General features: G+C 38.6%; 2 protein-coding genes across 6 annotated transcripts; one reads left to right on the top strand and one right to left on the bottom strand.

Annotated features, from left to right (window-relative positions):
• The first annotated feature begins 5,038 nt into the window (after window positions 1-5,038).
• On the top strand, window positions 5,039-48,241 carry EDEM3 (ER degradation enhancing alpha-mannosidase like protein 3). 2 transcript variants are annotated; one of them, XM_039357608.1, is made up of 21 exons: window positions 5,039-5,375; window positions 8,344-8,389; window positions 11,710-11,810; window positions 12,692-12,731; window positions 13,428-13,540; window positions 13,977-14,130; window positions 14,715-14,849; window positions 19,953-20,058; window positions 20,325-20,422; window positions 25,227-25,352; window positions 26,219-26,302; window positions 27,292-27,375; window positions 28,216-28,340; window positions 28,924-29,089; window positions 29,376-29,530; window positions 30,765-30,918; window positions 31,186-31,380; window positions 33,844-34,009; window positions 38,581-38,766; window positions 43,559-43,606; window positions 44,469-48,241. In XM_039357608.1, the coding sequence occupies exons 1-21, from the start codon at window positions 5,212-5,214 to the stop codon at window positions 44,843-44,845; spliced, it is 2,823 nt and encodes a 940-aa protein (XP_039213542.1). In that variant the 5' UTR covers window positions 5,039-5,211; the 3' UTR covers window positions 44,846-48,241. The 2 variants fall into 2 exon arrangements, with proteins under 2 accessions (XP_039213542.1, XP_039213543.1); XM_039357609.1 differs by lacking the exon at window positions 43,559-43,606 and having other exon boundaries at window positions 5,041-5,375.
• An 11,213-nt stretch (window positions 48,242-59,454) lies between these two features.
• CUNH1orf21 (chromosome unknown C1orf21 homolog) lies at window positions 59,455-215,776 on the bottom strand. Of its 4 annotated transcripts, XM_039357619.1 has the most exons (6): window positions 215,070-215,673; window positions 153,446-153,667; window positions 124,191-124,285; window positions 84,554-84,630; window positions 72,768-72,828; window positions 59,455-60,487 (listed from the first exon to the last, which is right to left on the bottom strand). In XM_039357619.1, the coding sequence occupies exons 2-6, from the start codon at window positions 153,537-153,539 to the stop codon at window positions 60,449-60,451; spliced, it is 366 nt and encodes a 121-aa protein (XP_039213553.1). In that variant the 5' UTR covers window positions 153,540-153,667; window positions 215,070-215,673; the 3' UTR covers window positions 59,455-60,448. The 4 variants fall into 4 exon arrangements, 3 of the variants coding, with proteins under 3 accessions (XP_039213553.1, XP_039213552.1, XP_039213551.1); XM_039357618.1 differs by lacking the exons at window positions 59,455-60,487; window positions 72,768-72,828; window positions 215,070-215,673 and adding exons at window positions 76,702-80,118; window positions 215,713-215,776; XM_039357617.1 differs by lacking the exons at window positions 59,455-60,487; window positions 72,768-72,828 and adding an exon at window positions 76,702-80,118 and having other exon boundaries at window positions 215,070-215,696.
• Between the last annotated feature and the right edge of the window lie 72,582 nt (window positions 215,777-288,358).

Below are 288,358 nucleotides of genomic sequence, written 5' to 3'. Positions count from 1 at the left end.
ACAAGACAAGATAGAAAGACCTGCACATAGATTAGAGAACAAACGAAAGTATACGATATCATCAAGAGTGAAAGAACTGAAATGGGCTGCTCACATATAAGAACTGATGGCAGGTGGAGAGAGAGAGAAAGAGAGCGAGAGGGGGGGGAATTATCATTTGTCACCAATAAACCAACTGTTTTATATCCATAATTTCCAACATCCTGCTATTACTGTAGATTATTTTTGTGGAGGAGGGGACATTGGAAAAACTGTAGAGCACTACTGTAGAACAGTACTGTACTTGATAATTCATGCTACAGAAACTACAATTCCCAACATTCCTTTAAAGCACTGCATTGTGGGCTTTGACAGGCAAGTGTCAATTTCTGCATTTTGTGTGTGTGTGTGTGTGTGTGTGTTTGTGTATATACACACACACATTGATAGATGATAAATAGATGATGGATGGATGGATAGATATAGACAGACAGACACTTTTTCTGAATGGTGATAAGAAACTGCCAAAAAAAAAATAAGAGAACAATAGCAATCCACTGGAGAAGGAAATGGCAAACCACTCCAGTATCTTTGCCATGAAAACCCCATGGACAGTACTAAAAGGAAAAAAGATATGACGCTGGAAGATGAGCCCCTCAGGTCGGAAGGTGTCCAATATGCTACTGGGGAAGAGCAGAGGGCTAGTACTAGTAGCGCCAGAAAGAATGAAGCGACTGGGCCAAAGCCGAAAGGACGCTCAGCTGTGGATATATCTGGTGGTGAAAGGAAAGTCCGATGCTGTAAAGATTTTTTCTCCATAGGAACCTGGAATGTAAGATCCATGAATCAAGGCAAGCTAGACGTAGTCAAAAAAGAGATGACAAGACTGAACATCGACATCTTAGGAATCAGCGAACTAAAATGGATAGGAATGGGTGAATTTAACTCAGATGACCATCAGGTATACTACTGTGGGCAAGAATCCCTCAGAAGAAATGGAGTAGCCTTCATAGTCAATAAAAGAATAGGAAAAGCAATACTGGGATACAATCCCCAAAATGACAGAATGATCTCAATTCGAATCCAAGGCAAACCATTCAATATCACAGTAGTCCAAATCTATGCCCCAACCACTGGTGCTGAAGAGGATGAAATTGACCGGTTCTATGAAGCCCTACAGCACCTTATAGAATTAACACCAAAAAATGATGTCCTTATCATCATGGGGGATTGGAATGCTAAGGTAGGAAGCCAAAAGATAACCGGAATAACAGGCAAGTTTGGCCTTGGAGTACAAAATGAAGCAGGGCACAGGCTAATAGAATTTTGTCAAGAGAATACGATGGTCATAACAAACACTCTTTTCCAACAACCCAAGAGACGGCTCTACACATGGACATCACCAGACAGTCAACATAGAAATCAGATTGACTATGTGCTCTGCAGCCAAAGATGGAGAAGCTCTATACAGTCAGTAAAAACAAGACCAGGAGCTGACTGTGACTCAGATCATGAGCTTCTCGTTGCAAAATTTAGGCTTAAATTGAAAAAAGTAGGGAAAAGCACTAGGCCACTCAGGTATGAACTAAATCATATTCCTGATGAATATACAGTAGAGGTGACAAATAGATTTAAGGAATTAGATCTGATAGACAGAGTGCCTGAAGAACTATGGATGGAAGTTCGCAACATTGTACAAGAGGTAGCAACTAAAACCATCCCAAAGAAAAAGAAATGCAAGAAAGCAAAATGGCTGTCTGAGGAAGCTTTGCAAATAGCTGAAGAAAGAAGGGAAGCGAAAGGCAAAGGAGAAAGAGAAAGATACACCCAATTGAATGCAGAATTCCAGAGAATAGCTAGAAGAGATAAGAATGCCTTCTTAAATGAACAGTGCAAAGAAATAGAAGAAAACAACAGAATAGGGAGGACCAGAGATCTCTTCAAGAAAATTGGAGATATGAAGGGAACGTTTCATGCAAAGATGGGCATGATAAAGGACCAAAATGGCAGAGACCTAACAGAGGCAGAAGAGATTAAGAAGAGATGGCAAAACTACACAGAAGAACTATACAAGAATGAGCTTAACATCCCAGATAACCACAATGAGATGGTCACTGACCTCGAACCAGACATCCTAGAATGTGAAGTGAAATGGGCCTTAGAAAATCTGAGCAACAACAAAGCTAGTGGAGGTGACAGTATTCCAGCTGAGCTATTCAAAATCTTAAAAGACGATGCAGTAAAAGTGCTACACTCAATTTGCCAGCAAATTTGGAAAACTCAACAGTGGCCACAGGATTGGAAAAGGTCAGTTTACATTCCAATTCCAAAGAAAGGCAATGCCAAAGAATGTTCAAACTATCGCACCATTGCACTCATTTCACATGCTAGTAAAGTTATGCTTAAAATCCTACAAGCTAGACTCCAGCAGTATGTGGATCGAGAACTACCAGAAGTACAGGCAGGATTTCGAAGAGGCAGAGGAACTAGAGATCAAATTGCCAACATACGCTGGATCATGGAGAAAGCTAGGGAGTTCCAGAAAAACATCTACTTCTGCTTCATTGACTATGCAAAAGCCTTTGATTGTGTGGATCACAACAAATTGTGGCAAGTTCTTAAAGAGATGGGAGTACCAGACCATCTCATTTGTCTCTTGAGAAACCTATATGCGGGTCAAGAAGCAACAGTGAGAACCGAACACGGAACCACTGATTGGTTCAAAATTGGAAAAGGAGTCCGGCAAGGCTGTATACTGTGCCCTGCCTATTTAACTTATATGCAGAGCACATCATGAGAAAGGCAGGGCTAGATGAATCAAAAGTTGGAATTAAGATTGCCGGGAGAAATATCAACAACCTAAGATATGCAGATGATACCACTCTAATGGCAGAAAGTGAAGAGGAACTAAAGAGCCTCTTGATGCGGGTGAAGAAGGAGAGTGCAAAAGTTGGCTTGAAACTCAACATTAAGAAAACCAAAATCATGGCATCCGGCCCTCTCAATTCCTGGCAAATAGATGGGGAAGAAATGGAGGTAGTGACAGATTTTATTTTTCTGGGCTCAAAGATCACCTCAGATGGGGACTGCAGCCAAGAAATTAAAAGACGCTTGCTCCTGGGGAGGAAAGCTATGGCAAATCTAGACAGCATTCTAAAAAGCAGAGACATCACCCTGCCAACAAAAGTGCGTATAGTCCAGGCCATGGTTTTCCCAGTTGCAATGTATGGCTGTGAAAGTTGGACCATAAGAAAGGCTGAGCGCAAAAGAATTGAGGCCTTTGAACTATGGTGCTGGAGAAGACTCCTGCGAGTCCCTTGGACTGCAAGGCGTTCAAACCGGTCAGTCCTAGAAGAGATCAACCCCGACTGCTCTTTAGAAGGCCAGATCCTGAAGTTGAAACTCAATACTTTGGCCACCTAATGAGAAGGAAGGACTCACTGGAGAAGGGCCTAATGCTGGGAAAGATTGAGGGCAATAGAAGAAGGGGACGACAGAGAATGAGATGGCTGGATGGAGTCACTGAAGCAGTAGGTGTGAATTTAAATGGACTCCAGAAGATGGTAGAGGACAGGAAGACCTGGAGGAACATTGTCCATGGGGTCGCGACGGGTCGGACACGACTTCGCAATTAACAACAACAACAGCAATGTTGTGACTAAGTGTAAAGTATCTTGTTCTCATCCATCCAAACCCAGGAATTCACATAGTCATTTGAACCGATGGGGTTGATAGAAATGTCTATCAATTCCTATCAACTCTCTCTTCTATCCACTCTAACTGTAAGCCTGGAGCTTCCAATATGAGCCAATTTGGTCTAGTGGTTAAGGCACTAGAAAGAAGGAACGGGTTCATGCCTTAGCCATGAAAGACAGCTGGGTGACTTGCGCCAATCACTCTCAGCCCAACCCACCTCTCAGGGTTTTGTTCTGGGGAAAATAAGAGGAAGTTGTGTTGGATATGTTTGCTGCTTTGGGTTATTTGTAAAAATAAAGGTGGGATACAAATAAATAAATATGTGAATTGAGGGACTGCAGCTAAAACCAAAGCTCCAACTCCTTTTAAAAAATTACAAGCAACGTTAAAAGATTTATGTGAGAATAGGAAACAACCATTTTTCCATTGATTTCTGGTGGAAGTCATGCCCGTGGGTCGCTGCAAATGTAACGAAGGTCCTTAGGATATGTTCAATATCACTATCTTGGCATTAGCTTAAGAAATGCTTCTTTATCCGATTGACAATTCAGCTGCAGATATAAGAGGACCAGGAGAAGAAAAAAAAACCCGATGGCCCAGACAAAGAAAATGCAGAAAGCGGACAATTCCGTTTGACGCAGGAGTTTTTTTAAGTTGTTTTTTTTTTTAAAAAAAAAAAATTGGAGGTGTGTTATTATGCCTGGGCAACAACTTCAGTGCTATATGATCCTGAAACACGCCGTTCGCAAGATCACTGCCCTGATGTTGTGACGTAGGCGAGTGATAGAGCGTCCGCTCGGGGAGCTTCTGAAGCCTCAAACGTTCCACTCCGAGCTGCGCAAATTCTCCACAATCACATTCGCTTTTCCGAGGCCGAGTAGCGTCCGTCGAGCCGTTGTTGTTACTCCGAGCATCAACGTGAAATCACCGCGAATTCCGACCTCCTTAAGTTTCACTCTTTCCCTGCCTGATCAGGACATAATGAACCCGCCTGATACAACAAACATTTCCGACGTTTCGGGTTAGGAAGATTCCCCATCACATTCAATATATGGAGAGGTGTATGTGTGTCGTTCTAAATTCAGTCCTTGGCATCATTTTTGCCAAACAAGGATCGGCCCGAGATGAAGCCGGAAATTACGTATTTCGACGGAGAGAGCGGTCGCTAGAGCAAATGCTTATCTTTTGAGAGTGCGACAGCCACGTCCAGGTTAGGAGGTAGCCGCCCGTTTGTTCCACGTATCACTGTTTCCGGGAGGGAAGGGGGTGTGTGTTTACCCACGGTCAGGTGACGCCAACCTTGGCTCTCATTGGGCCGCGGGTAGCGGCATGTCACGTGACCGGAAGGGAACCCGGAAGCAACCTAGCGGCAAGATTCCGGTTTCCTTGGCTACGCCAGAGAAAGGGAGGGTGTGTGTGTGTGTGTGTGTGTGAGAGAGAGAGAAGGCGAGCGAAGGGCTGGTCCCTCGTCTTGTGTGGCGGCCGCGCTGTTTGAAGGGATGGGACAGAGTCGGGCCTAGCGGGGCAGCTGCCGCTATGAGCGGAGCAGCAGCTGGGGGTGAGGGAAGGAGCGGCAACTGCCTGGCAGGCCGTTGGTCTGGCTGGAAACTGCTGGCTTTGGGCCTCCTCTCCGCTTCTTCGGTGTTGGCAGCAGCGCCGGCTGTGCAGGCTATAAACCGGGAGGAGAAACGTCATCTTGGGTAAGAGCTCTTTTTCCCGTCGCCCGCTTTTATTTATTTTTTTTTTTCTGTGCCGCTGCTGAGCCTACCTTGGTTGGGTTCACCCAGCCCACGCTTGGCGAGGATACCGTTGGTCCAGTTGCGAACCGTGGTTTTGTGAAGCGGAGGGTGTGCATATTGTGTCATGGACCGAGGAAGGAGTTGATGTTGGACCAGAAGACCTCCAAGGTCTATCTTGATTGAAGCCCCGCTCCTTTGCAAGTTGCATCTGGCTGCCTGAGGAGACTGAGCAGTTTCTCTGAAGTCTTCTTTAACCTGACACAACCGAGGGCCGATTTCAAGCTTGTCCCCGAGGCAGACCGATAAGGGTACCCCAGCTCATGGTTTACTCAGTTTTTAAATGTAAAGCTGGACAATAAATACGGTACTGTGTAGGTTTTCAAAATCTAAGTCGTATTTCGTTAGATTTCCCCCCCCCTTCGAAAAATTTCCTCCACCCGCTATCATTTCTTGTGAAACTTCCCTGTCTAGAAATGATGTTTGCATTAGCAAGGCAGGGATGTAAGAACTTAGGTTAGGCAAATTGAGAAATGTTAGTCAAAGTGAGTAATAACAGTTCAGAATAAATGCTGTCATTGAGAGAGAATAGAAAGATGGGGTGTGTGTGTGTTAAGTTGAAGGATGCAGTTCCTCAAGTTTAAAAAATGCTACCAGGATCATAAATGCATGGAAGTTATTCTAGAAAATGATGTTCATATAATTTAAAGCTCACTTATATTATAAGTTTACTGAACTTCTCTTATCTCTGAGTAGTTGCTTTTCATAGGTGGGTTGGAACACTTTTCTTTTTTCATTTTAGTATTTCACATTTTGCTGATCAGTTTTTCAGTGATGCATGTTCCATGTGTGTTTATCATATGGCAGTATGATAGTGGTTCTAATATTTCAGTAAGGCATAAGTGTATTTAATGCAGAATTTTAAATATATGTGATGTAGCAGATATTGGCGAAGGGGAGTGAATCCATAGTTGAAAGTAATTTTGAAACTTCTCAGAGAAATGCATTTATATCTTCGCTGTTGACTTCTTTTGAGGACAGTTGAAGGCCCTGTAAACTGTAATGCTATGTGGACAATATAATTACTTGTAAAGATTGGATATTTCACTGTTAAAGGATCATCTTGTTAGCTGTGCAAGCAGAGTTTTGTTTTGAAAGACTAGATACTTTAAAATTATAGCAAATTATGAGCTTAAAAGGCAAATCAGATGCTGGTGTTTCATAGAATAAAACAAAAAATATGTACATGTTCCACATGAATGTACATCTGAGGAACCTAACTATAGCAAGTATCTTCAGTGTCCATGTGTACTAATAATCAAGGATGCATCCACACATTACATTTATAATATTTCCACATTTCACTTTTTAAAAAACTGTTGTAATATTAATTTAATCTATGGCAGAAAACAAATTCATTTTTTGAGAGCAGCATTAGGAGAACATTGGATTTCTGGAGTCCTCTGGCCTTTATGGAAAATGGAACTTGGATTTATTCTGGGGCTCTAAATTAAGAATTTCCTAATTCATGGCTTGATTGCTTGACTATTAACTGCAGTATTCTAATAAAGTCAATCTTCGATATGAAAATGCATCTGTATTCATTATCAGGTTTTAAATGATATGAAAATGATTTCATAAGATTTAAATAAACTTATTTAATGCAACTTCCTCTTAATCATATACAATTCTGTACATATTTACTTAAAAGCAGATGTTTCATTTTTTATTAGATACCTATGTAAATATGTATAAAATTGTAGTCTGAAGTTTTCTTGAATAATCATGCATTATGCATAGAATATAAATTGATTGATTATTGCTATACCTTATATACCCATATAGGTTCAGTGAGTCTTATGACAGCCTCAGTGACTACTGTATTCAATTGGCACATTTTTCAAACTTAAAGCAGAGTTAGAAATACACATTTGAATCTGAACTCATGATGTTTTGAAAATGGCCATGTAATTTTCTTGATTGCCCAGGATATTTTTGAGTTCTCAATCTAGCGTACTGTCCTGAAGTCTTCTTGCCGTATCTGACTATTTTTTGCTTTTTTGAGAGCAGCTAAAGTGAGCTAAGTACTGTCACCTAACTGAGCATTAAAAAAAAAAAATCAGTATTGAATCTTATCTGCTTGGAAAGCTCAACAGATACTGTACATCAGACATGTCAAACACAAGGCCCGGGGGCCAGATGCGGCCCGCGAAGTGGTTTCATGTGGCCCATGAAGCCATCTTGGAAACAGTGAGGGAACGGCCCCCGCTGCCTTGGCCCTGGCCCAGGCCAGCCAGGAGCCAATTTACAATTTTGTAGTGGCCATTTTGGCACTTGCCCCGGTCTCACCCCCTTCTGCCAGAGACCCTCAGATCTGTCCCACTCCTGCCTAGGCCCCCCACAGACACCCTTGACGTGAATGATGTAGAACTGGTCATGCCCACCCAGTAGGCCACACCCACTTTATCCACGCCCACCCAGTAGGCTGCACCCACTCTGGCCACATCCACCTGCCCCCCCAAGGGCAACCGCAATGTTGATGCGGCCCTCAGTGAAATTGAGTTTGACACCCTGCTGAACATGGATCTTTTTCTGGAACATCTACATTCATATAATCATTTTGAATTCCTATTAAGTAAAAAAAAGTCATTTGTTTTAAAAATAATTTCATAAAGAATTATTGCTCTCTTGTAATAACAAATGGCTACATAGTTTAGGATTGTTAAAATAAATGTTTATAAAATTGAAATAGCATATAAATTTTGGCTTTATATAAGTGCTCAGTTGTACTGTTTGTTGCATCTTATTATAATAATATTATAATCTTATTATAATCAAAATGTTTGGAAAGTCTCTGCAGATTAAAAAAATGTTGCTAGTAAATCCTTCACTTGAGCAGAATTGAATTATTTTCATTTTATTTCTTTTTTAGAAATCAAGTACTGGAAATGTTTGATCATGCCTATAGTAATTATATGGTAAGTTCAATGTTTACATTATTTTAATGTTAAATAACAATCTGTTTTAAAGCTGTTTTTATATAAACTATATATGATGAACTCTTGCTAGTATTTTTAATCATGATTTAATGTAAGGTTGGCCAGCCCATCACCTGCAGATAGTAGCAAGTAAGCAGTGCTCTACTTTCATACTGATACTATGTTTTTTGACTCTGTTTTTTGTTTCTTTCCTTAGTGTATTAATCCTAAGAGAAAGCTTATATATCCTAATATTTTTTCCCCTGTAAACAATGGGAAGAGATCATACTTCCATTCCTTGATAGTTTGACTAACAAAATTTAGTGACAAGTCTTCAAAAAGGAATTTGGGATCCACAGATGATTGGCAAGCTATTGGCTGCTCATTCTTGTACTAAAATACAATCAAGGTTCATAATTATTGTTTTGTGTAATATGCTGAATCATGCTAACATCGACTGAAAAACAGGTTTGAAGTGGATTGTGTTAATGTATGGTTTGGCCTGATGTATTATTTACAATGAATTATACTGCAGTTCTTACTTGTTTTATTGTTAGGCTGTTTACGTGTTGAGATCTAATCTGGCTTTTTTGTCCTAAGTATGAATCCTTTTTCTCAATTCTTGAATTTGTTGAAATTGAAAAGCATAGTCTATAATATGGGAAGGAGTTGCAGATTATAAGCGTGACAAAAACACTCTAGGAACTGGGATTCCAATCCAGTGAAAAAATACTACTTAGATCAGCTAGAGCTGTTCAGACTTACTTGCACATTTTTTTAACTCTTTTAAAAAATAAATGATAGATTCTTTGTCATGCTAGAAATTCAATAATTGTTTCCTTAAAACAATTCAGATAAAGATACATGTTATTTTATAGAGGTGCGAATTGAATTAAGATGAACCATATTCATACTTACCAACCTAATAAAAATGCTTAAGCTATAATACAATTTAAGCGTAGCTTTTGTGTCTAAGATCCAAGTTGGAAACCAAGAAGTGTTTTATTAAAATCCCATTAATCACAGATCTACAAGTAACTTGGCAAATCCTTCAGCCAATCATATGTAGCTAAGATGAATGAATAATTGCATAAGAGTTTTAATGAATATAGATAACATGAATTTCTTGCAGAGAATAACATTGAAACTATGAATATGATACTAATTTTGGCTGCTAAAATATTCAACTCACTATTTTCTTGGTTTTCAATCTGTTTTATGAATTTCATAGGACAGAATCAGCACATTTATGCCCTACTGTATTTATAAGTATGGTACATGTAACTTCAAATAAAATGTACATAAAATTGTATATATTTTTTGTGTTGGAGAAAATATAAACCTAGGGCATGCTGTCATTCATTTATACTGTATTGTGAAAAGGCTTTTTTATCATTTTGAAGTGATAAAAGATTTCTATACTTGTAGCATGAATTATTTGTATTAAGGAAATATATGACTTGGCACATCCTGGACGCTTTTATGTCAAAAGGATATTTATTTATCATGGGTCCTAGAGCCTTAAGCAAATAGAATTTACGAGTGTATTGAATTTGGCAAACAAGATCAAGATTTAAACTTTCTTTTTGATGATGACGGTGGTTCTATAAATCAACCCTTTCCTCATTTTTCAATCTTGTAAGGTTTCTTTTAGGTGTTTTTTTTTGACAATGTAGCAAAATTTTATGTTAGAAATATAGATTTTATTACTATTTGAAGTTACTTGAAAATGTGGTTTTCTATTTTTAAAAAGGGAACGTTCATTAAGTCTTGCTTTATATATCATACATTTCTTCAGTGAAAAGTTCCAGTTTTTTCACTGAGTTTCATAAAGAATTAGATAGTGCTCATAGTTACAAATTCTACTCCTTCAGTTTTAATGTTGTTGACTTAGTGGTAAGGAGGGAAGGGTGTTTAGAACGGATTTAAAGATACAATCCAGCTGATGACTTGCCATAAATCCTCTTGCCTATATCCATAAAAGCCTAATGTGATACTTCTGTTCTAGATAATTAGTTGACAAATCTGCAATCCTACATATTTTGTAAAAGATTTTTAAGTGATATCTAGTGCAATTTTTTATCTTGGGGCTTCTGACATTTCAAAGAAATGTAGAATTCCTGTTATTGACATTTAAGTCCTCTCCATCAGTGTTGCAAATAATAAATGAGTAAAGGTCAAAGAAATATAAGGATTATCTTTAGAGCTAGTAAAAGAGCAGAACCATCATCTTTATAAATGTGAGAATGTGATCATTCAATGTGCCACAAAATTAAATGTGTTTCTTAAAAAGGTTATTGCTAAATTTACCATTTAACAAAGTAAATGGTGACATTAAAAGCTATCTTGTAGAATGATTTTTCAGTATTTTGGAACATGATTTTATTTGTATATGGATGTACATACAGCAAAAATGATACAACATGGTTTGTATACATATACAAACACACAAAGATGAAAATCTATCTGCTAGCACTTTTTCTGAAGGCAAAATTTGAATTTTGGTTTGCAAATGAATTTCTGCCATCCTATTATGGTGTATATTTCTATTAAGAACTAGTGGTGTATAAAATACAGTTCAGAAAACATGGAGTAATTATGGCTTTGGTCTTGCAATCTGTTTCTTTACTATGGTACTAATTGAATGCATGAATATGTTTCTGTGGGAAAAATATTACAGGTAGTACTTGATTTATGGCCAGTTATTTAACGACTGTTAGAAGTTACAACAGATTTTAATAAACCAACTTACAATTTGCCCTCAAAGCTATGACTGCCACCTCCCCTCCCCTCTGCAGTGATGTTATCGTATTTTGGGCACTTGGCAACTGGCTCGCATTTATGACCAGTTGCAGTATTGCATGGTCACATAATTATGTTTGCCATTTTTTTTGCCATTTTCCAGGAGAAACCACCTGTTGGATATGGGTGGATTTACTTAACAACTATGGTGACTCCCTTTATTACTGCTCTAAAAATGGTCATTAAACAAACTCAAATCCAGTCACATGGTGACTTAGCGTATGATCAAAGTGACTTATGACTGCAATTCTGGACTCCATTGTAGTCATAAGTTGAGGACTACCTGTATTGCAGTTCATGAAAAATATTGATCTAGTCCTATGTAAGAGACTTATGTACCATTTGGAACTTTCTGCATTGTTTAATTTTGTAAAAGCATACTCTCATGAATATATTTTATTACCTGCATTTGTAAGAGTAAACGGTGAAACTTGATCTAACTGCTATTATACCATGCATTTCAGCTTCACTAGATTATTATTCTGTTTTGTTTTTCATTTCCTTTTTTTTCCCAACAGGAACATGCTTACCCAGCTGATGAGCTCATGCCTTTAACTTGCCGTGGAAGAATTCGGGGTCAAGAACCAAGTCGTGGAGATGTGGATGATGCTTTGGGAAAGTTAGTATTTTGAAGTAATTATTTGAAGATTCAGTATTTAGTTTTAACTGAAAATCTGTGGATCCATTATTACAAATTCAATAAAACTGAATCTAAATTCTGAATAAATATCCATAAAAAGAACAGTAATATTTACCAAAATGGAGAAAAACAAAAATAATATGTGACTAGTAATTCAGTAATAGATGATGATTATATTTCTTCAAATTATTTTTAGTTTGTGCATTATCTGGAGAATCTTGTGACATGAAACAGTTAAACTAATTAAATAAATATTAATTTAAAATATCGTATTTTCCGGCGTATAAGACGACTCGGCGTATAAGACGACGCCCAACTTCGGCGCCGATTTCCGCGCTTTAGAAAGTCGTCTTATATGCCGGAAAATATGGTATTACCACAGTTGGGACAGGAACTTCTATCGCAAAGTGATATGATTGTTAAATGATTCTTACCCAATTTTATGATCTTTTTTTGCTGTGATTGTTAAGTGAATTTCACTTCTCCCATTGACATTGCTTGTTAGGGAAGGTAGCAAATGATGATCACATGACTCTGGGAATGCTACAACCATTGGAAATAGGTGTTGATTGCCATGGCAGACGGCATAGAACTTTCTTGAGCTGACAAACTGCTGAAGTCATTCAATGTTTTTATGAATTGCCAATGCATATTTTAATATATAGTCTGTTTTCAGAAGTCTTCAAAGGTTCTTGAAAGCATTGTATGTCTTAAGCAGTTCACCAACTTGAGGAAGGAGAACACCGTCCACTATTTTTAGTAATAGGCAGCCTGTTACAAGTTCTTACATGAACATTTAATAATAAATTATCTATTGCATCTTAAATCCTATTTTTAATCTCTTCTCCTTTCTCACCCAGGTTTTCACTGACACTAATAGATACTTTGGACACTCTTGTGGTAGGTTTGATTTCCTCTATCGTGTATTAAATCTAAATTCTCATTTTACAATATTGAGTAGAACTTAATAATTGTCCTTAACAAAATACTTGATTTACTTAAATTATGACCTACTTTTAGAAGATGGATTAGTAATATAAAGTAGCATACACAGTGCTCTCTCCTCCCAATTTCCTCACAGCAACAACCCAGTGGAGTACATAGGTTGGGCTGAGAGATTGTGATTAATCCCTATTTATCCCATGAGCTTTTGAAAGTGAACAAACACCTGGTTCTCCTGCTTCTAGATTAGCACCTTTACCACTATACCATACTGATCCTTCCTCATTACATACTCATTTTAGTGTGGTACGTTTATTTGTTTTAATTTTAATTAACTTTTTTTGCTATTAGTTTGCTTTTGGGAAACCCAGAAGTGGATTGACAGATTGCTTGCATGTAATGAGATTCCAGATTTCTTCAGTATGCATTGCTCAATTATACCTCCTTCACCTTTTTTGAGACAGGATAAATTAAACAAACCTGACAACCATTCTTCAGAGTTTGCCTCTGTAATAGGATTTTTAGCTTGTTGCTGACCAAAAATGACAGAATCTGATATTCTTTATTTTTTATTTAAAATGAAACTTCAAGTTTCTCCTTAACAAAGCCTAGCTTCTTAAGAGATAGTCAGCTTGTTTACTCTTTGTTTTGCAGGTGTTAAATAAAACTAAAGAGTTTGAAGATGCTGTTAAAAAAGTAATTAGAGATGTTAATTTAGACAACGACATTGTGGTATCAGTGTTTGAAACAAACATCAGAGTGCTTGGGTAAGTTTTATTCTGGGGAAAAAAGCATCAGATTTGTAAATCTCCCAATGATAATCTACATATGTTTTGTGATCTGAAGTTAAATACACTTACGCTTTTAAGCATAACAGCATTCATAGTTCATAGTTTGTAAAGCTGTTCTTGTTTGAAAACTGCATTTTCTGTATTATTGTCAAAAGGGTTTACCCATCTTCATTTATATACACTTTTTAGAAATAAATAGTATTTAAACGTTCTATAAACTATTTTCAGTTTTTCAGCACTTGTGGTATGCTTAAGGCTAGTATCACTGTAATTACTAAACATTATTAGAGATTGGAAGCAATTTGGAGAATTACATTCTCTTCTCCTCTGCTTCCCCACTCTTTGGTTCTCTTCTGGTTCAACATTCACTAAGCTAATAAACTTCCTGGCTTCTTCCTTTCATTTTATCTAGAGGTCTTTTAGGTGGGCACTCAGTAGCAATCATGCTGAAAGAGAAGGGTGAAGTCATGCAGTGGTACAATGGAGAACTTCTGCACATGGCAAAACAGTTAGGCTACAAACTTTTGCCAGCTTTTAACACCACAAGTGGTCTCCCATATCCAAGAGTAAGTAAACTGTGAGCTAAGACTAATGTATGTCACATGTTATTTGTTCTTCTAGTATGATAAAATTACATGTTGAGTCAGAGAGAGTTATTAGTGATATTGGTGAAAACATCTGATTTTCATAACTCTTAGAGTCTTACCTTTTCAGCTAATAGCATGGTTTATGAAGATATTTATGTATTTATCAATGGGCTTTACTACATTTTCAAATGCCATGACCTTAAAAAAGCCACATGTTTTGATTTATGAAATTGAGGACTCTTCTCTCCATAGTAGATGATATGCTCAGAGACAGCTTCATTTAAAGTTAAAGCACTACTAACTTTAGCATTGGAATTTAAACCCATATACTAAGTCAGTTTGCATAGGTTTGCCATACACAGAGGCTGTTGAACACTATTTTTTATGGTGCTGCACATTCTTTGCTGTAACTTACTTAATTCTTCCAGTTTTTCGCAATATAGTACAAACTTAATTTCTACTTATTGTTTCTTGTTTGAAAAAACAAATCTATTTTATTTTCCTAAGTTTTTAAGAAATGACATTATCACAATAACAGAGATCGGCATTTGTTTTTCTTCTAGATTAATTTAAAATTTGGTCTAAGAAGTCCAGAAGCCCGGACAGGAACAGAGACTGAAACTTGTACAGCTTGTGCGGGAACATTGATCTTAGAGTTTGCTGCTCTAAGTCGTTTCACAGGGGCATCAATATTTGAGGTTTGCTTAATGATAAGTGATTTTTGTTTAACTGCCAACTTTTGATGTTTTTATTGTAAATTACCTGATAGTATTAATTTCAGCTGTGTTCTGTTGTTGAACTGGTCACTGAATCTCTCATATCAGAAATTGCTTTTCTGTTTATATTTTGAGGTACTGCTTAAAATATCTATCAGCGTTCTGTCCCAGGACCTGAAGGCTATGCTGTGTTTGGGACAGCGAGACTCTTTGTGTCATAATGCTGCAGTGTTTTATCTTTACATTTTTAAATTGATTTTGATTGTTGTGAGCAACCCAGAGATGTTGGAGTTGGTCAGTATAATTGTTTAATAAATAAAAATCATTATAAAATATGTCAACATAGAATACCCCCTGTGTAATAATATAATATTGTATTAAATTTTGTATTACTACAAATATTCAAAAGAGTAATTTACAACAACATAAGCAGACATTTGATATTCCCTCAATAAATTAAGTAGTTCATTAGGAATTTTATTTGTGTCTGGTGCCTTACCATTGGACACTTGTAACTATGGGCCATGTCTGTTCTATAACTCTTTAGTATTTCTTGTGTATAAGGAAAGCATACTGATTTTGTCTTTATATGATTATTATTTTTGAATTGTTCAGTGTGTCCTTCAACACAAATCTTTTTGGGATAAGTACTTTAATTAAACTTGCCTCTTTGACATTAATACTTTATAGTCTGTTGTACACTCTACACAGAAAGATTTTGACTGACCAGATTGCATCTCAAGTTCAATTTTGTATAACAGTCAATTTGATTTTGAAGCTGCTTACGTAGTGACATCTAGAATGAAGTCTGCATTTATATTAGGGATTGTCAATAAACAAAGAGTTATTTCCTTCAATTAATTTCTGTATCATTAATGTATCAGTCCAATTCTCCCTTTAATTACAGATATTCCTATTTCTACAATAACTATATTCTGCTCATCCATTGGAAGTACCTCATCTTTTTTTGAAGTTATATTGCAATGTGCCATAGAGAATATTGCATCAAAATCAATGTATACATAAACCTACCATTTCGATTTTAATGAGCAACATTATTCAAACTAGTTTTTAGAAACTTTACAGATAGAAGTGGAGTCAGCAGTTAATCCTTTATTACAAAGTTAAACAAGTTCTGTCCATTTGAAACTTGGCCATGCTGCTTGAGATTGTTGGAAATTGAATTTTAATATATGGTATTCTAAATTACCAAACATCTGTTACTTGATGCAAAAAAGAATGTGGAGTTTTTAAATTAGTGGACTACTTTTGTTTATTAAAAATCATATTTTCATTTTTATGGCATTCATAAGTATTCTTCTAGAATACTTGGTATATAATATTGTTCCCTGATTTTTTTTATTGTGTCTAATGAAAAAAGAAAATTATAACAAATGTTTGATTTGAGGGATTTATTTTGACAGACTTTGGATTTGTATTTAATGTACAGTGTTTATTGGATCCGAATTCTTTTGTTTGAATTTCAGGCAATATGAGGCTTTGCTCAAATGCTGGTTCAAGTCTGAATCAGTCTGAACAGTATTTGTTCCATGCCCTTAAAATAAGCATTTGCTATTATATTAGTGAGGAGGTTTTTTGATATATCAATATGTTTGAGGGTCTGAAAAATGCCATTTCGTATTTATTTATTATTTTTTTAAAACAAATTTTATTGGTTTTTTAATTTCTTAAAACAAAATATTCAGGACACACCGTGGTGCTGGGATAATCAAACATCCTAGAACAAAACATATATACATAGTACAATCAATACATCAAATATTCCCTCTCTTTTTCCCTCAAATAGCATAGTGTATTTAAAATATCCAATTCTAGCTTAAATTTATTCAACCTGAACCTGTTTTTAAGCTTTATAAATTTCCAATATCGTAATCAAATTAACTTTAAATAAAGATATTTTCAATTCAGATATCCCTTCCAAATATGTTCTACTTTATTAATGTTATCAAAATTTTATTTATTTCTTCTTCCACTGATCTCCCCTGTTTAAAGTAAAATATTAATCTATCCTATACCTATCTAATCCATCAATTAATCAATCTCTCTAAGCTAACAAGATAATATCAGACCTTAAATCATTTCAGTCCATTAAACAAAATTCAAATCTCATCCAGTTAATTATCATAATTGATAACATCCATATCATCAAAGAATCACATCATCTTATTAAATTTCAATTAATTAATTCAATTCAAATCTAAAACATTTCAATTTTCTTCATTCCATTACATAACAATTTTCATACAAATGAACCTAACATTCTAAAAAAAACATTCTTAATATTCTAGATTACTTTTAATCCATTATATAAAAATATCTCATTTTTAAACAAAAATATTGATCTATCCTAGAGATATCTAAATGTATATATCTATCTATTCTATACATGTCTAATCCACCAGTTAATCAAACTTTTTAATCTGACAGAATAGTATCAGACCTTAAATCATTTCAATCCATTGAGCAAGATTCAAATTTCATCCAGGTAGTTGTCATAGCTAAACATCCATGTTATAAAACAAACAAGTCATCTTATTTAATTAACATTCAATTAATTATTATTTTAATCCAAATCTAAAACATCTCTTTATTTCAAACATAATCTTAATCCTTACATCAGTCCATAGTTCTAGGTTGCCTTTAATCCAATATATGAAATTTTAAATTTCATTTTTCAATCTTATTCTAGGTTTCCTCTTATGCCAGGCAGATTTCCATAGCAAAGCTTCCCTTCCAGGTGATGAATCTCTTTTTGTTGCTTGTAGTGTCATTTGATTCGATGGAAACCATCTTGGTCTCTGCATTGGCCCTCTGTTTCCCTTGTCCATAAAGCCTTGTTGCTTGGGAAGTTCAAAACTCAGTCTTTGCTTTTCCAGGTCTTGCTAATAGAGCAAGGTAAAATTCTCTTTATTCTCAGTTAAGTCCTCTTCTTGTATAATCTGTTTTGTAGAGTAGTCAAGTGTAATCTGAGAGTAAGTTTTAAGGTTTAAAGTAGGAGTTCTGGCTCTTAATTCTGTCGTAAACTCTTTTATTGTAGTACATATTTCTTCTTTAGCCTCATAGATCTTTTCCAGTATAAGTCTACAGTTTAAATGTGATTGAGGCTTCTCCATTTTAGCAATAGTTGAAGAAAAATCCTTTTTTCTTTTTCTTTTCTTTTCTTTTTTAGTGAAGGCTACAATTGAACATTATCCACTCCCACAGATCACACAGCTGGCTCAAATTATCTTTTCTCTTGATAAATAGTTTGAAGGCCAAAACCATCTCATCTCCAAATAGTCAACAATTCCAATATTAACTTTTGACCAGTAGATGTCCTCAAGTAAGCTAAAAAGACTTCTTCAAACGCCATTTTTTCTTTTTTTCTATTTTTTAAAGGAAGAATGGAAAAAGAAATACTCTACCAATAAAATACCGCTCCAAAAAAAAAACAAAAAAACAATTTTTTCTGTACCTCAACGTGAATAGAGATATATAGTCTTTAAAGAAGTTTTAATCTGTCCTTTTATAAAACGCCTTTGTTCCCACACATACAAAAGCAGCTTTTTTCAGACGGGGAAGTAATTCCAACGAAGCTTTTACAGGCAAAAACAACATAGGTTGAAGAGAGGAACAAAAGGGGTCTCACCCGGATCATCTGCAGTGGGTCTGTTACGCTTAGATGTCAGTGTGACTTTTGGCTGGTGCAGCAGGGTGGTCGGCCATCTTGCAGGCCAATCTTTACTCCGTCGGCCCTAAGGAGATAGCTGGAGATACGGGGGAAGCTGCCGCCCTCCCCTATCTACCAGCCATCCTCCTCCTTGGTGGTTGCCCCTCCAGGGCGACTTTTGACCCCCTAGGGGGTCTACTGGCGAAGGAAACTCCGGACAGCGTGGAGACGAGTCTCCAGACACGACCGGCATCACCGCGTTCTGGAACCGGAAGCTATTTCGTATTTAATAGGCATTTAGCTTTAATAGACACCTCTATCCTTAAGTTGAGATGTCTTACAAAATGATATTAATTCTTCTTCTATCCCCAAAATGGGGAAAACAGACTTTGGAAATATATCTCATCTACAAAACAGCTGTCTAAATTAGACAGTGTTTTTTTTTAAGTCCTAATTCAGAAATTCACATGTTTGCCATCTGTTGGTATGAGTCCAGCATAGAGTTATCCTTCCAGTGTTGTATGATAATTCTTATGGAATATTTCTCATGTATAGTTAGATTTTAAATGGCTGGGGCTTACAGCCAAATAGGTAATTTGCATTCTTAGCATCTGTGATCAATCTAAAGTTATATTAATGATCTCTGTGCATCCAGACTGCAGCAATAGTATGACAAATCGAAACATTATGTCAGAATCCAATTATATTTCATCTTTAGTTATCAAATATAGAAAACCCCAATTCTGCCTTCTCTGGATTCTGCCATAAGAGGGAGAGAAGGGGGAGAACAAAGGGGCTTTATGGCCCTCATTTCCTTCAGTATACTTCTAAGGAACTGAATGTGTATTGCAACTTCAAAGAGTTTGAATGTGGTTAGCACCAAAAGGCCTCAACATAACAAAGGAGGCTATTTACCTTTCATGTAGTTTATCTGAAGTCTCCATCCAGACGGAAGAGAGGAAAAAAGGGGTGGGATTGTGATGCCTGAAACTGTCACTGGAAGAGGGGGGTGATTGGGTGGGACTACTGGGGAATCCCTTAAAACCTCGAATGGGAGAGCTTGAACCCCAAGTCCTGTCTAGAACGCCTGCAACCATTTTCTCTTAATAAAGGATCCCTGTTGGAAGAATTATTCCAAGAGTTCTGTCTTCTTAAGATGCAAAGTGGGGTGGGTCCTTACACATTATATAAGTTATTTCCAATTTTTATGATGTATCTTTGGCAGCCTCGCAGTGCATCCAATTTTTTTAAAGCCTTTTCTCTGAGATGTCCATTATATACAAAATAGAATTTATAGTTGTGTAAATTTAAAAGTAGAACCACTGAATAAATTTATTGCTTGCATCAATTTTCTGACTGCTTCATTGCATGTAAAGCAGTATTTAATTAGAAAATGTCAATTTTATTTTCTATAGGAATATGCCCGGAAGGCACTTGATTTCCTTTGGGAGAAAAGGCAACGTAGCAGCAATTTAGTGGGAGTTACTATTAACATTCATACAGGGGACTGGGTCCGTAAAGGTATGAAGTTATGTTCCTTCTTAAGTACAGATAAGAATGAGATTAGAGGTTGGACGTGTTTTATGTAGAGGACTTAAACTATATATCAGAAAATTGTGTCTTATTTTAGACTAAAAAAATATTGCATTATGCTTATTGTCATCCCATAGCCCTTTTTATTTGTTTCTTGGTTGCACTTAAATGTTTTTATAGTAATAAGAATTTACTTTATGGAACTGAAAACTAGTTACGAAATTAATTGTGTCAACATTTTTATCTTATTCTAGATAGCGGAGTTGGAGCAGGAATAGATTCATATTATGAGTATTTATTAAAGGCCTATGTCTTGCTTGGAGATGACAGTTTTTTAGAAAGATTTAACACCGTAAGTACAGATGGTATTTCTCTCTTCTTGAACTACAGAGCTTTGTACTATGCTCCTGATGTATTATGTTAGATATTGTGGATCTGTTCTTCTATAATTAGTGTGTTATTACAATGTCAGAAATAATTGTACGATGTTTCTCACACTCCAGCACAAGTTGTCAATTTTATTTGGCATAAAATTCATCTATTTCAAAATATTGGTATATCTGTAATAAATATAGTCAAATTAATAATAGAACTCATGTTAATGTTGCCTATTAATGAGGGCATCATCCACATTTAGGATTCTAAAGTGTTGGAAGTAAAACATATAAGGAACGGTTGCTGGAATTGGGTATCTCTAGTTTAACGAAAAGAAGGATGAGGAGGGACATGATAGCAGTGTCCCAATATCTCAGGGACTGCCACAAAGAAGAGGGAGTCAAGCTATTCTCCAAAGCTCCTGAAGGCAGGACAAGAAGCAATGGATGGAAACTAATCAAGGAGAGAAGCAACCTAGAACTAAGGAGAAACTTCCTGATAGTTAGAACAATTAATCAGTAGAACAACCTGCCTCCAGAAGTGGTGAATGCTCCAACACTGGAAGTTTTTAAGAAGGGACTGGACAGCCATTTGTATGAAATGGTATAGGGTTTCCTGCCTGAGCAGGGGGTTGGACTAGATGCCTCCAAGATCCCTTCCAACTTTTTTTTATTATTACTATTATTATTACGGATCATCGCACAGTCAGCCAGATGTTCAGACTGGATTTGGCATTTTGTCTACCTATCGAGTCCTTACCCAGGACCTGGGATAGGCAGATGTGGATGTTTGATGGTATTACAGATATCGTCGCAGGATGGAAGCAGTTCCTAGTAAGGCTGCCTTTTGCAATTGACTAATAGCGAATTTGTCAATGCCAATGGTGTTCAAATGGTGCTCCAGCTGTTTTGGGATTGCACCCAAGGAGCCTATTACTATTGGTACTACCCTTGCTTTATTATTATTATTATTATTATTATTATTATGGATCATCGCATAGTCAGCCAGATGTTCAGACTGGATTTGGCATTTTGTCTACCTATCGAGTCCTTACCCAGAACCTGGGATAGGCAGATGTGGATGTTTGATGATATTACAGGTATCGTCACAGGATGGAAGCAGTTCCTAGCAAGGCCGCAACTGACTAATAGCGAATTTGTCAATGCCAGTGGTGTTCAAATGATGCTCCAGTTGTTTTGGGATTGCACCCAAGGAGCCTATCACTATTGCTACTACCCTTGCTTGCTTTTGCCACAGTCTTTCTATTTCTATTTGTAGGTCTTTGTATTTTGTTATCTTCTCCAGTTCTTTCTCTTCTATTCTGCTGTATCCAGGCACTGCCACGTCCACTATCCAGACTTTTTTGTCTTTCTTATCGACAATTGTTAAGTCTGGGGTGTTATGTTGCAGGTGCTTGTCTGTTTGAATTCTGAAGTCCCAGAGCAGTTCAATTTTATCATTTTCTATGACTTTCTCTATTTTATGATTTACAGGCAAATGATATTTTTTGCAGATCTTCCAATGCACTATTGTTGCTACTTTGTCATGCCGCTGCTTGTAGTCAGTCTGTGCAATCTTCTTGCAGCAGCTTACCAGGTGGTCCACTGTTTCTTCAGCTTCTTTGCATAGGCGGCACTTACTGTCTGTTGCTGTCTTCTCAATTTTGACTTTATATGTATTTGTCCTTAAGGCTTGGTCTTATGCAGCCAGAATTAGTCCCTCGGTCTCTTTCTTCAATTTTCCTGCTCTTAGCCATTGCCAGGTCTTGTTATTATCTGCTTTCCCAACTATTTTTTTAATGTATTGGCCATGTAGTGCTTTGTTTTCCCATGCCTTTATTCTGTTCTTCATTTGGTCTTTCTTGTAGGCCAGTTTGGTCTCTCCAGTAGTCAGTAAGCCTTCCTGATATACTAATTTAAGTGCATCTTCATCATTGTTCTTCAGATATTCTTCCAAAACCATTTTTTCTTCTTCAACCATCTGATGTACTTGTAGCATTCCACGCCCACCTATTTGCCTTGGTAGATAAAGTCTATCAATATCACTGCGTGGATGAAGGGCATGATTCATTGTCATTATTTTTCTGGTCTGCCTATCCATTGTTTTTAGTTCTGCTTGAGTCCAGTCCACTATTCCAGCTGTGTACCTAATGACTGGGATGGCCCAGGTGTTGATTGCCTTTATGGTATTTCCTCCATTGAGTTTGGACTTTAAGATCTTCGTCACTCTCTTGATGTATTCACCTCTAATCTTTTTCTTGACTTCAGTGTGCTTGATGTTGTCAGCTTGAAGGATACCCAAGTATTTGTAGTAATCTTCCTCATCCAGACTCTTAATGTTATTTTCGTGGGGCATCTTGATTCCTTCAGTTTTCACTATTTGTCCTTGTTTGATAGCAAGTGTGGCACATTTGTCCAAGCCAAACTCCATTACAATATCTTGGCTATATATACGGACAGTGTTGAGCAGCGATTCTATTTCAGATGATATTTTTCCATACAGCTTCAGATCATCCATGTAAAGGAGGTGGGATAGTCTGGCAGATGTTTTTGATGTTTGATAGCCATGTCCTGAGTGATTCAGTATTGTTGACAGAGGAAACAGTGCAATAACAAATAGTAATGGTGATAATGAATCTCCTTGAAATATTCCTCTCTTGATATTAACCTCTCCCAGCCTCTCACCATTGATCTGCAACTGTGTCTTCCATTGTGCCATCGATCTTTGCACAAATTTTCTGATGTTTCTACTGACTCCTGTTATTTCTAGGCACTTTATTATCCATCATGTGGCAGAGAGTCAAATGCCTTTTTGTAGTCAATCCATGCCACATTCAGGTTGGTCTTCCTTTCTTGCAGTTTTCCAAGATCATTTTGTCTATTAGGAGTTGATCTTTTGTTCCTCTGCTATTGGGGCGGTTTCCTTTCTGCTCAGGTGGAAAGAGATTGTTTTCAACTAGATGCTGTTGTACTGCATCAGCTACCACACCAGTTAGTAATTTGAAAGTTGTTGGTAAGCAGGTAATTGGCCTGTAGTTACCTGGTGTTGCCCCTTTTGCTGGATTTTTCATTATTAGGTAGGTTTTCCCAGTTGTTAGCCACTTTTCAATGTCTCCTCCTTGTAGTATATTGTTGAACTGCTTGGCAATGAGTGGGTGTATAACAGTTAGATGTTTCAACCAAAACCCATGCAGTTCATCTTCACCTGGTGCTGACCAATTTTTGATTTTCTTTGCTCTTTTTTCTACCATTTTTGTTGTTATTACTAGTTCTTTCATTTCAACTTCTGTTTTATTTGCATCCACCTCTTTTAACCAAGCCGCATCCTTGTTGTATTTCTTTGGGTTATCCCATATCTGCTTCCAGAACTGCACTGTTTCTTCCTTGTCAGGTACTGACTGATTCCTTGCAGTTTCTCCATTGATGGATTGGTAGAAACGTTTCTGATTGGATTGAAATTGGAGGTTCTGCCTATAGTTTGCAATTCGAGCTTCATATCTACTGATTTTCCTGGCTATAGCTGTTATTTGTTGCTTTATTATTTCCAGTGCTTCCTTGATCTTCCTTGTTTCTAAGTGGTATTTCTTGATTAGGTATTCTTTGGTCTTCTTGTTCTTCAGCTTCTTTTCTTTCATCTGTTCTAGCTTGCTTGCATGTGATCTTAACTTGCTGATCTTATTTTCTAGTCTAACCTTCCATTTTTCTGGTGCACTGTTTGTTTGTTTTTCTTCTTTGTTGATTTTGCATCCCAGGTATTCAGTTATAACTGCAGCTGTGCTGTACATTAGTTGGTTTGTTTCTTGCAGTGAATTGGTGCTTATACTTGCTATTGCAGTATTTGCATCTTTTAATGATTATTATTATTATTATTATTTATGGATCAAAATATTTGTTAATGTTTATATGTTGTTGGATTTAGAGGTCTGTCTATCATGCTGACAAAAAAGAAATATTTGGCAGCTAAAATGTTCGCTACAACTCATCTTGAATGTAGCATATTCTGTCCTGAAGCAAGTTTATGCCAGTGCTATGTATCCAAGACTAGTGCTTTATTTTGATTAAAATACAGTTGAGGAAAATACAGATAGTCCTCGACTTACAAGCACAGTTGCGACCAGAATTTCCATTGCTAAGTAAGGCAGTTGTTAAGTGAATCATGCCTCATTTTACAACATTTTTTGCTACAGTTGTTAAGCAAATCACGCAATTATTAATTTTGCTTCCCTGACTGACTTTCTTTTTGGAAGCTGTTGCAAATGGTGATCACGTGACCCTGGGACTCTGCAACTGTCATCAGTAGATGCCAGTTGCCATGCAACAAATCTTGATTACGTGACCATGGGGATATGGTGACACTTCTAAGTGTAAGGACTCATAAGTCATTTTTTTCATTGCCATTATAAATTCATATGGTTACTAAATGGATGTAAGTCGAGGACTACCTGTAATAGGGGAAAGAAAAACTGGTCTTGGGGACAGAAGGTAATGCTTCAGTTGCACATTCTCCTTATCCATGGAACTTGGATTAGTTGAATATTTCATTTTAATTAAGACAATAACAAAGTATGTAAATCTTATTTCTGGGTATATTAATTATGTCTTTAGGTGGTTAAAGAGTGGCTGATTTCTTTTTTTAAATAAAAACCATAGATGGCTGATATTTGGCTTGCAGCCTTTAAACCTAAGCATTATTGTCAGTGTGCTCATCTGCTTTAAATCAACTTTTGCAAACAGGTTCAGTATTCAAAGTGAATAAACACATCAAATTTTGATATTTTCTAGCATTATGATGCCATAATGAGATACATCAGCCAGCCACCTCTCTTGCTTGATGTGCATATACACAAGCCAATGCTCAATGCTCGCACGTGGATGGATTCGCTACTAGCATTTTTTCCTGGATTGCAGGTAAGTTTTGCATGTGCAAAAACATTTTCATCCAATGATATACTGAGTTTCTTAGCCACTCAATTCCAAAGCATCTCTAGATGGCTTCACAAGGTAGAAGAGCAACAATGTATAAGAAACAACCAATGTTCAGGAGACAACATAATCTCTAATCACATCCCCCTCAATTATATTAGTCCTCAAATAATAGGATGAATTTTCACAGCGTTCTTTATCTAGCCACAGGGACATCTTTCTCCCTAAATTCTAAATTTGTTAGTCATTAAGAATGTGTGTAAAATTATTAGATGCTCCACATTTATCTTGTACTTGTTAACACTGTATTTCTTAAGCAATTTCAACTGATGCACCAGCATTTTTTAAAATAGTTTGTGTTTATTATAAACGATAATTTTATAGACAGGCTACTTTATATTTTTAAAAGAGATTGCCACAAAGGATGTGCAAATTTGAAATGCCCCATTTTGACTTTTTCAAATCTGAAATGCTGTCAAAATGTTCAAAACAACCTATATCAAATACAAAAAATTGTGGCAAACCCAAAACAATATTTCAAACTTGTTACAGACTAATTTGAATTTAAAATGGATCAAATTTGATACTTTTTGTATTTTACTAACTGCTACATTTTCCAAGCAAAATGTTTGTTTTTAATTATAGGACATAAATAGTGATGTCACTATTTCACTTTTACTGAATAATTTACCTTTTTAAAATAAATGTAAAATTAATTCTGTTTCCATTAGATTATTGTTAACTTGCAGTCTCACTCGTTGTTTTGCTGTATTCCCTGTGCTGTGAATTGGAAAAGAATGTATTATTTTATTTAAAAATAATGTGCTGTACCTTTTTTGCTTGGATTCTAGGTATTGAAAGGTGATATTCGACCTGCTATAGAAACTCATGAAATGCTTTATCAGGTGATAAAAAAGCATAATTTCCTTCCTGAGGTAAGGCAATGACCATGTCTTATGAATTCACTTAGGGAGTATAAATATGAAGTATAAATTTCACATATTAGGAGAAAATACTAAAATAGTGAGTCCATGAGTATCAAGAATGTTTAACAGTGTTCACTTAGTACTTTTAGTCAATTTTTATTCTTTGAAATTTTGCATTAATAATCTTGTCAGTTTTCAAAGGTCCAATCATACATTGTCTCTCCTAAATAAGCTTTGAATTTTGACTAAATAAATGAATCCTTAAAAGAACATGCATGGATATATGTGAAAATAAATTATATTTACACAATATAATATTTAATAGGATATTTGGTTATTTTGCTTTGTTTATTTCTAAAAGATTTATTCATTTCATTTAACCACTGATTGTCTTATTTTGAAGTTGAAAATAGAATATTTGGACAGCCTCCCATAAATATTTTTTTTAAAAAACCTTCAAATAACAAATGATCATGAATGATAAGAGTAAGCTTATTCAATGACCAAAATCAGTCTTATTCTTACATCTTGTGGATTTGCTGTGTATTTATAGCATTTAAATTAGAAGAGATTTTTGAATGAAAATGAATCAAATGTGTTACTCTGTCCATAAATGAATTGTCCATCTTAATTGCTGTAGATGTTGAAAATGTCTTTTGAGTCTCTTTTGCTATGTTGTACCATATCATTCTGGCACATTCTGTTTCATTCATTTGAGAGTTTATAATCCAGTAGAAGCAGACTTAAGACAGAGGTCATCATTGTAGCACCTGCAGCACTACCTGGTAACATCTGTTGATCAATTTTTAAAAAGAAATTTAGCGATCAAAGTTTTAAAAGACAGCCCAAGTTTCAGAAGATTTCTGTTTCTTTGCAAGGCAATATAGGAAATTTGGGGTATTTGAATGTTTTAATTTAATTTTTTCCAGTATGCTAGAAGTTATTCCTCCAAAGAAGAATAATTCAGTATTTTTATCTTTCCTCTTTATCTCATTCAGGCATTCACAACAGACTTCCGAGTTCATTGGGCTCAGCATCCTTTACGGCCAGAATTTGCAGAAAGCACATATTTCTTGTATAAAGTAAGTTCTTCAGATTCAAGATACGTTACATTCTAGAAAATAACAGGAAAGCCATTAAAAATGAAACCCAGATATATGCAGTATCTTCTCTTTGCAGAACTCATTTTGCCTCATGTTATCGAGCAAAGCTGCTTGGTTGTTCAAGTCTGACTGATGAAAATATTTTTGTGAAATTTGTTATGCTGAGAGATGGCGGTAACTTTAATTTAGATGGTTCAGAAAAAAAGCTTATTTGGAGATTATGGGTTGTGCTAGATAAGTGCAATTGCTACACTAGAAAACAGAACCTTTCTTAATTTTATTGGATACTAAGACAACAGGAGGAATAGTTATATTTATTTCAGTATAACTTAAGCACTAGGGTGATTGTTTTGATGGAAGTTCTGGATTTCTGGAATCCTTAAGTTTAGCTTACATAGATAGCAGATTATGATTTTGAGTCTCAGAGAGTTAAAACATTTGTAATTTGTGACCAGCACAATATTTAAATAAAATTTAAATTGATTTGACTGAATGCAGAAAATAATTCTGGAGTATATTTTCAATTTTTGTTAGAAGACTAAAACTATTTTTTAAAACCTTATAGGAATTAAGATAATTAGCATGCAGTTCTATTGAGATATTGTCATATTTCACAACAAAAATATTTTTATTTGGAATTTACTTTAAAGGTACAGAAGCAGCCTCTAAGTATGGTCTTTAACAGGCTAAAATTCCTAATGAGTTTTAGAACTTTATGACTTCATATTAAGACCTTAAAATGCCTCAGAGATCGAATATCAGACAGTTAAGGTTTTAATCAAGATAATATGTTAATCCAAATTATTTCCCTGAAAATAGGCTACTGGAGATCCCTATTATCTAGAAGTAGGAAAAACTCTAATTGAAAACTTAAATAAATATGCCCGGGTACCTTGTGGATTTGCTGCTATGAAGGATGTTCGCACTGGAAGCCATGAGGACAGGTAACTAAATTTTTCAAAAATCTTGAGACAAAAGTCTGTAAAATTTGCTTAAAAATTTTGAAGTTCGTTTGCTGGTAAAGAACATTGGGGAAAATAGAAATGGACGCTAATTGGATTTTTTTCTTTTTAATGTTACTATTTTATTATTTAACCTTATGTCCAATAACATTCAATTATTATCTTAGGAAAATATTTGTGTAGAGGTACCTCCAAGATAGCTAATGAAAAATTTAAAATAAAAACAATTAAGACTTTATAATAGAAACTGGAAAAATAAGTCCGTAGTTAGAGTCCATAGCACCGAGAGAGGAAAGACATGTGCAATTCTGTAAACACTTTTACAGGCTGGAAATTTTTTTGCACTATATACTTTGTTTAAATATATACATTACTTGATTATATACCATATATTTATGCAATTTTGAAATTGTAGATAAATTAGCCTAGATGAGAAAGCTGTCATTAGTAATTGTTCTTCAGCGACTTTATTTAAAGAAAGATTTGTTAGAACTGTAGGAAAATGAGAACCTCAAAAAGAAGTAATATATATGCAAATACGTTTCCTCCTTTTTCTTTTTTGTAGGATGGATTCTTTCTTCCTAGCTGAAATGTTTAAATATTTATACCTGCTGTTTGCTGATAAAGAAGACCTGACTTTTGATATTGAAGACTACGTTTTTACCACAGAGGCTCATTTGCTACCTCTTTGGCTGTCTACTACAAACCAAACAGCCCTGGTAAAAAATATTGTGAGTTTTGCGTTGAAAATCTTTCAGTCTAATTAAATTAATCATTTTCTCTTAAGTATTCTTTCTATTCTTACAGTGTGCAGAGAATATGCAGAATATGATTAGGAATATGATTATGAAATTTGGAAATAAAATCTTGATCAATTGGAAGAAGAGTCTGCTTCTGTCTACATATCATTCTTATGTATTTGGATGGTTTATTTTCTAAAATAATGTGATGGTTTATAGGCATTAAAATGTAGCTCTAAACTTAGCAGTATGTGTGCATGTCTTTTTTTCCCTACAGACTGCAGAATACATGGAGTTGGATGATAGTAATTTTGATTGGACTTGTCCTAACACCCAAATCCTGTTTCCCAATGATCCAATGTATGCTCAGAGTATACGGGAACCCCTGAAAAATGTGGTGGACAAGAGCTGCCCTAGGAGTATTTCAAGACTGTAAGAGTTGTTCCTATTTTCCATTTTCTGGAGTTTTAAAGAAATGTAGAAAAATTATTATGTTAATACACGTGTTTGTTTTGCTAAATTAAGTCCTGCTATTAATATTTTATTACTCATTTTTGCTGGGCTACCAAATTGTATAAATGTAATTATATAAATATAATTACCACATGGAAGTTGATTCCCTAAGATCTAATTTTCACACGCATAATTTTTATTGAAGTATTTTGCCAAATCCCTATAATTTCTTTAATACATAACCCCTTGAAGTATATGCACAAATTAACTACTCAACGGAGTGAGAAGTAGAAAGAAACCAGCAAATTAAAAGAGCTAAAAAAGAAACAGTTTTGGAACAATTTATAATTGTTGTGCCCATTGGTTTTCCCTCCGTGCCCACTGGTGCTGCTGTTAGGGAAGGAGACATAAGAAAATGACGTTGTACGTCTTTTGTATAGTTGGGCTTCTGACAGTTTGCTAGCCATCTGCCATGTGATTAGGAAATGTGCTCAGGTCTTCCTTGGCATGTCTTTTCCATTGTATTTGCAGGTGGCAATAGGAATTTAGAGAATCAAGTCCATGCATATGGACATTTGCAGGCATGTCATGCCCCCTGCAGGGTTGAAAAAGCTGTACTTTCATTCCTTTGAAGAAGGAGCCAGCACCATAACAAGGAATGGTGGGACAAGTGCAAACTTTGTTTATATAATACAGGGGTGTCAAAACTGCCGGCCCACGGGCCGGATGCATCATGCCAAAACCCCGTCCACCCCATTGCTGGCAATGGAAAAAAAATTGCAATACGTCGCGACATGTCACGTGATGTTGCGAGTCTGACACCCCTGATAAAATAGCACCAAAATAAGTAGAAAATGAGATTTTAAAGCTGTCTGGAAGATGCTAAAAGTTTGTGAAGTACTTTTTAAACCTGTCAGCTTCTGTGAAGGGGTGGTGTTTTTTGTTTTGGGGGGGATTTGGGGTGCTTTTAAATTAAGATTGACATAGTCTTGTAAACATTTTTGGTAGTCATTTTCTTGCCTTCTTTCTAGGGTTGAGACATGATTAACTCAAGATCACCTGCTCAGGAAACTTTTAACTAGTTTACTACTCAGATACTCATTAATGGAAATCCACGATACTCTCAAGGCATGCTCATCTGCTTTATATTGGGACACAATCCATTCATATCTTAAAAATGTTGACAGTGCTTGCTTTGCTTGCTTTTTTTCAGGGAAGACGGTTTAGGCAGCGGACCAAAGCCTCCACTGAGAGCCAGGGATTTCATGGCCAGTAATCCTGAACATTTAGAGATACTGAAAAAGATGGGAGTCAGCTTGATTCATCTCAAAGATGGACGAGTACAATTGGTGCAGCATGCTATCCAAGTAAGGCTTCACTTTGCCTTAACCCACAGAATGATCTTCTTTTCATTTATGTAATCATGTCTTATAAAGCCCTTTTTGAAATGCTTGCTCTAATTTCTGTGAAATATTTGGACAATACATACTATTGTCATGCTATTTACAATAGAGATAATAGGGATATTATAATCCACTTAGCCATGCTTGCAAACATATTTTAGTTATTTTGGATTTAGTAGAAGGCTCTAGGAAATGTTAACTAAAATATTAACTTTTTTTTATTTTTATCAGGCAGCAAGTTCACTGGATGCTGAAGATGGTTTACGGTTCATGCAAGAAATGATTGAGTTATCCAGTCAACAACAAAAAGAGCAGCAGCTACCTCCACGTGCAGTTCAAATTATTTCTCATCCATTTTTTGGCCGGGTAGTTTTGACAGCAGGACCTGCACAGTTTGGAATGGATCTGTCTAAGCACCAATCTGGGGTATGTGTTGTCTTTGAAAATATCTTATATTTTGTGGTGTGTGTAAGTGCAAAAAGTGGAGTTATTGACATGTACTCGGAATATTTTAAGAGTTTGCTACAAAGTGTTTCATTTAGAAAAGAGACTAACTTGTATAAAAGGGGTCCATATAATATATCCATTTTTTTCAATAACTAGCAAGTAATCAATGCAAAAAGGACATTTTATTTATTTATTTATTTGGAAATCACCTGACTTCAAAAAGACTCTGAGAAGCTTACAGTTCACACAGAAAACCCCCAAACAATAAAAAGTGCCTCCAGAAAAGTTGAATGACCAAATATGTCGTAAACCAATTAAAAAATTAACAAAGGCTTGGCATCTATTCAAACCTCATGGGATTTTTGACAACTTAGAAACAGCTTTAAGGTGGGAGTCATATGGGAGATGCAACTACCCTGAGAGAGGAGGCACACTTCCCAGGTCTCAATAGATCACATTCTTTAATTGATGATCACTAATCTTACTGGGCAGGCAAAAACTATTGAAGATAGACAGTCTCTTGGATAACTGGGCCCCCATTAGTATTGTAGGTGATAATCAGGACGCTGAATTGTAACCGGAAGCAAAGTGCAAGTAGTACAGCTCATGAAGCAGAGGTGACACCTGTTTGTAACATGATATGCCCACCATCCAAATTAGTGAGATAATTGAGGCCCCCCCATAAGATTCTTCTTTCCACATTATACAAATATTAAACAAAATTATTTGAATTAGTATAAGCAAAATATGGCGCATCTATAAGGAATCCCAAAATTTGGAAAATAGTATCATAAAAAAGGTTTGTCCAAGCTAATTGAAATACTTGTCTCTGTTAAGGAATACCACGTGCAAGAACATTTTCTCTCTTTTTTTTGGCATTGTTCTCCCTCTTCTCCGCTGGCAAATTCTTAGAGATACCATTTGGAATCTCATTTGCTGTTGTTAGCAGTGTGCAAACTATTTCAAGCTTGCAATGGGATATTGAAATCCCTTTGTTTTCAGTTTGGGACACCTGTGAAGACAGAACAACACATTTTGAACTTGAAACAATTTCCACAGTTCTGTTGTTAATCAAACACATTTGATTGATATGCAATATAATAAATGCTCCATATATGTAGGAGTATTTGTCTTTTTGATTTAATTTGATTAGAGGGAAACTTTGAATCTTATCTTGATTTTATAGTATAGAATCAGAGGAATGGGTTACAGTCCCAGTTGAATAACTGCTTGGCAACAATCTTGTCTATGTTTGGCTTTGCAATTCCAGAGATGAGATTGTACTAAGAATATCTTCATTGTAGCACTGAAGCACATAGAAAATTCAATCCAGTTTACATTATAAATGCTAAAAAAAAATGTTTTCAACTTCAACAAGTGGTTCAGTGACTAACTGCAGCAAGATATATAACTTGAATGCACATACTTAATTTAAAATCTAGCATGCAACTTTTTTTGTTGGAATAGTTGGACTATGGACTTGTCTTATATGCTTTCCTATTAAGTCTTGTGAAAACTAAAATTAGAGGTTAATTTTGGGGTCATCTGATTCAAACCTTTGCATTCTAAATCACCAGATGCTGCAAAGGGGTTAGGACCAAATTTTATCCATATGCTCCTTGCCTTTTGGCTTTGTATTTTTTTAATATAAAGATGTAAATTGCATTTATGTTGTACTTTCTCAGTTATGTGTTGTTAACTAATGTGTAGCATGGGATGGAAGCTATTTCAATGCAAGAGTGTTTTTTTCCAAAATAATATCATGTTCAGCTGTATTTAGCAGAGGTGAACATCTTGCTGTTAAGCTACAAATTCCAATATCTTGCACCACTGCCCATATTGGCTGAAAGTCCAACATATGGGGGCTACAGTCTGTTCATATTTTATACTAAACGTAGTGGATATATTCAGCAAATAGTTATAACTGTGCCTTCCATATCTTCTAATCTTACTTATGCTGAATATGATTATCTCAGTTCCATAATGAGCTCGACCAGTGTTAATATATCACAAGAATATTTTTGTTGGTTATTTGAAATTCATGTAAGAACTCACTAATTTGGACCAGCACTACAAGATTAACACTAATAGGTACTAAATTTAAAATATTTAAAATATTTTATACCCCTTTTTGTTATATGATAATAAAGCAGTTTCAAAATGTTCCTAAGGTTGATATAATTATTCTTATTTAATATAAGAATCTTATTGTTATTTAGCATAACAAATATAAACGAAGAAAAACATTTGCATTAAATGTCTGAGTTAAAATTACTAGCTATGTTCCAGTGCAATTTAAGTTAATTGATTTCAGTGGATTTATACATATTGAATTTTGTGTTAGACTTGATAGATACATTTGCTAGGAAGCTGTTCTTATGTTTTGCTGGTAGAATGCAAATGTTCTACAGACTTGAATAAAGCTTTTAATCTCTTCCACAGACAAGAGGATTTGTTGCAGTCAGTAAACCATATAATGGATGCGCTGAGATTACCAATCCGGAAGAACTGCAGGAAAAAATTGCTCTGATGCAAAGAGGGCAGTGCATGTTTGCTGAAAAGGCACGGAACGTCCAAAAAGCTGGAGCCATAGGTGGCATTGTTATTGGTAAATTATTCAAAGTTATGCAAAGATACTGTAATTCGATGTATATTTTCTGAATTCTTACAGGCAGGTATGAAACTTGCACTCTAGGATACTATCTGAATGGGTTATACAGGTAATCCCTGTGTTACGAGCATTCCCTTAGTGAATGTTCAAAGTTACGTGATAAGCTAGTGTTATAAGCTAGGGTTATGCCCCCTAGTGTTTATGAAAAAGTCCCAAAATTACAAATGTTGCCACACCACGGCAGTTGTTCACCCTTACAAATGACTGCAGGGGCACTGCAACATTCACCCTGGCTAATCAACAAAGATGATTAGGGGACTGGAGGCTAAAACATATAAGGAACGGTTGCTGGAATTGGATATGTCTAGTTTAACAAAGAGAAGGACGAGGGGGGACATGATAGCTGTGTTCCAATATCTCAGGCGCTGCCACAAAGAAGAGGGAGTCAAGCTATTTTCCAAAGTGACTGAAGGCAGGACAAGAAGCAACGGATGGAAACTAATCAAGGAGAGAAGCAACCTAGAACTAAGGAGAAACTTCCTGACAGAACAATTAATCAGTGGAACAGCCTGCCTCCAGAAGCGGTGAATGCTCCAACACTGGAAGTTTTTAAGAAGAAACTGGACAGCCATTTGTCCAAAATGATATAGGGTTTCCTGCCTGAGCAGGGGGTTGGACTAGATGACCTCCAAGGTCCCTTTCAACTTTATCATTATTATTATTATTACCTCCCTCCCCCTGCCCTGGGTCTCCCTAGGCCAGTGGTTCTCAACCTTTTTAATGCCGCGACCCCCAACCGGTCGTAAGTCGAGGACTACTCAACCGGTCGTAAGTCGAGGACTACTCAACTGGTGCAGCACCATTTGCAGAATGGGACTTTTGGCAGGCTCAGCAGGGCAGAGACAGCCTGGACAATTCCTATTGGCTTTTGAAAGCCAATAGAATTAGACTCTATTCAAGAGAGTCTGCTCTATTGGCTTTCAAAAGCCAATAGAATAAAAGGGAGTAGCACAGCTAAGGAAAAGGGGAAAAAAATGGCGGACTGTGTTGTTTGGCGACCCCCGTGAAATGGTCGTTCGACCCCAAATGGGGTCCCGACCCACAGGTTGAGAACCACTGCCCTAGGCACTAGGCCTTGAATACTCACCTTGCGAAAATCGAGATCCTTTGCTTTCTTGGCTGCTCCATGTCTTCAGTGCATTCACAGAGAATGGAGGCCTAACGTAATGCAAGATCATACAAGATCAGTGGTGCAAGGTCTTGCATGATCTCACGGTACTTTAGGCCTCTGTTCTCTGCAACAGAGAATGGAACTGAAGCTGGGGGTGGCTTCCGCATGCCTCTGGAATCCCGATCTGCGTGTTGGAGGCCTTTTCTGGACTACTGCCGCTCAGAAAGGAGGCTGGGGGATGCTTCCGCCGACCTCCGGATTCTCAATCTGGGCATCAGGCCAGCGGCATTGGACCGCTGCCACCTGGAAAAGAGGCGGGGGGATGCTTCCGCAGACTTCTGGAGGTCTGTTCTGGGCCCAGAACAGAGGCCGTGAGTGGTGGCCACATGCTTCCAGAGATCTGTTCTGGGCCTTGCAGGCCTCCTCCTGCTTTTGCTGGGAGCAGAGAAAGAAGCAGTGAGGCTGGATAGTAGACAGTTCTTCACAAGGTAAGATAATCCTCACAGGAGTGGGCGGGGGAGCAATTATGAGGATCCCAGGGGAGGGAGCATGAGATATCTCAGTGGGGGGGGCTTGGGTGGTCTGAAGCAGATGGTCTAATCCATCATTAGGCCTCTCGTGGCCTTTTCCCACCCTGAGATATCTCATGTTCACTTAATGAGCCACTCATTCGCCCAAGCATTAAATTAGCGAATGCGTGGGCGAAAGTTGGGAGTGAATCACATTCAAGGTATGAGATTCACTCCTATGAATCCTTGAGTTACGAATGGAAGGAGCAGGCTTGAGGACTACCTGTATAGTAACCCAATGTATTTAACATTGAAACAGATAGGACTCCTTGAACAACTTAGCTAGTAGTTCAGTGCCTTAAGATTGTGTTGGTATCTGAACTGTATGCCAAGACCACCAGGTGGATTTGGCAAAGAAAGCCAAATGGCAAGTTGGCATAGAGGCAAAAAAGTAGACATAAGAAGGGCAGTCCAAACAGTTGCCTAGGTTCATTCTGGTGACTTCTGCTAGCTTAGTGAATGTTGGCATTTCTTTTTTTAGAATGGGATATTTCATATTGTACTGCTTTGTACTCCATTTCTAAGCATGTATTATGATTTGGGTGGTGGGATGGAAGCTGTAGAGAAACTGAGGTTAAACTCTCACATTATTTTAGGCCTTGTTGCTTAGAGATGCATGCAGATATACGTATATGTGTGTTTAAAGTATATCAGTAGAAGTTCTTTATTCCTGTCACTGTAACTTTTACTTGTGCTTCTGGGATTTGGATTCTCTTCATGACATCTTGCAATATTAGGCAGTGGTATTACCTATTGTACAAAATCAGCACCTATCCATAACATTTTTAAAGATATATCTAAAATTCCTTTAAAAACTTTATGAGTATTTATACTTCCTATTTCTGTTAAAATAATTTTCTAAAGATTATTGCTGCCATGAAAAAAATAGATCACTTAAGTCTTTACTGCACATATAGTGCATCCAGAAGATATTCAGACCCTCTTCACTTTTGTCAATTTTGTTATGCAGCAGCCTGATTCTACAATTGTTGAAATTCATTTTTTTCTCATTAATCTACACTCAATACCCCATAATGACAATGTGAAAATAGAATTTTACAAATGTCTGTAAATTTAGTAAAAAGAAAAAAAATGAAATATCACATTGGCACAAGTATTCAGATCCTTAACTCAGTACTTTGTTGAAGCACCTTTGGCAGCAATTACAGCCTCAAGTCTTTTTGGGTATGACGCGACAAGCTTTGCACATCTGGATTGGGGGATTTCCTGCCATTCTTCCTTACAAATCTTCTCAAGCTCAGTCAGGTTGGATGGCAACCATTAGTTGGCAGCCATTTTTAGGTCTCTCCAGAAGATCTTCAATAGAACTCTGGCTGGGCTACTCTAGGACATTCACAGAGTTGTCCCTAAGCAACTTCTGTGTTGTCTTAGCCATGTGCTTAGATCGTTGGCATGTTGGATAGTGAACTTTCAACTCAGTCTGAGGTCCTGAACGCTGTGCAAAATGTTTTCATTGAGGATATTGCTGTATTTTGCTCCATTCAGTTTTCCTTAAACCCTGACCAATCTTCCAGTTCCTGCTGCTGAAAAACACCCACATAGCATGATGTTGCCATCACAATGCTTCACTCTTGGAATGATATTGGACAGGTGATGAGCAGTGCCTGGTTTCCTCCAGACATAACATTTAGGATTGAGGCCAAACAGTTCAATCTTGGTTTCATCAGAACAGAGAATCTTGTTCCTGACAGTCTGAGAGGCCTTCAGATGCTTTTTTGCAAACTCCAAGTGGGCTTTCATGTGTTTGCACTGAGGAGAGGCTTCTGTCTAGTGATTCTGCCATAAAGCCCAGATCGGTAGAGGGCTGCAGTGATGGTTGTCCTGGAACTCTGTGCCATCTCCACACCGGATCTCTGGATCTCAGTCAGAGTAACCATCAGGTTCTTGGTTACCTCTCTTATTAAGGCCCTTCTACCCTGATTGCTCAGTTTGACTGGGCAACCAGCTCTTGAAAGAGTCCTGGTTGTACCAAACTTCTTCCATTTGAGAATTATGGAGGCCACTGTGCTCTTAGGAACCTTCCATGCAGCAGAAATTTTATTGTAGCCTTCCCCAGATCTGTGCCTTGCAATAATTCTGTCTCTGAGCTCTGCAGGCCGTTCTTTTGACCTCATGGCTTTTACTCTGCTACAAGTATCCATTGTCATCTGTGAGGCCTTCTATAGAGAGGTGTGTACCTTTCTAAATCATGTCCGATCAATTTAATTTACCACAGGTGGACTCCAATCAATGTAGAAACATGTCCGCAATTATTAAGCGATTTCTAGGTGTTAAATCCAGGAAAAGATAACATCAATCCGGCTCCATTGTACATGATCATTCAATAGCTCCTCACACCTTATTTTGATGACTGATAAATAAACCAGATTCCAGAGGCTGCATCTTTTCATACACACCCCTTCCTAGCTGGCCAGTAAGGAGGAGAAATTCAGAGGGGCATAGGATAAAAGGCTAATGGTTACATTGTGATGATTAGCAGACCTGAGGTGAATAAACAAAAGGTTACTTTGTAGTGAATAGAGGAAGTGAAAGTAATAAAACCCTCATGCATACTCCCCCTCCCCCTTACGAATATGGCAGGATTCAGGAGAGGGTAAGAATTGGTTTTTTAGATCAGAGGAGATAGATAGAAAGGAAATATAGTTGGATCCTGACACTGCCGCATAACAAAATTTACAAAAGTGAAAGGGGTCTGAATACCTTCTGAACGCACGGCATAAAATACTCCATAAAAATGTGAATGTGGTAGAAATGATGGAAATTTCCACTGGAAATTTTAATGGAAAACACTTATGTTTGCTACCTAGATGATAATGAAGGAAGTAGCAGTGATACCGCTCCCCTTTTTCAAATGGCGGGTGATGGCAAGAATACAGACGATATCACTATCCCCATGCTGTTTCTTTTCAACAAGGAAGGAAATATTATTCTTGATGCCATTCAGTCATATGAAGGTGTAGAAGTGCTGCTTTCAGATAAAGCAAAAGACAGAGGTAAGGACAAAATTGCTGCTTTCTAATAAAGTAAAGGAGGTAAGAGTGTGTCTTTGTTAAGATTAAAAGCAGTCCCAATAAGTCACACAGTAGTACTTATTTAATGATCAGTGACTGTTCATATTTAAGTGACACTGAATGAGTGGTAGTTACAACTGGGCCTTGGAAGTCCCACTGTTGTTGTGTCCTCATTTTCAATATTCCCTCCTGGCTTCTCACAAGCAAAGTCACTGGGAAAACTGGCAGAAAGGCAGAGTTGCAGTCACGGGAAGTCCTTGCTTAAGAACCTGTGTGGTCCTCACTTAATGTCAGCAATCAGGACTGCTGTAATTGCCATTGCTAAACAGCATGGTCACGTGACACAATTTATCTCTGCATCACTTAATGATGTCAATTCCAGTCCCCACCGTTAATTGAGGACTACCTGTAGTTTTAAATTTTAGTTGCGAAGAATATAGAAAGAAAGAATGAGAAGGAAACTGCAACTTCATGAAGACCATTTTTAGTTTTGAACCTGAATGTTTTGTTATTTTTTTAAAGAATATTGCAATGTTGAACTTTTGGGATAGTGTAGAAGTACAGAAACAGCATAATTTGGTTGTTTTTGTTTGTTTTTCTTTTAAGTCTGGAGAACATTTGGGCTAAATTATTTTTAATAATTAAATAAACAAATACATGTTTAACCCAACAATTTTCATTGGAAGACTTTAGTCTTACTATGTCTGCTAAACACTTCCAGGTTCTAGAAAAATGCTGGAGAAAATTCTGAAATACATATTATAAAGAATGGGGTTTTGGAGATTATAGCAAACTATAGGTCAAATTCCAAATTTCACTATAAGTTTTGTTTGTATAAACTACCAGGAGTTGTCTCTATTAGGCATTCATACTTTTTTCTGGAAACGACTGCTATTTCAAATTATAATTTCTGTCAGACCAAGTATCTAGAAAGGTTAAATAATGACAGTTGGTCCAAAGTTTATTAAACTGAGATGTTTCATTACTGATCCAAGTAACGTCTTCAATCAAAATGTTTTTTGACTGAAGAAGTTATGTGGATGAGTAACGAAATATCTCAGTTTAATAAACTTTGGTTCAGTTGCCATGAGTTAGCCTTTTTAGATACTTTTGGCCTGGATGATTGAGTCTTCATTTTCATACTGTCAGATCAAGGCATTTAAAAGAGTATTGGTGTATTTCTTTGCCCATATTATCCTATCGATATCTTGAAATCGCAGATATTTTTAATTAATGATTTCATCATCTAACATTAAAAACAATGTAAATATGTGTATGCATAGCTTCTGTACATACACCAAGGTCCTCTGATGCTACTTCTTATGTGTGGAAACTTTTGTTTTCCTTTCTGTTGAAGTGAGATAACAGTTCAAAATATACTTTTGTTTGCCCAAATTTAAAGAAAAGCTTAGTATAGAAAAAGAGCTAGGACGTATCTCCTTGACTGAAGAGAAATTATTTTAAGATAGAAACTATATTGCAAGCTAACATACTATTGCTTGCACCCCACCAGCTTGGGATGATACCTTTTTGTACAGTACTTGAAATTTTTTATTTTCTTGTTACTGAATTTGGGCATCTCTAAAAGGAAGAGCACTATAGTGATGTCAGTGAAAGTAGCATTAACAGAAAAGATGAAAACCAGTTAATTCATAATCTGTTAATAATGGAGACTTAAGGGCCAAGAGAATTGTTTCATATATTATAAATAAAGTGTTTATCTTTAAACTTTATATATATTTATATTTTTATACATACATACATACATACATATATATATATATGTGTATGTATAAAAATATAAATATATATAAAGTTTAAAGATGAAACACTTTATTTATAAAATATAAAATTAATTAATGAATTAATATTCTTATATTATAACAATACACTTTAATATAATTATTGAAATATATTTAAATAAGATATATATATATATATATATATATATATATATATATATATATATATATATATATTATTTTATTTTATTTACAAATTTTATTTATAATACAATTAAAAACAAACAAACATTGGATTTGACGTGACATTCCGGTATATACATTCTTATCAGATTATTCCACTTTTTACAATCAATTATTCATCTCTACATCTAAGTTTTATATACAATACTTGTTCTAAAATAACATATATTTCTATCTTAACATTCATCTTTAATCCCTCCTGTCCTCTTCAAATTCCTCCAGCGGTAAAATTTATCCCAGGTTTCATAATAAACTGATCCACATTTATCTTTTAATATCATTGTGAGCCTGTCCATTTCCGCACATGCTAATATTTTATGTATTAACTCTTCCTCTGTGGGAATTTCCTTGCTTTTCCATTTTTGCGCTAACGCAAGCCTAGCTGCAGTCAGAATGTGTAGCAGCAGGTAGATTGTTCCCTTGTCATATTTAAGAAAATAAATATTTTATTGAAATATATTTCAATAATTAAAGTATATTTTCATAATGTAAGAATATTAATTATATTAAAACCTGGTACCCTTCCATAGGAACTAGAAAAAAATAACTAATACTTTGTATTTAATTACAGTCCAAGAGAAGTCATAAAAGCAAAGTATACAAATATAGTGAATGTAGGAAAAAGTGCATAGGAAAAACAATGTGAAAAAAGTGCCAGGCAGGTTCTGAAAACCACAAACTCTCAGTAGAAATTTTGCAGCCTTTAAGGTTCTGAGAATGATCAGTTCTAACCACATAGAAGAGTGGTTATCACAAGAGTAATGAAAATTTCTGACAATTGGGGCTATGAGTTTTGATTGTGTGGTTATATAACAGGCATTTAATCAAAAGTAACAATAAAACATTACTTTAAAAAAAGAAGAGAAGCTTCATTCTATCTCCTATTTAAGCTAAGGCAGTAGGAAGTATTAGATTTAATTGTTAAGGAAAAAATAAACTGTGACAAGCTAAATTCAGTTAGTTTGAATTCTCTCTCTCTGTGTAAATGTTAAGTATGATCCTAACTTTCTCCTGCTATATTCTATGGGAAATAAGTTTGCTATCAGATTAAAGCCTTGCTTGTCACCTCCATTTCAGGATTAGAGTATAAGAAATGGGTGACACTGTTTTGGGCTGGTTTTTCTTGCTCCAAGGCCAATTCCAGTGGGTGTTGGTGGAGGGGAGTGGTTGAGCCCTAGTTTGCTACTTGAGGTGTGCCTCAGAACTCTATACTCACCACCCACCTTTTTTACGTCTCCATGAGGCCACTGGGGAAAGTCATCTGTGATTTGGTGTGAGGTGTCATCAATATGCAGATGATATCCAGTGATATATCCTTGTCCCTGGCTGTCCAAGTGAAGCTGTTGAGGTTCTTTCTCATGTATGGAGTTTGTGAGGAAGAAGAAGGTGCCCTCAATTCTGCCAAAATTGAGGAGTTATGATTTGGGGACCCACTTATTTAGATGTTGGAGGGTTTCCAGCATTTTGAATAGGATGGCACCCTATTCAGACTTATTGCACAATCTGGGGGTTCTCCTGAACTCATAGCTCCTACTCAAAAAACAGGTGGCAGCTCTGGCGAATGAGGCTTTTATACAACGGCAGTTTATGTGCTAGTTGCACCTATTCCTGGACTGAGACGCCCTGCTCGTAATCAATCACTCCTTAGTCACCTTCCAAATGGATTACTGCAATGTGGAGACCATCCAGAATCTTCAGTTAGTCCAGAATGCAGCGCTGTCGGTAGTTATGAGCACATCTCGTATATGTGCTGTATAACACTGCTACTGTGTGAACTGGATTGATTTTCAGTAGGCTTCTGGATGCAATTCAAAGTGATGGTTGTCAGCTTAAAAACCCAGTTTGGCATAGAATTGGCTTACGTGAGGGACTACCACAGTGATGGCAAACCTTTTAGAGACCGAGTGCCCAAACTGCAATCCAAAACCCACTTATGTATCGATGGGTGTGGCCCATTGGGTGGATGTGGCTGCGGTGGTAATGGCAGACTGGGTGGGACTAAAAAGTTCAATCAATTCCAACTTTGCGAAATCTTTTTTTTTCCCGCCAGAAGTTGAAATTGATTGATTGATTGAACCTTTTTTTTTTTGCACACGGCGGCAGAGGCCTAAAGCAAAAAGCTTTTATAAAACCCAGCTGAAGGCCTAGGACTGGGGCGACAGCATGCATGCCCACAGAGAGGGCTCTGAGTGCCGCCTCTGGCACACGTGCCATAGGTTCGCCATCACTGGACTATCGTCTCCAAAGAACGTCTGCCCATCCCACATGCTCCCAACAGGGAGGATATGCTCCAAGTCCTTCCTTTTAAATCTTGTGGTTGCTCCTATTTGGAACATTGTCATTCTCCACCCCACCCATATAACAACAGGCCTAACTTTTCTCGTTTTTAGGAAAGCCATTAAGAGCTGGCTCCCTCACCTCTTCCTGCCATTAGAGGCCATTTGAGTGGAGTTCTGTTTTGGTTATTTTGTTATGGTGCAATGCCATTTCTATATTTTGTGTTTTATATTTATATACTGTAAATGTTTTCATGTTATATGGCGGTAGAGGGTGTTGTTTGTTTTCATGCTGTATGCTGCCCAGAGTCACACTGATTGAATTGGGTGGCTTTATAAATCTAGTTAACAAATAAATACACACATATAAATCCTGTTGAGATCTTATTTAGAGAGCTTTTTTTCTAAAGCAGCAGCTAAGTAAATAAACAAACATACTTGAAAATTGGTGGGTTTGTGGATTTATGCACATGTACTTTTTCCCTTCTCCTTGTGCTACCTTTGGAATGTCAGCAACTATATTTAAAGATAAAACGATTCCAAACTACATTATTGATAGCAGTAAGTATTAAAAATATCTGTACATATTTTACCAAGAGAGAGAAAGATAAAAAGATACTTTGAGATGTTTCCTAATACTACAACTAAGTGAATGGTAAATTAGTCAGCAAGATCTAAGCCTTAATTTATGGATAGTTTGTGCTTAAAAGTTATTGGGATGCTGCTGACATGTTGATCCAACAAGAAATGTACAAAATCTAGTTGTAGAAATATGCCTGTGTTGGGTGCTCTCATTAAGAAAACTATGATGAATGAGAGAGTAGTCAAGGTATTTTCTTCAGTATCATCACTGCTTGGTCAAAAATTGCCACAGCTCAAAAAAATGATGAATATTTTAGATGCACATAAATTATGGGAGGCAACAACTAGTTTCTTAATTCCAGCTTCAGGAAATTTAGTGCAGTGATCAAAGATTTCTTTTCAAATAATGCTGGAGATTAAGATTCTAAGTACATCCTAATATTAGAATGCTTTGAAAATTTAGACTCAAAATAGGTAAACACAGTATTGGACAAATTCTGCAATGCTGTTTATTTTAATGCTTATATGTTCAGAAACAATTGCTCGGGGTAAGGGGAAACATTTGGTTCCATGGAAACCTAGGTTAATCAATTTCCTGAGGAGAAAATTATCCTTGTTTTAGCAATCAAGTAAGTAATTTATACTTATTTCTTTATAATATTCTCTGACATATATAAACTTGAAGAATCTCAAAGGGTGTGTATTTGGGAGTTTAGCTTTGACACTATTAATCATAGTTAAGAAAAAGTAAATTGATATTGCTTATGGTCATATGGTACTTCTAGCTGGAAGTAAACTAGAAATATTTTTTAAAAAATGTTTTTTTCCCCTTGCCTCTAAGATTTGGAAATGGAAACGGTGGATCAGATGTCATCTGATAATGATTCTCATAACCAGAAAATGGAAGAGATTTCAACAGATTTGAACTTGGTCTCTCAAGTATCTGAAGGAGAAGTTGATATGAGCTCATTTGCAGGGTCAGACAGCAATAGTTTTCTTCAAACAAACCAAGATTCTTGTACCCCTGAATTCCAGGAAACTAGTAGTAGCAGTCAAGCATCAGAACAGGATAGTCATCCTGAGGAACAATCAAAGATTGAGACAGATTCCAGTCCCAACAATAACTGGAGTAATAAAGATCAATCTATGGAATCAATATTAGCTGATTGGAATGAAGACATAGAAGCATTTGAAATGATGGAAAAAGATGAACTATAACTTCAAATAACTTTGCTTGTGAACTTTATTGAGGAGATAATGGCTCTGATATCTGAAATTCAAAAAGAATTGTTCAGTATTGTGACAAGCAGCCAGGTTTTTTTTTTTTGGCAAAACCCAGCATGTGTTATAATTTGAACTGTTGTTTTTTTTTGTTTGTTTATCTTGTTTTAAAAATGGGAATGTGCAATCGACCCATTTGCAGAGTTCCTTTGCATGGTGCTGTAATACAGAAGGGTTCATTCAGGGGAAATGATATGAATCCTTCCTGTGTTCCAGATTGTTGTGGGTTAGCTTAGCATAGTCTTTGGGAGGCAAAGAAATGACTGCAGTGGGATTAATGCACCAGTGAGCCTGAGTGGGCAGTTGTAGCATTACATCTTGGCCCATAAAGGCCACGAATGGCAGGTGTGGCTATGCTGTTTTGAGAGTCAATATTGTATCTCAAAGTCTTTTTGGAGACCTGGTGGAAAATAGTTTGTTGTGCCTTTATGATGAAGGCGAAGCAATGGGCAGCTGTGATTGTTTTGTGCCACTTAATGTAGTAAGTGTGCTGTACCTCCTTATCACTTCTTCCATTTTATCACTTTGAAGAATGACCAATTCACTTGGATATTATTCTTTGCTCTTAATTCAAGACAAGTTAGTTTGTAAACCAAAGCAATGTGTTGTATTAACAAAAAAAGAAGAAAAACTGGATAATTCTTAAACTTGTTTATGGATAATGGGATAAAAACCTCTCTACACTCCCATCACTTTGGTTTTGAATGTTGTGCATTAAAAGGCAAGTTCAAGATGAGCCAAACTTGGTATCCTTCCCAATCTCTGGAAAAGGTACGAGATTATCTTGCATTAGGATTTAATGTATTTTGTTCTGCATTTTTTATAATTAAGTGGGCCTTACATCAAAATCATCCTATTCTGTGTGTATCTTAAAATTTGTATGTTTTCTTTCTGTAAAAAGCGGTCAGTATCTTAACAAAAAATAATGCATCCTTAGCATAATATGAAGTCAAGCAAAAACTAGTATCATGTATGGTTGAGAGGTATGCAAAACATGTTGAATTTGAAACCTTTCAACTTCAACCTGGGTGAATCTGTGCTTATTGTAAGAATGCCTTCCTGACCTAGGTTCATAGCAGGTATTTTGTGCTTTGCATTCAGAGTCCTTCTGGAAAAGTCCTGTTCAAACTTGGAACAGAGCAGTTTGAATTCAGAACGTTTTGCACATCACTAGTATAGATTATTTTTCCAATTGTAGCAGAAATATTTCACAGCAATCATGTTTCACAAATGTCTTAAGTTTAAATTTAGCTTCCTTTTTTAAAAACAAAACCCAGTGTAGCAAACAAAGCAAATAAGACGGCCTAACATTATAATTTCATTTTTTATTTTTTTTTACTTTTAGGAAGAAAAAAGTCAAATAATTTGACACAGCCATATGCACTGCATCCTGTACTTGGCTTTTTCATGTACAGTTGATTTCTTGCAAAAATTGACAAAGATCACATGATCAAATGCAATAGGTAGTAAGGGAAGGCTTGTCATATGCAAGTCCGCTACACTGCATATCTCTGCATTCTCCTTATTACTAAAACCTGACTATCCAATATTGCACCAGATAGCAGATTTCTGGAGGGAATTGGTGGCTTCCCTCTAATGCAGCATTTTGTTTCCCCATAGAACTGAGTGATAAGAATGGGTTTCTGTATCAGGGAAAGGTCAACCGCCATGGCGTGAGAGTTAAACCAGCTCTGCTTTATATTCCAATTGAGCCGGAACTGAAGATGGAATGAATGATCCTTTTGCTCTCATAGGTGGAAGTTACTTTTTGGTCAAAAAAGATTGATACACAGTAAATGATTAAAACCACTTTTGTTGCAGTTATGTATATACAGTAGGTAGGTAGGGCAAACTGCTGAAAGGTCCTTCTACAAAAAAATTAACAGTGTGTAAAGCAGCCTTTTGAATGTACAGATTAATTTGATACCTAGGTAAGACTTTTGCAGGAATTGGATGCAAATGGTCGTGAGTTTTAGTGAATTAACAAAACAAGTGTCCTTTAACTTTTAAAAAGATGTTTTATTTGCATACAATGAACCCCAAATTGTGTTTAGATGTGAAACTTGATTTTTGTGCAGTAGGATATTCCTTCAGAGAACTTCAGCACTGGATTCTTTAAAGTGTCATTTGATAGTTTAGGGCCCTGTGGTAGAGGAGAACGAGTTTGGAGCTTACAAAATACATTAAAAACACCTGGACTACATTGCATATCCAGAATAGGAACACCTTTAGTAAAGGCTTTTAAAATATTTCTTCTGATTTAGAATAATTTGCCAAGCTGCTTTTTTCTTTAGTCCTGTAGCAGGACTTGCTTGTTTTATTTCTGATAAGATCATATACTAGTAGCGTAAATTCACAAAGCATTTTGGACAGATTCATATCTGTGTACACAACCACTAAATTTTCACCACCTCTTACATTAACTATTAATACAGCTCTTTATTAAGAATTTGCACACCTGCTGTTCCCTATACCCAGTTCATATCATGAATGTCAGGTTGTGCCTGCCATTAAATGTCTGCAAATGCTTTGAGTTTTCCTCCTTGATTCAGGGATTATTGAAATACTTGCTTGCCATTAGAAAGGAGCATCTGAAAGGTGGGTAGTCTACCTCAGATATAGCTTGTCCTTTTTATATATCTAGTTCTTCATTATAGCCATAAGCCTGCTCAACAGTAAAAAGGTTTACATATTAATTACATTAATGGCTTTTTGGAGAGAAGTTACCTAATTAAGATCTTCACATCAGCCTTTTTAGACTACCATTCTGACATCTTTTATGAGAGGCACGAAAGCCACTTGCATGCATCTAACCTAAAGGGGAAGTCGTGCAGAAGTTGGTACACTATTATTTCATCTCTAATTGGGCTCTTCCTTTACCTGCTTGTTTTGTCTCCATCTTTCTTTCCATGTGGTTACTTAGCGCAGGTACAAAGAGGTCCGAGGGATGATATAACCCAACAGTCAGTACAATAAAGAGAGAACATTCTATGAATGCATACCATACATCCACATTTTTGTAAGACTTTTTACCAGCCCAATTTACAGCCATATATTTTCTTATGATGTAATTTATGAAAAAGTCTAAAGGGGTGCTTGTTAACACTACTGTTGGATTTTTTGGTCTGGCGATTTTAAGCGTATACAATATCCCTAAGGGCAAACGTGTACTGTGATGTAAAAGTCTGAGCTCAAAGTGTACATAATCTCTGTATATAAAATTGTCTACTTGATTATAATTGCTGATTGTAAAGATTTAATAAAACATGTAAATATTCTGGTCAAAGCGCTGCAATAAATTGTTCATTGAGACTTAACGATTTAAGTCGACACTCAAAATAATCTGTGCTCTCCTTAAGTACATGCATATTCCATTAAGTGCATATACATTAATCCAAATTACACATGTACACACTTCTTTTAAAAGACATGTCTCTGAGAGGAGTGAAAAGCAATATGCTAAGACCATATTGGCAATACTTTGGAAAAGTCCCTAGCAATCGTGGAATGCACTAAGGTCTGTAGAGGCCTGCTGCTGAAAGAATTAAGTCATACATCCTCCAGTGCAGCTATATCCCCAGTTAGGCATAACTATCTGGCCTCCCTGTATTGAGGCAACATAAGGATCAGGTGTTCAAATTGAATCTAGGATGGAATAAACACAAGACTAGGGTTTTATTTTTGCATGTGCTCAAGGCGCCCTTCAAAGTTAATTTTCTCAGAGGACCCATCAAAACCTTGTGGCACAATCCAGCATTTCTTTGCTATCATTTGCTGTTTTGAATCCTCATCATTTTACTTGAACTAGTAAAGACTTCATTTTTTAAAGTAAATGTTTTAGGTTCTAATTTCTGTCTGGGAGACGTATAATCTAGTAACATGTTTCAGGAATCTTGGGCTGTCCAGACTGATTACCAAACACAGGACCTAATTGTGTTCTTTATATCAACAGAAAGAGAAAGCCATCTTCCTTTAGCCAAACTGATACCAATGAATTAGTCCTGCAGCAGCTCGAGCTGCCTTAATTGGGTGAGGGAGGCCCTCATAGTGAAGAAACCACATAGGGTGGCAATGAAATGCATAATCCAATCCGTCTACTTATACAACACACTTTTGGTATTTCCCCGCTAAAAGTACTATTAATTGCTATCTTTGTCATTAGAATTAGCAAAAACCAATGAAGTCTGGCAACAGGAAAACACAGCAAACTCAACTTACCCTCATTCAAAAAATAACAATCTGTTTTTTGTAATTTTATTGTCTAGTTTTAGTGTCGTTAAGTATAGTCTGCTACCTTGGTAACTCTATATTTGGGTGGTTGGACCTGAATACCTTTTGATACCTCCTCTATATCCACAATGATCTTAAGGAATTTGCAAAATTGAGATAGAATGTAGTTATACTAAAGACTACTTTTTCAAAGAAAACTAGAGCTTCTACAAAAAGGAAAAAGATTCTTGTGAACAGGATTCTTAAGTCTCCATCATCCATGGTCTAGACTGTAAATGAGTCTGTATTATAAAAACAGTTATAATAAAACTGTCTGGCTTTAACTAGACAGTAAATCCTGGGGGCAAAAATTTATACAGCCTTTTTTGAGCCCATTCAATGCATTTCTTGGCTTTTGGAGTTTGTTATAGTAAGTTAAAAATCAGGATACATTTTAACAAATTAATTAGCACCTATGAGTTAGGTAAGCAATGCATTTTAAAACCAATGACTTTTCTGGTTGATGAAGTTTCCACAATGTAGCAATAGATGGCACTAAAGATTAAGACCAAAACCAGGAATTTGATTCATATTTAGCCTTGGATAAGACCCAAATTCTCTAGTCTAGAATTTCATTTCCACCCAATTATTTATGGAAGTTCATGAAAAGGTAGTAAACGGAAAATATAATAATAATAATAATAATAATAATAATAATAATAATAATAATAATAATAATAATAATAATAATAATAATAATAAAATAGTCATAGGCTCCTTGGGTGCAATCCCAAAACAACTGGAGCACCACTTGAACACTATTGGCATTGACAAATTTGCTATTAGTCAATTGCAAAAGGCGGCCTTACTAGGAACTGCTTTCATCCTGCGACGATACCTGTAATACCATCAAACATCCACATCTGCCTATCCCAGGTCCTGGGTAAGGACTCGATAGGTAGACAAAATGCCAAATCCAATCTGAACATCTGGCTGACTGTGCGATGATCCATCATCATCATCATCATCATCATCATCATAAAGTTGGAAGGTACCTTGGAGGTCATCGAGTCCAACCCTCTGCTCAGGCAGGATCCCTACATCATTACAGACAAATGGCCGTCCAGTCTTAAAAACTTCCAGTGTTGGAGCATTCACCGCTTCTGGAGGCAGGTTGTTCCATTGGTTAATTGTTCTGTCAGGAAGTTTCTCCTTAGTTCTAAATTGCTTCTCTCCTTGATCAGTGTCCATCCGTTGCTTCTCGTCCTGCCTTCAGACGCCTTGGAGAATAGCTTGACTCCCTCTTCTTTGTGGCTGCCCCTGAGATATTGGAACACTGCTATCATGTCCCCCCTCATCCTTCTCTTCTAAACTTGGATTGTCTACATGAAGGAAAGAAGAGGGCTTCTTTGGGCTCCTGTCTATGGGCTTCATAGATGCATCAGGTAGGTCACTGTGTGACAACCTCTGACCAGATGTGCCTAGACTTGACACAGCATGGTGGTTCCCATGTTCTACCAACTGAAAGCAACTCCTTTTTGCCTGAAGTGTTCACTTCTAGAATGCAACAAAGGTTTCAGTGATTTCCTGGAGCCCAAATACAAAATACAAATATTTTTGAAATACCCCACTGTGCATTCTTCTACATGGGCTGCGGAACAGAATATGGGTTTCATTAATCTACTGCTAAAATATCTCCTCTTGAAACTCATCAAATGTAAATATGCTTTATGTTATCCTTTTGAAGCTTCAATATTTCTGAATAATTGTAATCTAAAATATGATCTGTTCCCACACAAGTCCCAAATCCAGGTAAAGAAAACCAAATTCAACAATCAAGTCAAAAAATTGTACTTGTTCATTTATTCTTTGAGGAAAATGAACAAAAACTAAAATACTTTTTAATTTCATAAAAGGAAAAAACTTCTCCAGGATTCAAACAAGTTTTACTTTGATGATTAATGCAACCAATTATGTAATAGCCACCTCCTGATCTTATAGGAAATCAGTTGCAATTCTTAAACTACCCAAATATCCAACATAATTTAGTTTTGAATCGGAGGATAACTGATCAAAGAATACTTCAAAATCTTAAATCTATTGAGGAGAGGAATGAGCTAGGTCTAGGTTGATCAGGAACAAACAGCAAGATCGTCTCCTGCTGTCCCTGGCCAAAAAAAATCTAGAGAAAATTGAGACAAAAAAGAGGAACCAAACAGGAAGTGTTATTTATAACAATGCTGAACACATCAACACATTATTAGAGAGAAGATATGGGTGGGGAAGAAGCAGCTTGATAGCATCTGTCAATAACCTGAAAATGCTGCTAAAAGTATTGGACCAATGATTTTCCTTGAAAAATAAAAATCTATCGAGGAGATCTAGCTGATCAATGGACATCTGAATCCTTGACTATAAATAGATCATAACTGACTCAAGTTACTTTGGCAGAACTGAGACAGAAACCCAGAGGAATATGTCACAGAATAAAATAAGAATGAATGAATGAATGAATGAATGAATGATGAAATTGGAAAAATTTCAATTTGAACCAGCACTATCCAAATGCTACTATTTGCATATATTCTTTTATTTAGTCCAGATGAACACCACAAAACTATGTATTTTTGAGTTGAAAAAAAGCAATCACACTAAGGTATTTGGGATGAAAAGTTTTGTTTTCTTGGTGTTCAATTTACGTTGTGCTGTACTGGAACTAATGCAGCAGTTGAAAGGGTTTTTTCAATTGCTAATGAATTTTGGAAAAGTGAGAAATCGAGATTGAATGTTGATACTCTAGCTGCAGCACTTGCCATAAAATTCAGTATGAAGGATATTTCTTGTTCAGATATTTCCAATATATTGTTAGAAGATGATACATTGACAAAAAATATTCATTCAATTTAAAAGTACTCATTTAAATAATAATTATTAGGCATGTAAGCATAATTACAATATAAAATGTTATTGTTACAAATGTTTTTTATTATGCATTTATCATATTATAGTGTATTCTGTATTATTGTTGCAACAAATAAAATGTTTCTTTTATTTATGATTTTTTTCTTCAATTTATTTATCTTCTCCTTCCTCAAGCTCTCAAAAACTGTAAGATTTCTACTCCCTGCTGCTAATGGATTGTGATAGATTTTATAGACAGGTTTTGATAGATTAAGAAGAAATTTTCTTCACACTGAGAGCAATTAATCAATGGAATAGCTGACCTCCTGGAGCTGTGGGTGCTCCATTGCTGGAGGCTTTCAAAAATCAGACTGGACAATCATTGGACCAGGATTGTACAAGGTATCCTGCTTTGAGCAGAGGGTTAGATTATAATTCTATGTTTTACATTCCTCTATGGGAGTAAAGAAGCTGCCCTTATCTATGACAAATCCTTTGGGGGGGGGTGTTGGTTTTTTTGGTGTACATTACTGAGAATGTAAGCTCATGCCAAAAAAAATAAATAAAATCTGGCATCGTGCCTGCAGTCCTTTGGGGTTCAGAGAACTTATTCATCTGACACAAAGTCCCCCAGGTTGCTAAATCTGTCCACATTTTTTAAAACTAAGTTTATAATTTCTAACGGGCTATTTTATTTTTTAAAATGGCATAACTTTGAAATAAAGTCAACATAAGAGAGGAGAACATAAACCTATGTTTTAATCCTAGAAAAACTACGATAAACTGAATGAACAAACAAGTTATGAATCCAGGAAAGCATTCCAGATACATTATCTTTTTTTTTTTTAATGACCATGTGTAATCCCTTGCTTTGGGATGGAGTCGGGGCAACTGAGTGGAGCATTTACTGGCCAAATAAAGCCCTTCCTCATGCCACACAGCAGATATTTTCTCTTTGCTCCCTGATAGTGTCACTGCCTGGGATTGAACTCTCAACCTTCCAAGTAGGAGGTGAGCGTCTTCACCACTAGCTACCACACTGCTCGTTCTGGAAATATTTTGGATATATTGATTTTATTTCATAACTAATTATTTTTAAAGGTGGACCACAGAGATATCTAGCTCACCAGATGTTGCTGAAGTGCTATTCCCAGAATTCCTCCATTCAGTGTTTGGGGTAACATCTATACAACCTGGACTTCTGCAGCTTGATTTACTCTCTTTAAAATCTCCCAATGAGAGATAGAAAAGAATGAGAACTGGAAAAACCTTGAACTGAATATCAATTTATACAGCACAAGTATCATTTCCAGATCTTTATTGCTAATTTATAAATCCCACAGAGTATATACATCACTAGTACACCAGTTTATTATTATGTGTTATTATTTCACACTATAGATTCAAGTCTCCAAAGTTGAAAAAACTTATAGAAGAATTGTTACAGAAGGTGGAGGCTATCCTTGAGAGGATAGTTGACTTCCTTTTCACAGAAAGAAAGCTGGAGCAATGTACCTTGTCTATCATTAACATATTATTATTATTATGGATCATCGCACAGTCAGCCAGATGTTCAGACTGGATTTGGCATTTTGTCTACCTATCGAGTCCTTACCCAGGACCTGGGATAGGCAGATATGGATGTTTGATGGTATTACAGCTATCGTCGCAGGATGGAAGCAGTTCCTAGTAAGGCCGCCTTTTGCAATTGACTAATAGCAAATTTGTCAATGCCAATGGTGTTCAAGTGGTGCTCCAGTTGTTTTGGGATTGCACCCAAGGAGCCTATCACTATTGGTACTACCCTTGCTTGCTTTTGCCACAGTCTTTCTATTTCTATTTGTAGGTCTTTGTATTTTGTTATCTTCTCTAGTTTTTTCTCTTCTCTTCTGCTTATTATTATTATTTGAAATAATCCTCCAAGAAAGAGGAATCTGCAGCCTGCAATCCAAGATAAACAGGACAAGCAGGGAATTATGGAACAATAACAACAAAAAATAAATTAAGAATGGGAGCCAAGGTGCCCAAACTAAGAATGAAGGAAAATTAAAATAATTTTAACATTTACAAGGTTGAAATACTATGGCCTACCAGGTGATCAAAACTCTTCTAAAAATATAGCACAATAACAACTACAAAGGGGTCTTAAAAAACTGGAAGATTGGGAGCCCTGCCAGATGAGGCCAAGGACCTATTTATTCCAGCACCTTGTATCCCATGATAGCTAAACCATTTGCACTTAGAAAACTCATGGACCAAAATATCCTTATTTAAAGTAGAAACCACCTGTGATTTAGGGAACAATATATTACCAACTGGTATTTGTTCATTCCTCCGTTGATTTGACTAGTCTTCTTTGAAAACTTTCTAATCTGATGATAATTACAGCAATGGCAGCAAACTGCAGTTTAGCTAAACATTTTGTTTTAAAAAATTCTTCATTGGCCCTTATTTTCCTGTATTAGAATAGAATAGAATAGAATAGAATAGAATAGAATAGAATAGAATAGAAGCTGGAAGGGACCTTGGAGGTCTTCTAGTCCAGCCCCCTGCTGAAGCAGGAGAACCTATAGTCCTATACCATCTCAGACAAGTGACTGTCTAGCCCAGGGGTAGGCAACCTCGGCTCTTTTATGACTCGTGGACTTCAACTCCCAGAATTCCTTAGTCAGCATAGCTGATTCAAGAATTCTGGGAGTTGAAGTCCATGAGTCATAAAAGAGCCAAGGTTGCCTACCCCTGGTCTAGCCTCTTCTTAAAAATCTCCAGTGATGGAGCAACCACGGTTTCTGGAGGCAAACTGTTCTACTGCTTAATTGTCCTCACTGTCAAGAACTTTCTCCTTAATTTCACGTTGCTTCTCTCTTTGATCAGTTTCCAACCATTGTTTCTTGTCCTGCCTTTTGGTGCTTTGGAGAATAGTTTGACCCCTTCTTCTTGGCGGCAGCCCCTCAAGTACTGGAATATTGCTATCATGTCTCCCACATTTCTTCTTTTCTTTAGATTAGCCAGACCCAAGTCCTGCAGCTGTTCTTCATATGTTTTAGTCTCCAGGCCTTGGATCATCTTAGTTGCTCTTCTCTGATTTTTTTTTCCAAACTCTCAGCATCTTTTTTGTGATATGGTGACCAAAATTGGCTGTAGTTTCATTAGGTGGTCTACACTTCTAATGTGAGAAAAATTGTTCTATCCTCATTCTGTTTACTATACCTGATTTTATATACTTCTATCATGTGTGAGTTTATATATACTGATCTTCCCACTACTGCAGTTGTTCCCTGTAGGGAAGCTGCAGTGGTTTTCACTGCCCTCTTTCTGTACCTTTTTAAGACTTGCAATATAATTTTTGAAACAGCCTAGCATTCTAAGTGCAGTTCTGTCATAGATTTATAGGATGGCATTTCTATATTGACAGTTTTATTTTTGCCATTTTTTTAAAAAAAGTAAACAAATGCATGCTGCTTCATTCAGTTATTCTTTATATCTCCCTTTTCCTGATCAATTACTGAAACTCAGACGACATTCATATTTATATAAACTTTGGGTTTTTAGAGCCAACATGCGAAGATGTGACAGCTTGATGCTTATTTGCAACTGATAATTTCAGTGGTCATCTGTGCTTTTTATTTATTATTGCAAGCAGCCCAGCATCATTGAGAGATGAGCAGCATATACACTTAATATATTATGATTGGTCACACTGTCAGTCAGATATTTAGAATGGGATTGGCACTTTTGTCCACCTATCTTCCCTTGGACTTGGAATAGGCAGATGCTTAATAACAATAAAGGCATTATTATTATGGCTGGTCACACAGTCTGCAAGATTCATGGTCATTATGTGCTCAACAATGTGAAATTACAACTGCCAATTCTTTAGTTGTTATTGGCCTTCACATGCATCAAGTTCTTCCCAAGAATCTTGGATGTCATAATGCATTGGCGTAGTAAATGTGCAGATCAAAGCATTGTGGCCTTTGTAATTGAAAGATGGCAATATACAAATGTTCTAAGTAGCATCCAAGATTTTTTGGTATGGCACTCAGTTACTGATAACCATTGTAGGACCATCACAACTGGTTTATGCCATACCCTTTTAACTTGTTTTCAGATCTTTGTGATTTCCAATTTTTTCTCATCTATTCTGCAATCAGTTTGTGTGATCTTCTTGCACGCTGAGTATATGATCCATTATTTCTTCTGCCTCTTTGTACAGTCAACACTTTGAATCAGTTGAAGATTTTTCAGTTCTGGGCTGGACTGCATGAGTCTGAACAGCCTGTCCTTGAACAATCCAAACCATGTCTTCCGTTTCTTTTGAAACAGAAGTGCATAGAGGTTCATCCAGATTTCAGAGAGACAGGGCAAGGTTGTCGGCAGGTCCAAAACTCAGACATTCAAGAATAGAATCTACACATACAAATGCCACACTTGAGCTGAAGTCAGATATTGTTTCCAGCAAAGAGAGCCAACTCAGAAATATTTCTTAAATAAGGCTGCAGCCAGCTGTCAATAATCAGAAGGTTTACTTTTTGACTTGGTGAGGAGCTTATTAGACCATAACTGTTCTGTTCTCTTCTCTACTTGTCTGGTGCAGGGACTGGAAGGCCTTATATCACTTTCACCTGACTTTTCCAGCTGTTCAGCCTCCTATGATTCCTGGCTTTGTCCTTCTGGAGGCTGACATTCCAAACTCAACTGGAGCAGCTTCTTTAGGATCAGATTAGGATGTAGAATCTGAGTCCTGAGCCATGATATGTTACTTCATTGTGAAACCAGGAGTCTTAGTCACATAGGTTACTTGTTGTGGATGAAGCCATTAATTCTCAGAAACAAAGGAGAATATCTGATGGTTAGATTTAATGAAACAGAAAATGTATGTACTTCATAATTAGAAACATAGTCCTTTAAATCCAGGACCTTTGCCAGAAGTGACAGTCCCCAAGGTAGTTGACAACTGAATTTTTATATCAATGCAGCTTGCTGGCAGGTATAAATCAGAGTTGCTTAACCAAGAGTAGGAACTATGTAGTGAAGATATTATAAAAATCATAGGACATGAACCATTGCCAAAATTTGCAACAGGAATTAGGTCTTTGCAGAGTTTGAAAATGATTCAGAAGTGTTTTACAAAAAACTTGCACAATCACAGCCTTTCTTTGCTATTCATTAAAGCAGTAATTCCTCACCAACCTGAAGCTATAGCTGCTTTGGAATTGCTTTAACAATCTAGTTTTACTAAGTCAATTCATTAAAACAGCTGTGTCTATTTCTGGAAACCTGGCTGTTTTAATAAATAGCATGAATACTAAGCTAGCATAAGTTACAGAATAATTTTTCCAAGTATTTTAATTTTTAAGTATAAAATTAAAATATGTATAGCCTGGATTGGACTCATAATGATATTGAGTTTATAGTAGCCAATTATACCTGTATCATCTTCAATTTGGCAGGGAACAAGAATGAAAGTATTGAGGAGAGATCCATTCCTCTGTGCACTACTAATCAGTGATTGGAAGGCTAGAATCATGTGAAGTTAAGACTGTCGCATAACATTGTATTGAGAGAAATGCAAGTAAAAATATTACAATAAGTTGCAATGAGTTATGAGCTAGACATGGAGTCACCTGTCTAGTTCTATCAACCCTGGTCATGCATACTATCTGGTCAGCCTCTATGGAGCCATTGATTATGAAGCTGAATGTTTAGATAGCTTCTTCCCATAATTATTTATTATGTTTTTATGCTGCCTATCTCCCCTGTAAGGTGACAAAGTTCCAAACTGTTTTGTTTTGGGAACGCTTCTGATTTGTGTTCTTTAGACACTGGTGCTGGAGTGAAAATGCATAACAGATGTCAATGGCTTTGTAGATAAGGTGTAACTCAGGGGTGTCAAACTGATGATCCACGGGCTGGATGCGTCACATGTAGGCCACATCCATCCTGGCTCCAGAAAGGCAACATTGTCACAATATGTCATGATACATCACATGCTGTGATCAAGTTTGACACCCGTGGTGTAACTGATACGGCACCTACCTCAATCTGTGAAGTCTGGGCATCAAGTGTTTTGTAAAGCACAATGAGATCTACATTGATATCAGATGGAATGAGAGTCTTTTGAAGCCAAGCACAATCAATTCCAATGAAACTACCACACAAAGTTTTGACAACTGGCCCGAGCCCATTCAATGCCCTTTGCCTAAGCAAAATACACATTTGGGATGTCTTGTGGAAGGGATTTGTGATCCCACCACTGAATCAATTTAAGAAAAAATTCTATAATTCAGTAACTATGGGCTCTGAAATTGATCAGGACTTATAACAAAAACCTTAAGAGAAGCCTGTCAAGTGGAGAAAAGGTTATGGAAAAACATGCTGTACATCAGTTAGAAGAGAAATTGAGAAACTGATTGAATCGAAACTATGTAAGTAGGTGTGGGAAAGGCTTCTAGTAGTACAATCAGTTAAGGAAAGTTCCACACGGGTGGCCTATGAAAATCCAAACCATCCTTTCCAAACAGCGTATTCATACACATTACAAAGAAAAGCCAATTACACCAAGAGAACTGAAAATTATAAAGGGAAATGGGGAAGCAAGACACTTAGGAAAAGAATTCTTTGCAGAACTTAAGAGTAAATATGGAAGAGATTTTTTAAAAAAGCTAGTGATAGTGGACAAAGAGAAGGAATGAACCAATTCCACCATAAGTATCTGTTTTTTTCAGCAGAGATAAATGATTTGAAACAGTGTTGTTGCCTTCTCACCAAATACTTGAAGAATCATTCAACAGATTAATACCTGAGAGGTTATTATACTTCAAAATCTTTGGGAGGCAATGTTTCATTGTTGTGGTTACAACAATGTTGTGGAAGTTGGATGACTCAAAATCTACATACCTTTGAATAATCAGCTGTTATGTCGAAGAATAAGATCTTGACATCCTTCACTTGCTGCAACTGAGTTAATGGCAGATAGAGGACCACTTATTTTTTTAAGAGAAAATATGATGAAAGCCCCTTTAGTAAAAGCCCTTCAATTAGTTCAGGGGTTCTCAACCTTGGCAACTTTAAGACTTGTGGACTTCAACTTCCAGAATTCCTCAGCCAGCTTTGCTGGGAGTTGAAGTCCATAAGGTTGAGAACCCCTGAATTAGTTGGATATATGCATTCCCATGGGATAAAATGTTAATTATATTACAAATCCCATTGACAATTCTACCATGTGCTAACTTTATTGATGGATTGCCATCATGAAGTCCTAATTAGGCAAATGAGAGGGTTTTTTTTTTTAAAAAAAAACAATAACCCTCCATTGCTGCAGCTGCATTTTCCTTTATGATTATGTTCCACAAAGTCACAGGACAGAATCTGTTACCAAGCTCATAAAATAGTTTTAAGTTATAATGTATTTAAAAAAATAAATGCAAAAGTTCTTTTTTTAACCTTAGGATCATTTTTACTCATGACAATATTTGTTAAAAATATTACATCTGCCTTTGAGAAGAGAGAGTATCAACTCTTATATTATGGAAAAATAAACTCTACAGACATCTCAAATTGGCACACAGCATTTGAAAATAATATCCTTTCAAATCAACTTTCTAAAGGTCTCCTTTACCAGCTCCCTTTTCCCAATTATTCTTAACACACTGGTATGTATGAATGGGTATAAGACAAGAATACCTAAAAACAGTAAAATGTTTATTTCTTTTAAAAAAGAGTGAGGAGAGAGAGATAGAAGGAGGGATTCAAACTGATTGTGATCATAATTTCCATCTGTGGTCAGCAAAGCCAATATTGCAAGTATATTCCTTGATTAAAATAGTTAATAAAAGAAACTGGTGGCTTTAAAAAAAAATACAGATTTCTGTTCCTGCATCACCACATTCAGTATCTGTATGATAACATGCTTTTTATTTGTTAACTTCTTCCTAGCAGAAAACAAAGTCCATCGTGGCAAAGCATCCCATTTTCCAAAGCTCTAAACTGTCAGCATAACAAGAACTCCATGCCCCATTTGAGAATGGGCTGATGAGTAGGGTGAACTGGAAGATTCAGCTGCTTGGTTATGGAAGATTTTGTACAATGCCACCTCAGCCAATAGAAAACAGGCCAACAGCCCAAGTGAAAGCTACAGTGTCTTTTAGATGTTCAAGTCAAACGTCTGTGGGCATGAAGAAATGAAAACTTGCAACAGGTTTCAATTAGCAGCAGCAAAGGCAGTTCCATAGAAGCCGTTCTTCTTTCTTTGAACCAAGCTCACTGTATGGTCATTAGGAAAACACTGTAACTGAATGGAGCATACAATGTGGAAATAACTGTTCGTTATGTAGTGCTGTTCACTTGAGAAGACTCCCCCAAAAGATCTGGATTGAACCGTAATCTATTTACACAGGAGTATTCCTGTTTCGATTGGCAGAACTGGCATTATGTGATATCCTCTTCTTCTGAACAGTAATCACGACCCTTTAGAAGAAAATAAAGAGATTTTATTTAAAAACATAACATTTTTATTAAAAAAAAAATTACACTAAAACCACACAAGAAGACACCATATCAAAGACGTAGGATAATATAAAATCACATTAGCCAGTTCACATTCTTTTCGTTCTTCAAAAACTTTGTGAACTGGGTATCTAAACCCCTCTACAGTCTTTCAGTAACTGGCAATCATCTTCTGTTGTTCAAGAAAACTGAATGGTCAGTTTTCAATTACCTTTTTGATGCTGACTCCCTAATGAGGCAAGAATTTAAAAATGCTGTAACTTCTAGCTGCAGCAATTAAGAAATACAACAGCCTGCTTCACTATACTTTATTTCTTTGTATTTCTAGTAACCATCAAGGGGCTTAAAGGCTATATCAGTGTATTTCAATAATAAATAGTGCATCATATTGCTGATGAGCGCCGATTCCCAAATACATGAAAAGCCTAATATCACAGAACAGTTTAGAAGTTGCTGCGAGGCCATTATTTTATACATCCTTTATCTAGATCTCAGCTCTTTTGCAAATTAAAAATGAAGCTTCGGAAAAATACAGCGTTCTGGAATAAGTGTTTTCTACTCTATGTGTGCAGTGGATGAGTGGGTGTGAGCAGTGTGTACATGCAGACATAATATTCTAATATCTTATTATATGTATGCACATATCTGTATATAGTTGTACATGTTAACAACATACAGTGTTGTAAACAAATAAGACTGATAAATAAAAACCACTCCACAGACTGGTTTGATTTTTGGATTTTTGCTCCTTATGTTTGTGTTTTTAGCTATCACATTTAGGTCTCATAATGCCACCTATAAAAGTGGATATTTGCTATATGCTGAACCAAGACACCATATGTTACATACATATATGCCTTTTGATAAGTAAGATTGCTGCACATCAGAATGAAATCTGTATGTCTGCATATACTTCTTTGGAAAACTCTTATTTCCTACTTAATCTAATCTTAACTTCATGAACTTGACGGTCTAAAAATTATTGCAAATCTGCATGAGTTCCTGTAACTTAAGGGCTAGGAAGGTATAATTACAGTACTTACATAATTGGTATCTCACAAACCCAGCCCACATTGATTATATGGTGATAATATAAGAGTTTGAGTAATCTTCCAAAGCAATTCCATATGCAGTATTATAAAAATAATATAATTAACCATGGCATGACAATCTCATGTTAAAGAGGGATCACAGCCAGATCATAATTTAAACCGGTACAAGATAAACAGGTGACTCTCCATATTTGCAAGATTTATGTTGGTAGATTTGTCTTTTCATGGTGGCAGTTGTGAAATTTATCATATTAAAAATCTGGTTGCTACTTGCTTCATTCACTCTGAGCGATGGTGAAGCAAATACATCTTTAGTCTCACAGAGAGGGCCATCTGCGTAGGATGGCTTATGATCTTGGTGTGAGATGCATATCTGCATCAAGTTACTCTAGCTTGACTTTAGGCATATGCGTGTTTGTGCATGCATAGACAACATCTGGGGGTAACTGGGCAAGAGTATATATTTACACTGAATTTCATATTTTCAAAGTGTTGATACGTAATGCCCATGAATATGGAAAACTGCAATCTGTTGTGGAAATAATTTAAACCTCCACAGAGAAATTAAGATATAAGAACACTCCATAAATTGAGAGCTGCTCTATCCAGAAAACTCTTAACATTAAGTTCTAAGTCAGACACAACATCCATTATCAATATAGTTTGCTTTGTCCAGATTAAACTGCAGTTTATATGTTTGAGTCAACCATTTCTGATTTCATCAGACTCACTTTAAAAGCAGAAAATGAGGACAATGTTATCTATTTATTGATGACTCATTCCAAATTTTCATGACTTTGCTTGGTTGCCTGTCTGCATTAAAAGGAATGGCAGTGGGGACAAAACAGCTCTATTGCACAGCATGGTATAAGGCTTAATGGATGCTGGAAACATTCATTGGATTCCTTTTCTATCAAAGCCCAATTAATCCGGAAAGATCTTAAGGACAGTGGTCATGGCTCAAAAGACGTTCTTCTTGCTTATTCTCAGCATAGACCATCCTTTAAGGCACCAAAGCCATTTTGGTGTCAAACCCAGACTGAAATTACTGATGCATATATGATTAAGAAACACCATATACTTATTTCCTTTAAGGATTTGAGAAATAACTATTTTCAAACCTTGTGTTTCCCAAAGGCTATACATTCCATTACATTCCATTATTCTTAATCAAGAGAGCAACCATGGGCTCTCATCTAGAGCAGAGGTCTCCAACCCCCGGTCTGTGGACCATTACTGGGCTACGGCATGGCCGCAACTGGTCCTCACAAAACAAGCAAAGCCCCATCCGTGGGATGGAGGCAGCACAAAAAACCACACACCCTCTGGGCCACGGAAAAACTCTCCACGGAACCGGTTCCTGGTGCCCAACAGGTTGGGGATCTTTGATCTAGAGAGCATCATTTGGAATAGAAATCTGCAGGAAAAACTAGCAATATCCAGATCTCAAAGGCTTTAGGGCCAGGAGGTCAATAGGACCCAGACTGTGTGCTTGCTTTGTGTTATTGTTATTATGATTGGAGTTGATTATTTGTGTGTGTGTTTGTGTGTGTGTGTGTGTGTGTGTGTATGCACAGTTAGCTGCCCAGAACAATTTGATTAAGTCAGATAGCAATGTGTATTTGCTAAATCCATCCATCCATCCATCCATCCAACCAACCAACCAACCAACCAACCAACCAACCAACCAACCAACCTGCAGCTCAAGTGGGAGGGAGGATGAGAAGCTTGCCTTCTTCAGTCCATAATTAAAGGGTTTTTGCACCTTAATTATAATTATTAACTTCAATTCAATTTATTATTACAGCCGAAGGCCAAAATTATTAACTTGAAATTCAGCTCAACCTCTTGCTTTACTTTTAATCAACTTGTCAGCTTTATGATGACTCTATGTAGGCAACAACAGACTTGAAAAAGGGAAAGGAATGAAAGAGAACATGCAAACATTGGTTAAAAAAATCAGGGATATAACCCACGTCTTCCTGAAGAATGACATGCAGTTCTTCAGCATAGCTCCTTTCTCAGGGTAATTGCCATGAAAAAAAGAGAACATGGCTGAACTTATTAATTCAATTTAAAAATCTGTATTTGAATAGAGGTCACTGCCATGTAGCTTTAATACTAGTGTGGTTAAAAGTATACATTCTCTGTATTGCAATTTGGATTCAGTCTTCACTTTTAATTCAAAGTATAAGCAAGAGGAAGAACAATTATTTTAACCAAATTACCAGACAGGGAGAAGAGAAAAAAAAATATCTGAAGAGCAAATTACCATTCTGTATGGATAATTCTGAAGTAACTAAAATCTTCCTTTGGAAAGGGCTGAAATCAGGAGATGGGTATGGGTATGGGGGCAGGAGGGAGGAAAGAGAAGAGCTTTTGTGAGAAAATCTCCCTGTCTAGGCAGGGGTAGGCAACCTTGGCTCTTTTATGACTCGTGGACTTCAACTCCCAGAATTGAAGTTCATGAGTCATAAAAGAGCCAAGGTTGTCTACCCCTGGTCTAGGCAAAGAGGTCTATATTCTTAAAAAGCACGACTAGGGAAACAAACCTAATACTGTTGTATGCCACATGAATAATCATCCCTGTAAAACTCAGTACTTGTTTTAGTTTTGAAATTCAGTTAAGTTCATTGCTGTGTGTTTTAATCAACTTGATAATTTTATTTTAACAGGGTAGCATTATATTCCTTAGCGTTGTAACCGTAAGTAAAATTGCAAGAGGAAAAGTTGTAATCAACACAAGAGAATGAAATGATGGTGATGTAAGACAGGGCTTTTCAACCTTTTCACCCATTGTACCACTTTTAGGATATGGCAACATCCAAGTACCACCAGTCGCCTAGCAAGGTGTCAAAAATTTGATGACAAAAAAAAAAAAAAAGGAAAAGTGATAAAGTAAAGGTAGTCCTCAATTTACAACAGTTTGCTTAGTGACAGTTCGAAGTTACAATGGCACTGAAAAAGTGCCCCTGCCAAGCTACAGCCGAGCAAGACACCTGCGTGCCTGCCTGGCGGCGCTCTTCCTCCTGTCCGAGGTTTCCATTGTTGTGAGCATTTATGTTGAGGATTGGCAGCGGGAGTGGGGTGGGGGGTGTTTGGTTTTTATTCCTCCGTCTGCTGGGTGGTTGCAGCAGGTTTTGGTCACTTCACATGACCCTGGGATACTATGACTATCATAAATATGAGTCAGTTGCCAAGCATCTGAATATAAATCACAAGACCCTGGAGATGCTGCAACATTCCAGCTGATTGGCGCTTCTTCTGGGCTCAGAAGCGCCAGGATCAGCGCCGAGCTCCAGCTGGAGCCTGGCGCTTATCCTGGTGCTTCCACTGAGCCTGACAGCCCCAAAGAAGCGCGATCAGCCGGAAAGCGGCACTGATCCTGGTGCTTCCGCTGAGCCCTGACAGCCCTGCAGCTCCAGCCATCTCTTGCTCAGGCTCATTCCCCTCCCCCGCTACCACTTTTCTAGGATGGTCACGTACCACCTGCCAGGTGCCAATGTTCCAAAGGTGGTAACCATACCACTGGTTGAAAAGCCCTGATGTAAGAAGTGGGGATTATTGTTATTTAAAAAACAAGAAAACAATGTGCTATGTGGCCAGAGGCAATTCATTTCAGGCTTCTTTGTTTTTTTGGAATAGAGACTATTTAAGAATTGGGCCTCTTTGTCATTGAAGAGAATCACATTAGAATAGGAACATTGTAGAATAAATTATAGATGAGTCATGAAATATTTCTAAATTCTGGCCAGGCCTATGGAAAGTGATGTGCGCATTAGATTGAAATGCAAATTAGATTAAGCTTTGTATCAGCATGCAAATCATGATATATTTTCTAAATGGTATAACTGACATGATGGAACTCAGACAAACTTTAAGATTACTGCTCTGTTTATTTTTATATATTTAAGCTCTTATGAGAACAGTAAATAAAGACCATCTTGCATTTAATGTTTCAGCATTAGTTCAACTTTTAAATATCTGATTCTCCTGTTAACTATCTTGCATCTTCATCATTTCTATCACAAACACAAATTTATATCCAATGTTGTGTTGTACAGTTAAGGCTACTAGGTTATCATCATGTAAATTTGAATTCAAATCCCATTCATCCATCAACTCACTAGGTAGCTCTCAGCTTAGCCTATCTATGAAAATAAAATGAAAGAGTACACTATGTGTGTGCATTCTGAACTCTAAAAAAAAAAAGGGTATAAAATAGAAATAAATTAAGTCAGTTCAAATTTGTCTAAACCAGAGGTCCCCAACTTTTGGGGCACCAGGGACTGGTTACATGGTGAAAGGTTTTTCCGCAGACTGGAGGAGGCATGGCTTTGTGTGCTGCCTGCATCCTGTGGATGGGACTTTCCTTGTTTGTGCAGACTGGTTGCTGGCATGCCGTGGCCCGGTACTGGTCCACGGACCGGAGGTTGGGGACCCCTGGTCTAAACCATTGGTTCTCCAAGTGTGATTTTCAGGTTATCAAGACCTTTTCAAGGAGTCTGCAAAGTCAAAGATTTTAACATTTCCCAGTTTTAATTACTAATTCAGTAAATATCAATAGATATAATCCACATAAACCAAAGCTATTTGAAGTCCTGGATCATTTTTTTAAAAATAGTTCTGAGACCAAAATGTTTAAGAACTGTTATTCTAAATCATTAGAATTTAAAGGTCCTAATGCTTCCTTCTCTGTACTTGAGGCACTAAACATACAGTTTAAAATTATTTTTAAAAAACAGAAAATCCAGGCAATTTTAGACACAGATATTCCGAGTACTATTATTTTTAACTAATTCTAAATTAGTTAAATTCTATGCTTCTTAAAATACAAATAAACGAAGATTATGTGCATGTAAACAAAAGCATGATTACAGCAAACATAGCCCCACAGCACAATACAGACAAGGATGAATGTGAGTTTAATGCAGCATGTTCCTGTTTTTGCTTCCTCTCCTCTTTCTCATTTTTAACAATTAATGATAGTCATGCTCATATTCTGGCAACATTCTGCCTGTTCTGCACCATATCCTTTTATTAGCTGCTTTATTGTTTTAAAATGATGCATTTATAGACAAACTGACACCACAGGAATACTGTAAGATAAATTGTTCTCTTCCACAGCTCTATTATAGTTCCACAGTATGAGGTTCAGAAACCAGAAAAGCACAATGCCTTCTACTGCTCTAGCCTTTAACAATGTGACTCCCTTTCCTAATTGCCATTCAAAAGAAGCAATGGAAGAGGCTGGGTGGCCTGATGTGGTATGGTGAAAGTAATTATGTCAAACATTTTTGCTTTAATGATAGTAAAGGGAACTGTAAAGACACTGCAGCTTTTTTGATGAATGGTTCTCCAAGGGATTAAAGTGGTTGCCTACCACAGAAACTCTAAATTTCAGTTGGTCTTCTGTTTTCATGATGCCCTTTAGAAGAATGTCGATGAATGCACATGCAAGCACATATTCAGAGCATAATTCTTCGTTTTTTTGAAAAGAAATGAACAGAGCCATGAAGAATCCACACACGACTGAAAATGGTTTTGCAGCCTACCAGTACTAAGCTCTGGAATCACAAAGAAAGCCATGGGGGAAGGGGGAAAAAAATCAAGTTTCCATCTCCACAAAATACTGTTTTAGCAATAGCATTAGGACTTAGGCTTATATACCACCCTATTCTGCTGTACATCAATTACTGGGTGGTTTATAATGTCAGCATATTGTCCCCAACAATCTGGATCCTCATTTTATCAACCTTGGAAGGATGGAAGATTCAGTCAATCTTGAGCAAGTCAGTATCCAACTGTGGGCTGTGGGCAGAGTTAGTCTGCAATACTGCATACTAATCACTGTGCCACCATGGCTCTTGTTTTAAATCTCCTAAGCGTCATTTTTTTTATAAGTGATCAATAGAATCCAAGGAGGGTTGTACCACTATCACATATAGTTACACAAATATGTTGAGTCAAGATTAACACCTGGAAGTTTTGAAGCCAACTCTGCCCACAATGCTTCTTCCCAGGATACCCCTCTGTCACTCTTATTATACATTACACCAGGATTTTCTTTGAAACAGAGCCAGAAATAGTGGCTGCTAATGCTGTCTTCTACAACATAAATGTGTGAAGCTTTGGCAAAGACTTTCTTCATCATGTGCTTCAACAGATCATCGTTACCCTGACGTGTTAGCTCTCGGGAAGCCTGGGAATTGTAGTTCTAATGCAGCTAGGTGATACCTAGGAGAGCTGGATTCAAGGCACATCTCTGGCAAACCCTCTTCCACTATTCATATTGAGGGAAACTACTGAGGTTTTAATCTGACATTCAGCTCTGGGGTATGCAAGGATCAATTTAACCCTTCTGCTAAAGCTAAATGGTGACTGTCCCTAGAGAAAATTGAATTTCAAACATTCTCACTATTCAATTTACATCCATTTACATCTGAAACATTTCAGTGGAATATGAAGATGGAAAATCCATGTACATTCTCCATGATTATTAATGTAAACTGGAAGTAAGGTTCACAATAGTGAGGTTTGCTCCTTATTCGGTTCTTCTTAGAAGCACTCAATTTGTATTATCTGGCTTTGCCACACAGTGGAGTAGCCAGTCTTCTGTACCAAACAGCAAGCTACATGTTGCATTTTTTGGATCTAATTTATTCATTTTAGAAAACTGTTGCCTATGGTGACTCTCTAAGATCCTCAATATTTTTGTCTCTTTGTTTGCAACCATCTCATACCCATTGTTTCTTAAGATAATATTCACAAATTGATTTCTACAGTCAAGCTAATCCCTTGCCTGTCTGCCTCATTTTCCTTAATTTTCTCCCAGGACTTATTCTTTAGCCTTGGTTGATGTTAGGATAAATTTTCAATTTTCCACAACATATTGGGGCATGCTCGGTGATGAGTCCTATTTAAATAAATCTTTAAGCTTGGGGAAATGTTCCCTAATACCTTTACCAATTTCCTTGATTACTGTGGCTTCCCTTATTTCCTTCCCAACTATTTAGCCCATTGCTTAGTTTTATATAACTAGTGGGGTCATATGAAAGTCCAGGATGACAATATCCTGCCACAATACTGTATCCAAATTCCTTTGCTGCAGAATAGAGTAAAGTAACAAAATCTGAAGAATTATCTACATCTGATAGTAGCTAACTACAATAAAAAAGTTAATGAATTGAGCAGTCAGAGACAGACTATGTGATCCTGCAGCTTGTAAAGCACCTGCTACCAGTGCCCTTGAACACTGATTTGCTTCAACATATCCTGGTTAGATAGTTCTCTCATGCAAGCACTGACTCTCATAAGTCTGTTTCTCTCCAAACACATATTCCTTGTTTTTAAGCTCAATAGGTCACATTACTCATAAGGATGTTAATAAGTAGGCAAGTAGGCATGTGAACTAGGCATTTAATTTGGAATTCAAACGGGCTATTCTGTTTTACGTGCAGGACTAGAGAAGTTTTGTTACACTTCAATGGAAGTTAGCTCAGTGCCATTTGGGCTCAGCATACGAAACACACTGTTTCAGCAGCACTTGTATTCTTATAGCATGTGAGACAAAAGCTGAACTGTTACAACATTTCAGTTGCATCACAAGTTAATGTTGATTTATAATAGAAGAAACCCACAGCATCGACTGTGGCTTATTTGAGAATTAAGCGGTCCAAATTTTTGAACGTGCTTTGACTTCATCAGGAGCAGGATCTAAAAAATCCCTTCAACATTTCACTGAAGAAACATTTCATAGGAGCTACAGAAGCCTTCTGAAAAAACAAACAAACCAACTATGTTGGCTAAATAGGCTGTTTAAATAGCGTTCACTGACACTAGCATGACCTTTCTCATCGCAAAACCTCATGATGTGATTCTGCAAAAGCACTATAGCAATATAACCAATATTAAGCTAACATTTTAACATTCCTGTCTTACAGTTCCAATTTTAATTGTACATTTCCAAGCTAAGATCATGAAAGAAGCCCAGTTTTGTGACCCTCTCCTACACGCATTATTGCTACTTCAAATTCTTAAGGAACTCCAAGTATTCTTTTCTTTTGACAGTTTTAGGAAAGAATTATGGATAAAAACAACCACTACCTTTGAACTAAATTTGAGGGGGTCTGGAGCTTTTCTAAGAAAACAAACAAAAGAATAGAATCAGTTGCAAGTTATCCTCTACTAATCTCTTTGGGTCATCACAACTTGAAATGTAGGAGACAGGTATCCTGGCTTGTAGCAGATTAAATGGAAAAATCATGCCTTGATAAGTGAGTTCTTAACCCTTGGGAGGAAATAATCTTAAATGCACTAGAAATTGTCAACATGATTATATTTGGCCAAGAAGTGAAAACAAAAGATTGGGCTCCTTTTATGATTCCTCTGCTAATAAACCTTTTCTCTGAAACAATTCTAGGAAATGGATAGCACTCTCATTTACTTTGAGAATGTAAAGGATGATTTATATATGGTGTCAAGAAAAAGTCACTCCCTGCCCCCAACAGGTACATATATACTGATATGGAGACTCACAGCAAAGTCTAAAAATTCCAGTGGTGCAAGCATTTTATTGCTCAAGCAGGGGCAACTGTCATTTATATAGGGAATTTTTATTAGTGGTTATTAATTTAATATCAATCAGCCACCCAGAATTTCTTGGTTGAGTTGGGTGGCTATAGAAATTGAATAAATAAAATTTGTGTGCATGCACAAAGAAAATTATAGTTTGATCCTGGTACATTACAGTAACAGGGAATGAAAGAGAAAATATTTATCATGGACCTTTTCTCCTAATGGAGAGGAAGCAGCTTTTCTTATTCTCATTCCTTCTTTAACATACTGGAAAAGAGAAGAAGTGGATTGCCTTCATTTTTTTCTCATTTGCATTATAGTTTTTCAGAGTATAAGGACAGCAGCTATGATTATTTAAATATCATAATGCCAATCTGACAGTATTAGGTCATTTAAGACTACTGAAATCATGTTCCCATGTAGCCAATGCTTTTCAAAATATGTTGCATCAAATATTAACTTGAACATGCTTGCTTAGTCCATTTGTATGGCATCCTCTCCAGTAAAGGAGCACATGATACAAGTGCAGATTTCCCATAAATAGAAGTCTAGACTCTAGAACAAAAGGCTGGCATCTTTTTTTTTTTTAAGTAAAGTGTGCATTTCCAGGGTCCTTCACTTCTGGGCCAGATGAAAACCTTTCGTTTTCCCACATCAACTTTCCTGAATCTTTTTCAAGCCCTCATATTCCTCTTTCCCCAGGGCAGGCTGTGTAGAACTAATGCAGTTCGTTCAGTGGTAGCCAAATTCTTTCCATCGCCTATGATTTTTGTGTTGTCTAGACAAGTTAAGCAATTGCTGCTTGGGGAATCACTATCATTACAAAAGCCTTTCATGTATTACAGTTCAACTTTTATTGTTGCAATATACATAAAACAAAAGCAGTGTGTCCAGATATTTCATGTAACCAATGTGTTTATTAACAGTACAGGCATCTGCAATGAAGTTGTTTGGGTTAATAGAAGCATCTACTGAAATCTGTGGCGAGTTATTCAGTGTTGGCATAAACCTGTAGCAACTGCTTTTAACTGCATAATTTTATTCCTTTATTAGAAGATGCTATTGAATTTTGCTACTATTTATTCTAAAGCAGGGAGAGGAAAAAATCCTGAAATTTGTCTTAGTTTACTTCAGCCTGGATGAACCTCAATTGAAAAAACAAACTATATGCTAAAATATGCTTAATCTAAAAAGAGACTCCTGTTCCAAACACCTGCAGTTTTGTTGGAGGAAGGATCATGCAGAAACCTACATTTCAGCAATTCAAATAGCTGAACTATGGTTTATTCATATGGATGAATATACCCACTACATCAGGGGTCTTCAAATTTGGCCACTTTAAGACTTGTGGACTTCAAATCCCAGAATTCCTCAGCCAGCAATGCTGGCTGAGGAATTCTGGGAGTAGAAGTCCACAAGTCTTAAAGCAGCCATGTTTGGAGACCTCTGCACTACATTACTGGAGAAATATATATCATCTATAAAGAGTGCTTCCTGAAGTTTATTGAATGACCAAATTTTCCACCTCCCCCTAATGCATTTAACCAAACATTTCAGCTTCGAGGGTAAAAGTTAATTTGTACTTGCTGATGTCAGGGAATAATTTTCAGTTCTTCTAATGAAGAACAGCAGTTTTGTTACCTAAGGTAATAACACTTCTATCAAGGATGAACGTAAAATGTTCTCTTGATTTTTTTTTAAATCTTCATTTCAGTTAAAGACCAAAAATATCATCAAAAGAAAAAGAAGGGAAAAAATTACACTTGTTGAGCCATTTGTCAGGTATAAGGTGAACTATCAGAGCTACCAAAAGAGCCTCTACATATCATTATGTCAAGGCAGGATAAATAATAATTCTTATATTCCCATAAAAAGCTCTTGGATCAGACTAGTTTACTGTTCTAGAGATTTCATGTTTTTTCAAACATGAGTATAGAATCTGCTTTTTTAAAAAAGTATGTAACACCTGATCAAGAGGGTGGGCTTGTGGCACTTGAGAAGCCCTTGTAGAAGGGCAGGCAGAGCTGGGGAGGGGGGGGGAGGCTGAGTTAAACAAGTCATCAGCTTAGAGTCATTATGTTCCCACAAATGATCTAAGTCCAACCCCTCTTGATTTCTGTGGACTCTTATCTAGCAACAATTTACAGTTCACCTTGGCTGAAAAGGTTGCAAAGAGATTTCTTTCCCCTTAGTCCTGGGGAACTCATTTAAATCCTCCTGCAACCCAGTATGAAAACCCCATTCGAGACACCTAAGAAATGTATCCGTACCTACTTACAGTACAGACTGTCTTTGTATTGTCTTGGCATTGAGAGCTGCTTCTAGTGAAAATGGGCACTGTCCTCAAAGGAAGTTTTTTTAGGATTAAGGTTTTACATTCTATTAAAATCAATCAGTAAGTGAAAATATAATGTTAGGAATCTATCACAAAATGGAAACTTGTTAAGTCAGTGATAAGACCCAAATGGATTCTCACTTTTTTACAGATTCCATAGCTACAGTTGTACATTTTAGATATTTCTGTGTCACTTCGCATTTCAAGATGATACACAAGCAACTGTATTACAGTTCAAGTACAATAATGTATTAACTATTTTCTTCGTTCCTCTTACCTTTTCAATTTTCTCATCCAGCATTCTGAAGAATTCTTGTTGGCTTTCCGAAATGTGCATGCTGAAAACAGAAAGAATCATTTCAAAGGGATTTTCAAGTGATATAGTTTAGTGCAGGGGTCTTCAAACTTGGCCCTTTTATGACTTGTGGACTTCAACTCCCAGAATTCTTCAGCCAGGCATAAGTCATAAGTCATAAAAGTCCACAAGTCATAAAAGGGCCAAGTTTGAAGACCCCTCGTTTAGTGGGACAGTGTGCCTTCTTATCTCAATCTCTAATCTGCCACTTTCAGAAGAAGAGAAGTCATCAACTCTAACTGAACATTATTTTTGTATCAAAGCTAGTAAAAGAGGGAAATTTATTTCAGTGGGGATGCCTTTGCATATTTCAGCACATGCAAAAAGGTCTAATTTGCAGATTTGGAAATAGATTATGCATCTCACATAAATGACAACAGAGGGAATGACCCCCAATGGAAAGGTTCCCGACATTTGAATTATAGAAGATTAGAGGAAGTTTAGAACCTTGATTTGCTTTTTAGAAAACAATCAGGAGAGTCATAATTTCAATGAATCAAGAGCTGGAAACTATGAATTTAATTAAGGATAGCCTCTCCCAATTCAGAATAATTTAATTATTAAAAAAGTCTGTGTTGTAAACAAAGATTTCACAAAGTAAGACACAGAACAAACTACAGAGAATGCTGGTTTTACCCTCAAAAGTCTTTTTATGGAGTTAGATATAGCACAATAACTCTTTACATTAAATTCATCAGAAGCCTCTAATTTATACTCTAACATACACTGACATTTCCAGAACAAGATTTTTTTTTACCACCACCCACAGTTCTTTCCATGCACAAAGTCAAATAATCTACCTCTATTAGCAACCCAGTGTTAAGAACGCAAATTGGGGAGACTTCGTTTCTCAGAAGTAGGAAGGGCTGGAAATATAGTATTGATAGTTTGTAAAGAACTGTACTATTGTGTTGTCAATGCATCTGAAAGCTTCAGGACACAAAACATCATAAAAATATACAAAATAAGGCCAGATAATTTCACTGTACAAAGCCAGGATCCACAGGAGACTCAGAGGCTATGTGTCAGAATCCAATTATATTTCATCTTTAATTATCAAATATAGAAACTCCCAATTCTGCCTTCTCTGGATTCTGCCATAAGAGGGAGAGAAGGGGGAGAACAAAGGGGCTTTATGGCCCTCACTTCCTTCAGTATACTTCTAAGGAGCTGAATGCTGAATGTGTGTTTATTGTAACCTCAAAGCGTTAGCACCAAAGAACCTTACCATAACAAAGAAGGTTATTTGCCTTTCATGTAGTTTATCTGAAGTCTCCATCCAGACGGAAGAAAGAAAAAAGGGGTGGAATTGTGATACCTGAAACTATCACTGGAAGGGGGGTTGATTGGGTGGGACTACTGGGGAACCCCTTAAAACCTTGAATGGGAGAGCTTGGACCCCAAGTCCTGTCTAGCATGCCTGCAACCATTTTCTCTTAATAAAGGATTCCTGTTGGAAGAATTATTCCAAGAGTTCTGTCTTCTTAAGATGCAAAGTGGGGTGGGTCCTTACATTAGACAGGACTTGCAAAATTAATCCACCTGGAAGGGAGACCCTTGCCGGGGGATTTTGCAAAAAATTTACCATGTCAGACAATGGAGAAAGAGAGGGGGAAAACTCCCTGGAAAGAGAGCCGCTGACCCAGTTGGAACCTTGCCAGATGTTGGGATCTGAGAGGTCAGATTCCTCAGGAGAAGAAGTGGTGGAGACACAGGACCACAAGCCTCGCTGGTCAATGGGCGTTGGAAAGAAAAGTGAGTGGAGAAAGGAATCAAGAAAGGTGACCCTGAGACGGGGGACCAAGCAACCAGAATGGAAGCAGGAGATGGAGAAATCCCTGCACGCAAGTGAAGAGGGAGGAAGCTGGGCACTGTACTCAGACTGGATCCTAGAGAAAGCTATTGAAGACACTACCACCGTTGTTGGTGGTAGTGTCTTCCGTCCAGATTGCCATCTGTGGTCCGGTAGGGGGTGGGGGCTACTGGATCAGTAGATGTCCCTGGGGTTGCAGGTTCCACGTCCCCCTCGGTGTCTCTCCCTTTGCGGCTCCAGGCAACAAAATCCCCTTCCAGGTGTGGACTGATCACAAAAATTTGGAAGCCCTGAAAACGTCCAGGAAACTCAATCCCAAACAAGCCCGCTGGTCCCAAAAATCAAAATCAGCAGGGCATTTTGGATTTGTAAAAACTTTACATTTAATTAAACGATAATTTTGGTGGCCATCCATGAAAAAGGACATAGAAAGTTATGTAGCCAGTTGTCCAAAATGTGCCACGGCAAAGAGGTTGCAAGGGAAATTGCCAGGACTATTGCAAACAGTGGCAAGTCCCTCAGCCCCCTGGAGAGAAATAGCCATGGATTTTATAGTGGAATTGCCAGAAAGCAATGGGAATACTGTGGTCTGGACGGTCACGGACTTGTTTTCCAAACAGGTGCACTTTATCCCTTGCCAAAAGATTCCCACTGCAAAAGCCTTAGCAAAACTTTTCATCCAACACATTTACAGATTGCATGGGGCACCCCAACGCATCATCTCTGACAGGGGGGTGCAATTTACGTCTGCATTTTGGAAGGAATTTTTGTCCCTCTTAGGAACCACTCAGGGACTGACATCTAGCCACCACCCACAAGGAAATGGGGGGGCTGAAAAAATGTACGTAAGCAATATTTAAGATGTTTTCTTAGTTTCCAGCAAACCGAGTGGGCAGACTTACTCCCTTTTCCAGAAGTTGCCTACAATAATGCAGTCCACTCCAGCACAGGTTACACTCCTTTTCAAGTAGCCACCGGTCAAAGTTTCAACCCCATGCCAGAGTTAACCCCAAACGAACCAACGATCCCTTCACTGAAAGAATGGATGAAAAAATTACAAAACACCTGGCCAATAGTTAGAAAAGCACTAGATGAAGCTAGGCAGGCATACAAAGCACAAGCCGATAAAAAAAGGGTTGAGCCTACACCATTCATTATAGGAGAAATGGTGTACTTATCTACAAAATACCTAAAGTCCCTACAGCCCTGTAAAAAACTTGGACCAAAATATATAGGACCTTTTCCAATTAAAAGAATCATAAATCCAGTAACAGTAGAATTAGAATTACCCAAAAATCTCAGGCAAATACACCCAATTTTTCATTGCAGCTTGCTGAAAAGAGAGCATCAGTCACCTCTACGGCCAAAAATCCCCCCCCACCACCTCCACTCATGGTGGAGGGTGAACAACACTTCGAAATAAAGGAAATCCTTGATTCTAGGAGATATCATGGAGCAACTCAGTACCTAGTTGCCTGGAAACACCTCCCTCCCTCACAAAACGAGTGGGTCCATAAACGTCATGTCAGAGCCCCAAAGCTATTGAAGAAGTTTCACACAGAGTATCCTAACAAGCCTGACTAAAATTTTATACTTGTTTTGTTTTCTTTCAGGTGGATCTCTCTTATTTTTAAGAGGGGCCGGATGTCAGAATCCAATTATATTTCATCTTTAATTATCAAATATAGAAACTCCCAATTCTGCCTTCTCTGGATTCTGCCATAAGAGGGAGAGAAGGGGGAGAACAAAGGGGCTTTATGGCCCTCACTTCCTTCAGTATACTTCTAAGGAGCTGAATGCTGAATGTGTGTTTATTGTAACCTCAAAGCGTTAGCACCAAAGAACCTTACCATAACAAAGAAGGGTATTTGCCTTTCATGTAGTTTATCTGAAGTCTCCATCCAGACGGAAGAAAGAAAAAAGGGGGTGGAATTGTGATACCTGAAACTATCACTGGAAGGGGGGTTGATTGGGTGGGACTACTGGGGAACCCCTTAAAACCTTGAATGGGAGGGCTTGGACCCCAAGTCCTGTCTAGCACACCTGCAACCACTTCTTCTTAATAAAGGATTTCTGTTGGAAGAATTATTCCAAGAGTTCTGTCTTCTTAAGATGCAAAGTGGAGTGGGTCCTTACACTGCATGAATACATTTGAACACTGCATGAATACATTCACTGCTGAATTACAGAAACTTTTGGATGTGTTTTTTTTTAAAAAAACAGAGTCTGGCATTTTTGGTTCTGGGAAAATGAACTCTAGATCAAAATATTCAAATATAGATTTCAGAGAATCACTCAAGTGACCTACTTGAAGTCTGCTTCTAATTTGTTTGTTTTTCTTGCTTGTATTATTTCTTATTACTCAGCGGCTTCCATTTTTACAATTCTATTGGTAGATATCAACTGAGATTGCTAATGGAAATACTAGCAATACAGAATAAAATTATGGTAGATTTGGTCTTGGCAATTCTTGATCTCCAGAACCTAATTCCCATATATATTACTTGAGTGATTAACAAATAACCCTGATGTAGCCTATTTCCTAAAGGCATCTTCTACTGATGTATAAGCATCCAGAGTGAGATTGTGTACTGTGAAACAGAAAATGGGGAAACCAAGCTTTTTAAAACCAGGCAACAACATGTCAAATACACTGGAAATCAAACCTTTTTTTAAAAAAAGGGAAATAAATATTAAAAAAAGTAAGAGAAACAACTTTTGCCAACTATGTAGAATAGGATACATGCTTTTAAAAACATAGGGAGAAAAACCCTAAGTGTGATGCCAAGGCGAAACTAGCTTGCCTATTTTACTTATGCTTTTTTATTGAAAATTCTCAAAAGCAATAACTGCACATTTCAGAATTTTATCCAATGGCATGGTAGAACACATTTTAAAAGCAAAAGATAAGACGTCATTTTCAAGATTTTCTAGGAAGAAAGATGGTTGATTATAGAAGTTAAACCAACTTGCGCTTCCTTCTCAAAATTTAATGCACATCGGTCATGATCTCTGTGGACAATTGTTAGTGAAACTGAGTCCACAAGCCAGTAACACCATGAGCGGAATACAGAAATGGTCACGGGGATCAAGAAAGTGAAGAAATATGAAACACTGAAGAAGAGGCATCTGCGACAATGATCAAAAAGAGAAGAAGGTGCTAAATGCTCCTTTAAACATTCATAAGGATTAGGCGACGCTCTATTGCTCACCAAAAATCTCAGCTAAAAAACTTTCCGAATATTTTGACTAATATAGAGAGATCGCCATGAAGAATTGCAAATGAGGCTGACATCCAGCAACCTTTCTCTGTCATCTCTACAGTATCTCTGCCATTTGCTTTACAGTTTTCTCCAAGAAGAATCAATGCAGAAAAACTCAGAAGTATTTTGAATTAGTTCTGATCTTTTTCAAGAAGCAGACGTGTTTTAGGAACGTAATAACTTAGCTAACTAATCCCTTGTATGTCTGATGAAGCCATGTACAAAGTAATGGAGAAATGATTACACTGTGCCATTTTTAAAAGGTGATGTGACAATTTCACAGCAGCTGATGCCCTGTTTGACATACCAAGCATGAGAGATGCAGCCAGAATGCTGATGAGACAGCTTGCTCATCCTCTATTGTCATTCGAGGCAACATCAACCTAGCATTTGAAATTCAGAACTGCTGCTGAATTCTCTAGATGTCAATCTCAATGAAGATTTTTATACAAAGCAAAGGCTTTGATTTAGGAAGATTAATTATGTAATCACTAACAAGGGCTATGTGTCTGAAAAAATTAAGCAATAAATTTATGATGCTAAATATTTACTCAGTGCTGCTACTATTTCCACCATTATTCTATTTTGCAACAATCTGAAGGGAAAGAAAGAAATAAGTATTAAAACTGTGTATACCTAAAACAACAAAGGCTATACAGAAATGAAATCTCACCCCTTACAGACTTAAGTTCTATTTGTGGGTGGAGGTTTTCTTTTAGATAAGGCTGAGCAGGTCAGGGAAGAGTTGTCACTTCCAGGCATATAGATTGCTAGGATGGAGTGATAGATACACCAATGCCAAATCTGTAACAGTACCAAAGTGGGGCAGTTTTCAAACCTCCTTGTTCATGAACTAGACCACTGTAAAACTGCCCAAAATAAGCTGGACAAGCTATGGAAACAGCCTTGGTAGGTACCTTCCAAATTAATGAATGTTTCATGAGACTTCATACCAGACCAAGCACCTTGAATGAAAAGGTATGAGAACTGAATTTCCTATCTAGTCACCAAAGAACTAGCAGTAAGGACGTGCACAAGCATTGAAGATATTCCATCCAATAGGTTTGACTGAAATCAGTTCCCAATGGATGAATTCTTTAATACAGGGTGGAACCGTATTAGAGGAGGTCACAAGGGAAAGTGCATCAGAAGCACCATCCTGTTGGGAGCACTTCCAAAGAGAGATAAAGCAAACAACTATAGTTGCAGCCAATGCATGGATTATGTAGACTCTGAGTTTTACTACGAAGAAAAGTTTGCATACAACATCCCAAAGCACATAGTGCCATTGCAAGAGTAACACTTCACTGAACAAAACAACTTAATGAGCTATGTAGTAGGATCGCTCAGAACCCAAATACATGGAGTCAGTTGTCTGAGTAAAGGAACAAAATGGTACTTTGAAGCCAGAAGAATACAACAAGAAGTATTATCAATTTAAGGAAAATTTAAATTAAATTAAATTAACATTAAAATTAAAGAAAATTTAAGGGAAAAAAAACTCCTTTTGGGATTGTAAAGAGGCCATACAGCAACATGCAGCATTGACAAATGCTTCCATCTACTATAAAATGAAAGGAGAGATCATGGGAGACTATGGATACATGAGAATATGTGCATCTCCTTCCCTTCTGCAAGAGAGGAAGAAATACGCATTACGTTAAAGAAAAAACATGAAATAGCAAAAGTCTAAACCTGTCACCCTCTTTAGGTACACTAGAGTACTTAAGAGGCAAGAGAACAGTCTACTGAAGATGCTGCTATTTGGTTGAACCAAGATCAGTAATGTGATGGGGAAGAAGTAGACTTGATGCTGCCTGCATCTGTGGTGTATTTTAACAAGCTTAGGAACTGCATTCAGTAAATCTTGTTACTGAATGATCTATTTTTATTGAAGGGAAGACCCACAATTTAAAACAGCCTCCAGTGTCAGTTCAATGGAGATGAGCCAGGTATGGCAATACTGGATGATGACATAAACTGCCAAGTGTTTAATTCCTGTTTTGCAAAATGTGCTGCTTCTGAAAAAAAGCGGAAGTATTTACCTCTTGTCCTCTGGCAAGTGAGAGAGGAATGTGTTATCTTTGGCAGCAAGACATGACATGTTGCCATGCAAGCTTGACAGCTTGCTAGTATGGAAGGAGTGTCTTCACAGAGTATACCTTGTCCCCATGACAATCCAATTTTTCTGCCTGATCTATGGGTAGAGAATATTGTTGGTCATGACTGTGATGCCTCCATTATTCTAGAATTAGGCAGAGGATGTTAGAATAAGAAATAGAATCCTTCTTGCTTTATCTTATAAATATTCTCAATGTCGTAGGGAGTTGAAGGCTCACTCAGGAGAACTTGCTGTCTTAAACATTTCAATAAGAACTTGTGTTATCAGTAGTATTTTGAATGAACTGATATATTCAGTCCTCTACTGCCTGAATTCGAACTCGGACTCCACAGCAGGACTCTCTGCCCTCCAATAAATTTGTTCATTGTAGGAATGGATGTCTTCCAAAGGAGAGATTTGGTACATGGATTGGTACCTAGATAGTGATGTCAAACATACTGAGGAAGCATCAGGGGTATAACAAGAGTAATTGTTACAAGCTCCAACAAAATGACGGAGCAGCTCCTGTACCTCAATAAAAGTAGGAAAATCCCGAATGTAAACTGAATGGGGATGATGGTTATAACAGGCTGGAACCTCAATGTGATATCTGCCTTGAATAAACTTCTTAGAGAACAAATTAACCCAGAGGAGAGGAAAACAAGGCTTGCAAACATTTTCTGCAATGCTTCCCAGACATGATTAGGCAGCAGAATTCAAAAACACTTTTTCAAAGTGATGGGACTAAACAAGAATTCTACATGTACAAACACTTTTTGAAAAGATAAGGAAGCTTTTTTGGTCTAGCGGCTTCAAATAACTTCCTGCTCCATAAAAACAATCACATTGGGACTTCAGGATTGGGAGCTATATAGATATCCATTTTGCCTTAATTTCCCCTAAAAACTGGGAATATTGATCTTTTTTTCTTTTGATTTGATTTTTGATCAAGGTGGAATTTTTTAAAGGGTTTGGTGACATTCTCAACTAACCCCATATTCTTTAAAATGCAGAACAAAAAGTCTATTAATTTTATCCCTATCCAATTTGGTTGGTTTCATGGTCTGCAGTAAAAACGCATGAGTTTTAAAAACATACATTTTATCACCCACCTGTTAAACTGAGCAACTAATTGATTCAAATTAGCTTTCTCCCAGTCAGGTCCACTGACATCTATGTGCAAGACTGCACAAGACGCCCATGCGCCAAGTAAATTATATAGAGATTATTGATTGTGCAATAACTTTTTCCTGTATGCACAGAGCTCTGAATCATTGGGAGTAGAGTGGCCTAGCAATTTTAGCAACAAACTAATATATAAATTGTGATCTAAATTGAAGCATGTTAGCGATTATGCATGGAAGCACAATATAAGCATCATGTCTCAGTGCAAACCTTTGGCATGCCCTAAAGTAGAATAGATATATCTAGTGATGCATATAGCGCTGTCTGTATTTATATATACCTCTATCTAGCTTTGCTATGTTATTCTGTTCTTTTCTTTCAAGAACAAAGTCTGAAAAGGAGAAACAGTAAATGCTGATTTTTCAGTCGCTCTATTCTTCTTTAGGACTGGAGATAATCCAAAATCATCTTTCCAAAATTTAAAATCAGTGAATTTTAACAGTATGCTTTGCACACAGAAAATCTGAGTATCCTAAAGGCAAAACAAAAGCAAAAGTAACATCAACTTTTGTTTCGGTACTAAGTGTTGCTTCCTCTAAAACAGGGGTGTCAAACTGCTGGCCTGCGGGCCAGATGCGTCATCCCAAAAACCGCGCCCACCCCATTGCCGGCAATGGAGAAAAAGCTCCGATACGTCACACGACATCACGTGACGTCGCGAGTTTGACATGGCTGCTCTAAAACCTTTCACTTCTAATACAAAGCAGACTTTAGATATGATGGTGACCATTGGCACTTTTACAAGTAATAACAATAGGAGATATAAATACCTGATTGAGGCAGAGGATTTTTGAAACATTAATTAAAGATAGTCTAAGGACTGCTGACTTGAGCCATGTTCATGGACAAGCTTTTCTCCTGAAATACAGCCTTCTTCAAATCAGTATTTTTCAAAGATTTTTTAAATTTGGATTCCTATAATTCTCAGGCTTTGGTCATGTGGACTAGAAATTATGGAAGTTCAATACATCCATAGGGACAATAGTCAAGATTGTAATTCTGATGATAGCCTAGGGCAGTGATGGCAAACCTTTTAGAGACTGAGTGCCCCAAAACTACCCCACCACCCAGCCCATCCCCCCGCTCTGCCACCTGCCCCTGCTCTACCCCCGCTCCATCCCCCGCTTTACCCCGCCCGCTCACAGGGCCACCACTGCCTCCATGGCCCGCCGCAGATTGCCCAGGTGGCTCTGCAGCACCATGTCGGCCATGCCCTCCACCCTTGCCCAGCAGCATCATCTGCACACATTGGGGCGTGAAGGTGGAATCTTATCCCTGCTGCCTGGCTGCCATGCCCTTGGCTGAGCTTTTCAGCACAGGCTGCACCCAGGGGCAACTCTCCGGGGGTGGGCTGCTGGCGAAGAAGGGGGCTGGGGGAGGCAGAGCTGTGGCAACGGCTCTGAGTGCTGCCTCTGGCATGCATGCCATAGGTTCGCCACCTCTGGCCTAGGGAACATCATTATCTAAGGCCTAGTTTTTTATAAGTATATCTGAGTATAGCGATAGGATTTGCTGAAACTGTGAACAGAGATAAAATACCTTTAGAAATAATCCTAAATACACTGGAATGTCTTTTGAACTTTCTAGAAGTTATGACCGTGATATATATTTAATACTGTGAATTTGAAAAACCACCCTTTCAAACAGATTTAAAATCTGAACACTATGGTTTAATTTAGTCACAGCATACTATTATAGAATACTATTTAGAACACAACCATACAACTTGTTAAGGTAAGTCTGAATTTAGAGCTGATTTCATCTTTTTTTCCCACCTCCTTGGCACTTCACTCTCTAGTTATACTATCTTCTAAAGTTGAATCAATCAATTTAAGCATCACTTATTAAATACAGCTCACCTTCTCTCTGTCCAGTTTCATTATCCACCTTTCCCTTATCTTTCTGGTATAGCAGCACATTCCTCTTTCCTCCATGTTATTATTTTTCTTCATCTTTTTTTTTGTCTTTTTGATGGAGTAGGTGTGTACCTGTGTTTTTCTATGTGTAAGAGTGAGTTGTGTGTGAGAGGGAATGGTAAAGATAGTTGGGATAAATTTTATAAATAGGGTATCTTATTTTGCACCCATTTAAAACTTAAGTAGATATGATTTCAATTCACGTACATTTATTTTTTGCAATGTCCTATCTCATTTGGAAGTATGGCTTCTGCAGAGTTATATATTTACATACTTATGCATACAGATTTACAAGTATGTCAGCTTCACATATTTGTTTTTGGGGAGGGAAATCTTCAGGATTAGTTTTAACTGGAAACTGGGAATCCTAGATTCATATGGTAAGGAAACTGAATATTACATAACAAGTTTGGTTGTGTATGTGTGTATTCACCTTTAGTCCTTTTTTTTTTGTAAGGACGATCTTCTTAAAGAATAACAAAGTTGGAAGGGGCCTTGGAGATTTTCTAATGCAACCCCTTGCTCACTCAGGAGACCCTATACCATTATAGTCACATGGTTGTCCAGTCCCTTCTTAAAAGCTTCCAGTGTTAGAGTACCCACAATTTCTGAAGGCAAATTGTTCCACTGGTTGATTGTTCTTACTGTCAGGAAATTTCTCCTTAGTTCTAGGCTGCTTCTCTCTTTGTTCAGTTTTTATCCATTGCTTCTTGTCTTGCCTTCTGGTGCTTTGGGGAATAATAGGTTGACCCCTTCTTCTTTATGGCAGGACTTCAAACATTGGAAAGCTAATATCATGTCCCCTCCTAGTTCTTCATTTTACTAGACTAGACATGCCCAATTCCTGCAACTGTTCTTCACATATTTTAACCTTCAGTCCCCCAATCATCTTTGTTCTCTCCTCTGCACTCTTTCCAGAGTCTCAACATCTTTTTGAAATTGTGGTGACCAAGATTGGATACAGTATTCCAAGAGTGGTCTTATCAAGGCATTATAAAGCAGTAGTATCATTTCTTGTGATCTTGATTCTATTACCTTCAGAATAATAGAATCTTGATTCTATTAGATTCAGCATAATCTTCTCTTTGGATAAGTACAGTGTTTCCAATCCACAGAGAACAAAACCCACAATTTATATCTATTTTATACCATAGTTTCAGTTTGCCAATTTTATGGATTTCAAATACTTTTGCTTTATTTTTGTATTTAACTTTTTATAAAGGTGGCCACTATAAATTATAGCTTGAAAAAAAAAATCATTTCAAGCATCAAAAAGCTACCCTTAAAATAATATAAAATAAATTGATTAGCTGGCACAACATTCCACTATTAAAGAATAATCAAGAATCAAGCATATGAAAAATATCTCTTAGTTTGAGAAAAGGAGTAAGGAATGGAAATTAAATGTAACAAAATAGAATAGGACTTACTTTGCTCTAGGTTGATGTACTAATCCTGGAAGCTCTTTATTAGCCTTAAGTTTTACATGTGAACTGGCACTTTTTTCCTGGAAAAAAAAAGATACATATTCACAAGTTGATGAGGGTTGTTTTTACTATAGGGAATATTTGCCATCAGACTCGATTGAATCATTAAGAATACATTTAAAAATTAAACATGAAATTAAACATGAGTTTAAACATGAAAAGGCAGTCAAGTTTAAATGATAATCTGTGACAAACCAGTCACAGAACAACCTCCTATTTGAACACCCAAGTCAAAGTATTGTGTTAAGCTTATTTTCCTTTTCATAGAATCTGAACAATTTGAACAATAACACATCTATTACATAGTATGTATAGTGGTGCTTAAAAGTTTGAATTTTCAATATTTCTGCATAAATACAACTTAAAATGACTGTCCTCCTGTCCTCCACCCAGATCCTAAAACTAGATAAAAAGAATCCAATTCAACGAATAACTCAAAAACATTGTATTTGTTCATTTATTTATTGAGGAAAATTATCCAAAATGACCAGGAAGCTTGAATAATGTAGTACTTCCTCATGAAGACAAAAGCACAATATTTAATAAAACAGACCTAGGGTATCTGGGAGCCATAAACTTTTATTTCCATCATCTATTTTTTTAAACATCAAGACACTTTCTGCTGCTGCATCCAATCAATGAATCTCATACAACCATACAATTTTTTCAGTCCTAAAGCATCTTGACTACCTGGAGGTAGAAGCTGAATAGGGAAGCCATTAATAAAGAATTTTGCAGCTGGTGAGATAATTCTATTTGTAAGCTCTCTGTTAATGCCTGATATTTCTTAGGGCTGTAAAATCATATACTGCAAATAAGAGACTGAGGGACAGATACGAGTAGATTTCCATTCAAAGCTATCAGTCTTGCCAGACCTTTTCACTCATTTTTCAGAAGCACAATGTAAAGCCTCAGAATAAAGCATGCCAAGAGCAACCCATCTCTTACGTTCTTTTGATCCCAGGGCACTTGGGATTGTCATTTCTGGGCAGGCTTTTTATTTTGATGCTTATAAACATGAGAGATAGACAGTAGTCTCAAGTCAACAGAGGTGGGGAGTGAGTGCTAATGAAATTGAACGGAGCACTAGGACAAGAGTCTGCAAAACTAGGGTTTTAAAATCAGCATCTGGTGCCACAAATCAATGTTTGTTTGCTCTTCATTATCTCATGTGATCCATACCATTTCGTACCACCATCCTCATGTGGAGTTACAGTTGACAGAAAATATAAACAAAATGAAAAAATACATGTCAATTTGACTGTGACTGTATTGGCATGGTTCCATAACTGGGACAGCACTATTAGACTGATTTTTTTTTCATTTTATTTTTCTTAATTTTTTATTAGTTTTTTTCTTTTTAATCTTCATATTTAATAAAATTACTATTTTTTTTAAAAAAACAAACCCTGAAATCCCAGGAGTTACAAAACCAACAGATCTAATAATGTTTATTATACCCTTACAAAAGAGATAGAAGAGAATGTCAGTGCTAAGTCTGTAGCAATGTTTCTGGATCAGATCAGGCCAGAGAGGTTCATATCTGGCACTGTAATAAACAGGAGCCCTGCTGGCCTTACGTGACCTGATCAGCTTAATTTTTTTTGACATCTCTAAGCCACCGTTTGAAATATTAGATATGCTAGGCATGCATACATTAAGTACTGAGGGCTTTTCCTTTCTGAAAAGACTTGATGAGCTAACAGAGATTGACACTACAGTGTTCTTCTCTCAAGCTATAATGACATATCCTTTCCTGATTTGACTTTTGGGATTTTCACTGGGATTTTCCCAACTATCTATTGTTCTATACTACCAAAGGAACAACCTAACCTTTGCTCAATATTTTCTGGAAATAAAATCATGGAAGTTGAGTTTTCAAGCAAGTTCATTTTCCTTTCTTCTTAATAAGAGTCTTTTCTTGATACTTTGCTAAGGTACACAGACTGCCTGGAACTTGCCCAGAGGTCAAGTAATCTGAAATATATCCTATAATTAATTTTGAAATTCCCTGAAATGGCTTGAAACAAGTGACTCTTTGAACAGCTCCAAAATCTGCCTTTGGGCTTTGCTTACAACCAGCATAGCTAACCTTTGCTTTTCTTTAACAATCAAAGCATTGGGCAATCTGCCTACCCTCTCATCTTCACCAGGCAGCATGGAAAGGCATTTTGTCCCTCGGTTAAGATGACATTGGCTTTCATGCCTTGTAAGTAGGCTAAATATGCTGCTGTAGACTGTGTTACATTTCTTCTACACAGCATAATCTCTGAGTTACTCTAAAATAGTCATTTTCTTTTTAATTACAATACCATAAAGTGGGATTCATTAAGCAGTTGCCCCATTCTTTTGTGCCTGTGAGCAGATGTTGTGGACCCTCCCCCATAATGACTGCTGGATGGTTTTCTCATTCACTAAGGGCAGCCATGAGGGATACAACTATTTATAAAGCAGTGATGTTACAGAGTGCTTTCTATCATCTCCTCTAGTTCCCCAGCCTCTCCTTATTTTTGATCTTTTTCTGTACAGGTAGGCATATTTCCAAACAAAGAAATATGCTGTAGCTATCAATTATTTTTATTTTCTGAGAAACAATTATGAGTCCCATGTAGTCCCAAAGGCATGCTTTGATATAAAGATAATGCAGAAGGCTGGTGCTTTCCTTCAACATTTTTTTTTAAATGAAACAATAAAAAGGTAAGAGAAAAGCAGGTGTCATGGTTCTGACAGATGAAATTCTTCAAAGAACTTTGAGGCATTGTTTACCGTAAAAAATCTTTATTTGAGTAGCATAGCATTGGCACTAACACAGTCGAAGCCAAAAACTGGATTCCCCTCCCCTGAGCATAGTATCAAAGCACAATGCCCTCCTCCAATTAACAGTCATAAATCACATTCTCCAATTAGTTTGAAATGCAGGCTCTCCCTCCAGTTCTCCAGCCTGCCAATTCTTGTAATCTCTTATTTCATTAACCTTGGTTCACACACTAAGTCCAGTATTATTATGTCTATCTAAACTGTCATGCACATTCCTCCCCCCCCCCAGCATCATCTAACTCTAAAAGTAAAACATAAGAAGAAAATGGTTGCATCTCTAACTGTTGTCAAAGCAAAAACATCCAATGTTAGCAGCATTGACAGCAGGACTGTGAGAAAAGTGGCTTCCTTGGGTATCATTTTGGAGAGCCTAGTTCAGTGATGGCGAACCTTTTAGAGAAAAGTGCCCAAACCGCAACCCCAAACCCATTTATTTATCGCAAAGTGCCAGGGCTGCATCAGCATTGTGGTGCCCTGGGGGGGGGGGCAGAGAGGCACCTCTGAGTGCTGCCTCTGACACGCAAAAACTGGGGGCGCAAAAATGGGCCATCGTGCTGCAAGGTGCAAAAACGGCTGCCGCCGCACTGTGGGATGCAGATACAAGGCGCTGCATCATGCAAGAACGGGGCAGGGCTAGTGAGTATCACGCAGGCACTAGCCCCGCCCCATTTGCAGTACAAAATGGTTTCCCCTCCCTTTTCTTCTAGTCCAGCAATGGTTGGTGACCTCTGCTCTACCACCTCTACTCGAGTTTGCTAGTTGGCTGCTTCGCCTCCTTTGTGCTGGGTGGGGCTCCTGCTCTGGGCAGCAGTGGCGGCCTGATGCACCTGTTGCTGGCGGTGATGCGCGTGCCAACAGAGAGGGCTGTGAGTGCCACCTCTGGCACACGTGCCATAGGTTCGCCACCACTGACCTAGTTCATAAATTTCTTTATGCCATAGTTAGTAGATGAAGGAATAAGCATACAGGAGAATTGATAAATTTACTCTGGAGAAGTGCCCTTTCTGTTTTGACCCAAACTGCCCCATTCAAAGATCCCAGATATTGCACAAAATTCCTATTCATTAAGCCCACTTTATATAATTAATGAAACAAGAGATAATTCAGTTTGGAGAAACTGAGACATCAGAGCTGATGCTCACATAAATCTAATAGACGCCAGAATGTTTGCAATGTTGTAGAATTTTGAATCTTGTAGGGAATGTTACTGCTGATGAGTAACATAGGTTAATTTTTTTTTTTAGAATACAGAATACCAGAGTTGGGGTCATCTATTCCAATACCCTGCTTTAGCAGGAAACCCTACACTATTGGGGATAAATGACTGTCCAAGCTGTTCTTAAAAACTTCCAGTGATGGAGACCCATAATTTCATGGAGGCAAGCCATTCCATTGATTAACTGTTCTATCCTTAATTCTCCTTAATTTCTCCTTAATTCTAGGCTGGATCTCTCTTTGATAATCTTCCATCTGTTACTTCTTGTTCTTCCCTTTGGTCCTTTGGAGAATAGGTTGACCCCCCTCTTCTCTGTGACAGACCCTCAAATATTGGAAGACTCATGTCACCCCTAGTCCTCTTTTTTACACTAGACATACCCCGTTCCCGCAATTCTGTTAACATGATTTTTAGAAAGAATCAACCCTGTTTAGCTTCAGGCCTAGCTTTATAATGACTTCCAACAATAAAATGTCTAAAATTTAGGTAAGTGTATGTGTTTTGCAAATATCTCTAGCGATTTTCCAGCTTGGTACAGACTACTATTGTATATATTATGTGCTGACATCAGTCCTAAATAACTATCTGTACTAGGTGCAATAAATTGTGCAGTATATTAGTATTGGACACAAGGGGCCGAAGATAAAATCTTATTCCAGATAAAGATTATTAGACGGTATTAAGCAAGTTGCAATCTCTCATCCTAATGTACCTCAAAGACTATGAATTGATACCAATTTGTCTTTTTAAGTAGATTGGGGAGAAAAGGTTGGCAGAAGAAAATTGGTACAGCTAGTGATCAAGTTTATTCAGGGAGAAGCAGGCATGATACCATATTGTTCTGCACTGTTTTTAAAAAGCAACAACTGTCCACAAGAAAGACATATCACAATGGATTAATTTACTGATGAATAAGAGTCGCAAATTTGCCTGTATTTCTATGTCACACAAGTGTGTGTGTGCACGTGTTTGTGTATGTGTAATGATTATGTGGTATTAGGTCACATAATTTTAGCAACCATACAGATAAACTCTTTCAAAGATGATTTTCATGACTCTCAGTGGGGCATTCATTACCGTTGTTACTGAATCCATCCATCTTGGTATTGGTTGTTTGCTTCCTTTCTTTCTTTTCATCTTTTACAGTGTTATGGGCTTCTTTTGCCTCCATAGAATTTTATACAGAATCCCACTTCCCAAATGATTCTGGCCTCTGTATGTGTGTTGCATTCAGTGCTTTTTTTGTAAAAAAAAAAAAAAAAAAAAAAAGGTGCCGGAACTCACACACGTCATACAACCCGCTTTGCCTACCCTACAAGGTTCCATCCAAAAAAGGTGCCGGAACTCCGTTCTGGGCGTTCTATGACAAAACAAAGCCCTGGTTGCATGTATTTTACACACACACACACACACACACACACACACACACACACACACCTCAATACCATTTCCGAATCTTCATTGCTAGTCCACCAAGTGTTACTCCAGGGTATATTTCTTGACTGCTAGTTCCTTTATTAAATAACGTAAGTTATCTACCATGTCAATATCCTTCTTGTAAATTTCAAGGTTTGTTGCTATGTCTGTGGAATACATGAAGGCACACGAATATATGTACATAAATACACATGAAAATTTAAATTCTAATAAATGAATCATAGAATTGCTCACACTGCTGACTCATACGTAAACAGACATCTCTCATAGGCACTACTGTTGAGTCAGGTACTGCTCATCCTGTACCTGTGCAGCTACATCCTGTAGTTGGTCATCTGGTAGTGGTATTGTCTATCTCACATTGATCTACCTTACCAAGAAGTAGGCTGTAATCTACGTTATCGAATGCCTTACTGAAAGCTAAGTATATAGATCTATATTCACAGTATAGAGTGCATAGTTATCTGTATTCACCTGGTCCACTTAGGTCTACTTTGGTCCATTTAGTTACTTTATCAAAGAAGGCAATAAGATTGGTTTGACATGACCTCTTCTTAACAAACCCATGCTGGCTTCTAGTAATCACTTTGTTCATTTCTAGGTGCTGTCAAGTCTGCTCCTTCATTATCTTTTTCACATACGGTATTCACCAGGTATTGATGTCAGCCTGACTGATCTGTAGTTTTCTGGATCAACTTGCCCTCTTTTAAAGATTGGAACCATATTCCACATGCGGAGCTCTCAAACTTTTCTGGATGATCTATTCTCCCATAGACTGCAATTATTCAGGTTATGCCATAAAATATAACAGCAAAGGTCCAAAGGACTATTTAAAACCAGTGGAAATATCCTGCAGGCTTCTTGATTATCACCCTCTGAAGAACCATTCAATGTCTCCCTAGATATTCTAGCAACTGCATTTGAGATGACAGCTTTAAATGGAATTCCATCTGGTTTTCTTTAAAAATGTGATACAAATGAAAAAAGTTGAATTTTTAAAAAGCACACATGAAACTTGATTATGACAGGTTTTTCTAGCCTTAACAATGAAATGGTAGCTTAATTCTCAGAAAGTATAGATTAAAACTAGTAAAACACTTGGCTTCTAAAATTTTGAAAAGTGACACTGTAGACAGAATGAGAACAAAAATATTCTTTAAAAAAAGCAACACACCTCTTAATACTGAGAATGTTCTCCCTCTCCCCCCCCCCCCAAAATGATATCTTCTGCTACTGCTCTGTACTTTTATTTTGTTACTGCACCTTTTTTTCTGACTTGGGTTCCCATCAAAGACCCCAACAAAATCAGTCATCACAAAATGAACTAGTAGACATCAGAGTTTGATATGGTCATCTAGTTTGCTATAAGAATTATTAAAAACCCACTTTCCTAGCAGCAATTGAAGCAAAACCAATATTTCTTACCTGTCATATTGATAAAATGATTTCAAGGGCATATTTCCTGGGCAATAATTCAGAAGTTGTTTGCTATTAGTTTTTTTTTTCTTCCTTTCTGAGTTGTTTTTCTGATCTGCAATCCAATATTAGCCCTCCCTAAGTTTTCAAGATCTCCCAACATCAGCTAGAAGATGATGCCATCTGTTCTAGGATAGCCTCAAACAGCAACCACCTAGTGGGAACACTGTTGTAAGATACCATACAGTCAACCAGATTTAGCTACATTCCAACCTCCGTGAAACTAAATGAAATCTGTTTGGACTGAGAGGAATGCTTCCTGCAGAAGGGAGCATTTGTAAAACTGGCACTGAAAAATGGCTAAACTGACTTTTGCTGCTGCCGAAAATATTGACAAAAAGAGGAGTCAGCATTTAGTCCCACTAGATGAAATAAAAGTTCCATAATAAACCACGGTACTGAATTTCATACACTTACAGCTTGATCTGATCTCACTGACAACTTCACCTAATAATGCAGGATTCTTCAGAGCAAATATTTCTGATTTCTGCTTTAGATATCTTTCAGCGCAGTTTCAAAAAACAAATGACATACTGGTCAAGGGAAGATCTAATGCCGCTTGCTAATAATTAAACAGTTTTTCCTATTAGCATTTTTAAATATTTTACCACGCAAAGAAACACACATGCCAAACAACGGAGTCCGCCATTTTTTCCCCTTTTCCTTAGCTGTGCTACTCCCTTTTATTCTATTGGCTTTTGAAAGCCAATAGAATAGACTCTCTTGAATAGAGTCTAATTCTATTGGCTTTCAAAAGCCAATAGGAATTGTCCAGGCTGTCTCTGCCCTGCTGAGCCCGCCAAAAGTCCCATTCTGCAAACGGTGCTGCACCAGTTGAGTAGTCCTCGACTTACGACCAGTTGGGGATCGCAGCATTAAAAAGGTTGAGAACCACTGCTCTAGATCTACCTTGGAATTTTCATTATTTATTTTTTTCTCCGCTCTAATGATACACAATGGACCCATTAATTCTTAATAACATTATCTGACCATACCTACTTTCCTAGTTTTCTACAACATTAAGAGTTTCCTTAATATTAGAGAAAGCTGTTCCTTAAATTGTCAGATTTGAAATGATACTATGGGAGCTTCTTCAACTACATGGCATATCTTCCCAGCCTTTGTTATGCTAGCTGGGGAGTTACAGAAGTTGAAAAACAATCCATAAGGAAGGGACCAAAGTGGAACAAATTTTTATATTATGAAACCCACCTGACATTATACATGAGAAGTTCACGTGCAAAGCATTCCTAGGTTTTCTTTATTGTATCCAAAACTAACCCAAGGAAAATCTAAAGAAAATGCTGCTCACTTCCTACAGATCTCTTCCTTATAACCCAACAATTGTAAAATACTAGATACATTTTAGATAGCAGTTTGGATCACAATGCCAATACATCACTCTTAGTTGTATTCTTACTAGTCTTTTCAAAAGAGTGATGAACTGTCAAATGTCTCTTATAAATATTTCAAAAGTTATATAATTATTGTTAATAACTTAGACACAAGCTGTGGAAGGATTCTTCAAACAGGCATTATATTAGAGCCAAGGTTGCCTATCTCTGCACTAGAGGATGTTTAGCCACAAATAGAACAAAGGTTTGTTTAGCAAAATAAGGATAGTTCTCTTCACATTTTATTTACAAAGGTCAGCTACTGCTTAGTTGCGAAGGTATGCAATGCGAAGTCAGGTCTCTCAAGGCTCAAGAAACTATTGTTCCCTCTAAAGCAGACATGTCAAACACAAGGCCCGGGGGCTGGATGCGGCCCGCAAAGTGGTTTCATGCGGCCCGCGAAGCCATCCTGGAAACAGTGAGGGAACGGCCCCCACTGCCTTCGCCCTGGCCCAGGCCGGCTGGCCGGGAGCCAATGTACAATTTTGTGGTGGCCATCTATGCTGAAACACATTCAGTCTCCCTCTGACTTTGCCCTGGTACCCATCATGAACAACCTGGTTAAGGAGAGCAAGCACAGCAGCAGCAGCCTTGAGGAGGAGGTAAGTGCAGCTGGGCGCCCCCTTGGGGAAGTGGGGCTGGGCTTGGTGCCACGGGTGCTTGAGGGCCATACTGGGCATTTGATCTGTGCTGCCCAGGGCTCTGGGCAGCCCGCACCACCATTCAGCCCCCCTATGGCCTGAGAGAAACAGTGAGACTCCTCCAGTGGACTATGCCTTGGCATTTGCCCTGGTCCCTTCTGCCAGAGACCCTCAGATCTGTCCCACTCCTGCCCAGGCCCCCACAGGGACCATTGAAGCGAACAATGTAGAGCTGGCCATGCCCACCCAGTAGGCCACACCCACTCCCTGCACGCCCACCCAGTAGGCTGCACCCACCCTGGTCACACCCACCTGCCCCCCCAAGGGCAACCGCAATGCTGATGTGACCCTCAATGAAATTGAGTTTGACACCCCTGTTCTAAAGACTTGGAGACTAAGTTGGTATCTCCTGCCCATAAAGCTCATACTACTTTGTGGAACACTTTCATTCACACAGAACAGAAAAAACTACTCTCAGACAAACGGCAATTTTATAGTCTTTTTCTTTGCAATTTTGTCCTTATATAAAAGCCAGTGATAACAGGATGATCTAAATATAAATCTGTGCTCTTGTTAGATTCTTTTCCTACTTCCTTCTCTTAAGTGTTTACATGAACAATTATTTTGTTCTAGTAATTAAGGTGTCAGCCTGCCAGAACGATATTCATGTTACACAGGGCCATATCCTTCATTTCCTACAATCACAGGCAGCTCAAAACAATTGGAGAGTATTGATTGCGCTGTAAACTTACAACAAAGTGGTGTTTAGAGACTTATGAGAATACATTTAGGTTATCACATGGTGCCATGGCTTAGTACCAGAATTGCACATAATTTCCTAAATTGGCAGGCCCAGCACAGAGATGCCCAGGCTCATAAGCAGAGCCAAGATTAATGTCCTTTTGTCAACAAAGTCACTGAAAAAGTGCAGCATTCTAGAAAAAGATCATTACTTGTTTTCTATGCAATCATTCTAGGTAATTATTATGGCATAGTATGATTGGCGTCATGTCGACGCCTGTATACACCGCCATGACATGAGTTGATAGACCTTGGCATAATTCCATTATTGATGTGCACTTTGCCCTGGGCTCTTAGAAAATACGCTTCACAATTTGCTGTTACAGTAAGTTTTTATTTAAAGAAGAAAGGATACCTCATAACCGATTCACTTCAGGCAAAGATGAAGCCTCTTCATTTTTCAGTACTAGGTTTTGTACAGCTATTGCCAGGAGCATCTCAGTGCAGCAACACAAAAAACACTTTAAAATATCCTTTATGGTTGCACCTTATACTTTGGAGAACAAATAATTATCCAGCTCCCTTCCCCTTGCACCAGACTAAGGGTCCCATTACAAGCCAAACAAAGAACTGCTTATAGATTTCAAAAACAGGAAACAGATTGGTAATCTTTGTGAGACTGGAGTCTTGTGCCTCTTTTATGTACTTAAAATATCAGAATGCCTGAAAGCATGAAAAGGGAAACTACTGCAAAAATAGAAAGGTGTCTGAATTAAAAATCAGAAAAACTCTAGAATATCATTTTTCCTCTCTGCTTTTAAAAAGGGCTACTAGCTATTATTTGCAGTCTGCAAAGCTTTATTTAAAACTTGTATCTTCTATATAGATTTTTGAAGACACTTAAGATTTATTAGAAATTTTTGATAAATAATAGATGATGGAAGTCCACATTATTTGTATTCTTGGATCAGGAGAGTCTAATCATTGGTTTCCTTGGACCATTTTTTTTCTTCAGCTAGAAAAAAACATCCAAAAACAAAAACAAAAAAACAACGATGCTCCACAGGGCATTCCCTTCAACAAGACATGAAAACTGCTTGTGTTCCAAAACATTTATGCAGTACATTTCATTAGCACATTTTCTTTTAATAGTTTCAGAGGAATTTACAAACAGTAACCAATTGAGTTTTTAAATTGGAAGAAGATTTAAGTTCTAATTATTCATTAATGAGAGTAAATATTAATTTGTGATATTTCTAGAGTACAAGAAAGAAATAAAATACTAAGCAATATCCAACTTAGATTTTCTTTGGTATGGATTTATTGCAACAAGATCTCTTGGTTATTTTATAAATTCTTTTATTTTTGAAGTTTATCATTTGTGATGCTGCATAATGTACATCTGGGAGCATAACCAACTTATGATGCTTGAACACCATAGCTAGGTTTGTAGCTCAAACTAATTCATGCTGAAGCTATAATTGTCTGATTCATGCTTAACATTAAGTCATAAATTGGGTTTTCTCACATTTGCGCAAAATCAAAACCAAATAAATCATATTGATATCTGGACTGGCTGTGGTTCCTTGCATATCTTGTTTTCACACTCCCCAAAAATGCAAAACAAGTGTTTCCTTTTTTATATCCTGACTACAAGATTAACAGACAATCAGTATTTTTTTCTATGGCTCTGCCCCAAACTTAAAAGGCAGTTGGAATTTGTTAACTTCTTGAGGAAGAGACAGGCGTGATAGAAAGACAAATAGACTTATTCTATATAACACAACAGGAAAAATGAAGAGAACTCCAATAAATGTTTTATGGTGTATCTGCATTTGGCAGTGAATTTCCAACTTTGGATATATCTGTCTGTATATATCATTATAAGACATAACAAGCCTTTTCTTTCCTTTCAAAATTGCAGTTCATATTTAATACATTTTTTATTTACAAATCATAGTAAGCTGCCATCTCAAGAAATCACATGCAAATTGTTGAGACACAGCTTTGAAATTTTTTCATTAGCAGGACAGTCTTTATATCTATCAAGATTTCATGGTTGAGCGTAAGTAGATATGAGTCCAAAGCAGTGGCACATCAAGGACCATGCACTACCTGGAAAGTTTCTTCTGGAAAGCTCACAAAAATTAGCCACCCAATGTCTACAGCCCACAAATTTTGTGGAAAAGTTTTGACAAGCCATTTGCCAGCTCTGGTTTGAACACTGTCTTAATTCAAATTCCCTGATTCAAAGTGACTGAGGAAACTAATAGAATGCAACTTTAAACTAATGGCATATTTACGAGCTTCTAAATTATGCCTTAGAAGCTTCTGCAATTAAACAACTATAAAAAGACATATTAGAAGATGTAAGACTCATAAAAATATGAAAAATAGTTTGAATATCCTAAAATAGATTTAAACATTGGGAAAATGATTTACAAATAGTTTAAATAAATAGAATTCAGACCAGGTGGTAGCAGAAGGCAGTAAAAAGGATTTTACAAATTCATGGTATAATGAATCTTGCTTGGATATAAGAATTTAATTTATAATTTATATAAATATCTAACATCTAAATCTAAATATAGCAATTAAAATTGAGTAATTATTTTATTATTTAAATTATATTATTATACTGGATTGTATATTGCCTAGGAATGTCAAGACACTCACATGATTTGTCTAGTACTGTAGATGATGTATATATTTACATTTGCAAAGGCTGCATTCACTGTTCCAGAGGGCAGTCATGCCTTCCCAACACACTTTGTGTTTTATTTCCTAGCGCAGGGCTTTTCAACCTTTTCACCCATTGTACCATTTTTAGGATATGCAACATCCAATTACTACCAGTCACCTAGCAAGGTGTCAAAAACTTGATGACCCCCCCCCCAAAATGAAAAAAGTGATAAAGTACAGGTAGCCCTCGACTTACAACAGTTCACTTAGTGACTCTTAGAAGTTACACTGGCACTGAAAAAATTCCCCCCAAGCCACAACTGAGCAAAACACCTGCCTGCCCACCCAGCGGTGCTCTTCCTCCTGTCCGAGGTTTTCATTGTTGTGAGCATTTCTGTTGAGGATTGGAAGCGGGGGTGAGTTGGGGGTGTTTGATTTTTATTCCCCCCATCTGCTGGGTGGTTGCATCAAGCTTTGGTCACTTCACATGACTCTGGGATACTGTGACCATCATAAATATGAAGCAGTTGCCAAGCATCTGAATATAAATCACAAGACTCTGGAGATGCTGCAACATTCCAGCTGATCGGCGTTTCTTCTGGGCTCAGCAGAAGCACCAGGATCAGTGCCACTTTCCAGCTGATCGGCGCTTCTTCAGGGCTCAGCAGAAGCACCAGGATCAGCACCAAGCTCCAGCTGGCGCTTCCACTGAGCCCTGAGAGCCCTGAAGAAGCGCTGATCAGCTGGAAAGCGGCATTGATCCTGTCACTTCTGCTGAGCCCTGACAGCCCTGCAGCTCCAGCCATCTCTTGCTCAGGCTTGTGCGATGCTGCTACCGGTTCAGCTCATTCCTCTCCCCCACTACTTTTCTAGGATGGTCGTGTACCACCTGCCAGGTGCCAATATACCACCGGTGATACCCGTACCACTGGTTGAAAAGCCCTGTCTTAGCGTATTGGTTGCATTTCTCTTTCTGTATGCAACAATAATGATCATGTTTAACTTTTCTGCTAGAACTGATCTCTTTTTCAAACTAGCAAAACATGATTAGCTTTTGAATAAATCTTAAAATAAAAAATAGTATTGTATTATATAAGCATTAGCAGTTGCTTTAAATATGATATTATAATGAAAACCCATTATGTGAGCACTTTTGCATTTAAGCATATTTCAACTGCCCAACTGATGGTCTACAATCATGACTGAATGTAACTACAACTCAAAGGGAAAAAAGCAAATATTGGGCCTGATGAAAGTTAAAAATAAAAAAGGAATCTGAGGATTCATTTTATTTGATATCTTAATACATCCTCCCTCCACTTTAAAAATAATCAAGGAAAACATTTTAAAGACTCAGGTATGGAGCAATATAGACTGTAAAAATAGTGGGAGGAAACACAAGGAAATGTCAATATTTTAAATAAGGGTACTGATAAATTCAGTCCAGTGTAGAAAAAGGTATTTCTTTTCTTTTCCAGATAAGCTTGCCTACTTATTTTACATCCCACTTTTCTTTTTCTCTTTGTCTACAGTCTGCCTTGGAGCAGTATGAGACAATACTGCTAGAGAAAAACAGATCTAAAAACCATGGAGGCTCATTGCTGAAAGTCTGAATTCTTAATAGAAAGCTGTCATTATTAAAGAGGCAGAATTTACAATACTAAAAAATAAATGTACAAACGAACACCACCAACAAAGATTCTGTGACGAACAAATTAAAATCACAATTCCATCTCATTCTAACTCAGTTGAAGTAGTTATACCTTTTGTTTGGTTTGTAAGACATCCCCTTCCCATATTATGCCAAGCAGCCCAAGAGGAATATTGCCTCTGTTTTGAAATGACAACTGCTAATTTAAATGAAGCAATTACCTTTTGCCCTGAGGATGCTTTGGAAGATTGTTAGATATTATATATTTTTAAAAAGTTACAAAAATATATCTAGCCTCCTGTTCTGTCTGTTGAATTTCCTAGTTTCTGAGGTCCCAATCCCTGTGAGTAATTCCATATGACTTCCAACCTGGAGGGTACCCTGAGAAAAGGCAATTACATATAAATGAAGGACATGGATTTAGAAATATGTTTGAATAACCATACCAAATGTAGATCAAAATACAGCTGCTATGATGAGTTTTGCTTGAAATAAAACATAAACAACCATAAAAGGGAGAAACTGAAGAAGCTGACCATGATTTATGCATAAACATAAATTCAGTTAGCCTCCTAAAAGATTTGGGCTGTTAAATGCTAAAGATCTAAAAATCATTGACCCTGACACAATGTTGTGAGAAAGCTCCAAATAGGACATGCTGTTCTACAACTGAGAATTATCTCAAAAATGTCCTCACGGTTCTAAAATATTATATTCATCAGGATTTTTTTTTTCAACACGTAGAATGTAATTTCTCAACAGTCATTTCCTCTTCACTCATTTTTTCCAACTAGTACCAAAATGGAGAAATATTTATCAAATACCACAGTGGCTATTTACCTCATTTTTTCCTACTTTGGTGTCAACTAGTTCTGTTAGACTAACACTCCAAGAATTTCAAGGCAACATCCAGCATCATCTTGGTTGTAGTCTCATAACTTCTAGTGATTTCAGCTTTAGAAAGACTGATCTAGAGTAGTCTACAATAGTCTTTAAATTCATATTAGGTTTCAGCTATCTAAATTCTATTCTGTTTCATTCATCAACCAAAGGTGATATCACTGAGGTTATAGAAATGACACAGTTTACAGAGATGGATGGTTTCTCCTCTCAAGTGCAAATACTCCTATTATTAGCTAATGGGTTTAGGAAATGAAAGACCTATGTATTACAGGAACCTTGACACTAATGTTCAGGAGAACGTGTGGGACAAGTTTTGCTCTCTTTATAGTTATAACCAGGTTGTACTTTCTTACTTCCATTTAATTCAGTCACTGGAAACTAGACTTGCAGCACCCTTAACATTGCAATACTGTTCAATTCTTGGTCATGCTATTGCTTGATAAAACTAATAAATTTAGAAAATGATTGTCTAAAATCATGTTCACATTAACACTTGTTGACTTATGTTTAGACTTCTGTATATTTAGATAGAAAGTGACTGTGTGCAATGTAAAAAAAGTGTTACAAGCATACCATTAGGTGAACAGTGAAAATATGTGAGCATCTAAGACAGACATGTCAAACTCATGATGTCATGTGACGTCGCGTGACGTATTGGAATTTTTTCCCCATTGCCGGGAATGGGGTGGACGTGGTTTTGTCAGCCCGCGGGTCGGCAGTTTGACACCCCTGATCTAAGATGAAAAAAAAAAAAAAAGAACTTGGCTATCATATCTCAACTGTAGTGGAAGTGATATTCAATTGTCCAGTGGCATATTATAGGATATAAGATATGAAAATATGAAGATCTTTAATTTTTCACAATCTTTAGAGACCATTCAAAATATTAGAATGTACATACACACACACACACACACACCCTACAACCCATGGCCTATTGAGTTATCATTTCATAGATATTTCCTTGCCTAAACAGGCAAACAGAATGGCCAAGGGCAAAAAAATAATGAGAGCAGAAGCAATTTTCAACTTCCTGCTGGCTTCCCCATTGACTTTCTTTGTAGGAAGTCAGCAAAGAACACTGGAAATGACAATCATGTGACCGTAACTAACAGCAGCAGTGTTGCAGTGGATCAGCAGTGAAGTGGCTGCAACTTTGCTAAATTTCAACCCCACAGAACTTATGGGTCCTAGATTTTTGACACATACTTAAATTTAAGTTGGCCTGTTTGAAGTAACTTAAATATGTGTAATATTTTACCTATTTAAGGTTACAAACAAACAAACATGAGAGATTTAGTAGTATATTGGCAATACATAGATTCTGAAATATTTCCTAATATTTTTCTTTAAAAATACATGTAATAGTTAAGGTTTTAAAGAAAATGGTCGCAAAGAATATCCACACCAAACCAAGAAATATGCTTTTCTGTAATTTATTAGTTTATTTGTAATAAGGACATAGTTTCAAAAAAGATAATAACAATAAGTGGACCAGGAAAGTTATAAAATTGGTGCTTGGTATAACATTAAAGAGAAATTATACCAAAGTGCATTTAGTTGTTTTTATGATATGAAAAAGTAGTATATATTTTTGATGCCAAAGATGTTTGCTATTATTTAAAAATACTAAAAAAAAGAAAAAAGCATGCTAAAATAGTATACGTAAGTATTTTATTTCTGATGTGCTCCTCCTTTGTGTTCCAACCATTAACATACATAAAAAATATGTTAAAGTGTAAAAAAAAAATTTCAGCATACATAGGACCTTGGTTTCTATATTTCTACGAAAATGATAAAATTATAAAAAGAAAGGATTAGAAGAAACAGAAACTGTTGAGGTGATAAAATAATAAAATGCACATATGACAAAACTCTTAGTTCCTTCCCCCCCCACACTACAATTTAGTGATATGGATATCTTCCAATACATAATTTCCTTCCTTCTAGTAGAGTGTAGATGAATTGTTCTGTTTTTACAGCTAATCTTTTTGTTACTCTGCTTTTTTTTATAAATAGGCAAAAATGAAGAGACCCTACATTGTAGATTTCACCAACTTGTAGGCCCATTTATAATGAAAATAATTATTAAAAATAAATTCAGATAAGGCTTTATTATTGTCTTAATAAGTTATACGTTTCCATTTCATACCTTAAGCATGCTTTTATAAGAACATAAGCTGTACAACTGAAATGATTGTGTATTTGTACCCACGTATATTTGTATGTTTTGCATACATTTCTATTTTCCTCAAAATCTCTATTTTGAATTTATTTACTAGAAAATGGGGAAATGTTTTTGCTCTTATTTTTGCAACTTTTTTTAGAAGTCTCACATCCCTGATTTGAAACCTGGGTAGACTTGTGAAAGAAGGAAATTGTGAGAGATGGAAAAGGATTTGAACCCAAGAGAAACCCTAGCTTGAAACAGTTCCCTGGGGTAGGGGAAAAAGACTCTAATATATATCTCTGATTCAGAATTCCATTCTATATATATATGTGCAATAAAAACAGCTAAAAAAAAAACAGTTCTGGTTTGCTACTATCAATATTGAAACAAGAAAAGTCCCTAGACCAATGTTTCTTAATCTTGGGAACTTTTAAGAGGTATAAACTTCCAGAATTCACCATCCAACATGTATCCCCCAGTATCAGCAAAGCTGAACCTACCCTAAGGCTTATAATTAAATATCTGAAAATACCAGTAGTTTCTGACTGGTATGTATCCAGGTGAGTAGTTTTTCCATTCAAGGCACTCCCTTAAATATTGTGTTCTGTGTCCAATATAAAAGAACCAAACTATGACAGGCATGGTTAAGGTCAGCAGAGGGCTTCTGTGTGATCCTCTAGTACAGGGGTAGGCAACCTTGGCTTCAAAAGAGCCAAGGTTGCCTACCCCTGCTCTAGTTCCTGCCTGTTCATGTTCCTGTCTTCCAGGAATAAAATTTTTTCTCCCATGGAAAATAGGTGTCTGTACTTGCCACATACCATGCAGCATTGCTAACCATCAAGGCTATGTGAAAAAAGGAAGATCACAGAAGTTATCATTAAAGACAATTCAAGCTCTTTACTCAGAAAAGTTGAGCAAAATAGTTGTGACCGCTGCACTGAGAATCATGAAAAATTACAAGTTCCACACAGGGTGGAATGAGAAGACGATGCTTCTGGGCAATTTCAATCCCAGCTCAGTCAGGGACTCATCACCTCCCCACCTTCTGCAAAGGGCAGAAATACATTGTCTTGATGCTACCTTGGGTTGACAATATGCAGTGGTCTTCCAATGATGCTTTCTACAATTATGCACCAAGGAAGTCCATTCATTTTGCATAAGTTAAGAAAATAGTTATGTAACATTCTTTGTGAGATCTAGAATACTCTAGTTACACTCAGAGGTTTCTGTCATTGACATACACACACATATACACAAAGAGAGAGAGAGAAATTGAATGCAATTTTGGTGGTGTTTTTTGACATCTAACATTCTTGGCTTATCCACAAGTATATACAGTAAATAAGCATATCAAGGTCAAGCTTTTACACATTTTAGTTTTCTTGGCATTAGTATCTAATGGGTTTGCCTATGCCTTATTCTGGGATAATTTTTTAAACTTTCCAGTTTAGCCTACAGTTCTGGGATTTCCTTGTAGTTTCTTATACAAGTACTAACGTTACTTAGCTTTTTCAAGATCAGCCAAAGTTGACTAAGCACTGCTGCTAGCTTGGTAAAATATTATGCATTCCAATTAGACATACCACACAATTCACAAAAAGTTTTAAATTTAGGTTGGGATGGAAGTAATATCCATTACAAATCTTCCATAATTTCCCATTTCTGTTCTTGGAAACCATAGCCTATTACCCCATTTGCAACACATTCCAATTACAATAATTATTTTACATGGTGGTTTTTTGCATTTCTAAGTTACCAGATCTCTGGAAAATTGTTGGATGTTCATTAAAAATTACAATAACTAATTTTTTTATTATACTTAAATCCTGCAGAAGAATGAAGGATTCATTTTCAGCAATCATGAAAAACCACTCTTATTAAATGATCTCTGTTGTTGTTGTTGTTAATTGCGAAGTCGTGTCCGACCCATCGCGACCCCATGGACAACATTCCTCCAGGTCTTCCTGTCCTCTACCATCTTCTGGAGTCCCACTTTTAGGATATGGCAACATCCAAGTACCACCAGTCACCTAGCAAGATGTCAAAAACTTGATGACCCCCCCCAAAAATGAAAAAAGTGATAAAGTACAGGTAGTCCTCGACTTACAACAGTTCGCTTAGTGACTCTTAGAAGTTACAATGGCACTGAAAAAAGTACCCCCCAAGCCACAGCCGAGCAAGACACCTGCCTGCCCACCCGGCAGCGCTCTTCCTCCTGTCCGAGGTTTTCATTGTTGTGAGCATTTCTGTTGAGGATTGGCAACAGGGGTGGGGTGGGGGTGTTTTTATTCCCCCCATCTGCTCGGTGCTTGCAGCAGGTTTTGGTCACTTCACATGCCCCTGGGACACTGTGACCATCATAAATATGAATCAGTTGCCAAGCATCTGAATATAAATCACAAGACCCTTGAGATGCTGCAACATTCCAGCTGATCGGCGTTTTTTCTGGGCTCAGCAGAAGCACCAGGATCAGTGCCGCTTTCCAGCTGATCGGTGCTTCTTCAGGCCTCAGCAGAAGCACCAGGATCAGCGCCAAGCTCCAGCTGGAGCCTGGTGCTGATCCTGGCGCTTCCACTGAGCCCTGACAACCCTGAAGAAGCGCCGATCAGCTGAAAGCGGCACTGATCCTGGCGCTTCCCTGAGCCCTGACAGCTCTGCAGCTCCAGCCATTTCTTGCTCAGGCTTATGTGATGCTGCCACTGGTTCAGCTTATTCCTCTCCCCCACTACTTTTCTAGGATGGTCGCGTATCACCTGCCAGGTGCCAATGTACCACAGGTGGTACCCGTACCACTGGTTGAAAAGCCCTGTTCTAGATCATCATTCCCTAGTTACATAAAAAAAGATTAGCTGTTGATGATTAATATGTCCCACTTCATCTTATACAACTCCAAATGACATAGAGTATTCTCACCTGTCTTCCCCACAAAAGAAATTCTGTGAAATAGACGGGATTAAGAGAGGCCCCAAAGTTAGTGCCCAGCTTTCATAATTAAGAATTCATGGCTTCTCATTTGCTAGTACAGACTGTCATACAGACTGTCTGTCAGAATCCAATCATATTTCATCTTTAATTATCAAATATAGAAACTCCCAATTCTGCCTTCTTTGGATTCTGCCATAAGAGGGAGAGAAGGGGGAGAACAAAGGGGCTTTATGGCCCTCACTTCCTTCAGTAGACTTCAAAGAGCTGAATGCTGAATGTGTGTTTATTGTAACCTATTGTAACCTCAAAGCGTTAACACCAGAGAACATTAGCATTAACAAAGAAGAGTATTTGCCTTTCATGTAGTTATCTGAAGTCTCCATCCAGACGGAAGAAAGAAGAAACGGGGTGGAATTGTGATACTTGAAACTATCACTGGGAAGGGGGGTTGATTGGGTGGGACTACTGGGGAACCCCTTAAAACCTTGAATGGGAGAGCTTGGACCCCAAGTCCTGTCTAGCATGCCTGCAACCATTTTCTCTTAATAAAGGATTCCTGTTGGAAGAACTATTCCAAGAGTTCTGTCTTCTTAAGATGCAAAGTGGGGTGGGTCCTTACATTAGACAGGACTTGCAAAATTAATCCACCTGGAAGGTAGACCCTTGCCGGGGGATTTTGCAAAAATTTACCATGTCAGACAACGAAGCAAGAGAGGGAGAAAACTCCCTGGAAAGAGAGCCGCTGACCCAGTTGGAACCTTGCCAGATGTTGGGATCCGAGAGGCCAGATTTCTCAGAAGAAGAAGTGGTGGAGACACAGGACCACAAGCCTCGCTGGTCGATGGGCGTTGGAAAGAAAAGCGAGTGGGGAAAGGAATCAAGAAAAGTGACCCTGAGACGGGGGACCAAGCAACCAGAATGGAAGCAGGAGATGGAGAAATCCCTGCACGCAAGTGAAGAGGGAGGAAGCTGTATGCCGTACTCAGACTGGATCCTAGAGAGAGCTATTGACCTGATGAAGAGAACTCTCAGCTCCCTAGGAGAGGAGATTCCTGAGCCCTACGCCCGCCCCAGTTCCTGGAGCCACAAAGGGAGAGACACCGAGGGGGACGTGGAACCTGCAACCCCAAGGACATTTACTGATCCAGGAGCTCCCACCCCCTACCGGACCCAAGATGGAAATCTGGACGGAAGACACTACCACCCACAATGGAGGCACCGATCCATTCCAAGACGTCCACCGTTGGAGGTGAAATTCAAAGGGGAGCCAACACGCTTGGGGTTTTTCCTAACCCAAGTCCTCAGCTACATGGAGGAATATGGGCAGGACATCCCCAGCGACAAAGCCCGCATCCGGATCGTGCAATCTGCCCTGGATGGACCAGCTGCAGATTGGGTGGTGAACCTGCATGACTCCAATGCCCCAGAACTCAGTAACTTCAACCGTTTCATGTCCTCTTTGAGAAGACGATTTGAAGACCCCCTGGCTGATCGCAAAGCCCGTGAAAGAATAACAACGATGAGGCAGGGCAAACGCCCAGTGGCTGAGTATACACAAGAATTCCGAGCCATTGCCAGCAAACTGAATTGGCCAGAAGACATCCTCCTTGGCCGTTTCAAAGACGGACTAAACTATGATCTATATGATGCTTGCCTGCCCCGAGGAGACCCACATCGACTTGAGGAATGGTACGTCTTGGCAGAGGAAGCAGAGATCGACATATTGAAGAGGCATCGCCGAGGAAAACAATGGAGCCGCCCCCCGCCTGAGCTGACACACCAACCGGTGAAATCATCGGATACAGCCAAGAAGCAGATGGGGTGTTTCAAGTGCGGAAGAGAAGGGCATCGAGCTGTAGAATGCCGCTCAAAGGCCCCCCAGCACAACCCAGACAGATCCCCAATCAACAAACCCAGAGGGTATTCAGCTAAGCCAAAAGAAACAGCCATGAAAATGATGGAAATTGCAGAAACCCCCACCTCTGCTCACCAAGGGGAAAGAACTCCAGCCTACACCACAGGGACGGTGGATGCCTCAGATGACAGCTCGGAAGGCGAACCCCTGGTAAGTGGACGCATCACACCCATCTTCAAAACAGTGACTATATTAATCCCCCCCATGCCCGAAGCTGTGAAGGTGAAAGCCTTAATAGACTCTGGCTGCACCTGCTGCCTCATTAGCCCAACACTAGTGGGGAATCTGGGCATCCCATCCAGGAGACTGGAACAACCAATCTCATTTGGCCAGCTAGATGGATCCATAGCAGGGGGGGGGTGCCAGCTACCCTAGCCACTCTGCCAATACACCTCTCCCTGGGCAACCATGAAGAGGACTTAACGTTTGTGGTGACCCCAGGTATGGAATGCCCAATGATTCTAGGGATGGAATGGTTGAAAAAATGGAATCCCTGGGTAAATTGGAGGACGACAGAAATTAAATTCCCGAAGGGGGACCCTATGGACTTAAAACCCCAAGAGAGGCTACCAGAATCAAGAATAGAAAAAGCATCCATAGGAGAGGAAAAAGAATTAACAGAAATACCAGAGGAATATAGGGACCTTGCTGAAGTCTTCAGTGAGGAGAGGGCGAATGAGCTTCCCCCCCACCGACCCACAGACTGTACCATTGAATTCAAGCCTGGGGCAAAACTCCCGAAACCCAGATTATACTCCATGAGCCCAAAGGAGAAGGAGGAAATGGAAAGATTTATAAAAAAAAACCTGGAGAGAGGTTTCATTGAACCAGCTAAGCCTAAAGTGGCTGCCCCGGTCCTTTTTAGAGAGAAGAAGGATGGCTCTTTACGTTTATGCGTGGATTATAGGGCCCTGAACACAATCAGTGAAAGCAACCTATACCCGCTGCCCCTCATGAAAGACATGCTGTCACACCTATCGAAAGGGAAAATTTTTTCTAAACTAGACTTAAGGGAAGCTTACTATCGCGTGAGAATCAAGGAAGGGGACGAATGGAAGACTGCATTTAACTGCCCCATGGGGTGCTATCAATTCAAAGTCTTGCCATTTGGATTACAAGGGGGCCCTGCAGTCTTTATGCAATTAATCAATGACGTTCTAAGGGAGCACCTGTTTAAGGGGGTCCTTGTTTACTTGGACGACATTCTTATCTTTACCGAAACAAAAGAAGAACACGTCAAACTTGTCAGAGCGGTTTTAAAGAAGCTGCGAGCCGCCCACCTATATGCCAAACTCTCAAAATGCGAATTCCACCAGGAAAGGATAGACTACCTAGGCTATCGCATATCCCCACAGGGCATTGAAATGGACCCAGAGAAGGTCAGAGCAGTATTAGAATGGGCACCACCCCGCACAAGAAAGCAACTACAAAGTTTCCTGGGCTTTGCAAATTTTTACCGCCAATTCATCCCCTCATTTGCACAGATAGCCTTGCCCCTCACCAACTTACTAAAAACGAAGGGAACATCCTCAGTAAAACCTAGCCAGCCACTAACATGGACAATGGAGTGCCAAGCAGCGTTTGAGAGACTAAAGAGACTTTTTTCTGCCGAACCAGTACTAAGGCACCCAGACATGGACAAGCCCTTCATAATACAGGCAGATGCAAGTGATGTGGCAGTGGGGGCTGTGCTATTACAAGAAAATGATGATGCAGTATTGCAACCCTGTGCATATACATCCAAGAAACTCACGGAAACAGAACAGCGCTGGCCCGTATGGGAGAAGGAGGCTTATGGGATACGTTGGGCATTACTCACATGGCGACAGTTCCTGGAAGGCAACAAAATCCCCTTCCAGGTGTGGACTGATCACAAAAATTTGGAAGCCCTGAAAACTTCCAGGAAACTCAATCCCAAACAAGCCCGCTGGTCCCAGCATTTTCACCAATTCCAATTTAAGCTCAAACATTTACCAGGAAGAAAGAACTTCCTGGCAGATGCACTATCTCGCATGCCCCAATATAACAGCGCACGAACCACAGACTCTAGACCAATAATGGCAGAGTCACAACTGGCAGCACCAGTAACCACAAGAACCCAAGCCAAATTAAAACCACAACTGGACAGCCAAACTGGAATTGAATTCAGAAAAAGTTTGGAAACAGATGATTGGTTCCAGAAAAACAAAAATGTGTGCACAATGAGAGACGGGTTGCCTTGGATAGGGGAAAAGTTATATATACCAACAACTCAAAGAGTAATTTTCATGCACCTTTGCCATGACACAAAATCAGCAGGGCATTTTGGATTTGTAAAAACTTTACATTTAATTAAACGGCAATTTTGGTGGCCATCCATGAAAAAGGACATTGAAAGTTATATAGCCAGTTGTCCAAAATGTGCCACGGCAAAGAGGTTGCAAGGGAAAGTGCCAGGACTATTGCAAACAGTGGCAAGTCCCTCAGCCCCCTGGAGAGAAATAGCCATGGATTTTATAGTGGAATTGCCAGAAAGCAATGGGAATACTGTGGTCTGGACGGTCACGGACTTGTTTTCCAAACAGGTGCACTTTATCCCTTGCCAAAAGATTCCCACTGCAAAAGCCTTAGCAAAACTTTTCATCCAACACATTTACAGATTGCATGGGGCACCCCAACGCATCATCTCTGACAGGGGGGTGCAATTTACGTCTGCATTTTGGAAGGAATTTTTATCCCTCTTAGGAACCACTCAGGGACTGACATCTAGCCACCACCCTCAAGGAAATGGGGGGGCTGAAAAAATGAACTCAGTACTTAAGCAATATTTAAGATGTTTTCTTAGTTTCCAGCAGACCGAGTGGGCGGACTTACTCCCTTTTGCAGAAGTTGCCTACAATAATGCAGTCCACTCCAGCACAGGTTACACTCCTTTTCAAATAGCCACCGGTCAAAGTTTCAACCCCATGCCAGAATTAACCCCAAACGAACCAACGATCCCCTCGCTGAAAGAATGGATGGAAAAATTACAAAACACCTGGCCAATAGTCAGAAAAGCACTAGATGAAGCTAGGCAGGCTTACAAAACACAAGCCGATAAAAAAAGGGTTGAGCCTACACCATTCATTATAGGAGAAATGGTGTACTTATCTACAAAATACCTAAAGTCCCTACAGCCCTGTAAAAAACTTGGACCAAAATACATAGGACCTTTTCCAATTAAAAGAATCATAAATCCAGTAACAGTAGAATTAGAATTACCCAAAAATCTCAGGCAAATACACCCAATTTTTCATTGCAGCTTGCTGAAAAGAGAGCATCAGTCACCTCTACGGCCAAAAATCCCCCCACCACCACCTCCAATCATGGTGGAGGGTGAACAACACTTCGAAATAAAGGAAATCCTTGACTCTAGGAGATATCATGGAGCAACTCAGTACCTAGTTGCCTGGAAACACCTCCCTCCCTCACAAAATGAGTGGGTCCATAAACGTCATGTCAGAGCCCCGAAGCTATTGAAGAAGTTTCACACAGAGTATCCTAACAAGCCTGACTAAATTTTATACTTGTGTTTTCTTTCAGGTGGATCTCTCTTATTTTTAAGAGGGGCCGGATGTCAGAATCCAATCATATTTCATCTTTAATTATCAAATATAGAAACTCCCAATTCTGCCTTCTTTGGATTCTGCCATAAGAGGGAGAGAAGGGGGAGAACAAAGGGGCTTTATGGCCCTCACTTCCTTCAGTAGACTTCAAAGAGCTGAATGCTGAATGTGTGTTTATTGTAACCTATTGTAACCTCAAAGCGTTAACACCAGAGAACATTAGCATTAACAAAGAAGAGTATTTGCCTTTCATGTAGTTATCTGAAGTCTCCATCCAGACGGAAGAAAGAAGAAACGGGGTGGAATTGTGATACTTGAAACTATCACTGGGAAGGGGGGTTGATTGGGTGGGACTACTGGGGAACCCCTTAAAACCTTGAATGGGAGAGCTTGGACCCCAAGTCCTGTCTAGCATGCCTGCAACCATTTTCTCTTAATAAAGGATTCCTGTTGGAAGAACTATTCCAAGAGTTCTGTCTTCTTAAGATGCAAAGTGGGGTGGGTCCTTACACTGTCCATAATTACAAAGCAACAAGTTGACATAACCTGGATTTCTGAGGATACAAATTCTCCACTTAATTCAAAACAAGGTTCATTTTAAAATCATTCTTCTTCAGGCTTGGTATGCCTTTGTTTTTCTTAAAATAAATGTAGATGTAGGATAAAAAGGCCAGGTATCAATGATCAGCAATTGCACTCTCCTGTCTTTTTTATTCAGCATAGGCCTGTGTATGATCATGGTTAGCCAACCTGCTAATAATGTAGGTTTTTTTCCCCCAGAACAGCTAATCTTCAAACCTTTTCCAGGAGTATTACATTGTGTCTTTCTTGTTTATGGTGATTAGCTCAGCTGGGTGAACTTACTAAAACAAGTCCTCTACCCTTGAGGAAAATAAAAGCTACTGATTCTATATCTTTTGCTGCTACAATACTATGCGGGGGTGGGGGGTGGGGGGTGGGGGGAGAAGCACTGACTCTGTAGAACCCTCATTGAATTTTCATAGATGGGACTTAGGTTTCACCTTATTTTACAGTATGGTTGCTATATACTTAAGAGTAATCCTGTGTTTTCAGCACTGTTTCCTGAGCCACTGCTTTCTGAGCAGTTATGCAGAGTATACAGTATGATGGGCAACCATGTAATCTTCAGCCTGAAAAAACAATGGTGACATGTTATGTTACAGGGGCTCACTTAATTCATAGCTGGTTGTGGATTGCTTTGACTCCACAATAACCCAGCAAGAAATGGGCACTTGTTTCTTGATATCAATCCCAGTGGGTAACGGTGATCTAATGAGCATCTAAGGAGAACAGACCATGAGCTGCTTGCTGCAGGAAAATGAGAAGAATTGCTTGCTTTCCCTTTTCTGTGGGGATCTGTTCAAGATTTCTCAGGAATGAAGCATGAGTGAGAGAATAATATGCACACTGTTTATACTTCTGAAGAAAGCCCTTGATCCCTTAATCTGGTACTTAACGCTAGAAAGATGCTAAAGATGCTTTTTGCAGCAACAATTACAGCTGAAAACAACAATCTAATAAACACAAAGTAAAAATATATAGAATGCGCCTCTTTCACTGAACTGAGCAATACATGTTCTGACTTTTAAAACCAACACATTCTTTATATGGATCTGATAAACATAAGACCAGACAAGGCTATGTGACAGGATCTTGCCATATGAATTTTAAATGACATGAAAATGTTGAATTCCAAAGTATGACATTCAACTGCCCCACATTTATTTTAAATAAATGTTACACAATACATATTGCTTCATAATGAACATTCAAGCTAACAGAAGTAAGGTAATCTTTGAGGTGGCTGTTGCCAAGAGGAAAAGAAAAAAGAATAGCAGCAAAGTAATTTGTTAGGTAGAATGTGATGACTTCAAGGGGAGAGGAAAGCAATCTTATATCTCTTCCTCCCTATTATATCTCTTCATTTCCCATTCTCAGTTTTCATACCTTATCTCTAATTTCAGCAGAATAGAGTAGACAGTGAGTCAGAGTGGCAATACAAATAATGTTCTTGTAAATACCTTTTTACAAATACCCCTTTACAATCCTTCCATTCTCCACTATTCAGTCAGAACTGAAGAAGCTTCTAGGATGAGAAGAGAAATGTCTTCAAGGAAAAACAAAGAAAGTCCAATTCCCTTTTGAAAAGGCCCTTTTGGGACAACCATGATCCAGAAAACAGAGGATCTCCATAGACACCCTTTTACAAAGGAAACTGTATATCCAATAGATATCAGCAGGTGGCACCACCTAGCCAGCTTTGGCTGTTTGTGGCAGCTAGGCAGGGGCAGTTTTTGGAAGACAGTTCTAGACCCATATACAGTACTAGACTGGAAATTATTTTTAAAAAAATCCTTGAAAAAGGCAATGTCAAGCCACTTCTGTAATACTGCCTAGGAAATGGCTAGTTGATTTCAGTTGGACTGACTGCCGTTTTTTCCTCTTATGAAAAGTGATAATTGGGAATACTTTGCTCCCCCAAAGTATTAAAAGTCTTTTGATACTAATATGTTTCATTTTGCACTGAGGTTTAGAGAATGATCTTGCACCATTTTTATACATCTGAAATCTAGGTTATGACCAGCTGTTACTTATGCAACCTACAAGTGTTTCTTTTACGATATTTATTACTATGGTTTTTATATTCGTATTCACTGTTTTTATAATTTTTTTGCCTATTACTGTAAATTACAGGACTACCTCTAATACATTAAATTATAATACAATTTTAATAATTAAATTGTATATAAAATGTCTTGAAGAAATTCAGACCGATATGATACAAAAGTTATGTCAGAATCCAATTATACTTCATCTCCAGTTATCAATTATAGAAAACCCCATTTCTGCCCTCTCTGGATTCTGCCATAAAGAAAGAGAGGGGGGTGAACAAAGGGGCTTTATGGCCCTCACTTCCTTTGGTACAACTTCAAAGGGTTTGAATGTGGTTAGCACCAAAAAGCCTTATCATAGCAAAGGAGGCCTTTCATGTAGTTTATCTGAAGTCTCCATCCAGACGGAAGAAAGGAAAAAAGGGGTGGGATTGTGATGCCTGAAACTGTCACTGGAAGAAGGGGGTGATTGGGTGGGACTACTGGGGAACCCCTTAAAACCTCGAATGGGAGAGCTTGAACCCCAAGTCCTGTCTAGAACGCCTGCAACCATTTTCTCTTAATAAAGGATCCCTGTTGGACGAATTATTCCAAGAGTTCTGTCCTCTTAAGATGCAAAGTGGGGTGGGTCCTTACAAGTTACAATAACATTAAGAAAAGTAAAACCAAAACCCCAATTGTAGTGTGTGGGGGGGTCCTGTGCAGAGCAATACTGTAAGGCTTATTCAAGGAAAAGTACAGGTAAACAAATAAATCTTCAGAGCTTCCTGGAAAGCTGGCAGTAACGATGCCTGAGAGACACCAGATGGCAAGGCATTACAGATAAAATTATAAGGATACAAAGACGCATGTGGTGCTGTCTTAAGAGCAGGAGATGGGAGGACTGGAAATGGGAAGGCTTCATTCAGGGTGCATTTAACATATCCCAACACACCAGCATTATTAAAGCCCATGAAGCAATCTTGAGCACCAATTTGGAGTACTTCCAAATCTACAGATGTCTAGGCATACAGAAGGTGCAGGATTGCAGCCACCCACACAATGCACAGTGTCAACATTTGCATATGAGTCATGCACTCATAACTAGACATACATAAGCTCAAATGAATAGTAATTATCTTACACAGACTGAGAACAAGGATGCAGTTTGGACCACTGTGCATTCAATCCATGCATAGATTTTATGCAATGTTTACATTTAACACATGAGTATTTGCCAACGTCTGTGGCAACACAGCATAAGAAAGGCAGACATAGTCTGGTTCATACACTACTAGCCTCACATGAGATGTATTAAGCAATTGGTGGACTGCACTATTTATAGCATGGGAAGGAAAAAGACAAATGTACTACTGTGTATTTCATCACTCTGAATGAGAAGGATTAGTGTTACGCCTCCATTATTAAACATGACTTGCTGCTATCATTAAAGACAATTTATCTATGCATCACTATATACCAGCTTGCCAAAAAACACATCTCAATAAGGTTTACCTAGTCAAGATCAAACACTATGCTTCAAATAAAATATCTGAACAAATGCTCTATTTACCCATCAGGAAACAAAGGGGAGATCAAATAATACAGATGGGTTCTCCCTCCTTTTAAGAAGAAAATCGGATTAGAACTAAAGAAAAAAAAATCAGTCTTAAAACCTCCCAGTGAATGTTGAGTTTATGGAAGTCCTGATTTATTGCATATTTAGTATCTGTGATTTATGCAAAAGTCTCTCAAAATTTATCTTTATCTGGCAGATGTTGAGTGGTGCTCTTTAACCTTATAGTGTGCTTCAAGTAGCTGAGGATCAACAGCTTTCTAAACATTATAAATAGGATTCATTCAGGATTCATCTCTGGAAGTACAGAAATCTGGACAGAAAGAGTCATTTGCAAAGATAAATTTCCTCATAAAATTAATCTGGTTGGGCAATGTCAGAGGTAGGCAACCTTGGCTCTTTTATGACTTGTGGACTTCAACTCCCAGAATTCCTGAGCCAGCTGTGCTGTGCTGGCTCAGGAATTCTGGGAGTTGAAGTCCACGAGTCATAAAAGAGCCAAGGTTGCCTACCCCTGGGAAATGTTCTTTGCAAGTGTGTAGTTTGGGGCTTTTTCCTAGGTAAATTTAATAAAACTTGACTTGTCCAAAAAACTTTTTCTGCAGGTTTTGTTTTGCTTTGGATGGCTGCATCCATTTAATTAGGAAACTTCAGAGGGTGGCGATTTCATTAGCACTATTATTGTAAATGAACTGTGTGGGGTTTTTTTTTGTGATATATTTTGGAATTGGTTTGTTGGAGCCCTTTGGTACATTTTGTAAGCAACTTTGGGTATCCTGTAATCGAACAGAATGAGACACACAGTAAAATACACAATTATTTTCTAGCATCTGCTTGCCATAAGCAAGGCTCTTTTTAACATATAGTTTATTAACTTCATTTTGGATTCATCTATTCGCTGCTGGCCAGTTCCCAGAATAACTTCATTAAATCCTACAGAAAAGAGTTAAAATGTTTCATATCAATGTTTTGCTAATTATTTTTAAATACTTCCTTAAAGCAGGAAATATACGGCAAACAGATGTAGGCATGAAATTAGTAAGATAAAGAGTACATTTCCAGGCACTGACAATATTGTTAATAGATAAGCCCTCTTTTAATAGCCAGGCATTCATAACAGAATTCATGCCTACACAAAGATTTCTGACTTTAATAAATATGTCTTAATTTTTTTTTCAAAAATAGGCTACCTCTTGGCACCTAAAACCGCAACCCTATGAAATGTTTCTACTTTCCTTCCTATAATGAATAGCTACAGAAATAGAAGTTTGAACATTATGTCATGGATTAGATGTCACATAAGCTTAATGACATTGTAGAAGGATAGAAAAAGAAACTTGATACAAGGTTGCTGCTTTTCAGAGTAACAAAATTTTAAATTAATAAAAGTTGTGCAAGACTTGGCTACATGTATGATGAAAAGATAGAGGCAGACTTAAGCCAAACTCAGCTCTTGATTGACTAGATAGGCTCCATCATGCAATTTACTTGGCAGCAATATTTAAGTGGTACTTTTTTCGGCGTTCAAGTCTAACCTAACTAGTCCTGACTTTGCTTAATTTTTAAGTCCAGACAAGATTGTCTAGCAGGTGACACTTCCTGAACAAATCCATGACTGCACATCTCTAAAGGCAGGATCTTTATTTTAGCCATATTATCTAAAAAAAAAATACCTAATTTTTTTTTACCTAAAAATCAATTCCAAGATAAATTTCTTCTTATTTTCCATTCTTCAGGAGAACACAGCTAGTTTTAGAATAATACTTGCAATAAGGTTACTGTGCTGATTACCAGTTGAATTCTGGGCCCAGTTCAAAGTGCTGGTCATTGCCTAGAAAACCCTTTATGGTGTGGCACCAAGATATATCAGGATATATATCATCTTATTAAGTAGGATTCTGCTTACTCAAGCTGGTCATCAAGAGCAGGCATATTGGGAGTCCTGCTCCCTATTGAAAAATCCATGCAACTGGAATAAGATGGTTTTTCAGGAATAACAATAACATAGTCTGGAAATGGTGCTCCCAGAAGTACAGCCAGCATCACTTCATCTTTCATTTAGGAACTTCCTTTGGCCTACAGTATAACTGTTTGGCAATTACTGTTTATTAGATTAAAGATTAGATTAAGGAGGTGCAGTGGTTTAGCAGTTAAGGCACTGGGCTTGTTGATCTGAAGGTTTTATTTATTTATTTATTTACGAGACTTATATACCGCTTAAAGTGCAAGCACTCTCTAAGCGGTGTACACCAGTAAGCAATGTATATATATATTTTACATTGCCCCCAACAATCTGGGTCCTCATTTTACCTACCTCGGAAGGATGGAAGGCTGAATCAACCTTGAGCCGGTGAGATTTGAACCGCTGACCTGCTGAACACAGTCAGCTAAAGTGGCCTGCAGTACTGCACTCTAACTGCTGCGCCACCTCGGCTCATATAGGTTGACAGTTCAAGACTCAAGTATTATGTCGCAGGGTGAGCTCTCATTCTTGCCCCAGCTCTTGTCAACCTAGCAGTTTGAAAGCATGCAAATGCAAGTAGATAAATAAGTACCACTTTGGTGGTAAGATACAATGTTCCATGCACCTCATCATATAGTCATGTCAGCTAAAGCGTCTTTGGACAATGCTGGTCCCTTCGCTAGGAAACAGTGATGACCACCGCCCCCTAGAATCAGATACAACTGGACAGGGGAAACATTTACCTTCACCTTAGGTCAGTGGTGGCGAACCTACGGCACAGGTGCCAGAGGCGGCACTCAGAGCTCTCTCTGTGGGCACACGCACCGTCGCCCCAGTCCTAGGCCTTCAGCTGGGTTTTATAAAACCTTTTCGCTTTAGGCCTCCACCGCCATGTACAAAAAAAAAAAAGGTTCAATCAATCAGTCAATTTCAACTTCTCGCAGGAAAAAAAAAGGTCTTGCAAAGTTGGAATTGATTGATTGAACTTTTTAGTCCCGTTCAGTCTGCTGTTACCACTGCAGCCACGCCCACCCAATGGGCCACACCCACCCAACGGGCCACACCCACCTGGCACCCGACGATGCATAAATGGGTTTTGGATTGTAGTTTGGGCACTCGGTCTCTAAAAGGTTCGCCATCACTGCCTTAGGTTAAAGATTGTTTTATAGTGTAGTCTTTGTGTTATTTATTTTTCTATTTTTGTTTGTTATGCAATACTAGAGATTGGGACAGTATATACAAAAATATGTAGCAAAACAAATAATCAAATAAATAATTATTAAGGTTGACTAAAATTCCTCTTTTACAGGATTTGAAATCAACTTTCAGCCAAATTTTCATATTCTAATTAAACAGAAGCTATACTGTAATTGTTTTTAACTGGTTAATACTGGGGAAGGACTATATAGCTAACCATGGTTAAGAAAAGAAGGGAAAAGAAAGAAAAATTTAAGAAAAAGAATATATAAGGGGGTTTACAATCTGTATCCCTTTTATAATGATTTCATAGCTGGATGTTATTTCAGTTTTAAAATAGGGAAAAATGAAAATAATTTTTCATCTTCATAATGCAGCCCTCTTTCCAGACCTAGGAAATTGGACCAAATGTGAATCAACGTGAGAATTCAGAGAATGGTTACAGAAAGTAGGAGTTTGTGAAGAATAACAAGTGATATAATATTATTTGATGGACAACTGATAGAGGATGCCTGCTTCACACAAATGGTAAAAATTAAATATTGGTTGGCAGCTCTCAAAGGCTGGGTACATACATTACGCCTTAATTAAACAAGGATACTATGAACAGTCTGACATATGAATCTAGTGAAATCCATATCTCCTCTAATAACAAATGATTAAAAATTAAATATTTCATCAGCTAGCAATATTGTTCATATTTGTTCAGTAAAAAGAAATGACTGTTCACTGACTTCACTTTAAACCAGCTGAACATATTAAAATATTTACCTTAAAATAAACCTGTTTGCATAATGAAGCTAAACAAATTTCCCTTATTGGGTTTTTTCCTCTCTTACTTTTCAGCACAAATGATTCTCTGTTAAATATGACCATCTACAGTTTTGTAGCACAGGGATTTTTCCACTGTGAGGTCTGTTTGGGAAAGTAATGATGATATATGGAGGTATAAAATATGTTTATAATACTTGCAAATATAGCTTGCTTGTATCAATAAGAAATTCAGTGACTGTAACTTTAAAATATTGTTTTGATAAAACCACCATTTGCCATTATTGATTATTATTAAAGGCCTTTACTTCACATTTCACTTTAAAACCCTACAGTTAAACAAAGTTGATGAAAATAAAAAATAATTACAATTTAGAGAAGAAAGGAACTAATTCAACCCAACATCATAACAAACATATATTATCAAAAGGCTATACATTACTCTATAAAACATTGCCCAAGAACAAAGAGTAGAGAAAAAGATTTTCACAACTTCTATTAACATTTATTAATTCAATAGTTTTTATCTATGATATGTGAAGGTTTACTTATTACTATTAGTATTTTTTCATTCCTAATTATTACCTAACAGCCTTTTAATCCTGAAACAATTTTTTGGGGTCTTCTCACTACATTTCCAGGAGTGGAAGAAACAAAATGCTTTGTTAAACAGTAAACATTAAATACTCAAGCGATAACACATTAAGTTATCCTGAGATAACTTTCTCTAACCTCATCTGTATTGTATGTCTACACAGCAAACGGGAACAGATACAAACATATATAAAATGAACATTATAATGTAAGAGCTTAAATGTGTTACAGGATTATAAATAATGCTTATAAATAACAGAGATCAATAAATCATGCCTAGACATAAACTGCAAATATCCATTCACCAAAAATCTTTTTTACAGCAGCAAGAAAATATATAAAATTTCCTCAGAAAATGTGCAGGATTCTATTTTGTTTTTTTGTAAATTTGAGACTAGCATAATTATTTTTCTCAATGAGCAATAGCTTCTGCCTTCTATAAATTCAGTTTTTACTCAGTCCTTTTTTGGTAGTGGAGTTAAGAATACTTACTTTAACTAAGGCAGTGGTTCTCAACCTTTTTAATGCCGTGACCCCCAACCGGTCATAAGCTGAGGACTAAACCGGTCGTAAGTCGAGGACTAAACCAGTCGTAAGTTGAAGACTACCCAAGCGGTTGTAAGTCGAGGACTTTCCCTGCCCGTGAGCGCCATGCATGCGTCGTGCCGCCCCCTGCGCTGGCCGAGGTGTAGCTGGCAAGCGGCAGAGATGGAGCAGGCCGACCACCGGCTGGGCCACCAGCTGGCCCAGCCCAAGGGAGGTAAGGCATCCACCGGAAAAGGGGAAAAAAATGGCGGACAGCCTTGCTTGGCGATCCCCGTGAAATGGTCGATCGACCCCAAATGGGGTCGCGACCCATAGGTTGAGAATCGCTGAACTAAGGTGAGACAAACTCGCAGTTTACTGGATATTGTTCTTAGGTTATTTGTGACTTTCCAGACTGATTGGAGTTCTTTTGTAAGGACAACTGCACTTGGGGAGATTTATTACTGTTCAAAATCTTTTCTATTGAAAGAGACTGTGGCTGTGGTTGTAACTGTGAGTGGTGGAGCTTAGAGACTTAGCAACTAGACTAACAGGCATTAATATAATTTTTTATAGAGACCTTTAAAAATTAATTTGAGTGAACATGACTTCTGCTGTTTTGAGCACTTCACTGTGATGAAGGGAGTCACAGTTTGTGAGCAGTATATAAGACAGAGTTAGTGTTTAGCTAACTACTTACTCTATTGACCCCAGTTACTTCTTTCATTAATCTGAACTGACTGAATTGGGAGGTGTGGTTACTTTTTTACCCTGTCAAACTACAAATTATTTATGAAATAAATGATTATCCCACTAGATAAGTAATTATTTTTAACTGAGTTTTTGGAATATTCGATTCCTGGCAACCATAAGGTGGCTTACCACATATGTTCTGGGTTTTAGTTTCTGATTATTTTAGATTTAGGGATTTTTATGCTGTTCTGAATCAGTTGATCAATTTTCAAACAAAGTCTAATCACAGAGTATTATTAAAAACATTTTTTAATCTGTAAAAAATACAAAGAGCATATAACTAATAATTTGTGCCCCAATGAGACTAATCATGAATGACAGGAATACACTATCAATCTCATTTTACCTTATTCAAAGGTAATATTTTACACAGAAATATCATTAGTAGTCTAATTATGCCAGTGTTATTTTGAAAGTTAAATTGAACTTTTTTATGAACTTAATGCACTATTGCTCAGATAAAGCAGTGAGTTATTTCAAAAGTAAAGATAAACGTAGCTCTTTAACAGGAGCATCACCTTATTTACACAAATCTCATACCTAAATATTTATAAACAGATTTTTTTTTATTCTTCAGCAAGAATTTTCAAGCTTTTCTTTAAAGTTATTTTATCTATAACTGGAATATTTTTGCTATCTTTTTCATATATAATCAAAAAAGCTTGCAAATATTAATACAATCTTCCCTATTTTGCTATCCATGAATTGTTTCACACTTTAAAACTCAGAACTCCCAAATCCCATGGTTTGGTTAGATGGAAATTCTGAAAGCTGAAATTCAAAATTTCTGGAAGACACCTGGATGAGGAAAACTGCTGATACCAGAAGTCAATATCCTTGCTAACCAATCAAAAAATATTTTCCAGATAATCTTGCATCTTTTTTTTCAGAGGAAGGGGGGGAAGTCTATCTGCATTAGATTAAGATTGATCCAACAAAACGGGAGATGGGTCTGGTCTCCTTTAATGAAAAGGGTGAAACCTTTCCATTGTCTTAAGCCCCAAATGCTTCTAAAAGCATAATCTTCACTAAGGAACCCTCATTATGAAATTTCCTACCCTTGGCAATGCATTTGCAATCACCATTAGTTCAGTTTAGCTGACTGCTTAAGATACATCTCTTGCCGTAGGCTTTTGAATCCTCTTAATGTGCTTGTTCCTGCTGTTTTGAATGTAAGCATTGCTTTTAATGTTCGGTAATCAGCTCTGTTGCTTTATTTTGTCAGTTATGATCCTCTGATTAAAAAAATGTAATCTATAAATAAAGAATATGTACTAATAATATGAACAGTTACAGCTTCCAAGTGCCCTCAAGGCTTCATATCAAAAATAATTCTTAGGTTTCTCCAGATAGAACAGTAGAAATTTCTCTCTACCTTTGCTCCAAACAAAATAAGAAGCACTTTAAAACAGTGAACACAATTATTTAATATAACAGAGAAGCAGAAATTAAAAATTTAAACACCGTATTGAAATAATTTCATTTTCAAAACTAGTGCTTTTCACCTCACTCCATTCCACTCGAAAGGGCCACTGAAACAACAACTTTGCTACTGGCTTTAAAATGAGTATAAATGATATTTGCAATAGATTCAGATCTTTCTAAATTTTTGTTTAATTATCTTCTCTTGACACAATTTGATAATAAACTTATGCATTAATGTTACTTCCTTTCTCAGCAAAGACCCAGTTTTCAAACAATATGGTTGGAATTCTTATACAGGTAGTCCTTAACTTACAACAGTTCATTTAGTAACCGTCCAAAGTTACAACAGCACTGAAAAAATTGAGTTAAGACCATTTTTCACACTTAAAACTGTTACAGCATCCCTATGGTCATGTGATCAAAATTAAGATGTTTAACAACTACTTGTTTTTTTGACAGTTGCAGTGTCCTGGCGTCTTCTGATCACCTTTTGGGACCTTCTGATACGTAAAGTCAACAGGGAAGCCAGAGTTACCAACTTAACAACTGCAGTGATTCATTCAACAACCATGGTAAGAAAGGTTGTAAAATGGGACAAAACTTCCTTAACAACTTCTTACTTAGCAACATACATTTTTGGCTCAATTGTGGTCATAAGATTTCCGTAGAGAAATACTTGGGTAAGACTAATCTGAACCATCTTTAAAATAAGTTCTAAAAATCACGAAAGCAAAATATTTCTTAGCATGGTAATTACTGAGAAATCTGGGAACTGAAGCCCATAAATCTGGAGGATATTCAGACTACGAATGTCTGGTTTATACATAGCACAACACAATGCTATCAGATACTAATTTGACAGAGAGAGTATAGTCCAATTTAAATATAACTACACTTGTAAATTCAATAAGCAATAATCTTGTTTTTACATTTAAAACTGAACTGGGCATTATACGATAAGATTCCAGAAAATTTTGATATTGTAAACACAATGAATTCAATTTATTCTATCTTTATTTGCTCCCCCCTGCTGGTGAAGTTCAAGTAAATGTGGAAAATTTTATCCAGCATGTTGCCGAATAAATGCTTTTTAGTTGCTTCTGATTAAAAAGAAAAAAAAGATTCTCATTAATAAACATTTTGTTCAACAGATTATTAAGTAGTACCTTACAAAACAAAACAACCTGCTTTCTTTAGTCAGGAAAATAAATAAGCTGAGTTGTAATATATGCATTATAGTCACCATTCATATTGAAATGTAAATAGCAATATCTACTAATATTTTAAATCTTTCAGGAAATTGTTATATTTGCTTCAGCTTCAAAGGCACTGATTGATTTTATCATCAGAGTTAAAAAATGAAAGGAAAAATATTTTTAATAATGCCCAACTCTTCTTATACATGTTAATACAAACAACCATAATATTTGCCAAAGAAAAAAGTATTTTATATCTTTTACCTGGAAATGACAAATGAATTGGGATTTGCAGATGACAAACTAGAATGCTCATTTTTCAGATTTTTTTGATAGCAAACAGCCCTTGCTCCCAATCCCTTTCCTTTAAAAATAGTCAGCAATTCTTCTAGGAAAGCAGATGATGGGTAAAGCTGAAAGCACAACTCAAAACATATCTTAAGCTGCTCTAGAACTTGTAGGGTTTCTCTGACAAGGAAAAGTTGACAGAAACAGATTCTCCCAAAAGCAGAGTATATGAAGATTACATACTTAACAGATCAAAAGAAAGATGGTAAGGATTTTATATTGTTTAGTCTGGTAGATAGGATTTAAGAATTTTTCAAATACTGGGAGTTCAGAAGTCCAATCTAAAAATGTAAATTCTCCCAGGGTATTCCCCTTCATTTGATCATAAAAGATTTGTAATCTTGTTCTTTTTCTCTTCCCCCAAGTCATTTGCTAACCAATCAATTTCAATTATTGATTTCTATGATTTCAAAGAGCACGAACTATATGCTTTCAAGCAAATTTCTGATGCTTATAAAGACTAGCGTTTTAACCTTTACTACGAAGTTTAAGTCCTACTTACAGAACTGCAGGACACACAGAGCCCTGGCAATATGCAACCGAGGATAAAACAAGAATATTACAAAAGTATAAACCTGTAAACAAGAATACACATTAAAAGATATTACTAAAAATATGCTTGTAAATTCTGTTATGAGCATATTATGTATATTTACAGGTCTAACTCTGTGCTCTTTAAAATTCAGGGTGGGATCACAGAGAGTAAATAATGATAGACTTCATCTCAAGAACAGGTAGCTTCCTTCTTCAACAGGCAGTAAATTCTGTGTTGGTAACAGCTCCTTTGCATGCAAATACATTTATCATGAGCCAAGCAGTATTGCCTCTTGCAAAGGATGGAATACAAATGCCTGCTTTATTGGAGCACAATTCACAGTATTAAGAATGGGATAATTCATAAAGACAAGCAGAGAAGGTAGCATTTCACACTTTGCCTCTAAGCTATAAATAGTCATGGTATTTTCAAGAAAGTTCTTCTTCAGAGCTTTAAGTGTTCTACATACTTCACCTTTCACTGCAGACATGGAATAGCATCCAACTTGTTAAATAATAATATTCAACACATACCAAGTTTTCTTGGTTTCTGGCAGCTACTTTCTGATCATCTTCTCCCCCATTTTTCATGTATTTGACTTCTTCCACAGGTTTGATCCTATACTCATCTGGAAATTAAGAGACGAAAAAAGTCACAGTAAGAAGTAGTAATAGAAAGTATAGGACTTACAGCAAATGAAAATGTATACATGACTTTCAGAGAACAAGCTATGTTAGTTTTCATGATGTCATTTAGCAGCTTAACTTTCAGTACAGTACTATCCTTACACATTTTTTTAAAAAATTGAAGTATATCAATATGTTAAGAGAATTTTGATCAATGACCCCCAGTTCAAAATATAACTGAATGGTCAAATGTATGCTTTTAATATCAATTTGAGCATACGTGCCTAGCATATGCAATTGAAAAGCACATCAGAGGGACAGGGGTACAGGGAGAGGTAATGAGTTAAAGAAAAAGAAACAGAACAGGGGTTCATGAATAGGAAACTTTACTTTTAAATAGTCTGAAGCACAGAGTAAAAAGCAAGCAGCAAATTTGCAAGTTTGTTAATAATAATACATAATCAAAAAAGATAAAAACAAGAAGAAAATGCAAACACCTAAAAAAAGGCCCTCACCAACCAAAGGGGCTGGGAGAGAAATAGTAAATGCAATTTATTTTAAGCAAAGATAGTAATATCAGTAGTCAGAGATAGCAATGACAGGCCACTGATCATTTTTCCCACAGAACTAAATCCTAGTGTTATTAATGAAGCTGCCCAGGAGGAGATGCATAACTCATAAAAGGAAATACATATCCTTTTCACACATTTACAAAACTTTCATGATGCCCTCTATGGTACTACTGAGGGAACAATGAAAGAAGCTGAAGATGGCTGCGACTGTCCAGGGTTCCTTCTGCCATGTAAATCATTTAGGATAGGTAATCCACCACACATAACCAGTCGCTTAGTGTTTGCTTGAAGTTATGATGGATCCCCCAGAAGGTACTTATGACCCAGATTCAAAGTTCTAGCAACTGCCTCCCAAGATCATGTGACTGCATTTTGGGCACTCAGGAACAGCCCCCAATTACAACCTTTTGCAATGTCCCCCAGTCACATGACCATCGTTTATGATATCTTTTTGATGGAAGCTGGTGTTTATTTCCAATTTCTGGTAAACAAAAATGCCCCTGAGAATGGGTTCGCTTTACGCCTGCAACTTTCAGTTTATGACTGCTGTAAAAATCGTAAAAATGCGTCAGTCACATGATGATCTTCTTAATGATCAGCACAACTTACAATCGTAATCCCAGGCTCAACTATAGTCATAAGTCAAGGACTGCATCTTCATCTATATTTTATTACATATTCAATTTCTTCCCTGTTCACAGTCCCTTATTTGGCTTTTTAATTTTTTTCTGTTACCCCTACTTTTATCGATATCTTCCTCTCTTTTTATTTTTTTGCCATTTTTTTTCTCTATCAAAAATCCTTATCACTGCCAAAGGAAACTTGCTGGGTAACAGCAATAATTAGAATAATTCTCAGGTGTTCATATCCTGTCATTGGGGTTCCACAAACATCGGGTTGGGGACTGTGGAAGTATTATCTTTATTTTATTTACTTGATTCTTATCCTTAATTCAATATCCTTTTCTCCAGGAATTAGAGATGGCTTACTTGGGGAATCTTCCTTCCTTCAATTTCCATAGCAACAACCTGTGAGATAGTTCTGGCTGAAAGTCACTGGCCCCCCCACCAAAAAAGCCACCAAATGAGTTTCAACAGAGGATATAACAGCTGAACTTGGATCTCCCCTATTGTTGTACAACATCTTAACCATTATGCCACACAAGCTGATAGTACTGGATTAGAAAGACTCAACAAAGCTTGTGTTCCATACAGACTTTCCCAACCTGGGCCTTTCAGAAGTTTTAGAGATAACACGTTAAAGTATGACTATATGTACATATAATACTATTGTTGCCATTGTGGGAGCAAGTACAAATTTCAAGTATATCAGATCCACCCTAAGACAAAATATAGCCTTAGTCCATCTATTACATTCACATTACATAATCAAGAAATACCAAACTAAAATATACAAGAGTCAAATTGCTCAATCTCTTAGTAGGCTGCCTTTTATGGGTTCTTAAATAGTTACTAAAGGCTGCTAATTTTTATTTCCTCATAATAGACTGTTGGACATCTACAGAACAGTCTTCTTCAATCTAGTGCCCTCCAAATTTGGTCATATATCTAATCTTAGAATCCATGGTCAGCATATCAAAAAACATTAATGTTGTCTTCCTTCGTCGCAGAATATTTTTTTTTAAATGGCATCTTATAAGTTCAAGAGATTTCTGTTACTTTAGAAAGATTTGTTTCTGCCCCACTAAGAAAAGCACAATTAAAATGTATGTTGTCAAAATGAAGAATCACCACCAGAGGTAATTTGAAAAGTTTTAGTTCCTTGCTGAGAAAACAGAAGTGTCTCCTAGGTAACTTGACTGTCAATGTTAAAGAAAAATCTCTGATTAATTATGACCTACAGCAGTATAATATGAATCACAGCAAGTACAAATATCTGTCTTGGAATTGACCCAATGCACTTTGAATTCAAGAACTGGATTTCCATGAGGCTGATAAGTAATTCAAATGTCAACATTCACAACTGGTAACTGTTGCAATAATTCAATTTCACAAATATTTCCTCCTGATGTTTGTACTAATCAAAATGCAATTCCTATAGGAATGTACAAGAATAGACTACATTATTTCTCCCCAGCATTTGGAAGCAATTTTGACAACACAAAGTAGGAACTGTTACCAGAATGAGAGCTGGGATACTAGGCAAACTATGTTAAGTAAAGCTTTCATACAACCAGTCACTGAAACTATCTAATATTCTACAAAGAACAACTTTACAGAGGGAGTGTCCTATATATTACATGAACCTTAGAATAGGTTTTATGGAAGGAAGGAAGGCGTCATTTTCCCCAGTATCACAGGAATCTAGATACGCATGCATATTTACCCAGAGGTTGGAATGCTCCATGTTTTAATCACAATCCTGTAAATATTTTGTTGTACATTTTACTGATTTTTGTTTTACGATATTTTAAAAACGTTTTGAAAGTTGGTTATCTCTAGGGATTTAGGAACAGACTTTATCTTTATAATAGTTCTACAAATCCAAAGTTGCCATAATTTTATCTAGTGGTTTTAAATAATTTCTAACTTTTTGAAAATATTTGGCAAACTGGCCAGTAAGAGTAGAGAAAACAACCTAATGGCATTTTTAATTGGTGTTTTATACTTTAAAACAGCATTTTTTCAAACTTAGCAACTTTAATATACTGGCAGAGCGATTCTGGGAGTTGAAATACATGCATCTTAAAATTGCTAAGGTTGAGAAACACTGTTTAAAGTCATAACATCCACTGTGGCCTTTTACTGATTATTACTATGATTTAGCTTTAAAAAAAAATTCCATTTTTGTCATTGATCCAACTTTGATCAATAACTTGATTTTCTGTTTTTTTCATCTCTCTCTCTCCAATTATACAAAAATAAATTCTCATATATTCCCTTATTTTATTACTCAGGACTTTAAAACTAAGAAGGAATGGTGCTGTTTTATAGTTAGGGACCATATATGAAAACATTCCTTAGCTACAATACAATGAATGACTGAATAATACCACAAATATGATCCTCAATATGATTATCCAATCATAAAGAAAAAGAGGAGACTAGTGAATTTTATGATCAAGTTCAATTTGAACTTGACAGAAGATGCCAGAAAAATGTGGTCCTTGTGATAGGTGACTAGAATGCCGAAGTTGGAAACATTAAAGAAGAAAACATAGTTGGACTGTATAATTTTGGAAATAAAAATGAAGTAGGACAACGACTTATCAATTTCCTTCACTCCAATGATTTATTACGAATACCATCTTTAAACAAACAAAACAATGCCTGTACCCATGTATATCACCAGATGGAGTACCCAGAACTCAGACTGATTATACTATTGATGAAAGGAAGTAAGAAGATCAGTTATAGCATCAACTGAGCCCACCCGATATGATCTTGACCCACCATTTTCAATGAGAACACTGGGAATCATCCTGAACTCTTGAACCTTATTGACAAAGAACCCAGAGGAACTCTGGAATGAACTTAAAGAAGTTGTTAAAGATCAATGTGAAAAGAGTCTGCCAAAGAAAAAGAAACAAAAGAAAGCAAGCCGGATGTTAAGACAAACCATGAACATTTCTAAGAACAGAAGCCAGAGCCAAAAATTCAGGAGAGAACTTACTACAAAGTATTTCAGAGAGCTGATAGAAGAAGCAGTATTACAATGCCATCGGTAAAGACATGGAAATAGACATGGAAAAACAGGAAGGGTCTTCCAAAGGATCTCTGAATGCAGAAGTAGATTACAACCTGGAACTGATTTGCTAAGGGATGCCAAAGGACGGATAGTAACTGATTTAAGGAAGGTCAAAGAAAGATGGCAGAGTATACTAAACTACTTATGTAGCAGGTATAATAATGTTCATAAGATCTTAAAAAATACTCCCTACTTTAAAAAAACCTCTTGCATTGGATGATGAAGTAAGATCAGCACACTGGTCATTACCAAATTGGTAGGCTATAGGAACTGATGGCATACCCACATAAATATGGCAAGCAACAGAAGTAATGGCAGTAAAAGTTCTAACCAAGCTATGCTAGCAAATCTAAAGAATGACACAATAAATTGAAAGAAGTCACTTTAATTCCAACAGGGGAAAGACAGGGGGAGAGACTTAACAGGGTGTGTAAGCTATTGCACAATATCCTGTCAGGCTCCAAAAACCAAGAAAGATGCACTGAGGTTCTTCTAAGCAGTTTCTTTTATTGTTCCTCACCCATAGAAAGAAATCTTGCCAAACTAAAGAAAACTACTTACACCAGAAAATATATATTCTGAGAATTCCTAGGGAGAAGCTGTTCTGGTTCTGGTTCTCTTCCTCCTACTCAAACAATCTAAACTTCACTATATTGGCGCCTCAAGAATGCACTCTCTGCCTCCTGGGAATCTGGATTACACTCCTTAATTTTATTTGCAGGGCTAGCAAAATCGTGTTTAGGATCATCCAATGCAGATTAGAATTCTATATATAGAAAAAGATGTTCAACTAGATTTTAGAAAAAGCCAAGCGTTATTGCTGATGCATGTTGGATAATTGAGAACGCCAAAGTGTATGAAAAGTAAATCAGGATACGCTTCACTGATTACAGAAAGTGTGGGGTATAAATAATATTTTATCCTTACATACATGATTCTAAAGTGTATGATAGACAGAGCCATAACACTGAAATTGCCTAACGATTCTGAAAGGAAAGGAGACTGATAACAACAATCAACTTGTCGTTTTTTTCTGTGACTTGAAGGGAGTCAATACATTAGTATAATAAAGGACATTATTTACTGTATGTTAGAAGATGTAATATCAATAGAATGGGGACAGCTTGAAGCCTGATTATAAGAACAGAATCTAGAAGCCAGCCCACAATAAGGCCAACTTATGATGTTATCAGAATCTGCATTATTTCTATAAAGCTATAATTTACTCGACTTTTGTATGTCCTGTGTATAATTCAGAAGGGATACAATTAGTAACCATGTGGGCTTCAGGGCTTTTCTGTGTTCTTTTGTCGAGGAACCCTGTGATCACTGTAGTTGTGCACTCCAATAAAAGATATTTTTTGCATCTATTTCCAAATGATTTGGTTCTTTATTTTTCCCAAAACAACAGACTGTGATTGTTTTATGTCAAGCTACGGCATGTGTTAGAAAAATGGGAATCCTGATGTAGGAGATGACTAGGCAGAGCCTGAAAATGAGATATCATCAGATTAGAATCCTTACACAGCCACAACAGACCTAAATCCAGCCTCCTGTGAATTCCATTGACTCTTATTTAGCCCCAATTTGACTTGACTGTTAGTAGATTAGATTCTTGTATATAGATAGCATGTAACAAAACTTTTAATGCTTTGAACTCAACTCCTGTTCCTGGTTACTAGCACCTGACACCCAGAACATCTCATTTTGCTTACGCAACATTTATACAGGTCAGGAAATCATAGTACCCCATATTACACATCTATTGCACAAACTGCACTGGCTCTCAGTTTCCTGCCAGGTACAGACAGTCCTAAACTTACAACCTTTCATTGAGTGATCATTCAAAGTTATAACAGCACTGAAAAAAGTGACTGATGGTAGTTTTTCCCACTTACGACCATTGCAGCAAACACATGATCAAAATTCAGACACTTGGCAACTGGCTCATATTTATGACCATTGCAGACAAGCAAAGTCAATGGGGAAGCCAGATTCACTTAACAACCCTGTTATTAACTTAACAACTGTGGCAAGATGGTCGTAAAATGGGGCAAAACTCATTTAACAACTGTCTTGCTTAGCAACAGAATTTTGGGGCTCAATCAGACTACATGTACAATTCAAGGTGCTACTCATCACTTTTAAAGCCTTACATATCATAGGACCAGGTTATTTGCAGGATCACCACTCTTTGATGTTATCTACCCATCCCAGCAAAGTGGACAAGGTAGGCACACTCCACATTGCCATTTTGTGTGCATGCCTTGTCTACTGCATCCCCAACTGCATAGAACAGCCTCCCCTGAGATGTGATAGATCCCCACCCTCTTAACCTTCCAGAGAGGATTGAAGATCTGGCTCCTCCCCCAGTGTTGGGATATGGTGAGATTAAAGTGGGATGAGAATGTTGGAACTGCATCAGGAAAGTATGGTTGTGGCACCTGTTTTTTGGTATTTGGTTTTACCATTTCTTTTGTTTCTATTGCTGATTATATTGTTTTATTTGTTGGTTTTGTAAACCACCCAGAATTTGACTTTAAGATGGTCAGCTACAGAAATGTTTTAAATCAATAAAAAAAGCTGAAAAAGCATGTTATGGTAGCAAGAAAATCAATACAAAAAGCTATTTTTTGATCTACTTGAATCCAATTGATTGGAAAAGGAGATGATTACTTAAAATGTTTTAATAGAAATATAAAAACAGGACACTAAGACTATCTTTGGATCTTCTGTGGAATATATTTTGACAACAGATGAAACCTATTTATCTAATGAATCTGTCACTATTCAGTAAATAGTGAAGACAGAACAGAGTAAAGAACAGACTTACTATACAGAATTGTAGGAAAAAGCTAGACTTATTACAATTGCATGCGTGGCCCAGCATTTTCCAGAAGTGTGAGAACCACAACCTTCTGAATTCCCAACCAGCTGCTCTATGAATTACAGGACCAACATATTTAAAGAGCTGCAATCTGAGGAAGACTGGCATACATAAGCATTTCTCTAAATCTGTAAAGTAAAATAAACAAATATGCAGAATTTCCCTGATAAAATGCTTACCAGGTCTGTCACAGTTAATTCTTAGGTAGGAGATCATCTGGGAATTTAAAGGACTTTTACTTAAACTGAGTGCTCAGAAAAGCAATCTGGAAAAGAGTTATGGCAAACCACTTCCACAATACTGCCAAAGCCATCTTTGCTTTTTTAACGAAACATTTTTTTTTTAAAAAAAATTGAAACACAACATGACACAAAGATAAATGTAAATAAATAAAAATGAGTGTTTAGAGAAACAGCCACATTTACCTGTAAGTATAATTATTTATGCACAAATAACTAACGAATTCCATGTGGAGACAAATGAAATCCACCATACAATGCTACCATGGCAACATAATGAAGTAGCATGACATCCATTAATATCAGTCTCAGTGATAAATGTCTACATCACCAAGTACTACTGAATCAATTACGAAGTACAGAAAAAACTGATAAATTAAGCAAGATGAGACACAGCTCCAACACAAAGAGGAATTCTAAGAGATGTATCCAACAAAAAATAATGAAAATCACACCTCCCAAATCAGATCAAATACATAGTTCTAGCAAATTCAAACTCTATCAACCAGATATTCCTAGTCCAGATGTATCCAGGACTTTAAGAGATGCTTCACAATATGGAGATCCTGTGAACTATACAACAGAAAAATCTTTTAAAATCAGTTTAAAACAGGGATCCCCAACCCCTGGCCACAGACCAGTACCTGTCCATGGCCTATTAGGCCACACAGCTGGAGGTAAGCAGTGGGGAAGCAAAGCTTCATCTTTATTTGCAGTATCACCACCTCAAATCATCAGGCATTAGATTCTCATAGAAGCACAAATCCTAATATAAACTGTGTATGTGAGGGATCTAGGTTGTGCGGTCTCCCACCCTACCCCACAGTTCATGGAAAAATTGTCTTCCATGAAACCAGTCCTGGTGCCACAAAGGTTGGGAACTGCTAGCTTAAAACATAAGTATTATGTTTCCTCTCATTCAGAGATATACTTATCGATCTACATATAGAGTACATTAGGGAAATGTGTCTTTAAAACATATGTATGAATGGAATTTTACTACACAGCAAAACTAAATATGCACAGATTTATCTGAAGCCAACTATCTGGACAAATACTAAATACAGCGGTGGCTTTTGAAATGAAAGCAAATGTATCTGATCTCTTTATGGTCTGGCCAGAAAAATAGCATACAAGAAAATCTGAGACTTATGAAAATTAATCCAATGATACAGGACAGGAATACCTGACCTTAAATAAACTATTTTGTATCTCCTAATGCTTTCAAGACAGGAAAAGGAGGATTCTTTGCTATCAAATGAATTTAATTTGAAAGCTGATTTGTTAGGTATATACCTTATTATTTAATATTGTGAAATACAGTATTTGAGAGACATGATCCATTAGTTTTATTAATAATATTTTGCTGATCCACTGATAGTAAATACATTGAGGTTCTGTGATTCACTGGGATCTTTAATGTCAATTTCTTTCCTTGGTTTTAAAGCATCAAGAATTCCCCTTCAACATAAAGCAAGCAAGCAAACAAACAACTTATGTTGTGACAATGGGAATAACATATGGGGTTATTTTGCTTGATGGTACATATCTAAAATTGAAATACATGCTTCGTGTAGCCACTTGCACTGTTTTTATTAATGCCAAATAAATGGAACTTTAGTGTTACTTCATTTATTCTTATTTACAGAAAGCAGCACATATTGTTGTACATATTGACATTTTAGTCATGTACAAAATAATGAAAGATGTGACACAAGATTAGCTTTTGCTGTCTATATTTAGCCAAGCATTTTGCAAACTTTACCAAAAGCAAAGAAGCTGCGCTACACAATTATAGCAGCCTTTGGCAAACAATGCCCCTAAATATTGAGCATCCTATATTTAGGTGTTTACCATTTCACGCTTCCTCTTTTTTATGCCAGTACAAATCTAAGCCTAATGTAAATCAAGCCATAAGATAAACAATACTGTTATTATTTATGCAGCTAAACAGAAACATCAGTGTTCCCTGATAGAGAATAATGAAAGAATGTGTTGGCTTCTGGAGTAAGCGGCACTGAAGCTACACATCTGAAAAAGGACAGAGCTTAAAAGTGTAGTGGATAAAACTTGAAAAAAGCATATTTAAAATGGACATTTTAAGTCCTCCTAAGATCAACCCCCTGAGGTGAGATTGGCCCCAACTTTCCAGAAGTCACTTAAAACCAGGTTGTGTCAATAGACAAAAGTAACGGGAATCTGATGAGGTGGATCCACTGTTCAAAATTTGACATTCCTGCTTATTTTTTTTATAATAATCTTAATTTTTATACTACCTGAATATTTTTTAAAGTATTGTTTGTTTACCTGTTGCCCAGAGTCAAATGATATGAGATGGGCAGCCATGTGAATACAAGAGACAAACAAACAAGAGGTCTTATAACCCATGGCTAAATCAGACAATAAGAAAAAGTACTGTGAATTAAAATTCAGCAATCGCTAGAGGACCATCCATCCCAAGCCTGAAATAATCTGTGTTTTTCAAAGAAAATTTCAATTATTTATCTAGGTGAGATTATAACTGACTGTTCTAAAAGCAATGACTCACACATAAGCACAATAATACACATGGTATGATCTGTTGCATGGGCACACTTCTTTCCTACATCTTTTCCTTTTTTCAAAAAAAGAGAAGATTATTTAAACTGAATATAAAAGCTGGATGAAGAATAAAGGACTAACAATGGGCCTATATTAGCTTGTCCACTTTTTAAAAAAGTTCTGAAGTCAGGAGTGCATTTTTGGAAACTTACTCTATGCTATAGTAATTGCTTGCCCTAAAACTTTATTTATGGTTCCTGCAATTGGTCCAAACTAAAGAACTGCAGTGGTCCTTCAATAACACAACTAAACCTTTATTTTAAGAAATTTACATGTATTTTTTTCATTTTCTTTTCATAACATGGAAATAGCAGAAATGTGGCAAATATTGAGATTATGTACAGTGGGGCAAAAAAGTATTTAGTCAGCCACCAATTGTGCAAGTTCTCCCACTTAAAAAGATGAGAGAGGTCTGTAATTGTCATCATAGGTAGACCTTAACTATGAGAGACAAAATGAGAAAACAAATCCAGACAATCACATTGTTTGATTTGGAAAGAATTTATTTGCAAATTATGGTGGAAAATAAGTATATGGTCAATATCAAAAGTTCATCTCAATACTTTGTTATATATCCTTTGTTGGCAATGACAGAGGTCAAACGTTTTCTGTAAGTCTTCACAAGGTTAGCACACACTGTTGCTGGTATGTTGGCCCATTCCTCCATGCAGATCTCCTCTAGACCAGTGATGTTTTGGGGCTGTCGCTGGGCAACACGGACTTTCAACTCCCTCCAAAGGTTTTCTATGGGGTTGAGATCTGGAGACTGGCTAGACCACTCCAGGACCTTGAAATGCTTCTTACGAAGCCACTCCTTTGTTGCCCGGGTGGTGTGTTTGGGATCATTGTTATGCTGAAAGACCCAGCCACGTTTCATCTTCAATGCCCTTGGTGATAGAAGGAGGTTTGCACTGAAAATCTCATGATACATGTCCCCATTCATTCTTTCCTGTACACGGATCAGTCGTCCTAATCCCTTTGCAGAGAAACAGCCCCAAAGCATGATGTTGCCATCCCCATGCTTCACAGTAGGTATAGGTGTTCTTTGGATGCAACTCAGCATTCTCTCTCCTCCAAACACGATGAGTTGTGTTTCTACCAAACAGTTCTACTTTGGTTTCATCTGACCATAAGACGTTCTCCCAATCCTCTTCTGGATCATCCAAATGCTCTCTAGCAAACTTCAGACGGGCCCAGACATGTACTGGCTTAAGCAGGTGGACACGTCTGGCACTGCAGGATCTGAGTCCCTGGCGGCGTAGTGTGTTACTGATGGTTGCCTTTGTTACGTTGGTCCCAGCTCTCTGCAGGTCATTCACTAGGTTCCCCCGTGTGGTTCTGGGATTTTTGCTCACCGTTCTTGTGATCATATTGACCCCACGGGGTGAGATCTTGCGTGGAGCCCCAGATCGAGGGAGATTATCAGTGGTCTTGAATGTCTTCCATTTTCTAATTATTGCTCCCATGATTTCTTCACACCAAGCTGCTTGCCTATTGCAGATTCAGTCTTCCCAGCCTGGTGCAGGTCTACAGTTTTGTTTCTGGTGTCCTTCGACAGCTCTTTGGTCTTCACCATAGTGGAGTTTGGAGTGTGACTGTTTGAGGTTGTGGACAGGTGTCTTTTATACTGATAACAAGTTCAAACAGGTGCCATTAATACAGGTAATGAATGGAGGACAGAGGAGCCTTTTAAAGAAGAAGTTACAGGTCTGTGAGAGCCAGAAATCTTGCTTGTTTGTAGGTGACCACATACTTATTTTCCACCATAATTTGCAAATAAATTCTTTCCAAATCAAACAATGTGATTGTCTGGATTTGTTTTCTCATTTTGTCTCTCATAGTTGAGGTCTACTTATGATGACAATTACAGGCCTCTCTCATCTTTTTAAGTGGGAGAACTTGCACAATTGGTGGCTTACTAAATATTTTTTTGCCCCACTGTATGTCTACTCAAGTAGTCCTTCAGTTAGTTTGTTTTGCATTTATTAAAGAACCAATTCTATGGCTTCTCAGGAATCTCTAGTACTTGATTAATAACATCAGCAATATGATTATACAATGTGACACACATTCTATAGGCCATATATTTACTACAAGTAAAAGTACTTTTAAATGTTAGCAAAGGGGAAACAGACCAATAACTAGGAAATAGTCATTGGACCTATAGAACTAACTATAAGATAAGATAACCTTTATTGTCATTTTTACTGGGCACACTGGCTCACATTAAAAATGAAATTCTGTTGCCTGCTTCAAAAGTGTACACATACCTAAGACATATATAGACATGCTATAATATACATACATATGTATATACCTACACCCTTACATATAAATTTAATTATATATATATATAATTTACTATAATTTAATTAACTAAAGTTCTAAGTATCCACTCTCAATTATGCCTAGACATAAACCTGCTTAAATTCAGAAGCACAACTTCCTGACATAAGTGAACTATTCCACACTGAAACTGGAGAATTCTGAAAATCGCATTGAAAGTTGTAGGTGTTAAGCATACATTTGCATAAGAATTATTGGCAATTATCCTGTTATTATTTTGAAATCTGATTTTATTCAGTTGACCATGTAGCACTGACCCAGACATTATAATATGGTATGAATAATAATTACTGCACCTCAATGGATAATGAAGAATTCCAAACAAACTGGGTGTTTTAATATTGATACCTTTATAGAAACTAGTAGCATTCCTTCTGAATCTTATTTCCACAAATGTTTTACCTATGGTACTTTTCAAAGGACCCTTAGTATAAAATAATAACCACCAATCCATGCAACCATTACCTGTTACTTTCCAAGTAACTACAACAAAGTTAAATGAAGTATCTTTTGACACAACAATTTCTGCTGATATAGACAAGCTAGGATTCAAAATATTCAAATTCAGACCTATATGAGATGCAATAATTTACTTTATAACAAGGAAGAAAATGCTTGTCAAGGTCTTACTTAAGAGCCTGAAAGCTACAAAGGTTTGAATGGGGAAGAAGAGGCTGAAGTTCAACATTAGCAAGACTGACTGGCAAGGAATGGTTGGACCTCCCAGTTCTGGACGTCCAAGTCCACTTTTGATCCTGACTATGGTTGTTTTTGATGATTTAGGACTGCTATGTAATCCAGGGCTCTTTTGAACTCTTAGTTGCTGCTCAAGGAGTAAGTAGCAATTGTGACACAGAAATCTTTGCACAAGTTCAATTCAAGCATCAGTTGTCCTTATCCTTGGTCTAAGAAGTTCCCCCTTACAGTCTCTCATGTCCTGGTCATCTTACACTCTATATGAGGCTACCTCTGAAGACTATTTAGAAGCTCTAGTCTAGCTGGTTCAGAATGCAGCAGCATTAGCAGTGCTCACTGTTCAAGCAACTCTTGGGGTTTATAAATTGCAGTGGTTGCCAGTAAGTTTCCAGATGTAACTTAAGCCATTGGTTATTATCTGTAATGTCATACACAGTTATCTAAGGCAGGAGTGTCAAATTGCCGGCCCATGGGCTGGATGCATCATGCCGAAACTGTGTCCACCCCAGCTCCGGCAATGGGGAAAAAGTCACAATACGTCACGACATGTCACATGATGTTGCAAATTTGACATCCCTGATCTAAGGAAATCACTTGTCTCCCATACAGTTTACCTGTCTTGTGCAAACAGACAAGAGACAAGACAAGCTTGTTTGGGGTTCCATTGATCAAGCATCTAATCAGATTAGGAAAAGTGTCTTCTGTGTCACTTCATTAGCCTTCTGGATAGCATTCCCATACAGATTCATGTTGGCCTCTATCTTACCCACCTTCAAGGGAGCCCTAAAACCTTGGCCCTTTCTCCATGTCTTGGATTAAGCTGGGTGTGATATGGCTTTTTTTGTTTTTTTTACTTTGTTTCCTTAGGATGACTTTCTTCTTTTCTTAACTAATGTTTCATTTCTTCTTTTAATATCATGAAATACTCAAAGCATTGTTTTGGAATTGGATAGTTTAGAAATTTGAAAAATAAAAGTGACACAGTCAGAAAAGTCATTATCTTCAGTTAGATCAGGCATGTCAAACTGCCAGTCCCTGGGCCGGATGAGTCACGCCAAAACCACGCCCACCCCATTGCCGGCAATGGGAAAAAAGTGATATGTCACGCGACATCACGTGATATCGCAAGTTTGACATGCCTGCATTAGATACTTTTTTCAAATGGAAGTTGTGCAAAACCACTGGGATATATAGAACAAACATTTTAATGGTTAAAGGGCTTGTTATAAATTAATGTAATCTCCATTTTTGCAAAAATGATACAGACATCTGGCATTTTTTAAGATCTAGCCAACCAAGATGAAAACAAAACTAAAAAACAGGTAGGCTTTCTATTTTAAATTAATAATTTCCTGAGATCAACCAGATGGTTCAGATTGCTATAAATGCCTGAAAATCCTAAATCATTATGGTTTGAGTAATGTTATGTCTGAACTAGAATTCCTCTCTTCATGCTGTGATTTAAACAATCATAAAGACCCCTATCCTTAGAATAATTTCTTTTGGGGAGCTTTACACACCTACTACTCTATTTTTTTATTGTGGCTATATAATTTTCCAAGGTTAAATTGCAACAAACCTAAGAGAAGAATGACAGTTATAGTTATTTAGTAGTCTGGTGTTCTAGGCCAGAACAGCTGGGATCTTACATAATTGTCCTAATATCATCTTTTCTGCCTCTCATTTTGAGAGGCCTGCCTGGACCCCAGAAAAGTGAATTATTAAAAAAAAAAATCAGTGTAGGAATGGTGTAAGAGTGGCTTCTTTAGTTGAAGGAGATGAGGTGTTGACTTACCTGAACGCCTTTTCTCAGCACGGAGATGGATAATCCACTCAGTGGGTTGAGACTATATTCCTGCCCAATCAGATCAGTCAGCCAAAGTTGCCACGCCTGTCCTGGACCACGACTTCCCAGTCTTGACACGAGCACAGCCATTGACTGACAGTAAGACGTTTTGGCTCAACTAAATATACCCTATTATCCTAATCTATAAGGGTCGGTGTGGATTATCCATCTCCGTGATAGAGAAAAGGCGTTCAGGTAAGTCAACGCCCCTTCTCCAGCACTGGAGATGGATAATCCACTCAGTGGGACATACCAAAGCCTATTGTCCCTTGGGTTGGGGAATAGACTGGTCCCGTGTGTAACTTTGGTCTAGAACCTGCTGGAGAACCCTCCTACCGAAGGAGGCCTCTGCAGAGGAGTACTTGTCGATTTTGTAATAGCGAAATGAATGGAAAGGGCGAGGCCCAAGTGGCTGCCCTGCATACCTCTTCAATAGAAGCCTGCATGGCCCATGCTGCTGAGGTGGCAGCGCTCCTTGTGGAGTGGGCCGTGATATGCTTGGGGACTTGCAAGGTTCCTCTCTAGGCCATCTAGTAAAAATTCTAGGATCTTGGGGACTGTGATCCCTTCGAGTAACAATTCCTGTTTAGAGCACCATGATTGGAAGCTTCTCCACGTGGCCTCGTAGATACGGTTCGTGGAGGGGCGCCTGGATGCCTGTATGACCCTAATTACACCCTGTGAGCAAGCCCCCTTGGCTAAAATTGACCGTTCAAGAGCCAGACGGCTAGTTATAGCCATTGTGGCTCTGGGTGGGAGATCTCCCCCTGCTTGAGGGAGATCTTCTCCAGAGGAATCCGCCATGGATTCGTGCGGGAGAGACTCCTCAGGTCTACGAACCAAGGTCTCCTTGGCCAATAAGGGGCCACAAGGATTACCTCGGCTCTTTCCCGCAGAATCTTGCGTACTACCGCCGGAAGGAGAGGTAAGGGTGGGAACGCGTACAGGAGTCCCTTTGGCCATGGGCTCCGTAACGCATCCGTCTGCTCTGCTCCCCTGGATGGGAATCGGGAGAAGAAGCGAGTTAGGTGGGCATTGGAAGGAGAGGCAAATAGGTCCACCTGGGGAAGCCCAAAGTGGTGACAGATCTCCCTGAAGATCCTCGGGTGTAGTTGCCACTCCGAGTGATCTATTGTTGATCTGCTCAACAGATCTGCTTGGATGTTTGCCTCCCCCGATATGTGGTCGGCCTTTATGGAGGCCAGATTTTGTTCCGCCCAAGCCCCCAGTAGGAGGGCCTCGGCCGAGAGTGAGCGAGAGTGTGTGCCCCCCTGACGGTTTATGTGGGCCTTGGCTATCATGTTGTCCGTCAGGACCAGTACGTGTCTGCTTTTTATGCTGCTCCAGAAATGCCTTAACGCTAGGTGAATAGCCTGCAGCTCGAGCCAGTTTATGTTGTGTCGGAGGTCCACCACTGACCAGCGGCCCTGTGTCCACTTGGTCCCCAAGTGGGCTCCCCAGCCGAATAAGCTCGCATCTGTTGTGACTACTACTCTGTCTGGTTCCCTGAAGGGGGACCCTCTGAGGAGGGCTGGAGATAGCCACCACCTGAGGGAGTGTCGTACTCCCAGAGGTATGCCTACCCTTTTCCGGGATACACTGAGTTGCTGTCTCTGAAATGGGAGCATGAACCACTGCAGTTCTCTTGAGTGCAGCCTTGCCCAAGGAACTATTGCTATGGTCGATATCATCTTCCCTAACAGCTGGGAGAGGCAGACCAGCGTCACTGACTGACTGCAGCTTACCTGTTTTACGGTTTTCCTTATGCTGCTGAGGCGTTCCTGTGATAGGTACATCTTGCACTCCTTTGTGTCTATGACCGCTCCCAGATGGAGTATTCTCATAGTTGGGGTTAGGTGGCTCTTTGGAAAGTTCACCGAGAAGCCGTGGTCCTGCAGCAGTTTTATCACTAACTTTAGGTCCGCCTGAGATTGTTGGGCGGACGATGACTGGATTAGAATATCGTCCAGGTAGCACTGGACTCTGACCGGGACGTTTCTTAGGTGTACTGCCAGAACCGCCAGAATCTTGGTGAACACCCTGGGCGCTGATGACAGGCCGAATGGAAGTGCCCTGTATTGAAAATGGTGCCCCCTGTAGGCGAACCGTAGAAAGCGGCAGTGAGCCAGAGAGATAGGGATGTGCAAGTATGCCTCCGTGAGGTCGATCGATGCCAGAAAATCCCCTTTCCTTACGCTTCCAAGGATGGAGCGTAGTGTCTGCATTTTGAATTTGCGGTATTTTATGTAGAAATTTAGCCTTTTTAGATCCAGAATGGCTCTCCAACCCCCCGAGGGTTTTGGGACCATGAAAAGGATAGAATAAAACCCCTGGTCTCTCTGGTTCATAGGCACTGGCTCTATGGCCCGTATGTTTAGGAGGTGCTGAACGGCCTCGTTCATGAGCCTTCTCTTTGTTGGGTTCGTGGGACAGGGGCATGGGCAGAAGCGGTTCGGGGGCTTTGAGAGAAATTCTAGGGATAGACTGTGACGTATGGTGTTCCTGACCCATACGTCCGTGGTGGTCTCTTCCCACTGGGGAGCAAACCCTGCTAGTCTGCCCCCTATGGGAAGGTCTGGGTGGGAGTCATCTGGTACGGCAGAAGGGGCGGTTGTTCCCCCGAAAGGGCCATCTTCCCTGCGTTTGCCTATGTCTTGTGTTCTGTCTGTCCCCCTGTCTTTTCCTATCCTGTCTAGCTTGGAAGGGTTGGGAATTTTGAAAATAGTTGACCCTGGTTTCCGTACGAAAGGATTGTTTCCTTCCCCAGGAGCCGGGTCTCTTGTCCTGTCTTTTAAGCATGTGTTTAAGGACCTTGTGCTTGTCCTTGTTCTCTGTCAGGTATGGCGTTAGTGCCTCACCAAACAGCTTTGCCCCTTGGTATGGAGCCGAAGCCAATTTCCACTTGGATTTGGTATCCGCCTGCCAGTTCTTTAGCCAGGGGAGGCGCCTGCTCATGTTGTTTGCTGCCATTGCCTTGGCTGAAAACCTGGTCGCTAAAAGTGTCGCATCCGACGCATATTCTGTGGCCGCTGCCATTTTGTTGAATTCCTGGTGAGTGCGTACGTCCTCCATGGGAACCCGGCCCTGTAATTCACGGAGCCAACAGAGTGTGGCTCTGGTGAAAAAGGACATGGAGGTAGTCGCCCTGGTAGCCCAAGCTATTGCCTGGTGCGTTCTCCTGTAGTTGGACTCACTCTTTCGGTCCTCGGCTTTAAGAGCCTCAGCAAAATCTCCTGATATGGCCGTGTCCGATATCAGGGGTCCTATGGGCTTGCCCACCACCGGCACCTCCAATGTTTCCTCTAGCTCCCTTGCTATATTAAATAGCTTCCTCTCCACATTGCTAGGAAGCGGTAGGGAGGTTGGTGCTGCCCACTGTTTCCTTATTGTGTTTAGGAACATGGTTGGGCATGGTATGCGGTGTTGAGTGGTTACCTTTTCGGCGAACATTGGCTCAGCCTCCGTGTCAACTGTGACAGGTTCCGCTGGTGTCCCATGCCCCAGATGGGCTGTGGCCTCAGCCTTGCACAGAATGGTAACAAAAAGAGAAGGGTTAAACAGGCCGCTGAAGGACGGCCCTTGAGGTGAGGTGTCCTCTTCCTCAAACATTTGAATCCCTTGTGATGTACCTGGCTGGTCCAGGTAAGCTTCCTCTGAGACCGACGAGTCTGAGAAGGAGGAGAGGTCCTGATGGTCCTCCGTTTCCTCCCGATGCCTCGTTCTAAGTCCTAGAGGCTTGGCTTTGGAAGTTTGAGCCCTGGCCTCAAATGCTCGGTCTACTGCCTGTGCTACTAGGGTAGCTAGCAGATCCCCCGTCAGTGCAGGAGGAGTAACCATTGCCTGCGACCCTGCAGGTGCTGTGGTTAGCGTGGTCCTCGAGGTTTCCTGTAACCTCCATGGGGAGGGGGATCGGGAAAGCGATGAGAATTCGCCTATCCCGCCCTCTGTTTGGGACTGTGATGAGTTCCCTATTGACCAAACGCCCCTTGGGGATGAAGGGAGACCCAGCGGTAGTTCGGGGCCTATCCCCCCATTCTGCCTATTTTCAATTCTGGCCCTTTTCTGGGCTCTGTTGAACTCTTTTTCTAGGGGTTGGTGTCTTCTGATTGCCTGCTTGTCAGCCTTCTTTGATGACTTCCTTGCAGCCTTTCTAGGGGCTGCAGAGGATTCCGAATCCTCTGAAGCAGGTGCTCCAGAGGATGAAGGCAGGGCTCCAGTGGAGGGAATGATTGCTTCCTCCATTCTCCACTAACGCCGGGCCGCGATAGGGGGGACCCAGGTAGTAGGAGAGCTCCAACTTTGAGTAAGGACAGGCGCACTACAGGGGGCGTCTGGAACTCAGGAGCAGACTCTGCAAAATTGTCAGAGTTAATCACTGTGCACGGATAAGAACAGGCACACTAATGGGAATGCCTGGAATTCGGCTTGACTATGGTGGGTAAGGACAGGCACACGACTGGGGATGCCTGGAACCCACCACTAAATCCAGAAGCATATGGGCCACTAATGGGGGATCCGAAGTCCGGAAGGAGCCAAAGGCAACTGAATTCAGTTAGTTATGAAAGGTTCTTATTTACTTTGGATTGAAGGCACCAAGTCCTGGAACAAGCAGCTATGTGTCTGATTTAAATGTCTCTAAATGAATAATAGGTGCTCTAGTACCTTAGTACTGCTTGCCTGTTAATTTACTCCAGCGGCTGGACCTAGGCTTCTCAGGGAGCATTGGATCCCCTGTTTGCACAAAAATATGGCCGCCGTTGCCAGGAGACTACTGCGCATGTGTTAAAAAGGCCAGGAGGCTACTGCGCATGTGCTAAAGAGGTAGGAGACTACTGCGCCTGTGCTAAAAGGCTGCCAGGCATGCGCAGAAAGTCTCCCCTCTTGCCTCTGCGACGTGCGGTTTTAACAAAGAGCCGCGCGTGCTCCAGCTGCCCAGGCAATGGCACTTCGTTGAAATGACCCTGAGCAGCCTGGTGAGTGAAAGAAACTGCTCCTTCGCTCGCCAGCTGTTTCCCGTAATCAATCTCCCTCCCGGCATGCGTCCCCTTTGTCCTCCGCTCCCCTCGCTAATCCTTGCCTTTCTGTCTTTCTGTCTTTCTTTCTTTCTTTCTTTCTTTCTTTCTTTCTTTCTTTCTTTTTATAACACGCGGAGTTGCACGTTTGTTTAAGGCGGCTGCCGGCTGCTCCGGCTGTGGGAGGGTGGGAGGGGTGAGGGAGGGGAGTTAGGGAATTCCCCCTTTTAAGTGAGAGTGGTTTCCCCTCTAGGGAATCTGACTTCCTGAGTCTTACAATTTAGTAAAGGGAATTTTAGAGTAATCAATTAAATTGAATTAAATTATCTCCAATTAATTTTTAAACTAAGCAATTTCAGCTACTAGAAGATAATCCCCCAATGGAAAGGAACTATACCTGCCTAGGAGCCAAAGTTGTACGTCTGTTCTCTGGGCCAGATCAGTCAAGACTGGGAAGTCGTGGTCCAGGACAGGCGTGGCAACTTTGGCTGACTGATCTGATTGGGCAGGAATACAGTCTCAATCCACTGAGTGGGTTATCCATCTCCAGTGCTGGAGAACACATTATTTTCCAGTCCTCTAATGATAAAGTTTCTCTGTGCTATATACAATTATGTTTTCCTTTGTATAATTTCTTGTCCCCGAATTACATCAAATAAATGTCTTAGAACAGAGGTCCCCAACCTTTTGGGCACCAGGAACCGGTTCCATGGAGAGAGGTTTTTCTGCAGACCGGAGGGTTTATGGTTTTGTATGCTGCCTGCATCCTGCAGATGGGGCTTTGCTTGTTTGTGCGGACTGGTTGCTAGCATGCCGCGGCCCGGTACTGATCCACAGACCAGAGATTGGGGACCCCTGTCTTAGAACATCTTTAGAAAAAAGAATTCCACTGATTTTTAAAAGGAAAAGGAATGAGACATTTAATTTTATTTGCTCTCTTTCCACTGACAACATTCTTTCATGTTCATGTCTTGCACGCTTTTGGTTTAACAGGACAATATGGTTTTAACTGAAATGATTCTATGTACAACTGATTGCTAAACAAAGAGAATGTGAACATTTTCAGAGACAGAAACCTCTTACTTAATTTCAAACATACAAAAGTCTGTTGTTGCATTATGTTGTACCCAAAGATTTTTCCCATGGTAGGCAAACTCCCTTTGTTAGAAGATAGCTGATGTTAATAAAGCAATAATTATTTTTTGTCCAGGCTAATACAAAATTCTATTTGAATTAAAGTCAGAATGTGTCTTTAATAGAATGTAAAATGCAATAAATTTCAAACAATATTCTCAATTTTTCAGGATGAACATATTTTCTTTCAAGAAATATGCCTATGCTTGCCTATGCTTGATTCCTATCTGATTATTCAAGAAACCTTGGAAATTTTATGAATCAGAGGGCAGACACCAACCAAAAAGCTTGTGAAAAAGAGCTAGAAAGGCATTAAATATAAATATTGCTAATTTAAACAGTTAAATATTAATATCAAACAATTAAATAGATGATTGGATTAAAAAGAAGGCAGACATGCATTCCAAGGAACTAAAAACTTTCTGTGGGCTTGCCCAAAGTGCTTCTGGCCAGAGATGTCAATCAGAATGAGTGGAGGAACAAACTGGGAATTTCAGAGAGAAAGTTCAATAGTTTGGAACTGGAATGATAAAGATGACTATGCCCTTTTAGAACCAGGTTATATAACATTTCTTAATCACAGATTGTTATATGAAAAGTAGAATCAATTATTTATTCAACTGAAATATATAACTAGCACTCTTCAGACTCAAGGGCTATAACTGCTACTTTAGCGGAAAATGCAGCCTATGCATTAACACTATTTTTATGGAGATATATTCACTTTTTCAAATGAATTTTTATGTACATTTTAATGCCTGAGATTAAATGGCTTTAAATAAATGAAATAGTTAGTATTTTAAAATTCTACTAGAGAGAAACTGAACCTTAGCCATTTCCTTGCATAAAAATAAAACCACCCCACCCCAATTACCACCAGAAGTAATCACAGTATGTTTTCTAATTTATTTATTTTTTCATAGAAAACTTTATAGAGTTATTTAGAATACTTTGTAGATTTTAAAACTCTTAAGTTATATTTTGTGGAAACTTGCAAACTGATTTCAAGCATTTCTTATGCTTAAAAATAAAACTTTAAGCAGGCTCCACCTTCCAAAATATTGAGTTTTAAGAACAGAAAGCTACCTAAATCTACATATAACTAATACTTCCATTATATTTTTAACAGCAAGTACTCTGTTCTTTGGTCCTCGGAAGGCACTCTAAATGTGATATGATATTTCAGATCTCTTTCTTTTCAAGTTCATTCCATGATGCTATGGAAAATTCTGCGTCCCATACTTTTCCAGCATGATAGCTCCAACAGAGATCATCAAAAGGAAATGGTCTGGAAGCATTTATGTATTTATGGAGAATTATGTATTAGCCTTACAGACTGAAAGAGATAATTTTCTCCCATTTGCATTAATAGATAAAAATTACTTAAATGCCACCAAAAACAATACATTTTAAAAGAAAGAGAATAAGGCAGTGGTGGCAAACCTATGGCACGCATGCCAGAGGCGGCACTCAGAGCCCTCTCTGTGGGCACGCATGCTGTCGCCCCATCCCCCCGTGGCCCTCTCATCACCAGCAGCCCCCAGGAGGAAGTCGCCCAGGGCGTAGTCTGCGTGGAGCAGTGCTGCCAAGGACATGGCAGCTGGGCAGCGAGGACAAGACTCCACCCTAGCGTCCCATTGCATGCAGAGGGCATGGACAGAGGCCCTGGCCGCCATGATGCTGCTGGGCCACCTGGGCGATCAGCTGTGGCGGGCCATGGAGGCGGTGGGTGGCCCTGTGGGCAGGAGAGGTGGGGATGGGGCAGGGGTGAGGCACTAAAAGGTTCGCCATCAGTGGAATAAGGCATCACTCCACCCTTCTATGTCCCGAAGATGCTTTTTCAAAAGGCAATTGGGCATTTTTTGTTTTTCCTTGAAGACATTTCGCTTCTCATCCAAGAAGCTTCTTCAGTTCTGACAGAACCAATGTTTTGCTTCTCATTCAAGAAGCTTCTTCAGTTCTGACAGAACCGATGTTTTGCTTCTCATTCAAGAAGCTTCTTCAGTTCTGATAGAACCGATGTTTTGCTTCTCATTCAAGAAGCTTCTTCAGTTCTGACAGAATTGAAGAAGCTTCTAGGATGAGAAGCGAAATGTCTTCAAGGAAAAACAAAGTTGTGTCGTCTTTTGAAAAAGCGCTTTGGGACAACCATGACCTGAATGACTGAGAATCTTCATAGAAATCCACCAGCATTTCTGCCAGCATTAACCCAGCATGGGTTTGAATAAGAGACCCTCAAACTTTGGATCTTGCAACTTTACTACTAGAATTTCTCTGCCAGTGAATCTGAACCAGTCAATAAGTGTACACACTGAAACATTAAGAATTCAGTTATATATACACACTCGGTAAGATGCTCCTGGTTTATGGAGAGAATAAGACTAAGTGATTCTTATCTGGCAATATACTAATGCCCTGGAGGAGAAAGCCACTTATTGCATTATTGTTCAATGTGAATGAAAGCTAGCAACAAACAAAAGTTGAGTATATTTTCCTCTCAAATCTTCATGGCCCCTATCACAACAGGGGAAAATAATCTCATTATCAAAGTTCAGGGAAAATTAAAAGAGTGCTGTCCTAAATCAATAGATGACAGATTCAGCAGAACTTATTTGACATACTTCTATTTTTTTTCCACCTTTGTCCAAATACAGAATACTGAATAGATGAGTAGAAATTATCAACATTTTGTAATATTTGATGATCTCATAAGATTTTTGGTCATTAAAATCCTGTAAGTGTGAACTTTCTAAGACCTGGTTTACAAGATGATATCTATACAGGAAGTCCTTAATTTATGACCAGTAATTTAATAATTGTTCCAAGTTACAACAGCAGCAGAAAGGGTGCTGTATGCACCATAAAGCACTTCTGGCCAACACAAAATATCTGCTGCCATATCCCCCCTGGGGTCACATGACCATATTTCAGGCGCTTGGCAACCAGCTCACATTTATGACTGGCTGCAACATCCTGCAGCAAAATGATCCCAGTTTGCAATGTTGTTTTTTTTTTAATCATTTTCTGTCATTGTTTGCTGGTTTCTGGCAAAAAAATTCCATTTAAGAGAATGAGTTTGCATTTATGACATGATTCACTTAGCAATCTCCATAAAATGATAATAAAATTGGGCCTGGTAATACAGATGCTTCAGTTTAGGATCATCATGACTTATAACCAAAATTCCAGTCTCACTACAGTCGTACGTTGAGACTATCTGTACAGGAAAACATTGGTAATTGATAAACTAAGTCAATTTTAAATAGAGATGGGAAGAACATGCACAAAACAAAAACAAACTGTGCTTTTCCCATTTTCTTATCCTGCTGCAAAACAAAAATTTCTTCTTTCTCACAGGAACACTGGCATTTTTATCAGACAAGGAGAATTAGACCAGGGCTTTTCAACCTTTTCACCCATTTTACCACTTTTAGGATATAGCAACATCCGAGTACCACCAGTCGCCTAGCAAGGTGTCAAAAACTTGATGACCAAAAAAAAAAAAGGAAAAAAAAGAAAAGGAAAAAAGTGATGAAGTACAGGTAGTCCTCGACTTACAACAGTTCGCTTAGTGACTGTTCGAAGTTACAATGGCACTGAAAAAGTGCCCCCTAAGCCACAGCTGATCAAGACACTTGCCTGCCCACCAGGCCGCACTCTTCCTCCTGTCCGAGGTTTTTATTGTTGTGAGCATTTCTGTTGAGGATTGGCAGCAGGGGTGGGGTGGGGGGTGTTTGGTTTTTATTCCCCCGTCTGCTGGGTGGTTGCAGCAGGTTTTGGTCACTTCACATGACCCTGGGACATTGTGACTGTCATAAATATGAATCAGTTGCCAAGCATCTGAATGTAAATCACAAGACCCTGGAGATGCTGCAACATTCCAGCTGATCGGCGCTTCTTCTGGGCTTAGCAGAAGTGCCAGGATGAGCACCAAGCTCCAGCCGGAACCTGGCGCTGATCCTGGTGCTTCCACTGAGCCCTGACAGCCCCAAAAAACTGCAGATCAGCTGGAAAGCAACACTGATCCTGGTGATTCCACTGAGCCCTAACAGCCCTGTAGCTCCAGCCCTCTCTTGCTCAGGCTTGTGAGGTGCTGCTACCGGTTCAGCTCATTCTCCTCCCTCACTACCACTTTTCTAGGATTGTCGCGTACCACCTGCCAGGTGCCAATGTACCACAGGTGGTACCCGTACCACTGGTTGAAAAGCCCTGAGTTAGAATACTTATTGTACACAGTGTTGCTTCTTTGTTTACTTTTGATTCAGTGATTAACAAATTTGTTCCTATTGTTTATGAGGTCTCAAAACAACAGGAGTGTAATAGTACTTTATTAGAGTGACTAACAAGTATTTATATAGTATTTGTAAGAAGATAAAAATGTTCTAGATCAACAGAAATAAATACAGTGGTTTAATCTTCTAAATGCTATAGACAAAAATAGAATACCAAAAATCTAAATATTTAAAACTAAATTTAAAAACTATTTTATGATTAAAGTATTAAAATACTAACACATCAGGGACTGTGCATCTTTTTGTGACCAGCAGAAAAAGTAAAACAGCAGAAAAAGTGTTTATGTATATATATATGAGGTTTAAAATAGGAGACCAATTTTCTGCATAAAGGAATGATAGCTGAAAGAATTTTTGCATCTATCCTAGAGATAGTAAGATCCCAGTCCCCCCCCCCCAAATGAGATTATTTTCAAACAGGCTGAATTTATGTTAGAAAGTCAGATTTAAGGTTAAGACTCAGTTTGTTGTAGAAAGGACATTGGAAGAATATGTAGACTAGTATCTTAGGTTTCTCCAGGATGCATTTTGCTTTCCTCCAATACCACAGAGAGCAAGACATTAAAGCAGGTTAAGAAAAAACTTCTACAATACACTGGGCAGAGAATATTGAAAAAGTAATTTTTCCTGGTTATATTCTCCATTATTGAGTACCTAATATTTCTGCACCATCTGGAGAGCTATGTCGTATACTTGCAGCTAAATTGCAGCTCTAACTCTTAATAACTTTACGGCCAGCAGGAATGTGATGGACATCAGCACAAGTGTCCCTTTATTTATTTCTAAATAAAGGATTTTTTAAAAAAGTATTACATACGTATGTTCCTGGATCCCCATTGCTTCATATTTCCCAGGCTTTTTATACTACTATTAGTGACCAGTTTCAATGAACGGCAATGTTTAATATCCCTCATATGCTATGTACTTGAAGTTATTCTTAGTAATAGTTACTTTTAGTAACACTTATAGTAATGTATCAGTTCATATAGTAATGTATCAATCATCATCTTCCCTTCAATAGATGACAGGTATTATCACACATTATCTGGAATACTCTAAACAAGTATATATACTGAGACTTTGAAAATATGTACATTTATTAATATAGAATTAATCATTAATCCTTATTTGGAATGTTTATCCCTTTTTCATTTAACTTTGAGAAATATTATCAATTTCAACAATTCATTGAAAATATATCTTATTATTTTACCTTATTCTCTGTGTCATATAATATATGTGGGTATATACATAATTCTGTATTTATTTATTTATTTTTGTCATATTTATGTAGTGTATATCGGAAGTGGGGACCCTATGAGAGTTGAATGCAATGAAATTTCATTTTAATGTATGCTGATTAGTGTACATTCAAAGTGACAATAAAGTTATTATTCTATTCTATTCTATTCTATTCTATTTATTTGCAATTCAACAAGATCCTAAGGAACAACTGATCGGGAAAGGGCGTTGTCTTAGCTGAATGCCTTTTCTCAGCACGGAGACGTAGAATCCACCAATGGGTTAACTCTGCCTTCCTGCCCATTAAACCGGGTCAGCCAACTTGTCACGCCTGCCCTGGGGTAGCCACTCCCCATTCTTGATGAAGGCGAAGCAGCTGATTACAATTCGATGTGATGGCTCCCGGTTCCCTAATATGATCTTAATGGCTTTTAAGGGTGGGAGTGGATTCTACGTCTCCGTGCTGAGAAAAGGTGTTCAGGTAAGACAATGCCCCTTCTCCAGAACTGAAGACATAGAATCCACCAATGGGACATATCAAAGCCTCACTGTCCCAATGGGTGGGAAACATAAGAGGTCGAAGTTGTGTTTGTAGAGATTACCTGTTGCAGGACCCTCCTTCTGAAGGAGGCAAAATGATCTATCTTATAATGTCGGATGAACGGGGAAGGCGAAGACCATGTTGCTGCCCTGCAAACCTCCTCAATAGAGGCCCACACCACGGAGGTCATAACGCTGCGAGTGGAATGCGCTGTGATTTGTCCTGGTATTAGTAGAGAAAGCGATTGATACACTTCCGCAATGCAAAGTCTGATCCATCTGCCTATGGTTGAGGCGGACACCTTCTGTCCACTAGAGATGTGGTGAAACAAAACGAAGACAGCTTCTGATTTGCGTAAATCCGTTCGCCTGATGTAATGTTGTAGTACCCTCCGGACATCCAGTGTGTGCCACTGTCGTTCCAGGGCATGAGACGGGTTGGCACAGAAATCCAGTAGTATGATTTCTTGGGCCCTATGGAACAGGGTGTTAACCTTGGGGATAAAGGTTGGGTCCAATTGGAGGACCACCCAGTCCCGATGGAAGGTGCAGAAGTCCTCCCTGACCAACAGAGCCGTGAGTTCGGAAATGCGTCTGGCCGAGGTTATGGCGACCAGAAAGGTTACTTTGAGGGATAGGGCCCTCAGAGTGTAAGACTTCATGGGTTCGAATGGTGCCTTGGTGGTAGTTCCCATGAGGGGTACCTGTGAACTACGGGCGGTTTTGCACCCTTAAGGAAGGCGCGAATCCTGGGGTGCTGTGCCAAGGAAACTGTATTGGCGCAGGTGAGTAGAATGGATAATGCCGTGACCTGTCTACGAATGGTGTTCGGTGCTAGGCCCTGTCGAGCAAGTATTCTAGTATGTTTGGAATAGTTAGGCGCGAGACCTCAAGTGTTCGTTTCTCGCACCAGCTGCAGAAATTTCTCCATGTGGAGTCATAGATGCGATTAGTTGCCGGTCGGTGGGATGCTTGGATCATGGAGATTACTCTTGCTGGGTACGACTCCCTGCTCAAGATCTGACGTTCAAGTGCCAGGCAGTTAACTGAAGCCACTGGGGTTCTGGATGTTGTAAATCCCCCTAGCTGAGTGACACTTGGTCCAGGGGTATCCTCCATTGGGGGGGGAACCTGGAGAGATTTACCAGGTCCGCGAACCACGGTCTTTGTGGCCAGTGTGGGGCCACGAGTATGATCTCCGCCCGCTCTTGCAACATCTTGCAGATGGTTGCCAGGATCAGCGGGAGAGGAGGAAATGCGTAAAGTAGGCCCCTTGGCCATGGGCAACATAGGGCGTCCATTTCCTCCGCCCCCGACGATGGGAACCTTGAGAAAAACCTTGGGAGTTGGGCATCTGTCCGGGATGCAAACAAGTCTACGACTGGTCGCCCGAACCTCTGTGTTATTTCTGCAAATAGGTCCGGATGCAGACTCCATTTGGCGTGATCCACAGTTGACCTACTTAGGAAGTCCGTTTGTCTGTTTGCCTCCCCCGAGATATGCTCGGCCCTGATGGAGGTGAGGTTTTCCTTCGCCCAGTCTCCCAGTGTTCTACACTGTGCACAAACAACACACACACACACACATGAACACACACAAACACACAATTTTGGGCCAAAATAACGTACATTTTAAAAGGAAAAAAAGTACTGTCTGGAGAAATATATGAAAACTTATGCATATTCTTATTTTTATATTATTATTCTACTCCTGTAGAATATAAAGAGCCTTGTGGGAACAAAAGCTGCAGTAAAAGCCCCAACCCAAATAACTAGAAATATCTCAAAAGAGAAAAGAATTGCAGTAACAGGTAGCCGCAGAGACTATTCATATAGTTTGAACACATTTTATAAACATTGTAACGTGAAGCCGGAGCTAGAAAGAAGCACAGATTTTCAGGAGATTACTTCTTTCATAAGTACTACCAGTTGCATTCCAAAATTAAATCCTCTGAAATTAAATGTTGAGAAACAATGAACAAATAGATTTTAGGCAGGAAAGTAAGAAGGATGAAGAAAAATATAGATCCACAATAAATAAAACTCACCACCAAATACATCTCCATTCTGGTAGTTTTTCCCCTTCTGAGCTTCCTCTTCATTTTGTACAGCAGAAACATGCTTGGCTGATGCACAGCCCATAGCTTCATTTAGTCAACTCCAGCTTGATTAAGCCGCAAACCATTTCTACAGGTATGCACACATGGTCTTTGCGTTTTTTGGAAAAATAATCCACCTTCCAGCTTTGTAGTCAAGGCACTTGTAAAAATCTGTGATACAAAAGAAGAGGAATAAGGAAAAAAAATCAATAGGTGTATGAGCTACATGGCTATTAACTACTGTGTTCCACACTACAATATTTAAAAAGAAGGACCTTAATGGTCCTTTTCCTTATTACGTACATTCTTATCTATAGAAAAAATAATTTATATGAATTAACCTCTATAAAATTATATAAAAATACTTTTGCTTTAATGGCTAAAACTTCCTTTTTGTCACAACACACAAAATAAAGAAATCATTTCGCTTAAACAATTCCTTCTTTCCTGTATAAGCCGTGTGTTTCAAGGAGATAAATCTGCAGAATTTTCATGCAAATGATGATTTAGTGACAAAGTATTTCCATTCTAACACACAGTTATCATGTATGTCAACTTTTGGAAATGGATCAATTATTGGTAAAGATTGTTGAGCAAATAGTTGTTCAGAAGTTATGCATAATTGAATAAGATCAATTCCATACACCCCAATAAATTAGACTTTAGCATCAAATTTCTACTCTATCACCATCTTGCTAAATAAATCCACATAATGGACTAAACTTCAGCTAATCATAATCAGTATATGGATATTATTTTAAGTTGCATGGGCTTTCTAAAGAATCCCTTAGACTCAAATTTGTGAGATATGCTCCTTCCAGAAAATACCTATGCATAATGTAAAATAGCACACAGACCTGTGAGTCCTATTATTAATCCATAAGCTAGATTTTTCAGGTCTCCTATTCTTCACTTGAGGGATTTAGCTATTCAACAAATCCTATTTTTTATAATACTTGCACTTATATAATAAATTCTTCAGTCTGCTCTTCCTATATCTGTTTTTATAGAGCCTATAAAAGTCTGAAGGGAAAAGCTAGGTTTATTTCTATAAAATTGCTTGCCATTATAATCAATATTGGTTATGTTGGAATACAACAAACAATGTTATATATCATTACAGAACAAGCTTCCCTTCTCTAGAACAGCCACAAAAAATTCAAGTGTTCACTTTTACTTAAACATCCTTGAAACATGGTACTCTTGTAAAAACAAGAAGCCTTATAAAGCAAGATCTGACACTGGTTCATTATAGAAACATTTAAAATTAACCAAGCTGTCTGGATTTGATGAAAAACTATAGTTTCTAATCTTACAGTTATGCTTGGGTGAGATGGGTGACGCCAATCCCATAACTTGCTGTGACTAAATATTACATTAAGTTATAATGTATAACACATAGATGAAACCATGGTGTACTAATTATATTTATTGGCTTATTATGTAAGTAAAATGGGACTAATATCAAATATAAAGAAGACCAAACTAATAACAGCAGGCACAGCAACCAGCCTTAGAACTGACAATGAAAATACCGAAGTGGTGGATAGCTTTTGCCATTTAGGATCGATTATAGATACAGAAAACATGCTGTTGACTAATACTTAGTGGAACTGATAGACTTGGAAAAAATATTCAAATGCCAAGATGCATCTATACCTCCAAGGACAGAATTATGCAGACAGTTCCCTGCTATATTCAGTGGAAGAGAAAGTTGGATGGAGCTAATCCAATTTCAGGATTGGATAGCATAGTCCATAAGGCAGGCACTTCAGCAGCAAAGGTATGTCTCTTGGGACTCAACAGATGCAGGTCCCTAGTTGATGGTACCTTTCAGCATCTCTTATCTACCAGATCTAACAGAGCAGAGCAGGCTGGGGAGAGATGGTCCTCAGACATCCCAGTCCCATGACATTTTGGTTGCCATTAACTGTGATTTCAGTGAGTTTTTTGCATCTTTTTTGGCCTTCATTTAGCAAAGTAGGGCCACCAGTACTTCTTTCACTCTGCCACTCTTATATTCACTGAAGAAGAGAGATATGGGGATAATATGCATCTTTGTCTCAGTTTACTTTCCATACTGAATCACTGCGAATTCATTTTTACTGTCATTTATAGTTTATTGCAGATCTATAATCATGTATTCCATTAATCTTGGAGTACTGACCCAAGCTACAAAGTTAAAGGTCTAGCTGTAATCAAGGAAGCAAAGATCAACCTCTTTAAATTTTTTTGCTTTCCTCATATTCATCCTCTGTTGGTTATTTGACCTCAGATGCCTTGTCAAAAATCTTCTTTCATAGCAGGATTTGTCTCTGCAAGCATGATCTTAAGCAAAATTCTGTTTATGTGAAGAAACATTGTGTAATTTATAACTTCTCTCGATTACTTCTTCTTCAGTACAGATACTGTATATACACCAATTTATCTCAATTCCCCTTGTTCCATATTTGTTGGCATGCTGCTGTTTATTTATGTATTTATAAAATGTATATAGCCGCCTACTCCCTCACAGCATTTCAATAAAAACATAGTATAAACAAAAATAAAAATAAAAAACAATAGCCCAGCCACCCACTAATAAACTATTAGTATTTTAACTGCCTCTTCTATTCCAAGTTTTACATAGTTCAGGGAGCTTTGTGGCTGGTAATGACATATCTGACTGCTGGTCTACTGCCTCTATTTCGCATTTTCCCCAAGAACTAATTCTAAAATGCATTTTTGCTCTGCAAATGCTCCACTTTATAATTCTATTTGTAAAAGTTGTCAGCATGATTTTTTAATCTTCCTTTAAGCACATCAAATCTCTTCTGTAATATTTTTAGGTATTCATCTTAGGCCTAAATTTTGTTGCAATTCTTTTGATTTTTGAATGCATGAATATTTTTAGTAATGTTCATTTTCTTGTTCATTTCCTTTATCTCTTGGTATTTTTGACTGCTACATCTTTTCTTGTCCTTTCACACTTCATACTGAAAGTCTGTTCAGTCACTGTATGGTTTTGTTGCCATAGGTTTTTATTCTCTCTCTTCTCCTGGCTCTGATGATACCTTCTTCTGAAAACACTTGGATTGTTTCTTGTTTGAAACTCCGAAAATACATTTTCCACTTCAACTTTCATGATCTCTCTTATCTCTTCTTATAATTCCTAGTTTGCTATTGCATGAGTTATTATACTGAATCTGTTCCTTACACTGATCTTATATTCTGACTGACCTTCAAGTGAAATCTTGCTGGCACACGTAGTCACTTAATGTTCTAAATTTAATCTGTATATCTGACACCAATAATTTATGGTTTGTTTCACAATCTGTACCTAGCCTGTCCTGTCTGACTAGATTACATTTCACTAGCTTCTGTTTCTCATTATTTAGTCTATTTAATTTCAGTATTGTCCATATGGTGATGTCTATATCTAGAGTCTGTTTATATTGCTTGAACAAATGCTGGCAGTACACAAGGAATCTCTCTGCAAAAGTCTATTAGTCTATCTGTCACATTATTACATTTACCCAATCTGAATCTTTCTGATTCTACATACTGTGCCTCCAGATCTACAATTTTTGCATTTCAGTCACTCATTAAGAGCACTAGATTTTTCCTTGACATCTCACCTAGTGATTTGCCACAAAATTCTTTAATCTGCAGGATTTCAAGGTGGAGAGTCCCACATTCAGATCAGAAACACCATATATTGTGTTGAGTGGTTTAATCCATCATCTCTTCAAGCTGCTTCAAGTCAGTTTGGAGAGAGTTAAAAAAAATCTTTCGGTTGCATCCATTCAAAACCAAGTGCACAAGAAAAAAAAGATTGAAGCACTCAAATCCATATAACAGTGTTTATTTTTAAGGTTGGATAAACAGCAGAATTAGCTCAGAATTACACAATTAATATAATGTGTGACTTGATGCTGGTTTACACAAAGTGGTACTCAGTGTATATACAGCAGGCCATTATCAAATCTATTGCAAGGTCTCTATGGCATGTGTGCAAGATTTCTCTGGAAAACATCCATATGGAAATTACATCCTCTAATTAATACGTACTGCAGAACATCTGGTGGCAGGGGAAGCACAATAGTGCTTGGAAGACCTGGGAGAAAGAAAGCCTTGATGGTGGATGTTGTGTAGTAACAGAAACATACTATGCAAGGCAGGCATTCTGGAGAGTAGTGGCACATTTTTTTAATAGTGCAGAAACAGAAGCAACGTATTTGCTAAGTAGGTCACTGTTGCAGTAATCAACTCTCCTTTCTAAATCATTGCTTACTTCTCAGCTGTTCTGATGTGTCATCTGATAGCCAATTTACCCATTTTAGCATATAAATAGAGTGAAGTCTTTTTAAATTAATTTTTATTGCTTTTTAAATAATGACAGAGAAATGAAAAAAACACAAAGATAAAAATGCATGCATTGTCAAATAAAAACAATCACACATAGAAAGTATTAATAATGCAAATATTTAAATAATTATGGATTTTAAGACAAGGTGTTACAGACTATCATAAAATACAACAAGATGTGCTACAATGTTGATTTGCACAGTAGTATACATTAATTAGCACTTTTATTAATTTTCCTATTTATTACAATTTTTATTAATTTTCTAAATGAATAAAAATCTAAGAGAAATTAGAAGTTATAGAAAATACAATTCTATTTTTCATTAAATTTCTCACTTCCTTGAACCTTAACAAACATATCATGTTTTAACTCCTGGACGATGGCTGGGAAGAGATCACTGCTATTAATTTCATTGATTAAGAATATTAAGAATGTCCTTGTTCAATTAGGACAAGATCTATGTTGAATAAGGATTTTGTTCCTTATAATGGCCACTCAAATGCCTCTTGCAAATAGGAGATGTCCCTCTCCCAAGTTATTGTACTGTAGTTGGAGACATGCCCAACAAAACCTAATAGCTCTTCACAGACTTAACCCTAATGAGCTCATTTAGTCCTCCTTTATACCATTCAAGTTAATAGCCACCAGCATGCCTTGTAATGAATTCTACAGTAAATGTTTTATGTGAAAAACTTATTTTCTTTTATTTGTTCTAGATCTTCTTCTGAGCAACTATATTTATAATCCTAGTATGGTGCTTTGAGAAAATGGGGGGGGGAGGAGACTCCGTCTTGTCCATTTCTCTTGATGCAAAGCACAATTTTAAACACCTTAACCATGTGGTTATCACATTGTCTTTTTGTTGTTGTTGCAAACTCTTAACACCAACAGAAATACAATTCCAATCTCAGAATGTCTAAGGAGTACTTCCTTTCTATTTGGACCATACAGTATCTTTTGAGAAGGACTAATATTCATTTCTGATTAAATGAATCTTTCCCCTCCCCCTGCTCCACTATTTATATAAATAGCAGCAATCACTAAATTCTAAGCTCTGCTAAGAGATACTATGCAGAAGTCCCCTCTTGGGATCTGTGCTCATTCTACCATCTATGATGGCAGCACTAGCAGCCTACCTTCATCAAAGTGCTTTGTTGGAGATATGCCAGGAAGCTACATGGATACAATCTTCTACTTTTATCCCACACTATAAGCTGGTATTTCTCAACCTTGGCAACTTAAAGATGTGTGGACTTCATCTCGGAGAATTCCCCAGCCAACATGGGGATGCTGGCTGGGTAATTCTGAGAGTCCACACATCTTCAAGTCACCAAGGTTGAGAAACATGGCTAAAATCTAATCTTCCACTCGAAAAGATATATTCTTTGGAAGAGCAGTCTTTGTTTCAATCACCAAAGGATGACCAAACCGGCTCCCAAACACTTACTACTCACTTATGAGTGAATAATAAAGACAAAGAAGAATTATAATTGAGGTTGCCCAAAGTTGCTTTGCAAAATGGTGGCCACAGATCTGATCAAATAAATAAAAATTCTGAAAATACCAGAGCATATATCTGAATAGTTTTTAACCTGGGAATTTCAAGAATTATTTCTTGAAGCAAAAAAATGTTAAAAGGATTGAATTACAGGATGAATCCTGTTTAGTATTCTATGCCTTGATTGCAAATAAGAGATAATGGACGTAACAGAGACCTAATAGAACAGAGAGAATCAGTGAGATGTGGTCATTCCTGTTTTATTGAAAGGACAAGAATTGGCACAATGGGGAAGTGATTGCTCCTTGAGGATATAAACTCTAACATACAAAAAACCACTAGAAAACCAGGTTCCTCTATAGACCTATCATGGATAACATTTAGCCACAAAAATTAAATTAGATTAAGAGATATATTATTTGATGAGATATATTCTCATCAAAAAAGACTGATCTTGAGAAAGTGAAAAAAAAATGATGGAAATCTACAAAGACCTTGTGATAATGAAGCATTTCAATTATCACTATCAATTATCACTAGATAAGCTAAAATAATCAGATTTCTCCCCCCTGCTTTAATATCATAATGACTGAAAAATCTTTTCCTCATACATCAATACCAAAGTAAGCTGACTGTGTGACCTTGGGTCAGTCACTCTCTCTCAGCCCAATTCACCTCAGAGGATTGTTGTTTGTGGGAAAAATAGGGGGAAGAAGAGGTATTAGATATATTTGCTACCTTGGGTTATTTATAAAAAATGATAAAATGGGAATATAAATAAACAGACAAACAGAGGCTGAACTACAATATATTTACATAAGGTAGGAAAGGGTCAAGTAAATCAGAAAGAGATCAACACTGCTCTTTAGCAGTGTCGAGGAAATTGTAACACTTAAGGAGGCTTCCTTCAGAAAATAAAAGGGTGTTCCAATGAGGAATAGAAAAAACTAGCAGAAACTGGCAGAAAATGTGCATAGTAAACGTAATACAAAAAAGTATTTGAAGAGAGTTTGAAGAAAAACAATAAGAGCTTGTTTAAAAATATTTGAAGCAAACCAAAGCAAAAGCAAAGAAATGGTTGGGCTAACAGATGACAAGAAATGAAAGAGTTGCTGAAGAAGGATATAAAAACTGCATGAATTATTTCCATTTCTCAAGATATAAGACAACTATCTTATCTGAGCCTGCATTAGTTTTCTTAGGGAGGTAAATTTACCAAGTTAAGGTAATAGAAATTTAGAGCATCTTGAAATATTACACAATCACAAAACAAATCATTGAGTCCTGATAGCATCCACCTGAGATTTCTTAAGGATCTTGAATGTGAAATTACTAATTTTCTAGCAAACGTATCCATCAAAGTAGATTCAGGACCAGAATTGTGCAAAATAACTAATGCAACACTACTTTTAGAAAATAAAACAGGCAATGTAGGAAAGTATAGGTCTTAACACGTATCCAGGAAAAAGTGGTAGAAACTAGAATCAAAGAAGAATTAACTAACACAGAAAATTCTGCAAAGGTAAGTCCGGCTTCACTAAACTTCTACTGTTTTTGAGGGAGTGAATGAACCATACAGTGGGAGTTTTAAAATGCCTTTGACAAAGTTCCTCATCAAAGTAAAGTCAGGAGTCACAGAATAAGAGAGACTATCCTTTTAAGGATTGCTAATGGATTAAAAAACAGAAAGCAAACGGGCATTTTTCTCCAAGGAAGACAGTAAAAAGTACACATTGTCAAGGATATGGATTGCTACTTTTTAACTTGTTCATAAAGTATCTTGATTTAAGAAGTAAATAGTGACCTGGCTAAGATTCCAGATGAGATGGCTAAGTCTGCAGAACTGTCTGTAGCTATCCAGGAAAAACATCTTGGGAGACATGAGACAGCTGTGTGAAAGGCAAAATCCATGCTAAGGATCAACAGGAAAGTTTTATCAGTGTTTTAGGAAAAAAGTAAGTACAGTATTGCTCATAAGAGAAGGCAGAGAAGACTGCAAAGGGAACTCCAAGCCATGTTGCAGATACAACAGAAGCTGGCAATACGATGGATACTATTCCGCAAGGGTTTACATTTTCCTTCTGAGCAAAGTCTTCAAGGGATGTCCACTTGGCTCCATAAGACATCCCAGTGCAGTGTTTCTTAACCTTACCAACTTTAAGACATGTGGACCTAAACTCGCAGAATTCTCCATGATTTCATCTGGTTGTGTAAGACACTCTAGTGCAGGGGTAGGCAACCTTGATTCTTTTATGACTCATGGACTTCAACTCCCAGAATTCCTGAGCCAGCTATTCTGGGAGTTAAAGTCCACGAGTCATAAAAGAGCAAAGGTTGCCTACCCCTGCACTAGTGGATGGTTTCTGGGAAACTAAGTCAACTGTCTCTGCTTAGAGGCAGCATAGCTGGCTCAGGAATTCTGGGAGTTGAAATCCACGAGTCTTAAAAGAGCAAAGGTTGCCTACCCCTGCTCTAGTGGATGCTTTCTGGGAAGCTAAGTCAACTGTCTCTGCTTAGAGGCAGCAGCACCCAAATTTTCAGGCAATACAGGAATCTAGGTCTGAGTGGAACCACCTCTCCATGACCGATGAAAGGCAAGTCTGGAGTGTTTGGAAGTCCAAGATATTCTCTGAGAGGAAGACATATTAGAGGAATAATTCAAAGCTAAGACTCCAATTGTGTAATGAGGATGTAGTGGAGACAATTTCTACTAATCTTCAAAAGAACTCTAGAAACTGGCAGAAAAGAAAATATTTTAAAGAAGCAGTGTCAGCAACAATGGGAGCCTTTGGGTGCAGGATGAAGTTCATGCACTTTAAAAGTTCTCAGAAGCAGAGGTTGGGAATGGAGGTAGAAAGGGGCAACTGGTTGTTGTAGAGAAAAAAAGAAGTTCCTGTAATCCCCATCTGCACACTGTTGTGCACAGCTTTTGATCTTCATCCAGAGTGTCACTGATACTTGTATTCTAGCTGTGGCCTCCAATGTCAGTCTAGGAAAGCAGAGCCAAGAGAGGCAATGAAGGGCGATACAGGACACCACACTTGAGTAGGTATGATGAGTCTGAGGAGTCTCTGTGAGAAGGGGCGTTGACTTACCTGAACGCCTTTTCTCAGCACGGAGATGGATAATCCACGCAGTGGGTTGAGACTGTATTCCTGGCCAATCAGATCAGTCAGCCAAAGTTGCCACGCCCCGTCTTGGACCATGATCCTTTAGTCTTGACTCGAGCGCAGCCATTGACTGACAGTAAGACGTTTTGGCTCCACTAAATATACCCTATTATTCTAGTCTATAAGGGTGGGTGTGGATTATCCATCTCCGTGCTGAGAAAAGGCGTTCAGGTAAGTCAACGCCCCTTCTCCAGCACTGGAGATGGATAATCCACGCAGTGGGACATACCAAAGCCTATTGTCCCTTGGGTTGGGGAATAGACTGGTCCCGTGTGCAACTTTGGTCTAGCACCTGCTGGAGAACCCTCCTACCGAAGGAGGCCTCTGCAGAGGAGTACCTGTCGATTTTGTAATGACGAATGAATGGAGAGGGCGAGGCCCAAGTGGCTGCCCTGCATACCTCTTCAATAGAAGCCTGCATGGCCCATGCTGCTGAGGTGGCAGCACTCCTTGTGGAATGGGCTGTGATATGCTTGGGGACTTGCAAGGACTCCGCCTGGTATGCCCCCGTGATGCATGCCCTAATCCACCTACCGATGGTAGAGGACGAGACCTTCCGGCCCCTAGTAGCAGGGTGGAAGGATATGAAAAGCGCTTCCGAGCGTCGGAATTCCGCTGTGCGTGAAATGTAATGTCTTAGTGCCCTGCGTACGTCCAAGGTGTGCCATTGTTGTTCCAGGGGATGAGCTGGGTTTGGACAGAAGTCTGGTAGGACTATTTCCTGTGATCTGTGAAAAAGGGAGTTGACCTTTGGAATGAATGAAGGGTCTATTCTTAGGACTACCTTGTCCCTGTGAAAATGGCACAGGTCCTTCCTCATTGAGAGAGAAGCTAACTCGGATATCCGCCGAGCTGACGTGATGGCTACCAAGAATGCTACCTTATGGGTCAGATAGCGAATGTCACATGTTTTGAGTGGTTCGAAGGGCGCTCTGGTAAGAGCTTGTAGTACTCGTGGTAGTTCCCACGATGGATACCTGTGCACGGTTGGCGGTCTGATGTTTGCAGCCCCCTTGAGGAAGGATCGTATTAAGGGATGCTTGCCCAAGGATTCACCGGGGCTGGCAGAAAGTATAGTTGAGAGGGCGGCGATTTGCCTGCGCAGTGTGTTTGGCGAGAGGTCCCTCTCTAGGCCATCTAGTAAAAATTCTAGGATCTTGGGAATTGTGATCCCTTCGAGTAACAATTCCTGTTTAGAGCACCATGATTGGAAGCTTCTCCACGTGGCCTCGTAGATACGGTTCGTGGAGGGGCGCCTTGATGCCTGTATGACCCTAATTACACCCTGTGAGCAAGCCCCCTTGGCTAAAATTGACCGTTCAAGAGCCAGACGGCTAGTTGTAGCCATTGTGGCTCTGGGTGGGAGATCTCCCCCTGCTTGAGGGAGATCCTCTCCGGAGGAATCCGCCATGGATTCGTGCGGGAGAGACTCCTCAAGTCTGCGAACCAAGGTCTCCTTGGCCAATAAGGGGCCACAAGGATTACCTCGGCCCTTTCCCGCAGAATCTTGCGTACTACCGCCGGAAGGAGAGGTAAGGGTGGAAACGCGTACAGGAGCCCCCTTGGCCATGGGCTCCGTAACGCGTCCGTCTGCTCTGCTCCCTTGGATGGGAATCGGGAGAAGAAGCGAGTTAGGTGGGCATTGGAAGGAGAGGCAAAAAGGTCCACCTGGGGAAGCCCGAAGCGGTGACAGACCTCCCTGAAGATCCTCGGGTGTAGTTGCCACTCCGAGTGATCTATTGTTGATCTGCTCAACAGATCTGCTTGGATGTTTGCCTCCCCCGATATGTGGTCGGCCTTTATGGAGGCCAGATTTTGTTCCGCCCAGGCCCCCAGTAGGAGGGCCTCGGCCGAGAGCGAGCGAGAGTGTGTGCCCCCCTGACGGTTTATGTGGGCCTTGGCTGTCACGTTGTCCGTCAGGACCAGTACGTGCCTGCCTTTTATGCTGCTGTGAAAATGCCTTAACGCTAGGTGAATAGCCCGCAGCTCGAGCCAGTTTATGTTGTGTCGGAGATCCACCGCTGACCAGCGGCCCTGTGTCCACTTGGTCCCCAAGTGGCCTCCCCAGCCGAATAAGCTCGCATCTGTTGTGACTACTACTCTGTCTGGTTCCCTGAAGGGGGACCCCCTGAGGAGAGCTGGAGATAGCCACCACCTGAGGGAGTGTCGTACTCTCGGAGGTATGCCTACCCTCTTCCGGGATGCACTGATTTGTTGTCTCTGAAACGGGAGCATGAACCATTGCAGTTCTCTTGAGTGCAGCCTTGCCCAAGGAACTATTGCTATGGTCGATATCATCTTCCCTAGCAGCTGGGAAAGACAGACCAGCGTCACTGACTGACCGCGGCTTACCTGTTTTACGGCTTTCTTTATGCTGCTGAGGCGTTCCTGTGATAGGTACACCTTGCATTCCTTTGTGTCTATGACCGCTCCCAGGTGGAGTATTCTCGTAGTTGGGGTTAGATGGCTCTTTGGAAAGTTCACCGAGAAGCCGTGGTCCTGCAGCATTTTTATCACTAACTTTAGGTCCGCCCGAGACTGCTGGGCGGACGATGACTGGATTAGAATATCGTCCAGGTAGCACTGGACTCTGACTGGTACGTTTCTTAGTTGTGCTGCCAGAACCGCCAGAATCTTGGTGAACACCCTGGGCGCTGATGACAGGCCGAATGGAAGTGCCCTGTATTGAAAATGGTGCCCCCTGTAGGCAAACCGTAGAAAGCGGCGGTGAGCCAGAGAGATAGGGATGTGCAAGTATGCCTCCGTGAGGTCGATCGATGCCAGAAAATCCCCTTTCCTTACGCTTCCAAGGATGGAGCGTAGTGTCTGCATTTTGAATTTGCGGTATTTTATGTAGAAATTTAGCCTTTTCAAATCCAAAACGGCTCTCCAACCCCCCGAGGGTTTTGGGACCACGAAGAGGATAGAATAAAACCCCTGGTCTCTCTGGTTCATAGGCACCGGCTCTACGGCCCGTATGTTTAGAAGGTGCTGAACGGCCTCGTTCATGAGCCTTCTCTTTGTTGGGTTTGTGGGACAGGGGCACGGGCGGAAGCGGTTCGGGGGCTTTGAGAGAAATTCTAGAGATAGACCATGACGTATGGTGTTCCTGACCCATACGTCCGTGGTGGTCTCTTCCCACTGGGGAGCAAACCCTGCTAGTCTGCCCCCTATGGGAAGGTCTGGGCGGGAGTCATCTGGTACGGCGGAAGGGGCGGTTGTTCCCCCGAAAGGGCCGTCTTCCCTGTGTTTGCCTATGTCTTGTGTTCTGTCTGTCCCCCTGTCTTTCCCTATCCTGTCTAGCTTGGAAGGGTTGGGAATTTTGAAAGTAGTTGACCCTGGCTTCCGTACGAAAGGATTGTTTCCTTCCCCAGGAGCCGGGTCTCTTGTCCTGCCTTTTAAGCATGTGTTTAAGGACCTTGCGCTTGTCCTTGTTCTCTGTCAGGTATGGCGTTAGTGCCTCACCAAACAGCTTTGCCCCTTGGTACGGAGCCGAAGCCAATTTCCACTTGGATTTGGTATCCGCCTGCCAGTTCTTTAGCCAGAGGATGCGCCTGCTCGTGTTGTTTGCCGCCATTGCCTTGGCTGAAAACTTGGTCGCTAAAAGTGTTGCGTCCAACGCATATTCCGTGGCCGCTACCATTTTGCTGAGTTCCTGATGAGTGCGTATATCTTCCATGGGAACCCGGCCCTGTAGCTCACGGAGCCAACAAAGTGTGGCTCTGGTGAAAAAGGACGCGGAGGTAGACGCCCTGGTAGCCCAAGCTATTGCCTGGTGCGTTCTCCTGTAGTTGGACTCACTCTTTCGGTCCTCGGCTTTAAGAGCCTCAGCAAAATCTCCTGATATGGCCGTGTCCGATATCAGGGGACCTATGGGTTCGTCCACCACTGGCACCTCCAATGTTCCCTCTAGCTCCCTTGCTACGTTAAATAGCTTCCTCTCCGCATTGCTAGGAAGCGGTAGGGAGGTTGGCGCTGCCCACTGTTTCCTTATTGTGTTTAGGAACATGGTCGGGCATGGTATGCGGTGTTGAGTGGTTACCTTTTCGGCGAACGTCGGCTCAGCCTCCGTGTCAACTGTGACAGGCTCCGCTGGTGTCCCATGCCCCAGATGGGCTGTGGCCTCAGCCTTGCGCAGAATAGTAACAAAAAGAGAAGGGTTAAACAGGCCGCTGAAGGACGGCCCTTGAGGTGAGGTGTCCTCCTCCTCCTCAGACATTTGAATCCCTTGTGACGTACCTGGCTGGTCCAGGTAAGCTTCCTCTGAGACCGACGAGTCTGAGACGGAGGAGAGGTCCTGATGGTCCTCCGTTTCCTCCCGATGCCTCGTTCTAAGTCCTAGAGACTTGGCTTTTGAAGTTTGAGCCCTGGCCTCAAATGCACGGTCCACTGCCTGTGCTATTAGGGTAGCTAGCAGATCCCCCGTCAATGCAGGAGGAGTGACCATTGCCTGCGACCCTGCAGGTGCTGTGGTTAGCATGGTCCTCGGGGTTTCCTGTAACCTCCGTGGGGAGGGGGATCGGGAGAGCGATGAGAATTCGCCTATCCCACCCTCTGTTTGGGACTGTGATGAGCTCCCTAATGACCAAATGGCCCGTGGGGATGAAGGGAGACCCAGCGGTAGATCAGGACCTATTCCCCCATTCTGCCTATTTTCAATTCTGGCCCTTTTCTGGGCTCTGTCGAACTCTTTTTCTAGGGCTTGGTGTCTTCTGATTGCCTGTTTGTCAGCCTTCTTTGATGACTTCCTTGCAGCCTTTCTAGGGGCTGCAGAGGATTCCGAATCCTCTGAAGCAGGTGCTCCAGAGGATGAAGGCGGGGCTCCAGTGGAGGGAATGATTGCTTCCTCCATTCTCCACTAACGCTGGGCCGCGATAGGGGGGACCCAGGTAGTAGGAGAGCTCCAACTTTGAGTAAGGACAGGCGCACTACTGGGGGCGTCTGGAACTCAGGAGCAGACTCTGCCAAATTGTCAGAGTTAGTCACTGTGCACGGATAAGAACAGGCACGCTAATGGGAATGCCTGGAACCCGGCTTGACTATGGTGGGTAAGGACAGGCACGCGACTGGGGATGCCTGGAACCCACCACTAAATCCAGAGGCGTACGGGCCATTAATGGGGGACCCGAAGTCTGGAAGGAGCCAAAGGCAACTAAACACAGTTAGTTATGAAAAGTTCTTATTTACTTTAGGTAGAAGACACCAAGTCCTGGAACCAGTAGCTATGTGTCTGATTTGAATGTCTCTGAATGAATAATAGATGCTTTAGTACCCCAGTACTGCTTGCCTATTAATTCACTCCAGCGGCTGAACCTAGCTTTCTTAAGGAACTTTAACTCCCCTGTTTGGACAAAAAATATGGCCGCCGCTGCCAGGAAACTACTGCGCATGTGTTAACAAGGCTGCCTATGCCACGTGCGGTTGTAACAAAGAGCTGCGCGTGCTTCCAGCTGTGCAGACAATGGCGCCTCGTTTAAAAAATCCTGAGCAGCCTGGAGTGAAAAGACTGCTCCTTCGCACGCCAGCTGTTTCCCTTAATCAATCTCCCTCCCAGCATGCGTCCCCTTTGTCCTACGCTTCCCTCACTAACTGCTTGCCTTTCTGTCTTTTTTTTTTTTTTGTTTTAAACGCGAGGGGTTGCCCGAGCCTCCCCGTTTGTTTAAGGCGGCTGCCGGCTGCTGGAAGGTGGCTGGGGTTGGTTAGGGAGGGGAGTTAGGGATTTCCCCCTTTTAAGTGGGGGTGGTTTCCCCTGTAGGAATCTGACTTCCTGAGTTTTACAATTTAGCAAGGAAATTTTTTGAGTGGTCAATTAAATTGAATTAAATTATCTCTAATTAACTTTTAAACTAAGCAATTTCAGCTACTAGAAAAAATCCCCCCTAATGGAAAGGAACTATACCTGCCCAGGAGCCAAAAGTTGTAGATGTCTCTGCATGGCTAGATCAGTCAAGACTGGGATCATGGTCCAAGACGGGGCGTGGCAACTTTGGCTGACTGATCTGATTGGCCAGGAATACAGTCTCAACCCACTGCGTGGATTATCCATCTCCAGTGCTGGAGAAGCTATGTATAAATCATGCTTAGTGAATAGTGCTGCTCCTACCTGAAAGACATGATTATATGCCTGTATCCTTGAGTAAATTAGATAAAATTGGGGTCATATTCTCTCATAAAAATGATGGCATTTTGCCACAGATGCTTGACAATCCTAGGACATTTAGCTTGCCACGGTTACAAACAGTCCTAACTACCAGTTATTCATTTAATGAGTGAAAAAAAGAAGAGTTAGGAATTAAAGAAATAACATGAAACAACATTTTTTAAATTGTAAGATGATCGAGTGCTAATGGATACGTGTGTTGATGTCACAATTGAAAAGAAGGATCTCAGGGGAGCTACGCTATGATCTTTCCTTATGTATTCTTATTTGCTGTTCAGTACACTCTTATCTTTGTAAAAAAATCTGCTTTAATCCATGTAGAGGTAGTCCTCATTTAGCAACAGGTACAAAGGGCAACTCGATATTATACTATAATATATATAAACAATTGTGCTTATTATATCTTTCTTCAGATTTTTTTTGTTTTTCAGACCTGCAAAGGTAATAAATGCTAGGGTTGTTCGTAAAGTTACTTTTTCATCACCATCATAACTGTGAACAGTTGTTGTACAAGGCAGTTTCTAAATGAGGACTACCTGTAGAAAAAGCAAGTAGAAAACCTGTAGAAAACCAATGATGAAACACTTACAGTAAAGGTAGCAGAGAGCAGGGAATATCACCATATATCCAAGCTAGCAGTAAAATGGGAACTCTAGAAGAGATTGTGAAGTTAATTTACTATATCAAATCTAGATAATCCAATGGAACTTTAAGAAGGCCGCACAGTACACCTTCTCAGGACTATTTGTAGTTTTTACACTTCAAATAAAGTACATGGATATTGAAACACTATTTCATACTCAAATATCTCCAAAGTAGTTTAATTTCAAAATGTCTACTTAAACTAGGGGTGTCAAACTGCCAGCCCGCGGACTGGATGTGTCATGCTGAAACCACGCCTACTCCATTGCCGGCAATAGAAAAAAAGTCACGATATGTCACGTGACATTGCAAGTTTGACAACCCTGGTTTAAACCAAATTCCCTTTAACAGGTATAAATTGACAGACATAAATGTCCATTATTAAAATGACTGACTTGATTTAAAACAACCAATCCTTCCAAATCCTAATTAGGCTGATCCTGATTAACTTGATGAGATCAGTCAAGATCAGCAAAATGCTACCATTTAGCTGAGTGGGTGCTGCTATCTGGCTGTGAATTCCATGAGTAAGTCAACATTATTTGTCTTATTCTGAATTAAAATGTCAATGAACAGCGCCAGTGATCAGGCAGCCAGTGCTGTGTTACCTCTGCTCCATTTTTGCTCATTGCCTGGTTCTAACTTTCTCCCATTCAATGTGCCCCATAGAATTCTCAATAGGGAAAAAAGTAAAAGAAATGCTGAATAAAACCTATATGGCCCCAGGTTATCCTATCTTGCTGATGCACAGTCACTTATCAACGTGATAACTTGGGGGAGGAGGGTTGCCATTTAAATAGTTTTACCTTAACAGGAGGTGTTTCTGGTGCTCAGAATAAAGAGTAGTCACACCAACAAATACCAAAGATGGCTCAAAACTACATATACAATTATAAATTGTATTGGTATATGCATAAACATCACTTTTTTATTTTAAATTCTCATACAAGAAACAAATTAAAGATGACAATAATAGTCATTCCAATGACCTATGAGAGGATGTAGGTAGTATATTTTATAACAGGGTTTTCAAACTTCTTGAGTTCAAAATTGTTTTCACTGATACTTTTCATGAGGAACTCTAGATATCTGTCTTGTATCTCTTACACATTGCCTATATTTGCAAAGTGTAATTGCAAAGTAACAGAGATTGTGTCTCCTTTCCTTCCCATTTATCTTACTTGACCTGAAAATACGATCCATGGCTTCCAGAAACACTGAAATCATAACTCTCTTCTGCACTAAAATAATCAAATTTTCTTAATCTTTTTTCAATATGCACAAACAATAAATAACAATACAGCAGAGACTATAATATTTAAATAATGAGCTTAAGATAGAGACCCTTATTGTACAACAAATATTTTGATGTAATCTGCAGCAGTTTTGTAATGATGTATTCAATTTTCAATCAAAAAAGCTAAATAATCTTATGCATATTGACATTTTAAATTATAGTTAATACTGATATAATACTTCTCTTTTTAATCTTCAGAGATCTAAGTTATTTTTTTACATATATATATATATATATATATATATATATATATATATATATATATAATTAGTTTTTACAGGATTAGGAATAAGAGGGGTCAGGATTAGGGTTGGGATTTAGGTTAGGGTTAGGGTTGGGGTTGGTTGTTTTTTTTTAAATAACATTCTCAATATTTAGCAAACAGGATAATGTCTGGGTTCATGTATTTAAAAAAAACGATGAGTAGTAGTTAATTATCATAAACAGTATGTTAATTAATCGCTCGATGGTCTTCTTGCTAATATATATTCAAAGTTACATATCACATTCCTTTCTCTCTAACTCCTTTTTCTAGCCATTGATAAAAAGTATCCCATGTTCTCAAATACACTGAGTCTCCTTTCTCTTTTATCTTTAAAGTCAATCTATCCATTTCTGCACACTAGAATTTTCTTAAATAATTCTTCTTCAGTTGGTAAATTTTCATTTTTCCAATGTTGGACAAATACAATTCTTGCTGCAGTTAGTACATGTAGAATTAAATATATACAGTCTTTCTCATAATTTGCTCCTATTATTCCTAACAAAAATAATTCTGCCTTAAAGTCTATTTGTTTTTAGTCATTTTCTCCAACCATAAATGTATTTTAACCAAAATCTTTTTGCTTTAGGGCATGTCCATCAGATATGGTAATAAGTACCTGGTCTTTGTTTGCATTTCCAACATTTGTTTGAAGTATTTTTAATACTTGCTAATCTCACTGGTGTCATATGCCATCTGTATAACATTTTATATAAATTTTCTTTATATGGCACTGCTTTCATTAATTTAGCATTTCTTTCCCATAACTTTTGCCAGTTTTCTAATTCATATTATATCCAAAGTTCTTTGCCCATATTATCATTGTTTCTTTTACTTGTTCTCACTCCATCTTTAAGCTTAACAGATATTTATAGAGTTTCTTAATCAACTTTTCATCTGTTTTTAACAGTAACTGGTTAAATTCTGTTCTTTATAAAATCCCACTGTTTTAACATCTTTTTCATATCTCGTTTGAATTTGCAAATATGGCCACCATGATAGATCAATACCTTGTTCCTGTAAATCTTGTCTGTCTTTCAATTTTCCTTCATTATCCAAGATATCTTTATAGGTCACAACTTTGTCGTAATTAATTAAATTTAGGTAAGCAAAAGCTTCCATTGTTGAAAGCCATTCAGGTACCTTGATATACATTTTCGCTTTTATTTTTTCCCATTCTAAAAGAAGTGCATTTCTTATAAAGTGGTTTTGAAAGTATCTATATATTTTATTCTTCCCACGCCACAGAAAGGCATGCCACCCAATTTGTAGGTCATGCCCCTCTAGGTATAATAATCTTTTGTCTCTAAGCATTATCCATTCTTTAAGCCATGTTAAAATAGTTGCTTGGTAGTATAACATCCAGTCCGGCAGTCTAAATCTTCCACTTTCTTTCGCTTCTTGTAGCATTTTCAGTCTAATTCTAGCTTTTTTTCCTTGCCAGATAAATTTCAGTATTTTTGTATTCAGTTCATCAAAAAAAGTTTTTCCCAGTCTTACAGGAATCGTTTGAAATAGAAAGAGTATTTTTGGTAAGATATTCATTTTCACTGTTGCTATTCTCCCCAGCACTGAAAGTTGTAAGTTTTTCCACTTTTCCAGATCCAATTTTATTTGTTTTATAAATCTTACATAATTATATTATTTTATTGATACACATCTTGCTGTTAGATAAATGCCCAAGTATTTAACTTTTTTAACTCTATGAAGATTTTTTTGGGCTAGTTGTTTTTTTTTTGTTTTGTTTTTCTATTAGATTTTTTGTTAGCACTTTAGTCTTTTCTTTGTTTATTTTGAACCCTGCCACTTCTCCAAATTTTTCTATTTTCTCCATAGGTTTAGTGCTTGTTTCAAGCAGATCTTCCAATATAAAAACCAAGTCATCTGCAAATGCTTGTAGTTTATATTTTTCATCTTTTATCTGCAGTCCTTTAATTTCTATATCTTATTTGATGCTTTTATTCAATACATCCAGTGTTAGTATAAATAATAATGGAGATAGTGGGCATCCCTGTCTTGTGCCTTTTTTAATGTTAAAGTTTTCTGTAAAATCTCCATTTACAATAATTTTAGCTGTTTGTTTACAATAAATTGTTTTAATTACATTTATAAAATTTTCTCCAAAATCCATTTCCACTAGTTGCTGAAACATAAATTTCCAGTTTACATTGTCAAATGCTTTCTGTGCATCAAGAAATATTAAAGCCATCAGTTTCCCTGGATGAATTTCATAGTACTCTTAACACGTCAAGAATCATTCTTAAATTATTTTTTAATCTGTCTTTTAGGTAGAAAACCATTTTGGTCTATATGTATAAATTCGGTCAAAAATTTCTTTAGTCTTTTTGCTATTATTGAGGCAAAAATTTTATAATCTACATTTAATAATGATATTGGTCTATAGTTTTTTATTTGCGTTAGATCAGAATCTTCTTTGGGTATTAAGGTAATATTGGCTTCAGTCCATGTATTTGGTATTTTGGCCTCCAAAAGTATTTCATTACACAGTTCTTTCAATATAGGACTTAGTATATCTTGTAATGATTTATAAAGCTCTGCAGGTAATCCATCTGGACCCAGAGTCTTATCACTTTTTTGCCTTTTTATAGTCTCTATAATCTCCATCATTGATATTTTTCCATTTAATATATTTTGAATATTCTCTGAAATTTTTGTATTTTCCTCTGCATTGTAAAATATTTCCTCTGCATTGTAAAATATCTCGTAATAGCCTTTGATAATTTTTTTAATTGTATCATTTTGAAACTGTAATTCACCTTTTGAATCTTGCAGTTTATTTATCAGTTTTTTCTCTTTTTCTTTTTTTCAATCTATGAGGTAACCACCTCCCCGGTTTATTGGCATTTTTAAAAAGTTCTGTTCTAAGTTATTTAAACAGTGTTAATAATCACTAATCACTTTAGTCAACACCACAGATACCACTGTACCAAAATAATTTTATGTATAACTGTGTTTACAACAACAACAACAACAATCCCCAATAGATTTCAAAGGCAGGCTTCAAAAGTTTAAAATCCACCACTTTATGCGACACATTTTTTAAAACACTGTTGACACTACTCTCAAAAAACTGCTTTTAAAACTTCCTATGGTAAAGAACTAATTGATGGATCAACAGATCTTGCTTGCTTCAACTCTTGCTTGCTTCAACTCTGGACTTCACTGAATTAACACCTACTTTCCAGCTTCTATTACACATTTGCAGAACCTGAACTGGTCTTGCTAGCTAAAACCTGGAGCTCTTACTTAGAATCTGCCACTGAAGCAATTCCTTCAAATCTAGTGTAGTGGTTCAAGGAATCATTTGGCTTGAATGGAACAACATATCCTTTTCAACCATTTCCATCCTACCACATTTCTTCAAGTCATGGGAAAGGTCAGAGAGAGGTTCAATGAACAACTTCACATAGAAACATGTCCCAGTGCTATGACATTTACAATATTCATGTTATCTTTTAACTTCAAGGGCTCAGTAAAATAATGGCACGACTATAGTAATACTCCCTAATTTATCCTTCCCCAATCTGATTTCCTCCAAATATATCAGATAGCAATCCGGATCATGACTCTACCAACATAATCCTATGTGTTGTTGATTGGGGCTTGATAGAAGATGATATCTGGCAGAAAAGTAAAATAAATATGAGTAAATAATAACAGTATGCCCTGGGGGACAACTGTGTATTATTTATTTGCTGGCAGGTAAATATAATCTGGGCAAACAAATAAGTTGTTACCTGCATTCTAGTGCAATTGAATTCACCAAACTAACGTTTATTGAAATCAAAGCTTAATAATTTGTTATCTGCACTCCCAGTGCAATTGAATTCACTAAACTAATGTTTATTGAAATCAGGGCTTAATAATTTGTTACCTGCACTCCTAGTACAATTGAATTCACTAAACTAATGTTTATTGAAAACAGGGCTTGTTTTCATAAGACATTATTTGATATTTGGTCAATAGGTGCTAGAACAAAGCAAAGTCACTAAATATTATATCAATTATTCAGGCCTAAACCTGCAAGCAGGGTTTATTAATATTTTATGCAAGACCACTGTAATTTCTAAACCCTGCCACTGGTTTTAGAGTTAAGAGTATATGGGTGCACATATCCCATTGTCCAATAATGGGTTGCTATTCTCTTCTCTTTCCCTATCAATTGATATTCATGAAATGCTAATATGTAGATAAACTTGCCTATCTAACCCTGCCCCTGCCTCATCTTATGATCTCACTATATAGGGAAGGAAAGATAGGTGCATCTTTCTATAAGCTCCACTACATGTATCCACAATATCTTCCCCATCAAAGTTCATGGATATTTTTAGACATTCAACTCCTTGATTTTTCTTAAAGAATCAATGCCAGTGCATTCATTTCACAAGGAAGATTCTGCAATAGTGAAATACCACATGCTATGTAAACAGTTTTTAAATAAAACTTCAGTTTGTTTTTATAAAGCATTCCTCAATAATTCATGATAAAACAAGTTCCAGCTTGTAGGAAGCAACAGTTCATCAAGAAATACCTGAAAATAGCCTAACTAGCGAAAAAAATGATAAACAAACACTTCAAATTACAATTGTCTCTACTTTAAGAGGGCTTTTCAGCTTCTCCACCCTGTCTGGAGCTCTTCTTCTACTGACACAGCTGCTCATTTTCTCTCCTTCATTTTAACCTTGTAAAAGTTTTTAAAAATGTGAAAAAAGGAACTTTCTATTAATTGTATTTATCAAATGATGGACTAATTTCATTCAGGAAGTACAATCACGAGGAATGAAAATGTGTCAGACTGATGAACCTTCTTTCTCCCCAAAAGATTCACCTTTGACATTTTATGTATGGAAGGGGGGAGAAGTGGTCAAACTACATATAGATCCATTTTAAGCAACCTGATCGGTACTTAAGTTACTATTACCATTAGCATTGATTTTACACACAAAATCCATATTCCACTAGCCAGTTTATATACTTTGAGTAAATCATACAATAATTTTTGCTTTTTCTCCTCTTGCTATACAAAAACACTTTAATCTAATTTAAAATTTCACCAAGGAAACTCATATTGCCATACAGAGGAGAAAATAACTAAATCAGGAACTCTCTGTTACGCAGACTCTTGGTAGCCATTTCCATTAAACTCCAGCAATATAGCTTCTGTAAATAATCTGAAGAATCAACCAGTTCTGTATTCATCCACAGGCTTACAATCTATATATGTTCTTCAGGTAGTGAACTTGACAGAAGAGAAAAGATAATATTCTTTTTCTTCTTCTCCTAAGAAAACCAGGTATGCAAACAAGTGACAATCATCTGCACTGAATAAGAGCAGCTTCTGGTTTGACTCATTTTCTCTCTTTTGCTAGCAATGTGCATTGAATTTACTTCAGCCCTTCACATCTCTCTCTGCTGTTGAGAGGGAAACAGGAAGAAAATCTGCATACCTTTCAATTGCCCCTCCCCAAATATATATTAGCATAGGGACAAAATGATCCAGCTGGCCAAGAATAATAATAGAAGCAAGGAGACTCCACTTTTCAATCCACAATAAGTGACCAGTAATAATCTGAGCTGAAACCAGAGACAGATGTAAGATAATTTGTTTCAATCTTATTTAGTGTTTAGATCAGGGGTAGGCAACCTTGGCTTTTTTATGACTCGTGGACTTCAACTCCCAGAATTTCTGAGCCAACATGGCTGGCTCAGGAATTCTGGAAGTTGAAATCCACAAGTCATAAAAGAGCTAATGTTGCCTTCCCCTGGTTTAGATAATACAATGTTAACATCTTGCAGTTACCACTGTAAACTAATAATCACACAATACACATCTTTAGATTCGAACTCTGGATATTTTTGCCTTTTTTTAACCTGTGCATAGAGCAAAAATCTTTATCAATACAATTATATGAATAAGGTGCTGCTTAAAAGTGTGTGAACTCTTTGGAATTTTCAAAATTTCTGAATAAATAATTTTGTTTCAAAGAGATGTTAATCAGAGGTGAGTGTGGGCGGTGCTGCTTTATTTAAAGAGCAAAATCCTGGCTATTCACTATCAAAGTATGATCTTCACAACATAGGTATGTGGAAGAGGGTCATGGTTTGTATAAAGGGTGGTTCTTTAAAAAACAGTTGTTGGTGCTCACCAAGCTGAAAAAGATTACAAAATTCTTTCCAAGAAATCCACCAGTTTGCTGTCAAGCAGATTATGTATAAATGGAGGCAATTCAACATCACTGTTACCCTCCCCTGAAGTGGTTGATCAACCAAGATCACCACAATAGCAAAGTATGTACTACTCTGGGAAGTCTCAAAGCAACCCAAGATAACCTATAAAGAACTAAGTGTCTTTCTTGCATTGGCAAATGTCAGTGTTTATGAGACCACCATTAGGAGAACATTGAACAAGAATGGTATGCATGGCAGGGTTGTAAGAAAAAAGCCATTACTCACCAAAAAACCCACTGCTGTCTATCTACAGTTTACAAAATACACCGGAAGGTTATTGAAAGAATATTCTGCGAATGGATGAAACTAAAATGAAACTTGGTGGTTGAATGAAAAGTGTTATGTTTGGCAAAAGCCAAACACTGCACTGCAGCATAAGAACCCTATTCCTTCTATAAACCTAAACCCCAAACACACAAATCATACAGGTGAAGAATGGTTAAAACAGAAGAAAGTTAAGGTTTTGGAATGACCAAGTTAAAGTTCTGACCTTAATCTCAGAGAAATATAGTGGAAGGATCTAAAGTGGGCTGTTTATGAGATGAAGCCCACCAACATCCTCCTGTTCTGCAAGGAGGAGTGGGTTCAATTTTCTCCAAGCCAATATGCAAGATTGATCAACAGTTGTCAGAGATGATTAGCTGCAGTTATTGCTGTCCAAGTTATTTAAAACAAAGATTTACATATTTGTTATTTAAGGCATAGCTTTGAATAACTGTTACCAATATATCAATGAACAATGTTTTTGACTCATTTGTTTAATTGGGTTCCCTTTATCTAGTTTTAGAACTTATGTGGAAACTTTTAAGCATCACTGTAGATGATGTAAACTGTTTCTCTTGAAGAGATACACTTGCAAAATTTCTTTTATTACAGAATATCTCTTCAGCTAACCCAAAGGCAACCAATGTCTTTTTTCTTGGAAGGCAGTATACAGTATATTTATTAATGCCTTTCCTTATTTTTTCTTCTTTCCATTCTCCTAGTTTTATAGCTGCCTTTCTTATAAGGAAGGTGTAATAAGCTTTTTACTCACATTCTAGTACAAGGGTATCAAACTGCCGGCCAGCGGGCTGGATGCCAAAACCGCGCCTACTCCATTGCTGGCAATGGGGGAAAAGTTGCAATACGTCACGACACATCACATGACACCCCTGTTTGACACCCCTGTTCTAGCAGAACAAAATACATTTTCATCAAAACACTAAGTTCAGCCACTGGCCTTGAGAAGCCTCAGATTATCCCATTTCATCCATCCAGATGTGCCTTCTCACTTCAAAAGTCAAATGATTAAAGTCCACGACAACTGATTACAATCTCTTTTCAGAAGCAGTAAACATCTGTGTATCCAAACAAGGGCAGATTATCTTCTTTATACCCAATTTATAAGTTCCCAGAGGTATTTCATTTGGCGGACGGCTATTGAGAAAGAGCATTGTACTAGATGGATTCAGTGGGCATCAGATTAATCCAAGAAGGCATTATCATACATAATCCTGTATGCATTAGCTGTGCCAAGTGAATTCTGTTGTTAGTGGCATCATTTAACCCAGGTGGAGAGCTTTATTGAGAACAGTCTAGACAGACTGCCCACCCTCCTCAAAAGACTTCCAAGGCAATCTGGGTAGAATTTTAATGTACAAAATTGAGGGGCATAGATGCATTGAATCCAAGATGCTGGACATATATTACTAGTCTACAGAAACTAATAACCAGACTTCCCTTCCAAATATTGTGTGAATGACTAAATCAGACATAATTTGGCAAGGAGGGGCGGGAAGAGTTTGTAGCCATGAAAGCTGATCATGGCTCATATTGTTAATCAATCAAAGAGACACAGCATTTGAAGGAGTAGCACTGATTAATGAATACCTCAGTGGGCAGAGATGTATGCAGACCAAATGCAGCAAATTTTCTCATATATTGCTCACCTTACAGTATATAATATGTGCTCTTTGTCTTTTCTTGGGAGGGATAATTTTAGGGTTAGCTCAAACCAAATTCCTAGGCCATAATTATACAAGATATTTCCAAGCCAGGTTCATTGAAAAAAGGTAGATGCCAAATGTATGTCATTTATATGATTATACTATCTATTAAAGAGTTACAAAAGCAACTGGTCCAACAGTTAGTTACTGCCAAATTCTACTAATCCAGTAAAACTGTTTACATTCTATAAGTTTGGCAAAAGAAATAGGTCTATTGACAATGTTTATTAAGTATTAGATAATGAAAAATGAAGAGAAAGAATAGTGTTATAGACTGTAAATCTGTAAAAAGTGACAACACAGCAAATCTCTCACTAAAACAATATGTAGTCAAATAGTTGTCTTTGTTTTGTTGTTGGATGTGATTATCAGACCATCTGGAAGCCATTCATCTAATACCAATATTTGCCCCTAAAACAGAGTGATGCAAAGTGTCTATAATTGTGTAAGTTCTACTGCAAAACTCAAAATGTGTTCAAAAAATTGTGTTCATCATTTCAATCTTAACTGCTAAAACCTATCATGTCTCCGAAATGACACCAAATTCTTCCTTCTATTGTTTTCTCACAATTGAACCTGTCTTTGTTTATATTATTGAATAACTCATTTCCAACACAGTGGTGATGGTAGGACATACATAAAAATGTGGAGAGATAAATTATGTTAGTACAAAGATTTTTTTTTAAAAAAAGCCTAAAACATCCAAAGAGTTTGTGAGATTTTAAATTAGATGTAGTAGCAAAAGATTAAAAAAAAATCGTGTTTTCTATTTTGCTGGTTAGAAAACCTAGAGTTTATAGTTCCAACCTATCTCAAAAATGTTCACAGCTAAGCAAAAAATTGCACTTCTATTTCTATTAAGGTACTAGAAAATACACTTCAGATACAATAAAAAAGGCTAATACATTATCTATTCAATTCTCTCTGAATTTGAACTTGGCTTTAAACAGCACACAGCATATGGCTTCTACCACATCAATAAAAAGAAAGCAATGACACCATTCTTTGCAGCATGAAAAGCTATCTTAAATTCATTTTAGGAATACCTAGAAACAAATGTGTACTGCAAGGTATATGAATAAATAGAGAAACTCTCATATGTTGGAAGGCTAAGTATAGGAATCCACAACTGTAACATTAGAAAAATCATTAGTATGAATGATGTATCTGTCAGAATACTCCTTTCATTTATATCTGAGATACAGAACAACTTTTTAAACCCTTTAAAGCTGAAAAACCCACCATTAGTTTCTACAGAGATTTGTGATTAGTAAATCAATCTGATATGGAGATGTTAAGAAATGAATGGAATAAAGAACGACGGGTTCCTATATTGCCTCAACAATGGGAGAGTGTTTTAACTTTTATAGCAAGAGTATCAATGGACCTCAAATTACATTGTATGCAACAAAAAATAATACATAGATTATATTGGATTCTATTACATTTATATAGAAAAGGACACCACAAAACAGGGTTTTGTTGGGAGATATAACAACGATAATGCTTCTGCAAAACATGTTTTTACAGCTATTTGGAGAAAATATTGGATTCTAAAAATATAATTTTATGACAAAAGGAGCGTAGGCTTACCTGAACACCTTTTCTCAGCATGATGAAGAAGAATCCACCAATGGGTTATCTTAGTCCTACTGCCCAATCAGACCAAGTTGTCAAGTTGTCACGCCTCCTCATTATCTGGGGACCTCCCAGTTTTCATCGACGGGTGAAGCCATTGACAACAGTACGACGTGATGACTCTCAAGCAGGTAGTAACGACAACTAACAGAACAACCATCCCACCCGGACCTGACTGACTTCTACTTAGGGAGGGCGTGGATTCTTCTTCATCATGCTGAGAAAAGGCGTTCAGGTAAGCCAACGCTCCTTCTCCAGCATGATTAAGAAGAATCCACCAATGGGACGTACCAAAGCTTCTCGAGTCCCTAAGGGTGGGAGTCAGTAGGGGCCGGGCCCCCAGATGGTGTGACTACTTGTTGTAGGATACGTCTACCAAAGGCGGCCTCAGCCGAAGCAAACTTGTCAAAACGGTAATGTCTAATGAATGGAGATGGCGACGACCGTGTCGCCGCCCTGCATATGTCCTCAATGGACGCCTGTGTTGCCCACGCCGCAGTTGTAGCAGCACTGCGGGTAGAGTGAGCCGTCACATGAGGAGGAACTGGTAAGGCCAGGGAAACATAAGCGCTTGAAATACAGGCCCTTATCCACCTCCCTATGGTGGAAGCTGAAACCTTTTGCCCCATAGACGAAGGCTGAAAGGACACAAATAGGGTTTCTGACTTACGGAAGGGCTTAGTGCGCTTGATATAACATCGCAAGGCCCTCCTTACGTCCAAAGTGTGCCAGCGTTGTTCCAATTCATGTGACGGGTGAGGGCAAAAATTTGGGAGGATAACCTCCTGTGCCCTATGGAAAACCATGTTAACATTTGGAATAAATGAAGGGTCAAGCCTGAGAACTACCCTATCCTCGTGGAATGTGCATAGGTCTTTTCTAACCGACAAGGCCGCTAACTCTGAAATGTGCCTGGCCGAGGTAATGGCAATGAGAAAGGAGACCTTGAATGACAAATGTCGTAATGAGCACATTTTGAGTGGTTCAAAAGGAGAAGATGTTAGAGCTTGAAGCACTCAGGGTAGGTTCCAGGGGGGATACCTGTGAATAACAGGCGGTCTGGTATTCGAGACCCCTTTACGAAAAGCCCGAATGGCTGGATGTCTTGATAAGGAGCTCGAGGAGTCCCATGACAAAATTGAGGACAGGGCTGCTAACTGTCTGCGCAAAGTGTTGGGTGCCAACCCCTTGTTGACGCCCTCCATTAAATATTCCAGGATCCTGGGAATCGTCACCTGTGATAGACTTACGTGTTTCTTATCACACCATTGACTGAAATGCTTCCATGTATGGTCATAAAGCCGGTTCGTTGCCGGTCTCCTGGCCTCCTGTATCATAGCAATCACCTCCGCTGAGTAAGATTCCCTGGTTAGGGCGCGGCGTTCAAGTGCCAGGCGGTCAGTTGAAGCCATTATGGATCTGGATGTTGTAGATCTCCCTGTATCAGCCTTATTTGGCTGTCGGGAATCCTCCATGGAGCTGAAAATGAAAGACTCACCAGATCTGCGAACCATGGTCTCCTGGGCCAGTAAGGGGCGATGACGATCACCTCCGCTTGTTCCTCCAGGAGCTTCCTGATTGCTGCAGGAAGTAGAGGCAATGGGGGGAAGGCATACAATAGGCCTTGTGGCCACCTGCTGCGAAGCGCATCCATTCCCTCTGCTCCCCAAGAAGGGAACCGGGAAAGGAATCTGGGAAGCTGAGCGTTCTCTGGGGAGGCAAACAGGTCCATGATCGGACTGCCGAATTTGGCTGATATCTCCCTGAAGATATCTGGATGAAGCATCCACTCCGAATGATCTATTGTCGACCTGCTGAGGAAATCTGCCTGTCGATTTGCCTCCCCTGAAATGTGTTCGGCTCTGATGGAGAGCAGGTGTTTCTCTGCCCAGGTGCCCAATGCTCGGGCTTCTGTCATGAGGGATTTTGACCATGTGCCCCCCTGCCAGTTCACGTGGGCCTTTGCAGCCACGTTGTCTGTTTGAATCAGTACATGCTGGCCCCTGACTTCTGTGTGGAATTTTTGAAGAGCTAGATAAATCGCTCTGAGCTCCAACCAATTTATGTTGTGTTTGAGATCTGCTTGCGACCACCGACCCTGAGTTATCCGGGATTGGAGGTGAGCCCCCCAGCCGAAGAGACTGGCATCCGTGGTCACCTGAAGGCGGTTGGGTTCTTTGAACAGGGTCCCTTTGCTGACGGCTGATGAAGTCCACCAGCCAAGGGAAAACCATACTTGACAGGGAACCCGAACCCGTCTGTTGGACGTACTGGTATGCTGTCTTTGGTATGGGAGAAGAAACCACTGAAGCTCACGGGTATGTAGCCGAGCCCACGGCACGATTGCTATACATGAGATCTGTTTGCCCAGGAGCTGAGAAAGCGTGGCTAATGCCACGGTTCTGTCCCTGCGTACCTTGCGAGCCAAGTCCCTGATGCTCCTGCGTCTCTCCTCTGACAGGTACACATGACATGATTCCGTGTCTATTACTGCTCCCAGGTGAAGCAAACGGGTAGATGGATTCATCTGGCTCTTTTTGAAGTTGATCAGGAAGCCGTGGGCCTGAAGAGTCTGTATAGTAAGGGTCAAATCCGAATGGGCGGCTGAGACTGACGGGGACTGGATCAGGATATCGTCCAGGTAGCACTGGACCCTGACTGGGACCAGCCGCAAGTGAGCCGCCAACACTGCCAGGATTTTGGTGAAGACCTTGGGGGCTGAAGAGAGGCCGAAAGGAAGGGCTCTGTACTGAAAATGGTTGAGATAGCAGAATCTTAAGTACCTGCGATGAGCTGGGAGAATAGGGATGTGGAGATATGCCTCCTTCAGAACTATGGATGTTAATAAATCTCCCCGCCTGATACTGGTTAGGATGGAGTGCAATGTTTGCATTTTGAACCGTTTGTAATGAAGGTGAAGATTCAATCCCTTGAGATCGAGGATTGCCCTCCATCCCCCCGAAGACTTTGGGACTACAAATAGGATTGAGTAATATCCCTGCCCTGCCTGGCTTGGGGGAACCTTCTCTATCGCCTTGATGGCTAGAAGATGCTGTATAGAGTCCTCCATGAGTCCCCTCTTTACTGGGTTTCTCATGGCTGGGCAAGACACAAAGAGATTGAAAGGAACGGATTTGAACTCCAGGGACAGGCCTTCCCTTATGGTACGCAACACCCAGGAGTCTGTGGTCGTGTTTTCCCACTGGCGAGTAAAGTGAGTGAGCCTGCCGCCAATGGGGGGATTTCCCTCCGAGTCATTTGCCTCGGCGGAAGGACCGACCCCCTCGGCCACGAAAGGAATTTTTGGGTTGTGGCTGGTATCTGGACCTGTCTCTATAACCTGTCCTGTCCAGTGAACGCTCCTGTTTGGGAGCGACCGGTCGGTACGGTTGTGCCGACTCTGTTGCTGTCCCTGCCCGAAAGGGCTGCCAGCAACTGTAAGGGGTGAACCGTCTTGTGGACCTCTTTGCCACGTGGGAGATCACCTTTTGCTTCTGTTTATTTTCAACTAAGTACGGTGTTAGTGCATCCCCAAATAATTTGCCACCTTTGAAAGGGGCTGTGGCCGCACGCCACTTATGCTTACTTTCGGCCCTCCAATTTTTTAGCCACAGGAGTCTCCTAGCTACCACGTTGGAAGCCATAGCCCAGGCTGAATGTTTGGCTGAATACAGAGAGGCATCGGCCATATATTCGGATGTGGCAAGTATTTTTGTTAGATCCTGATGCATTCTAGTTTCCTCAAGTGGGATTCTATCCTGCAGCTGACGCAGCCAGGTGATAGAGATTCTTGCAAAGAAGGAAGTGGCCGTCGCTGCCTTCACAGCCCAGGCAGATGCCAAGTGCGCTTTGCGTAAGGCCATTTCAGATTTTTTATCCTCTGCCTTAAGGGCATCGGATACATCAGCTGGAAGGCTGGCTGTGGAGAAAAGCGGTGCCAGCGATTCATCCACTTTTGGGACCTCTAGTAGGTCTCCGAATGCCTTAGGCATGTCTACCATTTTGCGCTCAGGCGTGTTTTGAGATTGCTGGGCTGCTGGTGATTCCCACTGATCCTGCACGTTTTGGAAGAACAGCTGTGGACAAGGGATATGGAGGTGCGTGTCTACAGGCACAGCAAACAAAGGATTGGTTTCCTGATCGGAGGAAGGCTGAGGGGTTGGTACTGACTGAGGGGAAAGCTTACTTGCCTCGCACGCTCTGCGTAACAAAGCCGGAAATAGCGAAGCATTAAAAAGCTCCGCCATGGGTTGGGATTCGTAAGATGGTTCCTCGCAATCCAACCAACCATCCTTGCCTCCCCCGTAATCTGAAACATCTGGGTCCGAATCAGGGGATTGGGAGGGAGAGACCATACCTGACTGATCCAGTGGAGGCCTCACGGCAGTTGTTGGTGCCGAAGAAGAGGATGGTCCTGGAACGGAGGGGGCTTGTTGATGACTCGCTGATGCCATGGCTTGGCACACTGCCTGTGATATCCACATTTGGAGCTGGTCGGAGACGGACTGCTCTAGCGGAAGCCTTAACCCCGCAGCAGGTGGTATGCTGGCAGCAGTGGGTGCTGCAGATGAACCTGGCAAGGCAAAGTTCTCCCCAAACACGGGTGGGCCTACCTGACCAAGAGTCCGAGTTGGGACCTGTTGATTGATACCCCGTCTCCGGCGACCATACTCTGGATGTGGATGGTTGAGGCTCTCCCCTGTCCAGTGGTACGGAGGTTGGCAATGTGAGACCTCCTTCAGCAGACAAGCGTTGGGCCCGGGAGAATTGCTTCTCCAGAGCTCTGTGGGTGCGTTCAGCCAGTTTGTCGCTCGCCGTGCCAGCTTTCCTGCCGTGCTTAGACTTGGACCTCGCCTTACCTGATGGAGGCTCGGGTGTCGGCTCAGTTGAGGCGGGAATGACGTCCATGTCCAAGGAACATGGCTCAGAAGGGTCTGCCATTTCCATCGAAATCAACCCAAGGTTGCCTTTGGCCTGATTCGTTCTGCAAGGGACGTCAGAGGCCCCCGCGGGGGACTGACCTACGTGGAGAAGAATCACACGTGTCCCACAGTAGTGGCGATGGTCAGGATGCTGGAACAGCCACCAGATGCAGAAGGGCAGACAGGCAATATGGCGACCAGGCTGAAGAACCAGAGCTGCTGTTAGTACCACACTCTTGCTCACAGGTGCATGGATCAGGAGATGGCTGAAACTGAGACTCAGATGAAGGAGCCAGCAATTTTGTTAATCAATCTAGTTTAATACAATTAACATTTGTAGTTCACCCCCGTTATTGCATTCAATTTAGATTTATTTACTTATTATTTATTTATTTATTTATTTAAATTTATTATTTTTTATTTTTTTTATTATTATTATTTTTAATTCAAAATGGCGAGGGATTAATGCTGCAGTGCAAAGGGCCAGTGACTGCCACGAACGAGGCTAATTGGAATCTGCTTTGGCCCGAGAAGCAGGGGTTTGTGCCTAACAGCCATTAGGTGCAAAAAGCTTTACTGCTGCCCCACGAGGCTCCTAATGCTTCCACAGTGGCTTTAGGTGATTGTAAGGCCACCGTTGGGCTTTCCTTTGTTGCAGCAGTAAAAAAGGTGTTTAGAAGTGAGATTAGGCCTTTTGAAATTCAAATGGCTGCTGCTAAGAGTCCCTAGCCGAGCCCGGCTAGGGAGAAGCCACGAGGCTGCAAAACTGAAAGCAGCAGAGGCTGCAAAACTGAAAGCAGCAAGGAAAGGAACCGCACGTGAAACTGAGGGGTTTTTTTTGTTTTGTTTTTAACAACACTTTTGAAATGCAATAGGTTAAACCTCCCCCCCCCCACTGTGTAGGGTGAGGTTTGTTTGCTGATTCAGCAGGATACTGAATCTGGGGAAGTGAAAAACCCACCCCCCCTTTCCTTATAAAGTTTTAACCTAACCCTGAGGAGGGGAATGCAGCAAATCCTTACAGAGGGGAAAACAAAACTCTCAACTAAGCTGCTAAACTCTTTTAAAGAATCCACCAATGAGTAAATTTTCTATCAGACCTGCTCCAACGTAGAGTCAAGAAATCACGTCTGTAATGGGCGAAGACCAAGAAGAAAACTGGGAGGTCCCCAGATAATGAGGAGGCGTGACAACTTGACAACTTGGTCTGATTGGGCAGTAGGACTAAGATAACCCATTGGTGGATTCTTCTTAATCATGCTGGAGAAGCTAAAATTTTCAGGCAATAATATTCTTTTGAACTACATTCCTAGTACTTGGAATCTGACAACTGGACAATATAAATGGATTCTCCATGCCTTTACCATGGCCAAAAGATTGCTGCATGGGAAAGATAATTGTATGCCCCCTTTCACTCAATAGATTAAAGACCTATGAGTGGATTGCCTATAGATGCAGATTTTGCATGAACAAATACGAAATACAGGACCCATTTATACAAAACTCAGGTTAAAATATGATTATATAAATACATTAGAAATATAGAAACCGTATGTAGAATTATAACTATATATAACTAAAATGATATATTATACCATTTTTTTCTTCCTTTGTTACACTTACTATGTCTTTTTTTTCCTTTTTTCTTTTCTTTGACAATGCATGTATTTTTATCCTTGTGGTTTTTTTCTATCACTCTGTCATTATTTTAAAAGCAATAAAAGAATAAATTTAAAAATGCTTCCTTTATTTAAAGCACACTTGATTTATAATAAAAATAAAAATTGTGGCTTTAATTTTTAATACACTGTTTAAGTTTTATTTTTAGTTATTTAGTTATTATATTCCTCCAGCAAAAAGCTGGCACTTGTCATTTAAATCTATGCAAAATAAATGGTACACAATCTTCTGAGTTCTGTTGTCACTTCTATTCTTTTATTTTGCATAATTTATGCTACTTCGGTGAGAATCTTGAGAACAGATCACTAGAATTCTTATTTTAACCATCCTGCTGGCTTTTGAGACATAATTCATTGCCCACACACTTTCTCTCACTTTTCTCTGGAAACAAAGACTAGAAAAACATCATCTTAAAAGATGGAACTGTATTTTAGCAAAATATCTTCCAACGACTTCAGAATGTCATACCAAGTTTCTCTTCTTCACAAAAATCCTGTAAGGCAGATTATCTGAGAAAGTCAATCTCTGACTATGAGCGGAATAAGTAAATTCAAGAGCCTAACCATTAAAAAGTATTTTTTTCCAAGTCCATTCCAACTGAAATACAGATCCTTGTACAAAGTATAATATAATATACCAAGTTCACAGGTATTCTCAGAGATTACAGTTCTATTACAGCACAACACAGAGAAGGGAAAAAAAGTGTCTCCCAAAATTACAATCTGAAAATCAGCACCCAGAGAACAAGTAATGGTTAAATATATTTATTCCAGCTACACTTATGTGGGGCTACATCTTTCCCATCCACACAAAACTAACATATATATCCAAACATCATGCGGCTAGAATCATGTATGATTCAATTCTGTTCTTGTTATCCCTGATTATTACAAGTCTAATGCAAATCAGTACAGTAAAACCTCAGTATGGCAGATCATTTGGGGGGAGGAATTGTGGGTTACTCCCTAATGTCCATTAACTCTGAAGGTACATTATCATGGATGTTCTGAAACTTGAGCTGGCCACGAACAAAGAGTGTATATCGGAGGTGGTGGCCCTTTGGGAGCTGTATGCAATGAAATTTCATTTTGATGTATGCCAATTGATGTACATTCAAAGTGACAATAAAGTTGTTTTTATTATTGTTATTGTTGTTGTTATTATTTGTGATGATTATGTCATTTATGTCATAATGTGAATGCTGTCAATTGATGCTGTAGCAACAAGGCTCAACACATAGCTTTCAATTTTCTTTTCTTAGAAAACCTCTGGATCTACACATCCTGCCCTGCCTTCTTGCCTTCATGTAGGTGTTTGTTAATTATTGCTACCACCCTCATCCTAATGGTAGTATAAAGATGAAGGTTTCCGCTGTCCAGTTGTTTCTGACTCTACTGTAGGGGGCTCATCTCCGTTTCCTAGCTGAGGGAGACAACATTGTCTGAAGACATTTCTATGGTTATGTAGCCAACATGACTATACACTGAGGTGCAGTGTCCCATAGTCACATGATTGTGATTTATGACATTTTTGCCAAAACCTGGCATTTACTTCCATTTTCTACTAAAAAAAACACCCCATAGCCTACAATGGGTTTGCTTAATGATCCCGGATGTATTTGTTTTATTTTTACCCTGCCTTTATTTCTTTAACCATGCTGATTTGCTTAACAATCACTGGGAAAAAAGAGGTTGTAAAATTGAGTCAGTCACCTGATAACTTGCTTTACGACCCTCATGACTAAGATCACAATGGGCAGGTTGCATTATGATCATAAGTGGAAGACTACCTATACATGAAAATGTGGTATCTTTTTTTGATAGATCACAAAATAATGCCAGTTTGCTTAAGTAACACAGGGGAAAAAAATTAACTTAGCATAGTCCTAAGCTAACTTTTTCTTATTCCTTTAGAAAATTGATGATTCTTAGAATAGCTATTACCCTGTGTTGGTTTATTACTTGGAAAATCCTGCTTTTACTAAATCCCAATTTCAATCTGAGGCTGGGGAGAAATGCTAAATGCTAATTTCCAGCATTTTTAAGAAGACAAATACTTTCCCTAACTAACAGAAAAGGAAGGATTTGATGACATCTATTTATTGTGTTCTTGCCAAAATCTACTTGAGATGCAGAATACTGTGTGTCTATTCTCTGTCTGGAAGCAACTGTCAATCCTATAAAATACAAGCAGCATCACGACAGATGAATGTGACAAATATATCATAATGCAACATAAATTTATATGCCTTGTGCAACTACTTCAGATGCAATAGAATTATGAATTAGGTAAGGAGTATGTCCAGGCAGAGATTTTGTTCTCCCTGAATTCATTACATAGGGGTTGATTATATTATAGAGTACAATTGGACAACTCCTTTAAGATAAGTACTTTGAATCACATGGGAATGTATATGTTAGCACCCCTTTTTTTACACACTAAAGCAGCCATAGAGTCTCCCCAATTCACATGGATACTTCAGAAGGTTCTTCTATCTGTCTCCACATGTGTACGAACACACAGCTATTTTGTTCCAAAGTGTATTTTTCAAAGAACTTGAAAACCTAATATATAGAACGTGCTGGCCAAATGGGCAGCTATAATTAGGAGATGATTATAAACAGCTAACGTGAAACAAGTATAATGTAGGAAAAACCTTGGGAGATGGGAAAGTAATGGACCAATGCTCATCAGGATTGCTGGTGCTTCTTGGGCCGGGTGGAATCTCTGTCATCCAAGGATTGAAGTATGTTTCTCTTCTGTTTTCAATGGCACTTGTTTCATCATGGCAACTAGTATATTCATATAGTGCAGGCATGTCAAACTCATGACATCACATGACGTTGCGCAACGTATTGGGACTTTCCCCCCCATTGCCGGCAGTTTGACATGCCAGATATAGTAGTTAAAAAAACAATAGGGCATAACTGAATATTTCTTGTAATATGATTAACAATTCCTTAATCTCAAAATTAAAATAAATAACTATTATATGAGTTCTATATGAATATGAGACTGGTTAGTTCTATGTTGAGCACACTACTCCCAAATTAGCATTATAATGCAATTCCAAGTACTTTATGAATAGCTTGGGGTCATGCAAATTAGCCTAGAATTTTTCTGTACATATTGAAGTATATTTATTTTAATGTATGCATATGTATATGTATATGCATGTGTGTGTATTCCTTCCTTCCTTCCTTCCTTCCTTCCTTCCTTCCTTCCTTCCTTCCTTCCTTCCTTCCTTCCTTCCTTCTTTCCTTCCTTCGAAACTTCCAATTCCATTGGACTCTAAGTGATATACAAATTAACAAAAAATCCATAAAAAGAGATATACATATAGAACCATATAGACAGCCTACACGAAATGTCCTGTCCCACTTCTCTACCTTGTCAACCCAGGATTGCCAACTTCAATTAAAACAATCTTGGAAATTTCCCCTTTCAACAAATGAGCGTATGATAGAGATATGTCCATGTGTGCCAAGTGCACACCACATAAACATTTACATTTGCCATAATGATTTTCTAAGGAAGAGCCAAAATGTTTGTATTAACCTATTAATTAAAATTAATTGTAAAATAAGACACTCAATGCATAGTATACATCACTCATTGGTATATATCAACCTTTCTTTCACATACATACAAATCATTATTACAGACACAAACACCAAAATATACCTTTCTTCTTCCAACAGATGCAACAAAAAAGATGAAATACAAAGGACAGTGATGTTTTTCAGGAGATAGGGTAGTTGCATGGAGGAAGAGGGAAAGAAACTGGATGGCAATGAGGAACAGAAGAGAATACTAAATAGGGATGGAAACAGAAAAGAAACATAATCCAATTTAAGTATTATTTTAAAGAGGGGACGGGTATAAATATAGCCACGTAAACAATAGAGTTAATACCAATAAGACTTAGACTTACATATCACTTCATAGTGTTTTACAGCCCTCTCTAAGCAGTTTATGGAGTCTGAAAATTGCCCCCAATGATCTGGATCCTCATTTTACCGACCTTGGAAGGATGGAAGGCTGAGTCAACCTTGAGCCGGTCAGGATCGAACTCCTGGCAGTGAACAGAGTTATTCTACAATACTGCATTCTAACCAATGCGCTACCATGGCTTCTGATAAACTCTGTACCTCCTGAATAACCTAGCAATAGCTAATGGAACAGCTAATGGAACCTTCAAAGACACCCACCCACCCACCGATTCTACTCACGGTAAACATCCCTCTCCTCAATTCATAAGTTGTTATGAAAATCTTAACTTCCAGGGAAATGCTGTGGAATACTATAACTCTCAACCCAAGGACCATCAATGAGATTAAGGGGCTAGTCTTATTTAGTAGTTTGTGATAAATACTTCCAATTCAACACTATCCACTATTCCCAGTGTTCAAAATAACTATTCTTTTTAAAAACATGATGTCTGCATCTTTTCTTTGGAAAATGCTTCTAACCATTTTACTACCACATTTTCAAAGTTTAAAACATAAACACATGAATACACTGAAGCATAAAATAAGAATTGCCTTAAAGGTAATCCATCTACTCCAATATTTATCATCTAGTGACCATATGCTTTTAGAGCTTACTGATGTAAAAATGTTAATCTTCATCAAATTATTATGCTTCTTACTATACAAATGTCAACGATAATTTTATATATTTAGGAGACTCTACTTAAGCTTAAGTAGAGTCTCTTAACTATATAAGCCATTTTAAAAAAAAAGCAGCTGCATCATTTATAAATTCAGACAGTGATTGTCATAAAAATCTTGTAGTAGTGGAATCTATAAATTCAATATTCTGCAATCCGATGCTACTTAAATTAGAATTATAAATCATTATATTGCTGGGCACAAAGCAGAGACAGTGATTGGAACTGTAAACTAGCATATTTAGAGGGCAAGAGGATGAAAAAAGTTGTCTTAAACTAATTTTAAATTTAACTCAAGCTCAAAAGCTGCAAGGTGCCATAATTTAAAATCTGATCTTGTAAGAATACATAAAAGACCGTGTTCTTCCTTTAACAATTCCTGTATTCCAGTTAAATCATTCTTAAGCCCCTAGCGTAACTTACAGTATTATTAAGATCATGAATGTTGGCAAGGTAAGTAGATAAAAAAAAATTCTCTGAAAGAAAACTTAGTTTTTGATCCCAATGAGCTTTGACTGACGTAGCCAGAAACAAAACAATGGTAATTCTCAGTTGAAAAAAGTACGGTATTGTTTGTATGCAGTACTGGCTGTTATGAAAGGCAGGCAACATTTTGTAGCTAGAGAAACCTATTCTTGTTTATTTCCAGACCCAATTCCAACACATTAAAGAATTATAATACTGGCTCCATCCTTACACACACCAATGGAATGGCATTTTAATACTCAATGTATTGTTGTGAATTAAACTTTAAAAATATAGATGAAAAGAAATAGAGAAATATGACTTATACAATAAGGAGAATTCTTATTTTTGAAAGTTGTGGGTTTGGGGAATCTACAGCTATATAGGTAGTCCTCAACTTATAATAGTTCACTTAGTGATGATTCAAAGTTATAATGGCATTGAAAAAAGTGACTTATGACCATTTTTCACACTTATGACCACTGCAGCATCCCCATGGTCATGTGATTTACATTCAGATGCTTGACAACTCACATTTATGACGGTTGCACTGTCCCAGTGTCATGTGATCACCTTTTGCAACCTTCTGATAAGCAAAGTCAATGGGAAAATCAGATTCACTTAATAACTAATTTACTAATTTAACGACTGCAGTGATTAACTTAATAAATGTGGCAAGAAAAGTTATAAAATAGAGCAAAACTCACTTAACATATTTCTCACTTAGTGACATAAATTTTGGGCTCAATTGTGTTTGTAAGTTGAGGACTACATGTACTTTAAATTGTTGTTGTCCGTAATAGCAAGTTGTAGCCACTGTGAGAAAATGTTACCCATAAAGAAATGTGGGAAGAAGGAAACTTCATTTTTTTCTCATTTGCTTCCAAAATCTTAACAATATTAAGAAATTCTGCTGAACAACAAAAGCCATAAAATAGGAATTAGGGAAATATCCATTCTTGATCAGCAACATCAAAAGCTAATACTATATTTAGATTCCTCAAGACTACAACTTTTGTGAGCCCAATCCACACAAGGGTGGCTGTAATCTAACATTTGTAATTATTCAAACAGCTCAAGATAACTGAGAAAACAACTCAATCTCTATTTAAGATTTTTTTTAAACCTAGTTTCAAAGACTACTATTCTGTCATAAACAGATTTTTACCATTGTCATATTCACAGTGCATACAACTTCTGAAAACCTGCATCACCATCTCCACCACTCAAAAAAAAAAAAAAAAAACCTGTAGGAAGAAAGTTGTGTGAGAATTATACATATCAAAGGTGGGCAATTAAATTTCCCACGCGGTCACATGAAAAACTGGGACTGTGGTGGAGGGCCACTACCACTGCTCTCTATAACCTCATATCCCTCACCACCCCCTGCCCATGGAAGATGCCACAGGCCAGACAAGGGCAGCTGAAGGGCTGGAAAATGCCCAGGTCTGATATATATGCTCTTGATACCTCAGTTCAGTTCTTCAAATCAAAATCTCCGTTTTCTAACATATACAGCATCTCAAACAAAAGAAAATCCACTAGTCTCTTTTCTCCTCTAAATCTAAATGTCCAGTTCATCTTGAGGGAAAAATTTGACTCTTTGAATTGCATAGAAAAAAAAAGATTTCATAGATATGTAGAAAGAGAAATTTGTTCCAATGAAAAATATTTAAATTATTTATTATGAAAGTAAAAAAATCTGCTTGTCATGAATTCATGTGACCTTTGGTTTTTTTCATAAAACCAGGGCATAATCTATTGTATGGTTTATACTATACAGTACTATACTGCATTTACTTGAACTTGTACCTATACTTTATTATGCAGTATATTATATACTATTATAGCATATATAGCACAGTACCTGTAGTAGCAACATTTGAACCACCACTAATAGTTTTTAATAACAATGGGAGAAAATAAGACCCTTTAAGAAAGGGAAAAACAAATTTTTCCATTAAAAGTTATGGAAATATATCAGAATACTTCATTAAAACTAATTCAACTATTACAGCAGCATTAAAATCCATAATGAAAATCACAACTTTTCAAAACATTGCTTCTGGCTATTAATGATATTCAGTCTTCATATATGCTTATCAGACAGCCTTCCTCAGTCTGGTATCCAATGATTATGCAAACTGAGAATTATAACACTGTAGAACCAATACCTTTGAATGCACCAAGTCTGGACCCAGTGAGAACTATTTAATATAAAATGACATAAGGCTGTTTATTTTAAAAAATGAATTCTGAATTTTAAAGTGTTTCCTGAGTTACTTTGGATCAAGCATGCAAGCTAAGTAATATGCACAATGCCAGAATATGTATGTTTAAAAATCAATTAACTCAAATTCTGGGTTGCCCACAAATACCTCTCTTGGTAGTTATTGGGATTTCTGCTGTGCCTGACCTTAATTTTCTATCTTTTTTTTTTAATTAAACAAGGGAAGTTGGTAGGCTGCAAATCAGAGCATCAACTTTAAACATTTTATGTACAAGCATTCTTCTACTTCCTACATTGCCCACACTGACATTCTTTAAAAATATTGAATAATTCTCCAGAAAACAAGTACTGAGTGATAGTCTGACTTCTAACAAACTTTTTTATAAGTAGCTGCATCCATCATGGCAGCTATTTTGTGAATAGGATGAAACCCTCATGATGGCTTTTAAACTTGCTTTAAAAAAATCCAAATGTATCTACTCATCCCACAAGGCTTTCTATCTCTAATATGTAAACATATAAAGATGCCACATTTTTAAGAAAATCTCACAATGGAATCCACAGAAAGGAAACAATGTACTCAGGAAACTATAACTAAAGTAAATAATGGTTTAGAGCAGGCATGTCAAACTGCCCGTCCGCAAGCCGGATGCGTCATGCTGAAACCGCGCCCACCCCATTGCCGGCAATGGGGAAAAAGTTACAATACGTCGCATGACGTCACGTGACATCGTGAGTTTGACATGCCTGGTTTAGAGCATTCAAAAGATCCAGCTATATACAGCTTCTGGACTTTTTGCAGAGTCGTCCCAAAAAAACGATAGCAGCAGTTGCAAATCATGGTATCCACATGGAACATGCATGATATTGCAGTTTTACTCCTAAATAAATTTAACATTAAGAAAAAAGTTAATCTCAATCCAAGCCTACAAAGAGGAAGAAACCATGATCCCGTTCATGTGTACAGCATGGGCCCAATCATACCCACCATGACTATCTTTTAAAAGATCATCCTTACTTAAGCATGGCAGGTGACTGCAGGCATCATTCATTGTTTTGCATTGCCTGAATCCAGTAATTATGACTAATTTATACTTCTGTTTTCTATGGACCCAGGTAATTGGATTAATTCATTAAACCATGGCTCAATTAACCATGGGTAAGTGTATTGTATAAATATAAGAAATTATTCCATAATGAATGAGAGAGATGCAAAATTAAATCATAATAACGTGGAGTGTACTTTATTGTTTGGACAGGAAACATTAAAAATGAGACTATAATAATCAGTGGAGCTGCTTAACTGTAATACAAAACTGCAAATATTTTGATACATAACCAAGGGACTGAGAATATCCTCTAAAACTATTATAGAATTCAGTTTAGATTTTTCACAAAGTTGATAACCATTTAAGTAAAAAAAATATGTAAATGCTTTATTTCTTCTGTTCCTGTGATATATGTGAAAGGTTAGCCTAATCATTACAGCCTTAATATTTTTAAAAAATTGTATTATAAAGGTTATGCTGCTAGAATTAATAAATTAATATCAAGGGTCTTCACATCTTATCCTTGTATAGTCTACAGACTATTTTAAAAAGGCAAGAATATTAAAAATCTTCATGTACAATGAAGTGGATTTTCAGTAACTTAGAAATTTTTATCATATAATGAACACAAAATTTCCTAATTAAAGAGAAATTGAATGTAAACTAGCACAAAGACATTCTTGACAGTTCCATGAAAGATACATTGTGTGGAAACACACAAATTATGAGCAGTAACATTCATTATTTAACATACAGTACAAATCAACATACTGTATTTTATGGATTGAAACATCAGAAGAAACAGAAACATTAGAGTTTCTGACATAAGTAAATTTCTAAAGAATTCAGTAATTAATTATTTTCATTGTGGTGCCAAAATTAAAACAAATATATTAATTGGCAGAATTAATTTTTAAATATAAATTTCACAGGAAAAAAGTAGTGAAATCTGGCAACCAAACAGGGAAATTCTTCAAAATAAAAATTACTCAAGAATTTGGTCCTCTGCATGCTAGCATCCTCCTTAAAAGATACAAAGGAGGGAATCTGGCTAGAACCAAGTTAATAAACAGACATAAAAGGTTTATACCTGATTAATAAATATAATAAATATAAAAACTAAAGGAGGTTTATAGAGTTGTTATTAACTTTGATCCTAATGACTAAATTACATTTTCTGTTTCCCTACTAATTCAAATGGCAACAAATGAAATGAAGCTAAGCACTCTTTTGAACTGCAAACAATATTGTCACCTGAATTCTTAAAAAGGGAATAGAAGCTATTACTTTCCTAGTAAGCACTACTTTCATTAATACCTAACTTGAACTTCAAAATGCCTGAAGAACAGTGTAAAATGGACTGGGGATATACGGAATATTTTTTAAAACACCTCATTTCCTATATTACTATACTTTCAGAACCAGAAGAATAAATTAAGAAAATGCCTCCAAAATTGACTGTAATTGTAGTAAAGTTTGAGCTAACCTAATCTCAAATTACATCAAACATTACTATTGTGAACTGAGCAGAATCAGATTCAGTTCCAGCTACAAGCACATGATTTTGGACCAGTCACTGTCTCTCAACACAAATGATCTTACAGAGCTATTGCGGAGAAAAATTGGCCGATATCAAAAGGAATGTATAAAAATAAGTACTTTCAACAAGCAGGACTAGGAGGATACAATATTGCTATTAGTGTTTGATGGCATAGCCGCAACAGGGTCAAAATGTTCTTTACAATCATCAAAATGACAGCTCACCCTACAGAGATTTGAAAAAGGATCATTTCTATATACAAAATGATTCCAGGAAAATTTAGCAAAATATAGCTTCAAGTAATAGAAAAGGAATTGCTCTTTGTGCAACCTAACCATTAAGGCATGAAACTGTAGAAATTAGAGATTGTGCTGAATGCGGGAACTTGTTATTTGTTCACGCAGAAGAATAAATTTTCAGATAAATTTTGCGATTTATATAGAAACTCGTAATTTGTAAGAATTATATTCTATTATTTCCAAAGAAAACTAAGAATGGAAAGTTAATCCTGAATTAAAATAAAGCAGCTAAGTAGTTATTTCCCCTTCCTCACAAAAAGAAAAATACCCTAAAATATGAACAAAACGTAACATATTATGTGTACCGGTACACTTAAAATTTCACCTTTTTTTACACTACAGTTTTCATTTTCTCAAGCCAGCAAAGCAATCAACAGATGTTGTATAGGGTAGTACCTACAAAACCTTCTCTTGAAATAAACAACAACAAAAAAAACAGCAAAATTACCAAAAACTCCAGAAAAATACAAATCATCAGTCAAAAATCACTGAGTTTCAGATTATACACAAAATATGTCTTAAATATGATTGACAAGAAGTTAAAAAATATTCTGATCAAAATGTTATTTCAACCACTGAAATACATCTGACCCAACTAAGACAATCATCAATAAACTGGGTTAACGTATTATGATAAATCATGACTTATTTTCCCAATACAATTGGATGGGTTTTTAAATGGTCTACAGGCAAATTTATTGCTAGGAGATCCCCATTGATGTTAACAGGCCATGTTGTGATAGGAGCCATTCTCTTAATGAGGAGTTCTCCATCTTTCATCACTATGTAAGAAACATAATATATTCTCAATATTTTAAATGAGTCCATTCATTTATGATTATGGGCCCCTGCTTCAACTCATTCCTCTTGCCACTTGATTTGTATTTCTTTCTTCCGACTATCAGTCACTACCCTGAAGTCCCTCTTAGCATACTCACAGGTTCTTCTACCATAAAAAATTATTTGTTAAAAAATTAAAGATAACATAATACCGTAACCAACAGAAACTAATACAGAATAAAAAGGAGGGAGGGAGAGAAGCTTCTGATTTCCTTTGCAACAAATACAAGTATGATTACAAAGTTATTTTACTCTGTAATTACAAAAAAGCTAATTTTTTCTATTTTTCATTTTTTTCTAAAGATCAAAATCACAAAGCATAAGTGCATTTTTTTCTGTTTTATGCAGAAAGTCTCTAAAGATTTTCCAGTAAGCCATAAATTGTAGATATTGTCTTTTCTCTAGTCAAACAAATTAATTTAGTCATCTCTGCAAGAAGTCCTCATTGGTACTTTTACAATCTGCCTCTTAGTCTTCAGCAAGATACTACCCTAGCCTATTGACAGAGTACCATTTTGGTTTCTTAAAAACGAGCACTCAAAAAACTGCTTTGATTATTTTTGTATTATTGGCAACATCAGACTATGCTAATCTGTTTTGTCTACATTGTGATCATCTTGTTCTTAATATTTTTCAAATAATTGATGTGGATGTCAGAATCCAATCATATTTCATCTTTAATTATCAAATATAGAAACTCCCAATTCTGCCTTCTTTGGATTCTGCCATAAAAGGGAGAGAAGGGGGAGAACAAAGGGGCTTTATGGCCCTCACTTCCTTCAGTACACTTCAAAGAGCTGAATGCTGAATGTGTGTTTATTGTAACATCAAAGCATTAGCACTAGAGAACCTTATCATAACAAAGCAGGGTACTTGCCTTTCATGTAGTTACCTGAAGTCTCCATTCAGACGGAAGAAAGAAGAAAGGGGGTGGAATTGTGATACTTGAAACTATCACTGGAAGGGGGGTTGATTGGGTGGGACTACTGGGGAACCCCTTAAAACCTTGAATGGAAGAGCTTGAACCCCAAGTCCTGTCTAGCATGCCTGCAACCATTTTCTCTTAATAAAGGATTCCTGTTGGAAGAATTATTCCAAGAGTTCTGTCTTCTTAAGATGCAAAGTGGGGTGGGTCCTTACATTAGACAGGACTTGCAAAATTAATCCACCTGGAAGGAAGACCCTTGCCGGGGGATTTTGCAAAAATTTACCATGTCAGACAATGGAGCAAGAGAGGGGGAAAACTCCCTGGAAAGAGAGCCGCTGACCCAGTTGGAACCTTGCCAGATGTTGGGATCCGAGAGGCCAGATTCCTCAGGAGAAGAAGTGGTGGAGACACAGGACCACAAGCCTCGCTGGTCGATGGGCGTTGGAAAGAAAAGTGAGTGGGGAAAGGAATCAAGAAAGGTGACCCTGAGACGGGGGACCAAGCAACCAGAATGGAAGCAGGAGATGGAGAAATCCCTGCACGCAAGTGAAGAGGGAGGAAGCTGGGCACCGTACTCAGACTGGATCCTAGAGAAAGCTATTGACCTGATGAAGAGAACTCTCAGCTCCCTAGGAGAGGAGAATACTGAACCCTACGGCCGCCCCAGTTCCTGGAGCCGCAAAGGGAGAGACACCGAGGGGGACATGGAACCTGCAACCCCAGGGACATCTACTGATCCAGGAGCTCCCACCCCCTACCGGACCACAGATGGCAATCTGGACGGAAGGCACTACCACCCACAACAGAGGCACCGATCCATTCCAAGACGTCCACCGTTGGAAGTGAAATTCAAAGGGGAGCCAACACGCTTGGGGTTTTTCCTAACCCAAGTCCTCAGCTACATGGAGGAATATGGGCAGGATATTCCCAGCGACAAAGCCCGCATCCGGATCGTGCAATCTGCCCTGGATGGACCAGCTGCGGATTGGGTAGTGAACTTGCATGACTCCAATGCCCCAGAACTCAGTAACTTCAACCGTTTCATGTCCTCTTTGAGAAGACGATTTGAAGACCCCCTGGCTGATCGCAAAGCCCGTGAAAGAATAACAACGATGAGGCAAGGCAAACGCCCAGTGGCTGAGTATACACAAGAATTCCGGGCCATTGCCAGCAAACTGAATTGGCCAGAAGACATCCTCCTTGGCCATTTCAAAGACGGACTAAACTATGATCTATATGATGCTTGCCTGCCCCGAGGGGACCCACATCGACTTGAGGAATGGTACGTCTTGGCAGAGGAAGCAGAGATCGACATATTGAAGAGGCACCGCCGAGGAAAACAATGGAGCCGCCCCCCGCCTGAGCTGACACACCAACCGGTGAAATCATCGGATACAGCCAAGAAGCAAATGGGATGTTTCAAGTGCGGAAGAGAAGGGCATCGAGCTGTAGAATGCCGCTCAAAGGCCCCCCAGCACAACCCAGACAGATCCCCAATCAACAAACCCGGAAAGTATTCAGCTAAGCCAAAAGAAACGGCCATGAGAATGATGGAAATTGCAGAAACCCCCACCTCTGCTCACCAAGGGGAAAGGACTCCAGCCTACACCACAGGGCCGGTGGATGCCTCAGATGACAGCTCGGAGGGCGAACCCCTGGTAAGTGGATGCATCACACCCATCTTCAAAACAGTGACTATATTAATCCCCCCCATGCCCGAAGCTGTGAAGGTGAAAGCCTTAATAGACTCTGGCTGTACCCGCTGCCTCATTAGCCCAACACTAGTGGGGAATCTGGGCATCCCATCCAGGAGACTGGAACAACCAATCTCATTTGGCCAGCTAGATGGATCCATAGCAGGGGGGGTGCCAGCTACCCTAGCCACTTTGCCAATACATCTCTCCCTGGGCAACCATGAAGAGGACTTAACGTTTGTGGTGACCCCAGGTATGGAATGTCCAATGATTCTAGGGATGGAATGGTTGAAAAAATGGAACCCCTGGGTAAATTGGAGGATGACAGAAATCAAATTCCCGAAGGGGGACCCTATGGACTTAAAACCCCAAGGGAGGCTACCAGAATCAAGAATAGAAAAAGCATCCCATAGGAGAGGAAAAAGGATTAACAGAAATACCAGAGGAATATAGGGACCTTGCTGAAGTCTTCAGTGAGGAGAGGGCGAATGAGCTTCCCCCCCACCTACCCACAGACTGTACCATTGAATTCAAGCCTGGGGCAAAACTCCCGAAACCCAGATTATACTCCATGAGCCCAAAGGAGAAGGAGGAAATGGAAAGATTTATAAAAAAAAACCTGGAGAGAGGTTTCATTGAGCCAGCCAAGCCTAAAGTGGCTGCCCCGGTCCTTTTTAGAGAGAAGAAGAATGGCTCTTTACGTTTATGCGTGGATTATAGGGCCCTGAATACAATCAGTGAAAGCAACCTATACCCGCTGCCCCTCATGAAAGACATGCTGTCACACCTATCGAAAGGGAAAATTTTTTCTAAACTAGACTTAAGGGAAGCTTACTATCGAGTGAGAATCAAGGAAGGGTACGAATGGAAGACTGCATTTAACTGCCCCATGGGGTGCTATCAATTCAAAGTCTTGCCATTTGGATTACAAGGGGGCCCTGCAGTCTTTATGCAATTAATCAATGACGTTCTAAGGGAGCACCTGTTTAAGGGGGTCCTTGTTTACTTGGACGACATTCTTATCTTTACCGAAACAAAAGAAGAACACGTCAAACTTGTCAGAGCGTTTTTAAAGAAGCTGCGAGCCGCTCACCTATATGCCAAACTCTCAAAATGCGAATTCCACCAGGAAAGGATAGACTACCTAGGCTATCGCATATCCCCACAGGGCATTGAAATGGACCCAGAGAAGGTCAAAGCAGTACTAAATTGGGCACCACCCCACACAAGAAAGCAACTACAAAGTTTCCTGGGCTTTGCAAACTTTTACCGCCAATTCATCCCCTCATTTGCCCAGATAGCCTTGCCCCTCACTAACTTACTAAAAACGAAGGGAGCATCCTCAGTAAAACCTAGCCAGCCACTAACATGGACAATGGAGTGCCAAGCAGCATTTGAGAGACTAAAGAGACTTTTTTCTGCCGAACCAATACTAAGGCACCCAGAAATGGACAAGCCCTTCGTAATACAGGCAGATGCAAGTGATGTGGCAGTGGGGGCTGTGCTATTACAAGAAAATGATGATGCAGTATTGCAACCCTGTGCATATACATCCAAGAAACTCATGGAAACAGAACAGCGCTGGCCCGTATGGGAGAAGGAGGCTTATGGGATACGTTGGGCATTACTCACGTGGCGACAGTTCCTGGAAGGCAACAAAATCCTCTTCCAGGTGTGGACAGATCACAAAAATTTAGAAGCCCTGAAAACGTCCAGGAAACTCAATCCCAAACAAGCCCGCTGGTCTCAGTATTTTCACCAGTTCCAGTTTAAGCTCAAACATTTACCAGGGAGAAAGAACTTCCTGGCAGATGCTCTATCTCGCATGCCTCAATATAACAGCGCACGCACCACAGACTCTAGACCAATAATGGCAGAGTCACAACTGGCAGCACCAGTAACCACAAGAACCCAAGCCAAATTAAAACCACAACTGGACAGCCAAACTGGGATTGAATTCAGAAAAAGCTTGGAAACAGATGAATGGTTCCAGAAAAACAAAAATGTGTGCACAATGAGAGACGGGTTGCCTTGGGTAGGGGAAAAGTTATATATACCAACAACTCAAAGAGTAACTTTCATGCACCTTTGCCATGACACAAAATCAGCAGGGCATTTTGGATTTGTAAAAACTTTACATTTAATTAAACGGCAATTTTGGTGGCCATCCATGAAAAAGGACATTGAAAGTTATATAGCCAGTTGTCCAAAATGTGCCACGGCAAAGAGGTTGCAAGGGAAAGTGCCAGGACTATTGCAAACAGTGGCAAGTCCCTCAGCCCCCTGGAGAGAAATAGCCATGGATTTTATAGTGGAATTGCCAGAAAGCAATGGGAATACTGTGGTCTGGACGGTCACGGACTTGTTTTCCAAACAGGTGCACTTTATCCCTTGCCAAAAGATTCCCACTGCAAAAGCCTTAGCAAAACTTTTCATCCAACACATTTACAGATTGCATGGGGCACCCCAACGCATCATCTCTGACAGGGAGGTGCAATTTACGTCTGCATTTTGGAAGGAATTTTTATCCCTCTTAGGAACCACTCAGGGACTGACATCTAGCCACCACCCTCAAGGAAATGGGGGGGCTGAAAAAATGAACTCCGTACTTAAGCAATATTTAAGATGTTTTCTTAGTTTCCAGCAGACCGAGTGGGCGGACTTACTCCCTTTTGCAGAAGTTGCCTACAATAATGCAGTCCACTCCAGCACAGGTTACACTCCTTTTCAAATAGCCACCGGTCAAAGTTTCAACCCCATGCCAGAATTAACCCCAAACGAACCAACGATCCCCTCGCTGAAAGAATGGATGGAGAAATTACAAAACACCTGGCCAATAGTCAGAAAAGCACTAGATGAAGCTAGGCAGGCATATAAAACACAAGCCGATAAAAAAAGGGTTGAGCCTACACCATTCATTATAGGAGAAATGGTGTACTTATCTACAAAATACCTAAAGTCCCTACAGCCCTGTAAAAAACTTGGACCAAAATATATAGGACCTTTTCCAATTAAAAGAATCATAAATCCAGTAACAGTAGAATTAGAATTACCCAAAAATCTCAGGCAAATACACCCAATTTTTCATTGCAGCTTGCTGAAAAGAGAGCATCAGTCACCTCTACGGCCAAAAATCCCCCCCCACCACCTCCAATCATGGTGGAGGGTGAACAACACTTCGAAATAAAGGAAGTCCTTGACTCTAGGAGATATCATGGAGCAACTCAGTACCTAGTTGCCTGGAAACACCTCCCTCCCTCACAAAATGAGTGGGTCCATAAACGTCATGTCAGAGCCCCGAAGCTATTGAAGAAGTTTCACACAGAGTATCCTAACAAGCCTAACTAAATTTTATACTTGTGTTTTCTTTCAGGTGGATCTCTCTTATTTTTAAGAGGGGCCGGATGTCAGAATCCAATCATATTTCATCTTTAATTATCAAATATAGAAACTCCCAATTCTGCCTTCTTTGGATTCTGCCATAAAAGGGAGAAAAGGGGGAGAACAAAGGGGCTTTATGGCCCTCACTTCCTTCAGTACACTTCAAAGAGCTGAATGCTGAATGTGTGTTTATTGTAACATCAAAGCATTAGCACTAGAGAACCTTATCATAACAAAGCAGGATACTTGCCTTTCATGTAGTTACCTGAAGTCTCCATTCAGACGGAAGAAAGAAGAAAGGGGGTGGAATTGTGATACTTGAAACTATCACTGGAAGGGGGGTTGATTGGGTGGGACTACTGGGGAACCCCTTAAAACCTTGAATGGAAGAGCTTGAACCCCAAGTCCTGTCTAGCATGCCTGCAACCATTTTCTCTTAATAAAGGATTCCTGTTGGAAGAATTATTCCAAGAGTTCTGTCTTCTTAAGATGCAAAGTGGGGTGGGTCCTTACAGTGCATTTAGAAGTATTTTAAAAGTATTTACTTGCCCTGAAGCAGGTTCATTTATATCCCCATCTCACAGAGATAACTCCATATACAGAGTTACCATACATTTTCTCTTATAGGTGTGAATAGAGCTAAATCAAGAATTAGTGAAATTATCTATATCCAGCTGCTAAGGGTTCTTTTAAACATACTTTAGAGGTTAGCTATTGCTGTAGATAATCTCTCGTATCAAAAATTGAATAATCTCACTAATATGAACATTGTCTCCATTCTCAATTATAATGTATTGTTTTTAAATTTTGCTTAAATTTTAATTACAAACTTTGTTTCTATGCAAAATTCTCCTTCAAGTTCATAGTATAAAACAAGAACCTGTAGGCTTAGTTAGCAAAACAGGAGAAGCATTTATGTAGCTACAGCAATATTTGAACAATCTGTCTTCAAAATGATATTATAGACATAAGGAAAATGTTGGACTTTAATGCAATCTTGGTTTATTATCAAGTTAATTACCTTGATAACTGTAATAAAACATAATCTGATGTTTGATATATTTGGATATAGTTTAACAATACTTCTTGGAATATTGTGTTGTTCAGAACTACACTGAAAAGTCTTATATGCATCATTATCTTTGTCTCTAAATCTATCCTAATAACATCCATTTGAAATAGTCTGGTTTTTCTTATAGATAAATTTAGCATCTTTAAGAAGGGGGCTAGCCACTAAGAAATTCACCAATTTGCTAGTTAGGTTACTTTAATCAGAAATTGAGAATATCACACTGGAAAAACAAGAATTTGTTTTTTAACTGATTTTGGATTCCTACAATTAACACCTAATTGGATATGTTCTGAAATTCAAGTTACAGAAGGAATATATAAAATTACTCTTTGGAGAAAAGAATGTCATTAAAAAAAAATCCAGGTTGGTTCACTTTTCCTATGAACTATGCCATTCTGGGACATTTCAGTGATAAACTGCACTGACCAGGACACCACAAGCTGCTTCCCATGTGGAGCATTTAATTTTGAAAATAGCCAATCCATCCTTAGAGAATCCAGAGAGAGAATGTATCACTGTGGAATGCTTCAGAAAATTCTATTCCTGAATCGATGAGCTTTCCTTAATTACAAGTATCTGCTATTCAGAAAAATCAGTACTATACTGTATATTGCTAGGGAAAAATTCTAAACAGAAATTTATTAGGTGAATTTATTAGATGTCCGTATTCTTGTTCTATATAATTTTCCTCTTTGAAAATAAAGTTCTGTTTTATTTCATTCCTCTTCTTTGAAATAAGTTGAATATATGGCTAAGTTGCAGCAGATTAGATTTAAATGTGTTTCTGTTTGTTTTGTGAAACTCAACTGTGTTGACCAGATCATCACTTAAGTTATAACATGGTTTATGTGAGTATAACATGCTATGAGAATACAAGAATTGTGGTTTTTTTAAAAACCCACTTTTACAGTTAATTAAATCTGTGAGTTTCTTTTAAAAAGTTCTCATGCTTAGGACTTCACAGTAACTAAGCTTTTCACTATAATGTGTTAAGTTATCTTTCACTTTATACACAAACACACACACACACATATATTCATCAATGAAGTCTGATATATTGAAAAGCTTACTAATGAAATATACCCATCCACTGCATATGAATATTTACCAGCATTTACCAGCTGTGTTCCTTTTATAGAACTGAAGGCATTTCAAACAAGCCATATCACCTTTGATCATTTTTTCTTGAATGGAACCACTCAACTCAACAGCCAAATGCTGTGATCTACTCATGAGGAGCAACTCTTCAGAGTGCAGGCGGGTGATCTCATGATCTCTCCTTTTTCCAGAGAAACTTTGCTGGCCAGAAGTTACCATTTGACCTCCAATCTCCACTGCAATGATGTCCCTTCTCCTTCAGGGACAACTAATTTGCCATGAATTCCCCCTCCCCCAAGTTCCCCCTTAGATCAGAAATTAATCTGGCTAATGAACACATTTGCCTGCTCTGCTCCCAAATTCTCGTGTTTTTTTTAAGGGTTCTGTAACTGTTCCATTAATAGCTTAGTAATATAAACCATTGCTGCAGGGATCAGATAAACTATGAGCGAATGGCAGTAATCCCCAAAGTGTGTGTCAGGACAAAGTAGTGTGTTCCTGCAGGCCTTGCAGCAAGGGAAAAACGAAACATAATACATATGGCCTGCAAGTAAAAAAAAAAAGCTACCTTAAAGTTAAGGTTAAAAGATTGTGCCAAAGAATAGATTAGAATCAAGATCTCCCTCAATTTATATTTCTAGCCAATGCGATAAAGTCACTCATCAAACTTCATTTATCTATATCTTCACTACTACTGAGCAATGTTTCTATGGACAAGAAGTCTTTTCACTAGCTGAAACTCTACCAAATTTCATTTTTAGAAACTGTCACAATAACTGCCACTTTGGTTCTACATAATGCAATTGTTTGAACTAACCACAATGGTCTGGTTTTCACACAGTACCACATCATAATAGATGCCTCTGCATCTCTAGTTGAACCACCTTATTAACTTATTAAGAATGAGCTAGAGACCACTCTCTTTTCAGCTCCTCCCTTAAAGTTTTACCTTATGAAGAAGTGGTCCTTATTATATTTCTCAGCCTCAGCTCCACTTAAGACTGCAGATAGTCCTAAATTTAAGATATGCAGGCAAATTTTCTATTCCCAAATGTTCAGGTTCTACCTCATGAGAGAAACAAGGGCTGTAAATTTACAAAGACCTAAACATTTGACAGTAAAAATCCTAAGACTTGTAATCATTAAAGCAGAAATTGACAATACAGTATCCACAGAGACAAGACATCTATAACACCAAAATAGGACAAAATTTATTTGTAAATTTAGAATATATTTTCATTGTCTTTGAATTTTAATATATAGTTTGCATTACATAAAGACTAAAAACATATCTAAAGCTGCAGGTCAAAAACAGCACAAAACCAATGAAATTCCTCTTCGATAAAGTCTATACAGGTAGTCCTCAACTTACAACAGTTCATTTAGTGACCACTGAAAGTTACAACAGCACTGAAAAATGTGACTTATGATCATTTTTCACAATTAGACCATTGCAGCATCCCCATGGTCACGTGTTCAAAATTTGGATGCTTCATGACTAGTTCAGATTTATGACAGTTGCAGTTTCCTGGGGTCATGTGTTCACCTTTTGCGACTTCTGACAAGCAAAGTCAATGGGGAAGCCAGATTCACTTAACAACTGTGTTACTAACTTAACAACTGCAGTGATTCACTTAACAACTGTGGCAAGAAAGGTTGTAAATGGGGCAAAACTCACTTAAACAAATGTCTCACTTAATAACATAAAGTTTGGGTCCAATTGTGATCATAAGCCGAGGACTACCTATATACTGTTTTCGATTTGAAGATACTCTGATGAGTTTTTGCGGGATCTCAAGATTATAAGGAACAGCTTCGAGCACTATTGTTTCATGAAAAAAATGCCACTTTTAATGATATATTTTACTTCAAACATTAAACTTACATTCAACTGCATGTATACAATGTTACTACCTTTATTTATTTACCAATAGAATGATTTGTAACAGTATATCTGAATATATAAACCACAGTAGATCTAAAGCAATAGGAAACAAAAATGTAGTCTCATAAACAATCTGTTCATTAGTTTAACACCAGCTTGAACAGCACACTTGTTTCCACCAGTTTGTGCTAGATACAATAGATATATTTTATCCTAGAGTTTCGTATAATTTTGAGACCATGACACCCCAAATTCTTAACCATTTCGGCTACTGGCTAAACATTATCCTCAGATGATCATTCAGAATGTATTTTCTGCAAAGTGAGATTTATTAAACTACATTTGAGAAATAAGTGAATGTAGAAGTTTTAACTCCCATTACAACAATTTGTGTAAGGTTTATTTGTTGGCGCCTGAGGCATTCTTTCTAACTATAAAGAAATCGGCTTTTGAAAATACAATAGTCTCAAGAAACGTAAAGAAATATATATTATGTTTATTACTTCAAAAATGCTTTGGACTATGATTAAGAATTAGGAATCTCTCTCCAACCCTATATTCACCTCAGGTTAGAAGACAAATCATGGCAGTATTTTTTTTTTTATTTTTCATTAATTGTAAAGGGATTACTTGGGATTCTAAGTGACCTCTCATTCAGGCACTGTTGAGACCTGCATAACTACCTATATGGCATATGGCAAACATACATGCATGAAAAAGAAAACAAATTTTGCTGCAGTGTTGAATATAAATTCCATTTATTTTTCATTTTCTTCCTCCTTTTTATGATTCTGAATGATAATATGAAAGTGGTTCCAGGGATATGTCTGGCTGAAATATACAGATATTCAACATAGAACCCTGGTTCTATTTGGAGGCCAGCTTCTAGAGCAGGGGTGTCAAACTGCCGGCCTGCAGGCCGGACGCGTCATCCCAAAACCATGCCCACCCCATTGCCAGCAATGGAGAAAAGGCTCCGATACGTCGCGCAACGTCACGTGACGTTGTGAGTTGACATGCCTGTTCTAGAGCTTCAGTTATAATTAGCTATAGCCTGTGCATTAGATTATATGTAACATAAATAAAAATAAAAATAACAATTGATGTTTCTTAACAATAACATACTGTAAATTAAAATGCAAACTGACATTTCTTACTCAATTATTCTATACTACAAGTAGTCCTTGACTTATGACCACAATTAAGCTCAAAATTTCCATTACTAAGCAAGACAGTTGTTAAGTGAGTTGTGCCCCATTTTATGACTTCCCACAGTTGGTAAGTGAATCACTATAGCTGTTAAGTGAATCATGAAGTCGTTAAGCAAATCTGGCTTCCCCCATTGACTTTGCTTGTTGGAAGCCAGCTGGGAAGATTACAAATGGTGATCACATGACCCCAGGATGCTGCAACTGTCACAGATACATCCTGGTTGCCCAGCAACCAAATTTTGATCACATGACCATGAAGATGCTACAAAGGTCATAAAGTGTGAAAAACAGTCATAAGTCACTTTTTTTCAGGGCTGTAATAATTTTGAACTGCCACTAAACAAATTATTGTAAGTCAAGGACTACCTGTATTTGAGATTCCAAAACGAAGATCACCCTTTCAATGATATATTATCTATTTGCATTTAAAGAATGAGCAGAATATTATCATAATCACTCCAGCAGGCTGATGGGAAAGGAACTAATGAGGACTTTAAAACGTTGATAGTATGCTAAGCAGAACAAGTCATACTACTTTTTCTTAAGAGGAAGATTATATTTTTCTCAGACTTGTTCATGCATCTCTCATATATCCCTGCATCTCCATTTTCTAGGTACAATAATTATGGAAGTTGTTCAACAGTCCTCTTATAGGTGTATTTATTTTGTTACTTCTTATTATTGTATGTATATCCTGTCTTTCTTCTGAAACAAAAGGCAGCACTAATTTTATCTCATCAAAATAGCTCTTTTTAGAAGGAAAAATAATGCTTGACCAAGTCATCAAAGTAGGATTTGAATTGGGCCTTCTAAGACCCAGTTCAACATTTTAATTATTGTATCACATTGGTTCTCTTAAAAGTACACACCTCCAGTCAAGAGAAATAAGATTCTTCAACAGCATAAGCAACTTTCTACTATTTCTAGAATATAGTCCAACACTTCAGATGTATAGGACAATAAAATATAGTCACAGATAATTTAGTCTGATCCCCCTTTTCAATGGAAAAAAGTGTCTCCGATAGAAGTTACTTATTTGTGTGTCCACCTAATCCAAATATTGTAGAATTATACAAAGATGAAAACCAAACCCATAAACATTTTGATATAAATTATACTCTTTATCTGAATCAAAGATAGAAAAGTTTAATTAAAAAGAAGCAAGAGCTCATTTCCATCCTTTCACAATTTCTTTCTGTAGTTCACAGGGCTAGAAAACAAACACATGCAAAATACTGTCACATGCATATGCTATAGAAAGAGACATAGACCAATTCATTATGTCAGACATAATTGCCCCAAAGGAAGCAGTTAGGAAGATACACACATACAGCAGTGAACCCAAGATCCTCTGTGGTCTGCGATTGTGTAAGAAGTCACTCTTTATCTATTCATGTTGCTTGCTGTGAGGGCAACTATAACCCCTAAAGTAAAAGCACAATATAAATATAACAGAATTAAGGATATGTATAGGGATAACTCAGTTCCGTCTAAAAACAGCCATTCAGTATGCAAATCATAAACCACTAGCCACAGATAGGGATGTTCCTCAGTCATAACTGAAACAGGGAAACTTCCTTAAATGGCACATCTACTTTGCTCAACTATACCCCCAGCCACTGTATCATGTAGCACAGCCGTGCCAGGAAACATAGGTTATTGTTGTTGTTATGTTTTTAGCAAACCTATACTGAATAAAGCAACTGCAACCGAAAAATGTAACAGCTCAGAGAGCACTGTTGGCATAGCAACAGACAGGCCCACCATAGTGTTATTTTTACCCCAGACCTCCACACCCATACTTAAAAAGTCCATTTTCTAAACTCAATAGCAAGATATTTCTTCACTTCTATGTTGCTTACTAACTCCAGGATCAGTACTATGACCCTAGCTCTAGCAAGTATCACTGCATGACAAGCATTTTATCACAATAGAAGCCTCTTGCACCAAATCTTAGAACTATAGAATAAAATATGCAGATATCATTCTCTTCAAACCATCACCAAGTGTTAGTCAAAAACAATTATTATACAAAGCACTTTCTGAATGATAAAATATTTCTCACTTGCCCTGAAAACCATGCTGTAAACCAATCATGAGTAAATGACAAAAATCGTCAATTTTCACATCATGTTTCAGTCTATTCCCCAACTTTTCCAAATGCATGCATACATAAACCCATATACACAACTATATTGGTCAAATAAGATAGAAATAAATGCCTAAAAAGTTGTAAGACCGTATATGGAAATCAGAGCAGAAAAAAAAATAAGGGAGGAAACAGAAATATGAACATTAGAATTGCAGTGATGTGAAAGACTGAAGTTCATTTAAAAAATATTTCTTTTGGACAAAAGCATCACCTTCTATCTATCAATCTTGAAGAATATTTAATGTTGTAAGATGGAACTATGCACAGATGTTGTCTACTAACACCCAGTCCCAAAGCCTGATGCAAGATAGAAAGTGAAAAATGGCTTTCAGCCGCCAAACATTATTGCACAACAAAACACACACCCTGCTGTTCTTTGCTGCTGCTATAACATAAGCTATCAAAAAAAAAAAAAAGAACATGACAGAGTTTCAACATACATTACCAAATTGAGAAAAGATGTCATAATTCTTGGGTCTTGTCATTCTGAAGACTATTGTACAGGTATTAGCAACGTATCTGCAAACCAGAATTTTGAACAATCCCAGTGCTTAAATCTTTTTCCCTGCCAACACTACCATGCAGACAGAATTTCTGACAGTTCTTCCATGTCTTTAAATTTTGCAAATAATTAATCAGAATTAAAAAAAAATTTCCTGAGGCGTACACTGACAAAATGAAGATCCTAAAAAATATATCAGCTTTCTGTTATAATTAAAATTGTGATGCCATTAAATGTTTTTAAGATATCAAAATAGAATCATCTACAGACTCAGACCTAACAGCCAGTAATGAGAAGACAAAAATTAAGTGCAAGTTCAGTAAATTGCTAGTTTGAATCCCTTTTCTACATCATGCTATTACATTTGGTATGCTAATATGGTTCAATTAAGGATTAGGGCTCCCTTGTTACACTGAGGCATCTAGTAACTTACTTACAATGTTTCGGTGTTAATAAAACTAGTCTTGTTTTTCTTATATTAAAATATGATTATATATTTTCAGAAGACTAAAAACAAATTTCATATCAACTTGTCTATATGACTAAGAATCATTCCCTAGACAATCAGGCAAGACAGTATCAACTAAATAATCTGACATCATTTTTTTACCAACTCAGAATATTAAGAGACATATGTATGGATTTAATCAAAATATTTAAATAGAAACCAATGAAATTAATGTGTAAATAAATCTGCCCATTCAAATGGATACTATGAATGATTATATATTACAGGGAAATAACATTTACAGAAAATGTCAACTATTAAAATTTCTCAGCATTAGGATAAGTGTCTATGAAAGTTTGTAAAAAAACCTCTTCCCTTCTGGAGAGGATTTTAAAAAAGATAAATCAACATGTGTTGGGAAAATTTTGTCATAGTATTTCAGCTTCAAGAACTGAGGAGAAGGGGCTACATCAGATAAACTAATTCCTTTCGAATTCTAAGTGGTCTCCTGCAAATAGAAACTCTTCTCAGCACCAAATGAATAGAACAGCAGTGCATTTGAAATCATCTGTCAGACAAATTGAACAGTCTGACTGCAGTCTTGAAACTGTAGGGCAGAGCTTTCCAACCTTGACAACTGTGTGGACTTCAACTCCCAGAATTCCCTAGCCATTTCGATTCACGCCTTTGAATACTGAGCATGCAATGGACAAACTCAACCCACCATTCCAGAATTATTCTTCACTGGCATATATAAGCAGCAAACAGCAGCTTTCAATCACAAACAGGAAAATTCATAGCAGTATAAATCTCACAAAAAAAAAACTTAGTGCAAGAATGGCTCTCTAATGCAATTGATATTTCTAAAAAGACAACTGAGCCAATGAATGGCAAATAAATAAATAAATAGCTCTTTCAAGTTTGCAATACTGTAACCCCCCCCCCCAAATTACTGACACTCCTAAAGAAATGAAGCATCTATGCACTAATTGGAGAGACTGTAGGGAAACACCTATGTTACTACTATTCAAACTAAATGCAGCTTTGAAAACAAACAGGAAGCCCTCCACTGGCTTCTTTGGGAAGAAGTATAAAACTGCAAAGTGTGTACACACACACATACATATATATACACATTTATACACACAGAGAGAGACACATACATACATATATATCCATCATCATGCAAGGGAAAGCAGAGTCTGACACCTACAGTTAAGTCAGCAATAATATAAATACTGCCTTTCTTATAGGCATTGCATGTTGAAATGCATTTTCTTTTAAACCGGAGAGGATAACAGCAGTATTTTAAGATGAGAATTTTTCTTTAAAAAAAAAAAAAGAATTCCAAAAGGGAACTTTATTATTATTGGTTAACTTATATAAGCGAAAGGCAAAAGCAATAGGTAAATTTCAGATAGTCCTTCAAACAACTGCCAGCAGCTACATGACTGGAATATTCCAATTAAGTCTGGCTCCCAGTTTAGCACTAAGAAGTATTTTTGACTGAATTCCTCTATGGGAAACAACATGCATACAAAAATAACCAACAGAGACATTCATCTATTTTTTTTTTCTTCTTCTCCAGAATAATTGGAAACGAACAAAATGAGAAATCGGATTATTTTCCCTAATCAACCAAACCATTGCTTGTCACCTAGCAGAAGGCATTCGTGATACCGTAGCAGAGCAGTTCGAAAATACTAAAACAAACAAACAAACAAAAAGATCAACATTAAATGGGAAAGAGAGGGAGAGAGGGAGGGAGAGACAGAGAGAGAGAGAAGAAAGACGGAGCCAAAATCCTGGAGGGCCTAATCACCTGCCAACCCATATAAACAAACCCCCGTATCGTGAAAGATGCTCGCCCTTGGCAACTTGCTCGAGGGGATGCTTGGGTGCCTTTGCTCAGCGCCAAGCTCTTCTGGGTCGCAGCTTACGCCAACGTCCAAAGTGCGAATACCGGGCCTCCCAAGGACTGGAAAAGGCAAAAGCGGCATCGCTTTCCTTCCAACGCCAGCAGATCCCCATTTCTCTTCCTTCCACGCTCAGGCTCAGACGAGTCTTTTTGACGGGCGCGAGTTTACATGCACAAGAGGGGCAATCCGAGAGATTTCGAGGCTGTGTGTGTGTATATATACATATACATATACATATACATATACATATACATATACATATACATATACATATACATATACATATATATATATATATATATATATATATATATATATATATACATACACTCACCTTAGGAGCTCCACTGCCGAATGGCCTGGCCGCCCGCCCCGACGGCCGTGCTTGCAAGAAGCGCCTTCTGTGTTTCAGGTCCCGGGTGACGGCGCAGCTTGCTAGTTTACGGGCTGCTCCGGCTGCTTCTCGGGCGGCCGGGGGCGGGGGGGAGGAGAAGGTCGCGTGCTGCAGCCTGTCCGCGCGAGGACCGACGAGGCAGCAGGGAGAGAGCAAGCGCGAGGGGCTGGCGGGCTGGGGAGAGAGTGAGCGAGCTGGCAGGCGGCGGTAGCAGCAGCAGCAGCAGCCTAGGCAAACAGGCGGGCGCTGGGCGGCCTCTCCGGGGAGTCGGAGGCGGGACCGAAGCGAGGAAGGGGCGGGACGCGCAGCAAAGGCTCTGGAAAGGGAGAAAGAGGAACTCGGCCGGGAAGAAATAAATGGAAAACGAGAAGGACGTGGGAGCAGCGAGGCGCGTTACAGCCCGCTCTTCTCTTACACATGTCCTACTGATCCCTCTCAGCTTTCCGAAGCGAAACTCCTCCCTCCGGCCCAAGGTGCCCACGCAAAAAGCATCCTTCCTTTTTTTTTCCAGCCGCTTGACAGAATTGCAGAACGGGATGGGGGGGGGGTGAACGATGATAGGAGAAACAGCTGGCTAGCACACCTGGCTCCGCTCAGAAGCTCGCAGAAGGAGAGACCCCGCCTCGCTTCAATTACGCGCTGCGCCGACAGAGGCGTCAAAATGAAGCGGTAGAAGCCTGAGCTGTTTGGCTGGGCTGGGCCACTTTTGGTGGCAAACGTGGGGGTGGGAAGGGGAAATATCGTGCCTGAGTGGGGGTTTATCTAGAAAAGTTACTGCAAAAGAGGAACGATCCCGAACGTTTTCTATCGCTGCATTCTTTATTCTGCTCTGGAAAAATTTCATTCGGTGTCCTGTGTCAAAACAGGAGTAGAATAATTCCCATTGCATTCTAGAATGGTACAGTCCAGCGTTGTTCCACCTCTTGGTACCCAGTCCCAAGTCTAGACTGAACAAAATTTAGATGTTCTACTTTAGACAATGGTCCATATGCTGGACCAATGAAGCCTTCCTACCTCTTAGCCTCTCAATATTCAGCTTTCTGCAGATAAAACAGTGGCACGTGTGTGTGTGGGGGGGGTTTCTTTTTCCTTCTCTTCAAGTGTTTTACGTTCAGGGACCTTTTTAAAACTAGTGCTATTCAGAAATGATATCACTCATTGTACTGTTACATGGTAAAATTTGTTTTGGCACCATAAGCATTGTACTCTGCTGTATGCAAAGATGTGGTCTAATATTTTCCACAAGTCCTGGTGCTCCTGGAAAGATACAAATCTATTCACCACAAGGGAAAACTCTGGTGTGTGGCACCACTTTGCAGTTCTATTTATTGTATTTTATCTTACTCTTATTTCAGGGAGAGTAGAATAATCTATGAGGTTCTCTCTCACACAAAGTATCTCATAACAGTCTTGTGTAGTAGATTACACTGAGCAAGAATGGCTTGCCAGAAGTCTGGATGTCTCTGGTGGCAATCACTACATTACAACGGCTTTTTTCATCTTACCAAAAATCATAATCCTCATTTTCAAATCCCCAGACGTGATGGATATCTACTCCAGCTTCCTTGTTGGCTAATAATTTGTTGGCTACAAAACTGTCCATATTGGAATGGATTATTGAATATACATAAGTCTTGAGTCAGTTTCAGGTCTTTAGAATCAAGAAAATTGATTCTGTAAAAGATTCATCTGAACCCCTCTGCCATACACTCTTCTCATTGCATCCTATGTGGTATAATATCTTTAGCTTTGGTTGTTGTTGTCCATTGTAGTCAACAGATCAATAAACCAGAGAGAGAAATTGCCTAAAAGTATTGAAATAACTCTTCACATTATACTTTAACTCATTAATTTTGCCACCTTGTATGGAAAGTGTTGATCCATCTGATCATTTAAAATACAGAACCATATTCACCCTTTGATTTTGGGGACCTAGAGCAATTGCAACCATTCACACACACACACCACACACACACACCACACACTCACGAACACCTCTTTTAAAAAAAGGCCCAGATCAGTCCACATTATGCAAAGCATTAGGCAAAGAAAAAAACAGTATATAAAATATTGGCATTTCAACAAAGACAAACTCTTCGTCTAGACTCAGAACAGAATAGTTAGTACATTCCTTAGCAGCATATCATCTGTCCAAAAACAGGTGCGAACTAACTGAGGATATTGACTTTATTTCTGCACAGGGTGTATAAAATTGGCTACATTAGTATATTTTAATTAAATCTGATATTAAAATTTTATTGTATTTGAAAAAAACGTTTCTACAAAATAAGAGATTTGAGAGGTACAAAAATAGCTTCCTGAGTAGGAAAAGAAATTATTAATGTCTAGATATCTTGAAATGTTGCTTCATTGACCAAAAGTAGTCAAATTCCTAAACAAGCAAAAGCTAACACTTGATTTCCTCTGAAATAGGAAGTGCTGGATTTTGTTGAAAAATAATTCAGAGCAAAATCACAACAGAATAAAAAACTATGCCATAGGTACATTTCATATTTCATGAAGGAGAATAATTAAAATGTTAGAACTACAGTATAAGCTGGATTTAACTTCAGAAAGTTAAGTTAGAAAATTCCTTTGCTTAGTATGATATAAATAGAAATAAGCATCTTATATTCAGGCATAATATGTCTATCACAGAAACATTTAATTAATCTTTTCAAGATAAATTTAAGCAAATCATATTTTTTTCTCTATATAATGAAGTTGAGAAATTCAACCTGTAATAGAGAAAGAATTGGATAGGTCAAGCATATGCTTTTGGTTTTGAAAAGCCTGTGCTACTTCCAATTCTAGCTATTATGTCTTCATTTGGTGGGAATAGCAATAGGAAAGGACTGTATCTCCACCTTCTGCTTGCAACCATTCCAGAATCACCATCCAAACCAGTGAACTGAGATAATAATAATAATAATAATAATAATAATAATAATAATAATAATAATAATAATAATAATAATGATGATGTGGTTGTGGGGCTTGTGTACTCTGAGGAAGATGAGAGCTATGCCAGAGGTTCAACCATACTGGACAGGTCTCATCAGAGGAGTCAGACAAAGAGCGTCTCCCCCATAAAAAATATGGTGAGACGTAAATTTCAGAATGCCATACCAGCTCAGATGTTGCCCAGGTTAACAAGGTCCACGCTAGATATTGGAGTTCCTGGATATCTGGTGAAAAATGGGTTACAGGACTCAGGACTGTTGGCTGAGCAACCAGGGCCAGCAGCTACAGAACTACTGGAAGAAAAGGTGTTTATCCATCGCAGATACACAGTGATTGAAAACAAAGAAATAATGATCTGTTACTACAGATCAAGTCCAACAAGAAGAGGATAACTAAAACGAACGTACCAGTTCTGGAAAGAACAACATCCAGAATCAGAAATAGCAGAACAGAGATTAGCAGATCAATGCCGATTTATAATACGAAATAAAATATTCACAGAAACAGAATTGGACGAACTGCAAAGGTTTACCCAGGGCAAAGAAATCAAAGCCTTACCAGAAGTAATTCAGAATGTAGAGGCAAACCAGGGGGAGTTGGCAGTGAAGGAATCCAGCAGAGATATACAACTGTTCTCATTTGGAAACCAGGCACCTCTTCCTCTGGAAGAACAAAACCCTCTAACTAAAGAAATAAAAGAATTGAAACAAAGAATAACTGAACATCTAGAACAGCACAAAAACAACAGAATAAGGATGCCTGCATTGAAGCTTGCTCCAAAGAAACAGCTAGCACAAGCATTAAAAGATGCAAATACTGCAATATCAAGTATAAGCATCAATTCACTGCAAGAAACAAACCAACTAATGTACAGCACAGCTGCAGTTATAACAGAATACCTGGGATGCAAAATCAACAAAGAAGAAAAACAAACAAACAGTGCACCAGAAAAATGGAAGGTTAGACTAGAAAATAAGATCAGCAAGTTAAGATCACATGCAAGCAAGCTAGAACAGATGAAAGAAAAGAAGCTGAAGAACAAGAAGACCAAAGAATACCTAATCAAGAAATACCACTTAGAAACAAGGAAGATCAAGGAAGCACTGGAAATAATAAAGCAACAAATAACAGCTATAGCCAGGAAAATCAGTAGATATGAAGCTCGAGTTGCAAACTATAGGCAGAACCTCCAATTTCAATCCAATCAGAAACGTTTCTACCAATCCATCAATGGAGAAACTGCAAGGAATCAGTCAGTACCTGACAAGGAAGAAACAGTGCAGTTCTGGAAGCAGATATGGGATAACCCAAAGAAATACAACAAGGATGCGGCTTGGTTAAAAGAGGTGGATGCAAATAAAACAGAAGTTGAAATGAAAGAACTAGTAATAACAACAAAAATGGTAGAAAAAAGAGCAAAGAAAATCAAAAATTGGTCAGCACCAGGTGAAGATGAACTGCATGGGTTTTGGTTGAAACATCTAACTGTTATACACCCACTCATTGCCAAGCAGTTCAACAATATACTACAAGGAGGAGAAATTGAAAAGTGGCTAACAACTGGGAAAACCTACCTAATAATGAAAAATCCAGCAAAAGGGGCAACACCAGGCAACTACAGGCCAATTACCTGCTTACCAACAACTTTCAAATTACTAACTGGTGTGGTAGCTGATGCAGTACAACAGCATCTAGTTGAAAACAATCTCTTTCCACCTGAGCAAAAAAGGAAACCGCCCCAATAGCAGAGGAACAAAAGATCAACTCCTAATAGACAAAATGATCTTGGAAAACTGCAAGAGAAGGAAGACCAACCTGAATGTGACATGGATTGACTACAAAAAGGCATTTGACTCTCTGCCACATGATTGGATAATAAAGTGCCTAGAAATAACAGGAGTCAGTAGAAACATCAGAAAATTTGTGCAAATATCGATGGCACAATGGAAGACACAGTTGCAGATCAATGGTGAGAGGCTGGGAGAGGTTAATATCAAGAGAGGAATATTTCAAGGAGATTCATTATCACCATTACTATTTGTTATTGCACTGTTTCCTCTGTCAACAATACTGAATAACTCAGGACATGGCTATCAAACATCAAAAACATCTACCAGACTATCCCATCTCCTTTACATGGATGATCTGAAGCTATATGGAAAAACATCATCTGAAATAGAATCGCTGCTCAACACTGTCTGTATATATAGCCAAGATATTGTTATGGAGTTTGGCTTGGACAAATGTGCCACACTTACTATCAAACAAGGAAAAAGTAGTGAAAACTGAAGGAATCAAGATGCCCCACGAAAATAACATTAAGAGTCTGGATGAGGAAGATTACTACAAATACTTGGATATCCTTCAAGCTGACAACATCAAGCACACTGAAGTCAAGAAAAAGATTAGAGGTGAATACATCAAGAGAGTGAAGAAGATCTTAAAGTCCAAACTCAATGGAGGAAATACCATAAAGGCAATCAACACCTGGGCAATCCCAGTCATTAGGTACACAGCTGGAATAGTGGACTGGACTCAAGCAGAACTAAAAGCAATGGATAGGCAGACCAGAAAAATAATGACAATGAATCATGCCCTTCATCCACGCAGTGACATTGATAGACTTTATCTACCAAGGCAAATAGATGGGCGTGGAATGCTACAAGTACATCAGATGGTTGAAGAAGAAAAAATGGCTTTGGAAGAATATCTGAAGAACAATGATGAAGATGCACTGAAATTAGTATATCAGGAAGGCTTACTGACTACTGGAGAGACCAAACTGGCCTACAAGAAAGACCAAATGAAGAACAGAATAGAGGCATGGGAAGACAAAGCACTACATGGCCAATACATTAAAAAAATAGCTGGGAAAGCAGATAATAACAAGACCTGGCAATGGCTAAGAGCAGGAAAATTGAAGAAAGAGACCGAGGAACTAATTCTGGCTGCACAAGACCAAGCCTTAAGGACAAATGCATACAAAGTCAAAATTGAGAAGACAGCAACAGACAGTAAGTGCCGCCTATGCAAAGAAGCTGAAGAAACAGTGGACCACTTGGTAAGCTGTTGCAAGAAGATTGCACAGACTGATTACAAGCAGCGGCATGACAAAGTAGCAACAATGGTGCATTGGAAGATCTGCAAAAAATATCATTTGCCTGTAAGCAAAAACTGGTGGGATCATAAAATAGAGAAAGTCATAGAAAATGATAAAATTAAACTGCTCTGGGACTTCAGAATTCAAACAGACAAGCACCTGCAACATAACACCCCAGACTTAACAATTGTCGATAAGAAAGACAAAAAAGTCTGGATAGTGGATGTGGCAATGCCTGGAGACAGCAGAATAGAAGAGAAAGAACTGGAGAAGATAACAAAATACAAAGACTTACAAATAGAAATAGAAAGACTGTGGCAAAAGCAAGCAAGGGTAGTACCAATAGTCATAGGCTCCTTGGGTGCAATCCCAAAACAACTGGAGCACCACTTGAACACCATTGGCATTGACAAATTCGCTATTAGTCAATTGCAAAAGGCGGCCTTACTAGGAACTGCTTCCATCCTGTGACGATATCTGTAATACCATCAAACATCCACATCTGCCTATGCCAGGTCCTGGGTAAGGACTCAATAGGTAGACAAAATGCCAAATCCAGTCTGAACATCTGGCTGACTGTGCGATGATAATAATAATAATAATAATAATAATAATAATAATAATAAAGTTGGAAGGGATATCTTGGAGGTCATCTAGTCCAACCCCCTGCTCAGGCAGGAAACTGTATACCATTTCATAGAAATGGCTGTCCAGTCCCTTCTTAAAAACTTCCAGTGTTGGAGCATTCACCGCTTCTGGAGGTAGGTTGTTCCACTGGTTAATTGTTCTAACTGTCAGGAAGTTTCTCCTTAGTTCTAGGTTGCTTCTCTCCTTGATTAGTTTCCATCCGTTGCTTCTTGTCCTGCCTTCAGGCACCTTGGAAAATAGTTTGACTCCCTCTTCTTTGTGGCAGCCCCTGAGATATTGGAACACTGCTATCATGTCCCCCCTCGTCTTTCTCTTCATTAAACTAGACGTACCCAATTCCAGCAACCGTTTCTTATATGTTTTAGCCCCCAGTCCCCTAATAATCTTTGTTGCTCTTCTCTGTACTCTGGGCCTTGGCATGATGCCACAGATTATTTTTACATTTTCAACTGAGTGACCAGAAATAAACCAATAATATGTAAGATCAGTATATGGTTTGAGGGGATTCTTGTCATTTTTTTCTTGCAGACCCCCCTCCCAAGAACTACTTTAATCTGTTCAAGTGCCACTCTCCTGAGTATTCTGCCAGTGCTTTCCCACTTTTTCTCCCTTTGCTGATTGCCATCTCCTTTCCCACTCTTCTGATCACTTAATTCCCTGCCACCACTTACAATTTACAATCAACAAGGAGAAACAGTCTTTCCCACTTCCTCCACATTTTACAGCAGTTGATTGGGTAATGGTGATGTACTACAAAACCCTTGCTGCTGAATGACGTGGAGATTCTCAGTCATCTAGGTCAGAGGCCCCCAACCTTTTGGGCATCAGGGACCGGTTCTGTGGAGAAAGATTTTTCTGCGGACCAGAGAGGGCATGTTTTTTTTGCTGCCTGCATCCCACAGATGGGGCTTTGCTTGTTTGTATGGCCCGGTTGCTGGCATGCCGTGGCCTGGTGTTGGTCCACAGACCAGGGGTTGGGGACCCCTATCTAGGTCATGGTTGTCCCAAAGATGCTCTTTCATGAGGCAACTGAACTTTTTTTTCTCTTTGAAGATGTTTCGCTTCTCTTCCAAGAAGCTTCTTCAGCTCTGACTGGATGGTGGGGAATGGAAGGATTTAATGACTCTCTAAAAGAATGCAAATGACCAGCTATCTGCAAGTAATATAAATTCTTCCATTCCCCACCATCCAGTCAAAACTGAAGAAGCTTCTTGGGTGAGAAGCGAAATGTCTTCAAAGAGAAAAAAGAAAGGCCAGTTGCCTTGTGAAAAGGCACCTTTGGGACCTTGCTGCTGAAGTTTCATCTGTGTCCACCTGCTCTTTTCTTCTGAAGTATGGGAACATGTTACATGGAATCCAAAAGGAAAAGAAATGTTCAGCTGATATGTTGGCAAGAAAGATTTCAATGCATATCCTACTTATTCAACCAAAGGTTTTAAAAAAGGAAAGAGGCGAGTGGAGGAGGATTTGTATTAGTCCAGGAATCAATGTTTCTTAACCTTGGAAACTCTTCTGTAGACTTCAGCTCCCAGAATTTTGCAGCCAACATGCTGGCTGGGGAATTCTGGGAGTTGAAATCTATGTGTCTTAAAGTTGTCAAGGTTGAGATGCACACAAGTCTAGATATCCAACTCGTCTGCAACTACCAGTTTGGTGATTCTTTGAAGTATCTTCGATTTACACCTTAATACTTTTTATTTTGAGACTTCACTGAGCCAATAGTTGTCTCCAAGAAATATTATTAATTGTTTCTGAGATTTCTATTAGTTTCTCTATGGATAACAAGAAATGTGAGTTAATGACAGGGGATTGGGTGTTGCTGAAAAAGACATAAAGCACATAATTTAATATTTTTCATTTATATCATTTATTCTCCCACAGTGAATCATGTCTATCTTCAAACCTTGAAATAAATTATTTTTTCCTTTGGACATTGCTTTGATAAATGTGTTCACTTACCATCTTAAGCCATAACACAGTTTCTTTGGTTTCATTCATTATACTGAGTGATAATGATCATTGGAATATATTAACCATAGCGTATTGTTGACTATTTTGTGAATCCAGTCATGGTGCACATTGTTTGTTTTGTTGAATAAACAAAAATGACTACGCCAAATGAACCACATTATAGTTCAAGATGTGTGAATCAAGCCAACTAATTGTTTTTCATCTAAAGGAGGAGTTGTTGATCAAATTACCAGAATAATTTTTCTTAAAACTACACCTATATTAAGATAATGACTTCATTAAGTCCCCTAAAAGATTACAAAATAATGGGCAAGAACTCTTCCACAGACACAACGATTAAAAGTCCAGTAAAGTAGGAGGCAGTAAAAAAATGTGGTTGCTTGTTTAAACTGTGTCTTCATTAGATTAATCTGTCACTCTGGGTAAGCCTATAATAATCACTAGTGCACATTAGAATCTACTTGATGCAGAATGGTGTCAGGCTGTACAAAGAACTTCTTCAAAGCTTGCTGAGAAAAAGAAATAAGTAATTACTTATTGCTACTCACTAACCCACATGTCTATGTGCTACAGGGAGATGATGAGTAATCTGGTGTAGGCTTAAATAACACTCATATTTTTTCTTTGACATTTAATTTGCCTGATGAAAAATTAAATTTGCCTAGGAAGAAATACCTGTTTTGACTCTGTGGTTTAAGTATAAGTCTATTTATGCATACATATGGCAAAGGAATCATTGTGTTTATTCTTTATGATGAAAAAAAAGAATTGGTGAGGGATGCAAGGTTCCTTTATCAAGGTGATGTTCAGAATATAAGACAGACCCTTGTTAAATAACATCAGAAATGGATCTTGGAGGAAAAATAGAGAAATAAAAAAGTAAAAGAAACTAGTGGTGACCTAGAACAACTACAAGGAAGTTGTAGGAAGAGAAACAAATCCTGTATAAAAGATTAATTTCCCAACAGAACTAAGTGACAACAAGGAAAGAGGAATGTAGAAGCCCCCTGGAACAAAGTGAAAATATCATATTACAAACTCTATAAAAGAGTGTGAGTTATGCCAATGGGAAATGTGGAAAAGTATATTTGGAATGATAAAGTGAGAAAAAATGTGGAGATAAAAAAATGTGTATAAGAGAATTATTGCTACAAAAAAATGAAGATAAGAGAAAATGTTGCAGAAGGAGTACAGAGGTAGAAAAACAATTCAGAAAAATGTTGCCATAGAACCTAGAGAGGGTAAAAGAAGCAAAGAAAAATGTTAAAGGACTTTTGATGAAATTAAAAAAAAAGGTTTTGGAAGGGGGTGGAAAAAGCTAAACAAGAAGCCTCTAGCAGAATGAACAGAGAACCCGTGTGGTATAGAGGTTAAGACATTTGTCTAAGACTAGGGAGACATAGGTTCAGGTGTACTCTTACCCATAAAAGCTTACTTTTATCTATTCACTTTCTCTCAGTTCAATCAACCTAGGTTGGAGAAGGGAGTGTTCTATCAGCTGCTTGAACTGCTGGAAGAGAGGAAGAGTATAAAGCTAGCAAACGAAGAGTCAAAATTGAAATAATTTAGAATAAAGCTGACCTGACAGAATGTTGGAAAGAACATTTCAGAGATTTTTATAGGAATTATAATATATTGAAAAGTGTGATTTGTTGAAGAGTGTAAAAAAGTTGGGACAAATGATAAAGCTGAAAGTAACCTTTGCTCTTTAGCAGGTCACTAAGAAATACATTATATGGACATGAGAAGAACATTATTGTACATAGGTTGATTTAGAAAAGAAATGATAAATCAATTGGCTTGAAAGATGGAACATTTGTTCCCTTGGTGGAGTTGAAGGTTAATTGCTAAATGTAGCAAAAGTATACAATATAAGAATGCATGAGAAAAAATGGAATATTTAGCAAATGGTTTAATACTGAGCACAGAGTCAGGCAAGGAGGTGTGAGATTTTTATGGATAAATGTATAAGGAATACTTTGTGATGGAGTTAGAGATTGGAGACATAAGTACTTCAGACATTGCCATGCATGCAGACATTGCCGTGTTGTTAGCTGAAAGCCCGAAAGATTTATAAGAATTATAAGTTTGTATTACCCAACAAAGAGCATGGATTTGCACATTAATGTATCAAATCTAGCAGTTACTGTTCATCACTGACTATGAGGGCTTTAGGATGAGAGGCAAAGCTAAGGCATTACTCTATGTCCTTCATTTGCCTATCACTCTGTCTGTTCTTTGTCTAAGAGATTTCTAATTTGAATTCACTTTTTTCTGCCTTTCTTTCCAAGCACACATGCACAAAATACATGCTTTTGGATTCTGCTCCCGAAAAGATGTAGCTAGCTAGATGTCAGGCTTTGACTAGTCCTATAATGTATTTCGGGGTGGGGAGGGGGCAGGGAAAGTAACACCTTATTTTTATTATTGTTATAAAACCTGTGTTTGATAGTGAAAACAGAGAGAGAATAGTTCCAAATTAAAATATAGGTGGTAAAAAATCTAGAGCAAGAGATTATTCTTTTCTATCTTGGTAGAATGTTTACTGAAGATGGTAAAATTGATAAAGAAATGTTAAGACAAACAAATGCTGATAAGAAAGATACTAGGTACTATATGTTCTATTGTGAGTTATGAACATTTGTTAAAAGAAGCACAAATGTAAGGTGACCAACTTTTTTACAATGAAAAGGAGGACACAAATAAATTGAAGAAAAAAATATCGTAAAAGCTGGCCCAGCCCATAGAAGGTCAACCGCCCTCTGCGCCCCCGCCTGCAGCCGCCCCGCCAGCACTGCTGCCCTGCCATGTAGAGCAGACCCCGCGGCTCCCAAAGCACCAGCCAAGCCGGCTCCGGCCCCAGTGGGCAGCCTGCTGTCGACAGACCCTGCCTGCAGCCGCCCCGCCAGCACCACCGCCCACCCTGCGCAGCCCCATGTAGAGAGGGCCCTGCAGCTCCCACAGCACGGGGAGACAGCCAGCTGCTGCCGCCCCTCACATCTCCGCCCGCAGCACCCCCGCCGCCCCTGCCTCTTGCGCCCACACCCATTATTGCCCTAGCAGAGCCAAAGATCAAGAGAAACTTACCGCTCCAGTCTCCTCCAGGTATCTTCGGAACTAACTAGGAGATGGTGTAGTTGGGTAGCAGGGAGGGGTGCAAAGTTCCTGCCAATTCGCCTTTGCTGTAGACAACTTGCATGTGCAAAGTTTGCCGGCTGGGTGTTTTGGCATGCTCAGCAGCAATTCCTATTGGCTTTCGAAAGCCAATAGGGGGAGTAGCACAGCTGATGCAAAAGTTGAAAAAAAAAACATCAAAAAAAGATGTCGGAACACCGTTCTGAGCGTTCTATGAGAAAAAAAAGCCCTGAAGATTAGTCTTCAAATATCAAAAAGGAGGACATGTAGGAGGACACTTTTTGAGAGAGGACAGAACTCACAAAAGGAGGACTGTCCTCCCTAAAGGAGGACGGTTGGTCACCTTATCAAATGAGAGCCAGTTTAGTCCAGTGGTTAAGGCACCAGACTAGGAAACAGGGACTGTGAGTTCTGTTCTTGCCTTAGGCATGAAAGCCAGCTGGGTGACTTTGGTTCAGTCACTCTCTTTCAACCCTACTCACCTCCCAGGACTGTTGTTATGGGAAAATAGGAGGGGGAAGAAGTATTAGATATGTTTGCTCCCTTGAGCTATTTATAAAAATAATACAGGCAGAATAGAAAATGGTTCTGTATCAAGGTATGGAAGTGAAAATTTGGTGTATCAGGAGAAATAAAATAGTTGAATGCAGTGGGAATAAATTTCTTAGGAAATACATGTGGCTAAATCAGAAGAATGGATAAATGATGAATGAATGCGAACTGAATAGAAACAGGATGGATCAATAAAAAAGAAACAAGTAATTTGATAAATAAATTCACTGAGAGGTGGAGGGTTAAGGTGTGGCCTTTTAACTATGTATTTTTAAAGTCATGTGCCACCCATAGTCACCCATAAAATAACAAATAAAACTGTATTGTGAAATAAATGCATAAAGTAAGAGTGAATGGGCTGAAAAGAAGGGGAAGTCGGAAAAAGTTGTGACTAGATGGAATTAATGGTATCTACTAGGAAGAGAGAAGTGAACTGAGGAACAAACTAAATGAATGGACACATTGCATGGAGGAATGGCTTGCAAGATAGTGAAGGCATGATAGTATATACCAGGGGTAGGCAACCTTGGATCTTTTATGACTCATGGACTTCAACTCCCAGAATTCCTGAGCCAGCTGGCTCAGGAATTCTGGGAGTTGAAGTCCACGAGTCATAAAAGAGCCAAGGTTGCCTACCCCTGGTATATAAAGAATAGTAAGGGTGTAAGCTCGATCCAGTGACATTTCTTTTTCTTTCTATCTTACCTCTAGTTTCTTACTTACTGTTTTTGTCTGCACTTTGCATAATACTGGTTGCTCTAAAACTAAATAGCAATACAGGTATGCATTATATAAACCTGGTAAGAATTCATGAGAATTTAAAGATATCAGACTCTCTGAATTTCAGTTCTCCTAACAAAGATATTGATATGGATTTGAGATTTCCCCCCCTCTCATGCTCAATACAACTGCTGATTTCTTAGGTTTTAAAGACCATAAAAATAATTAGATGGAATACTAAAGTTTCTGGTTGAATTTACTATAAATTAGTTCCAATACATATGTATTTAATTGTACACTACCTTGTTTATTTTTTTCAAGAAGCGTTTATGTCTGGGACATGTGTAAACATTTACTGTCTGGGAGCTGTGGTGGCGCAGAGGTTAGAATGCAGTATTGTAGGCTAACTCTGCTCATAGCAAGCATTTCAATACTGACCAGCTCAAGGTTACTGGCTCAGCTTTCCATCCTTCCAAAGTCAGTAAAATGAGGACCTAGATTGTTGGGTGCAATATGCTGATACTGTAAACCATTTCGAGAGTGCTGTATTATAAAGCACTATGAAGTGATATATACAGTAAGTCTAAGTGTTATTGCTATTGCTATATTAAACAGAGAAAAGAAGCAGCACAGTGTACAGTATGTGGCCATCATGGGTTCCCCTCCTTTTGATGTTTAATTATTAACCCTAATTTTTAAACCTAATTTAATTTTTAATTTTACATGTAAATTTTTACATATTGTTTTATTTATTGGTTACAATCGCAACCACCCTGCCTTCCTTTGAGGATCTGTATACTGCATGAACCAGAAAGTGGGCTGAGAAAATAACTACGGGACTCCTTACATCCAGGACATAAACTGTTTCAACTTCTCCCTCAGGGCGCTGGTATAGAGCATTGCATACCAAGACTAGACGTAAAGATAGTTTCCCACCTTCCCTACCATCACTCTGCTGAACACTTAATTCTCACAGCACTGTCTCACTTCTTATTTTTTCATCTTCTCATCTTTCCTACTATATTCTCCTATTGGTTTCTTGTGATTTATCAATTGTTGTTTGTAACTTATGATAAATGATTGTAACTATGATTTATGACCTATGACCTATTACAAGCTGTTTATATGTACAATATGAGCTTATGCGCCAGAGACAAATTCCTTGTGTGTCCAATCACACTTGGTCAATAAAGAATTCTATTCTATTCTATTCTATTCTATTCTATTCTATTCTATTCTATTCTATTCTATTCTATTCTATTCTATTCTATTCTATTCTATTCACTACCCAGAGCCCCTCTTTAAGGGAGATGGGTGGTTTAGAAATATGAAATATAAATAAATAATAAATATATTACTGTCAAAGAAACTAGAGAAAAGGATGAGGCTATTGCAGTTATTTAAAAAGAAAAAAAATCTAGAAACCCTATAGGAGGCAAGCTAGTACTTAATCCAGGACTGGTAGTTAAATAAATATCTAAATGCAAGCTGTCTGTATACAGCATCATATCCATCCCTATGAGACCCAATTCATTAATGATGCCCAAATAAAGGAACGGAAGAAAATATTGCCATATTTATCCATAACCAATTAAACCAGGCATGGTTTACTCAATTAACCTGATTTTCTGACGCCTGCATGACACACTGAACCATAAACTCACCACACAAGCTAAAAATCCCTTGTTTAGTCGATGATTCATTGTGCCAGAATAATATAGCTAATGAGCAAAATGGTAGAGGAAACAAGGAATAGAAATGTTACCCTCCTTATGCATCCTTGGGCAGGTGGGATTTAAAAAAAAAAAAAGCATATCAATTCCTTAGCTGCTTCTTCCACAAGAGGTATTATATTGTCCTCTGAAAGGCACAAATTCTAATTCCATCACCACAGAGAGTGGTGGAATAGCGATGAGACATAGCTGACTGTTTAAATGGTGAACCAGCCTTGACCGCTTTTCGTAGGCAGGAAAGGCACAGCTGTGTTGCGGAGTTGCCTCTGGCCATCACCCAGGCTTTGCAAATTGGGCTGCCTCCCTTTTCAAATAAATGAACTACCTAGAAATGGGGAACAGGAGACAAAAAGCAGGGCTAACCCTGCCAGTGAGGACTGGCAAAAGGCACAGGAAATGGCTTGTTGAGAATATGAGTTTATTTTCATCCAAAGTTGGAATTAAAAATAAACTAGCAATTGATTGTTTGGTTTTAAAATGAGAAGAACAAAGAAGCCCTCTTCCATTCTTATAAGTTATCTGTTATCCAGCCATAGGTCCCGAGGGGAGATATACTGTATTGCCTCTGAACTGTTTTTGCTGCATGCTATCTTGCACATTATCATTTGCTAAATATATTGTGGCAGTTTATTTATTCTGTCCATAGCTCCAAGAATCACATCCAGACATCACTGGTAATGGCTTGATTATATGAAATTAATTAATTATTATTATTATATTTTCCAATCTCTCTTTACCCCTTTACTTAAAGGCATGCAGTATGAGTCATGCACACATTCTCCTTGTAAAAAATGTTTTGCATATCAATCAGAATGCTGGAAAAGATTTTAATTACAAATACATCATTCATAGTGAAAATCTTCACTAAATCTCTGTTAAACAACAGCAAAATTGTCTTAAAGGCTGGGAGGTGTAGTGCTTTGTTTTGTGTGCGGAAGTATTCTTAAATGGTTAAATTAATCTTAAGTTTTGTAATAATGTCCTTAAGAACAGCTAAATGATTGCTAGACTCAAGAATTCACTTCATCTTCCTCTTGGGAATCGTTTTGGCAGAAAAAGGGAACCAGACCCCACTGGCTACTAAAGACTTATAAGGAAAGAAAAAATACATGCTATACAGTAAAGCTTATACTGTATATCTCAATGTTCTTTCCCATACAATTATGCTTTCAGTTAAGTATTCTTTACGTCAAAAGAATCAGAAGTAGGGGACCAATTTAGACATGTTCTTGAAGTCTGAGGGTGGACTAATGCAATCCTAATCCAAATTCTCTCTTTTTTTCCAGGTTTTGTTTTTTAGACATGGGGTCTACAGTAATCTAATTGTCTTCTCTAGGAATGGGAAAACTGTGGGTCTTCTGACATTGACGTACCATGCCCCTCACCATTGGAAGTTCAATAATGTTGAGAAGGTTTTCAGTTCTCCACCCTGATATTCAAGGACACAGGCAGGCAGTCCTCGACTTTCAACCACAATTGAGCCCAAAATTTCTGTTGCTAAGTGAGACATTTGTTGAGTTTTGCCCCATTTTACCATCTTTCTTGCCATAGTTGTTAAGTGAATCACTGCAGGTGTTAAGTTAGTAACATTGTTGTTAAGTAAATCTGGCTTCCCCATTGACTTTGCTTGTCAGAAGATCTCAAAAGATCATAAATATGAACCAGTTGCCAAATGTTTGAATTTTGACCACATGACCATGGGGATGGTGCAATGGTCGTTAAATGTGAAAAATGGTCATAAGTCACTTTTTTCAGTGTGGTTGTAACATTGAACAGTCACTAAATGAACTGTTGTACGTCGAGGACTACCTGTACTTTAAGATGAGTCCCCCCCAGAGGTCAATTTCCTCATTAAATACCTTTTCAGTAGCATAGGATCTTTGCCCCTGTGAAGAGTATTTCAGAGAAAAGCTTGAAACTGCAGTATGCCTTATGTGAAGGCAATTAATTTGCATCTTTTTCTGTTATGTAAACAGCATGGGTAAGCCTGGCTGAACAGCCTAATGATGCATAACTCTTTCTGTGTCCCCCTTTTTTTTGCATTTCAAGGAAAGCGACCATTGATGTTGCCATTGGATATTCTTGAAATGCACAGGTTCAGAGAGACAGATTTTTGAAATGCACAAAGCGGTTTGAGAGAGAAGGTTTTTGTCTGGATGACACTAGGAAAGGGATGCATTTTCTCTCCCAGAGGTCCTGTGGTTGTTGTTTGCATTAGTAGAAAACAGTCAGATAATCACATCCACATAATTAATATTCCATCACTTCTAGTTGTACCATTTATTCAAAATATGTTGACAGGGGAGCTTTTATTCAACCTACCTTGATGTAGTCACCAAGCTCTCATTGCTCAAATGTAGACCGTAACAATTTTTGATGGAAGAAAAATTCTTCTCTTGCTACCTTTCATCTAAGGCACGTTACTCGGGGAGCAAAATACATCAGCTGTCTAAAGGTTCTGGTTACTAATCTGTTCCTCTGATGATCCATATTAGAATAAGGGATAGGAGTTTTTGAAGCAAACAGAACTTGCTTTTGATAATGAACAAAATCATTGCAGATCCATCATTTCTGAAACATAATAATCAGCACCACAGGTACACATTTCTTAATTGAGAGTGGGTGTTGCATATTTGCCTCTGCGTAATTCTAATTAAAGATGCCATGTTCACTTATTTTTTATAACAATGAACGGTTAGATTTGTAACCCAGGTTTTGCTCTAAGAACTAAAGGTGGCTTCTAAGGGGTATCTCCATTTTATCCCTACAGTAACCATCCCATGCTGTAGGCTGGGGTAAAAAAAGAATGGCTGATCCAAAGATAAGTCAGTGGGATTTAAATTTACGTCTCTTTATTCCTAGATCATCGCCACACCTACATGGATACCTTTGCTGCTACTCTGAGCATCTCTCAACTTTGGAATAGTTTATGTATTTATTTCTTTAAAAAATAGGTATTGCATATGTGAAGGCCTACAGTTCTAAAGCTTAAATGATGCAAATCTGATCGTTTTGTACAGCTTGGCCTTGTTTTGCTTTCCAAATAATTGTAAATATTAAAATATTTATGATCTTTTCAATTTTCAATTATCTAATGGAAGTATTCCTTGTGTTATATCACATATAAAACATTATTAAGGTCTTTTTCTTTCCTAAAGTTACTAACTGGCCTAGCTGCAATGAGAATACCAAATGCTTAAAATTAAGTTTAAGGCCAAAATCTATCTGGGTAATTGGAATAAGGATTTCTTTATTTTAGTTAATGGAAATAAATTAGCAATATATTTGGAACGCAGGAAACGGTTCCATTGTCCTCATGACCTAGCATTAAAAAGAAGATAAAATAGGTCTGCCAATTTGTGACTCACTGAGACAAATGTAGCACATGGCCATGTGTTGCTATTATTACTCCCTCGACACATGTAGAAATGCATATAAAAAGGTAACATTGCAGCGTCAAAGGAAAACTCTGGCATAAAATCATAAAATAAAATAAGCAGGTAAAATCACCAGAGAAATACCAAATCTTTGTAGAACAGAGAAATTGCACTGCCATTAGAAGGGAAAGAGAAATGAAAAGGGTTTCATCTTAAGTCAAAAAGGTAAACTAGGCAACAGGCAAATCTGATCAGATTATTCTATAATTATGAAACAACTACCAACAAGGTCCATTCCTGAATTGCCATTGTTAGAGCAAGGCCCCCAATGTATGTCTTTGAGCCTCAGATATTCCTTTAGGCTGTATTGCACAACACCAGCATTCTGAACTGGGTCTAGTGGTTGTCAGCCCTTAGAATAAACCAGACAGAAAACACGACTTAGATGAATTAATTCTGTTTTATTGTAAGGCTACATTAGCAGAATCTTGCAAGTCTGGAGGTAGAAATGTCCCACTGCCACTTTTAACCATCTGATCAACTAGGGCAGGTGCTTCCTACATTTCTTCCTCTGACTTTTAAGCCCTTGAAGGCTCCACCTTCTCTTGACTGATTGTTTCTGTGTAGCAGCATCTCCTTCTCTTGTCCATCAAGGTCACCCATACATTCTATTACAGTGGTGGACTCACATTCCATGAAGATGATCCAGGACTGCATAGTGCAGTAATAACACCCAGATCTAACCAGTATCCCTGAGCCACCATAGTTACCTTTAAAATTTTCTGTTCAGGGAAAATCTGACTTCTCCAACAGAATGCAATAAGCTAAACACAAGGTTTTTAAATACATTTACCAGGCTATCTCTAGCCAAATAAGATCATGGATAGTACCTTTTAAATTTAATCAGTATTTCAGAGGCTGCTCAAGTTCTACCAAAAAAGCCAACACAGTCCTAGGAGGCGTTAACGGAGGATAGAATCAAGATCATGTGAAATATTAGTACCATTTTGTAATGCCTTGATAATAACACACTTGAAATATTGCTTCCAGTTTTGAACGCTAGGATATAAATAAGATGTTGATAGACTAAAAAGAATACAGAGCAGAACAACAAGGATGATTAAGGGACTGGAGGCTAAAACATAAGAAGAATGGTTGCAGGAATTGGGAATGTCTAGTTTAATAAAAAGAAGGATTATGGATTACATGATAACAGTGTTCCAATATCTAAGGGGTCAAAGAAGAGGGGGGAATCAACCTATTCTCCAAAGTACCTGAAAGCAGGACAAGAAGTAGTGGATATAATCTAATCAAGGAGAGAACCAACCTAGAACTAAAGAGAAATTTCCTGACAGTTAGAACAATTGATCAATGGAATAACTTGCCTCCAAAAATTGTGGGTGCTCCAACACTGGAGATTTTAAAGAAGAGACTGGACAGCCATTTGTCCAAAATGGTATAGGGTTTCCTGCTTGAGCAGAGGATTAGACTAGAAGACCTCCAAGGTCCCTTCCAACTCTGCTATTCTGTTATTCTACCTACAAGTTACATACAGTAAGTGAGCTCTAAGGGTCAGTGCAATTTGCTCCTGCAGTTTGAACAATCACAAAACTGGGCAGATTAACTTTCTGCTAGGTCTCCCTCTCTCTGTTGTCTGGATTGAATTTCAGTCATTCAGATCATTTTACCACAATCAAGAATCCCCATGAGATCTGCCACATCTGCCATATTATCAACTAGTGACCCATTCACAGGAGATATGGGTTCCCTGTGGTGGTGCCTGCCTTATGATCATTTTTTCTCCTGAATTTAAATTAACTCCATCCCTTTTGATATATTCTGGAAGGCCCTCAAGAACTGGGTATGTTATCAACCCAGAGAACCAGAGACATCCTTAGATGGCTCCATTGCTGAGCTGACTATTTTAGTTCTCTATTCGCCTAGGGCAGTGATGGCGAAACTTTTAGAGACTGAGTGCCCAAACCGCAACCCAAAACCCACTTATTTATCGCAAAGTGTCAGGGCTGCATCAGCATTGTGGTGCCCTTGGGGGGGCAGCGGGGGGCATGGCCCATTGGGTGGTGTGGCTGCAGTGGTTATGGCAGACTGGGTGGTCATGGCTTGGGTCAGTGTGGCCACCTTGATGTTGCTCGTAGGGGGGACACCTGTGGGGGCTGGGCAGGATTGGGGGAGATCCAGGAGATCTGTGGTGGGTGGGGCAGTAGGCAGGAGGCTTTTCCTGCAGGGTGAGGCAGGGGGTAGGGCGGGGTGCCATTGCTGCAGGGCAAGGTAAGGCAAGGTAGGGGTGGCTGCCGCCTGACACCATCGGCCCCCGCACACAGAGGCCAGTGAGTGCATGGGGGCGTGCTCTATCACCTTTACTCAAGCTTGCTAGCCGACCGCTTCACCACCTTTGTGCTGGGCAGGGCTTTTGCTCCGGGTGCCAGCGGCGGCCTAATGGACCTGCGCGAGATGCTGGCAGCGGGCATGTCCACAGAGAGGACTCTGAGTGCCACCTCTGGCACGTGTGCCATAGGTTCGCCATCACTGGCCTAGGGTTTGTATCTCTATTTTTATAATATATAATATTATAATATTTATAGTTAATGTGATTCTTATATTTTGTTATATATCTGTGGTTTTTTTTATATGTGATTTTGCTCATTTGTTGCCCAAAGTCTTCTTTGGTAAGATGGGCAGTATGTAAATTTGATCAATAAATGAATCAATTAACAGTAATAAATTGATTAAGCATCTTCACTGCATTACTGCAGTCTGATAAAAAAGCAGCACTGCATCGCATCAACATTTTGATGGCCATGCTTCCTAAATCTCGGAATGATTACATTGAAGTTAAATAGTATGGGGAATTTCATGTCATTATTAAATAGCATAGGGGGAATAAGAAGCCTATAAAATTCCAAACGTAAAAGCTAAGGAACCAAGCAGATACTCTGCTATCTTCTGTAAACAGCTATCAAGAATTAAGCAACATCACTGCAGAGTCAACATACCTCATAATCCACAAGGCACAATACCATCAGAAGGATAATTGACAGGATCTTATTCTCTCTCTCTCCCAGAAAAAGTTATAAGACCAAGCAGCTTTTGTGTCAAAACCAGACCTAATTAAAATAGATCTAGAAAACAAAAAGACTTAGCAACAAAACTTTCACCAAGTGATAAAGCTATTATTTTGCTGGACTGTGGCTACAAACTAAAAGAAAATAAAACTAGGATGAAACAGCAATTAGGAGCAAACGACAAGGCATGATTGAAAAGAAAAGAAAGAGGAAATATGTCTCAGTGCTACTGTGGATTAGGATTAGTCTTTCGTCAGCCATGGCTCACTGGGTGATTTGGGACTACTGATAGTTTTCCAGCATAGTCTCTCTCACTGGACTCCTCTTGGAGGAAGAAAATACTATGTCCATGTCCACTTACATCTTTTGGCGCAAAGGTGACTCGTAGATGAAGTAATTGTAAACACATTTTAAAAAAATATTCAAGTAAATCTCACCTGGAAAAGGAAATCCTTTACACCAAAATGGCATATCTCAAACTGGGATCACGAACACCAGGATCTGTGAAATTTGAAAGGTATCACATCATGTTTTAATCCCCCTCCTCTCTCTCTCTCTCTCTCTCTCTCTCTCTCTCTCTCTCTCTCTCTCTCTCTCTCTCTCTCTCTCTCTCTCTCTCTCTCTAGACATGGTGGGGAAATTGTATGTTGCCAAGACCATTGGATGATTCCACTGTAATTTAAAAACAAAAGATCTGGTGGCAATTGAAAACATTTTGGGGGGCAGATGTTATGTATAGCACAGCAGCTGTGCCCACATGCAGCCAGCAAGTCGCTTCTCTCCACAGGGGTGTTTTATCTGTCCTTTACTCCGATAACATATAAATAGTCCAGTCAGGTTTATAGGATATTCATGAAAATGGTAAAAAGATATAATGGGTGCAGAGAGATTCAGAGTGAAGATTTTAAAGCAAACCATGTCTATGTAATAATAGAAACTTGTAGAAATGCAGTTGAGAATAAAAATAGCCAGTATCACAGTACATTTTTTAAATCTTTTGCAGTTCTCTTTCAATCAGAACAGAGGGACCAGATAGTTATTGTTTAAATTTATGTAATAAACTGTTTGCAATATTCAAAATACAACTTCAATTTACTTTTTCATGACATAAAGCAGACTTCCTGTTTCCCTCTACATGTGTTGGACAAGTCCTTTAATTCCATGGACTACCCAGCCCAGCTAAAAGACAGCAGGTAGGAAAAGTCTAAAGTTATATTTAGACTATTGCAAGGAGTTCTAATTCAGTGGATAGACTGTATCTCATCTGTCTATTGTAATGGACCCAGAAAGGTACAGAAAGCATCAGTCAAACCAGTTATAGGACTGGAACACTATCCAAATTGAAAATACAAATTATGGGAGATTTCTGAATGTAAAATAAGATAACAAATATGGCATATGATAAAAGAGCCTTCAGTGACTTGCCTAACATATGTCACTAAATCTCAGTGCCTTTAATTCCTGTTTATTAAAGATGCCATAATAGCCTTGTTCAAATGCAAGCTATAAATCATGACTTATAAACCACAATGGTTAACATCACACAACAGATTATGTCAAAAACAAACCAACCCCATTATGGTCTGCCCAATGCATGAAATCAACCAATGAGTGATATGAGAAATATAAGCAAAGGGATCTTTTTTAAATCCTATTTTCATGGCATTAGAACTCTGTTCTAATTCATTTTCCCCATGAAATGTATGACCACTTATAGACCAGACTATAGACTATAGAAGTATTTTTCCAAGGATAATGTATAATTAGCATATAGAATTTGCTGGAACAAAATATGAGGGTAGTTACCAATACTTTCTTTAGGCACATAATTCCAATTATGAGGAAGAATCATAAATGTGCATGCTTCTTGTGCTCTACAGATATTCCTGCATAGAACTGGAAGCATAAAATTCACTCTGTGGACTCTGGCTAATTCTATTCTATTCTATTCTATTCTATTCTATTCTATTCTATTCTATTCTATTCTATTCTATTCGCCTGCACATGACCAGCAACCAGATTGAGAAAGTGACCTGCCTACTGATGGTTACAACTCTACTCAGAATATTCACCTCAACACACGGAGTTGGAGTAGAGTTGATGTAGAGCCAGAGCTTGAGTCTCTTACCTCCCTTCCACTTTTACAATGAAGCGTATCTGAAAATGATTAGCTAGTCCTTGTTAGTGATAGTAATTGGTACTGACAACATGGTCATTAAGCAAAGTGGTTACTAAGTGAAACTGTGACTGTATTTATAATTTTAGTTCAATTTTCCTTTGCTTTATAGACCTGTAGAAGTTGTAAATGCAAGGATTAGTCACAGAGTTATTTTTTCATTCCCATTGTAACTGAGAATGGTTGCTAAATGAGAGACAGTTGCTAAACAAGGAATATCTCTATTCAAAAAAGATTTAACTAGATCTGATCATGAATGGAGGAGAGACTCCCTGGACAAGTGCTGTTGTCTATGATATCTACATAGGGTCTCACAGTTTAGCAGTAGCTATCTCATTCACACATGAATCCTTTGAAGGAGGATTACGTGTTTATCAGTGAGCAGGGCCATATCATCAGCTGTGTTCATAGATATTCATGTATTATGGATTAAACCTATGCATACAGTGATTTCCACACAGTCAGAAAAGCAAAAAAAGTCAGTTCTGATTCTAAATGGAGAGCCATGCTGCTTTATAGTCTTGTCTAACTAACAAAGACTACTTCCAATGTTTTGCTACTATAACTAGCATAGCTCTACTCCTATAATGTTTACAGAGTCAGGATGTCCACATGAATAGGATACCTCAGTTGCAGGGAGACCTATGTCATAACAGTAAGTACAATAAATCAGTCTTGATTTTGAAACCAGGACTCAATTAGGTCAACAGTATGCCCCATTTTTCAGTAAATATAAGACAATGTTGCTCAGTTTTTGAAATGGGTATTATGGCTGTAAATCCTAGATGCTGAAGATGAAGAATTGGCTTTTGTTTCATTGCTGTCTTCTGCTTCCCTGATATATATGTTTGGCTCTTGTAAGAAATAATGCATTTGACAATGCAAACAGTAGTCTGATCCATCAGAGCTCTTAGGTTCTTGCAGTAAATTATGAACAAACATAGTAATTCATAACCATTTACTTAATGCCTACGGAAACCAAACTCATAACATAATCTCCTGCCCTTTCCTTTCCAACCCCATTGTTTTAAAAAAGGAAAGACACTATAAATTATGTGCTTGAAACAGAACAGCAGTGATATAGATGCTTTGTTTTTCAAAAACATCTAATTGGGAACAGAGCAAATTGATTTCATATATATTATAAATGGAAAGTGTAGCTGCTCTACAAGGATTTCAAACATGTTGACATAAAAAAAAAACATTCCTGTATTACACAAACTGCTATAGACTGAAAATTGTATCATTATATTAATATTGTCTGCAGCTTTACCAGTGATTTTAAATGGGCTTCCTAGGGGGAATTTGAGTGTTCCTATCTAAATTACTAAAACAAGGGTGGGGATTGTTTTCATTTTGTATGTAAAAGATAACCTTCTCTCCCATCCCACTTTTTGCATTATAGCTATTAGAGTCAGAAAAGGTTGAGGACCTTCTGGGGCTCAGAAATAGGCCACCATGTTGGTTGGTCCTGACTTTGCATTGCACTTACTGTGGCTCGTGACTTTCAACACAATGCAGTTTCTTCTTTTCCAAATTGCAGAAAGCTACATCTATTGATCAGACTGATTGGATTTACATGATGTAGCTGATTTGGTTGATATATGAACCTAGCTCATTGTGACTTGCAAAGCAAACAAATCATAATCATTCATTATAATGTGTAAAACAGGCAGTGTGTTTGTATAGTTAGCTCTGATTAGCAGAGCCTCTCCAGAGTCTTCTTTATCTCATATATAGAGATATTTTCCAAGGATATTGAATCTGGGATTTTGCCCTTCACAGCATGGAGTCAAGCACTGGAAAAGAAAATGCTGGTGGAAAATGTGAGATGCCGAACCAGTTTTATCACTTCTTGCAATACCTTTAAATTTGGTATGAGCCTTAGTATCTAGAAACTATTTTCTGTAAAGTCTACATCTAGAAATTTTCAAACCAGCATTCAAAGCATTATGGAAACATTAAGCCAACATCTTTGACTCTCAAGAGCAAGAGAAAGTAGCCAAAAGACTATTGATTCCATTGAAAAGGCAGTCAGAAAGGGGCTGGAATTTAAATCTTGGCATGCATGAAATTCACACCTTGGTGCATATTTCTAATAGTTTGACAAATGTGTTCTATGATAGGCAAAAGTGTTGAGGTTTGGAGCAATGCCTAGTATTAAGTGTGATCATAGGGGCAATATAGTTGATAAGACTTGGCTAAAACAATGTGTGCAACAGTAACAAATGATATTTCGCAGACTTTCATTATTTCTGCCCTTTATTATACAAATACAATTATGGCAATCCACATTCCATATACCAATATGAGTTATAGATCTCAGGACTGTTGATTGAACAACCATGGTCAGCAGCTGTAGAATTATTAAGAAAAGGTGTTTACCCATCACAAATATATAGAGATTGAAAACAAAGAAATAATGATCTATTATTACAAATCAAGTCCAACAAGAAAAGGATTTCTGAAAAGAATGTACCAGTCCTGGAAAGATCATCCAGAATCAGAAATAACAGAACAAAGGCTTGCAGATCAATGTTGATTTATAATACAAAACAAAGTATCACAGAAGCAGAACTGAACAAACTACAAACATCTACTGAGGGCAAAGAAATCAAAGCCTTGACAGAAGTAGTTCAGAGTGTAGAGGCAAACCAGGGGGAGTTGGCAGTAGAGGAAGCCTGCATAGATACTGAATTGTTTTAATTACAAAATCAGGCATACTATTCTCTGTTTTTTCCTCAGAAAGAACGAAGTCCTCTAACAAAAAAGAAAAGAAAAGAAATGGAATGGAATTGAAACAAAGACATCTGGAAGAGCACAAAAACAACAGAATAAGGTTGCCTGCACTGAAACTTGTTCCAAAGAAACAGTTAATACAAGTATTAAAAGATGCCAATACTGTAATATCAAATATAAGCATCAGCTCACTGCAAGAAACAAACTACCTGATGTACAGCACAGCTGCAGTTATCACTGAATACCTGGGTGCAAAATCAACAGACAAGAAAAAAGCCAAACAGTACATAACCAAATGGAAGATTAGGCTGGTAAATATAATCAGCATGCTAAGAACAGATGAAAGCAAGCTAGAACAGATGAAAGAAAATAATCTGAAAAACAAGAAAGCCAAAGAATACCTGATTAGGATATATGACTGGAAACAAGAAAGATTAAGAAAGCACTGGAAATAATAAAGCAGCAAATAACACTTATAAACAAGAAAATCTGCAAATACGAAGGCCAAATTGTACACCATTGGCAGTATTCTCCTATTTCAGTTTTCAATACCTGGAAACAGCAGAATAGAAGAAAAAGAATGGGATAAAACCACAAAATTCAAAGAATTGCAAATAGAATGACTGTGGCAAAAGAAAGTAAAGATAATACCAAGAGTGGTAGGCAACTTGGGTGTAATCCCAAAACAAGCAATTTACATTCTGTGTCAATATTTGAACAACATAAAGCAACATCTGCCTATCCCAGGTCCTTGGGAAGGGCTTGATAGGTGGATAAAAGTGCCAAATCCTATCTAAATATCTGGCTGACTATGAGACCAACCAGAGAACAGCTTACCTCCTGTGATAATATCTTCAAAATTATTAAAAATAACATATGCTTATCCCAAGTAGACAATGATAAGTAGATGGGAAAGACTCGATAGGTGGACAAAAATGCTAAATCCACTCTAAACGTCTGGCTGACTATGCCACCAATCATAATAGCTAATATCCTTTATTATCCTTTTAGGATAATTAGACTGTTTTTAGGGATATAAAATAAGTTGTTGGGCATTCAGAAACCTGACTACTCCTATACCCCTACTTGAAGTTCCTGAGTTGCTGCTAAGAATTTGCCTCATTTTGTCTCTGGCCCCAGATAGAATCTGAGAACAAAAACACTGTGTCCTTTGAAAAGTAATCACAATCACTGCTATTCTAGATGTATTACTGACAATGATAGGAGTTGTCATTAATAGGGGGAAAGAGAGTCTGGGTGGTAGTATTTCAGTCCTCAGAACAGCTGTGGAAAATTACAACTTTAACACCATACCATTGTTTAATAATGTAATGGACGTTAGGTTTTCATTTGGGTATTCTGCACTCTTTCATTAGACAATACTGAATTAGAGCAAAGATATCATAAAGCCTACATTTTTTCTCTAGTTTGGAACGCATTTTCCTAAAGTCTTCATTTGGAATATATATTAAAAAATGGGCTCAGCACAGGATGCCACAATCAAGTCAGAAACGGAAGCCAAGTAAGCAGAATCAGGGCCAACATTGTTCTGCAGAATAAGGAACGTGGTACTTGTGGACATTACTGCCCTGCCTTAATATTTTCCTGGCTTTAACTTTTGAAAATTACATAATAAGAAATGGCCGTGCCTCAAAGCAAAACACCAGTCATGTTTCCTTACAAGAATGTCCAAGTTCCACAGCCTTCTTATAAAATCAAAAGAATAGATGGTGCTTCCTTTGAAGAACAGAGAGAAAAGCTGGGGAAATGCCATCTTGGTGGCCAGCAGGTGACAAGAAACTTTTGAGCAAATGCATCCCTTGTATTGTCTTGTTACAGCCCCCACAGTATACTCATAATTCCACATCTGCTCATTAATTATCAAGGATACAGATCTTAGCAAGAATGGGAAGGAAACTTGATGCGAGAATTATTTGGGAAATAGTTGTGAAACTTTTGTTTTAAAATGTCATATATAATCAGTTGACTTAAAAGATAGATCCTTAAGTTATAAACATCCACCTGTGCTGTCAGCCTTGTTTTATCTAGTGCCCACCAGCTATTTTGGATTGCAACCATAGGCATTAAATACAGTTCATGAGGATGGAAAAAAGATGTTAATCAAACCATCTTGAAGCAAAACCCAGCTTTCAGCTCTTCCCAGCTTTTAACCCTGTGTACAGGTATTGGATGTAAGGATGTACATCATTTGGTTCATGTCATGATACATGTTTTTTTCATCTGTCCTCCTTTATTTCCCTTATGACTACAGCTCCCATTCCACCTTAGACGGCCAGACAATTTGGCTCACAGGGAATTACTCAATGTTTAAATTTTATAGGAACTCTGATATAATTCTTGCACACACAGCTCAAGAGGTTACATCTTTGGAACGTAATGAAAACATAGAAATACCTTCCAAATATTTACTAAAAGGAAGAGCTTGTCTTTGTATTCTCTCTCAGGTGTCGAATAGCACTTCTAAATGAGTTCTATTTATTTTATTACAGGTGCTTGTATGCCGCTTTGATTGAATTCAGTTGATGTATAGTGCTTTCAAAAATGACTGCAAGTTTTCACCCCAAAACCATGTCTTTTTATAAGACTTTATTTACTTTGGACACTTACTGAGTTCCTCATTTATATTTAAACAGCATCAGAGGAAATAAGCAGTCTGAACAACCAAATCAGGTAGAGACTTCATGTGTCCAGACTAATTTAGACAAAAGCAATGCTGTTCATAAAACTTTACTCTCTGGGAAATCTGAACTTATCTTCACCCCTGCCACAGGCAGTTTGCCAGCAGAAAGACTGAGACCACACTATAGAGTAATTTGGTATTTTAACATTTCCAGGGACAAAATAATATCAGCTATTTCGGTAAAGACTAGCATGAATGCACCATCTGAAGTGGAAAGTTTGACCAAATAATCTACTAGTGCTGTTATACCAGTGGCAAGTTTACACTAGAACAGATCATCCAGAGCCCAATATGGAAGAGTAGTCACACACCTGATCTGATGTTCCTCTCGGAGCAGCAGATGTGTTATCTGAAATTGGGGGGAGCTCTCAGAGTCTCCCTTGTCATGGTCAGATCACACACTGATTTACTATGGAATTTTCTAGGGCCATTGTCCACTGCAGGGAGACTGGACTCTGTTCAAATAGCTAGATTCATAAAACAAATGAAACATTAACCGACTTAGCTCATTTTAAACAAACTTGCTATGAAACCCAGTGAGGTCTCCACCTTCTTTCAGTTATTCTTATTCTGCTTGTGTGAGATTCCCTATATTTCTTAGTTCTCCCTGCAATCTTGTTAGTTTTTTCCTTTCTTTTTTTTTTACATTTGCTTCTTTGAAGCAAAATAATTCTCAGTGACAGGAAAGAATCATATGCAATTTGAATTTGCTTATGACACTGTGACACATTTTATGATACACAGCTTAACATCTTACAGTACATGTGGTTGCATAAAATCTTTCAGAATATTTGGAGGAAGTTTTGAGCCAGTCACCAGATAACCTTAAGGAAAACATATCAACTTCAATTCTGTTCTCCCGATTTGCAATATATAAGTAAAGACTGGTTTGCTTTAGATTATAACAAAACAATGCTGTGTTTTCATCCACCAAAGCAATATGTATTACTATTAAAATCCTCCAAAACATTATTAAGAAGTTATCTGATTCTAATTTCATTCACTTTCTGTTTGAAAGCGATGCTGACATTCCATTAATAAACTTGTACAGAAGTCAGAAAAATGTATGAATTCACCTGATGGATGGGATTCAACACTTTATGGCTATTGCAAGGGCTGTAATAATTCAGACCATTTTTACAAAATTGTTTTTTAACTTCCCACTACAAATAGCACCAACCACAATTCTGTCAGTTGTATAATGTATATTTCAATTCCCTACTTCCCTGAGCAAGCTTTTAAGCGGAGCATAGTAAGGTTTTGAATCAGGAAGCTTAACAGGTTGTTTCTACAGTTGCTCATCTCTTCTCTGTGTGTGTTTTATTCCTTTTCAAGCACCAATCCTCGGAGAGATAAACTAAAATTAGCACACTCCACATTTGGGTGTGAATCGTAGGTTGGAGACAGGCAATTTCCCTCTTTCCCTGTCACAGCTGAAAGTAGTACAATAGACTCATTGTTACCTATAGCTCAGATGCTCAACCAATAATAGTTTTGGGATCTGCAGATTATTTTTTGTACTATTTCAAAATCATTATATTCTTGTTGGACATAAAAGCTCCTTATAGTACTTTTGTCAGATGTACTTAGTACAAATGAAAGTGCAAGAGTACTTTCACCTCCTGAAAATTTGAGAGCTCCACCTGTACAGCTCCACTTTCTCTACTTCATTTATCTGTTATTGATGGCAGGTTATGGAGCCACAGGTGAGGCCTTTTACTGTAACGGCCCCTGAGCCCTGTAATTTATTGTTACTAAGATGCCATAAACTCAAAATTGCAGGATTTTATAATGCTCTGAAAATTTACCTAGCTTATTTATCTAGCTATCCACAATGGATAGTTGATGAAGATGACAGTTTTCAGATATGGCAAAATTGACATGTTTGATTAAGCAGGGGTGTCAAACTGCTGGTGCGTGGGCCAGACACGTCCACTGGAAGCTACGCCCACCCCATTGCTGGCAATGGCGAAACTGTCCCAATACGTTGTGCGACATCACGTGACATCGCAAGTTTGACATGTCTGGATTAAAGAAAAGATAATAACTGAGTGGTCCTTGGTACTCTCTGAGCTTGGTTGTTTTCTTGCAGACTTTTCATTATTCAAACTAGGTAACATCATCATCAATAGCACTGATGATGTTACCTAGTTTGGATAATGAAACATCTGCAAGAAAAACAACCAAGCTCATTTCAACCCTGAGCTACAAATATTCTCCTTTACTGGTAAGAAAATAACTACATCTGTTAGTGACTTGAAATCTTTTTCGTATTTTTGCTGAATGGAAAAAATGAATTTGTGATTAATGGGTTTTGATGATTAGAAAAGGTAGAATATAGAAAAAGTGCTATGATATAAACCTTCAAAAGCATAAAATATAACTGTAAAGAAGATTGGAAACTAGGCCCTTTTATGACTTGTGGACTTCAACTCCCAGAATTCCTCAGCTGGGAGTTGAAGTCCACAAGTCATAAAAAGACCAAGTTTGAAAACCCCTGCACTAGTGTATATCCATCTTTTTCTTTTCTTTCTTATCACTTTGCTTTTTTCTTCTTTAAATTTATATTAAATTTAAAAAAAAACTTTAATACGATTATTTTAAAAATATTTTGAAATGGAAATGGGAGAATCTTTCAATCTGTATTCCATCTGAATGGATTCTTCACTGTAACATAGATTAGATTTCTCTGGGTGGTTATTTGTACTGGCTTTGAGTTTAGAAAATTGATTGCTATGTTTTGTTATGCTGGGTTTTTAATATGTAAGCCAAGTTTAAAAACATGTTTTATTTGAGAATAAAAAGAATATACATTTTTTATTCAAACATATGAATGTTCTTGCCTTGTAAAAGCTAAGCTAATTTTTTTTCTCTGAAGATGAATCTGATTGCAAGGGTTTCTCTCTTTGTCTCTGCTTACAGAGTGCCTACAGTCTTAGAAAATGACATCCTTGCTGCTGGGTATGTAGTAACATTGGTGTTTATACAAGTTATGATTGGATCTGTAAGAAAATATTGCTAGAAGCAGCATTCCTATTCAGCAACTCTCTTCTAGGATGCATCATTCAATTTCTGGTTTTGTATTCTTCACCCACAAGTCACTCAACACTATGTCTACTAAGCATACTTCAAGTTAATTTACTTTATGATGTAAACTGGATTACTCTTTTAAATCTTGGGAGTCACATAAACTTGCTAAGACCATCTTTTCATGCCTAGGTTGTGCTGTTTTGACTACATCAGAATTAGCAGACAGCTGCAGCTCTGCAGAGTATGTCACTGTGCTTCTCACACAACTGTCTACTATTCCCTGTGTTGCACAGGCCTTTAATCAAATTCTGAACTTTCATTAAGGCTAAGCTTGTTGTATGAGCCAAGAATAACTACCACTTCAGGCTTCTACAACCTAACATCTGCAACTGATGTAACCCCAGGTTAATATTCAGTTTTTGCAACAGGAAATGGTTGTTATTCCTCACACCTTCTGTAACCCAGTATGGGGCGGGGAATTTTTGTCCTCAGACTGGTTTCATGCCATGCCAAGTCATGGTTTGTTGACTATCCCACTTTTGATTGGATTCAAGCAACACATTAAGCCAAAACAAACGACACAATGTCTAAGTGTAAATTACGTCTAAGAGACAGCTCTACTTACTGAGCTATGTCTCTTTACATGGATAATAAAATCAGAAAGAAATCAGCTCAGATTTCCACTTGCATGGATTTTAGGAATTAGATTATTAATGCAGAAGAGACTTACAAAATTGATAGCATTCATGAAGTGGTATGCAAATCTCTTCTGCATTAATCAGTGCAGAATCATCCGACATTATCACATGTCAGAAGGTCACCATGAAATAGAATATTGGCTGCCCAACATGGCCTTTTCAATAGGCCTATCCACAATGGAGAGAAGGGGAATCATCTGGATACATTTTCCTAAGAAATTTTGATAGATCCATTTTAAAATTGCAAACTGGAATTTCTCCTCTTTTGTTTCCTGTGCTATTTGCCAACAACTGTGCCATAGTTTTGCAACTATGAGAATAAATGTGTCCTTTAAATGGTTCAAAATGTTTGAAGAGCAATGGACCAAAAGAGCTATGAAGATTCTTGAGATGCCAGGAGTGTAAGTGTGAGTCATGGACAAAAGCACCGAATTACCATCCTTTAGGGAGTGTTCCAGGAATTTGGTTATAATTGGATGCTGACAGGATGGTCCATGAAAGCTGGAGGTTTTTAGGTTTTTGGTCCTAGTAATTCATTTGTTTGGAACAGAGTTTGTCAGAAAAGCACAATGTTATTGGAATGGCAACTACCACACTGGCTACAATTCATGGCTAAATTAAGCTATATTATTTGGCTTAAGATTGCACAAAAAAGTAGACCCATCTTGTTTCCTAAGCGATGGTTTGAAGCAAACAGGTCCTAGGCAACAGACTAAAAATGAAACTGGTTTCATCACGAACTCTGCTCAATAGTGACAGGCAGAAAGAGAGACATAGAGGGTGTTGTGCTGAATTATTCAGCGATGCCTGGAGAATATATAGCAAGGAAAGATTAAAAATCAATTTTGGTTTGAACAAAATGCAGCTCAGCTGACAGACTACAACGGCTTACATTGAGTAGTCCAGATATAGCTTTCTTTCAGACAGACCGAGACTGTTTGAAAGACTTTCCCTGTGTGATAATCAATTATTTGCTTATTGTATATTTGTCCGTTCTCCAAGGAACTCAAAGCAGCATAGTGGGGTTATGTTGTTTTCTTTTGTCATTGCTATTCTGAGAATAGATTGGATCTGAGAGATAGTGGCTAGTGTAGTGAAATCCAACCCTAATCAGTAAAGAGGAGTCAAACTTCAGTATGCCAAAACCCTGAAAGAACAGAAACTGGAATAAGAAACTGCAGAAATGGCTATTAATAATGATAGAAAAAAGGCTATAAGCCAGTGAAGGCGAAACTTTTAAAGACCGAGTGCCCAAACCACAACCCCAAACCCATTTATTTATCGCAAAGTGCCAGGGCCGCATCAGCATTGTGGTGCCCTCAGGGGGGCAGGGAGGTGCCTCTGGCATGCAAAAAACGGGGGCGCAAAAATGGGCCACCGTCCTGCAAGGCGCAAAAATGGCCACCACCACACTGTGGGGCGCAGATGCAAGGCATTGCACCATGCAAGAATGGGGCAGGGCTAGTGAGTATCACGCAGGCACTAGCCTCACTCCATTTGCAGTGCGTGCGTGCTCACAGCTCTGTGCGTGCATGCACGCATGTAAAATGCTTCCCCCTCCCTTTTCTTCCAGTCCACCAATCGACAATGGTTGGTGGTCTCTGCTCTACCATCTCTTCTTGAGCTTGCTAGTCAGCTGCTTTGCCTCCTTTGTGTTGGGCGGGGCTCCTGCTCCGGGCGGTGGTGGTGGCCTGATGAACCTGCTGCTGGCGGCAGTGGTACACGTGCCAACAGAGAGGGCTCTGAGTGCCGCCATAGGTTTTCCACCACTGCTATAAGCTATACATGCTCCCATTTTTGCCACAAGTAGTACAAACCTTTAAATTTTACTTTTGCTGCTGCTGCACTAACAACTATTGATTTGGTCAAGATGATGAGTATTTTATTTTCAAGAGAAGCCCAATAACTTGATGAAAGAACTTTGAAGTTTTGAGAAAGCAGATGACTGAGAGCTTAGAGATATCAGAAAAGAAATGATCACAGATGGGTTGGGGAAAATTTGGGCATGACTTTCTCCCTCAAACTACAGATGAATGCAGCTTTAATATTAGAACGGCCTGAGTTGAACTAATCCTGGATCAGGAGCAAGGAATTTTAATTGTAGGGCTACCAAATCTGGGCTCCAAAGAAATATAGAAAAGAGCAAAGAGATACAGAAAACTCTTCATTGTCTAGGTTATTGCACTTTTGCAATCCAGATATGATAGTCTTACTTAATGGGCTGGCAGGAGATTGTTTAAAGGCCCCAGACAGTGAAACAAGCTTCCAGTTGGGAAACTATGAGCCAAGCTAGACACTATCTGCCACACTATCAAAGCAACATCACTAAAATGCTGTGGTTGCATTTTACTATGGAAAACCTAGCGTGTTACCTAAATCAGGGAAAAACTTTTTTATGGGCAATATGAACTGGGGCCAACTGAACTCACATTCTTAGAGGCAGTTTGCTGGTTTCTGAACAAGGAGAAGCCGTGCCCCACCTTGTACTTGGTTGCCAGTCGCCATTGCCACGTGCACTCAATGGAGCTTTGCTGTGTCCTCTTCACTCTTCTAAGCATGCTACCTGTTAAGAGTCCAGACAAGGCTGAGCAAAGAGGTGCCCCTTTCTAGAAAATATAAACAAATGTTTCTCACACATTGAACCAAATTGGCCAGATAAATAGCAATAGCACTAAGACTTAGAGAGGGCTGCTTCACAGCCCTCTCTAAGCAGTTTACAGAGCCAGCATATTGTTCCCAACAATTTGGGCCCTCATTTTACTGACTTTGGAAGGATGGAAAGCCGAGTCAATCTTGAGCTGCTCAGAATCAAACTCCTGGAGTGAACAGTGAGTTAGCCTGCAGTACTTTGTTCTAACCACGGCACCACCATGGCTCTGTGGTGGTGCAGTGATTAAAAGTCTTGCACTGAAGTCTAGAAGTCCTGATCAAACTACTGAATTCTACAAAATAGCTTCCTACAAAAGAACTGCTTGAGAAGTGAGAGAACTTGAAAAATATGGAGTTATTCATGAGCATTTCTCTTTGGAGTCAATTACTTGCATGTTCTAATGATTCTGCCAGATCAAGGGAAACATCTTTGCAAAGCAAAGGCTGTGTATTGTGTTCTGAAACAGGAATGAGGGAACTGATTTCAAAATCTTAAAAAAAAATAAAATCCAGAGCTTTCATTTGTAACATATTACTATATTCTTTCCAGATTCTAGCAGCGTGATATTACAGGGATACCCCATACACAGGCCGTGAATGGGATTTATGTGTGCATATACAAGTTAAGGTGCATATACATCTAGGTTAAGAGGCACAGTGGCAGTGGATTTAGTATGGATGGTTTGAGAACTCTCCACAGAGTCTAACTTGAAGCCAAGAATAGGATATTTAAAGTTTTCTCTGATAGAGACAAAACTTAAGGAAACAGCTATTCCTTATGTAGTTCAACCAGCCAAGACAATATCGGTCTCATTATTCCCTATAATGAAAGTAGTTGGTTATTGGAATGATATATTGAACCAATAGATTGCTGCAGACACTGCAGGCATTGTTAGCATTTATGAGGACCTGAAACAACTAAACAAAGCTATGGAAGGAGAGAAATATGTTTTCTTTATAACTAGTGTAAAATATCGTAATAGCTGTCGGGGGATATTGGCAGATTCAGCTAGACCCAAATTATCCTAAATCAGATTTCTCTTTTAAAATGACTTCAGTTTGTTTGCTACTTATATATCACTCAGATCAGCTCAAGTTACCTTATAAAGTCAAAGCACAAATAAAATAAGCTGTTCTCCAGGGCAATATTTGTGCTTGTCCAACACTGGGAATATGTTTCAGTATTCATGGGCAATACTTGTGCAAAGTCTCCTTGAGAATCAACATCACCAGCAACACTAATGACCACAGATCTGAAGCTGAAGAAAAGGAAATGGCTTTTATTCCGGAAGAAACTCATTTACCCTGGACATCTCATAACTGAATTTAGAGTGAATTCAGATTTTTAAAAAAAGTTGTTTCAGGAACTTATCTTTACCCCTCCCCACAAGACTCAGGAGCTGAATTAAGAACACTTTGGGGCCTGCTACAGTATCTTGAAGGATTTGTAAAACAATTGGCAGACAACTTGCAGCGTTTAAATTAATTATCCAAAACATGCATTTGGCAATGAAAAGATAAAGCTTTCAGGAATTTCATGCAAATCTTAATCAAAGATCCAGTGCTGTCAGTCCGTGATATGAACTGCTCTGCTCATGTGGATGCCGCAATGAAATAGCAGGTATATTACTTCAAGATTGCAGGAAAAAAGGAGAATTGAAGCCAAGAACCTGTTGTTCTAAAACAGCAATAGAAAAATCCAGAATGTCCCATTGGAGAAAGAATGCCTCATAGCAGTGTGAACAAGACACAAAGTACTTTTATGGGCTGGAAGTTTCCCATAATATACAGACCCCAAGCCATTGCTTCTTCAATAAAGTTCAAAGATTAGGACCAATGGAATATAACCCTGATGATGAATATCATCCTAGCCAAATACTTGTAGACAATATACTAAAAAGTCCCAAATTAACTTTTAGAAAAAAATAAAACTCAATATTTCATGTTTCAGAATTGATTTCTGATTGATTTCACCAGCATAAAAGCCATAGTATATGTTTCTGAACCTGAACTACTGACAATACAGTACTGAACATTATACGAAATGGTTAGCCAGTGTAGGCCTATAGCTTACCTACCACGCCCAAGCCATTTTTTGCAGTGTTTATCCAGAAAGATTAATTTCTGTGACCGAGACAATTGTTATTCTAGCTGAGATATAGCTGGAACTATAAGATAAGATAAGGTTATAAGATAAGGACTAGATTATGCAAGTACACATAACAATCATAATTGGGCAGAATAATTCCTAGATGCTGTTAAAGATGACTGATAAACTACTCAGCATTCCAGAGTCAGGAGAGTAAAAAGTTTGTTTACTGTGTATTTGTGAATTTATGATTCAGAGAAATGAAGTGATATGCAAATCTAATCAGTGACCAGAAGAAGGGAGAGCCAATACCTTATGAAAAAGAATTTGAAAAGATTAGATGGAGATTGAATTAACTACTAGGAAAAATAGATTAAGGGCTGCTGGCATTCATAAATTTAGCTCTTGTAAACAAAGCTATGTTTGTTTAGCTGGAGTGCAGGCCATTTTATAAAGAGCAAATAGCAGCATCTGCACACCCCACAAAACTAAAAAGTGGATTTGCTTAATTTTGGTTAAGTGCAATGTATGAATCCATCTCCTGTGGCTTGCAAAATCTTGTTTATAGCTTGCTGAACAACATATGTTTACATTTATAAGTTAGTCTGATCTGTGAACACAGTGTCTTACCTAAACCTTCAGTCAATATAATAGCAAAAAGGAGTGATGTGTCCTGCAGACATTTTAAAATAGAGGTAAGAAGTTTAGGTTTAGTGATAAATGCTGTTTTTTACATCATAGCAGTAAAATGCTATCATTCATTGTGGGAGCCAGCAAAGAGTATGCTTACTTCTCAAAACTAACCATTAGTCTTGCAGATGCAATGAGCTATAAGAACAATCTAGAAGAAGGAGGAGGAGGAGGAGGAGAAGGAGAGGAAGAGGAAGAAGAAGAAGAAGAAGAAGAAGAAGAAGAAGAAGAAGAAGAAGAAGAAGAAGAAGAAGAAGAAGAAGAAAGAAAGAAAGCAAGAAAGCAAGAAAGAAAGCAAGAAAGAAAAAAAGCAAGAAAGAAGCTATGTCCACACCAGTGATCAGACAAGAGAAATCTCAGCACAAGCATGAATGGAATTTTTAAAAAGGCTAATGCCTTCAAGGTTGACCAGACTTGAACACCAAAGTCATGAATACAAAAACTACATTTATTATAGGGTTACAGTAACAAAATGTAGTTCTTCAGCCACCACTTCATAAGAAGAAGTGGATCTTTATGGTGCCAGAACACCATAAAAATGCGGGTTAGACAGCATCACCACCAGATGGATCCGTAGCTGGCTGACCGGCCGTTCTCAGTGTGTGGTCCTCAATGGAACCACATCTACATGGAGGGAAGTGTGTAGTGGGGTGCCCCAGGGCTCTGTTCTGGGCCCAGTGCTCTTCAACATCTTCATCAACGATCTGGACAAGGGGATAGATGGGGAACTTATCAAATTTGCAGACAATAGCAATCTGACAGGAATAGCCAACACTCCAGAAGACAGGCTTAGGATACAGGAGGATCTGGACAGATTTGAACACTGGGTGCTATCTAACAAAATAAAATTCAATGATGAAAAAAATAAGCTTCTACATTTAAGCAAGAAAAACCAAATGTACAGGTATAGTATACGGGTACCTTGCTCAATAGTAGTAACTGTGAGAGGGATCTTGGAGTCCTAGTGGACAATCATTTAAATATGAGCAAGCAGTGTGCTGCAGCTGCCAAAAAAGCCAACACAGTGCTAGGCTGCATTAACAGAGGGATAGAATCAAGGTCACATGAAGTATTTACAATGCCTTGGTAAGGTCACACTTGGAATACTGCATCCAGTTTTGGTCACCACGATGTAAAAAAGATGTTGAGACTCTAGAAAGAGTACAGAGAAGAGCAACAAAGATGATTAGGAGACTGGAGGCTAAAACATATAAGGAATGGTTGCTGGAATTGGGTATGTCTAGTTTAACGAAGAGAAGGACGAGGGGAGACATGATAGCAGTGTTCCAATATCTCAGGGGCTGCCACAAAGAAGAGGGAGTCAAGCTATTTTCCAAAGCGCCTGAAGGCAGGACAAGAAGCAATGGATGGAAACTAACCAAAGAGAGAAGCAACTTAGAACTAAGGAGAAACTTCCTGACAGTTAGAACAATTAACCAGTGGAACAACCTGCCTCCAGAATCAGTGAATGCTCCAACACTGGAAGTTTTTAAGAAGAAACTGGACAGCCATTTGCCCAAAACGGTATAGGGTTACCTGCCTGAGCAGGGGGTTGGACATGATGACCTCCAAGGTCCCTTCCAACTTTATTATTATTATTATTATTATTATTATTATTATTATTATTATTAAATTGCACCTCAAAGACCCACTTTCAGGTCTTCTCCCCCTCTTCTCTTTTCACTCATACTTTGCTAATAGAAAGTGAAAGAGATTATACTTTTTGGAATAATGGGAAAGCTCTGAATCTCCCATTACCAAAAGATGAAAGGCCTTGCAAATCAGTGGCTGGGGACTAGTGGGGGCTATGTACCTACAGTGGCCTTAAATGATCCATAGGAAAAGGACAGGCTATGTAGGAGAAGGAGCGGCAGAGATTGAGGATGGAGTCAAAAGAGGAATCAGCTTAGAGTTGTTACATAGCCACAAACAGCTAAGTCCAACTCCTCTTGAATTCTGTTAAATCTTACCTAGTGCCAAAATAGTGCTATTAGTTGACTAGATTCCTGTGCATAGACATGAGCAATAAATCAGTTTAACTGGAACTTAATGTCTGGCTCTGGTCTTTTATGCCTAACAGGCAGGTCACTCATGGTATGATGCACTTTCTTTTCTTTTTCTTTTTTTTTAAATTATTTTCATTTTTCAATACATTTAATACTTTCAATACATTATATAAAAAGAATAAAAAAGAAAAATACCTTTAAAATAAGACCTTAGGTGTCGCTCATCTATCTCCCCCCAACTGCGTCCGCCCTCTCAACCTTCCTTCCCTACTTCCCTACTCCCTCTCTCCTCTCATCTCCTCTCTCCCCTCATCCCTTCTTCCCATCCAACTTCCTTCCATCCCTTCCTCCTCCCCTCTCATCCCTCTTCGGATACAGTTCAGGGGAAATACCCGAGTGGCACCTCCCTCTGAATTACTCTATCTATTTTATACATTAATATTTCTATTTATCTAACCTACTCAATCCCACCCATCCCCTACCCCCCTACCCCCCCCCCGCTTCCCGGAGCAAAATACAGGGTTATTGTAAACAAAACAAACACAATCTATAACTTTTAAAACAAAAAATTTAGACAATAAACAAATTCATACTTAACCCTTAACTCCCTCTAAACTTTAAGAATAATAATATAAACAAATCTACTATAAATCAAATAAAATTCTATAAATAATAATTATTATTTCAAGAAAAAATTTAATCATAAAATAAATGGAACTTTAAAGTTCCATATTTATTCTGAATATAATCTATCCACCTTCTCCACACTATAATAAATTTTTCTTGTGTATGGTCCTTTAAATAAGCAGAAATCTTTGCCATTTCTGCTAAATTAGAAACCTTAAGTATCCATTCTTCTAAAGTAGGCAGCGAATCCTTCTTCCAATATAAACCTACAAGTAACCTTGCTGCGGTTATTAGATTCAACATTAAAATAGTTTCATTAACATCTAAATCCATAAAAATACCCAATAAAAATAATTGAGGAGTAAACTTTATCTTCTTTTTAAAAATTTTTTGAATGTTCCACCAAATCATTATCCAAAAAGCTTTAACCTTCTTACAGGTCCACCAAACATGAAAGTAAGTTGCATCAGTACTACCACACCTCCAACATTTGGGCTGTAAGTTAGGATACATACAAGACAATTTTTTGGGATCCAAATGCCACCTATAAAACATTTTGTAAAAATTTTCCCTTAAATTTTGGGCCTGTGTAAATTTAACATTTCTAATCCAAATAGTCTCCCATTGATCAAATAAAATCAGTTCCTGAATATTCTGAGCCCATTTAATCATACAATCTTTTACCAACTCTGTTTCCGAATCCAATTTTATTAACTCAATGGTATGATGCACTTTCAATGGACTGGATGGCACAGCTTGTGCCAGAGGAAGATGGAGAAAGCCAGTTTAGGACTAGAGCAGGAAAATATGAGTTTGTCCTGCAATTTTTCTTGACTGAAGACTATTCCAAACTCTGTTTAGATCTTCTAAATACAATTACTGAGGCTCTCAAGTTCATTCCTAGCAGGTCATGGGGATAGCTTAGAGACTTCTAATTGTTAAGAGCATTTTAAGAATTAATCTATTAATGTAATTATGGATTTGCCTACATTGGATGTGTTTGTGTGTGCTATGTATAAGATGTGTGTGAGAGACAGAGTGAGTGTGTGTAAGCACAATATTACACACAGAGAGAGAGAGAGAGAGAGAGAGAGAGAGAGAGGGAGAGAGAGAGAGCGAGAGAGAGCTGGGAAATATCTCAGAGCCCTACCCAGTCTTCTTCAATCTGATGTCATTTAAATTCATTACATTACAGTTTCCATGTTCTCCAGCGGGCACTGGCATTTTGGGATGACTAATATAGAGATATATAATTAAATGAACTGTAAGTATAATCAATAAGAAAACTATGGCAAGTAAGTAAGATATATTTAAAAATAAGAGAACTGCCGAACTCTAAAAGCCCTATTCCATGAATCCAAGAAAGCAAGAATGAATCCTGAAATTAAGACACAAAATATCCCAGATAATGACAGGAAGGGAAGCAAGTTGTTGAAATGCTGACGTTACTTTCAAAATATGCGATCCTTTGCTCCACAACAGGGCAGAATGCTGTGAAAACAAAATTCTTCCAGTATATTTCATTTTGAACTGTAAAGTTTATGATTTTCTCCAATAATATAGATATTGTTAGGATTAGATCTTTTAAAAGGCTGTAGGTTTTCTAATAGAAAACAAATCAGAGTATACACTCAGCGTAGATAAGGCAAAACTAGCAGGTCATAAGCAAAATACAAAGAAAAACAGCAATTTAATGAAAGGTTTGTGGTCGTCCTCAGTTCCCCTTTAACTCAGGAGAGACTTGGAGGGGGAGTCCATCTCTCTAACATTCCTCAGGGACTTGCATAGTGTTTCCATTTCTATTTCAAGCCTTAAAAAGTTCAGTGAGAGGCATGAATTGTACTTGTTGGGTTTTTCCACTGACCCAGGATGGCCCAAGTACTGAAAACGGCTTAGATAGGATCTGGATGATTTTTTTTTCTACAAAATTTTAAAAAATTGATATTTTTTTTTAATTTTATGAACCTGGAAGAAGATCCACAGGCACTTCTTTATACTGGAGAGGGAATATGTGGACCAAAAAAGTATTTTGATAGCTTAAAATCAGTTTGCTACATGCACTGCTTTGAAAACTCATTACTATGTGAAACATTAACCCTTTCTGTTGACTGACAGTTTAAATCATTTGGCCTGTACGTTTGTATGCATATATGAATATAATGTGTGTTTGTGTGTGTGTGTGTGTGTGTGTGTGATCATTTCCAATCAATCCATTTCATGATAAAAGTCTCTTTTTAAAGGTTATGGACCATAATATCCATACTGGTTCATTGCAGGCTGGTAGACATATATATTTTGGTTTCATAGGATAAGGTTGAGAGATAGTGACTTATCTAAAATCATCTAATCATCACCTTCCTTATCCATGACAAAGGGAGCATTTAACTAGAATCTGGATCTCCCTATTCCTAGTCTAGCTCCTTGACCATTACTTCACACTGAACCATTTTTCTCTCTCTCTCTCCCTCCCTCCCTCCCTCTCTCTCTCTTCCTCTCTCTCTCTCTCTCCCTCTCTTCCTCTACCTCTCTAAACACATGCACAAGTGCATACATATACACATATATACAGTATGTATAGTTTTAAAGGGTATTAGGTATTCTTTAAAACTATACATATACTTTATGCTGCCTACATATACACATACACATGCTGCCCATAGTTGACTCTAGGTGAAATGGATGGCCTACAAGTCTAATAAATAAAAGTTGGCATCCCTTTAGAGCAGCGGTTCTCAACCTTTGTGTGATGGCGACCCCCGTCACACGGACGTGGCGTGCATGCACAGCGTGCCCCCCATGCGCGGCGGCCCCCATGCGCGGCACGCATGCGGGGCACCCCATGCGCAGCGCGCATGCGCGGCGGCAGCCCCTGAGGGGGAAAAATGGCAGATCGTGTTGTTTGGTGACCCCCGTAAAATGGTCGTTTGACCCCAAATGGGGGCGCGACCCATAGGTTGAGAACCGCTGCTTTAGAGCCAGATTCTAATATTTTAAATTGTCTGTCTATATAATCAAATATGCCATTTCAGCCTTGAATTCCAAATATGAAATTTTATTGGAGGATTCTGTTGCAGATGGCTTTGGCTTCCAGGCAAATTGTTTTGCTCCCAACAGGCATCATACATGCAGTGTCAAAGCTATAGTATAAAGGATCACAGGCTTTCAAATGTTCAGAGTGCCACTATGCATCCATTGTCAAAAAATATGAATCAATAAATAAACCATTTCCACTTCAACTCCCCCCCACATACAGTATGCTTACTAAATAAAGTTGTTTTCCAAAAAAAATTGCTTACTAGATATGCTTACTAAATCAATGCTTATAAAGGCAAAGGGCCTTTATAAGCATTGCTGCAATAGATCTGGATTTAAAATTGATGCCTCAGATGGACTTTGGGAAAACTCTTTGAGTCAGAACCAAGACATCTAAGGATCTAACATGGGCATCAAAATCAATTTTCCCAATATTTTAATGGTGTTGTTTTTGTTACTAATTATACATTAGAGTGTGGGTACAATAGAACATAGCAAATCCAGAACCAAAATGAGTCTTGGCTGAGCTTTGTAGGAATCCAATAAGTTGAGCTCAAAAGGAGCTCCAGCTTTTAAAGTAGCAACACAACCTTTGGGTTGGAGGATGACCTGACAAATTGAATAAGTAAAAATATTAGAATATCCAATGCAGAACACTTGAAGACATTATTTTAAAATATTGTAAAAACATTTGCTTGTCTAAATAATGTCAACTGCAGGTGACACAAATTAGTGCATGACAAAGAATTCACATGGTGCCAAATTAGGCATTCTGGAAACATGACAACATTGGTTTCTAGACGATTCTGACTCACTTCCTGGTTTCATTACTTTTTCTCCAGTGAACTTTACAAAACCCTTGGTATTTTGAGATCTCCTCCACCCCTTCTTCCTGATGGTTTTCAGTATTCACATACCAGAGCAGCACTAAAACAAAAACCTATTTTTGTAATAAGATGACAACTGTCTACTTGTCCCAGAAAAAAAGGAAAACATTTAATGAAGATAGTGTCCTAAATTATTCAGCCCAGTATTTTGAAGTCTTACTTCTGACATTTTAATGGTAATGCTTAGTATTCTAAAGATTTGCTAAATGGCTAGACACCTAGTCTTGCCAGAGTCAGATGTGTTTTAACTTCATATTATAGAGCTGCTTTATCCAACTAATATCTGGCAGATATGTTAGACTATGGTCCACATCACTACCAATTAGAATGACTGTCTTACAATGCCAGTTTATATTTCCAGTTTTCTGTAATGCTTCTAACAGAGATGTTGCTATTCAGCACATTAGGATATTTATTTATTTAATTAATTTTATTTATATGCCGCCAAATCCCAAGGGACTCAGGGCGGCGTACAAAATTAAAACAATAATCTAACAATAAAACAATAAAATAATACAATCATACAGAGTGTCCGATCATATCCCGCCCCCCCCCCGGGGACATCAGCCCCAGGCCTGCCGGAACAGGAGAGTTTTAACAGCTTTCTTAAAGGCCGGCAGGGTGGGAGTAGTTCGAACCTCGGGGGGAAGTTGATTCCACCAGGTCGGAGCCACCACAGAAAAGGCCCTTCCCCGAGGGCCCGCCGGCTGACATTGTCTGGCCGACGGGACCTGAAGGAGGCCCAATCTATGGGACCTCACCGGTCTCTGGGAACTATGTGGTAGTATGCGGTCCTGTAAGTAACCTGGCTTTAAAGGTGATAACCAACACCTTGAATTGCGTCTGGAGATCCACAGGAAGCCAGTGCAGCTCGCGGAGGATAGGTGACACGTGGGCGTACCTTGGCGCGCCCACAATTGCTCTCGCGGCTGCATTCTGAACCAACTGCAGCCTCCGAACACTCTTCAAGGGTAGCCCCATGTAGAGCGCGTTACAGTAATCCAGTCTTGAGGTGACAAGGGCATGAGTGACCGTGAGTAAAGCCTCCCGGTCCAAATAAGGCCGCAACTGGTGCACCAGGTGAACCTGGGCAAAGGTCCCCCTGGCCACAGCCGATAGATGTTGTTCCAAATTTAGCTGTGAGTCCAGGAGGACACCCAAGTTGCGTGCCTGCACTGAGGGAGGTAAATTTGCCCCCCCCCAGACTAATGATGGACCATCCAGTTGACCTTTGGGAGGCAAGACCCAGAGGCACTTGGTCTTGTCAGGGTTGAGTCTAAGCCTGTTCACCCCCATCCAGACCCTCACATCTTCCAGGCACCGGCACATCATGTCGACTGCTTCACTGAAAGGACACGGGGTGGATATATACAATTGGGTATCATCCGTGTACTGATGATACCTCGCCCCGTGTCGCCGAATGATCTCACCCAGCGGTTTCATGTAGATGTTAAAAAGGAGGGGGGACAGGACCGAGCCCTGAGGCACCCCATGATCGAGGCGCCTAGGGGTCGATCTCTGCCCGCCAACACCAACTGCGACCTGTCAGAGAGGTAGGAGGAGAACCACCGCAATACGGTGCTGCCCACCCCCACCTCTCCAAGACGACGCAGAAGGATACCATGGTCGATGATATCGAAAGCCGCTGAGACATCAAGAAGCACCAGGATAGAGGAATGACCCCTATCCCGGGCTCGCCAGAGGTCATCGGTCAGTGCGACCAAAGCAGTCTCAGTGCTGTAGCGGGCCTGAAACCAGATTGAAAAGGGTCCAGATAATTAGTTTCATCCAAGGATCGCAAGAGTTGGGACGCCACCACCTTCTCTACAACCTTCCCCACAAAGGGGAGGTTGGAGACAGGACGAAAGTTCTTCAGAACAGCTGGGTCCAGGGAAGGTTTCTTGAGGAGGGGCCTCACACTGCTTCCTTTAAAGGTTGCGGGAAAGACCCCTCCACCAAGGAGGCGTTGATTATCGCCAGGAGCCAGCCTCGTGTCACCTCCCTACTGGCAGAAACCAGCCAGGAGGGGCAGGGGTCCAATAAACAGGTGGCAGCATTCATTGCCCTCACGGCCTTGTCCACTTCATCAGGGGTCACAGGCTCAAACTCGCTCCAGATAACATGATTAAGAACAGCCCCCGGCAACTCGGCTGGCACTGCCCAGTCGGAGTCCAGGTCTCTCTGAATCTGAGCGATTTTGTCTGAAAGAAACTGAACAAACTCCTCAGCTCTCCCCTGCAAGGGTTCCTCCGCCTCCTCCACTTTAAGAAGGGAGCGGGTCACCCTAAACAAGGCAGCCGGGCGAGATTCTGCGGACGCAATAAGTGCGGAAAAGTGAACACGCTTTGCCGCCCTTATCGCCACTAAATAAGTCCTAAGATAGGCTCTTAATAGTGATCGGTCAGATTCAGAGTTACTAGCCCTCCAACGTATGCATACCTTTATTCATAAAGTGAACAAATGTGTGGTGCATACATACAAAAGGAAACAGTACACTGTATTTCAGTATCTAATAATTCCTTAGGTTGAAAAGGGGCTTGTTTGGGGTATGGTACAATACTTTGATATCTATTCTCTTACTGAATAGATACCCAATTCCCCCTCTTTGAACCAGCTTGCCCATGCAGTTCAAGACAAATCTAAACCATCTTTCATATACTGTTGATATACTATGTACATCATATACTATGGAACATATTTATTCAACCTATTTTGCAACAATATTGCGAACAGATTTTTGATATGCAAAGCTTCTACTTACTAATTCGAAAGCTAACATCACTAAATTGTGGCCAAATTTCCCACAGCAGCAATCAAGACATGTCATCAAATAATGTATTCCTGGTTATCATATATTTTAATATCTTACTGCAATGTGTGTGGATCATCGAATGCAAAAGAATGGATGTGTTTAATCATGACACAGGAAGAACAGAAATTGAATGTGGTCAATTGGTCAAAGTATATTAATAGCTGTAGAAATTTGCAGTGACTGATCAGGTAGTTATTCTGAGATATCTGACAAATGTCAGGGCACATCATATCTAAAAATGGCAGATGATGAAAACCAGCAGGATGTGTAGCTAAGCTGCTTGGCTTAAAAAAATGGAGAAGGAGGGAATTCAGGTGAATGAATTATGATATTATAGAACTTTACACTAAGGAGGGCAAAGTTCCTTCTTTTTAAGAGAAGAAGGGACCTCTCTCATCAAAATTTTTTATTGCTACAAAATTCACTTCCTAAAAATTCGTTGTTAGATCAACAACAGACTTATTGAGAATATCAATTCTTATTTGAGCAGGGCTCAACCCCCTTCACACTGCTACAAAATTTGCTGTGCTGCTTCTTTGGCATTTATTTTAAGGGAAAAGGCTTTTCATCCCACCTTCCCTTGGTCAGAAGCCAAGTGAAATGAATACAAAAACAGCAACACTGTACAAATATAGCTGGGGGAAAAAATAGATGCTAAAACAGAGAGGAGTAAAAACAACAGTGGGAAACGCCCACTGATGAAACATTTCCTTGATTCGTCTTCTTAAAATTCAATCCTAAATGAATGAGTAATCACACGTGTAGGCATTCCTGAGCATGACTTTGGTTCTCAATGGTCAAAAGATAAGGGAAAGGAGCAAAATCTTATGACATTACATTGCATCCCCCCCCATCCCATATTTATAATACTTTTCCAATGTGGTGCCACCAAATCTGGTGAACCAGTACTGTAATTACCCCCACATAGCATGAGTGTGATGTTGAAGACTGTAGCACAGCAATCTAAATAATGTGTGATTGGTTATGGTTGCCACATGGGCTGTACAACACAAAAGTCTCCAACTCTCTTGAGAATCCTTTATAATCACATTCAAGGGATCTAGCAACCAACAAGTTCTCGGTCAGGAGTTATTGCTATGACTCTGAAGTTGTCTCCAGTAGTTGATATTATGAAATAGTTATTGAATACATTTCTAGTGTATTGAATACATTTCTAGCAGTGTAGTGTATTGAATACATTTCTAGCAGATGAAATCCAGAAATTTGCTGATAGAAATGATGCCAAACGATTCTATGAAGCCCTTAGACCTCAGCCCTTAGGAAGCTCTCGTTTACTGGATTCGAGTGGTGCAACTCTTATCACTGAGAAGACCCTGATTTTACAGCGTTGGGCCGAGCATTTCCACTCTGTGCTGAACCGCCCATCCACCATCAATAATGAGGCGATTGACAGGATACCCCAGGTAGATACAAACTATAGTCTGGATGCCCTACCATCAGAGGCTGAAACCTCACAGGCCATAAATTAATGTTCCAGTGGTAAGGCGCCAGGATCTGATGCCATCCCAGAGGAAGTCTATAAGGTTGGTGGTGCTGTGCTTGTTGAAAAACTTACCCAGTTGTTTCGATCTTTCTGGAAACAAGGTTCCATTCCTCAGGAACTGAAAGATGCGTCCATTGTGCACCTCTACAAGAGGAAAGGAAATCAACAAGTCTGCGATAATTATAGAGGAATATCACTTCTCTCTGTTACAGGCAAGATCTTTGCACGAGTGTTGCTAAATCGCCTGATTGACCATCTAGAACAGAGTATACTACCTGAGACACAGTGTGGCTTCCGCAAAGAGCGTGGCACAGTGGACATGATATTTGCAGCTCGACAGCTCCAGGAGAAATATCAGGAGCAGAATCATGAACTATACACCACCTTCGTGGATCTCACCAAGGCTTTTGACACAGTTAGTCGTGAAGGACTCTGGCACATTATGTTGAAGTTTGGGTGCCCTGACAGGTTTATTCTGATGGTACAACAGTTCCATGATGGCATGGCGGCTTGTGTTCTGAGTAACGGTGGAGCCTCAGAGGCCTTCCCTGTTACTAATGGTGTTAAGCAAGGCTGCGTGCTGGCACCAACCCTGTTCAGCATGATGTTCTCAGCCATGCTGTCAGACGCCTTTCAGAACAGCTCAGTGAGAGTTAATCTGAGGTACAGAACCGATGGGAAATTGTTCAACCTGCGAAGACTTCAGGCTGTCACCAAGGTAAAGGAGACTGTGCTACGAGATCTCCTCTTGCTGATGACTGTGCCCTTAATGCAGGATCAGAGCAGGAAATGCAAGCCAGCATGGACAAATTCGCAGCCGCTCGTGACAACTTTGGCCTCTTCATCAACATGAAGAAAACTGAAGTGATATACCAGCCAGCTCCAAAAGCCCAATATCAAGAGCCTACCATCACAGTAAAGGGACAAAAACTGCAAGCAGTGGACCAACTTATGTATCTTGGTAGTACCTTCTCCCGTGCAGTGACAATTGACATCGAGGTCAACTGTAGAATTGCCAAGGCAAGTTCTGCATTTGGCAGATTACGGACTAAAGTGTGGGACCGCCGTGGAATAAGTCTTGCTACCAAGCTTAAAGTTTACCAAGCAGCAGTGCTAACTACCCTATTGTATGCTAGTGAGACCTGGACAGTGTATAGGAGGCATGTTAGGCAACTGAACTACTTCCACATGACTCGCCTTCGTAGAATTCTGAGGATCCGGTGACAGGATAAGATACCAGACACAGACGTCCTCTCCAGAGCAGGTCTATCATCAATTTACACTCTGTTGATGAAAGCCCAGATGCGCTGGGCGGGCCATGTTGTAAGGATGCCAGATCATCGCATCCCTAAACAGCTCTTCTATGGTGAGCTGTCTCAAGGAAAGTGATCACACGGGGGACAAAAGAAGCAATACAAAGACACGTTAAAAGCTTCTCTTAAGTCCCTGGGTATTAACACCATCTCTTGGGAACTTCTGGTGCATGATCGACCGACATGGCGCACCTTGGTGTACCAGGGTTGCCAGACATATGAACACAGAAGGACAATTTTGGCACAAGAAAAGCGAGCACTCCGCAAAGCCAGAGCTGCATATGCTGAATCAACAGTGTCTATATTTCTGTGTTCAATATGTGGCAGAACATTCCGTGCTAACATCGGTCTTAATTAGCCACCTACGGACTCATCGTTGATGGCCCACAACCCACAAGATGTCAAGGTCTTCATCGAAATCGATGGACGAACAACAACAACAACAAGTGTATTTGAATTGCCTAGGAGGGCAAAAGCTCTTTATACTTCAGTTGTGATGATAACATGGATATTGTTACGTATTAGGCAAGCATGTCACTGTTGTCTCCAGCAACATAAACTGTTGGGCCCACCAACTCCATATAGAGCAAACCTTTGGTTCTCCTAGCCTACAATCACTTTTTAAAGGAAGCAATGAACAAGTTTGTTGTGCATAAGAAGATGTTTATATGGCTCCCATAAAAATAAAATTTTACTTTCCCAGTCTTTTTAATAGACTAATTTTGCCTTCTACTATCTTAATCAGATGTCTAATATTTTCAGACTTTGTGGAAGATTGCATTATCAATGGTTATTCATCTTGATAGCTGCATTTTACTTACAGAATCCGGGGCCGTTTCATAAAGACCAGTCAGTAGGGAAAAATAATAGAAAAAAGATATTGTCTTTCTGTTTGTGAATTTCTCCTATGTATCTGGGTGACACAGCATGACCCAAACATCATACTAGATAGACTCTTGATTCAATCCAGGAATCTCTCTTTATTTTCTTTTCATTTGGCTGAAGCAGGTCAGTTTATAATTTATTATTGCACCCAGTGCTATTTTACGAGTCTTTAATGAGAACTTTAAGAAAAGAAATCTGGTGTGCCTACAGTAAATTAACACAGGATGATGTAATTATCTCCACTCAAATGACACATATAATTCTTGGAACAACTACTCCATAGATGAAATTCCAGATTTCTTAGAAAATCCTGAAAGTTTGGGCTATCCCAGGGAGATATAAAACTGTAGAGAGAGATTGGGAAAGAAACAGTTGAGCAAGACCTGGGACTGGTTTAATTATAGGATCCAAGGGCTGCCACAGTTATAAAAACCGTGCAACGAATATATTGCAATACAGGATCCAAGAATTGTAAGTCAGTGTGGATCAGCACCTGTAATCTAGGGTGTATTTTTGTTTTGTTTTTATGTATAATTATATTATTTCTTCTTTGAATCTGGTATTCTTGCTCAATGGCTTCTAAGTGTTGCTGAAAGCCATTCATTTCATGTATCTGCTTTCTTGGGCAAAAACATGAATGTTAACCTCATTTATTTTTCTATTTGTTATTATTTTCCTTTAGTTTAGCTGCTGTGGCAGTTCAAAAAAGATACAGTACGGTGCAACCAAAGATAGGAAGTTCCATTACAAAAACAGACTAAACCTTCCCATTTTGTCTGCAAACATGGGGTAATAATAGTTACATTAGCATTACATTAGCATTTCAACAATAGTGTTGAAAATGTTTGGATTTGCTGCATCCAGCAATATTGGAAATCTTTTCTCAGAATTTTACCACTACCAATCAATGCCACAGTATAAGTGAATTTCAAAAACTTAATTTTGTACAGCATATGAAATATTTGAGCAAGATGGTGTTATCCATATGGCACATTTTAGCGAGAATAGTTTTCATTGTAGGGGTTATAAGCTATCCAGAGTTTGGTTTTTAAAATAGGAGGGTAGAACATCTTTTAAATAAATAAATAAATAACACCACATATTAAATGAATTTTCAGATATCTCCATTATTTTGCACAGTGAAGTTTTAAAATAATCGTAGTCCGTTAATTCCTAATCATGCAAGTTTGTACATAATATCAGCATATTTCAGTAGGCATTATCAAATGTTTATAATTGACGGGGAGTTTTTCTGCTACTAACTTGACTAAGAAATGGTCAGGATCAGAAGTATCTACTTTTGCTCAAAGTGCTTTCTGATCTCCGTTTCTTGAATTGTGAGTTGCTAGAATGACTGAAGAATAGATAATGTAATATAGGATGCAAATATGAAATTGGAATGATTAGGGTTCTAGCTAATGACTTTCAAATTTAGCAAGTAATGGTTCATGACTACCAGGTAATTCAATAAAAACATGCTGAGTTGCTTATGAGATAACGTAATCTTAAATTTAAGATCTTGTCCAACTTTTTTATACATTGTCTAGAGCAGGGGTAGGCAACCCAAAACACTCAAAGAGCCACTTGGACCCATTTCCCACCAAAAACAAAACACTGGGAGCCGCAAAACCATTTTGATATCTAAAATGAAGATAACACTGCATATATCCTTTTTTACCTTGATTATAGGTGTGTGTGTGTTTGTGTGTGTATATGTATGTGTGTGTATGTGTGTGTGTATATATATATATATATATATATATATATATATATGTATATGTATGTGTATGTGTATATGTATATATATATATATATATATTATATATATATATATATATATATATATAGGTCTTTGGTTGTTCGGGTTTTCTCCCGCGTAAAATTGGAAGTGTCTTGGCAACGTTTCGACGAAGTCACATTCGTCATCTTCAGGCTGGTGTTTTTAGCTTCTTGCTTTGAGCAGCAATGTGTGGTTTTAGCTGTTTCTTCCTTTTAACTGCCAGTGAGGGTATGAACTGATTGGATGGGAGCTTGGCTGTGTTCTGATTGGGTGGAGGTGTGTTCTGAATGGTTAGGGGCTTGGCTGTGCTCTGATTGGCTGGGGGAGTGTTCTGTTTGGTTGTGCTCAGGTTAGTCTGAGTTGCAGAGGGGTTTAAGATTTTGGGGTTAGGGAGTCGTTTGTCAATAAGGGCGGGTTTCCAAATGGCTGGTAGGCGGGAGGTATCATCTCGCTTGTTCATGCTGTGTGGGCGTTTTTCTATCTCGATGGCTTCTCTGATTATTCTGTTATTAAAATGTTCACTTTTGGCAATGGTTCTGGTATTTTTAAAGTCAATTTCGTGTCCTGTGGCTTTAAGGTGTTGGACCAGGGAAGATGTTGGTTCCTCTTTTTTGACTGAGTTCTTATGTTCTTCAATGCGTGCACTTATTCTTCTGTTGGTTTGTCCGATGTATGTGGTGGGACAAGTGGTGCATGGGATTTCGTATACTCCTTGATTTTCTAATTCAATTTTATCTTTGGGGTTTCTAAGGATGGTGGATATTTTTCTGTTTGTGCAGAATGCTGTTTTGATGTTGTGTTTATGGAGGATCTTACTGATTCTGTCTGTGGTGCCTTTTATGTATGGGAGGAGGGCTTTGCCGTTTTCTTGTTCTTTGTCTTGGATTTTAGTGGGGGTTTCTTTTTGGATTAGGTTTGTAATCTTATTTCTATGGAATCCATTGGATGTTAGTACATTGGTGAGAGTGTGTAGTTCGGGTTTTAGGTGTTGTTCGTCAGCTAAGCGTTTTGTTCTGGAGATGAGTGTCTTGGCTACAGAGTTGATCTGTGCTGGGTGGTGGTGTGAGAGAGCGTGCAGATAGCGGTTTGTGTGTGTTTTCTTCTGGTAGATGGTGTGTCCTAGGGAGCCATTGGATTTCTTGTAGACTAAGACATCCAGGAAGGGAAGTTGGTTGTTAGCTTCTGTTTCCATGGTGAACTGTATTTTGGGGTGTAGGCTGTTGAGGTGTGTGAGGAAGTTGTCCAGTTTTTCTTTCCCATGTGGCCAGATTATGAAGGTGTCGTCTACGTATCTGAGCCAGAGTTTGGGTTTGTGATCCGATTTTTCTAGAGCTTGGGTTTCAAAGTGTTCCATGTAGAGGTTGGCAATGACAGGTGAGAGGGGTGATCCCATGGGTGCTCCTTCTGTTTGTTTGTATTTTTGTCCATTATAGATGAAGTATGTGTTGGATAGGCAGTGGTTGGTCAGATCTAAGATGTGTTTGGGGGGGTTATATTTGTTTTGAATAGCTGTCAAGGCTTCTTTGATAGGCACTTGGGTGAAGAGGGATATGACATCGAAGCTCACTAGTAGGTCGCTGGGCTGTAAGCTTTGTTTCTTTATGATCTCTATAAACTGGAATGAGTTTTTTACGTGTGAGGTGATGGATTCTGCATAGGGCTGTAGTTGTTTGGCGAGAAATTTGGCTAGGTTTTGTAGAGGTGAGCCTATGGAGCTGACTATAGGTCTGAGTGGGGTTCCTTCTTTGTGTATCTTGGGGAGACCATAGAGTTTAGGGCATCTGGATGATTTCTCTCTGGGAATGATTCTTTGCTGGATCTCTTCGCTAATGGGGGAGGCTTTTATCTTGGTTCTGGTGGTTTTTTCCAGGTAGGTGGTGGGATCTGTATTTAGGGGTTTGTATGTGGAGTCTTGGAGTAGGTTGGTTAATTTGGTTTGGTAGTCAGATGTGTTCATAACCACCGTGGCGTTGCCCTTGTCTGCTGGTAGGATTATTATGCTGGTGTCTTCTTTCAGGTTACGTAGTGCTGTCTGTTCCTCTTTGGGTAAGTTGCTTTTGGGTGGCTTGCTGGTGCAGAGGATGTTGGTGATTTTGAGTCTGATTTTGTTAGCGTCATCGGGGTTGATTTTGGTCAGGCTGGTTTCAACTTCACATATAATGGTTTCAGTGGGGATGTGTTTGGGAGCGACTGCAAAGTTGAATCCTTTGGAAAGGACATTGGTTTCGGCTTTGGTGAGGATCCTATCTGAGATGTTATGCACTGTTTGTTTCATGTACCCGCGAAAACCTCAGAAAACATATATATATATATATATATACATACACACACACACACACACACACATACACACACACAGGTAAAAAAGGATATATGCAGTGTTATCTTCATTTTAGATGTCAAAAGGGTCTCTCTCTCTCTCTCTCTCTCTCTCTCTCCCTCTCTATCTGCCCTTGGTCTGCCACTCCTCTTCCCCCGCTCTCTTTCTTTCTCTCTCTCTCTTTCCTTTCTCTCTCTCTCTCTCCCTCTCTCTCTTTCTCTCTCTCTCTTTCCCCCCCCCTCCTATCTGCTGCTCACCTGACAAGCTTCAGGCTGTTGTCCAACAAGATCAGGGGTAGGCAACCTCGTCTCTTTTATGACTCATGGACTTCAACTCCCAGAATTCCTGAGTCAGCCTAGCTGGGCTAGCTAGCTCTCTCCTGCCCTTCCTGCTTCCTGCAGAGATGCAGCAAAGGGAGGAGCTCCACCTAGTAAGCTTTTCAGCTCCTCGGAGAACACTGTGAGTGCACTCTCTTTTTTACACACACACACACACACACACACAGAGAGAGAGAGAGAGAGAGAGAGAGAGAGAGAGAGAGAGAGAGAGAGAGAAGCAGGGAAGCGCAATTCCTCTCTCTGTCTCTGTCTCTCTCTGCAAAGGCAGAGGAGGCTGGGAGCCGCAGGGGAAGGCTCAAAGAGCCGCATGCAGCTCCGGAGCCGCAGGTTGCTGACCTGTGGTCTAGACAATATGCTATTAATCATACTTAATGAAGTCTTACAACATTTTTGCCCATTTTTATTAATGTGTTTATATTTTATGAACATTTTATGAACACCTCTAGTGCAGTGGTTCTCAACCTGTGGGTCAGGACCCCATTTGGGGTTAAACGACCATTTCATGGGGGTCGCCAAACAACACAGTCCGTCATTTTTTTCCCCTTTTCCTTAGCTGTGCTACTCCCTTTTATTCTATTGGCTTTTGAAAGCCAATAGGAATTGTCCAGGCTGTCTCTGCCCTGCTGAGCCCACCAAAAGTCCCATTCTGCAAACAGTGCTGCACCAGTTGAGTAGTCCTCGACTTACGACTTACGTGGCATTAAAAAGGTTGAGAACCACTGCTCTAGTGTTTTAAATAATGTTGTAAAGTGCCAAAGAACTTCAGTTATTGGGCAAATTAAGCATGATGAATAAAATGCATAAATAATATTCATAACAACTTTACTGAAAGGGGGAATTTGCAAATGTCATAATCATAGTTATTGCTATTTTTATCTAGCATCAGTATTTTTATTTTATTTTTTTAAAGCAACCAAACATTTCCTTATTTTTCCCTTGTAGTTTTTTTTTAAGAATTTAGTCACTGGAGTCCTCCCCCCCCCCAAATACTTTATTTTAAAAATGGAATATCTTAGGCTCATCTTAGCTCAGAAAGCAGAACTTTCTTTTTCCTGTCAAATGTTTATTTGTTGCAAGGGCCCATCTTAATAGCCAAATTATTATCAATTGCAGGAAATATGACTAAAACAACAAATAATGTAATATAATATTTTACTGCTAATGTAGATTTAAAAGTTCTTTGTGTACTGAAAATTAAGACGAAGAAGTCCCAGATGATAATTGTCTCTTAAACCTACTATTAATCTGAGTTTTTTTCAGTATTTTAGCAAGAGTGGTTGCAACTCTCTTTGACTAACACCCAACTAAAAGAATGTAATCAGTCAGTAAATTGTTCTTATGAATTTTTTTTCATTAATACAGACTCCCTTGAGCTTGGAAGCTGTTAGTTAATTCCATTAAATTTCATTTTTTATGTTAAACAATAAGGGTTTCTGCAGGCACTTCATTTTATGCCTTTTGTAAAATTGGATTGGAGACGAGTCATCATATTTATAGACGGTTACATTGGATTTGTGATATAATTGCCTTATTATGTTCATACTTTTTCTCCCTATCACAATTTGTTCAGTAGCATGAGCACATAGAGCCATTCCAATCTTTGTATCAGGCATTTGGCAATTTGATGCTTAACCTGATCTGATCACTAGAATTGTATTGATAGTAAACTGAATAAAACATTTGGCAAGGATTGCGATTAACAACTTGGCCCCAGAGAACAAGGATATTTCTGAGGTGTATTTACTGTAGCCAGTCTGGTCTGCTTCTACATTTCTGGAATCTCATCTTCTGAAATATTATTCAAAAGGCAATTAATATGAAGTATGAGATCTATAGAATTTTCCACTATATTCATCTAACCCATAAGCCTTACTCTGCTAAAATGTTTCAATTGTTTCTTTGATCTTGTAATCTTGAAGAACTCTGTTTAAAAGTTAATGGACTTTTTAGTTAAAGTGTCAAGGAAATTGTCAATGCTTTCAAAATAATATTTGTCTGATTTATACATTTTATTTTTTAAAAAAAGTTTTGGGAGATTCCACTTGTTTCCCTAGGTCAAATGTGAATTTGCCAACATTGGCTTTAAAACCTGGATTAAAGTATCGTTTGGTTGATTGGTTTGTTTTGTTGATGATGTTGATGAAATTCTTTCTTTTTTATTTTTGTATATGTAGTTTATTAAATTTCTAGAAAAGATAAAATATAAAAAAAAAGAAATTGAAAAGGAAAAAACTAAGAGGAGGAAGTGCAAACAATAAGAAGAAAAAACAAAAAAGAAAAGAGTAACTTCCTACTTCCTTTGATACAGTTACAAATATAAAATGAATCAACATTTTGCTCTAAAATTCAATGGCATACAGTATTCCATAAATAGTTCTAATCATCAAATCCCAACATTAAATTTTCATTTCTTTCAATTTTCAGCTCTTTCTACTTCTTGTTCATTGTATTGATGATTGAAACATAGGTAGACTATAGCCTTAAAAGTTTGTTAAATTATGCTTCCTAACATCCCTCATTACTTATCATACTCGGTAAGCCTACTAGAGGTTGTAGGTCAGCAATGTCTAGACAGCCATAAAACACAATTTACACTAAAGAAGATATCCTTCAAGTAGCTTTTGGTGTGTGAACCAGGGAAACATGACATCTGTAAGAACTGCCAGACTAGAAAGTAGCCTAGAGAATGAGATGTTTGTTTTGGAATTTAAGACAAAAAAATAATAATTAAAGAATCACTGTGATATAGCAATAAAGCATTGGTATTTACATCTATTTATCTTCAGACACCACAAGGCACATCAATTTGCAGGTTACTCCAGTCAAAAAGGTAGCTTTTTTAGTCGGTTTATGAAAGACATAGGCAAAAACCATATAATATAAATTCTCTATGGTGATTTAAACTGACTATGGTGGCAGCCCCTCAAATATAGCAGTGTTGCAATATTTGAGGGGGCTGCCAGAAAGAAGAGGTCAACCTATTTTCCAAAGCACCAGAAGGCAAGACAAGAAACAATGGATGGAAACTAAACAAGGAGAGAAGCAACCTAGAACTAAGGAGAAAACTCCTTTTATTGGAGTCTTGGGAATTATCTGGTCAGAAATAATTAGGAAGTGTTATTTGTTTTAGCAGAGCTTCACCTCCTCTGTACTGCAATCAGTTAGAACAATTAACCAGTGGAACAGCTTGCCTTCAGGTGCTCCATCACTGGAAGCTTTTAAGAAGAGACTGGACAGCCTCTTGTCTGGAATGGTATAGGGTTTCCTGCCTGAGCAGGGGGTTGGACTAGATGACCTCCAAGGTCTTTTCCAACTCTGTTATTCTGTTATTTAGACAAAACCTGAAACATTATTTTCTTCCTTTACAATTAAATTAATTCAGTCAACTAGGAATTCAAGTAACAGGCTACAAGTTGTACTAGCATTTAACTCCTTATTAACCAGCAAGACTAAAAATGAAGAAATGGAAAAACATGAAGTATCTGAGTCTTTTCCCTTTCATACAGATGTGTGATATTGAAGCATATAGGAAAGGGGGACAACTTTGATCATAATGCTGTATCTGCCATGTTGCTCATTTTGACCCTTGCTCCCCAAGCAGACCAATGCCTGACATCAAAATAAAAAATGAACTGTGGTGGTGCAGTGGTTAGAATGTGCTATTACAGGCTAATTCTGCCCACAGTCTGGAGTTCGATCCTGATGGGCTCAAGGTTGACTTGGCTTTCCATCCTTTCGAGGTCGGTAAAATGAGGACCCAGATTGTTGGGGGCAATATGCTGACATTTTTAAACTACTTAGAGAGTGCTGTAAAGCACTATGAAGCGGTATATAAGTATAAAGGCTATTACTATTGCTATTGCTAAAATATAAATATTTACTATATGAAATCCATATTAAAACCTTCTTGGGAGACATAGATTCAAAAGTAACCTGGAAAAGGAATAGGTTAAAATCATGTTGGATTTAAAAACAATAATGAAAGATACAAGGATGAGAAATGGTGGGACAAACCATTAGCAGATTGTCTCAAGATTAAATCATGGGAATAAATGGGAACAGGAGAAAAGGAACAAGGTGTAAAGTTGCATGAAAATAGAATGAAGGTAGAAAGAGAAAATATGAGTTGTATACGAAAAGGTATTGGAAGATCAATACATTTCTTGGCAGAATTCATGGAAATATATGTAACAAAACAGGATATAGAAGCTGCTTGCAAGAGAATGAAAAGTGACTGAGAACCATGTGGAATTACGTTAATAGGAAATATGAAAACTGCCTCTGAGTAGAAAGAATGCATGCTGCATAAATATGATTGTTTCAAAAATGAGATTGAGAAAAAGAAGAGTATGAAGAATAAAAGTTGTTTAAGTTTGTAGTCAAAGAGAGGGAATGCTGAAAAGAAAATTTTAGACAATTGCATAGAAACTACTGAGCTATAACAGTAGAATTAAACAATATTAGAAGTGTTAGTACCCAGGATAAAGGATGAAAGGGGAGGGGAAAAATCCTGTTAGAATGTTTTAAACAATGGTTAGGCTGCAGAAATGACGGGGGAACATGAAAAAAGTTAAAATATGGTTGTGGTTTCCTTATGAAGAACCTGAGCAACTTGTTTAATGTGAATGTGAAAATATCATCTGAGGCTCATGATTGGAACCTGATTATTATTATTCCCCTATCCAAAGAGATAGTTAATAAGAGGGAATGCAGAAACTCCTGGTCACCCCTAGTCCTTCTCTTCATTAAACTAGACATATCCAATTCCAGCAACCGTTCTTTATGTTTTAGCCTCCAGTCCCCTAATCATCTTTGTTCTTCTTCTCTGTACTCTGTACTTTTTCTAGAGTCTCAACATCTTTTTTTTACATTGTGGTGACCAAAACTGGATGCAGTATTCCAAGTGTGGCCTTACCAAAGCATTGTAAAGTGGTATTAACATTTCATGTGACCTTGATTCTATCCCTCTGTTAATGCAGCCTAGCACTGTGTTGGCTTTTTTGGCAACTGCAGCACACTTTAATGCGATTTAATGCAATAAGGAGCAGGGATCTGAAAATTAATGAATTAAAGACTGGGATAGGTATAAAGACAGTTAAGAAAATAGAATTGTGAAACAATATGTGAAGGAATAATCAATGGGCAGAGAGAAAGTAGATGTCTGAGAAAATTGTGGTTGAACAAGTTGAGATCTTCAAAAAGAGAAAGATAAGACAAATAACGCAGTTTGTGAAGTGGTATATAGAACCTATGATAAAATCAAAGATGATTTTCAAAAACAAAAGCTATGGAAAGTATCATGAATGGAGTTTACATAAGCTCATGTAGCTACATTTCCTTTTCCAATCACATGTCTTAATTGATCTGGCTTACTAATTCTTACGCTTTTTCTGTAGTTACAAAATATTATTTACCCAAAAAACACATAACATAATAGGTCTGCATATGCACTCATTCACCAAAATTGGAAAAATGTTCATTGAACACAGTGCTGGAAATGTAATGGAAACCTTGTTACAGGTTTCAACATAATGAATCCCAAATTCCAATTTAGTTTCAAGCAAGTCAGATGAATTCCAATGTAATTTATCTTACTAGTTAAGACCATTGAAACAGTGGTTTCATTTATTGTTGAAAAGCAAGGTGATCTGATCAATATTGCATAGAAATTTTAAATTAAGCATGAGAGTCTTAAGAATCTTTCCAAAAACTCCAAGAGAATGATTTGATAACATAGCATAAAATTATTTTTAAATCCATGTCAACCCTTTATCAAGAATTAACTGTGGACAGAACAGAATAGAATAGAATCTTTATTGATTTAGTCATGTTCTTACTTACCATTTTTAGGGCTTTCTAAAATGCTATGAGGGCAGAAGCCATTAAAAGAATCTCATTGAAGAGGACAGGCATCTCATGATAAGAGAAGGTACATTTCTGGAGTCCCCAATAAATGACACTGCTTGATCAAAGGAACCTAGCAAACAACTCTCTTGGATCTCATCTCAGCCAGACTATGTGAGACAGGAGGTCCCTTGCTCAATTTCCTTAACCTTCATTTCTTTTATTCTGGATGTCTAAGAAAATCTAAGTCTTCTCATGAGTGGAGTTAAACAAATTAACGAGTGGGTGTACTAGCTCTAAACACCAGTTCTTTATGTTTTAGCCTGTACAGTGGGCACTTTAGAAGGATGCCTGAAATAGACCCAGATGTTTCAAAGGCAATAATGAAAGTGTTTATTTAAAACTCTAGTCTAGCTTATAAGATCCATGCTATGCAAGGTTATAGGGTTTCTCCCTTTTAGTTGGTTTTTCCCTCAGCTGATTCTCCCCCAACTGAGTTATTCATAGATATATTAACAATGTGCTTTATTTATAAAATTGTCCGTGACTTTTGCTGTTCTTTCCTGATTTTGAAAGATCTCAAGTTCTGTCAGCTATGTAACATGCAAATTGAGTAATTATCTGCAGCAAAAAGTATCGGTATGTTAGAAGATCTTTCTTTGCAAGTGTATATTTCACTAATTTCTTTTACAAAAAAATCCCAACGCAGCTATAGTTGGAGTCTGGGGAATCTGTCTTCCCAAATTTCTCTTTCATATAGAATTGTTTTCTTAAAATACCAGATAAACTGCCTCTTTGTGTAGTTTTTATTTTTGGTATCCCTTTGAACTTCTAAGACGGCAACCTTTTATGTTTGATTATCCAATTACTTGCCTGGAAGCTCGTACTAGCATTTTTTCCCCAATGAGAGCATTTGTGGGAAAATTGATATTTATATGGTGTTTCTCTGCACCGGATACATGTAACTTCTTATATATTTGTATCTCTGGGGAAAGATAATATATGAAACAATAAGCTATTTCATCATTTGTCACGAAAAATAGCAACTGTTACCTAACCTTATAAATCTGAATTGTTCTTTAGTTGACATATAACTGAAAAGCTGGTGGCTTTTGCTGGGGTTTCAGTTTTCACTGGAAACATTTTGTCCAGCCTAGCTCAGCAGTCTTTTTATCATCACACCTAATCTGCATCAGAGGCAACTGTTACTGTTTGTCATTCTAGGGTAAATATGACTTCTTGGTCTGCCTTGCTATGAAAAGAACCTCTGTATTGTCTAGGAGAAGCAGTACAGCTCCACGACCTGTACAGTTAGAAATTAAGTGAATGCGGAACAGTTTTTCATGCTATGTTCCAAAGCTCTGAAATTATAGATTATAATTTATCACTTGGCTGCTGTCTGGAGTGTTCCAAAGTGGACTGCCATAAAATCAATTTTTGAAGAAGTTAAGTCTGGAACTCTGGGACTTCATAGAACTAGATAGCTTCCTAAAATTACCATTGAGTTTAAGCTGGTGGCTGGTAAAATTCTGTGGTTTTATAACCATACCTGAACACATATTAAATTAATTAAATACATACTGATAATTAAATCAAATTTATTGTTCAAATGTTGCCCAATTACTTTTCTTCCCTGCTTTTTTGTTTTGTTTTGTAATGCCACCCCTCCTAACTGAATGAGAAGGACTGTTTCTGTCATCTGTAAGGTCAGAATAACAGAATTGGATGAGACGTTGGAGGTCTTCTAGTCCAACCTCCTGCTCAAGTTAAGAAACTCTATACCATTTCAGACAAATGGCTATCCAATCTGTTCTTAAAAACCTCTGGTGATGGAGCACCCACAACTTCTGAAGGCAAGCTTTCCCACTGATGAATTGTTCTGATTGCAGTACAGAGGAGATGCAACTCTGCTAAAGCAAATAACACTTCCTAATTATTTCTGACCAGATAATTCCTAAGACTCCAATAAAGTCTTTCAATGCCTTTGGAGAGTTTTTCAATCCATCCTTTTCGTGTGGCAAGCCAACTTTACCATCTTGATTACTGCCAGTGCCTTTTTTTCTCTCCCCACTACTCAGTCAAAACCACACATTTACCTATTCCTTTCAGACCATAGAAAAACCTATTGTCTCTTGTGTGATAAAATGCATCGTATTAAGATTGACACTGCCAGACACAAAATCCCTTCTGTGCACATAACAGAAAACCCAGCTAACATGTTATTCTGATGAAAAAACAGAGAATCTATAGTTGGTTATTTTAAAAACAGCAAATTTCATGGCTAAAAAGGAGGGAGTGGGACATAGAACTCCAGTCTTTGACTCTGTCTACCTCCAAGACCCCTAACCACTCACTGAATTAACATTTTGACCCCTCCAATCAGTTGCAATACTGCATCTTTCTCCCTAGGAATTAACAGTAATTATTCACATGGGCCATGGATGCAAAAAGTGTCCTCTGCAGAACATAATATAAATTTTCAGCCTTCAGAAGGGGCTGGGGTCTAACACTTGGCCCCATTTTTTGCATTTAGGGCAGAAAGTGTCCTTCCAAATATTCTGAATTTCCCCCCATCAGGTCTGCCCTTGCCTGCTTTGAGAACATGGCTCTCAACATGTCAGGCAAAAACTGGACATCCTTAAGCCCAATACAAGTTTTTTGAAAAGGCAAATTATTCTCTATGGCAATGTTTCTCAACCTTGGCAACTTTAAGACGTGTGGACTTCAACTCCCAGAATTCCGCAGCAAGCATGTTAAAGTCCACATGTCTTAAAGTTGCTAGGATTCAGAAACACTGCTCTGGATGCTAGCGGGGCCTCTGTGCTGGAAGTCATGCTGGTTGGAGAATGAGTGAGTTAGAGGTGAGGGTGGGAAGTCATGTAACTCTTTGCATATGAGGTTTAGGATTATATGTAAATCTATATCTCTCTCATTTGAGAGCTTAAGAAAAAGAAAAGTGGATGTACATATCAATCTAAAGATAGACTCTATATATTCCTTCTTGCAGCGCTGCTGATAAGAGTTTCTGTTTGAGTATTAGAGCTTGAAAAAAAAATAAGGAAGGGAAAGGGGAAGGGAGAAGAATGTAGGGCAGAGAGGAAAAAGAAAAAAAATGTTGACTTCTGACTCTTCTCCCTTCCCCCTCCCCTCCCTTATTTCCCACTTACTTCTTTTTTTTTCTTTGTATTTTTGTATTTCTATTTTTATATTTTGATAAACTAATAAAAATTTTGAAACTCAAGCACTAGAGCTTGGATAACTTGTAAAATTAACGTTCTGTATTTAGTACAATAACTCATGGGGTCAATTCCCGCTAGAAGGTTGGGACCCATAGGAAGATCTGTGGCTGTGGTGGTCAGTAAGGAGGGAAAAAAACTTGTCACTGCCTCTTCCTAATCTATATAAGCAGAAATTCTACATAGTATATGCAAATTGAGAAATTGGAAATAATATAAAACCTAATCCATGAAGGCATGACATGTGTAGCATCTACATTTCCCCAGTTTGAGAGCATCAGTCTATAAAAAGTGGATTGTATGTGTGTGTCTGTCTTTGTGTGTGTGTGTTGTGTTACATATACAATATTGTTGTGTATTGTAGTTGTGTATGCACATACATACATGCAAACATACACACACACACAAACACACATACTACTACTATTACTACTACTACTACTACTACTACTACTACTACTACTAAAACTCTCATTATCTTGACCTGGGTAAAACAGTGCATCATAGGGCAACAATTTTTGAACCAAGATACCTCAAATGGGTTAATTTACAGAATGAATTTTGGGGAAACCGTGGCTGCTGCTGCTGCAATGCTGGGCTGCAGCTGCAGTCACATGAGCTTCATTTTCAACAGTCTGTGACAGTTTTCCAGCCAGTGTCACAACCTTTAATCCCTCCCCTACTCACCAGCAGCCACTTACCTTCCAGCTGATAAGGAAGGGAAGGGTTGGGGTTTGCAATGCCTCCTGCCAGATTTCTACAATGGGGAAGCCAGCAGGAAGTCGAAAGTCACTCGTGCTCCCATTGCTTTTTTGCCCACTCTTGGCCATTCTGTTTTTCTGCGTAATGAAACCTCTCTGAAACAATGACCCAATAGACCTTGGGTTGTCTAGTAGCATTCTAAAGATAGTAATATCCATTGGGATACTCTGATCATGTTCATGGACCCCACATTTAAAAAAAAAAATACATATGAGTTATTTTCAATTTCATGTTTATTTTGATCTGAAGAACATATCAAGCTTATGAAAACATCTGGGTCTATACTGTATGTGTACATTCTTAAATTCTGTTCCTGCCAGTGTGAATCCTCTTGGTTGATTCAAGATATGTTAATTTTTAGAAAATCAGTAAAAATGGAAAACAGGAATTTAAAAACAGAAACCACCTTCCAGAGTTTAGTAATTTCTCTGCCTCCTTTCCCTCTTTTCTAGTCACAGATCTAAATAATTTGCCTAAACAGAAATCAGCATTGAGGTTAGCTATAATTCAGAATCTTAGCTTTTCTCAGCTTGGTATTCTCCAAATATTTTAAAACTGAATTCCTCTAATGAACCTGGATTATGGGACTTGGTTCAGCACATCTGTAGAAGACAGAGTATAGTGGCCCAACCAATGGATCAGAGAAAAACCAATGACTGCCTCTGTTGCCTAAGTTTGAAATAAAATATTGCAAATAAAATAGGTTTTATTTCAAGAATAAGCTGCTGCTGCCACTTGTAAAAGCCTTGTGAAGTCATAGCACTTCAAATAAAAATTATTTTGGGGCTTGATGGCATTTCTGTGGATTCTGAAACTGAATGCAAACACATGACACAGTTGAATTCTTTTGGCAGATACTTAGGCACTTTGATTTTGTAGTGTAGCAAAATCTTTTCAACTGTTTCCTTTATAAAAGACAGAAAAACCTGCCTTTATGCTGAAAAAAAAGCTTCTATATGTTATGTGTTTCTGCTGCCTAGTGGCCATGAAATGATACTTCAAGGATGGGATGCATTAATTAGGGAGCATAATGGACTTCCACTAAGTTTCATCGTGCCTGGATGGGAGACCACCAAGAAATCCCAGGGCTTTAGACTAGACCAAGAAGTTAAAAAATTAGATCCTGGTAAAAGACAGAATGGCAAACTATATCTATACTGTTACCAAGAAAAGTGCAATGGAGCTGTCTGTAAAGTCACCAGGAACTGAACTCAGTTGAAAGAGAATTCAAAACACACTTTTCTTGATAAACAGAAAAAATAGCTAGAGTTAGATTTGATCCTCAGCAAACCAAGAACCATTCTAGGTAGGATATGTACTTCTTACTTGTGTACACACATTAAGCATTCCATAATTTCTGCATGTTCCAGACTACCTTCAAATTTCACAATAATGACTGGTTTGTTAGTACAACCAGAGATTTGTTTCAGGATCCAACCTGGGTCAGTCCCTGGGACCAGAGGTTTCGTCTTCCGAGCTTTTGGACTCGTGCCTAGAGAGACATTCCCTGAGGATGGGCTCCAGGATGAGTCCAAAAGCTCAGAAGACAAAACCTTGGTCTCAGGGACTGGCCCAAATTAGATCCTAAAACATTATCCTGGGACACGTCTATTCGCCTTCATTCATGAGAGATTTGTTTCTATAAAATTGACAAATAATTTTCTGAGTTCCAATTTCCAATTGGTCATGAAACTCTTGGTGATTATCAACTGGACTTTCTCAGTCTATCCTCACAGAGATGTTGTTTTCATAAGAGTTTTGCAGAAAAACTGGCCTACAGTGCAAATGCAGAGAAATAAGCACTTTTTGGTTTCTTCCCAGAGACATTTAGTCTCCATTGTGTTGAAATTCTTGATGTATTGAAAGATCCAGTTTGTTTTCAAGACTCAAAAGCAGCTGGGAGATGGTCTTCCAAGGCTGAATGCTAGTTGCAGAAGGATTTACATGCCTTTAAGTAAACATTCTTTCAGTCCTTCAACCGGCCATTTTAAATCGTTGTCTTAACTAGCTGCCATCTAATGGATGACCTTTTAAATAAGAAATGGTTAGCTTGGCTGATTTTTCAAGAGATATTTTGCTGATAAGCAAACTGATTTTCATTTGCTTACAATGTTCAAGTGGTCTACTTTGTAGACACCATAGAAGGCAAGCCAGAGGCCTTGAGAATAGAGTGCCAGCACCTTTTGGCTTAATCATAACTTATATACTTAAAGCTTATTGATTAAATTTGCTCTTTAGCACATGTGTATCAGCAAAACAGGACTAACTGTAGGGGCTTCAACTCAATGTGCAGAAACAGCACTGGTTAAACCTTATTTTGAGAATAGTGTTCAGTTCTGGCTGACAAACATCAGGTGAAATTTAGACAAACTGGAATGAGTTCATGAAAGATGGTCAGGAACTGGAAACTAAAGAGGAAGCATACTGTGACCCTTCCATCATCCTGTGGTTCTATCAGAGACTCTACATCCCATATCTCCTGGAAGAATAATTAGATATAGGTATCCTGCCTGGCTCCAGTCTCTGTCTAGTGAAGGACAGCTTCTGGTAAAGCTGAACCAAAACCTGACCTGCAATTTCTCAAAAACACTCATCCATCAGAAACATGACCCAGTTGTTCTAGATACATACTTCCCAACTGAAGCAGGACATTACATTATGGGTTGTTGTTTTTTTTTGCCTTGGTACTGAACTGATTTTTGCTGGCTACTATAAAGATGGTTGTACAGTGAAAGTCAGAACATTTGCACATGGCCAATGTAACACTGAGTAAGTGTGGGAATATCATCCTCCACCCTTCAAAACTATTTTTTTTTCAAAATTCTATTCTCTTTTGAAAAAAAATTAAAAAGCTTTGTGTTTTTACCAAACGAAATGACAACTGGCAAGAAAAAATGCAGGGTAACTTTTTGTACAATACTACTTTAGAGATCCATTCTCTACCAGAAAAGAAATAAAGAAAGAAACCCATGCATTGGTCAAGGTCTAAAGGGTGCTGTTTATCTATATAACTGTTGGCTTTTGTATTATTGCAATAATTAAATTGAAAGACAGATATAAATACAGATGGGTAATCATATCTCCATCAGGAGTTGCAGGCCTGGGATGATAAGCTCTTAGGGGGGCCATATGCCAATAAATTGAGGGGGGGGGGCTAAAACCAAAAAACTAGATGTACATCCCTTCTCTCTGGTGTCTCTTTTTCTCTCGCTGTCTCCCTGAAACCCTCTTATCTCTTTCCCAAATTGCTGGGAAAGTGACATATCATCTTGACATGTTATCTTGCCTGCCAGAAATATGTTCTGATGAATTGTAGAGGGGTTTAGAAATCATGCTAGAAGCCATAGAAAAATAGGCTGATGGCTGCACAGGACCACAGATTGCCTCCTCCAGCATAAATATTTAAAATTAATAAATATGCTCCGTGCTGCCTTGGTGAGATCACGGTACTGAATGACTCATGCCTTTCTCTCATAGCTGCTGCAAAGTCTTCCATGTCATTTTGCTACATAACAAAGGATGTTTGATTGGATCTTAGCAACGGTGGTTGGACATGTTTGGTCACTTTAGATTCAAATACCCTTTGATACATAGCAAAGAGAGTTCTCTTTCTGCTACTGCAAGGGCTCTGAAGTTCAACCTGTAAATGCCTGCTGCTTTTTTAGCAGTCCTAAAAAACTGCTGTTTCAGAAGGGGGGTTTCGATTTGTTTGTGCAACTGATCCAGCCTTGCCTGGGGAGGGACTGGCGATACATTTGGATAACTACGGTACAGCCTTGAGAAAGCAAATCTCTGTGTCAGACCCAGCGTGATACTTACCTTCCAAAGTCCGGAATGTTCCAGTTAACCATGTGTTCCAGCCGAGTCCGGTAGCTTCGTGAGCTACATCGCCAACAGCGGCGGCCGAACGGGTCACGTGAACATCCTATGTTGCCAGCACACAACCGGACGGAGGCTACATAGAAATGGAATATGGAGAAGCCGAATGCTGTTAAAACTGTTATGGCTTATGTTGCTGGAACCGTGACTCTGTGAATGATGGGAACTGGGACGCTGGGTCTGACAACACTTGGATACCGGGAGGGGGTATTATAGGAAGAGGTTGAGTGGGACATTAGGAGTGAGAATGGCGTGAACGGAACGCATGGACTCAATGTAAGGTTTGAACATAAGTACTAGCTGGATCGGGGCGTGGAATCAATGTAAGGTTTGAACATAAGTACTAGCTGGATTGGGGCGTAGGTAGGGTGGAGGACTATCACGAGGCAGGTATGGGGAGGGGGACAGGTGGATTCCAGATGACCAATTAACCGTCAATTGGGGTGTGTACTCTGGGTGTGGTGGAGGAATGTATTTAGGGCAATGAATGGAGCTTCGTTCCAGTGCTAACTTAGTTTCAACATAGTGAATAAAGCTTGTTGAATACTGCAACATTCCTGTTACCTGGCTTTCGCGAAGCGCGGTTAGGACGTTCTGTTAGTAAGTTAGCACTCACCCCAAAGCCATCTAGCTTACAGCATAATGGCGGAGGGGACACAGGGAGTGGAGCCGTTGGAGGAGGAGCAGTTAGAAGCTGCTGAGCAGATGGAGGTGCCAGTAGCCGGTGATACAGAGGCTCCTCAGATGGTGGTTCGACCAAAGGAGAAGCTGCAGGTTCCCGAGGCTAGGAGCATGCAGTGAAACCGTGAACAACCACAGCTTCAGACGGAGAGTGGTGGCTGAGTCCTGCATTGCGGCATCTGGAGGAGCGCGGAGACAGGGGATTGGCGCCGAGTTTGAGCGGATGGAGGGAACGGCGGGTCACTGGAGACGACGAAGATGAGTGGAGCTATTCCACGGCTCCTGGGCAATACACCTTGGATGTTCTTAGAGACCAGTTTGAGGAGCGGGGTTATTCAGTTCCCGCTAGTATCCTTCCCCAGTCTAGGGCTGCCCCAGGGGCGCATATAACATCCGAGTCATCCCGTTTCCAGTTAGCGAGTCTGAGGCTCAAATTACAGCCAAGTAGCCGCTTTACCTTGCAGAATACCATGGGGAGGCAGGGCACAGCTGAGCATTCCCAATACCGGCAGGAGGCACGAGGGGCCGGAGTTCCGCCGGTGGATTCAGGTAGGCAAGGGGCGAGCCCAGTAGGCTCAGGTGACCGACCCATGTTACTTCCAGAAAATATCCCATATGGAGGCCAGATACCAGCTCCTTGGCCACAAGCCATGATGTGGAATTCACCTCCCATTACGCTTACTTTTGACGGCAATCCAGATCGTTTGGCTGTATTCTTAAGCCATGTGCTCAGCCACTTGGATCGTTTTACTACCCTATATCCGTCTAATTGGGCGATGGTGGTTGCAGTGACAGCCAGCCTACAAGGGGAAGCTGCTGCTTGGGCCGCTGACCTGTGTAGCGACCATGCCAGAGAGCTGTCGGATATAGGACTATTCTTAGACGCCCTGAAAACGAGATTTGAGGATCCCACCCGACTACAATGGGCGGAAGCACAGTTAGTAGGTCTGCGACAGAGGGGCAGGCCAGTACAAGATTATATACGGGACTTCCAAAAAGTGGCAGGAAGGCTTAGATCATGGCCAGATCGTTTATTGGTCCATCATTTCCTCACGGGACTAGATATTGACCTGCGCAGGGCATGTGTGGTTAGAGGGATCGTAGGACGCCTTTCCGAATGGTTCAAGGCGGCGGTGGAGTTAGATGTTGGGCTAAGGGAATTGCCTGGAGCACGTGAAGTACGGTTGCAACCTCGTAAGGGCCAGGATCAATCCAAGGACAGTACCAATCAGATGCCAAGTAGTAATGCACGTCCTAAACCGGTGTTCCAGTGTTTCCGTTGTAACCGGCCGGGTCACCATGCGGCGGAGTGCACATTCCCCGAATCAACTAACATACTAACAGGCGTGGGCAGACCCGGTACTACACCAAAGAAGATGACAGAGAAATCACGAGTCGCCCATCAAGTAGGACAAACAGCTCCAGGTGATATTTCTCCAGCATTGGAAGAATATGAAGAAGAAGGCCCGGTGGAGGATCCGATGGTGAGTGATCCCATAGTTCCATTCACCATCCCAATAACATTAACGAGTCCGGTTACCGGGGAGTCAGGGTCATTTCAGGCATTGCTTGATACCGGGTGGACTAGGTGTCTGATTAGTAAGGAGGTGGTCCGGCAGATGAGTATTAGGGTGACCCGGTTAAAGTCTCCGATTCGTTTCAAACAAGTAGATGGCTCCCTCTTGGGGGGAGCTCCGTCCAATTGGGTGACGGAGCCTGTGAGGATGGAGATAGGTATTCACTGGGAGGTAATACGGTTTATAGTAGTGCCTTCTATGTCCAAATCCATCATCCTTGGTCTAGCGTGGTTGGATAAATGGACCCCGAACATGTGGTGGGCGGATGGGTCCCGGCATTTAAGGCTTGCAGTAGGTCCCCAGCCACCCCATCCGGGTGAGCATAGTGAGGATAGGGCGGTTGAAGACTCGAAATCAGGGCTGGCTGGGAGTGATCCTGGATATCCGGCAGTGTATAGTGATCTGGCAGCAGTTTTTAGCGAGCAAGAATGTAATACTTTACCACCCCATAGGTCAACGGATTGCGCAATAGAAATTGTTCCTGGTGCGAGGTTGCCGAAACCCAGGATGTATCCGATGACATCTTCGGAGCTACAGGAAATGAGGAAATACATAGATGAAAATTTGGCCAGAGGCTTTATAGAACCAGCACGTTCCCGGATAACGGCCCCGGTATTATTCCAAGGGAAAAAGGATGGAGGATTAAGGATATGTGTGGATTTTAGGGGTCTTAACGCTGTATGTATAGAACAGACATATCCCCTGCCATTGATGAAAGACCTCCTTGCCCATCTAGTTGCTGGGAAAATCTTCACGAAATTAGACCTTCGTGAAGCGTACTATAGGGTGAGGATTAAGAAAGGGGACGAGTGGAAGACAGCGTTTAATTGCCCGCTGGGCAGCTATCAATTTAAAGTGATGCCTTTCGGGTTGCAAGGGGCCCCAGCTGTATTCATGCAGCTTATTAACGAAGTTTTGCACGAACATCTGTACCGGAGTGTGCCGGTATACCTGGATGATATACTCATCTATTCCCAAACATTGGAGGAGCATGTGAAGTTGGTGCGCACTGTGCTGAAAAAATTGTTAGACGCTCGGCTATATTGTAAGCTATCAAAGTGCGAATTTCACAAGGAGCGCATTGAATACCTAGGAATCCGAGTTTCAGCAGCCGGTATAGAGATGGATCCCAGTAAAGTACGAACTGTATTAGAGTGGCAAGCCCCAAAGACCCGCCGTCAATTACAACGGTTCTTGGGGTTTGCTAATTTCTACCGGCAATTTATTCCCTCTTTTGCTGATGTGGCACTCCCATTGACCCAGCTATTGCGTACCAAGCATATTGCAGGGGAACCCCACCCGGGACAATCCTTGAACTAGACTGTTGCTTGTCAAAGAGCATTCAAGTCCTTAAAGACATTATTCGCTCAAGAACCTGTATTAGTACATCCTGATCCGGGGCGGCCATTTGTTGTACAGGCCGATGTGAGCGACGTAGCAGTCGGAGCAGTATTATTGCAGTGTAATGACCAAGGTACTCTACAACCTTGCGCTTATACCTCCAAGAAGTTCACTGATACAGAAAGACGCTGGGCGGTATGGGAAAAGGAAGCGTTTGCCGTGAAATGGACCCTGTCCACGTGGCGCCATTTGTTGGAGGGCGCACAGCATCCCTTTGAGGTGTGGACAGACCACAAGAATTTAACGGTCCTCCAGATACCGAGGAGATTAGCTCCCAAACATGTTCGTT

Source organism: Crotalus tigris, unplaced genomic scaffold (genome assembly GCF_016545835.1).
Source record: "Crotalus tigris isolate CLP2741 ecotype Arizona unplaced genomic scaffold, ASM1654583v1 scf7180000018938.1368258, whole genome shotgun sequence".
Lineage (NCBI taxonomy): Eukaryota > Metazoa > Chordata > Lepidosauria > Squamata > Viperidae > Crotalus > Crotalus tigris.
Note: the sequence above shows the minus strand (reverse complement) of the source record. Positions and strands in the feature narration are given on the sequence as shown.

What these genes read in the sequence shown, in the direction of transcription:
- EDEM3 (XM_039357608.1), top strand. Translation starts at nt 5,212, where the DNA reads ATGAGCGGAGCAGCAGCTGGGGGTGAGGGAAGGAGCGGCAACTGCCTG. An exon ending in GTGGTCTCCCATATCCAAGA is followed by an intron (nt 14,131 to 14,714) that starts GTAAGTAAACTG and finishes TTTTTCTTCTAG; the next exon opens with ATTAATTTAAAATTTGGTCT. An exon ending in CAGCCCTGGTAAAAAATATT is followed by an intron (nt 29,090 to 29,375) that starts GTGAGTTTTGCG and finishes TTTTCCCTACAG; the next exon opens with ACTGCAGAATACATGGAGTT.
- CUNH1orf21 (XM_039357618.1), bottom strand. Translation starts at nt 153,539, where the DNA reads ATGGGCTGTGCATCAGCCAAGCATGTTTCTGCTGTACAAAATGAAGAG. An exon ending in GAATGGAGATGTATTTGGTG is followed by an intron (nt 124,286 to 153,445) that starts GTGAGTTTTATT and finishes CTTAATTTCCAG; the next exon opens with ATGAGTATAGGATCAAACCT. An exon ending in CCAGAAACCAAGAAAACTTG is followed by an intron (nt 84,631 to 124,190) that starts GTATGTGTTGAA and finishes TTTTTTTTCCAG; the next exon opens with GAAAAAAGTGCCAGTTCACA.